We start from the raw sequence: 267,387 nt of genomic DNA, 5'->3' as shown, positions 1-267,387 counted from the left end.
CAGTGACTGCACATGAAAAAAATTAGTGAGGAAGCAGAGGTGGCGGGAGTATTTTTAGATCTTCTGTGAAGAGGCGGTCACCTCACGTCTTCTTTGATCTACCCTAGTAATATTACACTAGTCCTTCACCTTAAATTTATTTCGTGCATTCCGTGCCTATCTTTTGTTGCCCCTCCCCCTTCCTTCGTCATCCTTACGTTTGTTCGCCCCGATATCATTCGTTGCGTACTGTTTTCGTCGCTCCTATATTTCGTCATTCTTATCTTTGTTCGTCCTCTGTCACCCGTTCACGCACCTTATCATGCGTCACCTCATATCTTTCATCGCCCCATCCTTCGTCATTTTTATTTTTCTTTGCCCCCTGTCTCTCGTCACCTCCTATCTTTCGTCTCCCGCATCCTTCATCATTCTTATCTTTCGCTCCCTTATTATTCGTCGCTTCCTGTCTCTCGTCGCCCGAATCCTTCGTCATTCTTACCTTTCTTCGCCCCCCTTATCATTCGTTGCCCCTATCCTTCGTCATTCTCATTTGCACCTCCTATCTTTCGTCGACTCCATTCTTCGCCCTATATCATTCGTCGCCGCTATCCTTCGTCATTCTTTTCTTTGTTCGCCCTCATCATTCGTCATTTTTATCTTTGGCCGTGTCCCAAAGGTTCAAGCCCGTACTTGAAGCGAGCATCCTCCGAGTACGCTCTTGGAGTGCGGTCTTGAAGTCGTGGACTGGAAGTAAAAGTCTTTCGAATTGCACTTCGACTGCAGCGCCAAATACGATCAGTAGATAAAACTGAGTACTCGTTGTTTTCCTCACGTCATAAACACTTGTTTTTCACCATAGAAATCACGTTGCATTTTCAAATGTTCGTACACATACATTTCCACACATTAGAAGCACTTTAACCAACAACTTGCTGACCCATAACGTATATTTAACCTGTGTTGCTGGCTTTCTACCTCCGCGATTTTAAACAAACGAACCACGAGTGTGGAAATCACGTGACCGAGTCAGCTTCCATCTGCACTGCGAGTTATGCACTTGCGTACTCCTGTTCTTGGTGCTTTCGAACTGTACTAGGTGACGTCACTTCCGCCAAAACCATACCTTTCGGACAGAGCCTTTATTTGCCCCCATCCATCATCATTCTTATTTTTCTTCGCCCTTTCTCTCGTTGCCCCTTTATCATTCGTCGCTCCTGCCATTTGTCGCCCCTATTTTAGTCACTGGCTGCACTCACCGTTAAGCTTCCTGCTACCCCATAACAGTAGTTCTTCGTAAAATACCACAATATTTGCTTCATTGCATTTCAACCGTGCATGTTATTGAACATATAAAATAAGGCCATTAAAGGTCTGTCGCCCCTCGAGTAGTGGGGCACCCTCTCTGTCCCCCTTTATTCCGCTCTTGCATGTTTCTTACTTGACACTGTGTGTGTTATAATTTCATTCCAACTGTGTAAATTATTTATCAATATAAAAAAGAATAAAATAAGTCCTCGATGGAAGTCGCTCACGACGCCCCCCTTGCACGAAACAGCGCAGGTTAATCTTTTAACATTTTAAAAATGTCTTTCTTTTTATCTCATGTTGACAAAGTCACACAGAAATACTTTTAATCCAAAGCAACAACTTTCTTTTGTGATTTATTGCCAATGACATCATTAAGCAAGGGTGTCTCAAGGGGGGTCAGAGTGGGCACTTGCCCATCCCCCTTTGAGATATGGACAAGTTCATGTAATTCGAACAGTGAAATTGTATGGATATTTCATTACAGATGATATTGCTTTCTGTGAATTCCCAGCAATTGCTGTGTGTACAACACTTAAACCAGAAGGTAGCAACAATGAGAAAGCAAAGTAGCTGTTAACAATGATATTCATGGTAATAAAACTACGAAAATTCCAGAGAAACAACATTTTTTAGCTATATAAAGTTTTATGCGTTATTGTCCCGCAAGAAAAATGGCTAACCATCTTCATTGGATAAAAAATAAGGTACGAATTTCTTGATTTTAGCGTCCAGTAGCGTGTGCAGGATATTTTCTGAGGTGGCTCAAATTGTAAATGTGGACATTGTATAGCAGCGTTCTAGGGGAGGGGCAGGGCACACAATAAAATATTTCCTGTCATTTTTAATCTTAGTTTTAAAAGTTGTTCAAAAACAAGAATGGTAATCGGTGGTCATTTTATGCGTGGGGGATTGCGTGCAGTACTTGGGTAACACTAACCCTTGTTTCCATGCTTAAAAAAATACATTACAGTTGCCGACCAAGGTAGTTTCATTATAGACTCATTTCATTTGGTATTTGTTATTTAACGTCGCTTTTCTTTCACTTCTGGCCAATGGCGACCATGAGGATGAGTGACGATATAATGAAACTGGCAGATGTTATAACACTAACCGGCTGTTCGCTTTTTTGTGTTTAGAACTAAATTACAATATTTAGAACTAACTTATATATATATTTAGAACTAATTTATTATATTTAGAACTAAATAAGCTATTTTATATGAAAAATGTATGAGCTTTATAAATATATGAATTTTAATTTATGAATAATGTACAAGGGATGAGGAGACAGGTGAGTGGAGAAGGTTACGCAATTTAGAACTGCACAATTTGTATTCTAACTAACTAACTAACTCTCTAGCCTTCTCAAACCCGAAGGTTCATGGCTGCAGCAACACAGGCCTTCCATCTGTCCCTATCAATACAATTTGTATTCATGTCCACCAAAAAAAATAAAAAAAAATAAGAAGAAGACAGGTGGGCAGGGCTTGTGGCACGAATGGAAGAGGAAAGAAGAGTTTACAAGATTTTTGTTGGAAAACCTGATGGTAAGAAACCTGTAGGAAGGCCAAGCCGACGATTGACCTAAAGAGAATATGTAAGGACGGAAAAGATTGGATATATCTTGCCCAGGATAGGGACAAATGGATGGCTTATGTTGCTGCAGGCATAAACCTTCGGGTTTTATGAATACTAGAGCGTCAGTTTTTTCTGTTAGTTAGGCACTTTGTAAATTGCTATTTCAGTATTATTTTCTACGAACACTTTTTTTTTCCTTTCAGCAAAGGTAGGGCCCCACCCGAAAAGAAGTTGCTGGTTACGTCCCTGTCTTGCTAGCCGAGAGGAGTGAAAGCACACGCCGGAACATCTCTGGACAACAATTACGAAGCTTACCTTCAGTGCAAAAGCATACGGTAAGTGACACGTGTGCTGTGTGTATAATGATAAACACACCTTTTGAGGGGAAGATTCAACCTGGCGTATGTGTTTACCCTACCTTACCCATGCCGCACGTTAAACTTACTTACCTGAGGGGGAGGGGGTCACGGGCCTTTCCCTTTTTTACATCACTAAAATTAAAGAAACATTTTTATCGAATCACTGTTCTTTTCTTCCTTATAAGTTTAGTTAATTATTAATTATACCTATTACAAAAATTACCATAATTAATAAATATTAATAACTAATTATTGAATGAGTGTCACACACATATTTTATCATTCACTAACTCGCAAAATCCATATAAATTTTTCATCAGAGCTGTTTTTTTTTGTTTATTTAGGTGCAGTTACACATTAATTATAATAATTACAAAAAATACCATCATTACCAACCAAGTATACTGTCACTAGCATGAGTGCCTCGAATGACAATTATTCAAAGCTGGCGCCTGATAGGCCAAAGAGCATTTTGCCTCCTAGCTCCTTTATGTTCTTATGAACAAAACTTATACAGAAAACTGAGAACACCCTAGGGAAAAAATGTAATTTATTTTCAATTTTTTATAAAAATTTTCAGTTGAAAAATGTAAGATCTAATAGGTGGTTGGCGTGACAACCCCCCCCCCTTCCCCCTCGGGTAAGCTAGGGTTAAGTGAAAGTGTTCCATAGCATCTTAATATATTACACGACAGAGAATACACTCGATGCTCTAGTGGTGTCTTCTAAGCAAGAGGCCTCTGGTTCGATTCCCGGTGGAGGCACATTGCACAGTGGCTTGGTATCCATTCTTAACACTCTAAGCAGTTGCGATTAGCCTATCTGAGCATAAAGTGGACCCCAAACAAATTATGATCTTGACAGCGAAGTATGCAAGTGGCAACCCTGATTCAGTAATGCGTGGGAGAGAGAGAGAGAGAGAGAGAGAGAGAGTGAACAGGGGCTGCTCAAGATAACATTTTCACCCCGGCGAGTTGGAGTTTTGGCGCCCACTACTTTCCACCCTGGTCCCCTTTTCCTACTTTTCAATAAAACATGACCATGTTATACATTTACGGTTTTAATGACGAAACATTGTAGGTTTATTTTTGTAAATAGTTCAAGTGTTACTAAAGTAAACGGCACGAAAACTGTCCAGTCAAGGTCAGACCATCCACGTACAGTGTTGCCAATAAGCAACAATTTTAACTTTAAATATTAATTCAGAAAAAAAATGTTAAAAAATAGTACTTAACGTAAATAACATTATGAGGTATTTTTTACACTGAAATACTTTTTTGGCCATTTAGAAAAAAAATAGAAACATGTTTCCGTGAAATTCACAAGGAAATTATTATTTTTTACTTCAAACTGTAAAAAATAATAGAAGCAGTAACACAAGAGGGTTGGAAAAAATAGCGAAGCATTCTTAAGGTTCATAGATGCCTACAGTATATATCTCAAACACAAAATATATAAGCATGTGATGTAAAAAGTAAAATGTTCAAAGATTCGCAAAAATTTTCGGGTTATGTAACGTAAAATATCGTCGCTGGCTAACTCGCGTTCTATTTGATTACATAAAAACTTTCAGCGTGAAAGTTTGTAATAAAACATTGAAATTAATTTTAAGAACAAATACCGCGTCTTTAGAGTCACATGTCAACTGTATTTTATGTTTTATTTGAACGGATTTTACCGTGCTTCGATCTTGCGCTCTTCTGAGCGCTGCCTGTGACATGTGCCCGGCTACTTACTGGGGGAACAAAATATTTCCGGCAAGTCCACATATTTGTACTTCGTCCACAGTAAGAATCATCACTATCTCTCTCTATGACAGGGGCCGCATCAGGATTATCATCTAGAGCTGCCGGGGGGAATGCCGAATGAAATTAAGGGACAACATGAAACAAACATGTACGGATGTTAACACCAATCAACTTTTGTTGTGTAATTTAGAAACGATTTTCTGCCATGTTTGACCAATCGCGACGATGAGGATTGGATAATGTTGATGAACGGACACTTACTTACAAAGAACAGAAGGCCGGGACTCTAACCACTGAGCTTCAGTAGCGAGAGCAAAATTCGGCCGCTTATTGCACTGTGCCACCGAGTTGGTGTTTCATTCTTGCAAGATTTTAAAATAGCCAACAAACACATGTTTTGTAATTTGAAACGAATGCGGCTTGTTCAAGGAAGGCCGATGGCATACTACCGTGCGTCCATTTCGATCTTCAGCCGAGAGATCGGGAGAAGCGTGGCGGGCGGCGCTGACGGAGATGCCGACATTTGCGGCCTGTAATGCCCGCTTATTTTTATGGACATATGCAGCCATTTATATAAATATTGCAAAACGAGCACTAACCTGTGTTATAAGATTACGGTTTTAATTTTAATAGCTTAGTGGCTGTATGTGCTGATGAATTTGACACGCCCATCTCCTGTGAAACTCAGCGTAGAGGTTTGTTTGGAGAACGTTCTAACGCTGCACCAATATCATCGAGTTTTGCTTCGGATAGAATCCGTCGTTTTTGCTTAGGTGTTTTAAAATTTAACGATCCAGTTTCTCGTAATTTAACGAAAAGATGTCTAACCGTATCTCTATGTGGAGTTGAAACGCCTGGGAATTTCTCTACAAATTGCCTACACACGTCTCGACACAAGTCTGTTTTCATGTACGTGTCATACATAATAAATCTTTGTTCTAACGTGAACCTTGCGGCTGGCATTCCAATCGTCTAACTGACACAACACACATACACACTGCAATAACACAAACAAGTAACTGCAAGTAACCAAGAATAACACTCTTGCCCACAGTACGAAATTAACACGCTCTTGGTTTACATTGCTCGCCACTATATTCACAGCTCTGTCTTCATCTAGTCGCGAAGGAACAAAAAAACTCGAGTTCGGAGATTTCTGATTGCAAGGAAGCTCACGAAAACCATCTACTTTTAACGGTTTCGTCTGCAGCGTAATCTTGATACAGTGTTGCACATTCGAAACCTTCAAACGATTCCCATCGCCACAAAACTCTTTCAAGGATAGAAACTTAAGCAGGACGTTACTGGTCAAAATTATGATTAAAATGTTCTATTATCTGTGGCTCTTAACATCGTTTCTAAAGCGTATTTTTTTGTGTATATAAGGGCAGAACTTGGATGAATTACAGATGATAAATTATAACACAGGTTAGTGCTCGTTTTGCAATATTTATATAAATGTCTGCATATGTCCATAAAAATAAGCGGGTATTACAGGCCGCAAATGTCGGCATCTCCGTCAGCGCCTCCCGCCACGCTTCTCCCGATCTCTCGGCTGAAGATCGAAATGGACGCACTGTATATTACGTTTCACTTCAAGAAAGTGGTTATAGAATGTAAACCGAAAACGACAAATATACAAAAGGGGAAACAATTCTTAACAACAATGCAGTCGAAAGAGAGACAGCAGCCGCTGATCTTTGTAGAGACCGCCGCTACTTTATCAAAGCAAATGTTAATCGTTTATTTAAGTGCTTTTGCGTTCCCGTTTGTAACTCTTTGTTGGTGACTCGAAGACAACGTTCACACCTCGAGCCTCTGCCGACAGACTTTCCAGAAACCCCAGAAGCTTCCGCCGACAGTTTTTGTATTTGTGCAAAGTTGAGGTTGTTCTTTGCTTCTTCGTTATATGCAAGATTTCTGAAAAAGTTGTAAACGTTTCGAATTATTACCTTACTTTGTTTTTAAATGCCCGTTCGCCAGGTGCGTAGAGTACCATCACTTCCACCTGCTATTGTATCGCACGTAGGACGCTGCTCCTCAATGTCATTCATAATGAATGCAAAATCAAATCATCCGTACACAATACGCCATCGAAGACGCAATCGGCCACATACGTACAGAGCGCGAAGTGTCGACCGAGCAGCTTAGAATAAGTGTGGCAACCCTGGAGGGCCAGGGGTGTGGAGGAGGCAAGGGGAAGGTTCGACCTTGACTGGACAGTTTTCGTGGCGTTCACTTTTTTTTAAAAGAACATATTAATTGCAGGTATGTGTTTATTTAGTGCCTACATAATGAAATCAAAATAACAGGATTAGGTTCCTTCAACCGCCATTGTGAGTGAGTCACTGCATATTTTGCATTTTGTAGGGAATTTCCAGTATTCGTGAACGAATGTAGAGAATAACCAAATTGCGTACTTTATATTTGAATAGCGAAATATATGTTGGAACTCCGTACGTGCGAATTGTTAAAACCTATGCACAAAATAGTACATATGTTTGCAACATGGGAGCCGCCAGATTTTTTTTCAGGAGGGGCAAACTCCGAAAAAAGCACCCTGTAATAAGTTTACTGAAGAAGTAACAGTCTAAGACAGCAAAGTTTTTCTGTTTTACTTTTGGGCAAGGAGTGTGCCCTGGACGCATTTTTTAAATATACCGTCACAAATATGATCGTGGCCGTTTTTTAAAGTGGTAATTTGAATGAATCCTTTTTAAACAATATAATTATGGTAGGAGCAAGTGTAATTTATAATCATTATTTATCTTTATGCACAGTAAAATATTCAAATTGAAAGAAAAAATGGTTGTGTACCGTTTTCTAAACTAAGGAGCAGGCTGTTAAATTTTTAACGGCATGTGTAATTTTTGGAATAAGTGGTGCTCTTTTGTGTGCATTAACAATTTCTTTTGAAATGATTTTGAAGTGTTTGTGATAAACTGGCTACAGGAACTTTCATCAGTATTTACATTACGTACGTACGACAGGAGATAGGGTGAATACACCGTGGACAGTGGCGTGCCCAAAGGGGGGGGGGTTGCTGGGGGTTATAACCCACCCCCTTTGTCCCAGCATTTATAAAAGTAAGAACGTCAAAGGTAGGAAAATATGACAAAATGAGTGCAGACTACGAAGAAAAAGTATACGTAACCCCTCCCTCTCGAAAATCCTGAGCACGCCACTGGCCGTGGATTAGAACTAAGGCACTGTACATCGCACTAGACACACAAACATTGGATTTATAGTACTTTCTTGCAATTTTTACTATGAAGAACTGTTCCCTCTCAGCGGTGTTCAGAAGGTATTAAGCCCAATATGTTTTATAGCGACGAAGATTTGAATATTCGTTAACATCCGTCACAGTGTGGGCTTTTTTGTTAGCTAAGGCAATTGCGTTAACTATCTCTAATGGTAACTATCTTTTATTTCTCTAATCACCCAGGTAAGGCTAGAAATTTACCGTTAATAGCTTTTCAGTCTACTTCATAACGTCGTAAATACGACTTTCGGCGCTCTAATTGCTTTACGTCGCCTTAAAAACATGAAATATTTACCTGGAAATAAAGTTTCTCTCGAAGTTTGAAGACGACCCTCGTATAACAAGCCCTAAATACCATTCGTTTCTCTAATATATTGTGATGATGAGGCTTTCGAAGTAATAGGCTTTCCCTCTGTCATGAGGTATATTCCACACTTGCTGAATTGAAATCTCCACATTGGCTTAATCTGTACACTCAGTGGAGTGTGCACTTCTGGCTAGCGAGTCTACCAACAGTCTAGATCGTGAGCAAGAGTGTTATCGATAGGTGCACGGTTGAGATGACATCAGCAGCTCACTTGTTGATTGGCTGCTTCGGGAGTTATGACTCTCTCCCAAGCTCCTAATGCACAACAGCCACAGATGTTACCAAAATTATTCCGCCTTAATTGCATTCTTCCTTGAAAGTAATATCGTGAGGAGCTTGTGTTGAGACGAAAGAAGTCTCGATCGTATCTCAAAATTAGAGATGGGACCGAGACTGCGAACAGAAGACGATTGATTGATCGATTTAGTTTATTTTACTTCGCTCTTCTCCCACTTTTGGCTAATCGCGAAGATGAGGATGGGCGATGATATGATGAAATTGACTCACAAAGAACACCCATGCCCAGGGCGGGATTCGAAACCGTCTTCCATGGCGTGGTAGTGCGTTGTGCTAACCACTCCGTCACGAAGGTCGGATAAAATCGAGACGAGAACGAAATTAAACCCTTTGAGGCTTGTTTGAGGAGAGGAGAACGAAGGATCATACCAAACTGAACTACTTCTCCGAGTGGTTGTACAGTCACGAGCACTCCTGGGTTGCAACAATGCAATGGAATCGTTTCAACCCAGAAGTGTCCCCGACTGTACATGAATCTGGGTTATTGTTTAACGTTAACCTGAAGGTAAACGGATGTTTCGAGACGAGAATGAGAACGACGCAACCGTTTGCAACTTGAGACGAGGCGAGATGACCTTCCTCATTCACGAGTCGAGACGAGACTGCGATAAGTCGCATCTCATCTTGTATAGATCTTGCCCACGCCATTATGCCAGCCATAGTCACCGAAAGAAGAAAACCAAGACGAAGAGAAGAAGAAAGAAGAAAGTAGTATTTTAGTTTTTCTATCACTGCCTAGTCAGGGCGTAACGGCATGTTTGTTTTGTCCTCTTTCTTTTGAATATCACCCAGGTGCTCTTCGACAGAAACAGTCTCTGATACAGTACAATATCATACACGGTAATTAATTTATTTTTATACTTTTCAATTAATTTTATCAATGCATCTTTTAGTATTTGTGGAAGATAGTATTTAATATTTTCATTTTCTGAAAATGGAATTGTAGAGATTCTTTTGTGAGGTTAAGTTACCAGATGTTTCCATTCGGTTCAGAGCGCTCCAATAACTAATCTTAACATTTGCACATTCCACTACATAGTTTTACCGAATTTCCTCAGAAACGATAATAAGTACAATTTCTAAATACATTTTTACATAATTCGAATTTACAATTCTTAATACTTTGTTTGAAGTGGAAAATCCTGTTGAGGCTGAGGGCTGCTTTTATGCACATTAGCTACCATATGAAACTACATTCGACATTTACCCAAACGTTACACGTACCTCATAAAACAAAACTTCTAAAGTCAAAGAGAAAAGACACGTTACACACTGAGATTGGAGCTAAAGACAAACATGTTTTTATTTTCCTGATTAGGCAGAAAATCAAGTCTGGTCTGACCTATTTAAAAAAGAGGAATCGAAATCAAGAATGAAAATGCTCAGCTGGACGCATAAGACAAATAATATTTTTTCCCCTTGCTAGCCAAGCTAGCTACCTGTTAGAGGGTTACGCCCTCTGTAAGGGAAGTGGTATTTAGCGATTTTGATTTTGAAAATACGATTGTTGGTCTATGTGTATTTTGAATAAAAGTGGTTGAGTGAAAAAATAAATAAAACTGTGCGTCCTAAGTTAACGTGTAATTTTATATATTTGAGTCAGGAAAAATATTAAGCCTGTCATGTTTGATGACAGGGTCGTATTGAATATTAGGCGAGTGTGGGGTATATATGCGGAAGAGGTGCATCAACATTATATATTTCGAAGCGGTCTCTATCAGGATGATTTGGAGGTGAGGTATTAAGATAAAGCGTGAGGAGCAGTGATAACGGAGTATGGTAATAACGGGGCGGATTGTCGTGAAGAGCATCATAATAGGTCGTATTCTGCAGCAGTGGATGTTCCTGTGCAACCCGTGAGGTTATGTAGCGGATGCGAAGTGTTTCTAGATGGAACAAGATGTGTGAAAAAGTCATCCTGGCATACAATAATCTGGTATGGCTGGGTAAGGATATCCCAGGCAGTGCGAAGAGCATGTCTTTCTAGTATTTGAAGTTTTTCGTAGAAGGGTGGTGCTGCAGATGTCCAGGCTGTGAAACCATAGGTAAGAATTGGACGGAGCATAGCTTTATATGTCATGATAACCAGTTCAGCCTTCAAGCCCCAGGTTGTTCCACACACACGTTTCATTAGGTTTAGTCTTATTTTAGCTTTACTGGTTAAAATATCAAGGTGAGCTTTCCAAGTGAGGTGTTGATCGAAAACGATACCGAGGTACGTCAATGTTTTGGAAGATTTTATTAGGGAGTTTTGAACCTTGATAGCTAGCAAATCTGGATTTCTATGGACCCGTGAACGACAACCCTTTGGCAGGAATACTATTGCTTTTGTCTTGCTACAATTTATTAGGAGTCTCCAACGGCGGCACCAGGAAACAAAGACATCGACTGTCTTTTGTAGGTGCTGATTCAATTGATGGATTGTTCGCCCTAACGCCAGAAAGCCTGTATCGTCAGCATATTGGAATGTATGAACATCAGGTGGGGGACAAGGTAAATCTGCCAAATACAGTAAATATAACAACGGTGAGAGTACTGAACCTTGTGGGACTCCCGAGTGGAGAATTATTGGGTGTGATAAGCTATTGTAGATAGATACATAGGATATTCGATTTGATATGAAGTTATAAATCAAACGAATATAACAGGAATTGAAATTTGGTTAGTTTATAGATGAGGCCTGGAAGACACACCTTATCAAATGCCTTTTCTAGGTCGAATAACAATAAGCAGGATGGTTTTAAGGCATTGTGTTGATTGGTAATCATAGTAGTAAGCCGAAGGAGTTGATCGTTAACACAAAAGGAAGGTCTAAATCCTGCTTGTTGGAGAGGAAGTAAGTTTTTTGTAGTCAAGTGTGCATGGAGTCTCTTTACCAGAATCTTTTCGAGAATTTTACTGAACACAGATGTAAGTTGTATTGGTCGATAGGAGTTTATCGATTGTGGAGATTTGTTGGGTTTGAGAAACATCAAGCTTTTTGATGCTTTCCACTATAGGAAAAAACCCAGTGCGAAGGATGAATGTGTATATCCCTGCCAAGATGGTAAGGACAGCAATGGGGCATTCTTTAATAAGTCGGTAAGAAAGAGAATCGAATCCAGGGGCAGTATTTCGTCTGTGTTGTAGCGTCAGTTGTATATTTCCGCGATGATGGGGTTGGTTAATATATTATCGTCTGGTAGAGTATGAGTATTTGCAGGTTTTAAATCATCATCATTGAAATTAAAGGAATCCACCGGGTGACGGCGTATTGGTAGTTCTGGAGAAATCGGAGTGAATATGTCTTGCAGATTGCCAGCGAATGCGTCAGCTTTTTCTTCATCAGTTTGCAGAGGTGTTTCTTGAAGAAATACAGGGTATGAGGTGGATGATTTTTGCCCAGTTAGACCTTTGAGTCTATACCAGAATTGGGTTGTATTTGAAGATCTATTCAGCTGGTTGCAAGCATGAGTCCAGTTGAACGTTTTGTAAGCAACGATGTAATTGTGCACAGTGCGCTGTAATTGACGATGATGTCGCAGGGAACCAAGGTTACCGGTTCGAATATAGTCCCTGTACAGCTGACGGGAACGAGTTATCATGGTTAGATATCGAGGAGGAAGATTTGGTTTGTTGGGAAGAACTTTAGTTCGTGGCACATGCAGAGAAGTTGCGTTTGAATTTCTCGAGTAATCCGATCGACCACATTGGTAAGGTCTTCTTCTGTGGTAGTAATTATTAAATCCGATGTCGCTTCTTGGATATGATCTCTGTAGGCTGGCCAATTCGCTTTATCGTAATGGAGAACATATCGAGCGTGATGGACCAGTGGTTACATTGTTTCTGCAGAGAAGTGTAAGTTTTATTGGCAGGTGGTCACTACCTAGTGTGCCAAGAACTTTAATAGTGCATTTCTGTGCGAGATTTGCAGAAGTGATAACAATATCTGGAGTTGACTGAGAGATGAGTCTTGTATGCTCTGGAATATGATGTTTTATTCCAGTGGTTTGAGTGGTAATGAACTGAGAGAATTGCGTTCGTTCTAGGAGAGGTCGACTATGTATGTTGATGTCGGCCATTATGATATAATTCCGAAATTTTAGTGATACATGCTGCATAAAGTCGTAAGGAATTGGATGTTTTGGTCGCACGTAAATTGTGACCAAGGTAATACTCATACTTTTTAGATACAATATAGTTACATTATGTTCTGGTATATTCATTCTTGGAATTTGGTGATGTCGAAAGGGGATTTTTGGGGAGAAACCTATTGCAGTGCCTCCACTTGCCCTCAGTCCTGGTTGTGGATTATCACATCGATGTATCGTATAATATGGTATACGACAGGGTGTCCATGGTGTGAGGAAGGTTTCATTCAAAAGAAACGCTGTTATCCCTTCCTCTACTAATAGTTGTTCAAATAGAATTTTATGGAATGGAAGTGAACGGATATTCAAAAATAAAACCTTCAAATCCATTATCAATGTATTATAAACAGCTTCAAACTGCAGTTTCATGTTGGTTCGAGTAAAAGTGTACATACGGACCAGAATAGGTAGCATGAAATTGAACATTAAGTATGCTCTTAGCGGCATAGGTGATTTGTTGTAATATATGGGGTCTTATAAATCGGTGGATATTTTGAAGAGTCACCGTCAGAAAGTTGAGCATTTTGCCTGGTGTAACTGGTGTGTTGAGAAGGTCTTCCGTGTTTGATTCTGGAATTCGAATTGGAACCGTCAGCTCTGGGTGATCTTCTTCAGGTTTCGGCCTGGATTTGCAGCGGTAGCTGTACGTTGGGTGCTGGTCGTTACACGTAGCGCATTTTGGTGGTTGTCGCAAGTTTCGACATTCTTTGGTGCTATGGTCATCTGCACAGTAGCCGCACTTGGGTTTTTGTGACATTGGTTGGTGTGGTGAGTATTATATTCTTGACAATTTTCGCAGCGGATTGGAAGTGGTGCTTGTGATTTGGATGGTTCCACTCGATATTTTCCTTTTTATATATAAGCTCCACTTTGAAGAAGATTATCTATGGTGTGTTGATCCGGTGTTAAAACCCGGATCATATATGTAGGACCGTGGTTACTGTGGATTCGCAGGCAGCGAGCTATGGTGTGTCCTTCAAGTTTTAGTTCTTCAGTTACTTCTTCATCGGTAAGGGATAGATCGACTCCTCGAATGACTACAGACAGCATTGGTGTCCGTTATGGTGGGGGAGCTTGTCTTTGAGTAGCCTGCTTGAGTTGAGAAAAGGTGGCCTTAGGGCCGAAAATTTCGTAACTGACCTTGTTCCTTATGGTGGTCATGAGGGTTGCATCACGGGATTTTATGATAATCCCGTTCTTTCTGAACACTATCTGTTCGATCATGGCTCGTGGCAGATACTTTAAGAGCTGGTTTAGGACTTGTTTTGGATTGGAAAATTTAGGATCGTAATTGGTGAGTAAAAAGTTGTGAATGGGATTGACTTAGTTTTCATGGTATTGAGTGGAAGTCTTCTGATGGCTTGGTTGTTTGGTTTCTGTTGCCACTATCTTAGTTGGGGACCTGGATCGGGATCTATCTGTCACAAGTGATCGTTGAGAGTCTCTTCTCCTACGTTCTTTTTCATGGGAACGCTTCTCTTGGGCGCCACTTCCAGAAGGTGGTCGGGGAGGTGGTTCTGGCATGATGGCAGGTAGTCCTTTGTTCCCGTAAGGTTCCATGTATGTTGAGCCGTCGGGGTCAAAGCGGAATTATTAGCAACTAGATCCCAGGAATCTTTGAATTTCTTCTAAACAAGACAGAATTCACACAAGTGCTGCAAATGGGAATTGCGTGCACAGTTTGCTCCAGATATAAGTGGGTTGCAAACACAGGTTGCTCCTGTACAAGCACGTGTTGCAAGTGTGGGTTGCAAAACACGGTTTGCTTCAAAATAAGCAGTATTGATATCTCTAAGTACTGTGACCAGAGCTCCACCGGTGAATGTTTGGGGCTACAACCTAGTTGTTGCCACCTGAAAAGTGTCGTTCGAGCCAGATATCCCTTCGCAGCAAGGCGTTCAACAAAGTACCTCGGAAACACCAAACCACTGTGTAGACTGCAATTACCTCCAGTCGTCCGTTCCAAACGTACTGAAAGTGCACGAAAGAGCCAGATATGGCTCCAAAAGAGCTAAGTTGGCAACAGTGCTCCCCAGTTGCCTCAGAGAGAAGGATCTCAGGGAAATTGTCACTATTTCCATTAAGGTCAAAATTTTAGTTACATCCACCCTAGTTTTTAAGTCTGGCCAATGACTGATTGATTTAGCTTGTTTGTGCCTATTGTTAGCATTGCATGCAGGTAAAAGTCACAATTCTGGACTTTGGCTGGTCTACTATATCATAATTACACGCCGTCGCCTTGTAACCAAGGGGTTCAGGGTTCGATACCCGGTGGGGGTACATAGTGGCTTGGATTCCACTTTAAGCTGTAGGTCCTGTCCTGATTAGCCTATCTGTTCATAACGTGGACTTAATACAATGAATCAACCAATTAGTCCTGGTGCTTTTTAAACTTGGCATGACTATCAATAAACTATAAACAATAAGAACTATCAAGAAGTTCTAAATTCTTAGTACTTTAAGCGACTTTACTTTCGTTAAACTATACGTGAATTGTCATTTACATTAGACTGTGCTTCAGTTTTTGTTATTTTGTGGGGTTTCACTCATAACACAAGTCTCTACCAACATTCCAGATGATAAAATGATATATTGAAAATATAGCTGGGGGAAATTCGTTTCCTGGTTGGAAAATAAATAATGATGCCCATGGCTTCATCCCCCTTTCAGTCTTATAGTAAACGCATGCCACATCTTCCTCAATATTCATATGGCATATTTCTAATTCTTGCTTTGTTTCTATTTGAGGAAACTTCCACGTGTTAACACCTATAACTCCGCCAAGCCGAGACTTCCGTGGCAGAGAATCGTATCGAAACACACCACAGTATTTGCAAAGCCTACATCCAAAGAGAAGCATGACAGCTGTTTACGCAGACGACACAGCGATTTTCACCACCAGCGTCAACGCTCCATACTGCGAGATGTACATGAAGCGATATCTGCAGCAATGTGAAGAGTGGACAACGCAATGGCGCATCAAAGTCAACGCAGAGAAAGCACAAGGGATCTCAACGGCAGGGAAGCCTCTAGCCACTACTACGAAGCCAGGTACTTCCACTCCACACCCGAGTAGCACTCTACAAGATCGCACTTTCATCACATACTGTATGCGTGTGTAGCATGGGGACACGCTGCAAACTACATCAACCGGCTGTAATCCGTCCAAAACAGAACGCTCTGCATAATCTACGGCGCCAACAGATTCACCAGAAACACTCAAATCCACGACGACTTGGACATGGAAACTCTGTTCGAGTTCATGATGAGGGAGAGAGAACAACATTTTGTGCTTTACAGCCTCGCCACCAAAATCCCACAATCAATTTTATTGGTCAGGTCCTACATACAGGACGCCAAGACTAAAATAAAAGTAGATATTCCAAGTCAGGCAGTGTCGCGCCTGGTCAGTACTTAGATGGGTGACCGTTCCACATGAGAAGACTCAGTCTTCACATGAAATTCGCCTGATCTTCAAGAACTTCTAGAACTTCCAGATTCAACTTTCACCCCACCTAAACACCCTGATCTAAGCAACCCTCTAGCTAAATATACCTTATCAACTGAGCCAAAAACAGCTAGTCCGTTACCCAAAACAAATCATACCTATTCCACCTCCCCTCAGGGGCATCATCACATTACATTAATATTTTCGCAGCACACCTGCTGCTACCTTCATACCTTCAATTTTTCTAAGCACTACTGTACCTAGACCATACGACAAGTATTAAATCCTATTACCCAAGTCAATCCTTACACTTGCGACAGTTGCAAGTGACATCATCCGACTCACGACAAACCAGGCATGACATGACGAACATAGGACTAACGCATATACGGAGGCAAAGTCTCAAGACTGGAACTTCACAACATTAGCAACCGCCACGATCCAGGATGCGAGGATGCGATGAAGCCTGGATCTGAAGCAGAAGAAACAATGAAGATATACGTCCAATGTGCAAATGAACTTCTTGGATAATACATGTTAAATTTGAAATAATGTCAGATATATTTTCTTTCAATAGTTATCCGAGGGTCCTTCCGAAACTAAAGGCTCCGGGTAGGCGATCGGGTGGCCATGCAAACCTAAACGAACATTTGCATCTTTCTTCCTAAGCGTTTAGTAGACGTGGACGACTGAAAAGTGTGTTTTTTAAGTTCACCTTTTGGTCAGATTGGCTAATCGGGACTTCACGTACAGTTTCATGTGAGTTCTGAACAACTGTGCTTTGTACCTCCACTGGGAATTAAACCCGGGGCCACGTGATACAAGGCGACAGTGAACACAGAAGCCATCTCACTCTGACGTGCACAATATTTAATATTTAATTATTGTAGCATTGACACAGATTACAGCCCAAGAATTGAACAGTTCTCACTTGCCAAACATTAGTGTTTGAAGGTAATCAGCAGTGGCAGCAATTAGGGGGGCGAGGGGGACAGTCCCCCCACTTTTCGCAACTTTTGCCCCCGCACTATGCTAAATCTCATCTACAAAGGGAAATAAACTGTCTTGCTCCCCAGTATTGGTCCATTGCCCCCTTGGTTTTGGAACCCAATCGCCACCACTGTAATCAGTTATGTAGGCCTATTTCGAGTAACTATATCTACTAGTAGTTCCCCGTGTACATTACACCGTGCCATGAAGGCGCATTTAGGGCAGGCGCAGATCCAAGGGGAGGGAGATAGGGGCGACCGCCCCTTCCAACTGCCACGCTTTTGGATATATTATTGTGCCTAATACTTCTAAAGACTCAAATATTCTGGCTTTCATGACCAGGTTTAACAGGCTCAAGGACATCATGTTGTTTGTTAAGTTTGATGAAAGTCTCCACGTGATAGGCTGATCGGAATTGACCCTACAGTTTAAATTTGGAACTCAACCACTATGCAATGTGCCTGAAAAAGGGATCGAATCCGAGATCCCTGTAGGTTTTTGTCTCTCTGATTATTTACTTTACTCCTTGTCTTATCCTTCAGTTTACCGTGGCAATGGAAGGAATTATGATAATAATAAGCATTCATTCCAGCCCTGAACCCCAAGGACGTATTTAGAGGGGTGTCCAGGGGGATCCGGACCCTCCGAAAGACCTAATAATTGAGGACTAAAAGTGGTAAACGTTGTAAGTGCCAAAAGCGAAAGTGTTGGGAAATCGCATCGTTCCGCACATCAGCCATTAAGAACATGAACACTGGTGACCTCTTTACACGCCCTTTGAACTACTTAGAGGGCTACCAGCCACATTTCACGTTTACCACATTATAAAGCATGGCACATTTCACAGTTTAACGTGGAAAACGGTGTTTGAATTCTTGTGGAACTTACAGCGTTTACCAATTTTAGTCTTCAATTACAAAAATTAAATAATGAAAATAATGAAATAATAAAATAACTAAAATTAAATAATGAAAATATACTTGTTCTTTAATCGAGGGTTATTTATATCCGCCAAACTTACTGGAAGGCAAGATTATATTGGGATCATAGGCGCCGACTCCATGGGGCTTGGGGGAACTCGAGCCCCCTCCACAATGTTAACTATGTGGGGCAGAGCCACCAAATAATTTTGCTTAAGAGGATCTAATGTATTATTTTGCTTCTCTTTTAAGTTTACTCTGAATTGTGCCACATGAACTGAACTATAAATACACATTTGAAATGTTCTAGACCATCAATTTGGGGGGCTGAGACCGCTAAACAATCAACTTTGGGGGTCTATGACCAGAGACAACAAAAAACATGACTTATTACTATATACTAAGTATGTAAGTATGAGGATTGTTAAATTTTTTTACTAAAAAGAGTTTTAAAAGACAATGTGCATGAACTAGGGTAGTGGATGAAACTTTTGGGCTACAAATGGCTCTAACATGACATTCAGAACGAGACCATTGATATATTAGAGAGATCTGTTTTGCGCTCCGTGGTATCAGATATTAAAAGTCGGGAATATTTTGCTATTATGGTTGACGAAACTTGTGATATATCCATCCGTGGAGAACTGTGAATAAAAATTTTGATATTTTTTGAAGAATTCATGGGCTTTTATGAGATTCCGAGCACTATGGCCAAAACTTAAAAAAGGGAGAGAGTGAGTCATTCATTAACTTATTTCAGAGATCAGAGGCCCCCCCCCAATAATTTTGACAAGTCGGCACCCCTGATTGGGATTATATTACTTTGAATGACAGTACCAAATAAGATTTATGCAAGATTTATTACTAGAACATAATATTCATAAAATATCACGAGAAACTTTACTTTTCATCCACCGACTCTAACATCATATTTTATATTCAATACCGGTTAATATTCTATTCTTTCTGTATTTGATATGAATTTCCTTGCCAGGGCATTTTTTTTTACAAAGTTTGCCGACCTTAACTACACGTAAGCTAGCTAATGAATACGTGCTGATATATCACTATTCTTATACCGTGCTTTTATCTATTTATGTAATAAAAATACATATATTGATGAAAGGAATAGAAACGTCCAACCAAGATTGCATAATATCAAAAGGCGACTGCTACCAACCTTTAGCGAAAAAGCAAACATTCAGATGAAAGCGTTTGCAAATATTAAACACCGGTTGCCGAATCTAAACCAGCTTGTCTATGTATTCATGTCGTGAGCCGTACAAAGATCTTGAAAACAAGCACAGGCAAATGACCTTAGGGTTCTGACAAGAGCATATTCCTTTGTGTTCGGCTTGTCAACATTGCAAAACGCCTTCTTCCGCCATCTTGCTATTTTTGCGACCCTTCCGTTCAGAAGGAGAATAATGCCATTGTCATTTTGCGTCTAGCCAAAGGTAAGAGAGTTCAACAGAAACGCGTTTTTTCCATTCCTTTTTCCGTCCAGACGTGGAACTCTGCCAAGGCGAGTGGGCAACTGCGCCGTTTAGTATGAATAACACGAGGCCTTTAGTGTTGGAAGCCTTGGCGTGAAGAATCAGCTGAGTTGCTTTCCACATACATTTGACTTGGAAATTTGCTTGCCTCGCCTTGTTAGTTTCCCCTGCTTTTCTTGTTATTATCCAAGGTCACGAAAAATGTGCTCGAACAAGCCTTAATGCGTCAAAAGCAGTAAAAGAGTCCAAGAACGCAACAAAACAAAGTGTTTATTTGTTTACCAGCGTATTCTGTGGTGACGTCGTGTATTTTTTGGCGGTCAGGTGAAGCGAATGGACGGAAATGACATCATTGCAATAAATAATTAGCGCATTCAGTTGTCATGATCGATGTCCAGCCTTGAAATAGCACATAAAGTTCTTGTGATGCTACGTTTAGGAGTTATTGTTACGAGCTCCGAAATCATGTACATCGTTTCTTGAAATAACTTAATGGGTCTACATGTTTTCGACTAACCTAACACACTGAAATGGTTTTTACTGTGATGCAAATAACTGAAGAGTTGAAAGCAACAGTCGTCCAATAAATCACGCAAATACTGTACGATTACCAAGCATTTCCTATTCTATAAATTTTTATTTTTCATTTATATTACTCATTATACACAAATTTAACTATTTTCCGGCAAACCAATATTTCAATTATTGATATTTATTATATCTTTACATGTAAACTCTCAAATAGTTCATGAACTTCGCCTTTTCGTGCAAGTATATCGTGTAGGATTGAAAATAAGTGTAGAGCTGTAGTTAGTCTTTTCTTGTCACTCGAGAGTCGAGACAGAACCTTCATCCCCTGTCCCCACCAGTTGTGATCCTTTTTTTGGTGGGCCCTGGTCCCGTTTTAGAGAGGTGAAGTTTTTTCTTCCTTTTACCGCATTAAATCTTTTACTTTTCCAATTTTTATTGATTCTGAAAGAAGAGTCAAAATTGCTATACTATTTCCTCTCAACTAGTCATACAATATAATTTCAACTATACTTACTAATTTCATAGCTTTTGAAATTTTGCAAGAAGAAAAAAAATAACTGCTCCATTCCAAATGGATGATATTCAACTTGACATAACGCAGTGCACTCTGGGAACAAATCGGGCAAACAGATTCGCGTGTGTTAAGGAAAGCGATGAGAAGCGAGAAAATTGGCATTTAAGCACTTTACCCACTTTTCACAGTTTCTGTAGGACTTCGCAAAAGGTAAAAAGTATACATTCCCCATATGATCACAATAATCATATCTCGAATCCAATCTTTCGGGGGGGAGCTCTTCCCTTATCAAAAGTCGCCACCAAAGGGGAAAATTTTGTGGGTAGAAGCCCTGAAGATGAATTATGACAACTTATTATACAAGATGATTAATCCTGCTAATGAAGTAAAATAAATTACCACTATACACTATGGCCTCCCCGATGGCGCAGTGGTAGCGTCGTCGCCTTGTAATCAAGGGGTCCCGGGTTCGATACCCGGTGGAGACACATAGTGGTTCGGATTCCACTTTAAACTGTAGGTCCAGTCCCGATTAGCCTTACTGTGCATGAAGTGGACTTAAACACTAAATCAACTAACCACTATATACTATTTAAATTAAATTAGATATATTCCTATTATTTTGAGGGACTTCAGCCCCCGAGCCCTCATCCTGACTACGTGCCTGTTTGAATCACTTCGGCAAAGACCATGCGCACAATGCTTACCTGATATGTTTTCAAGGAAGGATCTGATCTGATCTGTTTGCCAGAAATATGGCGCAATTAATTGTGTGGGGGTAGTTGTTCCCTGAATATTTTCCATTTAATATAATCAGCCACAAACTACACTACATCTGATTTTTAATATTACTTTTATAAGAATTGGAGAGAGACGTTTTTGGTGTCAACAAAGAGATAAATATTCTAATAATACTAATAGTAGTTAATTTATATTCTTCAGAAAAAAATAATATAGAGAGTAGCATACGAAGGATTTTTTTTTCGGAGGCTTCGGGGGGGGGGGGGGGGGTTGATAGACCCAAGAATAAAATATTTGCAATAACAATTTTTAACCTTCGTTTTGAAAGACAAAAATGGTGATCGTGGATCACTTTAAGAAAGTTTGCATTACCAGTCTGGTTTTCCTTGATTTCTTTACTGCATTGATTTGAATATTATGATTTTCTCTAAGTTTCGTGAGGGCCTGTAGTCGCATCAGCTCCACCTGCACACGTCTGTGAATATAGCCATTACCCATTAGTTTAACATAATAAGAGAGACACATTCTAACTAGGAAAATTTGTGTGTGAAGCATCCCCCAACCTGTTACACTATCCAATCATGCTCTCATGTTTTTCTTTTTAGCAGGTCAATAATGTTTGTAGGAGGAGATTTTTATTTCTCGCTAGCCTTTTCGATGCCCAGGTAGTTGAATCCTCTACCATAGGCGTGCGCAAGGGAGTGCCAGGGGTGCATGGGCAGCCCCTAATGTGTCCTCAAAAACATAAAATGTAGAAGGTATCATTAAAATAATGAAAATCATATCCGCGTTAACAAAAAGTCAACTAGTGACTTCGTATCATTGAGATGCGTAGCAAAGAACCGTGTTCGATACCCAGTGGAGGCAAGTTGCACAGTATTTCGGATCCCATTTTTAACTGTAGTCCCAGTGCACAAAGTAGACTTTCAAACGTAGCAAGGAAGACTCTTTTCACTTTATAAATCGCAGAGAGTATCAACTATCACGTGACCAGGTGCAATATTATATATTATAAAGTAATGCGCATTAGGAACCGTGGGAAAACTGGACCTAGAGATTTATTTAAAGAGAGGGATTCAGCTGATAGCATTGTAGAGATATGGCTTTGTATTGTATTACATTTGTTCGAGTTAGTTATTCTATACCATTATTGATTTTCAATTGTTTACTTTCATTATTTAAATAAAATGTTGTCACAATGATAGGAAATCCCATGCTAAAATGGGGACTACAATGTTAAATTTCATCTTCAATAGTTTCTGCGAAAAAGTAACAAGATGTTGCCACAATTGGTCTAACATCGTCCAAATAGGCACCCTCAAATAAATTAGCCTGCTCACGTCTATGTCCTCTAAGGCCCTTTGAAATGAGAAGGCTTGCAATCAACGGTGATGTCCCTATTCGTTTTATCCCTTGCCAAGAACAAACACTATTGTTCGGTATTGTTTCATAATATACGTAGGTACCTACATTGCGTCAATTTCACGTTTATTTTTTTCTTATTTGAATTATTTTTTTTTGGGTGCGTCAGCACTGAGGCTATTTTGCACCCGTCACACTATACGGGGTCCAGCCCCTTATCATAACAAAAATAAAAGCGTATCTGAAAACTAAAATTTCCTTACCTTGGTTAAAAGCTGAGGCTAAAAAGGGCGCTCAGCACAAATAAGGACAAAACACAGGACGACACAGAATTGTACTGGCCATGGGGCCAGTCGCCGGAGCCTCGTTAGTCTGCAGGCCAAGGTGTAGCTACTACGTGACTATTGAGCACCCCTTACACCCCCATCAGTTTCACGTGTTGTATCAGCACTATTGAAGTTTAGAAGCACAACAATACTTCCTTTGTTTACAAATGTGACTAATAGAACGTAATCGGATGATAGAAATTATCATTAATTTGCACTCTGGTGACGTAGGCGTGAGTGAGTATCTCATGTAGTTCTTCAAGGCTGCTCACAAATCTTGGACGGCGAAAACCGCCAAATCACCATAAAATGCGATAAAAAGACGCACGTAAAAATATAAAATGCTATTCTAACTTCCAGATAAAATCCAAGCATAATTCCAGATTTTGTAGAGAATGTTTTTTTTCCTCAATTTTTTTAATTTTAAATTAAAACTGTAGCGTAGGTTTTCTAAATATAAAATTTTAGTAACGATCTTTAAAAAAAAAGTTTAGCGATGGACGATTTTTTCAAATTACTGAAAATTAATTGTTGATTGGAGTGGATGATTTCTTTCGACGAATGACTACAATTTTAAAACTGATAGAAGGCCGGTAAGCATTTTCACTTCAAATTTAAGTGGGAGAGAATAATTTTCTTCCTATGAAATAAAGACCTCGTTATAAGCATGTATACATCACAACCTAGGAACTTCCAAAGATCTCAACGGTTCTTTACACGCATCTACACAGATAATAATATAAATCTGCAAAATTGTAATGTAAATTCTTCAGGTAAGTCGCTAAAGAACACCAAAAATGACAGAAAAATATCTCGTCACTTTCTCATGGAACGGCATTAGTAACCCACAAAATTTAGCGATTTTCGCTGAAGGTGGTAACTATGGTCTGCTACTAGAAGTGAAAATATGGTATGTGCGCTCGACTTTAGTTTAAACATCATGTAATTAATAACTTCTCAAGGGTAGATTCGTTAGGAAAAAAGAAATCATTGGAAGAAAGTCTGCCCTTTCCCGCCACATACATCTGTTATTTTTCGTTATTCCAATTTTACTTAAGTGATGCTTGGTACTTAAATGGCCAGATCTCAGTATATTAATTGACACAATTACATTTCTTGTACCGCTGACATAATGAGACCATGGTTCGTGTTGCTTGAATTGAGCAATGGGTCAATTGCAATTGATGATGCAAGTGGTATGATTCACCAAATGTTACGAATTCATGTCGACACAAATCATGATGAAGATTTCATACACTGCCCTCCAGAAATTAAGCAACAACAAGAAAATGTGAGGTAAAAGAGAAAACAGTTGGAGAAAAGAGAAGAAGAGTGGTGGGCACGCTGAAAGAAAGCAACGAATGCGTTAGGGAAAACAGGTGAGTCATAAAGTGCGATCATCGTGCCCTCGCACGGATTTCTGGCGTACCAGGTATTGGATTGTGTTTGATTCTATTGGATGATCACCATTTGTTGCTTAATTTATGGAGAGCAATGTATATGTAAACATCCACCGTAGTTTGTCCATTGTTGCCCTGGCAGTATCATTTATATGTAACAACTGGAGCATTAACCTTTCCGTGGAAACCAGCAACGCCGCGCATAACATCAGAGAAGGGGAGGAAATCGAGTGGGCAGAGCGAAGCAGTACACGCTGCTGCGAAGGCTGGTAACTGCAGTAGCTTCCCCCTCTACGCGATCCCGTTCCCTCTCATGTGTTCATTGGTGGGGCTGTCTAGCGTCAAGAGTCTTGTTTTCGTTCTCCTGCTCCAGAGATAAATGGGACAGGTATGGACAGGGTGAAAAGGTGTTTAGATTTTGCGCTCGGGAATATATTTGTAGATAATCGTGCTTAATTGGTTGCATAATACAGTCATGGGTTCTTGGTAGAGGCCCTCGGCCTACGCTTCGCGGTGCTGCTTGATGTAAATCCTTGCGTCGTGGCATTCCATGTTTCCTGTCCGAATGTGCTCTGGACCTGTGCGTGTCGTCAGATCTGGCAAGCGGCAAGAGAACGTCATGCGATCTGACTCCAAGTAACAGCAGAAGCAGTTTGGAAACTCAACTAAATCCACTGCGACTTGGGAGGACAGTCGTTTAAAGATGGAATCCATTCCATCTCTATTACGTACTGGATGTTAAGGAAGTCACTCTGCGAAGTGGAGGAAACCACGCTCTGCCTCCAATTCTGCTGTGACCTTATGCTACCACCAAGTCTGTCCCTCCGTGCTTGTGGTGTCAGGGATTAGCTTACCCTAAAATCCACAGGCTGTGCATATTGTTGAAGACGGGTCTCGATCTGATGCAACGATCCTTTCTTCTAGTCACTCGGAAGAACCAGAGGATCTCATTGCATTGTGTCCATTCTAGGAGACTTGTTCCTGGGAGACAGCCATGTTTCTTTACCGATTCCACTTCCACAACCACACTTTGTTAGTATCTCGTAGCATTGTTAGTAGGAGCGATTCTCTCCCTCTAGCAGCCTCGTGTTCTCCAGAGATGATGAAGAGGATAGGTCAGCTACGAAAGATACAACGAACGGTGACGACGAACAGATCTTACAATGTGGCAAGAACATCCCATAGCTGAGAAGTTCAGGGAAGGAAGTCCAGATTGCCTGTATAATATCGTACAAAGTTCTTCAGTATGCAGTGCCAGCCGTCGAAGTACAATCTCCCATGTTCCTGCAACACACACCCAGATCTCCGAAGATCATAGAACTCAGGAACAGGCAGTTGGGAAGAAGGGGAAGAAAGAAGAAAAGTTAGAAGTTTCTTCAGCAAATGTGGAAACACCTTTACCTTCAAATCCTCCCACGGCAAGTTCTGCTGAAAACAAGGAAGAAGTGAATGAAGAAGAAGCTGTAGCTATAATTCATGCCGAGAGAAGACGACAAGAAGAAAGTTTTCGAGAGCATGAAGACAGTGACAGAATGATTGCATATCTCAGTGCAATGTTTAAGAATCTATGCTCTACTGCTCTGAACGAGCTGGAAGACAGAATACTGAAAGAGTACGCGCTGTATGTACAGCAGCTGACAAACAGTGATGTTAATAGAAGATAAGAAGATTAACGATAAGATGCATTCATGCAGAAGGAAAATTATGGACAAGCTGAAGACATTTCTACGAAACTTGCAACTGGAAATCTTCAGGATGGAAGACGTAAGGTCGACTGGACCTCTGGCAGCCGTAAAGGCGAATTTTTCAAGTTTTCCTCTTCATTCAAAAAACCGCTGTGATATGAAAAATTACATACGCTTAGAATTCCTTCCAGGGCATTGACATGAATTTTAGTGTAGTTTGGTTTAGCTGTTATCTAGATATTCTCAAAAGTTTCGCGATTACGTTAAGTCTATTAAATTGGGACAGAGAATCTGTTGCTCTTTTATACTCAGTTGCGTTTGCAAAGTCTACACGAACTCCGCGAGAAGCTTAACTATTGCGTACGTGTGTACACAAATAGCTTGCAAACCAGTGACGGCGCCAGCCTGAAATAAGTAGGGGGGGGGCTACAGATTTTGAAGTCAAGCCCGTAGCCAGAATTTTATTTTGGGAGGGTCTCATCCCTTATCGAAAGCTGCCATCTAAAGGCGAAAAAGTGTGGAGGTAGAAGCCCTGAGGATGAATTTATCAGTATATCTCAACTTATTGTACAGGATGTTCAATTCTGATAAGTAAGTCAAATTAATTACCACTTTACACTATTTAAATTAGATATTTGTAGGATTTTGAAAGGGGGCTCCAGCCCTCGAGCCCTCCCTTTGGCTACGTGCCTGCATGATTGGCCAATTACTAATATAAATTTATTAGTGACCACTGTTATCCAGACATATCTGCAGTTGATCCCTCTTTTTAGAACACATCGTAATAAAGTTGCCTTGCGATGCGATCTAACCGAACCAGAAAATGTACATAGACATTGTACTTGCTCCAATGGAAGTTTTGTAATGGAAATTGTAAACTTCTACATTTTAAGTTTTTGGTTGAAATGCGTACATGGTACTACAAAAATCTAGGGGGGCTGAGACCGGTTTTGGGGGGCTTCAGCACCCCTAGCCTTTACTGTTGCAAACGAGGATCCTGGACGCCGAGATGTTGGAAGCAACCGTACGTAAGGTCTCAGAAGCAAGGAAGTTGCACATTGCAGAGCTGAATAGAAACTTCTGTCGTTTCAAAAAAGAGATGGGTGAAGTGGCGAAGAAGAAAGGACACCAGAGGAGTGGAAGGAGTACCTAAAACAATGGAGAACAGGAAGGAGTTCGTGTGGTTTCTTTTCGACATAAACGAAATGCTCCTTAATTTCGAAGGATGGCGAGAGCCGTCACCTTCCGTTGTGTCTGTCTTTCTCCAATCTTCAGACGACTCCGTTGTAGCGTTCGCAGCTTGTTCTGTTCACCGTAGATGTAAAGCCGCAGAAGTAATGTATTCAGGGGCGTAGCGAGATTCATGCCACCCTCCCCTGGATCTACGAATACAAAAATGAGTAAAATTTTAGCATTTTGAGTGTTAAATAAATATAATTATCTTCATTATGATTAAAGATTTACTTATTTGTTTTGGAACAATGCTACTAGAGATTAATAATAAATGTGTGTAAAAAATCACTTAAGATAATTACTGTGAAATACAGTGCATTCTTATTCTATCGTTTACAATGGTAGACTTAAATGATTCTTTCTTGATTTTTGTCTGCACAAGCATCGGTTACTTTGTTAAAATTGATTTAATGGTTCTGCCATTTTCAATTTAAAGTGAAGCCAGACCGGCATTAAGACGCTCCTAACTCATAGTACTGCGTAAGTAAGTTTATAATTAATTTTTAATTTAGAAAACGATTTCTCTACCTTTTCTGCTGTGATAGGACAGTAAGGTAGGTACATGAAACGAGCTGTGCACACGCCAGATAAGTGGAAGTCAACAATGCTGTATCACAATATTAGCAAGCCCTTCCACATCATTTACGTCCTTACTTGTTTTTTAAAGAACTTCTAACTGACAATATTTGTAAAACTGAAATGAAGGTGATACATCGTTTGGAAATGTTCTTTGCAAATTTTGAGTTTCTTGCGAAGCTCAGTGTCTGTAGAACTTGACATAACTCAAGGTTGTGTCACTTTGATTATGTCTACAACCTCTTTCATACCTTAAAGGAATTGTCCACTTGTGAGCAAATTGTGTGTATTGTCGGATAAAAAAAAACTGATACTTTGAAGCAGCTCTTTGGGTTGGTAAATCTTTGGTCCTGACATAATTCTCCAAAGCGCTTCTTTATTCTTTTGATTACTTTGGCAGAGAATTCGCTTGAAATCCCCCCACTTGTCATATTTTCGTGGCTTCTTCAACCAGTCATTTCTAAGAGATAATATGCAGCCATAAAGTCAAGAGATTCTGCTTGTAATGACTTACAAGTAAAGGGTCACTTATGGTGAAACAAGTTGCCCGGTAATGCATATACTTTTGGAAAGTACTCATCTTAACTAAAGTACAGGTGAAGTATTAGGCGCAATGGGTTTGAGGTTAAGCAGATAAGGGGTCTCAAAATTAACATGGGAGTCGGGAAAGTGTTTCACTCCAAACATAGAGTAATGAGATTTTGTTATGAAATTTGAAAGTAATTTGTTATTTGGAAGCAGAAAACATGGTAGTTGGATTCAAAGAGTGATACAAACAATGTGAAGTTCAGAAAACAGTGCGTGGCTCATACAAATGCTCATCTCGCAGTGAGCACACTTTATAAATGCGATTTCGTCGCACTTGAAGCACTCGTCGGTTCCGATCGAGTCGAAGCAGAAGTCGTAAGGCGAGACCCAGGTCTCGGGCTGGTCATCCAAATAACAAATTACTTTCAAATTTCAATAACAAAATGTATTATTCTTTTGTTGTGTTCAGTAGTTGGACGTTCATTTCCTCTAAAAATCTCATCAATGTTTGGAGTGAAACACTAGTCAGGGGCGCCGACTTGTCAAAATTATTGGGGGGGCTCTGATCACTGAAATAAATGAATGAATGACTCACTCACTCCCTTTTTTTAAAAATAAAAATTACGTCCTCATATAGCAATGTTTAAGTAGCTATTATATTCCTCATGCAAATGAAATGTAACAGGAAAAACGTTTAGAAAATGTGTCAAAGTTCCTTTACGTCTTTAGTGTCTGCTCAATTGTTTTTTAGATAACAATTAACATTTTTATTGAAAAGTATGTATTTACATTAAGAGACCAACCTAACAGTTTTATGCTGGCCTCGGTAGCCGAGCGTGTTGGGTAGTCGACTCAACTCGCTTTGATCCAGAGGTCTCGGGTTCGAGTCCCGTCGAGGGCATGGGTGTGTTTTAATGTCCGCAACAGACATGTGATGGGTTGCAAATAACGAATATTTAACAGTTTTATTTAATTATTTACATAAATGCTAACACAAATCGCAGGAAAATAGTTTTACTTGTTTTTTATTGCTACAATATTTTACTTTTTAATTTAATTTTGCAATAATAAAAAAATAGCATGTACACTAAGATAAAGTGACATACACAACAAAACATATGAACATGATTTAAAAATAAAGCAAAAGTTGCTCTACGCAGTGGGTTATTTTTTATGAACTTATCAACGAGCGGTCTCAGGTCCAAATTATCAAGCACAGTTTGATGTATGTGGAGTACCGCTAAGCTGCTTAGTCTCTTCTGCCCCATTGTAGATCTCAAATATGTCTTTAGTCGGTTAATAGCACTGAATGACCTTTCGGCTGTGGCTGTCGTCACTGGCACAGTGCGGAGGACCATCATGAATTTGGCTTCTGGAGGGTGGTGTCTTCCAAAAGAAACTTCCTTATGTCACGCATGGTAGTTAGAACCACTTTCATCTGTTTGGCGATATCACGAAGCATGGACATGTGTAAGGAGAGCGTATCGGCATGCAAATCTTGCCGAAAGAATTCTCGCGTTTGCTGAAAGTTTGTTGTGCAACTGTTCACAGCTGAGGTGCATTCTTTCTCTACGGCTGTTACTTTTTGTAGTCCTGTACATTCATGTCCTTGTTTAACACATGATTTTGCTGTGTCACACACGTCAGTGTATATTGATTTATAATACTATTTTGGAGTGTAGAACTTGTGATGTTTGGCAGCATCAGGATTTTCAAGTCTCTTAGGGACGTGATGTTGCCGGGGCAATTCTGGCTCATCAACGAGGCTTGATTTGCCCTCTGTGCATTTCAGCCAGAACTGCTCAAAACTCATTCGCTTTTCTTGAAAGATGTCAGTCAAGTATTTTAGTTTTGATTCCACTTCTGTAGAACCAATGCGTGGAGACTGAATCTTACAGTTTACCTCTTCTATTGGACCCATCACATGGCAGTAGAGGGAGAGAAAGAAACATGTCTTGAAGTGAAGCATTGTCTCCAGGTATCCAGCACATTTTAATGCTGCGTCAGTAGAATCTTCTTCAGAAAATTTCTCAAGAAATTTGAGAAGGTTTTCATAGTTCCTTAAGATCTGTTGCATACTGGAGGCTCTCAACGTCCACCGACGAGGGCAAAGTGGACGCAGTCCAGTATGGCCACCCTTCTCATTCACATCAATAATATTCCTAAATATTTGCATTCTTTTAGGGGATTCCCAAACAGTCTTTAAGAAGTCGTTGGCTAAATTCATTATGTCTCTGATTAATATATGTAAAAGAGTTAATAATAATTATATACTTAGTATATAGTAATAAGTCATGTGTTTTGCTGTCTCCGGTCATAGCCCCCCCCCAAAGTTGATGGTTTAGCGGTCTCAGCCCCCCCCCCCCAAGTTGATGGTCTAGAACATTTGAAATGTGTATTTAAAGTTAAGTTCATGTGGCACAATTTGGAGTAAACTTTACAAGATCAGAAAAATAATACATTAGATCCTCTTAAGCAAAATTATTTGGGGGGCTCTGCCCACACATCATTAACATTGGGGGGCTCTGCCCCCACATAATTAACATTGGGGGGCTCAAGCCCCCTAAGCCCCATGGAGTCGGCGCCTATGACACTAGTGCTCTAGCGTCAGTTGGCGATGGGTTTTCCCATAGACTCCAATGTTAACTTTGAGACCACATATTTCCTTAACCTCCAACCCATTGCCCCTAATACTTCACCTGCACCTTATTTAAGATGAGTACTTTCCAAACATATATGCATTACCGAGCAACTTGTTTCACCGAAAGTGACCCTTTCCTTGTTAGAAGTAGTGATGGGCATTAGTCGACTAATATTAGTCGATTAGTCGATTATTAAAACCATCGAAAAAATTATCGACTAATGAAAATTAGTCGACTGAAAAAATTAGTCGACTAATATTAGTCGAATTAGTCGTTCGACTAATATTAGTCGAATTAGTCGTTCGACTAATATTAGTCGAATTAGTCGTTCGACTAATATTAGTCGGAAACATTCCGACTAATATTAGTCGGATTAGTCGTTCGACTAATATTAGTCGGAAACATTCCGACTAATATTAGTCGGATTAGTCGTTCGACTAATATTAGTCGGAAACATTCCGACTAATATTAGTCGGAAACATTTCGACTAATATTAGTCGGAAACATTTCGACTGATTTCAGTCGGGAACATTCCGACTAATATTAGTCGAAATGACCGAACATGTCTCATTTCCAGACGAACAATCGACTACTTGAGCAGAGGGCTTATTGTCAAGAAGGGAAGCAAAGCAGGTAGGTATTTCTTGGAAAGGTCAGTGACTGGAATCTTTTATCCCTTGTTGCCGCGACAGAGCTGGTATGCAAAGGGAAAGCTGACCCTGCTGTAGCTCTATCCCCCCCTACCTCCAGGGGGCGATGCCTACAGTCATTCATGTCGCTATTTTTGTTTTCTCTGAAGGGATACACATTCATAGTTCCGAGAGTTTCTTGGTATTCACAGGCCAGTGCACATTGTTGGTGCAAGAAAGACACCGCAACATTTTAAAAGCAAAACTATCCATTTCTGACCTTCAGATGGATTAGAGGGTTTATGATAAATGCATTTTACTGGAATGGAAATATTCTTAAACTTAAAAAACCGGTCGAATATAAGAAGAGAGTTTACAATCCACCAGCTCTGATGCAAGGTAAGGTAAAATTAATTTAATTAAAAATAAACATTAATTATGTTCGTGGGGCAAATACTAAAATATACGCTGTCCAGAACGATCTCAAACTTGCTGCAGTCGCTAGATGTTAATTTACCTTTCTGCCCCTTATGGGGTACAAATTTGCAAGCAACATCGGTGGCAGAGCGCGGAGGGTGGTTCATTCACATTCACGCCTTTTACGGCTCCGGGTTCGAATCCTGTGGTGGACATGGGTGTTTCTTGTAAGTTTCCACTCATCCATTTCCTGTAATCACAATTCATTCTCATCATCCCGATTAGCCTAAAGAGGCATAAAAGCGATGTAAAATGAGGATAATAATAAAGAAAGATAGAGGATGTATGTCACTTTGGGTAACCACGACGATGAGGACGAATTGATCAAAAAGAACATCCATGTCCAGCCTAATACTCAAGGGGTGGGGCAATGGGGTCATTTACCCCCTCCAACTATGAAATGTTTTAATATGAAGCTGTAAAACCTACGAAAATAACATTGACGATTTTTCAGATTTTGCAAGAAATTCGATTTTATTCTTACATAAATGAATGGGTTGTTCGCGAAGCGAGATAGGCTCCAGGACTCTGCAGTCTACAATATTTGGTTATTTTATAATTTTAGTATTATAACCTTTAAAGGTTTAATTGATGCATATCTATCAGACGCCCGGATTCAGCCCAGAGTGTCCTTGTTTTAAATCCCCGTCCCGACTTTCTTCGAACTGCATTCACGATGAAAAAATGTATTTTTTTTCATTTAATTATTTATTGAAATTTCTAGTACAGCAGAAGCCATTTTAAACCGGAAAGAAACAACAGTAAAAAGTACACTGGTGTTAAAACGAACACATTAAACACTAAACAAGACCAAAAAATTAAAAAATTATAATAAAGAAAAGAAAATAAACAAAATATAAATAATAAACAAGACAAGACAGTACCAAGGTAAACAGATTATTTACACAATGCATTACTTATGTACAATGTTTTTCAAGTTGGTGATAAAAGACGAATATGCAGTGAATATATCTACTTGGTTTGAGATGTTGTTGAATTGTTTCGGTAGCCTTTGGAATATTGAACGTTGTATGAGCGAGAGTCTGGGCGTTGCAGTGTGGAAAGTTTCCTTGCTCCGTGTTTTATGTCTGGGCACTCTGAGGGAGAGTTCGTGGAGTTCAGACATGCTCTTCATTATAAGTATCATTGCTATCACATACTTAATTTAAAAATATATCATTTTCTATACATCTAATTATCATGATTGGTTAATTGATAGTCAAACATAGATGGTTTTGATTGATTGATTGATTGATGTTTTAAGTCCACTTTATGCACAGAAAGGCTAATCGGGACTGGACCTACAGTTTACAGTGGAATCGGAACCACTTGTGCCTCAACCGGGTATTGAACCTTGATTACAAGGCAAAGACGCTACCACTGCGCCATCGGAGAGGCCCTCAAACATAGATGGGATTGGGTGCCAAAACTTGAGGGGAGGGGGAGGATTCTATCTTGATTGACAAGGCTTAACACTATGAAAGCATAATATTTCATCTCGCAATCGTCGCATTAACGCATTGACGCATCAGATCACGAAACCAGTTAGAGCGACACATGATCTTTGGACGCAGAGAATTATTTTTTTAAGTAAGTACTTCGCAACATTAGTAAATTTTCTCACATTTAATATTAGTCGAAATAGTCACACGATTAATTTCAGTCGAAATCGACTTTATTTCCGACTAATATCAGTGGAAATCGAACACAACTGATTCTGATTCCGTTTCCAGACGAAGCGTAGACCACTGAAGTAGAGAGGGCTTATCGCTAAGAAGTGATGCGAGGGAGAATGGCCTAGGTGTATTTAATTTCTTGGAAAGGTGAGTGACTGGAAAATTCCGGTACCGCCTCACAGCATGCCAAATGGCAAAGGAAAAAATGGCAACGGAAAAAATGGCCAAGTAAAAATGGCAAACGGAAAAAATGGCAAAGGTAAAAATGGCAAACGGAAAAAATGGCAAAAGTAAAAATGGCAAACGGAAAAAATGGCCAAAGTGAAAATGGCAAGTTTTCTTCTTTGGCAGTTGTCCTCTCTCAGGTGCAGAATGATCGCTTTCACTGTTTCATTTTCTTGCTGGATGCACCTGATTAGCTTCCACAATAAAGCCTACAGTCTTTACTCTGTACAAGATTGATCATGTGTCCCGAGACAAACGAATATTTTCGAGACGAGACAGCATTTCACAGCATTTCCACGAGACGAGACAGGCCAAAGTCTCGTCTCGTGGGCAACACTAATCACACTGAATATAGTCTTAATTTCTTCTTCTTCCTTTATATTTCTCCTTCTTTGTTTAATTCTTGCGTGAAATACAACAAATGTCAAACAACGATGCATTTTTTTAATGTGGCCTGTTGTATTGAAAATCAACAAAAAAAAGTCATCATAAATAATCACAGAGGACTAGGTTTATTACAACAATGTTACGGCCATTTGTACGCCATTGTTGTAATCGCCTGTTGCAATCTAGGGCCAGGCTACGAGTATAGTTTTGGCTACATTCTGGAGCCAAAACAATATCTTTGATCATGTTATCAAATGACAAGTGAAATCCATATAGGGGTATCGCGGCCTGAAGCAATTGCCGAGGTGAGACACAAAAGTGGGTATCACGGCTTCATGAATGACGATACTTGAGACCCATTTTTGGGTCTCATGGCAGTCAACGTGTTGTGAAGTATGGCTTTAGAAGCTCATTATTTCGGGTGTTATATGCAGTGGCGAAGCGTAGAGTTCCTAGCAGGGTAGGCACAGAAGTGCGATAATTTCCATTAGTTGCTTAAATCTGTAAAAAGAAAGGGAGGGGGGCTATGTCATCGAGAGTGGTTCAATGTCTCTCCAGACGGCTTCTTTACTTGCCAGTGGCGTGACGTTTTCAAAAGTGTTGTTACCGGCCATCAGCACGATAATTATGTCTTAGACGTTCTCCCCTACCCACCAGATGTCATCGATCTAGATTTTTGTTCACTTCTGTTTTTTTTTTATTTGTTTGTATTTTTTGAACCCCTGATTTATGCACGCAACTCCAGAAAGAACTACCAATCATGAGACATCGCGAAAATCCAACGAATAGTGCTCGAGCCCTGTTGTCAATTCTTCATCACTTTTTTCTAAATGTATTTATTTATTTTGCAATTGAGGTGAAAAGGGCTAGAAGAACCCCATAATTTTCGGGTCAGTCTGACGTTTGTGCCGTGAGCAGACGACAGAATTCCGCACTTTCAGCGACTGTCAGTTTGGTATGTTCTACTGCTGCCAACTTAGTTTTTGTAGCAAGACTTCCTCGCACCGAGGAAAACACCATTGTTATCTGTTGTCTAACTAAAGGAATGGTTGTAGTTAATTCCAGTCTTGGCTTTCTAGATAAATGAATTTCTGACACCTGTATGTGCAAGTAAACATAATTTAAATTTTGAATATTTTCGTCTCATTTGTTCTGATCTATGCTAATCGTGATGATGAGAATGTATGGAGAATGAATTAAAGATGACCAGCACTTCTTGCATAAATCTGATCGCTGCAAACGACACCAATCACAAAGAAAGCTCTACCGCCACGAACCTCGCGCTCCGAGCCAAGCGCCAAGCTCCCTTCTAGCGTCGTGAGCAGGAGGCAAGTTTTCCCAGAGGGTGAACGAGAGGGGAATCCCTGTTCACGATAAAAATAAATTATTCTATTCCCAGTGAAAGTAAAACTACTTTGTAAATATAAGGCGTAACTAGCATTTTAATTTACATAATTTGGTATGAAGACTTACTTTAGAAATATAATTTCTTTGGACTTTCTGTTTACGCTACGGTGTTGGGTGAATCGACAAGACCATCAGCACTCTGACCAGAAAACGAAGTCAGAACTACAGTACTCCTTAATTTTCAATTTCACTTACACTTGTCGATGAAAGGAAGGAAAACCTAAGTTTCGTACAAAATATGGAGAATGTACAATGAAATAGAAGTCTCTCTGCACGAACACAGGCTAATGTTTATAAAAAATGCCGGTACACCACAAATTTCCAACCCTGGCGGAAATGCAGTGTTGCTGATATGCTGTTCGTCCTAGTGGGTAACACCGCGAGGCCGGCCTCAGGAGCACGTTATAAGCATACGTACAGTACTCGTAAGATTAGGCTTCCCGCATATACGACCGTAGGACGGAATGTGAAGAGAAGAGGCCCCAGCAAATGTGCCTCACTCCGTGGAAAGTTCGTATACTGACTGGACAGGGTTAGAATCTTTTTGTAATTATCATAAATGAAAATTCCAAACTTTTCCATTGCATTACATATGTTTTGACGAAATAAGTAAATACACATTTAAAAGAGTAATGGCGTGGGTAGGCCCGGCCTCCTGGCCTCATAGGACGCTTCGCCACTGGTTATATGTATATTCTATTGAACTTCGTAGCGCAATATTTTTTCTCGCATATAATGACATTTCATATGAAGGGAGGGTTAATATTTTGAATTTCTTAAACCTTCACAGCATCATATTCAGACGAATGATTATGGTCGTAGGAACACACAGGCTTTCCAAGATTTAACAATTTTCATTTTAAAAAAGTAAACAAGTTCGTCCCTCTTAGTTCGAGGGGGTTAGATAAGGGCTGACTTGAAGTCCTACTAGTAACAAACATGTGTGACGATTTTTCAGATTTTGCAAGAAATTCGATTTTATTCTTACATAAATGAATGGGTTGTTCGCGAAGCGAGATAGGCTCCAGGACTCTGCAGTCTACAATATTTGGTTATTTTATAATTTTAGTATTATAACCTTTAAAGGTTTAATTGATGCATATCTATCAGACGCCCGGATTCAGCCCAGAGTGTCCTTGTTTTAAATCCCCGTCCCGACTTTCTTCGAACTGCATTCACGATGAAAAAATGTATTTTTTTTCATTTAATTATTTATTGAAATTTCTAGTACAGCAGAAGCCATTTTAAACCGGAAAGAAACAACAGTAAAAAGTACACTGGTGTTAAAACGAACACATTAAACACTAAACAAGACCAAAAAATTAAAAAATTATAATAAAGAAAAGAAAATAAACAAAATATAAATAATAAACAAGACAAGACAGTACCAAGGTAAACAGATTATTTACACAATGCATTACTTATGTACAATGTTTTTCAAGTTGGTGATAAAAGACGAATATGCAGTGAATATATCTACTTGGTTTGAGATGTTGTTGAATTGTTTCGGTAGCCTTTGGAATATTGAACGTTGTATGAGCGAGAGTCTGGGCGTTGCAGTGTGGAAAGTTTCCTTGCTCCGTGTTTTATGTCTGGGCACTCTGAGGGAGAGTTCGTGGAGTTCAGACATGCTCTTCATTATAAGTATCATTGCTATCACATACTTAATTTAAAAATATATCATTTTCTATACATCTAATTATCATGATTGGTTAATTGATAGTCAAACATAGATGGTTTTGATTGATTGATTGATTGATGTTTTAAGTCCACTTTATGCACAGAAAGGCTAATCGGGACTGGACCTACAGTTTACAGTGGAATCGGAACCACTTGTGCCTCAACCGGGTATTGAACCTTGATTACAAGGCAAAGACGCTACCACTGCGCCATCGGAGAGGCCCTCAAACATAGATGGGATTGGGTGCCAAAACTTGAGGGGAGGGGGAGGATTCTATCTTGATTGACAAGGCTTAACACTATGAAAGCATAATATTTCATCTCGCAATCGTCGCATTAACGCATTGACGCATCAGATCACGAAACCAGTTAGAGCGACACATGATCTTTGGACGCAGAGAATTATTTTTTTAAGTAAGTACTTCGCAACATTAGTAAATTTTCTCACATTTAATATTAGTCGAAATAGTCACACGATTAATTTCAGTCGAAATCGACTTTATTTCCGACTAATATCAGTGGAAATCGAACACAACTGATTCTGATTCCGTTTCCAGACGAAGCGTAGACCACTGAAGTAGAGAGGGCTTATCGCTAAGAAGTGATGCGAGGGAGAATGGCCTAGGTGTATTTAATTTCTTGGAAAGGTGAGTGACTGGAAAATTCCGGTACCGCCTCACAGCATGCCAAATGGCAAAGGAAAAAATGGCAACGGAAAAAATGGCCAAGTAAAAATGGCAAACGGAAAAAATGGCAAAGGTAAAAATGGCAAACGGAAAAAATGGCAAAAGTAAAAATGGCAAACGGAAAAAATGGCCAAAGTGAAAATGGCAAGTTTTCTTCTTTGGCAGTTGTCCTCTCTCAGGTGCAGAATGATCGCTTTCACTGTTTCATTTTCTTGCTGGATGCACCTGATTAGCTTCCACAATAAAGCCTACAGTCTTTACTCTGTACAAGATTGATCATGTGTCCCGAGACAAACGAATATTTTCGAGACGAGACAGCATTTCACAGCATTTCCACGAGACGAGACAGGCCAAAGTCTCGTCTCGTGGGCAACACTAATCACACTGAATATAGTCTTAATTTCTTCTTCTTCCTTTATTTTTCTCCTTCTTTGTTTAATTCTTGCGTGAAATACAACAAATGTCAAACAACGATGCATTTTTTTAATGTGGCCTGTTGTATTGAAAATCAACAAAAAAAAGTCACCATAAATAATCACAGAGGACTAGGTTTATTACAACAATGTTACGGCCATTTGTACGCCATTGTTGTAATCGCCTGTTGCAATCTAGGGCCAGGCTACGAGTATAGTTTTGGCTACATTCTGGAGCCAAAACAATATCTTTGATCATGTTATCAAATGACAAGTGAAATCCATATAGGGGTATCGCGGCCTGAAGCAATTGCCGAGGTGAGACACAAAAGTGGGTATCACGGCTTCATGAATGACGATACTTGAGACCCATTTTTGGGTCTCATGGCAGTCAACGTGTTGTGAAGTATGGCTTTAGAAGCTCATTATTTCGGGTGTTATATGCAGTGGCGAAGCGTAGAGTTCCTAGCAGGGTAGGCACAGAAGTGCGATAATTTCCATTAGTTGCTTAAATCTGTAAAAAGAAAGGGAGGGGGGCTATGTCATCGAGAGTGGTTCAATGTCTCTCCAGACGGCTTCTTTACTTGCCAGTGGCGTGACGTTTTCAAAAGTGTTGTTACCGGCCATCAGCACGATAATTATGTCTTAGACGTTCTCCCCTACCCACCAGATGTCATCGATCTAGATTTTTGTTCACTTCTGTTTTTTTTTTATTTGTTTGTATTTTTTGAACCCCTGATTTATGCACGCAACTCCAGAAAGAACTACCAATCATGAGACATCGCGAAAATCCAACGAATAGTGCTCGAGCCCTGTTGTCAATTCTTCATCACTTTTTTCTAAATGTATTTATTTATTTTGCGATTGAGGTGAAAAGGGCTAGAAGAACCCCATAATTTTCGGGTCAGTCTGACGTTTGTGCCGTGAGCAGACGACAGAATTCCGCACTTTCAGCGACTGTCAGTTTGGTATGTTCTACTGCTGCCAACTTAGTTTTTGTAGCAAGACTTCCTCGCACCGAGGAAAACACCATTGTTATCTGTTGTCTAACTAAAGGAATGGTTGTAGTTAATTCCAGTCTTGGCTTTCTAGATAAATGAATTTCTGACACCTGTATGTGCAAGTAAACATAATTTAAATTTTGAATATTTTCGTCTCATTTGTTCTGATCTATGCTAATCGTGATGATGAGAATGTATGGAGAATGAATTAAAGATGACCAGCACTTCTTGCATAAATCTGATCGCTGCAAACGACACCAATCACAAAGAAAGCTCTACCGCCACGAACCTCGCGCTCCGAGCCAAGCGCCAAGCTCCCTTCTAGCGTCGTGAGCAGGAGGCAAGTTTTCCCAGAGGGTGAACGAGAGGGGAATCCCTGTTCACGATAAAAATAAATTATTCTATTCCCAGTGAAAGTAAAACTACTTTGTAAATATAAGGCGTAACTAGCATTTTAATTTACATAATTTGGTATGAAGACTTACTTTAGAAATATAAGTTCTTTGGACTTTCTGTTTACGCTACGGTGTTGGGTGAATCGACAAGACCATCAGCACTCTGACCAGAAAACGAAGTCAGAACTGCAGTACTCCTTAATTTTCAATTTCACTTACACTTGTCGATGAAAGGAAGGAAAACCTAAGTTTCGTACAAAATATGGAGAATGTACAATGAAATAGAAGTCTCTCTGCACGAACACAGGCTAATGTTTATAAAAAATGCCGGTACACCACAAATTTCCAACCCTGGCGGAAATGCAGTGTTGCTGATATGCTGTTCGTCCTAGTGGGTAACACCGCGAGGCCGGCCTCAGGAGCACGTTATAAGCATACGTACAGTACTCGTAAGATTAGGCTTCCCGCATATACGACCGTAGGACGGAATGTGAAGAGAAGAGGCCCCAGCAAATGTGCCTCACTCCGTGGAAAGTTCGTATACTGACTGGACAGGGTTAGAATCTTTTTGTAATTATCATAAATGAAAATTCCAAACTTTTCCATTGCATTACATATGTTTTGACGAAATAAGTAAATACACATTTAAAAGAGTAATGGCGTGGGTAGGCCCGGCCTCCTGGCCTCATAGGACGCTTCGCCACTGGTTATATGTATATTCTATTGAACTTCGTAGCGCAATATTTTTTCTCGCATATAATGACATTTCATATGAAGGGAGGGTTAATATTTTGAATTTCTTAAACCTTCACAGCATCATATTCAGACGAATGATTATGGTCGTAGGAACACACAGGCTTTCCAAGATTTAACAATTTTCATTTTAAAAAAGTAAACAAGTTCGTCCCTCTTAGTTCGAGGGGGTTAGATAAGGGCTGACTTGAAGTCCTACTAGTAACAAACATGTGTGACGATTTTTCAGATTTTGCAAGAAATTCGATTTTATTCTTACATAAATGAATGGGTTGTTCGCGAAGCGAGATAGGCTCCAGGACTCTGCAGTCTACAATATTTGGTTATTTTATAATTTTAGTATTATAACCTTTAAAGGTTTAATTGATGCATATCTATCAGACGCCCGGATTCAGCCCAGAGTGTCCTTGTTTTAAATCCCCGTCCCGACTTTCTTCGAACTGCATTCACGATGAAAAAATGTATTTTTTTTCATTTAATTATTTATTGAAATTTCTAGTACAGCAGAAGCCATTTTAAACCGGAAAGAAACAACAGTAAAAAGTACACTGGTGTTAAAACGAACACATTAAACACTAAACAAGACCAAAAAATTAAAAAATTATAATAAAGAAAAGAAAATAAACAAAATATAAATAATAAACAAGACAAGACAGTACCAAGGTAAACAGATTATTTACACAATGCATTACTTATGTACAATGTTTTTCAAGTTGGTGATAAAAGACGAATATGCAGTGAATATATCTACTTGGTTTGAGATGTTGTTGAATTGTTTCGGTAGCCTTTGGAATATTGAACGTTGTATGAGCGAGAGTCTGGGCGTTGCAGTGTGGAAAGTTTCCTTGCTCCGTGTTTTATGTCTGGGCACTCTGAGGGAGAGTTCGTGGAGTTCAGACATGCTCTTCATTATAAGTATCATTGCTATCACATACTTAATTTAAAAATATATCATTTTCTATACATCTAATTATCATGATTGGTTAATTGATAGTCAAACATAGATGGTTTTGATTGATTGATTGATTGATGTTTTAAGTCCACTTTATGCACAGAAAGGCTAATCGGGACTGGACCTACAGTTTACAGTGGAATCGGAACCACTTGTGCCTCAACCGGGTATTGAACCTTGATTACAAGGCAAAGACGCTACCACTGCGCCATCGGAGAGGCCCTCAAACATAGATGGGATTGGGTGCCAAAACTTGAGGGGAGGGGGAGGATTCTATCTTGATTGACAAGGCTTAACACTATGAAAGCATAATATTTCATCTCGCAATCGTCGCATTAACGCATTGACGCATCAGATCACGAAACCAGTTAGAGCGACACATGATCTTTGGACGCAGAGAATTATTTTTTTAAGTAAGTACTTCGCAACATTAGTAAATTTTCTCACATTTAATATTAGTCGAAATAGTCACACGATTAATTTCAGTCGAAATCGACTTTATTTCCGACTAATATCAGTGGAAATCGAACACAACTGATTCTGATTCCGTTTCCAGACGAAGCGTAGACCACTGAAGTAGAGAGGGCTTATCGCTAAGAAGTGATGCGAGGGAGAATGGCCTAGGTGTATTTAATTTCTTGGAAAGGTGAGTGACTGGAAAATTCCGGTACCGCCTCACAGCATGCCAAATGGCAAAGGAAAAAATGGCAACGGAAAAAATGGCCAAGTAAAAATGGCAAACGGAAAAAATGGCAAAGGTAAAAATGGCAAACGGAAAAAATGGCAAAAGTAAAAATGGCAAACGGAAAAAATGGCCAAAGTGAAAATGGCAAGTTTTCTTCTTTGGCAGTTGTCCTCTCTCAGGTGCAGAATGATCGCTTTCACTGTTTCATTTTCTTGCTGGATGCACCTGATTAGCTTCCACAATAAAGCCTACAGTCTTTACTCTGTACAAGATTGATCATGTGTCCCGAGACAAACGAATATTTTCGAGACGAGACAGCATTTCACAGCATTTCCACGAGACGAGACAGGCCAAAGTCTCGTCTCGTGGGCAACACTAATCACACTGAATATAGTCTTAATTTCTTCTTCTTCCTTTATTTTTCTCCTTCTTTGTTTAATTCTTGCGTGAAATACAACAAATGTCAAACAACGATGCATTTTTTTAATGTGGCCTGTTGTATTGAAAATCAACAAAAAAAAGTCATCATAAATAATCACAGAGGACTAGGTTTATTACAACAATGTTACGGCCATTTGTACGCCATTGTTGTAATCGCCTGTTGCAATCTAGGGCCAGGCTACGAGTATAGTTTTGGCTACATTCTGGAGCCAAAACAATATCTTTGATCATGTTATCAAATGACAAGTGAAATCCATATAGGGGTATCGCGGCCTGAAGCAATTGCCGAGGTGAGACACAAAAGTGGGTATCACGGCTTCATGAATGACGATACTTGAGACCCATTTTTGGGTCTCATGGCAGTCAACGTGTTGTGAAGTATGGCTTTAGAAGCTCATTATTTCGGGTGTTATATGCAGTGGCGAAGCGTAGAGTTCCTAGCAGGGTAGGCACAGAAGTGCGATAATTTCCATTAGTTGCTTAAATCTGTAAAAAGAAAGGGAGGGGGGCTATGTCATCGAGAGTGGTTCAATGTCTCTCCAGACGGCTTCTTTACTTGCCAGTGGCGTGACGTTTTCAAAAGTGTTGTTACCGGCCATCAGCACGATAATTATGTCTTAGACGTTCTCCCCTACCCACCAGATGTCATCGATCTAGATTTTTGTTCACTTCTGTTTTTTTTTTATTTGTTTGTATTTTTTGAACCCCTGATTTATGCACGCAACTCCAGAAAGAACTACCAATCATGAGACATCGCGAAAATCCAACGAATAGTGCTCGAGCCCTGTTGTCAATTCTTCATCACTTTTTTCTAAATGTATTTATTTATTTTGCGATTGAGGTGAAAAGGGCTAGAAGAACCCCATAATTTTCGGGTCAGTCTGACGTTTGTGCCGTGAGCAGACGACAGAATTCCGCACTTTCAGCGACTGTCAGTTTGGTATGTTCTACTGCTGCCAACTTAGTTTTTGTAGCAAGACTTCCTCGCACCGAGGAAAACACCATTGTTATCTGTTGTCTAACTAAAGGAATGGTTGTAGTTAATTCCAGTCTTGGCTTTCTAGATAAATGAATTTCTGACACCTGTATGTGCAAGTAAACATAATTTAAATTTTGAATATTTTCGTCTCATTTGTTCTGATCTATGCTAATCGTGATGATGAGAATGTATGGAGAATGAATTAAAGATGACCAGCACTTCTTGCATAAATCTGATCGCTGCAAACGACACCAATCACAAAGAAAGCTCTACCGCCACGAACCTCGCGCTCCGAGCCAAGCGCCAAGCTCCCTTCTAGCGTCGTGAGCAGGAGGCAAGTTTTCCCAGAGGGTGAACGAGAGGGGGATCCCTGTTCACGATAAAAATAAATTATTCTATTCCCAGTGAAAGTAAAACTACTTTGTAAATATAAGGCGTAACTAGCATTTTAATTTACATAATTTGGTATGAAGACTTACTTTAGAAATATAAGTTCTTTGGACTTTCTGTTTACGCTACGGTGTTGGGTGAATCGACAAGACCATCAGCACTCTGACCAGAAAACGAAGTCAGAACTGCAGTACTCCTTAATTTTCAATTTCACTTACACTTGTCGATGAAAGGAAGGAAAACCTAAGTTTCGTACAAAATATGGAGAATGTACAATGAAATAGAAGTCTCTCTGCACGAACACAGGCTAATGTTTATAAAAAATGCCGGTACACCACAAATTTCCAACCCTGGCGGAAATGCAGTGTTGCTGATATGCTGTTCGTCCTAGTGGGTAACACCGCGAGGCCGGCCTCAGGAGCACGTTATAAGCATACGTACAGTACTCGTAAGATTAGGCTTCCCGCATATACGACCGTAGGACGGAATGTGAAGAGAAGAGGCCCCAGCAAATGTGCCTCACTCCGTGGAAAGTTCGTATACTGACTGGACAGGGTTAGAATCTTTTTGTAATTATCATAAATGAAAATTCCAAACTTTTCCATTGCATTACATATGTTTTGACGAAATAAGTAAATACACATTTAAAAGAGTAATGGCGTGGGTAGGCCCGGCCTCCTGGCCTCATAGGACGCTTCGCCACTGGTTATATGTATATTCTATTGAACTTCGTAGCGCAATATTTTTTCTCGCATATAATGACATTTCATATGAAGGGAGGGTTAATATTTTGAATTTCTTAAACCTTCACAGCATCATATTCAGACGAATGATTATGGTCGTAGGAACACACAGGCTTTCCAAGATTTAACAATTTTCATTTTAAAAAAGTAAACAAGTTCGTCCCTCTTAGTTCGAGGGGGTTAGATAAGGGCTGACTTGAAGTCCTACTAGTAACAAACATGTGTGACGATTTTTCAGATTTTGCAAGAAATTCGATTTTATTCTTACATAAATGAATGGGTTGTTCGCGAAGCGAGATAGGCTCCAGGACTCTGCAGTCTACAATATTTGGTTATTTTATAATTTTAGTATTATAACCTTTAAAGGTTTAATTGATGCATATCTATCAGACGCCCGGATTCAGCCCAGAGTGTCCTTGTTTTAAATCCCCGTCCCGACTTTCTTCGAACTGCATTCACGATGAAAAAATGTATTTTTTTTCATTTAATTATTTATTGAAATTTCTAGTACAGCAGAAGCCATTTTAAACCGGAAAGAAACAACAGTAAAAAGTACACTGGTGTTAAAACGAACACATTAAACACTAAACAAGACCAAAAAATTAAAAAATTATAATAAAGAAAAGAAAATAAACAAAATATAAATAATAAACAAGACAAGACAGTACCAAGGTAAACAGATTATTTACACAATGCATTACTTATGTACAATGTTTTTCAAGTTGGTGATAAAAGACGAATATGCAGTGAATATATCTACTTGGTTTGAGATGTTGTTGAATTGTTTCGGTAGCCTTTGGAATATTGAACGTTGTATGAGCGAGAGTCTGGGCGTTGCAGTGTGGAAAGTTTCCTTGCTCCGTGTTTTATGTCTGGGCACTCTGAGGGAGAGTTCGTGGAGTTCAGACATGCTCTTCATTATAAGTATCATTGCTATCACATACTTAATTTAAAAATATATCATTTTCTATACATCTAATTATCATGATTGGTTAATTGATAGTCAAACATAGATGGTTTTGATTGATTGATTGATTGATGTTTTAAGTCCACTTTATGCACAGAAAGGCTAATCGGGACTGGACCTACAGTTTACAGTGGAATCGGAACCACTTGTGCCTCAACCGGGTATTGAACCTTGATTACAAGGCAAAGACGCTACCACTGCGCCATCGGAGAGGCCCTCAAACATAGATGGGATTGGGTGCCAAAACTTGAGGGGAGGGGGAGGATTCTATCTTGATTGACAAGGCTTAACACTATGAAAGCATAATATTTCATCTCGCAATCGTCGCATTAACGCATTGACGCATCAGATCACGAAACCAGTTAGAGCGACACATGATCTTTGGACGCAGAGAATTATTTTTTTAAGTAAGTACTTCGCAACATTAGTAAATTTTCTCACATTTAATATTAGTCGAAATAGTCACACGATTAATTTCAGTCGAAATCGACTTTATTTCCGACTAATATCAGTGGAAATCGAACACAACTGATTCTGATTCCGTTTCCAGACGAAGCGTAGACCACTGAAGTAGAGAGGGCTTATCGCTAAGAAGTGATGCGAGGGAGAATGGCCTAGGTGTATTTAATTTCTTGGAAAGGTGAGTGACTGGAAAATTCCGGTACCGCCTCACAGCATGCCAAATGGCAAAGGAAAAAATGGCAACGGAAAAAATGGCCAAGTAAAAATGGCAAACGGAAAAAATGGCAAAGGTAAAAATGGCAAACGGAAAAAATGGCAAAAGTAAAAATGGCAAACGGAAAAAATGGCCAAAGTGAAAATGGCAAGTTTTCTTCTTTGGCAGTTGTCCTCTCTCAGGTGCAGAATGATCGCTTTCACTGTTTCATTTTCTTGCTGGATGCACCTGATTAGCTTCCACAATAAAGCCTACAGTCTTTACTCTGTACAAGATTGATCATGTGTCCCGAGACAAACGAATATTTTCGAGACGAGACAGCATTTCACAGCATTTCCACGAGACGAGACAGGCCAAAGTCTCGTCTCGTGGGCAACACTAATCACACTGAATATAGTCTTAATTTCTTCTTCTTCCTTTATTTTTCTCCTTCTTTGTTTAATTCTTGCGTGAAATACAACAAATGTCAAACAACGATGCATTTTTTTAATGTGGCCTGTTGTATTGAAAATCAACAAAAAAAAGTCATCATAAATAATCACAGAGGACTAGGTTTATTACAACAATGTTACGGCCATTTGTACGCCATTGTTGTAATCGCCTGTTGCAATCTAGGGCCAGGCTACGAGTATAGTTTTGGCTACATTCTGGAGCCAAAACAATATCTTTGATCATGTTATCAAATGACAAGTGAAATCCATATAGGGGTATCGCGGCCTGAAGCAATTGCCGAGGTGAGACACAAAAGTGGGTATCACGGCTTCATGAATGACGATACTTGAGACCCATTTTTGGGTCTCATGGCAGTCAACGTGTTGTGAAGTATGGCTTTAGAAGCTCATTATTTCGGGTGTTATATGCAGTGGCGAAGCGTAGAGTTCCTAGCAGGGTAGGCACAGAAGTGCGATAATTTCCATTAGTTGCTTAAATCTGTAAAAAGAAAGGGAGGGGGGCTATGTCATCGAGAGTGGTTCAATGTCTCTCCAGACGGCTTCTTTACTTGCCAGTGGCGTGACGTTTTCAAAAGTGTTGTTACCGGCCATCAGCACGATAATTATGTCTTAGACGTTCTCCCCTACCCACCAGATGTCATCGATCTAGATTTTTGTTCACTTCTGTTTTTTTTTTATTTGTTTGTATTTTTTGAACCCCTGATTTATGCACGCAACTCCAGAAAGAACTACCAATCATGAGACATCGCGAAAATCCAACGAATAGTGCTCGAGCCCTGTTGTCAATTCTTCATCACTTTTTTCTAAATGTATTTATTTATTTTGCAATTGAGGTGAAAAGGGCTAGAAGAACCCCATAATTTTCGGGTCAGTCTGACGTTTGTGCCGTGAGCAGACGACAGAATTCCGCACTTTCAGCGACTGTCAGTTTGGTATGTTCTACTGCTGCCAACTTAGTTTTTGTAGCAAGACTTCCTCGCACCGAGGAAAACACCATTGTTATCTGTTGTCTAACTAAAGGAATGGTTGTAGTTAATTCCAGTCTTGGCTTTCTAGATAAATGAATTTCTGACACCTGTATGTGCAAGTAAACATAATTTAAATTTTGAATATTTTCGTCTCATTTGTTCTGATCTATGCTAATCGTGATGATGAGAATGTATGGAGAATGAATTAAAGATGACCAGCACTTCTTGCATAAATCTGATCGCTGCAAACGACACCAATCACAAAGAAAGCTCTACCGCCACGAACCTCGCGCTCCGAGCCAAGCGCCAAGCTCCCTTCTAGCGTCGTGAGCAGGAGGCAAGTTTTCCCAGAGGGTGAACGAGAGGGGGATCCCTGTTCACGATAAAAATAAATTATTCTATTCCCAGTGAAAGTAAAACTACTTTGTAAATATAAGGCGTAACTAGCATTTTAATTTACATAATTTGGTATGAAGACTTACTTTAGAAATATAAGTTCTTTGGACTTTCTGTTTACGCTACGGTGTTGGGTGAATCGACAAGACCATCAGCACTCTGACCAGAAAACGAAGTCAGAACTGCAGTACTCCTTAATTTTCAATTTCACTTACACTTGTCGATGAAAGGAAGGAAAACCTAAGTTTCGTACAAAATATGGAGAATGTACAATGAAATAGAAGTCTCTCTGCACGAACACAGGCTAATGTTTATAAAAAATGCCGGTACACCACAAATTTCCAACCCTGGCGGAAATGCAGTGTTGCTGATATGCTGTTCGTCCTAGTGGGTAACACCGCGAGGCCGGCCTCAGGAGCACGTTATAAGCATACGTACAGTACTCGTAAGATTAGGCTTCCCGCATATACGACCGTAGGACGGAATGTGAAGAGAAGAGGCCCCAGCAAATGTGCCTCACTCCGTGGAAAGTTCGTATACTGACTGGACAGGGTTAGAATCTTTTTGTAATTATCATAAATGAAAATTCCAAACTTTTCCATTGCATTACATATGTTTTGACGAAATAAGTAAATACACATTTAAAAGAGTAATGGCGTGGGTAGGCCCGGTCTCCTGGCCTCATAGGACGCTTCGCCACTGGTTATATGTATATTCTATTGAACTTCGTAGCGCAATATTTTTTCTCGCATATAATGACATTTCATATGAAGGGAGGGTTAATATTTTGAATTTCTTAAACCTTCACAGCATCATATTCAGACGAATGATTATGGTCGTAGGAACACACAGGCTTTCCAAGATTTAACAATTTTCATTTTAAAAAAGTAAACAAGTTCGTCCCTCTTAGTTCGAGGGGGTTAGATAAGGGCTGACTTGAAGTCCTACTAGTAACAAACATGTGTGACGATTTTTCAGATTTTGCAAGAAATTCGATTTTATTCTTACATAAATGAATGGGTTGTTCGCGAAGCGAGATAGGCTCCAGGACTCTGCAGTCTACAATATTTGGTTATTTTATAATTTTAGTATTATAACCTTTAAAGGTTTAATTGATGCATATCTATCAGACGCCCGGATTCAGCCCAGAGTGTCCTTGTTTTAAATCCCCGTCCCGACTTTCTTCGAACTGCATTCACGATGAAAAAATGTATTTTTTTTCATTTAATTATTTATTGAAATTTCTAGTACAGCAGAAGCCATTTTAAACCGGAAAGAAACAACAGTAAAAAGTACACTGGTGTTAAAACGAACACATTAAACACTAAACAAGACCAAAAAATTAAAAAATTATAATAAAGAAAAGAAAATAAACAAAATATAAATAATAAACAAGACAAGACAGTACCAAGGTAAACAGATTATTTACACAATGCATTACTTATGTACAATGTTTTTCAAGTTGGTGATAAAAGACGAATATGCAGTGAATATATCTACTTGGTTTGAGATGTTGTTGAATTGTTTCGGTAGCCTTTGGAATATTGAACGTTGTATGAGCGAGAGTCTGGGCGTTGCAGTGTGGAAAGTTTCCTTGCTCCGTGTTTTATGTCTGGGCACTCTGAGGGAGAGTTCGTGGAGTTCAGACATGCTCTTCATTATAAGTATCATTGCTATCACATACTTAATTTAAAAATATATCATTTTCTATACATCTAATTATCATGATTGGTTAATTGATAGTCAAACATAGATGGTTTTGATTGATTGATTGATTGATGTTTTAAGTCCACTTTATGCACAGAAAGGCTAATCGGGACTGGACCTACAGTTTACAGTGGAATCGGAACCACTTGTGCCTCAACCGGGTATTGAACCTTGATTACAAGGCAAAGACGCTACCACTGCGCCATCGGAGAGGCCCTCAAACATAGATGGGATTGGGTGCCAAAACTTGAGGGGAGGGGGAGGATTCTATCTTGATTGACAAGGCTTAACACTATGAAAGCATAATATTTCATCTCGCAATCGTCGCATTAACGCATTGACGCATCAGATCACGAAACCAGTTAGAGCGACACATGATCTTTGGACGCAGAGAATTATTTTTTTAAGTAAGTACTTCGCAACATTAGTAAATTTTCTCACATTTAATATTAGTCGAAATAGTCACACGATTAATTTCAGTCGAAATCGACTTTATTTCCGACTAATATCAGTGGAAATCGAACACAACTGATTCTGATTCCGTTTCCAGACGAAGCGTAGACCACTGAAGTAGAGAGGGCTTATCGCTAAGAAGTGATGCGAGGGAGAATGGCCTAGGTGTATTTAATTTCTTGGAAAGGTGAGTGACTGGAAAATTCCGGTACCGCCTCACAGCATGCCAAATGGCAAAGGAAAAAATGGCAACGGAAAAAATGGCCAAGTAAAAATGGCAAACGGAAAAAATGGCAAAGGTAAAAATGGCAAACGGAAAAAATGGCAAAAGTAAAAATGGCAAACGGAAAAAATGGCCAAAGTGAAAATGGCAAGTTTTCTTCTTTGGCAGTTGTCCTCTCTCAGGTGCAGAATGATCGCTTTCACTGTTTCATTTTCTTGCTGGATGCACCTGATTAGCTTCCACAATAAAGCCTACAGTCTTTACTCTGTACAAGATTGATCATGTGTCCCGAGACAAACGAATATTTTCGAGACGAGACAGCATTTCACAGCATTTCCACGAGACGAGACAGGCCAAAGTCTCGTCTCGTGGGCAACACTAATCACACTGAATATAGTCTTAATTTCTTCTTCTTCCTTTATTTTTCTCCTTCTTTGTTTAATTCTTGCGTGAAATACAACAAATGTCAAACAACGATGCATTTTTTTAATGTGGCCTGTTGTATTGAAAATCAACAAAAAAAAGTCATCATAAATAATCACAGAGGACTAGGTTTATTACAACAATGTTACGGCCATTTGTACGCCATTGTTGTAATCGCCTGTTGCAATCTAGGGCCAGGCTACGAGTATAGTTTTGGCTACATTCTGGAGCCAAAACAATATCTTTGATCATGTTATCAAATGACAAGTGAAATCCATATAGGGGTATCGCGGCCTGAAGCAATTGCCGAGGTGAGACACAAAAGTGGGTATCACGGCTTCATGAATGACGATACTTGAGACCCATTTTTGGGTCTCATGGCAGTCAACGTGTTGTGAAGTATGGCTTTAGAAGCTCATTATTTCGGGTGTTATATGCAGTGGCGAAGCGTAGAGTTCCTAGCAGGGTAGGCACAGAAGTGCGATAATTTCCATTAGTTGCTTAAATCTGTAAAAAGAAAGGGAGGGGGGCTATGTCATCGAGAGTGGTTCAATGTCTCTCCAGACGGCTTCTTTACTTGCCAGTGGCGTGACGTTTTCAAAAGTGTTGTTACCGGCCATCAGCACGATAATTATGTCTTAGACGTTCTCCCCTACCCACCAGATGTCATCGATCTAGATTTTTGTTCACTTCTGTTTTTTTTTTATTTGTTTGTATTTTTTGAACCCCTGATTTATGCACGCAACTCCAGAAAGAACTACCAATCATGAGACATCGCGAAAATCCAACGAATAGTGCTCGAGCCCTGTTGTCAATTCTTCATCACTTTTTTCTAAATGTATTTATTTATTTTGCAATTGAGGTGAAAAGGGCTAGAAGAACCCCATAATTTTCGGGTCAGTCTGACGTTTGTGCCGTGAGCAGACGACAGAATTCCGCACTTTCAGCGACTGTCAGTTTGGTATGTTCTACTGCTGCCAACTTAGTTTTTGTAGCAAGACTTCCTCGCACCGAGGAAAACACCATTGTTATCTGTTGTCTAACTAAAGGAATGGTTGTAGTTAATTCCAGTCTTGGCTTTCTAGATAAATGAATTTCTGACACCTGTATGTGCAAGTAAACATAATTTAAATTTTGAATATTTTCGTCTCATTTGTTCTGATCTATGCTAATCGTGATGATGAGAATGTATGGAGAATGAATTAAAGATGACCAGCACTTCTTGCATAAATCTGATCGCTGCAAACGACACCAATCACAAAGAAAGCTCTACCGCCACGAACCTCGCGCTCCGAGCCAAGCGCCAAGCTCCCTTCTAGCGTCGTGAGCAGGAGGCAAGTTTTCCCAGAGGGTGAACGAGAGGGGGATCCCTGTTCACGATAAAAATAAATTATTCTATTCCCAGTGAAAGTAAAACTACTTTGTAAATATAAGGCGTAACTAGCATTTTAATTTACATAATTTGGTATGAAGACTTACTTTAGAAATATAAGTTCTTTGGACTTTCTGTTTACGCTACGGTGTTGGGTGAATCGACAAGACCATCAGCACTCTGACCAGAAAACGAAGTCAGAACTGCAGTACTCCTTAATTTTCAATTTCACTTACACTTGTCGATGAAAGGAAGGAAAACCTAAGTTTCGTACAAAATATGGAGAATGTACAATGAAATAGAAGTCTCTCTGCACGAACACAGGCTAATGTTTATAAAAAATGCCGGTACACCACAAATTTCCAACCCTGGCGGAAATGCAGTGTTGCTGATATGCTGTTCGTCCTAGTGGGTAACACCGCGAGGCCGGCCTCAGGAGCACGTTATAAGCATACGTACAGTACTCGTAAGATTAGGCTTCCCGCATATACGACCGTAGGACGGAATGTGAAGAGAAGAGGCCCCAGCAAATGTGCCTCACTCCGTGGAAAGTTCGTATACTGACTGGACAGGGTTAGAATCTTTTTGTAATTATCATAAATGAAAATTCCAAACTTTTCCATTGCATTACATATGTTTTGACGAAATAAGTAAATACACATTTAAAAGAGTAATGGCGTGGGTAGGCCCGGCCTCCTGGCCTCATAGGACGCTTCGCCACTGGTTATATGTATATTCTATTGAACTTCGTAGCGCAATATTTTTTCTCGCATATAATGACATTTCATATGAAGGGAGGGTTAATATTTTGAATTTCTTAAACCTTCACAGCATCATATTCAGACGAATGATTATGGTCGTAGGAACACACAGGCTTTCCAAGATTTAACAATTTTCATTTTAAAAAAGTAAACAAGTTCGTCCCTCTTAGTTCGAGGGGGTTAGATAAGGGCTGACTTGAAGTCCTACTAGTAACAAACATGTGTGACTGGTCAGCAGGTGCGCGCAAAGCATAAACTTGTTTTCAGTCAAGATGAAAACCCATTCAATGCTGCACTCCTCTTAAGTTACATCAATCACAGATGTTTCAAATTATTTACAAAGGTTAACTTTTATTAGTATGTGATTCTATAGCGGCAGTAACTCCTGCCAAAAGAAATAAAGAAATAAACGGCATTATTTTTGGAAACATCAAATAAAATGTTTCCATTCAAAGACAAATTAATGTTAAAAGACATTAAATTATATTAAATTTTAATTTCAAACTGTGAAATGCAAGACACATAATTTCTCAATTTTCACGTAAAATCGTAATAGGTAGCCTATATTGTATTTGCCATTTTTATTCTTGCCATTTCTACCGTTGCCATTTTTACCGTTGCCATTTTTTCCTTTTGCCATTTTTTCCCTTTGCCATTTTTTCCGCTTGCCATTTTCACTTTGCCATTTTTTCCGTTGCCATTTTTTCCTTTGCCATTTTTACCTAAATTCCCCTGCTGTAGTCATTCATGTGGCTATTTGTTGTTTACAATGGTGTCTTTTCTCAAGAGATACGCATTCAGGACTTGGAGAATTTCTTGGAATTCAAAGACCTAACCATCCCTAGGTATCATTAGTGGTGCAAGAAAGATATCGCAATATTTAAATCTCAATGTATGGCCTTCATGTGAACTAGAGATCTTATCTTAAAAGCATTGTACCGTAATGAAAATATTCTTAAACTTAAAACTAATGTCAAACTTAAGAATATAGTTTAAAATCAACCAGTTCTCACGCAAGGCAAGGGAAAATTAGTTTTAATAAAAATGAACACTAATTATGTTCTTGGAGCAAATACTAAACTTTACGCTGTAAAGTACAATCTCAAACTTGCTGCACTCGCTATAATACAACCTTGTATGTTGATCTTCACTTTGCGCTGAGTGGCCATTCACATTATCCGCCAATCACGACTCCGGGTTCGAATCCTTTCATGGGAGTGTTCCTTTGTAAGTTTCTACTCATTAATTTTCTTTAATCACCATTTATTCTCTCTTTGTCCTGAATAGCATAAAGAGACAGAAAAGCGACTAAAAATTTGGAAAATTATAACGAAAGACATAGGATTATTTACTGCAGAAACTTGTAACAAATAATCATCAGGTATGAGTAACGTTCTTTCAAGTTGTTTCATTATTGCTGTTTCACTACACAAAATAGGCATTTTACATTATGATATTGCTTCTAAGTTGTAAACCTTATTTTCGAACCGGAAAGTAATCATTACTTGAGAGAGGACCTCCCACATGGCGCAGTGGTAGCGTCATTGCCTTGTAATCAAGAGGTCCCGGGTTCGATACCCGGTGGAGGCACAAGTGGTTCAGATCCCACTTTAAACTGTAGGTTCAGTCCCGATTAGCCTTAGTGTGCATAAAGTGGACTTAAAACAGCAACTCATTACTTGAGAAGGGTGTATTGAAGCCTCTTATAGTATTCGAATTTTTATTTAGAGTCGCTTTTCTACCACTTTTGAGTAAACACGACGACGATGATGAGTGACGATTAAGAAATTAGTGAATCGAAACTCACAAAGAAAGCCATGTAGATCCGCGTAATCAAGGGGCGATTAGGGCATTTACCCCTTCGAATTATGAAATGTTTTAATGTGATGCTATATAAAACCTATCAAACTAATTGACGAATTAATTTTATTTCGTCCTTGCATAAATGAATGGGTTGTTCGCGGAGAGAGGCAGGCTCCAGTCTGCCATATTTGGTAATTGTACCCAGGTAGTTTTATAACAATTGATGCAAGTCTACCAGACATCCACATTTTTTGGGACAGTCAAATCTTTTTAATCCCTGTCCCGAGTTTCTTCTAACTAACCGTCGCACCCTGCTTTTTCAGTCAAAAAAATGGTTTATAATCTCTCATCTCGTAATCGTCGCATTGGTGCGTTAGAGAACGAAACCAATTATAGCGGCGCATGATCTTTCGACACAGTTTCGCAATACTCTGGTAAATTTTCTCAGGTGTAATATTTCGACTATAATGCACAAATCAATAACAACTAATGTCTTACTTTTTTGTTTCATACCGAAAAAAGGCTTACTGTCACAAATAAATTATGTTTGTCGTTTTAGACTATTCAATTTCAACTTATTCGCTAGTATTTCATTCATCCTAATATTGCACCAAAGGCAGTTTACATCGTAATAAATAATTTTTAACTGATCAGAACTATATTTTTAAAAGCTTCACATAATGGTCACACCCCTTTAAAAATTTCGACCAATATGTGTTGGATAGTATGGGAGCAAGAACTCGCCTCCACTGTTGATTAAAGGAAATTTGAAAACACTGTTAAAGAATACAGTACTATTAGAATACTATTAGAATACTTCTAAGAATATATGTAAACATCAAACATGAAGCTGTACGACGTATGCGAGGTATCTATCAGTGAGATTGATTTGTTCCGTTACTTTAGATTTTAATGTATATATATTTTTATATGCCAGGTGTATAAGCTTAAATCTGCTGTTTGCTCATAGATGGCGTTAGTGAGTGTATGAAGCTACCATGGGCACGCCATACCTGGTGTTTGTATGAGTTGGACATCTGCCAACACAAATCAGTGCACATCGCCACCATGTGCAGACAACAACAGACAGTGTTCCTGTGGTAAGCATGTCTAGTTTTGTGCCAGAAAAAGAGCATATGCGGGAAGCTCTGCTTTTCTGCTTCCATTTGAAGAAATTGGCTGCCGAATCGCATCAAATGCTTGTGGAGGCCTATGGTGACAGTGCTGTATCGGAAACAACGTGCAGGGATTGGTTTCGTGGGTTCAAAGATGGCAATTTTGACCTGAGGGACAAGAAGTGTGAAAATCGGCCCAGGAAGTTTGAGGACCATCAATTGCAGCCTATTTTGAACGAGGACGATACCCAAACACAAAAGATGCTTGCCGAGCAATTGGGTCTTACTCAAGCAGCCATTTCCATGCGTCTACGTGCCATGGGAAAGGTTCAAAAGATCGGAAAATGGGTGCTGCATGAATTGACCGATCGGCAGCTGGAGAGACTCCAAAACACATGCGAAATCTTGCTTGCCAGACATAAAAGAAAGTCTTTCCTGCATCGGATTGTGACTGGCGATGAAAAGTGGATATATTTTGAGAATCCTAAACACAAGAAATCGTGGGTTGATCCCGGCCAATCATCAACATCTTCCTCGAGACCAAATCGCTTCAGCCGGAAGACGATGCTGTGTGTTTGGTGGGATCAACAGGGTATCGTCTACTTTGAGCTGTTGAAATCTGGTGAAACTGTCCCTGCCCACGGCTACCACCAACAACTGATGAAATTGCACTGTGCTCTGTGTGACAAAAGGCCGGATTATCAACAAAGACATGGCAAGCTGATTTTCCTCCACGACAACGCCCCACAGCACACGTCAAGACTGGTCCAAAACTACTTGGAGACACGCAACTGGGAGGTGCTACCCCATCCCGCCTATTCACAAGACCTGGGCCCTTCCGACTACCATCTGTTTTCGTCGATGGGCCACGTCGTCGCTGAGCAGCACTTCGATTCATATGCAGATGTCTGAAAATGGCTTGATGAGTGGTTTGCCTCGAAAGAGAATTACTTTTTTTGGCGTGGTATCCAAAAATTGCCCGAGAGGTGGGCAAAATGTGTATCTCGCGAGGGCAAGTACTTTGAATAAATTTCTTGTTGCTTTCTATGACCAAACCATTTTTTTTTTCTAACTACAAAACAGCAGATTTAAGCTTATACACCTGGTATATATATATATATATGTGTGTGTGTGTGTGTGTGTGTGTGTGTGTGTGTGTATAAACATTCGTTTATAAACAGTCCAATTTAGCCTGGCTCAGCTCAGCACAAGAGTGGAGGAATTTGAAAATAATAAGAAAAATATATAGTTCCACTTTGACTAATATTTGTCGTTAACGACTGATTCGACTAATATTAGTCGAAAGACTAATTCGACTAATATTAGTCGAAAGACTAATTCGACTAATATTAGTCGAACGACTAATTCGACTAATATTAGTCAAACGACTAATTCGACTAATATTAGTCGAACGACTAATTAGTCGAAAAAATTAGTCGACTACTTTTTCGACTAATATTAGTCGAACGACTAATTCGACTAATATTAGTCGAAAAAGTAGTCGACTAATTTTTTCGACTAATTAGTCGATATTTTGTTTCGACTAACGACTAATTAGTCGATGGTGGAAATTAGTCGATGGTGCCCATCACTAGTTAGAAGTAGTATCTTGTTGCTCGAACACTTTACATTCTTCGGAAAAATTAACCCCAAAACAAGAGGTAAGACTTTCATTTCAATTAAAGAATTCAAAACTATTAGTAAACTTCAACAAGGGTAATGCAATGCAGACATAAGAATTATGATATCACATTAAGTCGATCTACACCTACATTACTTATTATTTGATCAAACTAGCATTAAATATTATAAACTTAATTCGCACAGAAAGCCTACAAACATCATAATGCAAATAGGATCAATATTCTTACTTACCTGTCTTTAATATCACTTTCAATCTCAATATTAGATGTGAAAGAATCAGGCCGGTTTAAACGTTGAAAAGGAAGGGGAACATCTTCGAGCTTATTTTTATCTTGTATCTTTTTAGAACTTTGATAGTGCTTCTCAGTCTTGTAATGTGATGACAGTACAACAATGCCAGCCTTTCGGGACTCCAGCCTAGCTACAAACAATATACTTATCTGAACAATCAGGGCTACAATGCAAGAAAAAAAGTATACAGGATTTAATTGATTGATTTGCTTTATTTTACTTCGCCTTTTGTGCCACTTTTGGCTAATTTGCGAAGATGGGGATGAGTGATGATATGATTAAATTGATGAATGGACACTCACAAACATCCATGCCCAGGCCGGAATTCGAACCCGGGACCCCTGGCGTTGTAGCTCGATGTGCTAACCACTCCACCACGGGGGCAGGCAAAAATACAGGATTATCATTCTCTTTGCCAATAGATGACATAAGCTGAACGGGAATGTACACACCAATTTTCATATTCTAACACATTACATTTAAAACAATCAGGACATCAAACATATTTTGTAATACAGGACAATCCTGTAAAAGCAGAGATGTCTAAGTGTTTTATAGATGTGTGTATATATATATATATATATAAAAAGTCAGTAAATATTTCATTACTTTTGCAGGCCTCTGTTGCTGAGTGGATAGCGTCAAGCGCTACAAAGCCAGAGGCCCCAGATTAGAATCCCGTGGTCATAGCATGGAATGTATGATTGTGTTCGTCCCAGTCATCCTTTTCAGTTATTCATCATGCACCCTCATCGTCGCGATTAGGCATGGTGATAGAAAAGCAAATAAAATAACTAAACTAGAATAACTAGAACACCATTTTTTGGTATTAGTAGTACTTTAAAATAATGGGTAAATTGTGTGTTTTTAAAGTGTTATAAGTTACTGAATTTCATTACAAAAAAAATATGTACGAGTACAATTACAAGTAAATCGAAAAGCATTTTCGTGTGCAAGGGCCTTTGTTCTATATTTGTGAAACAATTTCCTCAAGTTGACTTGTAGTTCTTACGTAAACAGGATACAAGTACGTCACTTCCTTTTGACAATATTTGACGTCAAAAGGCACGGCAGGTGAATCATACAGAAGTATTTATAAGGATAAAATCGTAAGGAAAGTATGGTGACAGTTCTCGAACTGCAACAAACACTAATCAATTATAGCTTTACCTTGTAAAATAACGATTTATGGGATTGATTGTGTTAAGAAATCATCTATAGCTTGGAAAACCAGGCATCACCGATAAGGAGACTGCAAATACAATAGGAACTGTTTCCTTCCTTCTAACTTTGTGTCTTATCTCTAAGATAACACAGTTTGCTTTGAACTTGGTAAGACTTTGAAGCATGACTCGTTCTTCAGAAGATAAGTAATTTCGAACGTAAGCGGAACTACAAGGTGTGCAATGAACTAACGCCCATTGTATTTCCTGGAGAAACAGGGCTGTACTCAGAGGCGCAACCACGAATTTTTGTCTGGGGGGGGGCAAATACCAGGATAAATGTACCAATAATAATAATAATTTTAATAATAATAATAATTATTATTATTTTAATAATCATAAAGCTAATAATAATAGTGTTATTATTATAACATTATTATTATTATTATTATTATTGGTTTGCTTTATTTTACTTCGCATCTTGTGCCACTTTTGGCTAATTTGCGAATATGGGGATGAGTGATGATATGGTGAAATTGATGAATGAACACTCGCAAACATCCATGCCAAAGTTGGGATTCGAACCCGCGACCAACATTATTATTATTATTAGTAGTAGTAGTAGCAGTAGTAGTAGTAGTAACAAAGATGTTATTACCCTCATAAATTATGCAAAAAGGGGTAGAAGTTGGTGCTAAAGCATTTGTGTTCGAACAAACGATTTGAGTTATTTTTTTGACACGTTCAATATCACATTACTAATGGAAACAAGCTAAAAAGGTAAAGTGCTCCCCTGTGCATAGCACCACGCCATGAAGGCGCATAGGGGGTGTGGGGGTAACGCCCCACACTTTCTTGATCCGGTCGTGAGTGGGGGTGATGTGATCAGCATCACGCCCCTGACCGCCTTTACCCCCCAGGGTTTCCCCCAGGTACCCATGTTATTCGACGCTGGGTGGGCGCCGGAGCCGATTCCAACGTTAGAAAAGTTCCCGGATTTGAACCGGCCGGGGATCGAACCCGGGACCTTTAGCATGGTAGTCAGACGCGTTACCGACTTTTTTTTTTAATAAAAGGAAATACCCCCTACACGGAGGTATCCCCCACCATTCACACTTATTTCACTTTTTACATTTTTCAATTCTTACAGTTTCTCAGTTTCTTTTCATCAGGACAAACACAAATACCCATGCCTTACCCGGGACTCGAACCCAGAACCCCTGGCGTTGTAGCGCGCTCTGCTAACCACTTTTTTTTTTATTTTAAAGGAAATACCCCCTACACGGAGGTATCCCTCACCATTCACTCTTTTTCTCACTTTTACACTTTTCAATTCTTACATTTTCTTTTGTTCCTTATCAACTGGACGAACACAAATACCCATGTCTTACCCGGGACTCGAACCCAGAACCCCTGGCGTTGTAGCGCGCTCTGCTAACCACTTCGCCACGGAGGTCGATACCACTTCGCCACGGAGGTCGACACTGAGCCACCGCGGCCACATGGAAAACCAGCACACAAACTATTTTTGAAAGACAGAAAGTGCTTAATAAATGCATTCCAAATACATGTATAATTATTTTTTACATTAACATGTATAACTTTCATACACGATATGTTTCACATATGCAACATGGAGCGACGTGGACACTAAATTGTGTACGTATTCAAAGTTTCTTTAATACATATTATATACAACATATATTATTTAAATACATTACACAACCTATTCATCCATCTCACAACATCCAACAGCAAAGATTACGTACATAAATTGTCAGCCGGTCCCCGTGGCGGAGTGGTTAGTACATCGTGCTACGACGTCAGGGGTCCCGGGTTCGGATCCTGGCCTGAGCATGGATGTTTGTGAGTGTCCATTAATCAATTTCATCACTCATCGCCATCTTTGCAAATTAGCCAAACGTGGCACAAGTCGCGAAGTATAGTAAAGGAAATCAATCAATCAATACATAAATTGTCTCAAATGTGCACGTTCCCTTTCCTCGAAACAATTGTTCATGCATTTAAAATAAAATCAATTAAGACAAGCCTTATTTCTCTGTCTGGCAATTTACAATGCATTACAAAGAACAATGAAAAATTGCGAGCGAAGCGAGCAAGATAATTTTTGGATCCAATTTTTTTGCAGGCTGAAATCAATACTGATTTAATAGGGTACAAATAATTTCAAGGGACGCCAATGCATTCTCTCTTTTACAACTTTTGTGCCTCCCCGATGGTGTAGTGGTAACATCGTCGCTTTGTGATCAAGGGGTCCCAGGTTCGATACCCGGTGGAGGCACATGGCACAGTGGTTCGGATTCCACTTTAAACGGTAGGTCCAGTCCCGATTAGCCTTTCTGTGCGTAAAGTGGACTTAAAACCACAAATCAATCAATCAATTTTACAACTTATTTTCATTGAGATCGTTCGGCGCCCAGGGCAGACTCCCGCCGCCAAGAAAAGCAGGCATTGCAAGCGAAGCGAGCAAGAACATTTTTTGGAAAGTATTTTTATTTGCATAAAATTTGAAGTTGTGGGCGGTAATTGCCCCCTGCAGGCACACTTGGCCGTCAGTGTTTGGCCCCCTAGAACTCATTTCGGTCCAAGGTTTCCCCCCTGTGGTTGCATCACCACTTGCTGTACCGTAGAAAAACAAAAGTAAGTTCTCTGTGATACAGGCTGGGACAGTACGAATGTGAAGAGCACAATGAAGGCGCATCGAATCCCATCGTCGATGTTTTCAGGCTTTAGAGACCAGAGCCCAGTGGCGCAGAAACTGGGGAAGGGGATACAGGGGTACATTACATCCGCCCTAAATTTTTGGAGGGGGTACAGTACCTCCCTAAACGGCAGATTCAAGTTGTACACCTCGAAATAAATACAGTAGAGCGTCGATTATCCGAACGTCGGTCAACCGAACGACCGCTTAACCGAACTGTGTACTCGCTCGCACCTGTTACTCTCCCACCCTACCGTCCATCATCCCCCTCACTCCCAAACCAAGTTTCCCACAGTAGTCGCCGCACTGAGCTACCGCTGGCGGAACATTGCTTCTAATGGGGCCTTCATAAGGCGCTGCTGACCGGCCAAGCCGCCAGTCGCTGTGTTTCAACAATCAGCACACTTCTGTCGGTGTATGTATTGTTCATGCAAAATGCGTATGTAATATGTACATATTTTTGTTTAATAAACTGTACCACATACTATATATTCCTACTAAAGTTGCCTTTGTACGTTACTTTGTAATACTTAAAGAGATGCTTTTTTTTATGAATAAATTTACTGTACAGTACTTCTTTATGGCAAATAAACATGTACAGTTCGATTATCCGAACAAACCAGTTTTCCGAACACCCATGTCCCCCAATTACTTCGGATAATCGACGCTCTACTGTAATATAATTTGACAGACACTAGGTGCTGCTGTGTAAGGAACATATTGTCTAACAGCTCAACACAAAAAGTCTGTATTGTTTACAAATATTATCTTCCTTTCCAAAAGAATTCAAATCACTGGAAATCTACTACATTGTTGTACTACTTAGTTCACTTGATATTTGCTCTTGGTAATATTTTTAAAGAAATGAAAATTGTTTAAAATGAATGTGAAACAATGGAATAAGATAAAGTATTGTTTCAGGAAATCGCGCTGCAGGATAATGCCCCTTTGTGTGTGTGTCGGGGGTACACTTTTCTAAGAAGTAGTCGATTAAAAGATAAGGCATAAATCTGCTTACCTTCTTCCCTTTCGATTTTTTCAAATGGAATTTTCAGAAATCATATACTTCCACAAATGGCACGAAATAAATTGGGGGAACTTTTACTACCTATGAAATCCATCACTACAAGCAGAATTTATATTTATATTTACCCCAGTTTATGCATAAATAATTTTTTTTGAAAATGTCATAATTTTATCAAACTACAAGACAATAAATCAGTTAAATAGACTAGATAAATGGGACTATTCCTGTATATGATATTTCTCCAGTTGCTTTGTCAAGGGTTCTGTGATGCTTAAACTTCATCCATTTTGTTTCAATTTTTTTCAGCATGGAAGCAATGTATTGGAGATCCATTTATTGAAAGTAAAAGCAGGTTTAAAAGTGTTGCAACTTCTAACTAGTGACCTGAACATGCTTTCGCTTATATTCAAGTTCACTTTTACATGAACAAGGGAATGACATGTCACCATAAAAAACGACACTCATCTGAAGGTCATCTATCTGCATTTAATACGAATATATCTGAAAAGAAATCGAAGTCTTCAAAATGGATATTCATATTGTCTACCAAAGATTGAAAGAAATCGTTAAAATGTATAGAACTACCGTCCTCATACACAGTGAATCAATATTGTTTTCAATGTTTCAAGAGTTCTGGAAGTTCTTGTTTGCTCTAAAAACTGAAGGCTTTCGGTTTTGAATACTGGTATACATATAATGATAGTACTTTCACTACCTGTACTTGTAATGCAGCTAACTCAATTATAAATAACCACTTTGTCAAATATTTTACCAATCCATCGAATCTCGTTCTCTCGTGAGTCGATCGGAAGAACAAAACTACAAGTCTCAACACGTGTTCGAACATCATTAAAAGACGAAGTGACCCAGCATACCTCAAATACACGACCTAGATTTTAGTATTCGATAGAGAAGTACTTGTGAAACACCTTCTAGAAGCAGTGTTCATACGTATTCACTCGTGTTTACTTCCTCTTCTTTCTCTACATTTTCCCCCCCACTTTCGGTCAGATTCTTCTTTATCTTTCACTCTGTCGATCTGCTATTCCTCTTCCTTCTCTCTCTCTCTCTCTCTCTGCCTCTTTTTCTTCTCAATTTGTCTTTCCCTTCTCTCGCTTTTCCATTTTCATTCTCTCTCTCTCTTTATTTTTCTGTTTCGCTTCTTCTTTTCTTTTCTGTCTTCTCTCTCTCCCTTTTCTCGCTTCTATATTTCTCTCTCTTTCTGGCATCCGTATGTTCTCTCTCTCTCTCTCTCTCTCTCTCTCTCGCTTCTCTATATATTTCTGTCGCCTTTTCTTTTCCCCTTCTCTCTCTTCGCGCCAGGCGCATTTTCTTTTCCCAGTCAACTTGTGAATGCGGTTTCATTTCTTGCTCTCTGATTGGCTGTTGGAAAGTTACGGTGCTGTGATTGTGAGAATATTTTGTTTGCGCTGTACGTTAGGTTAGGTTAGGTTAGATTAGATTAGAAAGCAGCAAATTTGCGCTAAAATAGGAAATAATACATTCTCACAATCACAGCACCGTAACTTTCCAACAGCCAATCAGAGAGCAAGAAATGAAACCGCATTCACAAGTTGACTGGAAAAAGAAAATTCGCCAGCGGCGGTGCATGTGTTTCTAGCTTCTTTTTTTCTTTCTCTTTATCTGCTTTTCACTTATGTTTTCCTTCTACTTCCTTTTCTCCCTCACTCTCTCTCTCTCTCTGTGACTTCTTTGATTCTCTTCATTTTTCTCATTCTCTACAGCAGTGGTTCCCAACCTTTTTTGCGCACTGTACCGTACTATGAGTGAGATCCTGCGGCACACTAACGTACGAGTTGGCCACAGTGCGAGTGGTGACTGACGTTCGAATAACATGGCACAATATTTCCCCTCCATCACTGTCGACAATTTTGATTGGGTGCGCAATCCTCATGCTATGCCCCCAGAATCAAACACCGAACTTTCTCTGGAGAGAAAAAAGAGCAGCTCACAGAATTTCAGACAGACGGAACATTTGAACTGAAATATGGTGAACTACCACTTAACAAGTTTTGGGCTTTTCGACACTAACAAACATCAAAAACAAGAAGCGGGAGAGACTTCTCTCAGTTGAATAGGAAATGCGTGTGTGTTTGTCTTCAATTCCACCACGAACATGGGCGTCCGAAAGGGTGGGCAAGGGGGGCCCGTGCCCCCCTGAAAAATGAAAGTCAACAAAAAATTATATATTTGTCACATAATTTCATTTCAGCCTCAATTATATGTCTTAATTATTGCATGAATATGATAAATTCAAATTTAAGCAATGTTTTTTGAGGGAACAACACAATTATTGGGGACAATTTACCTTGTTTGCTCCCCCTGGAAAAAAATACCTTCCTTGCCCCTCCCTGGAAAAAATCCTGCGGACATCCATGACCACGAATTGAACTTTTGTGTAAGAAGCAACAAGCTCAAGTGTCTCATTAATACGTATCAATCCCTAAGATTATATGTTTATTTTATTAAGTCTCTCTGAACGCTTCACGTTGACCAGGGCATTCACTTGTTTTTCTCAGTTGTCTCAAGCCTCTGAGGCATGTTTATAATGCACAATGTTGCGCTATGCAAACCTCCTGAGCATTCAGGAAAACAGGTAGTTCCTTCTGGTTATGGAGTCAGCGGTTTGCATAGTGGCAATTAATAACACGATTCGGCATAGAGGAAGAGCTCGATGGCCTAGTGATATAGAGGTGAGACAAGCTGAGAGGGGACTGACTTTTGGGATTGAGTTGAGAGAGAAGAGGTGGTTAGCAGAGCAGTAGGTCAGAAGTGGAACGACGCTCTGGTCGACGAATTGGAGAAGCTAACAGAGGACTTCGCATATTCTATTCAGCTTAATACTTCAGATAGACAGGTAATTATCCTAACACCCAGCCATGAGTCAGGTTCAACGGTTCACAAAACCCAACGAGTGACCATTGTCTTTTCTGTAGTTTAGTTCCTTAGTTGTCATTTTGTACCTTTCGCATTGCCAAGCGTTAACTCGTCATGCCAATAACGAGTGCTCTCATCAGAGGATGAATGATGAGTAACATACATCACCCATTGATTAATTGGTTAACATTCTAGGTACTCGTAAGATCCCACGAACTTTACGGTTCGTTACGTGGTCGAGGTGCTGGGATTTTCATTTACTTCACCATGAACTAAATGAAAATTGAAGGATTAGTTTTCATAACCAGTTTTAAATTAACCCCACCCCAAAGCTCGTTACGAATAATTCAAATGTTCGCTTAGCTGTTAGCAAATACATCACCTGTAAAATAAGTTAATTTCTTGAATATTATCTAAATTTATATTGAATATTATTCACTTGTTCTTTGCGTAACAATAAATATTATGTTATTGAGTGAAATTATTCTAATATTTTTTACCAGCAATATCACAAAGTCTACCAAGTTTTGCGGCACACCTGGAGATTCCCGTGGCACACACGTTGGGAACCACTGCTCTACAGCATGTTTCATCTTTCTTTTTCTATCTGCCTTGTCCTGATTTTCGCAGGACAGTTCTATGTTTGAGGGTCATGTCCTGCGATATGCCCTACTTTTCAACAGCGTCCTGCGAAATGTCCTGCAAAATATCCAGACGAATTGTTTACGTCTGTGAAATTGTTACTGTCCTTTAAATGAATAGTATTGTTAGTTTGCAAAGAAATACCTGTAGATCTAAACATTTTTACGCTCGCTTCACTCGCGACCTTATTCTTACTATAAGACTTATATTTATTGCTTGGAAGCAGATATTCATGCAGTTTGTTCATGATACGATATGCAAGGTACTGAGTGATGGCTAAAAGTACAGAAGGTCGTTCGGGATCTCTGAGGACAATGTTGGAAGGGTGATAAGTTCATGAAAACCCATGTCGCCACCAACGATCATGCTCAAATGGAAAACCAGCATTCCGCGCTATAGCCTGACAACGTAATTTCCATTGCAACACACTTTTCCGAAGAGTTATCATGTCCAACGTTTCCCACTCCTCCTGGCAGGCTTTCCAGAGGCCATGTAGAGTGCGTGGACGTCTCTTTCCTAAGGCCCGTTTTAGGAGTCCAAATGCACAGAAGTCCATGGGTGACCCATCTGGCGCCTTGACGAGAATGTCGCTGTAAGGAATTGCACGGATGCCAGTTTCCACCTCCATTCGCTGTAAGAACAGACGAGTCGAACGGGAGGTATGGCTGGATGCTTTATCTTGGTGCACCCAGACCTGGTTTTTGGCCCCCCCATACAGTGCTGGGATATCTGTGTTATAAATGGGTGTTAAAACGTCATCCTGATAGTACGTGGAGTTCACCTTCACATTATTACCTACACGGCGAATTGCTAGCTTGCCATTATAGCAGTATCCAGCGATGATCATGAAACCCCGTGGAAAACTTTCCTGGCATTCTCGATACAATGTTTGATAATTGTTCCTGTCGCGAGGGCGGTAGTAAATCGCGCGGGGTTTGTGATAGTCACTAAGGTAGACATATGCTTCGTCTAATGTGACCACATTTTTCCATCTCTTCCCGCAAGATAGGTCTCATAGAGCTTTCTAGCGTTCGTGCGACGTTCCGCAATGTGACGAGGCAACAGCTTGTGAACTCGCCGATTATGCCGCATTTCTAGTTGCAGGTCCTTCTTGATTATGGTGTTCACTGTTGACACAGACATTCCCAACTTACGTGCGATACTCCTTTGGGGGGCAGGGTTACCACCTGACACAAGGGCCTTCACTTTTCTCACTATGTCCGGTGTACGACTCGTAGATGCTCGTGGATTTGCCTGTTTCTTCCCCTGTGGAATTAGGCCCAGTCGGCCTTTGCCTTTTTTGTTCAATACCGCACCGATCCCGTTCTTCGATATCACAAAACCACGCTTCTTGCACATTCCTTTGATTGCCGAATAGCTATATTTAGCATCGGAAAGGGCTGTTATGTAGCCCTCCCAGTATGGTTCAATTTTCTTCGGCATCGTTGTAGGTAAATGGCACAACACTCTGCACACGCGTTCTCGGTACTGACATGACTCAGCATGCACCGTTTGGACGGACTGACGTTTATAACAGCGCCGCCAGCGGCTTTCAAAATCGTCACCAGAGATCCCGAACAACCTTCTGTATATCCAGGGGCGCTTTGAAAATTGAAAATAGAACAAATCTGGGGATTTGTATGTTTGATGCATTGATGGGATGATTACTACAACTGCGGCAAGAGAGTAATCTACGTATTTTCATTATTTTAATATTATTTCACAAGGTATGGATGTTTTATGGTAAGAAAGTAAGGAAACACAAAAAAGCAGAAAGAATGAGGGAGGTAGGAAGGTTGATCTTAAAAAGATAAGCGAAAGAAGGAACGAAAAAGAGAGATATGAAAAGGCAAATATACAAGAAAGGAAGACCTCCGTGGCGGAGTGGTTGAACGCTAGGACGACCAGGGGTCCTTGGATCGAATCCCGGCCTGGGTATGGATGTTCTTTGTGAGTGTCCATTCGTTAATTAATCAATATCATCACTCATATTCATTGTTGCAATTAGCCAAAAGTGACAGGAAGGCGACGTTAAATAACAAAAATAAAATCAAGAAGAGAACAGATTAAAGAGAATTGTGCAATATTTCAGGAGACATGTAAGTAGCATGCCAAAGAGGGGGGAGGGATGAATTTGACCCTGTGCTCTTTTAGTTATACGAGGGTCACTATTTATATTTTGAGCCTAACAATGAAAAAAACAGGAATTTGGCATTGAAAACTGCTTTATTGTTTTTCGAAGTATTCTCCTTTATGGTCAATACACTTTTGCATTCGTTCGAACCATTTGTCAAAGCAGTTTTTCCATTCTTCTTGAGACACCTCCATAATATGGTTTTTGAACGCATCAACGGCGTCTTCCGCCGACGAAAATCGTTGTCCACGCAATTTATTCTTGACATTCGGGAACAAGAAGAAGTCATTGGGTGCCAAATCAGGACTGTACGGCGGATGACCCATCAATTCGATTTTTTGACTGTTCATAAAGTCGGTTGTTAGACGAGATGTGTGACAGCTGGCATTGTCTTGATGAAGAATGATCCGACGGCGTTTGTTTGTTTTCCGTATTTGACCGAATACCTCTGGCAAACAAATTGTTGTGTACCATTCAGAGTTGACCGTTCTACGTTCCTCTAAAGGCACAGTTGCCACATGACCAGTTTCCCCGAAAAAACAGGCGACCATTTGTTTCGATGTGCTTCGAGCGCGAACAACTTTTGTTGGATTGGATTCATCTTGAAACACCCATACAGTCGACTGCTGTTTACGTTCCGGATCATATGCATATATCCATGATTCGTCACCTGTTACAATCTTATATACGTCTTTTGAAGCACCACGATTGTATTTATTGAGCATTTGTTTGCACCAATTGACGCGAGCGTCTTTTTGAGTTTTTGTCAAATTGTGTGGGATCCAACGAGAACATACCTTTCTCACAGCTAAATGATCATGTAATATTTTATATATGCTGGTGGAACTAATGCCTATGGTTGCCTCAATCTCACAGTATGTCACATGACGATCTTGCAGTATTAGGTTTTGCACAGCATCAATGTTTTCTTCAACAACAACTGATTTTGGACGACCTTCGCGAATCTAGTCGGTGAGCGAATGGCGGCCACGATTAAATTCGTTATACCAGCGTTTCACAGTGGCAAAGGATGGGGCTTCATCGCCAAATGTGGAAGTAAGTTGATCGATGCACTCTTGTCTTGATAATCCACGTCGAAAATCGTAAAAAATCATCGAACGAAAATGTTCACGAGTTAATTCCATTTTATTGTTATCGCGCAATCTCCAAGGCAACATAAACAACACAAATGAAGCTATTGACAAAACATTTGAAGTACGTTATGGTCAATAATGCCAGACGATTCCGTGCAAACGTCAAATCGCGCCTAACTTCAATCAGTGTTGCCAAGGCTCAAAATATAAATAGTGACCCTCGTAGCTGCACCCCAGGGTGCGAAATCATTGAAAACTGATGGGGGAGAAAGTTCCTCATCTACAAACCCCCTCCCCCACAAACATATGTGTAAATTATACGATATACATATTTGTAATGTTATTAAAAATATAAATATATTACTAAATTAAAAATTGTTATTATTAATTACATAATTACATAAAGAAAATTAATTTGTTACTTTTATACATCTCAGATATTGCAAAGCAGCTAATTAATTCCTTTACTAACTGGTTAAAGATGTTAATAAATTATGAAATGGTCCAAGTGGTTTTATTACGTGTAAGTTTTGTTTAGTTTGTGCTTTATGTTAATCTCGTACATCAGCCTCCCCGATGGCGCAGTGGTTGCGTCGTCGCCTTGTAATCAAGGGGTCCCGGGTTCGATACCCGGTGGAGGCACAAGTGGTTCGGATCCCACTTTAAAATGTAGGTCCAGTCCCGATTAGCCTTACTGTGCATAAAGTGGACTTAAAACACCAAATCAATCCAATCCAAATCTCGTACATCAATTAGATTTCATAGTTATTATTGTTTTGCATTCTTGTTTTACTTTTATTGTCCGTATTGATGTAGATTTGTTAATGATATCTTGAGAGAGAAAATGGATTCAATACTCACAACTACACCAATGTGTGTGTCTTTTGGATATTATTCTTAGTAAAGTATATTTGAAGAAATTAAAAGTAATTGCTTATCTTTTGTTTGTTATAAACTCTCCCCCTCGGAAATTTTTGGTGGGGAGAGATTTTTGAGGCCAAGATTGTTGGTGTGGGGGGGAAATCCTCCCCGTCCCCCCAGGATTTCGCACCCTGTTGCACCCCCTTCCCCATCTCCCGTGCGCATCAATGGATGTCCTGCTTTTCGTTTCAGAAAATCTGGTCACCCTACAATATATCTAACTTAAGGATGTAAACTTGGAAAATTTTATGTGGGCGCCCGGGGTAAGAACTACTCAAAATATTGCAGAATGTTCATAAATGACACACGCATATATTTCTATTCTTTCATTTGGTCTATTTTACTTCACTTTTCTGCCACTTTTGGCTAATCGAGAAGATGAGAATGACTGGATGAAATTGATGAAGTGACGCTTACAAAAAACACCCATGTCCACGCCGGGATTCGAACCCAGGACTTCTGGCATCGTAATATTTATGTTGTTAAAATAGAACTAGTTTTCATTCTCACCTATTAGAAGGTGCCTGCACGGCGTACCGTTACATACCGCCAGAGAAAAGCACTGTGTGTGTTGGTATGTGTGTATATACCGGGTGTTTCATACAGGGTGACAATTAATGAACTATATGAAATAAAACCGTCATCATTTCTGAACGGTTCGCGTGATGACGTCCAAACTGCGTGACTGGCCACAGGGCATGATGGGAATTCGTATGCGCATGCGACTTGAATCGCAAGTTTGAGAGAACAGGTAGTGTTTGTGATGACAGTCGGGAGGTCATCGACAGCATTAATGTTAAGACACTTCAGCGGGTCATGCAGAATTTTGCTGTTCGTCTACGCCACGTCATCGCCAGAGATGGCAGACACTCATCGAACATGTCATAACCTAAATCCGAATGTCTGTAGTGCCGTTTACATGTGCAATACAGTTTGTGTACTACGTGGTTTGTCACTAATTTCCGTTTTATTTCATATAGTTCATTAATTGTCACCCTGTAAATACTTGATGGGTTACATACACAAATTTATTGCAAGTAAAGTACTGAACTTACGTTAATGAAACCAGTTCAGAACGAACGAGAAACTCAAACAGTTTTGTTTTTACACCTACAAATGTTCAATGTGTGCAGCACGCATCGATACAATATACTACTTCTTGCCACACTCGAATCAACATGGACCTGTCGATAGTGTATATCGTTGCGATGATACCTCCCTTAGGGCTGCGGCATCATGCAGCATCGGTGAGACGAATACCCTGTCTTTGATGAAACCACACAAAAAGAAGTCACAAGGTGTAAGATCCGGTAATGTTGAGGGCCAAAACATTGCACAAAACACTGTGAGTGATGTGGGTGATTTGAGAGTCGCCTAGCGGCAGGGATGTGTACTTTCAACTTAACAAAACACACACGTACAAACTGTTTGCGTTCCTCGTTCGTTCTAGACTGGTTTCATAAGTTCAATAGTTTACTTTCAATACATTTTGTAACCCCTCAAGTATTTATGAAACACTCGGTATAATTATAATATTATATATATATATATATATATATATATATATATATATATGTGTGTGTGTGTGTGTGTGTGTGTGTGTGTGTGTGTGTGTGTGTGTGTGTGTGTGTGTGGGTGTGGGTGTGTTTGTGTGTGTGTGTGTTTGCGCGTTCATCTGTTGGACAACCTATACTAGGCGAACGAATCGACTGGTTCAGAAACTTGCTCTTTCTTTTAAGGGTACTCTGACTGATAAGAAGAAAAAATTACGACGAGTGCTTTTTCTGTTGACAGGAAATTTTAAAGAGAAAATACATTACAACTCAACTGAAGAGTTTTTCGAACTCCAGACCGTTTACCTTGAACATGTCCTCTTATCAAGTTTAGCAACTCCTTGACGATTGTAGGAATTCAACGAAGATATCTTTGTTTTCTTGGTGAACAGTGCATCGGCACGTTTTATGGTACAGAAAAGTACATACTCGACGTCAGTGACCCCGTGCCTAAAGCGACGAGTTTTGTTTTGTACCCATTTGCTAGTTTTCGCCTCACACAGTACTTGTTATACCGTACTTGTCGATCGTATTTCGTTCCCATAATGGCGGCCGCGCGAGATGTAAACAACGTATCACTTCACACTTTTAAAATACGATAACTATTCAACCGAGAGGAATATCGCTTCGTATTAAATGGTTTTAGGTAGAGAAGAATGGCTCTGATAAAATACTTACTTTACAACGTTTACTATACACGTATGGAAGAATATTTTAGCTTTTTCAATTGTAAACATGCCTATAGTGCTGTATGCACTCGGAAATCACAGACAAAAAAGGTACTTTGCAAACTCACAGATTATCTTCACATGGCCAAACTTTGCTCTGATTGGCTGTTCCACAGAATCTAGTCGAAGAAGTTAGTAGCAATTAGAACATGTCCTATTCCTCAAAACCAGTCAAGCAGTCAGCCAGGCGGCCATAATTTCTACCTAGAAAGTCAGTTCATCGCCAACTAGGACATTCCAACTAGAAATCCAGTTCCGTGTGATAGGGGCTTTAGTCATTTTAAAAAATAGCTCAGATACAGTTAGTTACTTTCTGTTGAAAATTTTCAAGTCAAATCACACAAATTCAATTATGATTAATTACAATAAAATAAATAGATGAAAATTTACGTGTATTTTTCATGTCTCTGGTGCATATGTCTATTTATTAACATTATTACTTACAACAACAAAAAGATGGAACATAACATTGAAGTCTGCAAGTGCAATTATAAATGACGAACTGCAATACAGAGTGGATGCTCTAAATTTAACATGCAACGAAGCCTAGCTTCCTTACCTTCGGCGATTCATCAAAAATCCTTTCAACTTAACATCCATAGAAGATAGTATTAAACAGGTTTTAAAATATGTACAATTTAGGGCCCGTTCCGAAAGTCGCACGAGTTTAACGCGTTAAACGAGTTATGGTAACTGACCGTTCCATAAGTGCTTCCGTGCGTTTTGTGAGTTTCATTATGCTGTCCCAAAAGTCGCATTCCGTGCGTTTCGTGCAAGAACGAGATTCACCAAACGCACGGGCCAGGATGCTGGTTTGTTCCGTGAAAATCGTCTGCTCCTTGCAGACAAAGCGCGTGCTGATGGATTCAAACTGCACTAGTTCGGAAAATGTATTATAATTTTAACAGATAGCGATATGAAGCAACATGCACAAGATAAGTATGCCTTGACCGTTCTTAGAATGTGATTAAAATGAGTAACAGTGGCCAGAATAGAGTTTATTTTTGCCATAAGGACATTCCTACCGCTGACGCCATGCGGAAACTTTCTCTAAACAAAACGCTGCGCCTGCGCTTTCGCCTAGAGTGTCCCATAAGTCCGTAAAATAACTGGTTTCACCAGATTCACGAGCCCAGTTATTTTCGTTGAATGCGTTCGTTTCGGGAACCTTCCGACCTTCTGTAAACAACCGTCTCACTTCGAGTAACGTATCACTCCGCGCCAGCTGTTCGTGAATGGTGGGGCCATCATATGCTGCTCACTCGCAACCTTTAATTTTACGTAACATGGAAAAACGTATTCTTATTTTAACTGATAATCTACACATTGAAGAATAATACATTTTCTACAAGTGTTTAAATACGTGTTACTGTACAAGAATGAACATATTTTTCCACGCCAAAAGTTCAATTTATCTGACACTGGGTTAACAGATCCCCCTTCCCCCTCCTCTCTCAGTATGGCAGCGCCAAAGTTATACAAGACAGAGAGAGAGAGAGAGAGAGAGAGAGAGAGAGAGAGAGAGAGATTCGTTTCAGTAATTCAAGCCTTTTGGTTTTATTTCCACCAAATTATTGCCCAACATTGTTGACATGTGGAGTATTGTCTTCTCCTTTGTGCAACAAATATACCGCCAGTTTTAGCAGAAGCTAAACAAAGATAAGCCGGGGAATAAAAAGAGATTGTTTATCTTTCTCTCGGTTTCTTGTACACTACAAAACAAGAAGACGATAATAAGCACATTATTTACGAACGTCTCATGCAAGTAATGTATTTTCTTACCTTGATTCAGTACTTCCTTTTTGAACTTGAAGCATTTTCGGCGCTAGATATCATCCTGTCAGAGTACGGTCTGTCAAATTTGCTTGCCGAAAAGGAACTCAACGTGGCACAAGAGGCGATATAACGTCGACTGCTAAAATTGGGGAGATCGTCATCAATCATCACTATCAACATCTTCCCCACAGTGGTCAGGACGGCTCTTTGATTGAAAGAATAGGAAAGCACCTCGCATTGTATTGCGCTTATCTCAAAACCGGTGTACTTGTTTATACGAGCAACAACGTGCTTTTTTCGCGGGACTCACAACTTGACCGGTCGTTTTCCTTTCTTTCACCACACCGAAAACACAAAGACGCAGACACACAATTACACTTGGACACCAACTTCACTGCTTGCTCAGGATAGCACCGACACAACGTCACATAAACGTTAAGAACAACCTGCTTCTTGCCACTTTTCAAACGGCTGTATTTCCGAAAGACTACTCTGAAAACACGGGAGACCTTCCTGCACGCATGGAAGTCGCCATGTTCGAAACTGGCGCTATTTTCTTGCTGTTCACGTGATCGATTGTAATTTATACAATAATCACGTATTATTATTATAAACAGAAACCTTTAATGAAAATATATTTTAAAATGTATAATCCAACGTAATTTACACGTTTTTCTTCCATTAGCGTACTTTCATAGGACGGACTACATGATGCGGAAGAAATCCGTTATTAGGCTGTTGCCAACCGCAATACTTCTCACTAAGTCAAGTACAGAAACGGAAGTGTTATGTCGATTGTCGGCATATGATAGTGTGATTTCACATTGTCAGTGACGATCCCCCGGGGATGGGGAAGGGGCTGGGACGCAGGAGTCGATCTATAATCCAGAGGTGTTCACCATCAGGATGGTGACATCCTCACACTCCGGAATACTTTTGTGGGTGAAGGAGGGCAGGCCGTAGGGTGAGGGAGATTGATTTAAAATGAACACCTCACAACAAGAGAGAAGAAACATTTGACAATATTTAAAAATTCACCCCAAATATGTATTTTATTTTATATGTAGCGTACAATAAAATGTGATAAAAAAGGTAAAGTGCTCCCCTGTGCCTAGCACCACGCCTGAAGGCGTATAGGGGGTGTGGGGGTAACGCCCCACACTTTCTTGATCCGCTCGTGAGTGGGGATGATGTGATCAGCATCACGCCCCTGACCACCTATACACCCCAGGGTTTCCCCCAGGTACCCATGTCATTCGATGCTGGGTGGGCACCGGAGCCGCTTCCAACGTTAGAAAAGTTACCGGGTTTGAAACGGCCGGGGATCGAACCCGGAACCCCTGGCGTTGTAGCGCTGTGCTAACCACTCCGCCACGGAGGTCGACACCGACTGAGCCACCGCGGCCACACAATAAAATGTGACTGCCTCAAAATATTTCTGTATTCTACAGTCTTCTTTCCCCACTTTTATGCTTCTCTAAGTTGCCGTTTTAGTTTCCCTTGGTGTCTTTGCTGCATAATTATTAATTTAGTCAATCAAATCATATGTATTAGCTTACTTTCATTATCTATAATAATAAATCATAACACTTTCCAACATCAAATAAATTTAATGAACATAATTTATCTCATGTGTCACATTCTTCTAGCAAGGTTTTTTTAGTAAAATATGAGAGAAAATTAATCCTTTGGTACGGAACCGTCTTACCTCTGAGGGATAAGATGTACATTTTGTATTTTTTTTAATTTATCGTTGATTTACTTCCACTTTTGGCTAATCCCGACGATGAGAATGAGTGATCGTCAGATGAAATTGATGAAGGGATGCTCACAAATAACACCCATGCCGGGGTTCGAGACAGGGAACTTCGGTAACGAGTCTGAAAATCGGCCACCAGGCAAGATGTACATTTTTTAACTTTTTTTTCAACATACATTCAATAACTTTCAACAACAGGTCATCACTCAGTGAGACACTGCTTATTCCGCATCTGTTGACAAATGGAATGTTTTTACACCTTATAGGCTATGTGGATTATTTTTTTTCCATAAGTTTGCAACACTGTTAGAGTACACGTGCTTTTGTTTACAGAAGGTCTTAAGTTCTATGATTCTCACTTTTTTTTTTTTTTTTTTTAGATACATAGTTGAAAACAGTGTTGCCAAATTTAACCCTTCCCCGCGTTACAAATTTCCAAGTTAACAACCAATTTAAATGCCATAAAGTCACTGTTGATAAAGTTACTTTATTGCAAAAAAGTAACTATGTTACAGTTACAACTACTTACTTTTAAAAGTAGCTAGTTACAGTTAGAATTCCTTAAAGGAGTAACTCTTGCTTGTAACTGTATTACAAGAAAACAGTTACTTCCAAACACTGATAAATACTGTTGAAAATGGCTGCAAAACAATGAAGTGAAGCGCAGAACTTATCTGTTCTTATGATTAGGATGAATGATGAATTAATGAAGGAACAATCACATAGGAACACCTGTACCACCTGTACTGTACCTAGCCAGAATACACACGATTGAAATTTGCCACGGCCACCCTTCCCCGTGCTTGTGTGTTGAATTGACTTTGAAATGCATTCACACATTGTATCTATTAAAGTAACCCGAAGTTATTGTTCTTAAGCGCCGCGGTGGTCTAGTCGGTATGGCGTTTGACTGTCATGCGAGAGACCTTGGGGTTCTATTCCTGGGGTGGGTGGTAAGATCGGAATTTTTCCGGGCTTGTCCCCGCATAAAGCGGCTCATCCAGCCTCAAATCAATGGGTAGCTTGGGGCAACCCTGAAGGGTTGTGCGTGGGGAACTTAGGGAGGGTAACAGTTGCCCCACAACACTTTTTGCTACTTTTGCCCCCGCCCGTACTATGCTAAACCTTATCTACCAAGGGAAAATAAACTGTCCTTGCCAACTCTAGATTTGGAACCAATCGCCACCACACGCCAAGCAAATCAACTCGTGTGACGCTTCTGTTAAGAAAGAAGAAAGGTACTTATCATTTGCACCGAGAAAAACAAGAGAACAGCGGGGAACGCGTATCGTATTCATACAAGCATTCTTGTTAAATGTTTTACTAAAATTACTGTTGTTACAAAGTGTGGACTTTTATTTAAGCAATGAATCAGTTAGGTAATTATAGATAAAATTAAGGTAGCAATAAAACCACCGACACTCGTATGCAGTAAACACGTAGATTTACAAACATGCAAGGATAATCAAACAGCTGTTTGGGAGAAAGTCTATCTGTTGTACATTTCACAATTGGAATATTTATAATATTGTTAATCATACAAACTCAATATGGTAAGATTCTACGGAACGACTTAAGATGACCGGACCTCTGTCCGATTTTCTTCATACTCACTAATTGAGGCCTCCTAATCACGAATCCGAAGTTAAAAGGGTAAATTTCTCGTAAGGGACAGTCAGCTGAAATTTGCTAGTTCATTTAATTTGAATATTCGTACTTAGGTATTCTCATTGAGAAACATTGCTGAAGGTAGCATTTAGCTTATTTCAAGGATATCAGCTTTATTTGCGAAATATCGAGTAAATTTTCTTAGTTTCTTTTTGCCTTCGGTAACAGTTTCATTACCGTACTCGGCATGCACTGTTTCCACGGCATGAGTTTACAATACCGGACCACTCTCCAATTTCTATAAAATTTCGTCTACTTACTAATTTCGGTGTCCTGATGACGTATCTGTAGTTCATATTTGGCGGTCACTTGTTAAAATTGTACATTTACGTGTAGAACTTGTAAAATAACCTTGCGATTTACCACGGTGATTGTCCATACACAGCAATTTGGAACCACCTTTCTTTCGCAATTCGTTAATGGTCTTTCTTTACGCACAACAATCTTGCTGACGTCAGACGAGGAATGCCTACGAGGTTAGGTTAGGCCTGTTAGGTTAGGTTCCATTAGCATAAATACAAAGAAAAATTAATGTTTTGGCTAAGAGAACTGTACCTTGTCTTGCCTGTTGATTTCTTCATGTTGGAAAAATGGCGTCTTCCGTGGAGCTATTGTTCTTATGGTAGGGTAACGTAACGTTAAGAAAACATAGTTTATTTCGTTTTTTTCTCGATTTCCATACTTGACCGCCAATTATTACATGCAGATTCGTGATTAGGAGTTCACAATTAGTGAGTAGGCGAAATTTCATAGAAATTGGAGAGTGGTCCGGTATTGTAAACTCGTTCCTGTAAATTTTCTTAGTTTCTTTTTGCCTTCGGTAACAGTTTCATTACCGTACTCGGCATGCACTGTTTCCACCCCCACTGCACCCAAAAATACCGGTACTACTTTACTTCAAGGATATCAGCTTTATTTGCGAAATATCGAGTAAATTTTCTTAGTTTCTTTTTGCCTTCGGTAACAGTTTCATTACCGTACTCGGCATGCACTGTTTCCACCCCCACTGCACCCAAAAATACCGGTACTACTTTACTATACCGGAGACACCTATCAATGATTTATTTCACAATTTTTTACATTGCTAACGTATTATTCTGCATTGCGGAACATTTCTTTAGGTGAAATAATGAATTTCTAACGAAAATAATGTCTATTTCTTACTTACTGTTGTTCCTTATTTCCCACAAACCTTCCACGGGCAGCCCCAAAAACCATTGACGTTAGCCCAAAAATTCACGACAGCCCCACGAACCATCACGGGGACGAGGTATGCCTACTAGGTTAGGTTAGGTTCCATTAGCACTCCTTTTGTTCAATTTAGCATATACTGACAATACGGGAGCGTATTGTGCTCTCGTGCAGAAAGCAAATGGCGGCAGCAGCAATAGCACGTCGGAAATAGATTTTCGTAGAAAACCACATGCATTCGCATTAAAATGGATCAAAACTACATTCCCGAACATCAACAACGCTACAGAAAATGATTTGCGTATGCACTTTCTCCTGTAAATTTGAAGAAATCCGTCTCCGGTATAGTAAAGTGTTACCAAAATACCTACGTAGCCCCACAAACCATTGACGCATAGCCCCACAAACCATTTCCGGTAAGGTTAGGTTAGGTAGGGTCACGTATAGGTTACAATAGTTAAAAATTGGTTGCAAAAAAATATGCGTAGCCCCACACACCATTCTCGCATAGCCCCACAAATCATTTGCGGAAACGTACCTTCTTCAGTTACAAAAACACATGTTTGGAAACGCTGACCGGGATTACGTCATCACACACAGGCTACATCCACTTGGAAGTAAGTGGATGGTTCGTGGGGCTAGCGTAAATGGTTCGCAATTATTTTGCAATTTCTAGCTCCTGATACTACCACAACACCAAATGTTAACTATGTTTGCCTACCCTAACCGAAACTAACCTAACCACACGTCAATGGTTCGCAATTATTTTGCAATTTCTAGACTTATCCGACAAATTTTAACTTAAGATACGCCATTAGCAGGCCTCAGTTAGCAAGTATGCCAAATATGAAGAAAATCGGAGAGGGGTCCGGTCATCTTAAGTCATACCCCTTTTCCTAAGGAATACGTGTCCTATATCGTTGGAAAGCTTATTGTATAAGGAATTAACAACGTAAATCCCAAAGCGAGGAAAATTACCTGGAGGAGGAAATTGATAAAAAGCGATGTTGTCCGGATATAAGTAATTGAACGTACTGAGGAAATTTTTCAATGACAAAGCACATATTTAGGGGTGAAATGAGTGTTAATGGAACCTAATCTCGTAGGCATACCTCGTCCCCATGAATGGTTCATGCGGTTACCCGTGCATGGGTTTTGTAGCAAACGTGAATGGTTTTTGGGGCTATTGTGAATGGTTCGTGAGGCTACCTGTGAATGGTTAGTGGGGCTGCACACACATTCACAACGCGGACACAAAGACGAGCCTGCAGTGTTGTTAACTCCCATTGGTTACCACCAAAAGGCAATAAGGACGTAAAGTAGAATCTAGCCCTCAATATAAGCCGAGAAGGATTATTTAAGACTTTATGGTATTATTCATAAATCAATAGATGGAACAGTTTTTTTTACACACACACACACACACACACACACACACAAATATTAAACATACAGCATTTTTCTAGTAGTATTTCTCTTTAGTTTTAATCATTCTTTCTATCTGCATTCATGTATTAATATATTATGTATACTTATATTTTCTTATGTAGCTCATGACAAAGGTTAGGTAGTAAAGCAGCCTACGGCTGAAATTCGTTCACTGAAGAAAGGAATTATTATTGTTAATATTATTAACAATGCAGAAGTTCACTCATTCACACAACACCATGAAACTTGGACCAAAGGAAATTTAACGCACCATTATTATTATTATTATTATTAGAGTAGCCATTGATCCTAACTACTGGTATGACTTGAGATGACCGGACCCCTCTCCGATTTTCTTCATATTTCACATACTCACTAATTGAGGCCTCCTAATCACGAATCTGAAGTTAAAATTTGTCGGTCACGTCTAGAAATTGCAAACCATTGATGCTAGCCTCACAAACCATTGGCGCTAGCCCCACGAACCTTTGGCATGTGGTTAGGTTAGGCAAACATAGTTAAAATTTGGTGTCGTGGTAGTATCAGTATATTTGGTTGTGAAACAAAAAAAATCGCGAAAATCGACAGTTTCCATTCCGAAAACTAACGCCTTATTTTAGCTTATTTTGCAATTTCTAGATGTTTCCGACAAATTTTAACTTCAGATTCGTGATTAGGAGGCCTCAATTATTGAGTATGCCAAATATGATGAAAATAGGAGAGGGGTCCGATTTTTTCCATTGGTATAATCCAATGTGCATATTTGTTTCCGGGCAGCTATTAGTTTAGACTGCTGTTGCTTCTATGTCATGCAGTGCGAGGTACAAATGGGTATTATGTCCATAAATGCAGAGCTAGGTGGATTAGGTTTAGTACTCTTAGGATTAAAATAACATCCCTAAATACTTTCAACATCTGATGAAGTGATATCTGGTCGCAAGCATGAAACCCCCTTCAAGTCTAGTGTAGGATTTGATTTAAGTAGAAAACACATATGTACTATGATATTAGAATTATGCACTTAAAACTAGGGCAATTAGCCAGTCTGATCATTAAATTTGACTCATAACAATTTTTGCTGTAGCAGGGATTATGCAATGCAAACCATTGTTATTTGATAAATTTAAGTAAATATGAATAATTAGGATAATGGTTCCGATTGTTTTATGATTTTTTTCAAATTCTCCTAGCAGAAGGACTAATTCGTAGAATTTTGGAAATCATTGTCTCACGAAATTTGAAAAAATTACGTTAAAAAATACCTTACGCAAGCATGAGTGCTTCCCATGGAAAACGTACAAGCAGCAGTAAATATCGTAGACTAGTGGGAATGAATGTAGAAGTAAATCGGAACCTTACGAGAATGTATTTAGGGACTTTATTTTAATGCTAAGAGAACCAAACCTGACCTGCCTAACCTCACCAGGAAAGCATATATTGAACAAAATCTTAAGTAATCGCTAAAACTCTGCAGTATGTGTTAACAGACGTAAATCGAAATCAAACCATGTAAAAATTGCATTTGTAGCATGATGAAATCGCAATAAAACAAAAGGAATTTGGGCCATAATTAGAATTTAATTTGATGTGAAAGTGGAACAGTGTGTATTTTGGAAATACTATTTGTGAATTTACTGAACTGTTGGTTAATGCTTTTGTTGCCTGGACATGCCTCTTCATTTTACGGTATTCGTAATTGGCCTTCAATTCATGCAGGCACAGGCCATAGTTGCAGTAGAGAGTAGCGCTGCCATGCTTGTATCCTTCCATTACCATGCTTTTCACACACCAATGTATGTCCTTGTCAAATTTTACTGAATCGCATCAATTATATGTAAGAGAAAATCAGGGATCAAGAGTGAGTGAAGCACCCAGTATATTTCTGTAGACGAAACTAAAAATAATTCACGCGTCAGCCCCTTTTTCTCAGGGGCCAGCCTTTTTTTCTAAATACGGGCTAAGAAAGCCATGAATCCAACTAAAATAAGCTATGGGATATAATCTTAAAACATTTAATTTATTAATTAATACAAGATTGGATTAAAAGTACTTAATTCTTGCAGCAGAGTGGCCTTCCTAAAGAAGGCCCAACTGGGAACAGCATGAATAACTATGCAATACATTCTAATATATGGTTGACTCTACTATATTGCTGTAGGTTTTAAAATTCAGCTAGCAACAGTGCAAAAATTTATGATGGTATGTTTATTATTCTGATTTACTGATACACACAGTGTACTCATTATTTTTCAAATAAAGTTAATGGAAATTTCCATAAGTGAACTCAAAATATTAAAAATAATAATACAGTAAAACCTCGTTAATCTGGACAGACAAAAAAAGCCGAATGCAAGGTTTTAAATGTGGCTAGAAGTCAACAAGAGAACTTCCCAAAGAAAAGGCAGTCAACCACTGATGAAATTCTGTTTCCTGCAGACTTTTTACTGTACTGTATAGTGTATTTAGGCCTATGCCCTTTAAATACACCATAATAAACATGTTTTGTTGCTATAAACTGAGTATTAATGCACTTTCTATTGTTCTTTTAGGTTATTTAAGATAATCCGGACTTTTGTTAAACCGGTCAACTTATCCTCCCCATTAGTCCGGATTAACGAGGTTTTACTGTAATAATAATAATAATTTTGAACTGCATTTAAAATTGAAGTGCCAGGTGAACATTTTCAGGTACCTTGGCTACGGAGCACCCTGTGTATATCTATATATTGTATTTTTATAGGTAGTTTAGTAAACAGTAGAAGTGCGCAGAATACTTCATAGAGTGGCATGTAAATTTTTGCTTTCCAGTACATATTTTCCAAGATTCCCACTCAACAAGGGATTTTTTAATCATTGGAGGCCAATGAGTGTGTGGATCCCATGAACTTTGTTGTAATTATGCAGTTTATTATACAATGTAAATCTATGAATCTTTTTACTTCAGATATAGGTCGTCATTTCTCTGGAATTCTCCGGGACAGTCCAGAAACATCGTCAGCCTTAGCTGCTATGCAGACGATGTTAAAGGTTTTGGAAGACAACAAAGGTAAGTTTTTTAGTAAGGGAAATAGGATGTATGTAAAACAGTTTCTCAATAATTTCAAAGGAATGTACAGTGTGCTTAAAAAAGAATGACCTCTATTTCATATAATTATATTTAATAATGAAAATGTGTTACAGGTACCCAACAAATTACTAAGTATTAAGTAAGTCCTTGAGTTTCACTCACCATATATATTCTGTGTGCCCTCCATTTGCTGCACGGATAACATCAAGACGAGAGCTGAATTTGTTCCAAATGCACCTGAGAGTGTCTTCTTGAACAGAATTTACTGTGGCTATGATTTCCTTAAGCTCATCAAAGTCAATGGGTAGTGGTGGAACAAAAACACGTTTTACGTATCCCCACAAGAAAAGTCACAGGGTGTAATGTCTGGAGATCCTGAGGGCCACAAGTCTAGTGCCAAGTCTTGTGTTTTCTGTTGCATAGATGCCATCTTGTGAACGACTAAGGTTGTTGGGGTGCTACTAGTGGTATCTAGCGGCAGCCATTTATAGATGTAGACCATGGTGGTTCAAGTGGTGCAAGTTTTATTCACTGGTGGTGTGTGTTGCACAGATATAAAATTGGGTCATTCTTTTCTAAACACACTACACAATGAATAATAATAGCCTAGATTTTGAGATTGAAAGTTGGCTACTTAACGTTCTCAGCCACCTATTTGGCTGCAAAGCATTTTAAATGGTCTAAGTGTGCAGAGAACCAACTTATATTTTGTATGATATTGATTGAACACAAGCAAAAGACATTTTAGAGTCATGCAAATATTCTCCGATTGGCCTTCTTACTCACATTAAAAGTGATAATTTCTTTGTTGCAGCTGAGACAGTGCAAGAGCTCCACTCCAACTTAAAGGAGGCGATTGAAGCAATGAAGAAAACTGACAACCCGGTGACTGGAGTAATATCTGGATGTGAGCTCTTCATGAGATTTGTTACTTTGACTCAGTTGGATACAGAGGTAAGTGGACAAGTGAGATGTCGCATGCCAGCAGGGCATTTAAGACACACAACTTTGTTTTTTTACAAATATTTAAAACGCTGTGTTGTAACGTTTTTTTTTATACTAGTTTAAAACACATTTTGAGACTTAATATTTGATAGTCTGTGGTTATTTGCATGTTTTGTAACTTTGTCTTTTCATTCATTCCATGTCGTTTAGTTTACTGTGGACAGAAATCTGATCAGTGGCTCAATATGTGTATTCAGTTAACAAAGAAACATAGCGTAATGAATACCCATGGGCCACATTTAAAACACGTGGCTATGTTTTTTTTACAAGTGTTTAAAACATTTTACAAATTGAATAGTATATGGATGAAACAGTTTCGTTGCATACTTAACATACTGCACATAGTTGTTAATGTCCATATTTTGTTGCATTTGCGATAAAATGTTGTATTTTGGAAAACAGAGTAGTTACCACAAGGATAGAGTGGGGCTTGGCAACTGTGGGTTAGTTTAATATTCTCAGTGATTTAAAGAGCGACACAAATAGATATTTTAAGAAGTTACTCAAGTGTTTACTTTAGGTTAGGTGGGAGAACAGCCACAGGCTGAACCTCAAACTTCAATAAAGAGAATTTGAGTTTGAACTGGAAACACAGTCCTTGGATGATAATATTCCTTTATTAATCATTATTATTAGAAAATAAGTCTTTCTTGGCTTCATGTTTCTTTATCTTTTTCCTTCAAATTGCCGATCGTGCACGATACGGTTCATGAAATTGTTACATCACTTTCCTCCTTGAACAGTTATTGTTAATCTGTTGCTCCTGATATTGGTACCATGGACTCCTCCTGGGTCTGCTCTGAAACAATCTCAGGATCACAGAAACTTAAACACAGCAATTTCAGTTCAAACCAGTTTATTGTAGGAAACAGCTTTATGAGACGTTGTATTGTACTTTAGCAAAGAAATCTATAGTCTACACCTGTCATGCCTGCATGTCCTTAACATACCCCCCAAAAAAGAAGTCACACGGCGTTAGATCAGGAGACTATGAACACCTCGCATGTCCCAACACACAAAAACTCTTTCCTGCATTGTTGCCATTTTGTAATGACACTACACTCATGCTGCCACCTGGTGTGTGTCACATGAAAACTTGTTGAGTGTTCGGTTCTTTTCACCTGTGAATCGTTATTGTATGTGTAATACTTTGTAAAATATAGTGATTTTTAAGTCCGATATATTTAACATCAGTAATTCATTTAACTTGCTTCATCTTCTATTGCCTATTGGGCAACAGAAAAATGTGCAGTTTATAATGAAGAAATGTCTTTTCACAGCCTTTCGACAAGTGCAAAGCTGTAATGATTGACAGAGGCAAGATGTTCCTCAAGAAGCTGATGGAATCCCGGGATAAAATTGCCAAGCTGGGAGCTGCCTTCATAACGGATGGTTGTGTAAGTACAGACCCTTGAATTCAACATCCATAGTATTATTTTTCTCCGTTGAAATCTTTGCCATGCACTCTTGATTTTGATGAACCTAACCATATTTTGTTTTGCAGAAAGTGTTGACGCATTCGAGGTCACGTGTTATTCTCAAAACCCTGAAAGCAGCTGTTGAGGCTAACAAGAGGTTTCAAGTATATGTCACAAAATCATCTCCTGATAACAGTGGGTGAGTCAACATTTGTAAAGTAGTATTAAAAACATAGACATGAAATTTTGGCCAAAACTGATAAAAAATTTACCAGTACTGATATTTTCCTGATCCGATATAAAATTCCACTGAAATGAATTAAAGTTCATTGACTTCCATAATCAATATATGCTACCAGATTGCTGCAATGCCAAAGAAGCTGCATATTTAGACATTTTCTTTTCCAAAAAAGTAGGGTATGGAGATTTAATGTTTTTATCCATAAAAATTATACCAAAATGGCGCTAAATTATACAATATTTATAGATATGTAAGTAATTTTATTCATAAACCAATATGTCTATATTTGCTTATACTGATGGAGTATTGATTAATTTGACATCACATTCCCAAAATAATATATAAATAAAATTTTAATAAATCAACCCAAACACATTTTTGATAAAAATTTCAATTGTGTAATGAGTGTTACAAGTTGTACTGGAGGATGAGAATGCATGTGCAATATTGGAAATGATGAAAAAATATAAATATGCTGACCAAGGCAGTAATTTATTTTATTAAAAACAAACTAAACGTAATGTTTCAACCTTCTAGCAAGGTCTTCATCAGACTCTGTATCAAGTACAAAAGTAACAAGATACCAAAAACAGTTTTTAATAAAATAAATTACTGCCTTGGTCAGCATATTTATATTTTTTCATAATAATGGAAACAAGGCTTAATGGTGTTGTAATTGGAAATGAGTGTTGAAGTAATTTAGAAGTTTAGAGAAACAACTTTGTCCATACTAAAGTCTCAAAAAATATTTTTTGTGAGAAATTATGTTGTGAAAAGCAGCTAGATAACTAACCTATCATAATTCTTATGAATTCAGTTGTCAGAACTTCCTGTTTTGAACAAAGCATGTGTTTCCACATGTCCACTCCCCCTCCCATCATTTCTTCCTAAGTTTCTTAGAAATTGTCTGTGCTAAGCTACCGTTACAGTAGGTGGCACTTGTCACATGCTCGATCTGTGGGATTATGTGTGGGTAAGTGAGCCAATGAACATGTGGAATGTATCAAACAAGTGAATGATGAGGGTTATGACAGTTTGACAGCAGAAAATAAGCTATCCATTTATGGACTAAGTGAACAGACTTGTCATAATCTTAATTTTAATTTTATTCATTGCTTTGCTATCCTGTGTATATTGTAGCCATCAATGATGGCATTTTCCTGATGAAAGTTCAGTGGGAATAGCCAAAATCTTAATAATAAAGAAATAATTTGTGCTTGGAATTTAACAGTGTTTGATTTCAGATTTTTTTAAAATTACGAATTAATTGAAGAGAATGTATTAATATCCCACTTGCATGCTAACATGAAATACTTTTCAGAACTGGAAGGTAATCTTCGTCAAACAATTGTTCAAGCTATTGATGGGAACAATTCATTGGTAGACAGATTATCAGCATAATTGATGTAAAGATCACAGTCGGATACAGTGCATATTTTTTTGATAGTCGTAAGCATAACATGTGTTGCTGTGTAGAAAGTGCATGTACATATACTGCTGGACAATGAAAACCGGACACTTTAATATTTGACATCTGAATTGCAATAACAGCTCGCAGGTATATTACAGAATGTTCGGCAGATCATGTAGTACCATATGAACCATTCATAGGCTCGGACTTTGTTTATGCATTCGTACTTAATTCAGTTTCTGCAACATTTAGTTAGCCCTTGTACCAGAGCTTTTATCGACCCATTGCGTTATCACAAAAATGCAAGTGTCCGGTTTTTTTTGTCCAGCAGTATATTTAGAGTACGGAATATTTCCTTGTTTCAGGGAGCAGATGGCCAAGGAGCTAGAGAAGGCGAACATTCCATGCACGGTTATACTGGACTCGGCTGTGGGCTACGTCATGGAAGGGGTGGATCTTGTTATGGTCGGAGCTGAGGGAGTGGTGGAGAGTGGAGGGATAATCAATAAGGTTCTTTAAATTTATATGTAATCACTCTTAGACATTATTAATTTCCTTCTTTATACAGTGTGATTAAAAAAGAATGACCTAATTTAAAATAATTATATTTGATAATGAAAATGTGTTTCAGGTACCCGACAAAATATTCACCGTATTATAAATGCTGTACTTGCCCTCCACCTGCTGCACGAATAACATCGAGATGATAGATGAGTAACAGAGTCTCTTCTTCCACAGAATGTACTGCATCCATGATTTCCTTGAGCTCATCCAAGTCAATGGGTAGTGGTGGAACAAAAACAAGCTGTATTATGTATCCCCTCAAGAAAAGTCACACAGTGTAAGTGTAATGTCTTGCTGAATTGGAGAACACAAAAAACGCCTTGTGTTGCACAGACGCCATCTTGTGAATGATTAAGGTTAGCATCTATTTGGGTGCTATCTAGCGGCAGTCATTTAAAGCTCTAGACCACAGTGGTTCAAGTAGTGCAATTTTCATTCACCTGCGGTGCATGGTTGCACAGATATGTTTTAAAATCAAGTCATTCTTTTTGAAACATACTGTATATGAAATCTTTTATACTTTAGAGAAGAGTGTTTTTTTTAAAGAACTTTACATATGTAAATATTTTGCAATGTATTGCAATCCATCCAAATACATTTTCAATTAATCAAACGAGGTGATCTTTGCTTCTTCCAAGAGTTTGTCTAAAGTTCGCTTAGAGCTACATTTTAATTCAAGAAAAATGAAAAGGGCACAGCCGTCAGAACATATAGACTGTATGCTGTGTGTTTATGTTGTGATCTGTCACTGCAGAATATGCAAAAAATATGTGATTCGGAGATTATCAAAGGAAAATATGAAAAATTATAATTTTTCAAATTTGTAAGAAATCTAAAAAAATAAGTATTTTTTTTAAAAAATAATGAAAGTTAAAAGTTCTGCCAGGACAACTGCCTATAAGTAACTCCACATTGATTGTAAAAGATATATGCAACATGAAACTTATTATTATCTGGACGATATATCACCCAGCACTAGTTGCAACCATGCATTGTAAAAACTTTAATTACATTCCTTTCCACATGATTTGCTTGGTATTTAAAATATTGGAGTCAACTCTGCTTATAATGAACCTTTTAAGGATTCAGATAATTAGTTCACCATGTTCTTAGTTCGCTAAAACCAAAATTCACTCTCTTTACCTGAATTGAGGTTAGTAGTGACAGAGAAATATCATTCAAAGAAAACACTTTGAGCCTTGACATCTGAATGTTCACTTTTCATAATGTTTAACTTATCTGATTCACACTCTCAACCTACCCCTTTGGCCTTTAGTCACTCTGCATGCTACATGTTTTCTGTACAAAAACAAAGACATGCAGGAAAGCAATTTCTTCAGATCTTCAAGTTAATATGATGAAATTTGTTTCGAAGCATTGTACTGTACTTAATGGTGCTAACAGTGATAGTTTTTTCATGGACATTTTTTTAGGTTTACTAAAACTGAAGTTGAGGGTTTACTGTAGTCTAATGTTAACTACATTGAGTTGAGTATACTTACTTCCTAGTATATTAATTTACTGCAAAGTTTTTTGTTCCCTGAAAACAAGGATAATATTTTCTTTCTGTATGTTTCTTAGATTGGAACTTACACGATGGCACTGTGTGCAAGAGAGATGAAGAAACCATTTTACGTACTAGCAGAGAGTTTCAAATTTGTACGATTGTATCCATTGAATCAGCATGATTTGCCTGATGAATTCAAGGTAAGGATTATGCTTAGAGGTACATATTTTTGGTAAATAAAAAGCAAGATTTCGGTATAAAAACAGTCAATTTTGGGTTCAAAAGAGGTAAATAAAATAAAATTTCATTGTTATAGCGCTGAAAAATTGGATCAAAAGCAGTATATAAAATGACATTTTGGTTTTAAAATAGGGAATATAATCAATCCTAAATTTGATTTAAAAACCACTTATTACACAAAATAAACACATCCTTTTAGTAACACATGTATGTAGTTACCAGAGTATTAAGTTTATACCTGTGTAAAGTGGTCCATTTTTGCTTCTCAAATATTTACAGCAGAATTAATCAACTTTCTGCAATTTGCATAGCTCACAGGATAATTCAAACTTCAGAAAGTTTAGTGTTTAAGAGTCTATTTCGCATCATTTTGTGACAAAACAAGGTAGTAAAATCCACTTAACACCTTTCAGAAAAATGAAAAATGTACAGCATATTATTTCACATATCATGGTTTTGTCAAAATCGACTTAAGCATGCCTCTAATTATTTTTTGCTGCTCACAATTTTAGAACAACCGATTCAACTTATGTTGATGTAGATGAATTGTTTGTATGCCAAAAATACAATGGTACCTGTTTTTAGGGATCTGTAGCTAAACATCTACATGGGAGGATAAAAAATTAGTTCCGATAAATGAGTTATTGCCATGGTAAAATGATTTTTGGAAAAAAAAAAAAGTATATGAAAAATTACAATAATGTAATGTTAGAAAAGCGGGCATTAAAACTTACAGGAAGGGAGGGAGAAGGATCTTAAGAATAGCGAAGAATGCAATCAAGAAAAAGGAAAACAGAGAAGAGGAAGAGGAAGGGATTATCTATGAAGTGAAGTGTATAGAATGTCTGAGTGTGTACATAGGAGAAACGAAAAATAGGCTGAAAGACAGGTTGAAACAATATAGGGATGATGTACGACTTAAAAAAGAGAGAAATGCGATATTTAAACACATGAGAGAAACAGGACATCACAGAGTGGGATGAGGCTAAGCAGATAGGAAGGGAGAAGAGAATGCTAGTGAGAAAATGGAAGGAAGCCAAGGAAATAGAGAAGAAAGGTGAAGAAGAGAAAATGAACTGGAATGGGGGGGGGGGCTGAAATTAAACAAAGAATGGAAGAAGTTGTTAGAGAGAATGGAAAGGACAAGAGAGAAAGAGGAGAGAAGAATGAAGGAAATAGAGCGTGAGATAAAGAGTCCAGCGACATTCTCTTTCAGGTGAAAGTACAGTTGACAAGGGAAAGCCACCTGCTAGATTGTTCCAGAACTACTTTCTAATAGTCTGGAGGCGAGTATTTTTGTGTATATATATCGTCCTGAGTCTGAAGAAGACCTTGCTAAAAGGTTGAAACGTTACGTTTAGTTTGTTTTATAATAAATTCTGCCTTGGTCAGCATATTGAGTTTTTCATATCATGGAAACAAGGCTTAATGGTCTTATAAAAAAAAATATTACACAAGGCAAAAATAAAACCAAAAATTAAAAATTGCTTTGTACACTCACGTTGCTTAAGCCATCTGTACATGATTCAACTGTCATTGAAACAAAGCATTCATGACCAAAGAAAATCGACAATTGAAAGTTGTTGAACAATGTTTTCATTGGAAATCATGAAAGGTCTAAAATTGTGTCTGTTCATGGTAAAAAATATTTGGCAACCATTTTACCAGGTGGCTGTGTGTATGGCAAGAAAAGAATAAATAGATTAGTTGTAACAAAGATGATTTTCTTTTGAAAGGAATATGAAACTTGAAAAAAGTGTGATTATATTCTCTAATTAAAAATGTAATCTGTAATGTAAACTCTTCTTAAGTGTGCTGTCATCATTAGAGCCCAGATTTGTATGTAATTACATATTCTTTTCCTTTCGCGATACATACCTTGAGCATGAATATGTCAACGAATTGTGTAACTGGCACCATTTTGCATAAGTTTTATGTAACATATTTATATATTTGCCAGGATATTACATATTTGCTAATTGACTTTACATAAAACAATATATTTCGATAACTTTTTTCTATTTTTATCCTTTTTCCTTATATTTTCAATCTCTGAAACATGAGGAAGAAAATTATAGACTGAAGATAAAAAAAAAATACTGGAACTGTTATTTATTGAAAAATGCTGGAGTTTCTCCCACCCCCTTTTCTGGTTACATATTTTAGTTTCGTTTTTGTACCAAAGTAGCTATGTATTTCCATTCGATTGTTCTTTCTGTAGATCTTTTTTTTCTTCTAAAGTTATGAAGAGCTGTCTTACATATTTACATTTTCTACAATAATTTGCGATACAAAAAGTAATTAATAGTTGACAAAATTGATTTCTTAAATATGTGCAAGTTGCTGTGCTTTTTTGAGTTTACAAATTTGATACAAATTTTAATTTGAAAAACTTATGTCTTTAAAATTATGTTGAATATGTTCAAATAAAATAAATATGTAGCAGATTCTTGAAATTTCTTGGATACTCGATTATGTATTATTAACATTACATATTTAGCTACATTTCCTTTTGATAATACATATTTAGGTACATATTTTGTCAATTATTGTTACGTATTTATGTACATATTTTGTTATTTTGATATTACATGTGTTTATTTTTTAACTTAAGGCAAGCATCCTAACCACACTAACTGACCATTGCACTGTCTAATACAGTGTGTTTGTTTCTCGACCCCTATCTGTTTCATTTGTATGACCCTTATACAGTGGAACCTCGATTTTCCAGGGGACCAAGCTGAAAAACCTTAAAATATGGGAGAATGTAAAATCGAGGAAAATTTATTAACATTTTACTACGTTGGGACCATCAAAATTGAATGTATAATGTGGGAATGTAAAATATATATATATAAAGTATATATTTTGATCTTCATGGAGAACTCCAGAAATTTTGCTTAACTAGTGCCAAAAATTGATATCTTCAATTCTAGTAGAAAACCAATTAGCTGGATGAAGTCAGTCTTATTAATTCAAAATTATTGAAATATGCCAGTATTTGTATAAGCTCAGTTCAGTGATAGCTTTTTATTTTCAGTACACTATAAGGAAGTCAGATTCTGACCTGAGCAAGCAGCACCCAATGGTAGATTACACCCCTCCAGCCTACATCACTCTTCTCTTCACGGATCTGGGAATCTTAACACCGTCAGCTGTCAGTGATGAACTAATTAAATTGTACTTGTGAAAACATATGTATTATTTTGTAAATAAAAGAAATGTGCTGAAATTTTTGTTGTTTTCAACTTTTTTTGCAGGAAGCATCACAATAGGGAGAGAACACCTGAAATCTGTGTTAGAGTGCTGCAATGAGTGTTTTTCACTTGAGTGGCAAATAGTTTGCATGGGCAACACCAGGTGGCAGTGAGGGGAGGGAAATTTCAGTCACTGTCCCAAAGTATCGGGATTTTTATATAAATTACATATAGTTCCTCCCCGGGCCAAAAATTAGCAATCAGAGAGGGGATGCAGAAATGAGAGGGGAATTTATCAGCCCCCTTGAGAAGCATTTTTACTTTTAAAAAAAGACAGTTCTCAAATATGTCTTGATTAATTTCAGAGAGAAGCTCATTCAGCATTCGGCTATTAGCAGATTTTTAATTTTTTTATCGTTGCCTGTTAAATATAATACTTGGATACTACTGGCTCAAACCATTATGACTTGAAACTTCTTGGCAAAATCTGCAAATTTCACTTCTCTGGGTTTTGAGGGGGAAAAAATAAAAGTATCACCTGTTGTTTATTTCAATTTTAGCCGCAATTTTGCTCAACACCAATAGGAATATGCTGACTGGATAAATATGTCTGCCACGGTCTACCCCCCAAGATGTGTTGACCCGTGCTTGCCACCTCTTCATATTTTCCCAGTTTAGCCAAGACAATGTGAGGCAGCATGCTGTACCCTCTCTAACAAAGTTTATGACAGGTAATCAGTAGAAGGTTCGGGTGGATCACAAACAAGAATTTCAAGTGTGATACGGATGGTGGAAATTTTCCTTTCACAAAATCTCTCTTTTGAAAATTTGGTTTATTTTTTCCACAGGACGTAAGAGGATTACAAACAGAGTTGTATAATTAATGTACGTCAATTTTATTTTCTTTCGTCTGTTCTAATGTGATGGGGTTTGCATAAGGAATGAATGTGAATAAAAGATGCAATACTATTATATAAATATTTCGTAAGCACCCTGTGCGGTGACATGCATCGCACACCCCTAATGGCAGCCCTGGATCAACATTTGATGTTATTCGTATGCTGAAGTTGAGGAGTGCCAGAAGTATTTATTATAAGATCCACTCTTAAGAACAGCTTTATTCTTCACGAATCATTCATAAAACTCTCCGAAAAACTTACCCCACATATCTGACACACAACGGGAGATTGGTCTTTTAACATTGTGTCAAAATGCAGGAATTTAAATTCTTGCTGAAGATCCGTGTTGCAACTACATGTACTACGCTTTTTGGCCAGATTTGTTTATTGCACTACAAATAATGGAATGCACACAAAAAACACAAGCTACCAGTAAACTGCTTTTCTGCTTACTGTTCTCGATGACAATGGGACATTTTGGTTGTTATAAAGTGCTTGAAACGTAGTCCATCTGTTTGCCACAATGTTGACATGACCCTAGTTTCAAAATTCCATCAACATTTCTTTTAGCACTTTTTAGAAACATTCTGTCTCGAAAATTTAGACTTGGCAGTCAAGCTTGCTCCTAGAACGTAGATGTTTATAAAATGGGACAAGCCTCTTAAATGGGACGTATGGTCACCTAGTTTTAAGTGCTGCTTATTAGGCTCTGAAATATGGGACGTTGTTAATCATTCCACTACGAGTGCGGTACGCTCGAGCATGGAAGCCTCGAACGAGTTTGAGCGAGCGAAAGTGGTCCTATGCAGCACACTAGTGCGGATGAATGAAAATTAGCAAACATGCCATTAGAGTAAGAGCTTCTACGTTAGCAGTTAGGAAAATTGTGTTCGGCCCATGTGTTAGTCACAACTAATCTAGTGGATGTGCACATTTGCTAACTGAACAAATCCATGATTCCATCCATCAATCCATTATTGTTAAAATTATTTTTCCCAGCAAACTTAAAATTCTTTGGGTAAAGCCTACTTTGAGGTTCCCTTACTGGCCACTATTATTGCTTTAATCTGGGCTTTTAGAGTAAGTCACAATATTAAAAATATATAATCTGATGCACACGACACATAACTGTATCTTGTTTTGGTGGCTCCTTGGAGAACTTGGTTAGAACAGAGGATTTGTAGTAAAATCACAGGTCTGTCATAGGTTCAATGGTAGATACATTTGTTCATCAGGAAGACGAGATAAAAGGTGCTTTCTCGAAACTTAGTGTTAGAATAAGTATAGTTCAAAGCACTAGACAAAGGATAATTTCCAATTAACATTGCATGCTAATGTAGAACCATTGTCGCTAACATTCAGAGAATATTTCCATCTATTTCTCCTTTCACCTTTCAATGTCTACCTGAACAAGGTGAATCTTCTGCAGCAAAACAGTAATCTTGAAAACCAGTAAATGTAGTGAATTTCATCCTGAACTTTAGCACAGATCCTACACCATCCCACTGAGCCTCTGCAGTTAAGTCAAAATCAAGGTCAAACACCCTTTTTTTCCCTTAGAGAGACATTAACTTTTCAAATAACTATCACATGTAGCAATAATTTTTTATTAGTGTAAAAATAGAACAGATATCAATATTTCATGCAAGATATTACAAACACAATGATTCTGCACACTCAATAATTACCTTTTTGGCACAAAATGGATAAAAGAGAAGTATTTTGTAGCAACTGTGTGCTACATTGGCTCGAGGAAAACTTTTATTATAACAATGCTAAATTATAGGGTATACAGCTATATCACAATCACCATGTGGAATTTCATTCCTTGTTGCAGTCACTCAATGTATTTGCCAGAAAAATTAACATGTTCCGTATATCTGAGAAACTCCAAGCATGTTGCAACATTTCATTAAAAAAAGGGCTCTGTGGTGTATTGGATAATCAACATACAAGTTTAGTAAAAGTCAGTTGAGACAGTGCATAAAACATAAAGGTAAAACAAATTTTCAGAGGAAAAAATAACTATGAAATGGTAATAAAAATATTTTGTGCCAAAATATTACAATTTCATCTACATCAGTGGAGATACAAAATGTTAGGTTAGGCACCATTAGATACAGATTACCGAATTTTCCACCAAACACCACTCAAACTTGTCTCTAGATACAACATTTTCAAAAAGGCCAGCTTTCTATCTAATCCATTTGGTCTTAACTTTCTATTGTAGATCGTGTGACAATAGAAAACAAAAAGTAAAAAATAAGTCTTTCATCACATGCAAACAGCGGCAACACATGCTAAAAAATAATAACACATCACAACCTGTCACCAACCTCTAATAACTTTATGGAGTAATATTCAATTGTCGCTAATGTGGAATTCAGCATACCTACAAAAAAAAATACAAAGAGTGATCATATATTTCTAAAACTATCTAGGAAAAATACCAGTGAAGGGCAGGTGCAAGAATGGGTGGTCACTGACGTATGCAGAAGAGAGAGAGAGAGGGGGGAGGGTATGGAGCCACAGCCCCATTCGAAATTGTGAGAAAATGACAGTGGTAAATGCAAACTCACCTTAAAATGTCCCCCGGATTGCAATTTTTTAGAGTGGAAAGTTTTTAATATATGAAATATCTGGTCACGATGGTCTAGTCGGAAGGGAGGGTGTCTGCTATGTGGAAGACCTGGTTCAATTCCCAGGCTGGGTGATCTTAGGTCAGAATTTGTCCGGCCTTGTCTCTGCATGAAGTGGCTCTGAGGCTCACCCAGCCTTAAATCAATGGGTACTTGGAGTCAACACTGGAGGGTAAAAGCAGCTGAAGCATAGTGTGCTAATCATGTCACCTCCAAAATGACCAAGATCTGGGGTCCTACCCCCACATCCCCTTCATGCCATGGTGCTATATGCACAGGTAACTTTACCTTTATTGACCTTACCTACCTTATTGTGTATGCCGCCCCCCTAGCTATCCACATTTATAATTCCAGCCCCTCCCCCCAAAAATCCTGCATACGCCAGTGGGTGCAGAAAGGAATTTTTGCAGAAGGGGGACATGAATCACAGACACAGAATTATTGCATTTGTCATCATACTCTTGTATGCCATCCACTACATGAGTAAAGAACTTGTTCATATACAGTAGAGTCTCGTTTATCCGACATTCCGTATTATCTGACATACCACCGAAAAAAAGTCATCAATCCACAACAAGAACTGCAAGTTGCGAGCATGAGCGTAGTCTAATTTTAGTTTCTCCCGACTCTACCGCTTGGCGCACCTGCCTACACTAGGACTCATGTGTCTGTCATTCGCTACTCAGTGGAGTACAGTTTATCATTGTATGTGGATCGGTTTCTCGTCTGTTACATGCATATGTGTCTGTTAATTTGACAAACGTAGTTGTGTTGTTTAAAAGTTGAAATTTCATTTTTCCAGTTAATTTTTTCTGTATTGTTGTAAAACATGATTACTGTATTAGGTTCGTAATGTGTAAAATTATAACATTAGTTTGACGTTTAATAAGCTTTTTCTTAACACCTCCCTATTATCCGACATTTTCGCTTATCCGATGTTCTGCCGGCCTGTTTATGTCGGATAAGCGAGACACTACTGTATATCATTTCTGGGCTAATCCGTATGATGTGGTGGAACTAGCACTGGTCGCTTCATTCCCAGGGTGGGTTATTTCAGGTGAGATCAAGCAATGTCCCTGCATGAAGCAGCTCTGGGATTCACCCAGCCTCTAATAAATGAGTACCTATGTGGAGTGAAGGCAGCTAGAGCATGGTGCTGATCACATCACCTCCCCAAATTGCCCTGAGATTGTGAATGTGCATATGCCTGCACAACAAGTTGCAATGTGCATGGGTAACTATAATTTTACCTTACTGTCTGGCTATGTTAGCCAAGACCATGAACGGAAGTGCGCATGTGCCAACTGGACGTGTTCGGTGGCAAAATAGGGGTGACGGCAGCAAGTATGTTTGGCGCAAGAAGCAGGCTGCAGGAAAATCGTCTGCGGAAACAACAATGAAGTTTCAAGCGCAATAATATCGTTGGCAAAATAAGTACGGACGTTCACGTATAGTGGAAGGGTTCAGAATGAAATAAAAGCTATCCGTATACTACACCAGCAAACGGAATATATCTGGGAAGTATTCATCGCTTCACATTGTATGTAAACCAGTAACTTTATTTGAGATAATTCAACTAAACTGGTCTCCTTGACAAATATTAGGCTATAATAGAACAACCTAATGTGTCATTAATCAGGATAGAATTCACTAATAATATCTAAGCATTATAAATATCGCAAATTAAAGAAAATGTAGGAAAATATCTGTAAGGAATTTGGCATACCTCTAAAAAGTGTCCTCATCAATGTTAGAATCAGCTGTCGAACTGCATTCTCTTTCACTTTCACTGTCATTCAATAAAATGTGGATTGGTTCACACACTTCTTCTATAATTACGTCCTTTTCGCGGTAGCTGGTTTCCAGTTTCATTAAATGTTCGCAGCATTTGCACTAGGTTTCAACTAATATACCACGTATAGCATCTTCTGTCACCTTAAAAAGTTTTTCCATATTTATGTCACCTGTGGGGTTAATATTGCGGGCGTATCTTTTTATTTCTGCCCACACATATTCTATAGTGTTTATATCACAGTGGTATGGTGGAAGCCAAAGTGTAGTAAATCCATGCTCTGATAACATGGTATCAAATCGATATGTTTTCACTTTCGGAGCATGTAATTTCATGAGTTCCATCAGCTGAACTTTAAGGGAATCAGGTGAATGGGGGATGTCATTCGTAGCAAGCCAGTCTGTGATTGTTTTTTTGGTGCTGCTTGAATTTGGCATCTTATTAATCTGAACGGAATGATATGGAGCATTGTCTATTATAACGACGACATTTTGTGGTAAATCTGGGATGAGTTTTTCTTTTGCCCATTTTTCGTAAATATTAGCGTTCATCTACCCATAATAATCTCCTGTGGTCGTGTTTGCCTTGTACACGAGATTGGTGTTAGGTATAAATTGCATCAGCCTGCCTGCACACAAAACAATGACTCTGCGTGAAGCATTTCCCGTTTGTAGAATTCCATCAGTTTCATCTGATTGCCAGCATTTACCAAAAGTCAGGTTACTGTCGACCCAAGTTTCATCGATGTAGACAAGAGGTCTTCTTTCTTCTCGGAATCGTTTCCATTTAAAACTGATTTTATGCAGAATGTTTGTTAGCGTCTCCTTTTTCCAGGTAAAGTTGATTTTGTCCTTTAAAAGTGGCAGCAATTTGTTTAAGGATGGAACCTTTATTTCTCGGACATAGAAGTCATGCACCATACTTCTAATTTTGTCGCAATCGAATTCATCTATTCATGTTGTCTCCAGAATATCCTTCTTTCGTCATTTTTTGGGAGAACTAAATTCGGGAACCTCTTGCTTGCCTGCTTCACGACAAATCTTCTTTATTGCCGACAATGACACACCAGCAATCTGACTTGCTCGTTTCGAAGAATGAGCAACAGGAACCAAAACTTCACAGTTTTCTGGTTCTCGGTCACAAAAATCAATTACGTTCTGCAGAATTGTTTTAGTTCCACTTCGAAACGGTTTGTTACCAGGTGAAAGAGCCATCACAAGTCACGAACACAACACAACACAGCAAGCGAAAATAAATTAAACAAGCGAATGCATTCAAACGAAATACCGCAGAATTGTTTACAGCGTGCTTCTACCTGCTTCCCCTCTCGCGTTTGGAATAGTCCATCCCAGAGGGTTTCGTCTCCCTTGGCTGGACTGTACACAATTGATAAAGATCCACCAAGGGATGGGAGCAGTGGCACTAGTCTCTCTAGTTAAAGTCACCGGGAAGCACATAGTTCGCATATTCTCCGAGGTTTCCGAAGTCTTGGCGCTACTGTACATCTGAAATGATAAAGTCTACACCTCTATAATGAGCATGTTTTGGAGTATAATTCATGTAGTTTTAATAATTTCTGTAAATGTCTTCTTTAAATGACAAAATATAGTGTCTAAAATATGTATTATATTTCTTAATTAAGTACTTTTCCAAGCATCTTTTTCAAGGAAGGGCTCAAAATTGTTTACATCTGCTACTAGGTGAAGGTAAAGTTCCCCGTGCATATAGCACCATGCCATGAAGGCACATTTAGGGGATGTGGGGGGGGGGGGGGGGTAGGACCCCAGATATTCTCGATCTTAGTCATTTTGGAGGTGATGTGATCAGTACCATGTTCTGGCAACATTTACCCTCCCTAGGTACCCATTGTATCGTAACTGGATGAACACCAGAGCTGCTTTATACAGGAACAAGGCCGGAAACATTCCGACCTTAGATCACACTCAGACAGGGGATTCGAACCTGGGTCTCCCGTGTGGCAGTCAGATTCCCATACCAACCACACCACTGCGGCTCTACATCTGCTATTAAATTATTAAAAAAAAAAGCACATCTTGCACCACTTCATATGGATTGACCATTGTTCAGTTTTTAATGTAAAGTCTGTGAGCATGCATTAGAATGAAAGTGTGATACGGAAACACCAGTAACATAGGACCTACTTTACGAGTGGCATTGTATACAAACCTGCAAAAGTTGGAGCCTTTTACTCTGTGTAGTTTATTTCATTGTGGTTACAGTGAAACCTCGATTTTATGTATTTCAGGGGACAAAGATGAAAAAAACGTAAAAGCACGAAAATGTATATTTGAAAAATTTTTGTAACATATGACTTTATTGGCACTTGAAGATAAAAAAAACCTGTAAAATCGGGAACATGAAATCGGGGTTCCACTGTAATTGTATTATATATTGTTACACATGTAGCCATTTCTACTTATAATCAGGTGCCTGAATTTTAAAATTCAATCCTAAAAGATTTCTTTTCTTTAATATTTCAATTTCCCTTGTGGAAATTTCCATTATCTTCTTTCTTGGGTATTTTCTGTATCACGTGTATTGCCTGATTAACCCGAGTTAACTCGGAATTTGTTTTTGCTTTACATATTATTTACCCGAGTTATCTCGTTAAAATCGTACAACTACAGTGCACTTTTCTGCCTACCCGGACAGTCTCGTTTGAGCTTTAATAGGTGTTAATACCAATTTTGGCCACTAGGTGGAAGGTGTAGATAGCTTGTCGAGGTACTCCTGCCGTCTACTGGATTCCCATGACACTACATAGTTGTTGCCTTTCCAGTGATGTGAGAGGAAAGAAGATTCATCGCGAGTCAAGATACTATTGACCACATTGCGATGTTGCACTGTGTGTTAGCCCATGCTTTCGTGTTTATCACACTGTGGGTAACATTTGATGTGAGACAGTACGTGTGATAGTCTGTAAACTTGGACAGCATTAAAATGTGAATACATTTTATTTTCGACAGTTTATATGTTATTTTCAAACATTTGTAGTACTTTCCTTATATGTATGAGTTAACTCAGGTTAATAATTATGGAGGATTTTTGAATCGTTTTGTGACCTTATTTGACCCCAAAAATAGAATTTCGTTATTGTTCCTTAATTGCCGATATTGGTACATTACAAACACACAATAAAAAAAAAAATGTGTAAAATATGGACCATTTTTTGGAAAATAATGTGTCAGGCAAGTGGTTAAATGATAATACATTACATGCCATTATAAATTTTTTCACTCTTGCTAATTGAATTTCAAAATCTGCTGCGATATGGTAGAGTCTGCCATGTATTCAAATGTATTGTTTTGTTATTCATTCTGTTACCAGTTGAGCCATCTTTAGGAAGGCCACTCAGGCGCAAAATTACTTTTACCATTTAGAAGAACCTTTACGCGTGCCTGACTTTTGAACATTTCAAGTGCGTGTTTTTCAAACTTGCCAAGAAATAAGAAAAAACAATCGTAACTCAAGAAATAATTGTTGTAGACAGATAAAATTGGTTTTATTTTCTTTCTTAAAGACAGGGCATTTAACGGAAGTAAAATGTATACATTGTGCCTCCCAAAAAAAAAAAGAAGAAAGGTGATTTTTTTTAAAAAAAATTGTTAGGGTGTGGCCTGTGTTCTCCCTCAATAGACCGAAGTGAAAGGAAAAAATGTAGTATGTAGCAGTGGTACATTTCTAGAACCCTACAAAGTTTTGTTGAAATCAGACTGATACTTCTTGAGTAGCCAGCTTTGGGACAATGCCCAGAATTTCACTTCTAGCGTCGGCTCTATGAATGCGAGATGGACCAAATTTGGAGGGAAACACAACAAAGACCATTCTATCATAGATATGTACTGCACGTGCTGAAACTTTGGGAAAAAAAACCAAAAAAACTCTGGTTCCCCCCTTAATTGTCAGTGGTTACTTTTTACTCATTCTTACATTTAGAATTTAAATTGTTCAAAAAGATGCAGTGGTTGAGGAGTTACAGCCTTTTATCTTTAATTTATCCCATAGTAACAAAAGGGAAACAAAGGGCATTTTCAAACGAGTAACAATGGATGTAGTGTTTTGTAATTCGAGTATGTAATACCTTCAAATGTAAACTAATGAACAAAATAGACAGAACTGAAATATAGCGTATGGTTTTCAACAAATTGCACATCAATTACTGCTGTGTGCTATCACATGTTCGAGGCACATTTCGACAATCTGGCCTTTGCCCCGCATTCCCCCCTGAATCCCCACTTGTCAGACGTTGCTTTTTACTCATTCTTGCTTGTAGAATTAAATTTTTTCAAAAGATGCAGCAGTTTAGCAGTTTATATAAATCTATCCCATAATAATATGGTGGTAACGAAGGCAAACTAAGGACGTTTTCAAACTTCGCTTGTTAATAACAATGGATATATTGTTTTATGATTCGAGTATGTCATACCTTCATACGTTTACCAAAGATCAAAAAAGACAGAACTGAAATATCATCTGCAGTATTCAAGGAAAGTTATGTTAATTGTTGCCGCACGCTGTTAGTTGAAATTTCGACTGTCCGGCCGGTAAAGGTTATGCTAATCTTGTATTATTAAATGAAATATTTGAAGATCATATTTGAAAATGTGTAGCCTTATCTTAGTTGGATTCATGTCTTTCTTAGCCCGTATTTGCAAAAGAAAGAAAATGAAATGCTGGCTCTTGTGAATAAGGATCTGGCCCTGAATTATTTTTATTTTTGTCTACCTCTGCTTACATCACATGTTTACCTATTTGCTGTTGCCAAACCTGTAATATGTCTATGTGGTCATTATTTCTTTTTTACTTTAAAACTAGCCTGTTACGACATTGTTTTCTCCTTGCGGCACACCATAAGATATCAATGGCTCAACACAGCTCATCAAAATGTTTATCCCCTCAAAAACATACGTTACAGGCAGTATTGATATACGGTAATTATGCTACTAGAAGTGTAGAAATAAGTAACACTATAATCAGTGACGTGCGGTGACGTCGACACTTGGGGTAGCAGTCAGTGGCATGCTAAAGGGGGTTGGGGTTGGTGTGGGTTACACCCCTATTCCTAAAAAAAAGAATGTCAATAACAGGAAAAGATTGCAAAATGATGAAAGAGTACTAAAAAAAAGTACACGTAAACCCCACCCACATTCGAAAATAAAAAACGATTTGATTTGACTACTAAGCCAGAGATCCTGGGTTAGAATCTCAGCTTGGCCATGGGTATTCATTGTGTGTCCCTTCATCAATTTTATCGTATCATCTTCGCAATTAGCCAAAAGTGGCGGAAAAGTGAAGTAAAATAAACCAAATCCAGCAATCAATCAATGATTTGATTTCATTTTTGTTACTTAGCGTCGCTTTTTTCTCACATTTGGTTAATTGTGAAGATGATACAATAAAATTAATGAAGGGACAAACACAAAGAACACACATGCCCAGGTCGGGGTTCGAACCCGGAACTCCTGGTGTCGTATACAGGGTGGGCAGAAAGTCACTTCCCCAAAATATTTAATTTCTTCATTTATTGGGCAAAGGGACTTTGTGCCCACCCTGTATATAGAAATTGCAGAAAAAAATGAAGTTGTCAGGCCTCTGGTTTTTACATTTGCATTCCTGCATTGGTGTTTTACTTCTATTATATCTAATTAATATATGATAAATATATTCAATAAATAAGAATTGTTGCGGTAAAACAGGCAAAATTTTCATATCACTAATATTAAGGAATAAAGACCTATTTCTGTTGATTGTACAAACATTAAAAAAAAAAAAAAAAAAAAAAGAAGCTTTTAACAGCACAAGATGTTCGAGTGCATCTCAAAAAAAGGAACTCACCTTCATTTACTCCACTGACTGGAAAGATACATGAATCGCTGAGGATGCACACAGTCTTTATCAGCTTGTCTTTGGAAGTTAATTTCGTTTTCCACATCTGAGGGTATTTTCTGAAATAAATAACATACATAACTTATATCTTATGTGTACATAATTCATATTTATTGTAATAAAAATAAGTATGTGTGAACACTTACTGTGTATTTTATTTATACTTCTGAGTCTGACACATATACTCTAAGTGCATTAAACAGTTATCAGCTGAAGCCCTTGATAGATTACCACAGGAGGTAATGCAAAATCACATTTTATTAGAAATAACATACTAGTTAAAAACAACACATGAATAGCAAGACAAAAGACATCTTAAAAGTCTGTCCAAGCTTTCGACCTAATCTCGGGGTCATCATATACAGCATGTAGCATCAGCAGATTTACAACCATGATGCAAATTGAACTACAAATGTGAAATAAACATTAGACACAAAATTTAGAGTTTATTTACCAACGTGACACTATCTAAAGTCTGTATTATCCTGCGAGTTATGCAAATCATGGAAAATTGATTAATTCTGCAATAAAAATTTGAGAAGCAAAAAATGGACTCCATTACAAAGAAATAAACTTAATACAGTAAAAACTGCATATCCCGGAACCTCTATAAGAAGGAAACCTGTAAATACGGAAAAAAGGTCCCGAACGGACCGATTTTATACCTAAAAATGACCTGCTTAAGGCAGAAACGGAACACCATTTAAAGACCAACGAGATGTTTTTATTCTCAGTAAGAAGGAAATTTCTTCCTTAATTTTTTTCGCTCGCAAGAAAACAATGCAATACTGTAAGTGGAACATGCCTCTGTTGCCACTCGCTTATCAGTAACATTGTCAATATGAAATAATGTGTTCGCAAGATTTGTTGTTTCGGTATTGTTGCACGAATTTGAACGCCTGATTCTTGTATGTATTTTTTTTTTATCTCACGTCAGTTGTGTTCGAACTGTGATAGTGTTTGGTTTTGTTTGAATCTGATTCTTCGCAGACATGTTGTCAAAACGTACGTGAGCAAAACATGTCAACCAACTTTGAAGCAGCTGTGGGGAAAAGATACATACGTACGTTCTTACAATACTGTAAAAAGTGTACCAACATGTTGTGTAGTTACATAATGCTATGCTTATTGCGACTGTATCACATTTTTATTCATGTACGTACATGCATTAGTACTCTACGTTATAAGTAATGCGAAATGTAAATCTGTCTTTTCATTATTTCCTGCAGCGCTCTATACTGTATTTAAAGTCAACCCTGTATAAGAAGGAAAACTGTAAAGACGGAAAATTTTGCTCGGAACCATCATGTTCTGGGATAGACACGTTTTACTGTACTCTGATAACTACATAAATGTGCTATTAGAAGGGATTTTTTTTTGTGTACTAAGTGTAGTTTTTAAAATCAAATTTAAGGTTATATTCACCATTATTTTAACTCAGAAATGCCATTTTATATACCACTTTTGATCCCGAAATATGCCAGTTTCTGGAATCTTGATCTTTTATCCCCCATAAATAAGTGTCCCTAACAATAGCTTACCCCTGAAGCACATCCATGACACTCTTTGCATCCACTTTTGCCTTGAAGGTGTAAAAATGGTTTTGTACCACTGTGCTGACTTCTTCATTTGGTAAACTTTTCAGAACATCCTTTACTATAGTCTGCAGGTCACACATGGAAAGGGAGAGGTGCATCTTAACCACCAGTAAAATATCCAGGATGATGTGAAGTTTCTTCAACCAATTTAACTGGGCAGACCACATCGCCCTCGGAACGGTTCCAGACATGTTTGATCCAAGAAACTCTTTCCTCACCAAATTGGCACCTGGAAAAAATATGCAATATTAGTAATGTGATATAAAGATCTCTTATTACACTTCAATAAGAAGGAACAAATTACAGACTGCATGTAGAAACTTTGGTTAAAATTATTAGCATATTTGCATATTTACTAGGCCTGAGAAAATACCACTTTCGCCAAATTATGATATTTTTACCAATTCCCACCAATACTGATGCAGATACTTGGAAAATAAAACATTTTAAAAAATATAGGGTGTTCCGTATAGGACGCCGAATTAGAAAATTAAATAAAAATAGGGAAAATATCATGAAAATAGTTATATTTCACATACATGCAAGCAGTAACATCTCCCATTTACGTATGAAAGACAATGTCAAGCTTGTGTCTACCCCCAGTGAGACTGCATGCATTTATACGCTCCACAAAATTATTGATAACCCTCTCGCAGATGTCTGTCCGATGCCTCCAATCACCCGTATGATTTCCGCCTTCAGTTCCAAAAGGGTTCATGGTTTGTTGTACACCTGTGATTTCACAAACCCCCATAAGAAGAAATCACAGGGTGTAAGATCACACTCCACCTGCCAAAACCCACACCACACAGTCGTTCTCAGCAGAGGTGGATTTCACGCTCCTGGATTATTCGAGGATTTTCTGAAGGAAACCACAACAAACGAGTCAAAATAATTGAGGCTACATTAATCGGCATGACAACAGATGCCAACATTGGTAAGAACAGATCTGCCAACCTCGAAACAAAACAATAGCACTTGATTCAAATTCGGCATCCTATACGGAACACCCTTTATATATGCGTACATACAAGAAAAACTATATCTAGTACTGTTAAACAAAGTAACGAAGCAAGCTCTTCAGTTGATAAACTTCAACTGTTTAGCAGTACACACGTTGCTTTTTTTGATAGATGTTTTAACAAAAGGACCCAAATAAGGCATCTTTGATGGGACATTTTTTCCCTTATTTTTTGTCCATTTTGCAGGATATTGCAATTTTAGTGGTTTTCATGGCATTTGAAATCTTTAAAAAAATATATATCTTGCCTTTTTTAATGTTTTCACAAGAGAAGGAACATTTCTTAGTGTTTTTTCTTATTTTCTTAAAAAGCAGCACTATTGTTTCTTGCCAGTACAAAAGTTTCAGAAAAACTTTAGTTTAAGGAAATCTGGTAAATTTTTCTTCTGGAACAAAGAGACCTAGTGAAAAAAGTGATAAGTGAAGTATTTCATGGGAAACTGGGAAAGAAAGCAGCCAGTACAATGATTCTGGTTTTGAACAAAAATGAAGGGTTTAATACTCTTTGCTGATGTTTTATCTGGAGAAAGTTTTTCTTCTGGAGAATTACCAGATAATTTGTAAGCTGGTGACATACAAGGGTGTTTTGAAAGTTTTGCCTCCTATGCAATAACTCTGGCAACATTGCTCACACACACACACACACACACACAATTGGTGTGAGAATAATCGCTGATTCACTGAGTGTTGCATCATCTAGCGGCATTCGCCTTCAACATCACATATGCGCATAATAGTGAGTAAAATGGCGACTGAATTCCTCAGAGCAGAGGATTTCGTGCCCATTGACATTCATCGACGAATTAATGCTTCCTTGGCGACGCCTGTGTGGATGTGAGTGCTGTCAGGAGGTGGGCAAGGAATCTGAAAGGTGACAATCCGGCAAGGAGGCAATTCTTCTACATGACAATGCTCGGCCACACACAAGTCGCCAAACACAGGATGCATTACAGCTTTTCAAATTCTACGAGATTTTACTCCACCCACCGTACAGCCCAGATCTCACACCTTGTGACTTTTTACTTTTTCCGAGGCTGAAAGAGCACCTGAACGGACACATTACACCACTTATGTGGATGTGCAAGCAGATGTGTGTCACTGGTGCCGGGAGAATATACCTGATTTCTTCGCCGACGGGATGCAACAAATTGTCCGACGTTGGCATTTGTGTGTGGACAATGCTGGTGACTATGTGGAAAAGTAGTGACAACCTGTAGAGGACATTACAAGCTTTAAGAACATATAGTTCATGTAAGTATCTTGCATATTATTGATGTTATTGCGTAGGAGGCAAAACGTGCTCGTAGTTTAATTCAAGTATGCTCCTCAAGTATTGATACAGATGTAAAGGAGCTTTCCAATATTGAAGTCTTTGTTAAGACAACTGGCAGTCAGTTTATTTTGACAACCTATGTATGTTGTTAGTAGTGTTTTGCATTGCAGGACTGGTAAAATGAACATGTAAGTTTGTTGTAAAATAGCATTTTGGAATTTTTATACTAATTATCAGCAATGGTCTCATTTCTTGCATGAACTAATTAATCATGTTAGCCTTTTTTCCTACACATGAAATTTGTCTTAATGATTTTGGAGAAATTTTGTTACTTGCTAAGTGTGCATTTCAAATCAGCTGAGCAAAGACGCAGGATAAGTTTACTTAATGTTTGGTTTAAAAATATGTTTCTTCATTTTATTTCCTGATGAGATATGCCTATGCATTTATATGAAAGTACATGTGGTAATTAAATTGTAAATGCTTAAATTACTTGCATTTAAAACATGTTTTACTCACCGAGAAAAACATGAAGGAAGTCGTTTCGTAACTTTTCTAGCCCAATCTCCACCACCAACGCAATGGTGTCCTTATGACTAAGCTCTGGCATGGATGTCTCTCGTCTTATTAGCCGCTGGATCAAAATCCCCAGCTGAGTGTTGCTCCTCTGGTGGATCTAGAAGGAACAACAAGAATAATTGCTGAAGGTACTATGCTATTAATAGAGCACAGGCAATATTTATGGGGTTGTCTTCATCTCAAGATATTCGTTAGCCTCCTTTTATGGACTTTCACACACACAGGGCTACCAGATTTGTCTATATGGAAATCCTTTTCCTGTCCGAGAGAAATTTTTAAAAAAAGTTACACATTTTGTAAATTTTGAACACTACAGTGGAACTCAGATTTTACGTTCCCCGGTTCTACATTTTTCTGTGTTATACATTCAATATTCATGGTCCCAATACAACAAAATGCTATAAAATTTTCCTAGATTTTTCATTTTCCTGCATTTATAGTTTTTTTTTTCTTCACCTTGGTCCCCTGAAAAATGTGAAATCGAGGTTCTACTGTATATAATTTGCATTAGAAACAGAAAAACACAAGGATTAATTTATCTCCTGTGGGGTCATTCCATGTCAAATCAACCAATTTTTTAAAAAATGGTTACATGACCATTTTAGAAAAATTTCATTTTTAGTACATACGTTTGTACATGTTTCTAGATATCAAAACCAATGTTCAAAAAAATATATTGTGTTTAGTTCTCCTGGGGCAGCCATTTTTCCAACATGGCGCATGGCTTTTTTGCTCATGTAGCAGTATACAGAAACCTTAATATCTCAAAAACCATTAGAGCTAGAGACCTGAAACAAAATTCATTTTGTAGCTAATGAAGTATACTTCCTATGATATTCAGGTATGTTTTGCTTGAAATTGCATCGTAAGTACGAAAATTATGGTGGAAAATGGGGTAACAATAGTTAAAAAAATGGATTTTTAAGTCAGATTTTTTTAATGAAGGGGTTTAGACTAAGGCTTGATTTTTTTTCATGTCTACCTGCAGGATGTCTGTAAATAAAATATCAGTGCTTAGAAATGCAGCCCTTTTTTACAGCATGGCCATTCATTGAATTTTGACAGTTTTCGGGGTTAAATATCTCAGATGGGTCCCCTTTAAAAATTCTGAAATTTGTCACAAAGGAAGCCCTTCATGAACCTAACTCACAGTAAAAATTTCAACTTTTAGATTCAACTCGTTTTGGTCAATATGATGTAACATACGTCACCTAATTTCTGACATTGCAAAGTAAGGTTAAACTACATTCCATACATAGAATAATGAAGTATTTTCTATTTCTTTTTTAAATTTGGGTTAAATAAAGGCTCAGAAAATATAGCAACATAGTATTTTAATACCTGACTGATTAGAAACTGAAATTACAAAGTATGTAAATGTAGCAGTGCATGCAGCTTAAAAGGTAGGCCATTCATTTTAGAGGGTCAAAATTGGTAGGAGATTGTCATGGGTGACCCTGCATGTGTAAATGGATTGTACAATAATTTTTTTGAACATTGGTTTTGATGTCTAGAAACATGTACAAATGTATGTACTAAAAATGAAATTTTTCTAAAATGGTCATGCAACCACCATTGGATGGTTTGGCATGGAATGACCCTGTGGGAATTTGTTGCTCTACTACAAAGATAACACAAATAAATAAATAAATAAAAACACTTCCTCAATTTAGCAGCATTGAAGTGCTTTTTATTTTTTACATTGTAGGTGAGGATAATTTTCATAATTCTGTGAGTTATTACTTTGATTAGTTACATTTATTGTAAACAGTGCTCAAAGTGAAAATTCCTAGATAGGAGGATGTTTGGTTGAATTTAGGAATATGTGGGGAGATGCTTGTATGGTTCAACATGAAGACAATGAAGTAGATGGGGGGGATGCAAATGCAAATTACCCCCCCCCGGTCTGATGTTAGTAATTAGTAAATTCTTTCTAACTTGCTACCAGTGTAAAGTGAATACCAAGTATGCACTGATTGCAAATCGAGAAACATTCTTACACTAAATCTGGCCTAGAGGTAACATCGTTGCCTTGTAATCAAAGTGTCTCGGGTTCAATACCAAGTGGGGGCATAAGTCGTTTGGATTTTAGATGTCTGAAGGGTCTATAATTAACTTTTTTGATGCTGACCTTTATGATCATTATAGGCAAACTACTAATCTATTATAGGTTGTGGTGTTTGCTTATAGTAATTGACCTTTTAAAGCTCCACCACATCCCCTCTTCTATTTTATTACGAGGAGGTTTTGCATCGTCACGAATCTCGACGCCTTATGTAAAACTGGCAACCCTGCCTCCCCTAGTGGGAAAACTATGTAACTGGACTGAGAAATCACGCCACCTGTTTCTTGTAGCATCCGAGGTTTCTCAGAACAGCGGGCAGTGGTAACAGAGACATATTCCAGTAAAGGAGGGTTTTTCTCCTCAAGGTCACACCGGCAAGGCAGGTGATCGGAAGCTATCATGTACAGGATTTGACCGTATCGCTTTGACCCTTCTGTGGACATGGCATAGTAAGGTACTATTCGCATATTACATCAAAACTATTATCAATAATTCACACTTGTCAATTTCCTTTGTTGATCTTCAAAAACATTAGTCTGCAAGTTGAGAAAGTTCTCAAACATTATATGATGTAACAGGAGCAAATTTGATGGGAACGTTAGATATGGCAAATAAACTAAAAAAATATTTTCTTCTCTCTTTAACAAGCATTACAAAAGACACTTTCCCAACATCCATCAACAATGGGTATGAGTCCAACAATTCAACACAAATCAACCACCACTGATCAGCTACAAAGAAGAACTACAACGAAGATTATTTTAATAAGAAACTTGCAGCTTCAACATGAAACATGTTGGTATGTCGGTATTTAAAACAATACAGTGGGACCCCGACTTAACATACACTGGTTTTATATTTTCCCACATGTTACATCCAATCTTCATGGTCTCAATAGAGCAAAATGGCAGAAAATTTTCCTGGATTTAACATTTTCTTGCATTTTAAGTTCATTTTCTTTTTTATCTTGGTTCCACAAAAAACATAAAACTGAAAGTTTCAGTGCATTTGTTTTATTTGTATTCACAGTATAAAAAGTATAAAAAACTTACGTGAGTGAGTATAATAGTTGTAACACTCCTTGCAGACGACATTTCGCAAAGCCACGCTTTGCTTCTTCAGTTATTTCTTTTCAGTATATAAAATACTTCATCATATATGTTAGGGATGTGCCGAATCCGATTACAGATGCATGAAAATCGTCCGAAATTGACACACCGGTATCGGAATCAGCAAAAATCCGATATTTAAACCGGTACAGATTATACTCGAGTTTTTAACATCTAATAAGTTTTATATTCTAGTTTTGTAAGATTTATTGAAAATTTGGTTATGATTCGTCATTATTGTAGAGTTTTTGTAATAAAATTATTGCAAACTCATTCAGAGGATAAACCTAACTATAAATCGGAAATAAAACAGTACATTGCTGAACCAGGATCTGCTGTTGTATTGGAAATTCAAAAATGAATATTCAAACCTGAAGCAAGTCCTGAGAAAATACTTGGGCATACCTGCTGCATCAGTATTCAGTGATTGAGTGTTCAGTGTTGGTGAACAGATTTGAGATAAGACAAGAAGTAGGTTACTTCCTGAAGTGCTTCCAAATCTCGTGTTTCTGAAGTTGAATCTGGCAGAACAGGAATTCATTTTGCATTTCAAAGAACTGCTTGTGTACTAATATTTAATCTCTTGAGAATCCATGTTCATCTTAAAGGTTCACTTAACATTTTGTAGATGGAAATGTACATTCGCATCTCTTGAGAATATATATGTATATACATATGATATGCAATAGAAATGTACATAGCAAATTTATTTTTGTCATGCTGAAAATAACATCCCATTTCTGTTTAATAATTTTATATATCGGAATCGGTTCCAAAAATTATCGGTGAGTACATCGGCATCGGTAAATTTTCGGCTTCGTCACATCCCTAATATATGTAAAAATAAATCCAGGATTAGGTAAAAAAGGGTATTGCGATATCGAATTTGAAATTACATGACGTTAAAAGTGCCATGTAGGCTAAAAGATAATTTTAAAAGAACTGTGTACCCATACTACCATACACAATGACTGACTACTGTAGCGTAGTGAACTCCACAGATTCCGAAGCAGCGCGAGTCACTTCCGGCGTGACAAGGAATTTAATAGACTCTTCACTGTTTTTTCCCCCCTTGTTTAAACATTTTAATCCATGCCTCATCCAAGTTACCGTCATCCCTATTTAGTTTTTTCCCCCTATCAACACAAATATTTGCAGCCTCGTGAACGTTCATATCAGGTTGTTTATGAACTCTTTTTACCACTTCTCTTTTTCTAACCTTATGATTTAATTCTAAAACATGTTCAGAAAGCCCGGTCTTCGGAGATTGTTCCCTAATATCCTTGTCATGCTCGTCCCAGCGAGTTCCCATGCTTCTTCCGGTTTGTCCTATATATGCTTTATTACAAGAGCAAGTTATCTTATACACGCCCTTCTCATCTCTGACCTCTTTTCGCCCCTTTCCATCCTTTTTGTATTCAGTAAAATATTCCTCTATATTTCGGGGAGCTCTCATTCCCCCTTTTAACCTAAAGTCTGGAGCTCTCATTCCCCCTTTTAACCTAAAGTCTTTTAGAATCTTATCAAATTTTTCGGATACCCCTTTTACATATGGGATGCCGACGTGTTTGTATTCTATTTCCCCTACCTCGTTATTCTTACTTATCCCATTCTTTCCACCTTCTTTATTCAAGACTTTTAAGAGCCCCCCCCCCTTATTCTTCTCATTTCCTCTACTTTATAACCATTTCTTAACCCCACCTTCATTATCCAATTTTCTGCTTTCTCTCTTTCCTCCCTACAATTACAGAGCCTCCCGGCCCAAATGTAGAAGTTCATGTATAGATTATTCTCAATTCTGTTTGCGTGTTCATAATCTTGGTGGATGTATCTGTCCCCTGCCAACTTCTTTTGGTAAAGCCCTGTCCGAAACCCACCATTAACCCGTTCAATCCTCATGTTAATTACTCCTTCGTTTTCTATCTCACAAGTTAATTTTATTCTATCATCTTGTTCTCCCAGGATTTCGATCTAATATTTCTTTTTTCCCGATAACCAAGATGTCATCTACATACCTACAAAAATATTTAATATAATTGTTAACCTCACCCAATGAATCCTTCTCAATGAAATGTAGGAATATGCTGGAAACTATTCCCGACACAGGGTTGCCCATAGCAAGTCCTTCGTTCTGTCTATAAAATTTCCCATTAAAACAGAAATAATTGTACCCCGTGTTACGACTATTATACTCACTCACGTAAGTTTTTTATACTTTTTATACTGTGAGTAAATGCACAAATTTTCAAAATGTACTTTATTTGTATTAACTTCATTTATATCCATTAAAAAGCATATCAATTTTAGAGAACTAAAAAGCTACATAGAGCATCAAGAAAAGTTATTTCTACATTAAGAGGTAACAATGCAACAATGACCATATATCTACTTACGAAAGGTCTTGCTTCTCCACGGAATATTTGTTCAAATACATATTTGAGTGCATTTGTTAAAACCTGGTTGCTAGTGGTACCTGAAAAAAGGAAAGAGTTATCATCAATTTATGTAAAAAATTTACTGATCCAATATTTCTACAAATAGTTTGTACCTTAGCAAAATAATCAATTATTTTTATGAATAATGGTTTTGTAAAGTAAAGTATTGCAGTTAACATGTTCAACATGGAACGAATTTGTGATTTTATACTGAATTTGTAGAATATTGGTTATCATTCGATTTTATATTGGTACTTGACCACTATCATTACAAAATTTTGTATTGTCTATCTGAACTTTAGACCTGATTGCTTTATCTTGGCATAAAGATAACTTAAAAGAGCATTTGCATTATTATCCATTTATTTTTTGCTTGTATGTACATATTGCTTGCATCGTAGAATTATTTTTCTGCAGTTTTCAGTTCTTACAAGCACATAAACACAATTTCATTGTAACGTTTCAGGAAAACACATGCTCCCTTCATCACACATTAATTCTTAGTTTGATCAATGTTACAGTTATAATAATGGAATAAATTTAACAAAAATAAAAAGAAGCAGTTATACAATGGTAAGGTAAGAGTAAAGTTCCCCATGCATATAGCACTATGCCATTTAGGCACCTTTAGGGGGCCATCTCGATCTCCGCCATTTTTAAGGTGATGTGATAAGCAGGCATTTTAGGCTGGATGGGCTCTTGAGCCACTTTATGCAGGGACAGGGCTGGAAAAATTCCGACCTTAGATCACATACCCTGGGAATTGAACCTGGGTCTACTGCATGACAGTCCGACACTCTACCAACTTGACCACCGCAATAATGTTACATTGTTGAAACATAACAACATAACTCTGAAACAAGCAATTTGTTCTTATTTTTATTCTGAATGAATCCCAAATTTCACCAAGTAATTCAAAATCATCCTCCTATCTTCAAAGATTTTTGATCTCTTCTGCTGGATTAATGGTGCCTTACTCCATTTGTGAAAAATATAACTCTATACTAAGTCTGCATTTTTCATTTAGAATAATAATAATAAAAACAAATTGCTCATTTCACAGTTAAGTAGTTGTGTTTCAACAATGTAACATTACTGACAAATTTCAATGTACAGTGCATTCGAAAAGTAAGTATACACCTATATAAACACGATTATATGTTGAGGGATTGTATTCTGTGTGCTGCAAATAATGTTGGTAATCGTGCGTTGTGTGCAGTTTGCTTCCGTGAGCCAGTCAGGCTGGTGCTTTGAGACGAAAATATGATGCAACTGCACACAATGCAGTTTGTACTATTAAGAAGCTGTCTCATCCCACATAAAGTGAAAGCGGTTCAAAAGTTATTGGCCACAGACTGTGGAAAATGAATTCAATACTGTGAACGGTTTCAACAGTTTCTAGCAGACATTTCTGATGATATTTTGGACTATGTTTTCTATACCGATGAGCCATGGTTCCATTTATCAGGGTATGTGCACGCACAGAACTCGCGTTTATGGTCTGCCAACAACCCACATGCCGTACATGAAATGCCTCTTCATGACCTGCAGATTGGGGTGTGGATTGCAATATCCAGGAGAAGAATAGTCGGCCCAATATTCTTTACAGAAACAATAAATTCAACTTGTTATTGTGAAATCATTCACCAGTTCATGGGAGAGCTAACCGAGGTCGAAATTAATAATGCTTGGATTCAACAAGATGGCGCAGCGCGGCCGCACATACAGACAGGCAGTCCATGAAGTTACTGCAAGAGGTTTTCAGAGACTGAATCATTTCTAAGGGCTTGCGGCCACCTCGTTCTCCGGACTTATGCCCACTGGATTTACTTCTAAGGTTATGCAAAAACTAATATTTATCGAGGAATCCCCAAGAGTTTCCAGGAACTTCAAACTGACATTCTTGATTTCACCAAGAACATTCCACGTGAACAACTTGCGAGAGTCTTTGAGAACAAGAAGAAACGCGTGCAGATATGTCTGGATGTTCATGGGAACCATTTGCAACAACTACTGTAAGGTAAGTCGATGTTACATATTCTTGTACTAGTGCACGACAGGTGTAAAGTTACTTTTTGACTGCACTTTATAATGGCTTCTTTTTATTTTTCTTACATTTATTCTATACTTATATAACAGTAACATTAATGAAACTAAGAGTAAATGTCTGATGAAGGTAGCATGTGTTATCACAAAATGTTACATCAATTACTGTGTTTACATGCTTGTAACAACCGTAAACTACAAGATTCTTTTTTGCTCTATACGTAGAGACACATATTTTTAGTAAATAAAAAAGCTAAATTTCGGTACAAAGACAGAGTCGATTTTGAGTTCAAAAGCTGTAAATAAAATAAAATTTCAGTGTTATAGCAGTGAATAATCACATAAAAAGTGCTATATAAAATGACATTTTGGTTTTAAAATTGTGAATATAATCCTAAATTTGATTTAAGAACTGCACTTATTACACAAAATAAACTTATACCTTCTAATAGCACATTTATGTAGTTACCAGAGTATTAAGTTTATTCTTGTGTAAAGAGGTCCATTTTTGCTTCTCAAATATTTATGCAGAATTAATCAATTTTCCGTGAATTGCATAACTCACAGGATACTTCTAACTTCAGAAAGTCTCGCATTTGTATATAAACGGTAACTTTCGTGTTTAAGAGTCTATTTCGCATTTTGCAGTTCATTTCGCATTATTTCGTGACAAAACAGGGTAGGAAAATGCACCTCACACCTTTCAGAAACATGAAAAATGAACATTACAGCATGTTATTTCATATTTCGTGTTTTCATCAAAAACGCCTCTATCTATATGTAATTCTTAATCAAATAATCATATGTAATAGGGTAACACACAATAAGTCTGAATTCTAAATCTGAAATGTTCTTAGCATTTGGCAGGTGGATTAGAAAGATCACTTCTTGTTAAATTAAGCAACTAATGACACAAATTAGGAACAAATGCTAATATCACCTTCCCCTGGTTTAAGTTTTTGAAACAACTTGGAGATACAATATTATTGCCCCATAAATTAATTACTTAAAATGTGAATTGATTATTCTGAACGTGCAGTATTCAATCTGGCTGTATCGTTTACAAATATGATATGGGGATTCCTGTGTGTCGGAAATTTCAAATTAATGTATGTTGAATGTTTGTAAGCAGTGTCGAGAATTTGCACATTTTAAGTACAGCAGAATACTTACTAAATAATTCCTTCCACAACATGTCTGTGAAATCATAAGTTTTCCTACTTCCAGTGGTAACATCTGTAACAACTGTTGAAATGTTAAGTGGCCCTGAAAAATATACAAGAAATTGTTGAATGAAAAGAAATGTACTGCATAAAAAAGTAAGAAAGGCTCTGGTTTATTCCTCTCGCAGTTTATGGTTGTTATAAGCAAATTATATTTATTTTTAGTATGTAATAACTTTACAAATGTGAGGCTTGCAACAACCACAAAAAACAAACTAAAAATAAATGTCTACTTTCGAAACATTACATCAAAAAATTTGTTTAAATGCTTGTTACAATTGTAAACTACAAAAATAATAATTCTCCAATGCAAGCAGTACGTATATACAAGAAAAATTTGGTAACAGGATTAAGCATTGTTTCCATGAAAATAATAATAATAAAAATAAAAACCTAGGGCTGAACCGATAGAGATACTTGAAAATTGTAATAATTTAAAGCTGTTCATCAGTACTTTTACAGGCTGTAGCTACCTAGCTCAGTTATCTTGTGTTTGATCATACAATATGAAGTAATTTGATTACTTTTGCAACTTCAAAGAATTTAATTGTGAAAAGTACCACTTTTAAACATAAAGATATCCATAAATATACCTGGTCTTCTCCAGATGGTAAAACTCATAATCAGATAGATCATATTCTCATTGATAAGAGAAGGCATACTAGTATAATTGACGTTCGTACACATAGAGGTGCTGACTGTGCCAGTGACCATTATTTAGTAATTGCTAAATTAAGAGAAAGACTCGCAGTGATAAATCATAAGCAACAAAATCTAAAAGTTATAAAATTTGATACAGGAAAGTTTACTGATGAAAGAATTAAGAAAGATTACCAAATTAAACTGTCAAATAGATTTGATGTTTTGCAGGATTTAAATGATGATGAAAATATAAATGAAACAGACGTAAATAAGAATTGGGAGCACATACGTAATGCAATAGAATCAGCAGCTAAAGAAAGTATAGGATACCATAAACCAAGAAAAAGTAAGCCATGGTTTGATAATGAATGTCATAATCTAATAGAAATAAGAAATCAGGCTAGACTTAGGTGGTTAAATAACTCTGATGACACAAATCTAAACAATTATAATAGAATAAAGCAAGAAGTTGACCGCACGTTTAGAAGTAAAAAAAGAGATTACTTGAAAAGCAAAATTAACGAAATTGAAACAAACAGCAAAAATAAAAATAACAGAGATTTATATAAAGGTGTAAATGAGTTTAGAAAGGGGTGGCAACCTAAAGTAAACTTGATAAAAGATAAAGACGGTGATTTTCTAGCTGACCCAAGCGATATTCTAAATAGATGGAAGAACTACTTTAATGACCTTTTAAATGTCCATGTAGGAGATAAATCAGAAGTAAATGAAGTCCACACAGCAGAACCTTTAGTTCCAGAACCTAACTTGACTGAAGTTAAAAATGCTATTAAAAGGCTAAAGAATAACAAAGCACCTGGCATTGAATTAATACCAGCTGAGTTAATTAAATATGGTGGAAATTCATTAATATGTCAAATTCATAAATTAATTTGTTTAATATGGAATAAAGAAGAAATCCCTCAACAGTGGAAAGAATCCATAATTGTTCCTGTGTTTAAAAAAGGTGATAAAATGAACTGCAGTAATTACCGTGGAATTTCTCTACTCTCAACAACATATAAAATATTATCTAACATTCTTTTAACAAGACTAACCCCATATGCTAATGAAATTATAGGTGATTATCAATGTGGATTTAAACGTAACAGATCAACTACAGATCAAATTTTTCACATCAGACAGACACTTGAAAAAAAGTGGGAATATAATCAAAATGTCCATCAGCTATTCATTGATTTCAAAAAAGCATATGATTCGGTCAAAAGAGATAAATTATATAATATATTAGTCGAGTTTGGAATACCTAAGAAGCTTGTTAGTATGATAAAAATATGCACCAGTGAAACAGAAAGTAAAATTTGTGTGGGTAATAATATGTCTGACAAATTTACAATTCATGATGGGTTAAAACAAGGAGATGCATTATCTCCATTGCTCTTTAATTTTGCCTTAGAATATGCTGTAAGGAAGGTAAAAGAAACTAAAGAAGGACTAAAATTAAATGGTGTGACTCAGTTGTTAGCATATGCAGATGATGTAGACTTACTGGGGGATGATGTGAATACAATTAAGAATAATGCTAAAATATTTTTCAAAACTGCTAAAGAGATAGGTTTGGAAGTTAACAAAGAGAAAACTAAATATATGCTTACAGGCCGAAACCAAGTGTTAGGTAATAATCAAAATCTAATTATTGATAACAACTCGTTTGAACCAGTTTCCAAATTCAAATACTTAGGAGTAATATTAACAAATGAAAATTATATTAAAGAGGAAATAAAAAGTAGGCTTAATTCAGGAAATGCATGTTACTTCTTTCTTCATAAACTTTTGTCTTCTCGTTTAATATCTAAGAAACTAAAAGTTAAAATATACAAAACAGTAATTTTGCCTGTAGTATTATATGGGTGTGAAACTTGGTCCCTTACATTGAAAGAGGAACATAAATTGAGAGTATTTGAAAATAAGATCCTTAGGAAAATCTTTGGACCTAAAAGGGATGAGGAAACAGGTGAGTGGAGAAGGTTACATAATTTAGAACTACATAATTTGTATTCATGTCCAGATATTATTAGAATAATTAAATCAAGAAGACTTAGGTGGGCAGGCCATGTGGCACGAATGGGAGAGGAAAGAGGAGTTTACAGGATTGTTGTTGGGAAACCTGATGGTAAGAGACATGTAGGAAGGCCAAGACGAAGATGGAGGGTCAACGTTGAGATGGATCTAAGGGAAATCGGTAGGGATGGAAAAGAGTATATAGAACTTGCTCAAGATAGGGAAAGATGGAAGGCCTGTGTTGCTGCAGCCATGAACCTTCGGGTTTAAGAAGGCTAGGGAGTTAGTTAGTTAGTTAGTTATATGAAGTAATTTAAAAATCAGGTATAAAATTAACAAGAATCTTATACGTAAGTATACTAGGGGCATTCCATGTCGATTCACCCATGGATCTCCATGAAATTTTCAATACTTGTAGCCATGTTCTAGGTAAAAAAAAACATATCATTTCCCCCCCCCCCCCCCCCCCCCCTCTGTAGACCTTTAGTTTTGCAGTTACAGGTCAAAATTTTCAGGATTGGCTTACATATACAGGGTTAAACTCGAATGTTCCACATTAAGCTTGAATGAAATTCAGTGCAGAAAAGAGTGAGGTGCTAATAACAACAAGAAACAGAGCCAGAAATGAACCAAGAATAAAGATGGACACGGAAGAGATGAGGGTAGTGGAGAGCTTCAAATATATAGGAAGCATAATTGAGAAAAGTGGAAGAATAGATGAGGAGGTAAACCGAAGAGGATAAAAGGGTTGTGGACTATATGAAAGCGTTCGAAGATTAATATGGAACAGGGATGTACCTATGAAATGCAAGAAGGTAATATATAACATACTATGTGCCAATAATTACGTATAGAGCAGACTTGGACAATGGCAGAGACAAAAGAAAGATGCAGGCATTGGAGATGAAATTTTTAAGGAGTCTATGGGAGAAGACTAGAGGGGATAGAATAAGGAATGAGGAGATCCGACAGACAATAGGGGTGGTGAAGCTTCAGGACAGGATAGATCAGGCACAGATGAGATGATTCGGACACATGAAGAGAATGGATGCAGAAAGGCTACCAGTAAGAGCTTACAGTGCACAAGGAGTGGGAATACGGCCAAGGGGGAGACTAAGATGTCGGTGGAAAGAGCAGATAGTGGAGAATGTTAGGAGAAGAGGACAACATTGGAACACTGGAACACCGTGAAAAGAGAGGAGTGGTGGAAGACCAGAAAAAATGGAGAGGCTTGACTTCTATGCCGACCCAGCCAGAGGCAGGAAACGGGAAAGGATGATGATGATACAGGGTTAGTCAAAAGAAGGAGAATATTTGTAGTTTGTAAGTATCCCACTCCAATTGTATGCATCAATTTACCAAGACTTTTGATTTAAAATATTCAAGAATTAAAATATTAAAATACATGTTACGTAATCACAAAATCCAGGTTTTTACCTCAAAATAAGTGGAATTTTGCATAATTTCCAGGATAATTAGACTCTGCAACATTTTGGCACTCTATGAAAGACCAAAATACTGGAAAGTATTGGCTGGTATCGGTAAATATATTCTAGGGATGGGACCAATTAATCGGTACTCTATCGGTATCGGCCGATATAGCCACACGGTTGTATCGGTAAAATTACTGATTATTTTACCAATCCGATATATCGATTATTATCTGATAATTTAGTGCAAAATTCTGCCATTTTGTTGTAATTTTTATGGATAATATCCATGCCCTACTTTCTAAAAAAGTAAATGTATAAATATGCAATTTATCTTGCACTGCAGTCACCTCGAAACACACATTTATTAAAGAGGTCAGTGAACCATTCAGGTTCTTGAAGGACCATTTCTAATTTTATATTGGATCGGTAGAATATCGGTTATTGGTATCGGTAAATTTTATATCGGCACTTTATCGGTATCGGCCAAAATTTCATATCGGTACTTTATCGGTATCGGCCAAAATTTCATATCAACCCATCCCTAATATATTCCAACCGATACTTCTATCGATATTGGCTCAGCCCTAAAAAACAAAACAAAAAAACACTACATATGTTGACCAAGGCAGTCTATATTTTAGTAAAAAAAGAAACACTCAACAATGTTACATTTCAATCCTCTAGTACGGTATTCTTCAGACTTGAAATCAAACCCATATCTAGAAAAACTCTGGTGTGTAGGTTTGAACCCATGAGGGCCGGTTTTTCAATGTCAACCACCAGTTGGAGTTCACCTCCAGTCTTAACCAACACCAGGTTTTTCAATGCGAAAATAACCAGAGGTTCGTTGACCGTTAAGTTGGGTCCGTTACAATTCTGAGTGAGAGATTCGATGGCACTGACATCTAGGTGTGTAAATTCAAATTAAATTTTGCCTGGTGTGAAAAGGTAGAACTACAATAAGGCACATGCGGTTGTTGAAATTCATTGTTTACATTGTAAATTAGGTGTGTGCAGGATCCCGAAAAGTCGGGACCAGGATTGTAACGTGCAAGTTTCCGCACGTTCATGACTTTCTGTAAACTTGGATTTGGGTGCGGTTTTCAACAGGAAGCACTCAAAGCGCTGTGGATTGATCTTATCTCGCCTGTCTTCAGTCCATGTCCACGTGCTACCCTTTGGTGAAGTAAGATCAGCAACAACAGGAAAACTGCGGTTACTGAGAAGGTTTCTAGGAACCAGATACGATCAGCTACTCCACGTGCGGAGAGCCCCACATGTGAGGACACCACCTGCGAACGACCGATGACACGAGGCAAGGACAGTCAGACCTCTGCCCATGTCTCCCTGACCTTCTGCACTTCCTGACAACGACACGAGGCAACAGAAATAACCCTGCCTAAGGTTGTTTCGGCCACACCCGAAGTATATAAGCCCCAGTCACAAGACTAGAGGTGTGGTAGTCGACCAGCAGATCTGAATTACGGCTAGAGGCGCTGTCCAGTCTCCGACCCAAGATGCCTATCCACCCAGCCAAGTCCAGGCTGTCTTCAGTTACTTAGAAGATGGACAAGGATCTTCACTTCAAGTTTACTAAGTATCGCTAATCTACCCTTCTTTCATTTCAGCCCCCTTCCCCTAACACATAGGTTGGGATATTCTTCATATATCAGCCACACCCGCTATCTATAATAAACCTTGTTATTGTTAATCATTACTTATGCGCCTGATTATGTCTACACCTAACAGGTTCTCCTATTTAGGATTAAGACTCTACCTAGATAATAATGCATTCTCTTTCAGCTCTACGCCCAGATGCCTGAGTTAAATTGATTTTCTCATTTCATGTGAAAGTGCATTCCAGTCTCTAACCACTGATACAGTACAAGAGTTACTTAAAAAATTCAGTTTTGTGAGTTGTAATTGTCAGAAGATTGGAATTTTGGGATCTTGTGTGTGATAACTCTGGGTTTCCTAAGGGAAGCAATCTGTCTGTGAGATATAAAGGACTTCCTGTATAAAGTAACTTACATAGCGACACTAGTTTTCTGTACCTCCATCTTTCTTTCATTTTAATCCAGCCTAATTTATTATAATATTCAGTTAAGTGGTCATACTTCTTAAGGTTAAATATATATCTTATGCATGAGTTCTGAATTTTTTGAATTCTCATTGCCAGCATTTCATTACAATCAGCATATACGCTATCGCAATAGTCAAGATGTGAGAGGACCAAAGTTTGTACAAGTCGTTCTTTAATAATAGGCGGAAGACATTTTTTTGATTTGTATAATAGATGTAAAGAGGCATAGGCTTTCTTACATATATTATTAAAGTGTTCAGACCAGGTAAGGTTTGTATCTATAATCACCCCTAGATTATTTACAGATTTAGAAAATGGTATGCATGCACCGTTCAGTTGTACAGTTGGGATATTAGCCGAATTTATACGTGCTAAAAGCTGACGTGATCCAATTAATATGCATTTTGATTTATTGGAATTTATATATAACCCATGACGGGCAGCCCAATTATTAATATTTGACAGTTCCATGTTCATCAGCTCAATTCCACGTGATAAATTCGACAATAAACTTGATATATAACACTGAAAATCATCAGCATACATATGATGTGTATGGTTCTTGTTATATCGTTTACATACATTGAAAATAACAATGGACCCAATACACTACCCTGAGGAACACCTGAGTCTAAAGATTTCCAGTCAGATTTTCCACACGATGATGCAACGCATTGACTTCTACCAGATAAGTACGATTTAACCCAATCAACTGCACCCACAGAAAAATTAAAGTAGTATCCAAGTTTACTCAAAAGTATATCATGATCCACAGTCTGAAAGGCTTTACTAAAATCCAGTAACACTAATATAGTTATTTGTCGGTTATCCATCGCTTCACAGATATCATCTGTCACATTTACGAGGGCTGTACAAGTACTATGGTTAGTTCTAAAGCCTGATTGGAAAGGATTCAACATATTATTTATCACAAGATGTTTGTTTATTTGGCTATGGACAACATACTCTAGGGTTTTCGATAAGGCAGGCAGAATACTAATTGGTCTATAATCTGAAGCATTAACCGGAGATGATATTTTAGGAAGTGCTTGCACATATGCTAATTTCCATAATGATGGGAAAATTCCAGAGGTGAGGGAAGAGTTGATAATGTCAGTGACATATTCCAAGTATGTCAAGTATGACTGGAATAATTTTTTTTAACCATGGTAATAGAAATGTCATCGGTTCCTTGTGTGTTACTTTTTACTTTATTGATTGTAACTTCTACCTCATCCTTCTGGACCACACATAGATAGAATTTTGGACCAGAATGTGATATTGGCGAGGAATTTATATCTTCAATTGTATTTGTTTTAGTTGCATAGCAAAATATCGGAAATGTACAAAAGTGATCGTTAAGTTGATTTTCTGAAATATCAAGATTTGTGTTATCTGATTGTTTCCAGTTTACTCTGAACACATTCAACCTCTTCTACAATTCTTTGGGATTTAATTGTGCATTCTGTAGACTAAAAGCATACTTTAGTTTAGCCTTCCGAACTTCTTGCGTGCAGTGGTTACGCAACCTTCGATAGGCCTCAAATGCTAAATCGGTTGTTTCCGAGGATTTCCGTAGCGCCCTTTTATATGTCCCGTGTTGCATATCTCGTAGTGACATAAGCTTTAATATATGTGATGTCGTCCATGGGGATGGGGAATTTTTAACCCTCCTCCTCTTCACGGATGCAATTTTATCACAACATTTTAGAATCAATAAATTCAAAATTCTTATCTTTTCATCTACAGACGGCAAATGTAGTATTTCAGGAAAAGGCAACAAGACAGCCTCTTTTGCTAGATCCGCTTCACTCGCGTTTTTTAAATCTCTATATGTTATTATTTTTGGGCGATATTTCGGCACTTTCAATGAATACGAAATAAAAAGAATATCATGTCTGGGCGATATACCAGGAGCACTAACTTGGTCGTGCATTAGTATGCGTTTTTCATTATTTGTTAAAATAACGTCAAGCCTTGATTTCGTATTTCCACTATGGTAAGTTGAATTAAATGGTAAAATTTTCAAGTTGAGGTTTGTCATAAGGTCCCGAAATTTATTTGTATCTACTTTATCTGTGAGCAAATTATAATTGTATCCCCCAAAAGCAAAACATTATCGTATCGTGGAAGAAATTGAATGAAATCGTCCTCAAAACTCTCAAAATTACAGTCGGGCAGTAGGTATACCGTTATGGAACTCCAAAAAAAGTGTCAGAATTCGTGAAAATTTTATATGAGCAACTCAAAGTTTAAGTACGCTACTTTCAATGACCTTGGGAAAGGTGCAAGTTTATCCACAATAAAAGCCCGTGGGGGGTCTGAAATTCTATCCTGTCCGAGTCTACTGACGCAGATGAACCAAACGTGGAATTCACCGAAGGGGGAGGTTCATACACCGTATCCAAACCTGAAGAAGGGTCAATACTCCCCCCCACCTCTCCTTCCGGCAGCCACCTACTTCATTGAACTTCTCCTCTTTCCTTTGTAGCTCTTCCAACATCCACGGTCTGTCATTGACGTACAGGGTCCTGAATTTCAGTTGCACTCTGCATCCTTCTTCTCTGGCCTAGGACATGTATATTTTCAGTTTCCATCTGTACTGGCGGGTTTCGTAAGAAAAATCTTCCGCCACACTTACTCCTGCCTCACGAAGATCCTTCACCCTACATAGCACTGCAGATCTGTCTTTGTAATGAGCGAACCTTGCGATTAATGGCTGCGGCTTAGTTTTGTCCCATGTTGTACCCAGCATGTGCACCCGTTCGAATATCCTGTCTCCTGCGGCCATTCCTACCTTGGAACCCAATACTCTCTTCAGTGCTGCTTCAGAATCCTCCCAGGTTTCATGTTCACTTTCCGGCACGTTGCAGAACACTAGATTTGATCTTCTGGTCTGGTTCTCCAGAGCGTCTACTTTCGCTTCTAGTTCATGCACTTTATCAAATAACCACTCAGTTTGCCTATACACAACCGCTAACGACTCCTCCAGCTCCCTATTTTTGTTCATGAGAATTTGCATATTTTCTCCCAGTCTCTGCATCTCTCCCTTGAGACTCTCTTGTCCTGTTTCCACCAAAACATAGTTCATCCAGCAATCTTCCAGGTTCTGGGTTGGGTTCTACCCCTGCCCGTAGAAGTAGCACCAACACCACCACACCGTATGCGAAGAAGCCGTTCATCTCGGGTTCCTTTTCTTTCAGCCTCCTCTTTCCTCCACCGAAGCCGCACATCCCGATTCACACCCGCCATGTGACGAGATCTACCCCCATCGTGAAATCTGGCAATGCCGCCCTCCGGAGCTCACCTTCAACACAACCTTTCACTTCGAAGGCTCAAGCCCTGTCACATAAAAAAAAAAAAATCCCTGACGGAACCACCGCGGCCACTGATAACTGAGAATTTCTTTCCGCAACTAACCTAAACTGCCATCTTCTGCTGAGGTGGACACCCATCGACTCAAGTTCTTTATGCAGTCCGCATCCTCCAGAAGTTGCCTTACACCCGAGATAGCGTCTTGCTCCACGTTTATCTCACTCATATCAGTCTCATCGCTGTCATAGAGTTCCAGGAGCTTCTCCAGAGCAGACAGCTCATCCCAAAGAGCCAATACCCTGCTCTCCTGGTGTCCTGGGATCACAGTGATCATCTGCAGTTGGAAGAGATACAGAACAGAATTAGATATAATTTCACATGGAAATGTACAAGCCTAATAAATAATACAATTGATCCTTCTCAATTGAATGCATTGCTCTTCTTCACTTCACTCTATGAGTAGAAAATAATATTTGCAGTGCTGTTAGGGAATAAAAAGCAGAAGAAGCATTAGGAGAGTACCAAGCCGGCTTCAGAAAAGGCAGATCAAATACACACAGTCAGACAGATACCGGAGAAGTGTTGGTAAGGGAACATAGAAATAACACAAGTCTTTGTTGATTTTAAACAAGCCTATGAATCCATTGGTAGAACTAAAATTGGAAACATATTGAGTACATTCAGAATACCCACAAAATTAATTCGATTGGTAGAAATTACGATGCAGAACACCAAAGCACATGTGAAGATACAAGCAAATATGGGAGAGAGCTTCTCTGGAATATGTGATAAGGAAACTAGTGATAGACACCAGAAGAACATTAGAATATAAGTCGACCCAAATAATTGGGTACACAGATGACATCACTATCATAGGAAGATCAATAAGATCAATTAAAGAAGTAGTGGAAACACTAGACAAGAAAAGGGAAGGAAATTGGATTACAAATTAACACAAATAAAACAAAAATATTAGTCCAAACAAAGAAAGCAAAGTCAAAAGAAAATCATATAAAAATTGGAGAACATGAATTGGAAGTGGTATCAAGTTTTCCTTATCTAGGAGTATTCATCACAGACAAAAATTATGTGATGATAGAAGTAAGAAATAGATTACAAAGAGCCAATAAAGCATACTTCTCGTTACTACCATATACTACGTTGTATAAAACCCTAATTCGCAACATAATTATATATAGGAGTGAAACATGGACATTTTATCAAAGCGCAGCTGAAATGGTGGACTTGTTTGAATGGAAAATACGGAGAAAAATATTTGGGCCAATAAAAGTGCAAGATATTTGGAGAATAACAAACATTTTACAATGGTGCGTTTTACTCACTATCAATTCAAATAAAAATATGTAAATAACTTACGTGAGTGAGTAGGAATGTTTCAGAACGACGTTTTGGAAGTCTGTACTACTTCCTTCATCAGGTAATAAAATAAAAAACTTTAGGTGCCAAACATGGTAAAATCGTAAGTCGAGGATTCAGGTTGAGGATGGAAAAGGTTAAAAACTTATGGTGACAGCATAAAAACTACGATGGAAGTCTTCACTAGTTAAAAATTCCATCTCTTTTTTACAATTTTTAGGTTATTTTTTTAATAATTTTAAGGTCAATATTTTTTTTCTTACTTTTTGACACTTTTTACGTCATCAACTTCAGAGCTCTAGTGATTATATATGTGGTATTTTAATATTCTGATGTAATTATTGAATTTTTGAAACACAAATCGGATAAATTGATGCTTATAGTTCGAATGCAATATTTGCACACTAATATTAATCAATATTTGAACAACTTTAATCATTACAATTTTCAAGCATCAGTTCCAATATCGGTGAGAATTGATAAAGAGTACCAACATCGGCCCAAAGTTGTATCAGGTCAGCCCTACTTGTAACAGTATTTGTAAAGCTACTGTAGATAAATTCCTACAACTTACAAGGTTGGCTTCTGCATCCATCGGAGGAACTTCAAAAGCAGGTGAATCTTTCTTCCATACAAAGTCCAGTGACAGGGCTGCATTGCTTACACTTTCCTCTGGCATATTCCCTGTTCCCAAAATGTCATATGTTGCATTCATTTCAACATGAGCCTGCAAGAAAACAATGTACGTAAGTAAAATGGTGTTGGATACTTTCAGAAAATACAGCGCATAATATAACCATAAGGATACTTCCTCTTCAATCCTGTATCTGTGGGTGATACAATCCAAGACCTATTGAAGATACTGAAAACCATCGATAGCAGCAAACCATCTTATAAGGGCCTTCTCAATGACGTAGTTATAACAATATCGCCTTGTAATGAAGGGGTCCTGGGTTCGATACCTGGTGGAGGCACATTGCACAGTGGATCAGATCCCACTTGAAGCTGTAGTATGACAATAAAATTTATACATTGTCATAACAACATTCGAAAATGGTTAGGCTAAGTTCAGAGTTCCACATATGTGCGACAGTTATAATAATTTAATCATATGATTGCTCAAAATTTATTCATATAATGCAATTAAATGACTGAAATTACTATTTAAACTAATTTTATTAAATATGATGTTTAAAAAAAGCCAATTTGCATATCATGACAAAATTATCAAATTGTGCAATATTTTAAGTTCATATTCATAACAGTTATTTTTGACTGACAAAATGAAAAACAAATATCTCCTATCATATGTGTTCTTTCAGACAAGCAAGATAAGATACATTCAAATTTATAATTAAATTTATTGAAATTGTGTACATTTGCATTGGCTTGAAGGTTTATGTACAAAGGTCAACTCTTTAAAATTGTTGAATGTATAATATGATGTCATTTTTCGTATTTTGTAACAACATTCAAAAAATGGTAATTGTAAATATTAGATAAGTATATTGTGATATACATTGTAAAATAGCTGTAACAGAACAAATATGTAGATTTACTACACTAACATTCAAGCTGTTAAGCACTTATTGACAAAAATATAAAACAAAAACAATTGAAGATAACATATACTAAAAAATCGGGCTTGAACTAGTTACTCTGATACTAGTTGTCTGTGACTTTAGGAGTGATCTTATGATGGAACAAAGATAAGTACAGATATAGTAATATGGCATTGATACCTATTTGTACAATTATTGTTGCTTTTAAAGCATTAAACTTGGCAATTTTATAATAACTTGGATGCTTAAGCTATATAGAAGCCTTTTATGAATCTTTAGTGAACTTTGATTACGATCTAATCTTTAAAAAAAGATTGGAAAGTTGTGGAATGGCATTCCCATGTATAAAATATGTCATGTTGAATTTCAAGCAGTGAATATGTATCTGCTTTCATCTTCCTGAACAAGCAAGCTTATAAATGCTACAATTCCTCAAATGAATACTTTAAGGAAAGTTATATAAAGTGACAAATATATGTTCAACATTTGGATGTGATTTAGCCAGATGCTGAGTTTTGAAAACTGAAGATCAGGATTGTAGAAGGCCTGGATGAGGAAATTGGCATGTTGAGTATGCTCGGTGGTGGAATGTATGCATGCTAAATTATAAAAATGAGGACTTACTTTATCTCAAAAAGAGATAATAATATAATTATTTTCTTCTTATAAATAACACTTATGTGTTATAAATGTTCTTGTTTATAAATGCATAATTTGATTCTGTTGTAATTTTTGTTATTTCTATTTTTTTAATCAATATAATAATTAAAAAAATATTTATAATTGTTTGAGTATAAAACTATTTATCAGCATATGTAAATAGAAATTTCCTTTTCAATATAGAACCATAGCTTCCTATTGTGCTAATACTGAGTTTGAATTCAGACCAACGGTTAAAGTAGGTCTGGTCCTGATTATCCTATTCATGAATAAAGTGGACTTAACAATAATAAAACCATCTTATAAATACATTCCTGACAAAGTTTGATTGATAAACTACACTCAAAAAGGTATTACTTAAAAATATGATAGTCAGTTGCTATGAAGCATTATTTCTAGTGTTCGGAAAAGGTGTATAAGTCACAAACTGCGATTTTCTATTGCTTTCATCTAAGTCTAACTGAATCAATGAAAGAAAATATTACAAGAATAATTTCATTTTGAGAATGTGCAAGGACTTCTGAACAGCGATAATCAAACATGTCTGTAATGTTTCCTATTTTAAGAATATACATGTAACACTGTCTGCTGTAAAATTTCATTTTTTGACTTAAGTGCTTTTTCCTGAACACCCTAGATTTTTAAAGCTGAGCCAATACTAATGTAAGTATTGGTTGAAATTTAGTCACCAATACTTATACACAGTTATGGGGGGGAGGGCTGCACCTAGGAACACACTGCTCGTCGTGTTGACTCCTGTAGTTGTAGTTACACAAGTGACATAAGTGATGCGGAGTTGGAGCAGAGAGTTTTGCAATTAAGCACTGTACAAACAGCTTCAATTTATAATGCATATTACAACAGCCTGAAGTATAAATAAAAAGTAAAATCAATCAAGACAACTAACCTTCGACTCAGAAGCCATTTTTAGATGCTGTGTCTTCAGTTTCAGTAATGTTTTTTCAACACTGCATATGGGAACATGATCCAAAGTAATAGCTTTTGATCTACTGTAGTAACTGTTGTTGCGAATAGATGATAGCAAGACAGTCCGATCTGGGTCACACCCATCACAAAATGCCCATACACTGTATGCTGTAACATCTGGATATTTATTATGTAGGATCATATTACACTTGGTTAACATCTGCCTGAAATAATTTGGCAGTATGAATTATTGATTGAAATTAATTACAGATATATACGAATTAAAAAGAACAAAAACACATTTTCTATGAGGGAGAAGACTGAAGCGACACAGGTCAGGCAGAAAATGACACATGTTACTTGGAAGCGAACCCTCACTAATCAATGATACTTTTCGAATCGAAACGACACGATAAACTGCACATGTTGCTTGCATATTGCTCAGACTGGGCTGTTTTCTCAAGACCGTGCATCATGTTTTCTCGGTCTGTTCTTTGTGTATACACTGTGACTGCTTGTAGAATTATTTTCCTGTAGTTTACGGTTATTACAAGCATAAGAAAACAGTTTTTCGCTGTGACGTTTCAGGAGAACACACGCTCCCTTCATCAGACATTTATTTTCATTTTGACTGCACATGTTGCTTGCATGTTGCACTAGATGACATCGCTCCTGACAAGACTGTACTTCAAGACTGATTTTTGGACCTTTCGGACAGAGCCACAGCTTCAGCATCAAAATGAAAATAAATGTCTGATGAAGGGAGCGTGTGTTCTCCTGAAACGTCACAACGAAAAACTGTTTTCTTATGCTTGTAATAACCGTAAACTACAGGAAAATAATTCTACAATGCAAGCAATGCGTACATACAAGAAAAAGACTGCTTGTAGACTGAAGGAGCCTGTGTTGCTCTCTCTTCAGTGTGAACGTCTGCTGTAGCTCGTTGCCATCACCTGTCACTTTGTTCTGAAGCCTCCCTCAGGGATGAGACAGATTAATCAGTATTTGATTTGATTTATTTTACTTAGTTTTTCTGTTACTTTTGACTAATTGTGATGAAATTGATGAAAGGACACTCACAAAGAACACCCATGCCTAGGGCAGGGGGTTAACCTGGGATCTTGGGTGCTGAAGCTGTGGCTCTGTCCGAAAGGTCCAAAAATCAGTCTTGAAGTACGGTCTTGTCAGAAGCAACGTCATCTAGTGAAGTTCTAAAAAAAAAAACAATTAAATGAGCAATCGAGACTGTAGTGTGGAGCGTGCCTCGGTTTAGGCTTAAATACTTGACTTGTGCACATCATGTTAATTTGTTTCAAATCATGGAAGTTGAAAGTTTGCCACATGTTGGTTGTAGTTATTCTAATGTGTGGAAATGTAAGTATAAGAATGGAAAAAACAATGTGTTCTTAGTTTTATCTACCGATCGTATGTGGTGCTGAAGTCGAACTGCAATTCGAAAGAATTTTGTTTCCGGTACAAGACTTGAAGTTTGAACTGGGAGACCATTCTCAAAGTAGGCTCGCTTCATGTAGTCTTTTGGAGAGGGATTGTGTAAACCACTCTACCACGGAGGCCAGCTCGGTATCCTATCAACAGCTGATATAGACATATTGCTTTATGGGTGAGATGATTTATGATTTTACAACCAGCCAGCACAAGTATTGTAATTGTAATAAAATTTTAGAGAGAAAGGGGGAGGGAGGGAGGGGGAGGGAGGGAGGGAGTGTGCGTGTCTGTGTGTCACACCCACCAAAGGCAAAAAAGTTTAAGCAAAATAGATCACCTTTCCATACCACCCCACCACATCTGGCAAATTTGCCAAGGCTCTCAAACCCTTCAACATCCGAGTGGCACACAAACCCATATCCCAAATCAGAAGGGCACTACCCAACTTCAAGAGATACTACCTACCCAAACTTGCATCCCCCGGTGTCTACAAGACCACATGCCAATGCCACAACACTTACATTGGCAGAACCATCCGCACCGTCCAAGAACGGATTAACGAACATGTAAAAGATGCCAAAAACGACACACCTAAATCAGGCCTCTCCCAACACCTCCACTCCACTAACCACACCATCTCCTCCATATCCATACTTCACCCAACCGGCTGTGTCATAGAAAACACCATCAAAGAAACCCATGCCATCATCCAACAGAAACCAGCACTGACCCTGGACAATGGACAGGCACACCCAACTTGGCACCCTGTCCTCAGAAAGATCCCCGACCTGAAAAAGAAAAAATACGGTGCACATACTCGACACCCCTCCAGCCACGAGGGGAACAGGAACGGCACATTGCCGAGCAGCACGGCCCAGCCCCCCAACCCCCAACTGGCAACAGGAAACAGACGACGCAAACCAAGGTGCGGGCACCAGCGCTGCCGAACGGGAGAAATCGCAACTACCGCAGCCCGGGAGCGAACAATGCAGTGACGAGGTACCATCTCCGCTTCAAACGCTGTACCCTTTTGTGAATGAAGACAGTGGATCTTCGAAATTAATAGAATTTAACCATTAAATTTCACGTAAGTAAAACTCCTTCTGTATGAAAAGCCATGGCAAATGTTTTCAGGGACCAACAAGATGTGCTTTTTGGTAGATTTCATGGAGCCGGGGCAAACAATCGCACACAAGCCGTATTGTGAAACACTATCAAAACGAAGACGTACCATACAAAACCAACAAAGTAAAATGTTCAGATCAAGAATTGTTCCCATCCATGACAATGCTAGATCCACCATGTTGCTCTCACTCTCCATATGATTCAGAAGTTCGAATGGGAACTTTTTGATTACTCCCCATATAGTTCTTGCACCTAGTGACTATCACCTCATCTAGCACCTCAAAAAAGTGACTTGCGTCTCAACAATTTGAATAAACTCGTATGTTGAAAATGGCAGCGTTGGATTGGCTGAATTCCCAGGTGACAAACTTCAATGTAGAGGATGTAAAAAAGGTACCACAGTACCAAAAGTGCTTGGAAAATAATGGTGACTATTTTGACAAATGAAGTATAAATGCACATGTTTGTAACCATTAATACAATGTTGTTACACTTCTTTTTCTTATTTCTCTTGGAGTTTACGGTTATTACTAGGGAACGGAACTTTATGTACTAAAAAACTCAAATATTTATTTTTTTACGTCATAAATGTTGAAAATATGTGCTAAAAATAGGAAAATATGACAAAAATAAAAAAAACATTTGGTAACAAAAAGAAAATATTACATGCATTTTAAACACCTGAAATCAGTTTCTAAATGCTTACCTCTTAGCGAGCTATTTCTTGGAAGAGATGCAGTGGATCACCAGAGTTTCTCCCAAATCCTCCATTGTAAATCTGTGACAATTATCTCTAAAAAGTATCTTGTATTGTGAGAAAGATCGCTCCACGTCACAAGAAACAATTCTTGCATATTTGAAGCATGAAATGCCACTAACGCTGAAGTTTTCCAAAGCTTCCTCTTCCTCCACTTCACCTTCCAAAACACGTGCAATTTGGCACAAAATTTGAAAACCTTGGTTTTTCACAAAAATTTCTGTACATTTAGACATTAGCACTTGAGGGTTAGATCCAGTGGGGGTAATATTTTCCCCCAATAGGATCATAGGTGGAGGCGCCAGAAGTCTGCCAGCGAGCGTGCTCAAAGACAAAACAAACCTGACACTCTCGATATGAAAGAGGTGCAGAGAATAAACATTTTTCCTTCGAGGATTTTGAGGTAGCTGAAGTAAATGTATTTAAAATGAAAATTCGCAAAATATGTATTTACATACTGAAAACTGGAAAATATGTGTTTTTATGTAAAATAAAATTTGCTGTGTTGACATATAAGGCTATGATCAGAATGTTGGCAAAAACGAGGGTCTCTATCTTATCACAGAAAAAACATTTATTTACCTAAAGTTCCGCATATGAACACACGCTCCCTTCATCAGACATTTATTTTTAGTTTGACTAAAGATACAGTTATAAGAATGGTTCTTGTTACATGTAATCAATTGCCCCCTCTCTTTCTTAATGTGCCTCATAATGCAAAGAAACACAATATATATAGGATATGCTGTATGCTGCAGTGCTACACCACAATTCTGATAACTTTTTGACTGACCCTTGTAATTATAGAAAATACAGTACCTCGCTTGCTGGGTTGTAAGTGGCAAATATCGCCACTCATGCTTTCTATACTTGGTGAAATGAGACTCTAGATCATCTAGGTCGTCCTCACTGTCCATGCTAAACGGGCACTCAAGTGGGGAACCTGTCAAATCGAGGTCACCTGAAAGAAGATGCAGCATCCAACACAACTGATACATAATAAACAATAAATTCAAATCACACTGGGACATTCCATTGTCACGGGTGGGACACGCGGATTATATTTTTGATATTAAATAACTACTGTTAAGCAACTATTTTTCTTACAGTTTCTGTGCAATGAAATATGAAACTTAACACTGTTGATTAAACATAACTACGTACCAGTAATATACTTTCCCAGATTTGTAGCTGAAAGTGCACAATTTTGTGTCATGAGTGGGACAGATGAAACACTGCCTCTTCACTTAATAAGAAATTTATTCTAATTTCTGTGAATTGTCAAATGATGAAAAATAAATTATTTAATACAAAGAGACATGGTAATTGAGCTTTGAATATTCTAGTGGAGTTGAGGAGGAAATGGAACAGGTAACCCCTTAAGTGTGGAATTTGTTGAACAAGTCACTACTGGAAAATGTAGGCTTTTATCGTCAAAAAAATTCCACACTTAAGGGATTAAAGGAAATGCACAGGGGGTAGGAAATACAGAGGGAGAAGGAAATGCACAGGGAGTAGGAAATACAGAGGGAGAAGGAAATGCACAGGGAGTAGGAAATACAGGGGAAGAAGGAAATGCACAGGGAGTAGGAAATACATAGGGAGAAGGAAATGCACAGGGAGTAGGAAATGGACAAAGGAATAAATCTACTACAGCTAGAACTATCTCACCAAACGTCTGTGTGACTATATACGCCACAGTAAATTGAATATAGTTGAAACAAACATAAAGCGTATATATACACGCCCTCCGCACTTAAGGGGTTAAAGGAGAAATTAATTGTTTCTTTATGTGACGAGTGGGACACAATGCAAAACAAAAGTAAATCAGAAAGACAAAATTAATGAATAATATATAAAATACCTTCTACTTTCTAACTTAATTATGTATAATAGGTGATTTTCTATCCAAAAGACAGATTGTTCACTCACAAGATAGGATAAAGTCACAGCATTGCATTTCATTTTTAAAATTGGGGTTCACACTTTCACATGCAATGGCCCCGCTAAACAAAGAGAGTGTTTTCTTCTAATTACAACTAATGGGGTTTTGACTGATCGATCTGGTGTTTTAAGTCCACTTTATGCACACTAAGGCTAATCGGGTCTGGACCTACAGTTTAAAGTGGGATCTGAACCACTATGTGCCTCCACCGGGCCCCTTGATTACAAGGCAACGGCGGAACCACTGCAACATAGGGGAGGCCAACAAGAACTAATGGAGGTATGCTCTGAAACTAATATATGTATATGTGTTAAGGAGATCTTGGGCAACTGGGTCAACCAAAACACAAATGCTAATTTTGAACCTCCGATGACACATTATAATCGAAAATTCGTTTAAATTCTCTTGGAGGCATGGGTGGGTGTCCAACCTGGGCATGGGTGGGTGTCCTTTATGAGTGTCCCTTTATCAATTTTATTATATCATCACTCATCCTCATTGTCGCGATATCTGCATTCAAGCACTCAAAAATAGCAGCTATCATCATATTCTCACCTCTTAACTAACTTGATCCTAACAACTTTTTCTATTCTTACCCATGTAATAATACATATTACTTTCTATCATCATTCTAACAAATAATAATAATAACCCACGGCGCAACAACCATTGAGGGCCAAGGCCTACCTACCCACTGCCAGCCTCACTCCCACATGCCTCACCAGAGGTGGGCGATCATCCAGCATGACATGTAGTCAGCACAATGAACCCCCAGTCGTTCTTGCAGGTTTCCATGACTGAGCTATGCTACTCATTCGTAGTTCCCCAATCTATTCATGATGGTAGGTGGCCACTGGCCCATCCAGTGGCCGAAATCTCTGGAGAAAAGTTCTTACTGTTCCCCCAGGTGACTCGAACCACTGAGCTTCCTGTAGCCTGAGCCCAAAGCATAATTGAGTTGAATTGCAATAAATGAATAGTAAATTGATGGAAAAGATGAAGGTTCAAACAATGCCTTAGCCAGGATTCAAATCTATCACCCTAGGCTTCATAGTACAGTTTTTGCTAATCATTTTGCCACAGAAGCTAGTAGAAAGACAGCACATTGTGCTATCTTACTGAAACAAACAATGGTACTGCCCTTTGGAAAGTAATTATGTCATCCAGCATAAGGAGTTTTGAAAACATTCTGTCAATTTTTATTTTCATATCTTACCGGGACTGCGGCTAAGCGTGCTCAAGGATAATGCTGTGAAGTCCATCGCATCTGAAGAATGAGTTGATTTTTTCTAAGAAAATAAAAAGAACAAGATGCTTTTATAGAAATTGAACTGATAAATGTTTATATAGTACATAGACAGAAAACCCAAAGGTGGAGGGGATGAGGGAGGAGAGGGAGAGAAAGGGGGGAGATATAGATATACTGGCATGTCTACTATTTCTATTGCGATAAGAGGCAATTTTTCACTTATATCACAAAATTTATCAATTGAATCCCACAAGACGTGAATAAATTTCTATATATTCTTACACAGCATATGAGATCAGAAATGCCGACCTTCGTGATAAGAGTGGTTACCAAATCATGCTATGACACCAGGGTTCCTGGGTTCAAATCCCAGCTCGAGCATGTGGCGTTCTTTGTGGGTGCCCCTTCATAAATTTCATCATTTCATCACTCATCTTCGCAATTAGCCAAAAGTGGCAGCAAAGCAAAATAAAATAAACAAAATCAATCAACATTAGAAACTCCTTTTTAAAAAAACCTTCAGTAAATAGTATTAATCTATTATCATACTCATTTTATAAAAAAGGGTGTGCAACTTACTCACATGTTACAATACAATATAAGTACTTAAAAAAAATACTATATAAATTATTACTTACGGTTCGTGAGTATATGTTTTATAGAAAACACAACTTTTTGTGAGGCAACTGGTCTTTTCCTCAGGTGCAGTTCTTGGCAATCGAAATTACTTCTTGCCTGCGTCAATTTACACAAAAGAACAAGGAATAAGGTGAAAGTGAAATATCATGGTTACAAAGGTATTTGTTAAAACTGCCCTTTGTGCACTTAAGTGTTACCATGTAGAAAACGTTGCTCGAGGTGGGGTTTTAACGTGCAATGGGAGACATGTTTTTATGGTCGTTTTTAGGTTTGAGGTTCTAGCTTGGCAATGTGAGGAAGTGAGTTTTTAAGTGCACAAAGGACAGTTTTAACAAATACCTTTTTAACCATGATCTTTCACCATCACCTTATTCCTTGTAATTTGAGTAAATTGACGTAGGCATGAAGTAATTTTGATTGCCAAGAACTGCACCTGAGGAAGAGCCCAGTTGCATCTCGAAACGTTGTGTATTCTATAAAACATATACTCACGAACCGTAAGTAATCATTTGTATAGTATTTTTTTAAAGTACTTATATTGTAATCTATTATCAAAAAAAGTTATGGTTATGATAAAACACTCTTTTAACTTCAAGTTAAAGTGATAAATTAATGCTACTTTCATACAAGCAACAGCAATTCTTCTTGTCTACAAATGTAAAAATATAAGTCATTAAAGTCAAAATCAAAGATTTTAAAACTGAAATTTGTAACTTGTGACATTTTGTACAGTTCTTTTTATAATAAGTCTTAGGCCCATATATTTTGAATACCAAATAAGATATTATGGTGTGTTTGGTATTAGCAGAGTGAAGGAGAAACATAGTAAAAATATCATGTAGCCATTGGGCCAACAGCATTGCCACTTCATAAAGAGTTCCACTTTTCTTACAAATCAAACATGAATACTTATATGTGCATTTCAAATATACGAGGGCAAATCGAAAAGTCTTTGCACCTAACTATTTATTGCCAGATTACAAACCATAAAAGAAAACAAGATATACACAATCCACATAATCACCACACCTGTTGAGGCACTTGTCCCACGGTACTGCAAGTTTCGCAATGCCCGTTGCATAGAAGGTGGCCGGCTGATCACGGAACCAACGACGAATAACGATCTGCACTTCGGTGTCGTTCGCGAACCTCTGTCCTGCCAGGAACATCTTCAATTGACCAAAAAGATGGTTATCACTGGGGGCTAAAACTGGGCTGTACGAGGGATACTCATAATCTCCCACCCCCCATGACTGAAGTTTGGCGATTGTTTTTTTTCGCCACATGTGGTTTTGCATTGTCATGGAGGAAGACCACATTGCTCACTGCACGAATACCCTGACATTGACACTTTTTCCTAGTGGCTGCTGCCCATACACTGGCTCCATTTCCCTGTGGATATCTGTGGCTGTTTGTCCTCTGCATCATAAAAAACAAATAACACTTCGCTGCTCATACGGCGTTGACTTCCTGAGCACTCCGGCCATCTTTGAAAACTGTTAACAGTGCCGTGTCGTGGAAGAAATCGGAAGTTACAATAGGGCCATTCCAAGAAAAGCATATTGTATTGCTGGTGTAACACTTATAACAAGCTAAAAAAAAATGCGCAAAGACTTTTCGATTTGCCCTTGTACATTTGAAACAAAAATTAATGACACCATAAATTTAAAGCAATGAGGAACTGATTCAGTTCAAAGGCCCTAAGCTGTTCCTGCCAACAAACCTTTTCCCATGGCGAACTGGAGAAAGATAGGTCTGGATGGTAGCACTGGATGAAACTTAACATTAAGCTTATGGGAGTACTATTTTACTTGTTCTCTTGAGAGTATCAAACTTCCGATGGCATAGTAAAACACATAAATGGAAAGAGGACATGCTGAAGATTTTAATTGTCCTCTCAAAGTCAAAAACTCCCATTTGATTAGCCCTAACTTGAAGGTGAAGTTGTTGCAGTTCTTTATTCTCCACAAGGAATGAATGGGATTCTGCAAATACGTATTTATCATATGTTTAAAACATCGAGCCTAGCTTATTAATCAACTCGAGAAACAGCTTCCACTTGCAATATGGGAAAAAAATCTTACTCTCTTGTATTTTGGGGAAAAATTCTTAATTTCTTGTACTCTGAGGAAAAATTCTTACTTTCTTGTATTTTGAGGAAAAATTCTTACTTTCTTGTATTTTTAGTAGCAGTTCCCATTCCAACGATACTGGAAGAAATACACACATGGTACGAAACTGTCAGTCTTCCTTAAATCTGTGATGCATACTTTAGAAGATACAGAATAGAATGCTGCATCAAGGCTTCTTAGCTCGATCGTCTAATAGTTCACATGGATGCTGCTAGATGGCTTACGGAATCGACAGTTTCTTTGCTCGCTCGAAAAATGCTTGAACAGGCAAACGATCGGTATCTGGTCGAAGGCCAGTAGATCACGTACAACTGTAATTTGTCTGTGGTAGTGGGACTTCAAATATGCTTCATGAAGTGAAAGACGCAGTAAAATTTAAACTAAAGTGAACACATGTAAAAATATAATTTAGTCTACCTTACAAATACATAGCAACATATGAAAATGAATAGATGATTATGGGCTGAAACTACCAGCATGAATTTTATACATATATTTGTACGATTATTGTCACATTGAAATGATATTTGATATCTACTGGGTGATTTTTTTAACCTGAATCATTTGAATATCTTGAAAAAAAATCATCCTACAAAAAAATGTTCCAAATAAAAAGTTGATAGTTTGGAGGGGGAAGTTTAGTGGTGCAACAAAAGAACACCCCCTCCCCCTCTTGTAGGTGGGGCAGGGGGCAACTTTGAAATTTCAAATAGAAACCCCTATTTTTTATTACAGATTCGGATTTTATGGGAAAAAATACATAAGTTTTGTCTGAAACATTTTTTTCGATTCGTGATAGATGGCGCTATAATCGACAAATTTTCATTTCTTGAATGTTTACACTTTAAAACCAATGTATTTCATTTCGCAATTCATTTAAATTAAAAAAATAAAACATTTTTGTTCCAGGACTTGAAATTGTTGTAAAACAAATAAATTTATTTTGAAAATACAAAATTACTCAACAATTCTTAGCTCTAGATATCTCGATGGTTAGTAAACTACATTCACTTCTCAATTACATTAAGTGTTCAAAATGGTGACCTTCAACTTCAATACATTTATTGATCCGCGCTTCGAATGAATGTACACAACTTATGTATTTTTTCCCGTAAAATCCGAATCTGTAATAAAAAATAGGGGTTTCTATTTGAAATTTCAAAGTTGCCCCCCGCCCCACCTACAAGAGGGGGAGGGCGTGTTCTTTTGTTGCACCACTAAACTTCCCCCTCCAAACTATCAACTTTTTATTTGGAACATTTTTTTGTAGGATGATTTTTTTTCAAGATATTCAAATGATTCAGGTTAAAAAAATCACCCAGTATACACTATCTGGCCATTCGTCACCGGACACCCAACCAAAGGCATGTGGAAGCATCATGATGTGGTCGTGCTTCTACTGGTATGGTCTTGGTCGCCTTGTGTTAGTGCGTGGAAACATGAATGCAGATGCATACCTAACGTTCCTGGACAATTCTGCACTACCGACATTGTGGGCACAATTCGGTAGTGGTCCTTATCTGTTTCAGCACGACAATGCTCCATGTCATACGGCAGGTGTGATCAACACGTGGTTCGAGGATATGGGTGTGCAAAAACTTGATTGGCCCACCCAAAGTCTTGATTTCAACCCGATTGACCATCTTTGGGACGAGTTGGAGCGCCGGTTGAGAGCCAGGCCACAAGGCCCAAAAAACACTAAAGAGTTGTTCGCCGCTTTGCAAGAGGAATGGAGCAGGATTCCCGTCGAAACCTATCGCAATTTGGTGGACAGTCTTCCTCAGAGGGTTGCGGCTGTACTTGCTGCGAAAGGTGGCCCCACACGATACTGACGGACGCCTGAAACCGGATTAAAGTACTCGTTCCAGGTGTCCGGTGACGAATGGCCAGATAGTGTATGTATAAAAATGGATGTATGTATGTTTGTTCCGGCATAACTCTCGAACGCCTGGAGCAATTTCAACCAAACTTGGTACACATATGACTTGCAATCTGGAAAGAAATACTGTGGGGGTAAGACACCCCTGGCACCCCTAGGGGTTGGGGGTGAGAAGGGGTGAAATGTAAAAATAATCAAAAACGACCGATATTAGTGTGGAATCCATAGTTTTCGGGGTTGCTAAGATCAATAGTGACACTACAAATGCCGTTCAACTCCAAGTTCATCACCTATCGGCATGGGGGGTGAGAGGGGGTGAAAAATAAAATGTCAAAAATGACACACTTGCTTTCTCGATCACGATCAACAAGTCACAGGCCAGTCTATTAAGTACTGCGGAGTGGATTTAAGATCACCATGTTTCTCCCACGGACAACTTTAATAGAAGTTTGGGATAAATAAAAACCTGGGCAACACCGGGCAATCAGCTAGTTCTATATATTCGAGCGGATGACGCTCGAGCGTGGTAGATCCGATCGAGTTTGAGTGAGTGAAAATGGTCCAATGCAGTACTCTAATACAGAGGTTAAAAACTGGTGCTGTCACCAAATCCCGTATCACCCAAGAGAAGGAAGGCTGGGATTGCAAGTTTGTGCACGAGTAGATTTTACATAATGCTCTAATTTTTATAATACAATGTAGACAGTAGTGCCACAAAGCATAGTTTCCAATGTTGGCATCCTCCTGTTATATGCCTGTTCTTTTCTGCCACTTTTGATCATCGCGAAGATGAGGATAAGTGATGATATGATGAAGCGACACTCACACAGAACACACATGCCCAGGCTGTGATTCAAACCCAAGACCCCTGGCATCGAAGCATGCTGTGCTAACCACTCTGCCACTGATGCCAGCTCAAAATCATATGTTCTCTTTATTAAGTTATGCTCGTTGTACCTGTGCCTGCTTCACTTCGCCTCCTACCTCCCCTTCCTGCATAGACCTAGATACACAAAAATGTTTTTCAACTGACAAATCCAACATTTAAAAAAATGGGATTGTGTTACTTTTGCGACACATTTCATTTTGGTATTACTGTGTTCCTGAGCATGCAGGTTAAAATGTTGCTCTGGACAACTCCCGAGAGATTTGAGAAAATCATCTTGATATATCTATATGCACATATTTGCCTTTGATACTCTCGTAAATACAGGGCAGTTCATATTGTATCTACCAACTTCAAATGACAACGGAAAGACCATGACTGCTTGTAGTAACTCTATATGGTTATGAATAAAAATACACAGACAAACATTTAATATAGTGTATAATATGGACAATACGGACATCAGTGCACCTTGAAAATAACATCCTCTAAATGTACTCCTTCTGCTTGGATGCACTGTTCGAGGCAATGCGGGAAGGCTTTCATGATGCGCTTCTCAAAATGTCCAATGGATTAACGTGTATTTCACAGCGATGTGCATGTGCATGGCGATCTTCATTGTTCCGCAGGGTGCAGTGCCTGTTTGGATGAAGGCTTACACCACCGCAATCTGCATCTGTACCAGTCAACGCTCCATGGTATACTAATTGCCCAACTCTCCACGGGTGTATATATGCCACACATACACACGTGCATTCTGGCATGGTTGCCAACTCAAATTGGTAGATATAATATGCACAACCCTGTATATTTGTGAGTCACTTTTAAGCAAAACAGTAATCTTTTTGTAAAGATGTGCTCTCTCTGAGTAACATAAATTACATCAAGTTTCACTTTAAAATCACACAAAATATTCTGAAAATTTGACCTGGTTTACCACAACAATTCTTATTTACTGTACATATTTATTATATGTTAATTAGATATAATATAAATAAAACAACAATGCAGGCATGGAAGTTAAACAAAGACAGAAGTCCCACAACTGCAAAATTTTAGGCAATTTCTACATGTATGAAGAAAGTCAGTTGACAAATGGTAAACCAGCTAACATGGGAGAATCCACCACTGATTCAAAGACTCATTAAATACTAAAGGCAGTGCTTGAACTGAGGGCAAGGGGGGATGCTATCTATCCAGTTAAGAAATTTTCTAAAAGCAACCCCTCACCTACTGCAGTGTCTCCATGCAGTGGCGTAGCAAGGTGTGGGCGAAGTGGGCGACCGTCCGGGTCTTCCCGCTTGAAGGGGTCTCGCATCCATGGGGTTGATACGAAAAATGATAAAATGAGAACATTCTGTTTTTAGCTGGCTTTAAATATTAGTTTAACATTATAATTTGAATGAATGCGTCAAGTCAGTGGCGTAAGGGGGCCTGAAAAAAAGTTAAAGAAAAATATTTTCGTTTATCTCATGTGAAACATATATGCAAAAATTAACGATAACTTACTTCGACATTTTCATGTATTTGATCTTTTCTTGGAAAAAAACCCACAAGATTTCTTATACTAAAACCGATTGTGTTGAGGAGCCAGCCTCGTAGCTAGATATTGTGGTGCCCTAGGCAGGACTGTGGTTTAATGGCCCCTCTTACCCCCGCTTTACCAAACACCGACAATTTGTGTGGGTCCATTGATATTTTCTTCCTTCAAATTTGGGCCCCAGGTTCGATACCCGGTACCCGGTAGAGGGACATAGTGGTTCGGATTCCACTTTAAACTGTAGGTCCAGTGCCGATTAGCCTTTCTGTGCATAAAGTGGACTTAAAATACCAACTCAATCAATCAATGAAAAAAAATCCTCCTTCAAATTTTGAAATGAGGAAACAAAGAAAAACTCATTAAAAAATATTATGTTATATTTAAAGATTACTAGTTTGCATTTCTGATTTTTTTTTAAAAAAATAGGATATTTATGGATATTTCAGTTATGTCTTAGTGCTTGAAGAACATCTTTAGTAATGTACTATTACTACTGCTTTGGTTATAGAAAACTCCAGCAGTGTGTTACAAGAATATACCTCTGTATACAAAAATCAAAATTTGTTATTTACTTGTGTACAGTGAGTAAGTATATACTTGTCAAAAACAACGTTTCGGTGGCAACTGCCCCCTTCTTCAGGTCAAGAAGTCGGCTTTACGGAAATCCACAAAGCTTCATCATTTAGAAAGGATATAGGTTTTTACGTGAATGCTAGGATAACAAATGACTTAAACAGGACTATTCCCACATTTTAAAATTCCTTAAAACTCATATAAAAACTGTTACGACCCGTGTTACTATCCGATCACAATTCACATGTTGACTGGAACTGGTATGTACTCAAATGCTCGAGGTTACGAGTGAGTCAATTTTCCTCCTTCCCCTAACTTCCCCTTCCATTACGACATTTCAAACGAGAAGTCTCGTATGATGCTTGCCTCCCGTTCAATGTCTGGGTTAACCTTGAATCCTATTTCCTTATATTCACGTTTTTCCCATTTTTTCAACATTCCTAGCCATATTTCATCGATATTCCCATCTTATCTATTCAGCTTGTTGTCTCTATTTTTACATATAAATGAGGCCTCATAAACATTCCTACTTAATAATTTGTTTTCCTCACGCAGGCGGTGCCCAGGATTTTCGTAAAGGGGGGGTTATGAATCCAACACATTTTCCAGTTCACAGGTCAAATATCTTGTAATAAATTTGATAATTAATATACTTTGGTTTTACCCCAATGAACGCAATCAATGTATTCACTATGGATGCTTCATGTTTTCATTTTTTAAGTCACACTTGTGATAAGAAGAAAAGCATCATATAAAAGCACCTGCTTGAATATTTTCAATTAATATTTTATATTTAATTGCTCAAATATAATTTTCAAACAAAAAATATGTACACTCAACATTGTAACAACATTAAAGAGATTAAGACTACTTGATGTCTTAAAGACAGTAATAAATAAGGTACCACAGTTGAATAATTTAAATCCTTAATTTAGGCATCGAGGTTTCTGTGCGAGTTCTTACAATATATCCCGGTGAATGTTCAGAGCAGCTAACCCATTTAATCTTTTTTTTCGCAAATGGTATTTCGAAGATAGGTCTTTAACCGCCTCAAAATTGAGAATGATTTCTCATTTGATGTTGTTACCGGGATTGTACATAATATGCGAAAACGTGTGTTTACCCAGGGAAATATTACTTCACTGCATATATAAATTGTTTCAAGAACATTTACTGGACGTGTTTGCATTGCTGCAAGATGACGATACCACAGTTTCATTTCAGTGGGAGCGTCGTCGCTTTGTAATCAAGGTGTCCCTGGTTCGATACCCAGTGGAGGCTCATAGTGGTTCGGATCTCACTTTAAACTTTAGGTCCAGTCCCGATTAGTCTTACTGTGCATAAAGTGGCTCTTTTTTATTTAATATTCAATAATTTTTGTTATTTGGATCCATTTTTATTTAACAGCCAATCTCTCAATACAAGAAATAATTCGCAAAATTCCATACCCTCCGAGCTTCAATTCAATCAACATTGTACTTGTTGTGGAGATGATTTTGCTAAATATTGTGTACATTTCTGGCATTGTATTATTATATTATTGGTCAAAACATTTGTTTGACAGTCGCCAAACAAATACGAACCCCTTCAGTAATTAACAATTTCTACTACAGTGTCATATTCATTTTCATATTAGGTCTAAGGAAAGGAATTTTGTATGTTGTTAACGTTATGGAACTGGGAAACCAACTGTTGAAGGGGCAACTCCCCCCCCCTCCGAAGCCCAGCACCCCACTGCAGGATCTGTCACTGAGCCCGACAAAATCTTGCCAGACAGTGCTCGAAATGGAAATTCCTAGCCAAAAAGGGAGGGGATATTTGATCGACTTTGGTGATACGAGGGGTTACATCCTTGTATGGATCAACATGGAGACAATACAGTAGGTGGAGGATGCTCAATATGCAAATTATTCTAACTGGGGGTATTATGCTTTGTGAAACTTTCTTAACTGGAGGCAGCATCCCCTACTTCGACCACTGATGCCAGAAAAGGTGCTTTCAGAAAATGAATTTATTACTGCACACACATATTACTTATTGTGTTTGTTGCGTTTGTACCGTAACGTACTCTGAGTACGTGGGATCGAACCAAGAACCTTAACCATTGGTGGGGGGGGGGGGGGTTATGTAGCTCGCTTAATCATTCATCCTCATTTAAGCACTCGCCCTTCAAGGTAAGCCTAATGGTAATGGGCGAGAGGTACTAACTACACACTTGGAAATGGCAAAACACAAGCTTTTGGATTTATACCTTCAAGTCTAGATCAACATGGTTGGAAGTAACAATACCTGTCTGTCTCTGATGATACAATTCCCCGCTGATAGCTGTTCATATCGAAACGTGTTCGATCGCTCAATCTCCTCAGTTCCTTCTTGTTCGGCGATTCCAGGCAAAAGACCCCACACCACACGTTGCTCTCTGTTTTGTTCTCTTTCCTCCTTCCCTGGTCGTTGGCCTGAAATACCAACTGATCAGCACCTTAACTCCAATAGACCAGGAAGGATTTGTAAATTACTGATGTGACATTCTTTGAATGCCTGAGAGAGCAACGGCTGGCGACAGGGGTTATGAATTCAGGCTAGCTATAAATCTCAATTTAGAGGAGATTGATACGATTAACCCCTGTGGAAAAAATTTCCAGAATTGAAATTTATATTTAAGGTATCCATGTTGATCTATCCTTATAAATCGAAGTTTTTATTAAAAACATAGAAAAAATAAAAAATGAAATAAAACCATATTTTCCCGCCAAAACCGAAAAGAAAAAAATAATGATAACAGAATAGTAATTGTGTAAATACTTGGCGATACTTCAGACGTGAGAACTGGCCATAGGCATAAATGTACTGTCTGGTGTAACTAGCCGTAAGAAAAACAAATAACAAGCTCGCATCTTTGCTTAGTAAAAAAAATAATAGCACAGTGCTTAACTTGCACTTTGATACTCGCTCACATAATCATGCATTGAATGAGCGTACCGTCAATTTTGTAATGGCTGCGGAAGATTGACATGTGATGATCACTGACATAACATGTTAAAGGTGTGGCCAAGCAACAATAATGGCTGCTTATGACCTGAGGTTGCCAAAAGGGGGCGTGAACACACGTGTGCGTTAGTAGTCAACACAAGTGGACTCATACGACACATATTTTCACTTCAGTTAAAAAGTACCGTAAATTCGTGGATACACAACGTAGTGTTTGTGTGTGTGTATAATAAATATATTTCCACTTTGGTTCTTCTTGTTTTATATTGCGATGGACACACATTCACTGGAAGTGTTTGGAGTTGTGTCACGATAGTTCAGTGGATTGTTATGACCCTCGGCACTATTGGAATTACGGATGTAAGTATGAATTAATATTTGGAATCCATGAAGCACACATGTACACTTGGGGGAAACATGCCGTTGAGTTACTGTGAGACTTCCCTTTGGAGGTTGATGGACTTAGCAATTTTGCTTCGATGTTTTCTTTAAAGCTGGTAAGAAAACGACTGACAAGGGCATGTGTTAAAAGCACTGTTGATTAGTATTGTTCGGTGTACTTAATGATGAATAAACGACTTTTAAATATTTTCACATGGTACACTCCCGTGCAAAAGTTGCACAACTGGTTGCACACAGATTTTCATTTCAACGTTTCTTTCAAGAAACTAAGTATGAAACGGTCTACAAAATTGTAGACACTGGCGAAACACGATTTTGTCATGCAGCATATTCACTTAAACCATGTAAAATTGCACCGTTGATAAGCATAGTTTGTGCATTTATGGAAAAGTGAATGAGCTGCATGACAAGGGTTCAGGCTAGCTATAAATCTCAATTTAGAGGAGATTGATACGGTACAAGAGAAATATTCAGAAGATTTATAAGGAATATTTACAGTTCATAGAATGCCTACCTAGTCTATCCCATGTCGTAATACAAATTTTATCCCCTTCCTACAAAATAATAAAACTGTCCATGGCAACCGTGATTTAATAATGTGGTTGCATACATATATATTAGCACCAAGCTTTCTGGGACCTCGGAAAATAAGTGAACCACAGGCTTCCCCGTGGCTTTAACTAGCGACACTAGTGCCACTGCTCCGACGCCAGGGTTTCAAATGCCTTGGTGGATCTATAGGGTAGGTAATATAGTTTTCCGAGAGTTCGTGAACAAAACAAAAAGTAAATGGTTTTAAAGTAAAGATACCTTAATCGGGACTGGACTTAAAGTTTAAATCGGGATACGTACCACTGTGCAATGCACCTTCACAGGGGATCAAACCCAGGACCTCTTTGATTACACCACCATCGGTGAGGCCCCTTAAATCAATGAGGAAACTTGTTCATCTTCATGTTCTCTCGCCCTGTGAAAGTTTATTGGTGATATAGGGTGACATCCTACACACATCTTCCAGACACACACATGCGGGCACCCCCCCCCCCCTGCACACACACGTTTGTATGCTTGCAGCACATGCTGTGCCCTCCCAGAAAAACAATTCTAAATCCGCCTATGGATATATCTGCTATCCAATAATGAACGACAGTTCCTTGACATAATTTTGCAACAAGGGTTTCCAATATCTTCTGTTATGCCTTCTTGTTGAATATCAGAGTCTGAAAGTTCACATGTTTCACTCGCAATTCGGATGGAATTCCTCTGAACGTCAATCGACCTTTTCTGAGGTTCTATTTGTGGAAGGTGAAGCTTCAACTTCCATTTTTTGTTTCTTTTGGAAATAATCTAATAATGTATTTCTCATCTTTTCTCTATCCATCTTTAGTTCCACGTCAAAAATCTATTACACACGCAGAAACGTAACACACAAAACAACCACTTCGACTTGCTACCTTGCAGACTGCAACTCGCTACAACCCCAGTGAACACCAGGGCTTGGGACAAAGATACCGAGCGAGTGTTTGTGGTTTGGAATGTCTGAACCATGCATCCAGCTTGGTCCAGCTCAAATTACGTCACCAGTGTTGACAGCAACCAGTAGTGTCAGTGTCAGTAGTGTTGGCAACTGCTAAATTATTTACGCAGAAATTCAAGTGACATCTTTCACAAATTTTACAAGAAAATTCAATAAACTGAAGGCTGGAAATTGGTTGAGGAAAAAAAATATCTAATTTGTAAAGAGCACAAGAGTAAATCGTATAATATTTTGGCAGATTAATTGTTTTTATTTTGTTTATGAAACTGACTGGGCCAGTTGGGCTATATAACACATCCCTCACCCCTCCCTTCCTCCCGGCATGCTATTGTACAAAACTTTGCTTGCCTACTTCGTAAAACCATGCTTCGCTACTGCCTGCAACAATTATTATTATTATTATAATTATTGATATTTTGAAATAAATATGCATCCAGGTGCGAGATAAGACTTTGACTTACTTTGCCTACTAATTGTAGTGATTCAAATCTCACAGTACTTTGCTCTGCTGGCATAAATGGTATAAGAAGGGAAAAGAAAGTAAAGGGAAGTTAGCAGCACTGTCCTAACAGGAAAGGGAGGGTCATTCTCCTAAGAGGGTCATCCTGGGTGAAAGAAAGGGGAGGAGGGATTCCTTCAGTTCGCATTCCAAGGGTTACGGCTCTCTTCTTCACCATACTGAGAAGGAAATTCTCCTTCCTTTTCAGTGACTAAGGAATGAATGAATGCCTGTGCATTGCTGTTACTCAACTCCAATATTATCAAAAGTAATTGAAAAAGCAAATACATTTCTCATTGCCAAATGTAAACATTTTACAATATTGGCAATTTGGTACTCAAACATATTTATTAAATAAAATTTATTTCACTTTTGCTTTGAATTTTTTTAAATGACGAAACCAATGGTTTTTTTTTAACCCCCACCAACCCCCCCCCCCCCCCCCCCCCGGGCATGCCACTGTCCTCACGTATAACTTCCCGTGTGACTCTCTCATGTTCCTCTTCCAATACATGCTCGGATAATCCAGTACAGGGTTTCCATCTTTAATATCCTTATCGTGATCATTCCGTCAGACCACCATACTCCTACCAGTTTGCCCTACATATTCTTTCTTACATTGACATTTGATTTTGTATATGCCCTTTTTTCCCTCTACATTATCACCCTTTCTCATTCCTTCTCTTTTCTAACTCATAAAATGTTTCTCTAAACATTTAGGGGCTTTCATCCCACACTTAATTCTATACGCTTTTGTTACTCCTTCCACTTTTTCTGATACTCCCCTAAAATACGGGCTAGCCACATACTTACATTCCCCTATTTTCTCATTTATATTTTCCTCCACTTTCTTCTCTCCCTTGTTTTTACTATTTTTATTATCGTCCTTGGAGCATATCTCTCCCCCCCTACTCAAATTCTTCCGCATTTCTTCATTGTTATGCCCATTCTTTCTACCAATTCCAAAAATCCAAGTCATTTCTTTTTCCAGCATCGTCTTACAATTACATAATCTTAAGGCTCGAATGAAGAAATTTAAGAAGACATTATATTTTGTCCTCATAGCGTGTGCAGATTGCTTCTTTATGTACTTATCTCCCGCTAAGGGCGTATGGAAGACACCAGTTTTAATTTTCCTACCCGTCTTATTGATTTCCATATCTAAGAAGCTAATCCTATTATCTTTCATATCCTCCCTCGTGAACTTAATTCTTGTCTCTTGTTCTTCTAGGTTCGCGTACAGGCTATCCAGCACCTATTCTTTCCCAGTCACTAAAATGTCGTCTACATATCTCCAACAGTACTACTCCATTACTTAATGCACTTAAAGCTGCATTCTCAATAAAGTGTATGAAGATACTTGAAACTATCCCAGAAACGGGATTCCCCATTGCTAGACTTTCCTTTTGCATAAAGATTTTACCATTGCAGTTAAAATAGTTGTAACCCGTACTTATGTTAAACCACCTCACGTACTTCCACACGGTTATTACATCTGTACCAATCAATCAGCGGCTTTTTCTTGCGGTACGCTGGGGTAAAGGTTGACTATATCAAAACTAGCTATTCTGTCATCTTCAATTTCAATGTTTTCAATTTCCCCCCTTAACTTCCCAAGCGTTCATCAAGCTGAAAGCCCTGCTTTTCCTTACTTCATTAATTCTTCCTACCAAAATCTTAGCTATCCCGTAACCTGGGTGGGAATACGTGGGTATAATTGGCCTAAGAGGGATGTCTTCTTTATGCATTTTAGGAATGCCGAATGCCACAGGGATAGTTTCTTTCTTGCAATTTTCAGTTAGCCTTTTCTTCTCGCTCCTACTTAATGTTATGCTAATTTCAATCTCTCTTTTTGTATCCCTCCTAATTTTATTAGTGGGGTCTTTGCCTATCTCTATGTAGTCAGTGCCTATAAAACACTCTTCTAGTTTACTCCTATAGTCTTCCTTATTTATGACGACCATCCTATTTTTTTTATTCGATCTTATTATAAATATGTCGTTCTTTTTGGCCCATTTTTTGACATTGTCTAATCTCTTTCTATATCCTTCACTGTTCCTTCCCCCACTTTTATCAAACCTCATTTTCTTTCCGGATTTGTTGTTCTATAATATCGTGTATCTTACTCCTCGCGATATGTTGCTACGCCACTGTCTCCATGTTGAGCCATACCTGCATTCACCCACCTAACTCCAATCCCCAGTTAGGGATTTCCACTTTCAGCACATTGATGGGTTACATTTTTAATAAATACAAGAAATAGAGTCAGGTCATCAATTTCCTAACCCACGTTATACTCGCCGGCTTTGCAGAACCTTCCTCTGACTCGTATGCGATGTTGTACACAGTCTATCTTGTGTACCTGAAGATCCTTATGATTTCAGTCGGCCATGTTTCAGCACAAAGACCATCAATAATTGCCGCTCTCCGATCATATTGGACACTCGATCTCCCTAACTCAGCCATTTCAACATTCTGGGCACATCTTACACATACGTCTGGTCTCTCGTGTCAACAATCAACTACTGCTGAAGTCAAATTTATCAGAAACTTCAACTTGAACTTTGTCCAGATTCTGCTGACACGCCCTGCAATTTACATAATAGACTTACTGGCCGGTTCAAATCCGGGAACTTTTCTAATGTTGGAAGCTGCCCCGGCGCCCACCCAGCATCGAATTACATGGGTACCTGGGGGAAACCCTGGGGGGTAAAGGCGGTCAGGGGTATGATGCTGATCACATCACCCCCAGTCATGACCAGATCAAGAAAGTGTGGGGCGTTACCCCACACCCCCTATACGCCTTCATGGCATGGTGCTAAGCACAGGGGAGCACTTTACCTTTTTTTTACTTACTGAGCATACAATCTGGATAAAAAGTTATACTTACTGTCCCCCTGTGGATGAGCAAGATTTTTTCCTCATTGCAGTAAAGTGTCTGGATGTTTTTTGGGGTTGTAACTTCCTGTATAACATACGGTCTTACTGCATCAATTAATTCATTTATCAACAGCATTCTGAAAGAAATATAAACACAAAATAAAATTTAAATGTGTTAATTTATTAGTACGAGGGAGAATTAAATGAAAACTGCAAAAGTGCCATTAAAAATATTTTTTTCTTTCTAGGCGTTTGGAAACCGGTTGATATTCATCGGAGAATGCAGACGAAGTATGGGGACGCCTGTCTGTCACAGCGGCAAGTCTACGATTGGTGCAAGAAATTCGCAGAAGGTACGACTTTATTGACTGATGCTCCCCGTCCGGGTCAGGCTCAGCAAGTTGTGACAGAGGAGTTGCTGCAGCAGATCGGCTTATTCAGGAAAACCAGCATGTCACCCTGGCTGCAATGGCTTCCTTGTTGAATATGAGCTTCGGTTCAGTACAACACATAGTGCATGACGAACTCCGCTACAGAAAAGTGTCCGCCAGGTGGGTTCCTCGACAGCTGACGCAGGAACTGAAAGTCTGTTGGGTTGATACATGTCAAGAGCTGCTGAGGCATTATGAAGAGGAGGGTGAGGATTTTCTAGCTCACATTGTCACCGGGGATGAAAGTTGGACCATTTCCAACCGGAGACGAAACGTGCAAGCAAAGAATGGCGACATTCATCTTCGATGAAACCTAAGAAGTTTCGCAGCCAGCCTTCTGCAGGGAAAGTCATGTTGACGTTATTCTGGGATAAGAAAGGTCCTATTCTGGAACACTACATGCCCCCACGTACGACAGTCACTAGTGCCACCTACACCGACCTTCTCAAGAACCATTTGAGGCCAGCAACACGCAGAAAGTGAAGGGGATTGCTGAGTGCAGGTGTTTTGCTTCAACATGAAAACGTCCTCATTCTGGCCGTGCAACCATGAAAACCATCGATGACCTACGCTTCAAGTGCCTACCACATCCACCATACTCACCAGATTTGGCACCATCTGATTTCCACATCTTTGGTCCATTAAAGGAGCACCTTGGAGGGCAGAGGTTCAAGTCTGATGAAGACGTCCAATCGGCGGTACACGAGTGGCTACACAGTCAACTGAAATAATTTTTCTCACGCAGTATCGAAGCACTACCTATCCGATGGCATAAGTGCATTGAACTGGGAGGGGACTATATAGAAAAACAATTACAATCGAACATTATTCCTGCATTAAAATGTTGGAAAAAAATTAATTGCGGTTTTCATTTGATTTCTCCCTCGTACAATGGCATGTCCATAGTTACTTGTTTTTAACTAATGTCATTTTTACTACTTGAATACCACAGACCTTGAATAAATTTTATACATTCCAATTTGCCATAATTTTTGCTGTAAAATCTAAACCTTTATGATAAAAAAAAAACACCTCTTGAGCAAGTACGGCTAATTATTATTATTAGTTACTCTTATGTCCAGAAAAAAATAACCTGTAGGGGAAGGTCTTACAGTACTGGACAACACTAGTTCTTGCTTTGGATGCTAGAGAGCAGCAGTTGCCAAGTGCCAGTATGACGTGTGTGTATCAATGTCCAACATAGTTTGGGCATGCAAGTCTGCGTGGAGTGTACTGGGAAAGGGTAGCGGTTGAAGCATCTCGTAGTAAAAGTGGGTGTGAAAAGTTATTTTCACGGTGATATTCCTCCATTTTGAGATAAGGAGATATTGTTTCATACGTAAGTGTGTATTTAGGCATCTAGTTCGTAATAGCTGATAATGGATTCACGATAGCATCTGCACAAAATGTAAAATCGAATGAGGTGCTATCATATGGCGATTATACAGTACCGGACAAAAAGAAGTTCGAAACGAATGACCTAATAATCTGTTTTGTTGCCATTCACAGCACAAGACTAAAAATGAGAAGAAAAAGAAAGGGAAGTGGAACTAGGAAGTCATGAAAAATGCAATCAAGGCAGTCATCTCCAACAACATAACAACATCGGAGGCGTGTGCGATTCCGAAAAGCACATCAGGTGATAGCTCCACAGCCTCTGAACCAGGGCCCTTGTTCACTGATCTGTCTCGAACTAACATGTCCAGCCAGGATTTCTAGACTGAACTTGCAATCTCACGCGAAGCACTTATGTTGAAGATATCAAAACGTAACGGTTCTTCTTCCATCTCCTTCATCTGAACAGTCAAATACCACTTATCCTCACTTCTACAGAAGATTGTTCGCTTTATATCCGACCATTTTTGACGGGTACTCACCTTAAGAGATACTGGGCCACCACCACCGATCATGTTCTATTGAACCCCCAGCATTGTGGACTATCGCCCCGCATCGCAGTTTCCATTGCAGCAAGCTCCGGCCCAGGACAGGCATGGGAATTGTGTCCCACTCATCCCTGCAAGCTTTCCATAGACCATCCAGGGTGCACGGGTGGCGATGTTGAAGACGTCGTTTCAACAGTCCAAATGCGCAAAAATCCATTGGACTGGGCTTTTCACAGGAATGTCTTCAAACGGAATCACATGAATTCCTAATTCCTCTGCCATTTCCTGATAAAAACGTAGCGATGTTCTGGCGGTATGACATGCTTCAACCTGAGGCGCTTGCGAATTGTTTTGTTCACAGTTGACGGTGCGAGGTGAAATCTGTGGGCCATATCACGTTGAGTCGGGGGATTTTCTTGGCACGCCAATCGACGGATCGCCCTTAGCACTACGGGTAACACTTTGCTTGCAGCCCTTCTCCTGGTGGTTTTCGTGGGTGAATGTTTCGCAAGGAGAGCCTGTTGTGTGTAACGGGCCACAATAGCATTTGCAGTAGTCACCCCGAGTGTTAACCCATTCTCCCGCCACTGTTTCACAATACGTATGAAAACTTAGCATGGAAAAGGGCCATTACGTAACCCTCCCAATATCGGTTGATTTTCGGCGCCATTTGATAACATTCACTACCAACACTCACACACCTACAAAGTCAGACACAACACTGCTCCCGCCAGCAGACCCATAGTTTCAGCATGATACGCCAGGTGGCAGCACCTAATCGAAAATGGTTGGATATAAAGCGAACAACCTCTGTACACATTCCCAAGATCTCGGTATTATTTACATTATGTTTTTGACTCATATATAAGCTAATAGATAGCCTGTCCGGTACTGGATGATGATTTTTGTTTTTCTTGAAATGTTACTTTATTTTGTATGTAATCTTATCTGTTCTAAAAAAATAATGTCTTGAAGTGTGTTTTCAACTTATATTCCACCTACTCATTTTCTAATTATAGCCAATAAACTTAGGATGTCCAGTACTGTCCCCTGTATCAAATTACAAGTACTTAACACGTGAATTTTATGGTGATATCTTATTGATACATCTATACAAACAACAACAATTCAAACAGCATACACAGATACAATATGAAGTTATTAAGTCAAAATAAAATAAATTATAAATATTGTTAACTGCATGGTACTCTTTTGTCTACTACCTTACAATAAGTTTTAGACTGATATAACATTTAAATTGTTATTTATACTGATTTAGGAGAAATAAAACAAGCATTTCTAATTTGCAAACCGTATTGAATACTTTACCGCATGCTATTTCTCCAATTTTAAGGGTGATTGTTGCTAATTTACAGGGACATTGATGACCTTGAAAATATATTTCATACTCTTCACAAAACCAGGTATCGATTTTTCTTAGACAGCTGTTGATGGTTTTGGATGCAATACAAATTTTTCTTAGCGGGCAACAGAATGAAATGTTTACATGGGAATGCCTATTAATAAATATTTTCTTCCTGAAAGAAAATCATTTTTTCTTGTTGTTGTTTAAAGTCCACTTTATGTACAGATAAGATAACTGGGACTGGACCTACAGTTTTAAGTGGGATCTGAGTCACTATATGCCTCCATCAGGAATTGAACCCGGGACATCTTGATTACAAGGCAACAATGTAACCACTGTGCCATGAGGAAGGTAAAAAACAATTAGCATATTAGCTGGTGGATAAGAAGTAACCTCTTTTTTTTGCACATATTTTTGAGGAAAAACCATTATAACTTAATATAATGATGAATTTATAGAATTTCAATAATAAAGTAATGTGTAGGTCTATTACTTTCAACAAATAAATTACCAAAGCCAACTAGCCAACTTCGTTAAAACCCAGACATTCATCTCCAGACCTAAGTGAAGAGTCACTTGAAACCTCTTCTAATCAGAATCTGAGTCCTCATGTAAAAAAATGTCCTCTGTACCATCCAGTGCATTACTAATGCCACACTTCTTAAATGGTTTAACGATCATCTTAGTCTTTCACAGCATCCCATGAAACTTTGACCCATTCACAAACTTGAAGGTAATCAAAAACTGAGCATCAGCAAATATCGAAAATTTGGATGAAATGTGTGTAAAGAGAAAATTGCAAAGATATACAAATGTTACAGTAGACCAAGAAATGGAACTGGTTTTTATGAAAATTTGTATTTTTGTTATTTTACGTAGCTGTTGTGTCACTGTTTGGTTAATGAGCTGATATTGATGTAGTGATACTCGCAAAGAACACCCATGACAAGGCTGAGATTCCAACCTGGGAACTTTGGTAGGGAGATCGAAAGTGAAGAACTGAACATACCACTGAGGCAGTGGTTTGGATTACTAAGATACAAATGTCATATGATTTCAAATGTTAAAGCTACATTACTAGTGCTTCGTGGGGAAGTAATCTCAAATTTTGATAGCAATGTTCCTGCATTATTCAATCGTCAAATTTAGAAATTCCTTGAGAAATCTTGGATCAGCAAGTTGAATGTGGTGATGCTGATAATGCCAAAGTATATGTAAAATGTGATTATCATAATTTAATTTGCAATGTGTGTCCAAAATGGACAGATTTTATTATTAAGCAAGATAAAAAGTAAAAGATAAAGGTAAAGTGTTCCCCTGTGCTTAGCACCACGCCATGAAGGCATATAGGGTGTGTGGGGGTAACGCCCCACACTTTCTTGATCCGGTCGTGAGTGGGGGTGATGTGATCAGCATCACGCCCCTGACCACCTTTACCCCCCAGGGTTTCCCCCAGGTACCCATGTTATTCGACAGTGGGTGGGCGCCGGGGCCGCTTCCAATGTTAGAAAAGTTCCCGGATTTGAACCGGCCGAGGATCGAACCTGGGACCTTAGGAGAAAGAATAATACAGAACACAATAGTCATTTGTTTGCTGTCAAGAACATGCAAGTTCCACTGATTAGTTCAGCATCCAAATCTGCCTGTCAAATGAAAATAACATTTAATTATGTTGCAATAGGTCGGCCTCAGTGCATTCACATGTACCTTAAAGTCCTAGATTACAAGACAATGAGGTTTTATATTCAAGTATGTGAAATATGTGTGTGATAAAAATCGTTCTGTATGAAAAGGTGCAGTAAGTAATCATTATTCCTATGTAGGAATCAGTGCCAGATCTACAAATCTTGGCCCCCCCGCAAAATATTTCCAAAGGCCCCCTCTGCCTACCTTCACACACACATATATATATGTGTGTGTATTACACATATATAATGTCTGTGTGTGTAATTCTTGATCTCATGTTGACAAACTCACATACAAGGGCCTACGCGGTGATTCAAAAGTCCTTTAACACCCTTTATAAAAAGTAAAGGAGTTAGGCTGGGTACAGTTGGTCATGATAGAAACAGGTTAGGCTTAGGGGGAACCACATTGGTGTGTTCCAAGCGGACGTCCACCATATTGAATTGAACTCAATTTTTATTTAAATGGGAAGGGGGTGATGTGCATAGGTGCTGATTTCTTAAGTGATTTGGGGGGGGGGGTAAAGATAACTAAAGCAGAAATAATGATTTCTTTCCGTTTGCTGGAAAAGGGGCAATTTTCTTTTCCTTAAGGTGGAACCTAATACACTTGAATTAAGCTTTGAAAAATAGTAATTGCAATAACTGTCTTTGAAAACAAAACATATACGTATATGAGGGTACATCAAACTTTATTAGCTGGACAAAAAATTCACAGCACTACTGTGATTATGTAATTATATAACATAATACTTTACATGTAACTTTTGACTGAGAATTTTTTATCATATTCTGTTTATAATACCTATTCTTACAATCCTTTATAGGAGTTTAATATCTTCACACATATTTACATAAAAAAGGAAGGCCCAAGATAAAATTTTCATCTGGGCGAGTGATTTTTGACATTTCCGAAGGGAAACAAAGGACCTCTCTTGCAATGGACTGGCTCATTCAAGAGCATGAAGACTACAGTATTCCCGTGCTTCTTCCTCTATTCTCGCACATATTCATTCATAATATGCCATGCATTTTCGTTAATTTATTGTCAGTTTGAAAAAGGAAATACTGAAATAGTAAATGCACAAGCACAAGAAACGCCCTCAAATTGAGTGATAGTCCCACATTTTTGATTCTGCCCATTTCAGAGCAGAATCCTGCATATTTTCCCACCCCTTGTGTGCAAAAGTTATGTAATATCTTGGAAGATATGCATTGGGCCCCTTATATGGGAGTCAAATGAGAACTGGATGGGCCCAGGCCCCTCTGCACCGGTGGTGATGTATATATATATATATGACACTATTTTCTCACACCTGAAGAATGATACATTTGTTACAATCATGCAGTCAAAACCCTTTCCTGATTAAAGATAGGTTGAAGAAACCTTCACCACAGCATTTCTCGTGAAATTGTAGCCTGATTTGATCTAAGGTCAGAATTTTTCCGGCATTGTCCTCGCAAAAAGCTGATCCAGGGTACATCCACCATAAAATCAAATGGTACCCATTGGAGCGGGGGTAGGGTGTAAATGCCGCCGGAGCATGGTGCTGATCACATCACCTCCAAGATGTCCGGCATCGAAAATATGTGGGGCCCTGCCCCCACATATACTAAATGTGCCTTCATGGCACGGTGCTACATGCACAGGGAACTTTACCCTTACCTGTGTATATTGTATTCGTTTCTGTACCTCGGAGTAACTACGTTTATTTTTTATATGCGGATATACGAACCCTCTACTATGTCAATGGCTGAGGCACCTCCGCACTACGGGGTTTTGCGGGTTGTAGATCCGCCACTGGTAGCAGTTTTTATTTTAAAAGTATAAAGTAGAACAGTTGCATGCACATCCTGTTATAGGAATACAAAGATGCATCATTCGGAATTTCCCCCCACCACAAAAAATGAAAACAAATCTGAAGGGAGGACATTTGTAACATCTACGTCTTGAATTGATCCCCCTTTTATTATCAAGGAGCGAATTTACAATATAGAGAAAGTCTCCAATTTTGTTAATTTTCGGTATACTAACTAATTTTGACCTCCTAATCACGAATCTGTTGAAAAAAACCGGGGGTCACGTCTGAAAATTTGAAAAAAAGCCGATTGAATTTTTTATATATATATAGGTGTATATGCGTAGTTTTACGAACAAAAATGTAATATCCTGTCATTGTGTCCAACCACGCCGTTGTTTAACAAGAAAATGATTTATGATGTTCAATTTTAGTACGATCCCTATTTTTTCGATGAATTTAGGGGTGAAATGAGTGCTAATGGAACCTAACCTAACCTCGTGTGAATGGTTCGTGGGGCTACACGTGGATGGTTTTTGGGGCTAACGTCAATGGTTTGTGGGGCTACCCGTGGATGGTTTTTGGGGCTAATGTCAATGGTTTGTGGGGCTACCCGTGGATGGTTTTTGGCGCTAATGAACAATTTTTCATCAAAATGTACAATTTCCAGACGTGACCCCCGGTTTTTTACAACAGATTCGTGATTAGGAGGCCAAAATTAGTTAGTATACCGAAAAGTAACGAAATTGGAGACTTTCTCTATATTGTACATTCTAGCCATCATCAATTCTAATATCGAATATGATTTTAAAATAAATTTCTTATTGTTGTTTTACAATTTGCATTTTTACATTCATGAATTAGGTGCAAGTCAATGACGCGACCTTCCTCACAGATTTTAAGCACTCAATAAGTGTCCCTTGTTTTTGTTAACTGGGACGCTGGCGGTATTAACACATTAATTATGTTATGTCTCTATAATTTTACCTGATAATAATTGCATTAAGACACCGATAAGAGTTGTTATTTGAAATGACCACCACTTCTTTCATAAATACTCCCGCGCCACCGCTACAATTAAGTGGTCTTACTAATTGACCCCCACCGCTTCTGCGGAAAAATTTCCATAAGAAGATTTTTTAGGGGAGAAATTGGACCTGTATAGCTAACCTAAATTAAATTTAATAGATAATGAAGTATGCAAGTAGCAAATAAACTACAGCAAATTAGATATAGCGTAAATTCTGTGAATATTGGTACTATTAGTATTATTTGTAAACAAACAATTTGTAGCATTGCAAAGTTTTATACAGCGTGATATATATGTTTTATCTTTTCTTATGCTACCGTTATATTAAAGCTGACCTCTGGTTAAAATATTATTTTAACCAGAAGTAACAAAATAGAAAATATTACTTAATTTTGACATTAAATTACAGTATCGGCTCACAGTATTGTTTTAGATAAGTATGCTGTACAAAAAACAAGCGGGACAAGGTTCAATGTTCAATATTGTTTGGTAACAGAACAGAAAACTTTTAATAACATTTCGTAAAATAAGATTTTTTTTTCTCATAAGAATAGGTAAGAAAAGTTGGTAGTTTACCATGATCTTGATTATAACTGTAGATTCAATAGACGCCGAACATTTATGAACATTATACAACGGTCCAACACACATTTTTAGAGCAGTTGCGCGCACAATATCTTACGATTATAGCAGAAACCTGGCAAATCCAGTAAGACAATCTCAGTATAGTCCAAATGTTATTTGATGAAGTATTAAACCTGTTTCTATAACATGTCGACAATGTGTGTGTGTAGTATATATACATCACAGTCGAATTCCAATTGTACCTTAGAACAGATAAAGGTGACGGTTCCGAATGTTTAATGCTAAGAAGACCCAACTAAAGCGAATTGTAACTTGACTTACCTAACAATGAAGTAGAAAATTTGGAAAATTTCTTCACACCCTGTGTAGATGTTAGCAGCAAGCAGCAATTCGTATCCAAGACGATTGTAAATAAATGGCTGCTCACAAACAAATAATCATAGTAGATGCGGAAGGGAAAATTCATTTTCCAGAAAAACAGTATGTAATCATCAGGCTGAGGAAGTAAATGGGTATGTACATTAGAAATCGAAACACGTTTAAAATGTATGTGTAGACATTAGTTCTTCGGTGTCACCTTCCTTCATCAAAATATTAAATTGTAAAATAGGCCCAAGTTCCGTTTGTTGTATTGCGATTTTATTATGCTACATATGCATTTTTTGGTAACACTTTACTATACCGGAGACGGATTTCTTCAAATTTACAGGAGAAAGTACTTACGCAAATCATTTTCTGTAGCGTTGTTGATGTTCGGGAATGTAGTTTTGATCCATTTTAATGCGAATGCATGTGGTTTTCTACGAAAATCTATTTCCGACGCACTATTGCTGCTGCCGCCATTTGCTTTCTGCACGAGAGCACAATACGTGCTATTGCTGCTGCTACAACATGATGTGTCGAGGATGCGTGGTGAAGTTGTTGCCGGGCGTGGTAGATGCCGTGGAATTTGTAATTCCGATGTTGTTCGTATATGCTAAATTGAACGAAAGGAGTGCTAATGGAACCTAACCTAACAGGCCTAACCTAACCTAGTAGGCATACCTCGTCCCCGTGATGGGTCGTGGGCCTATCGTATGTAAGAAATAAACATTATGTTCGTTATAAATCCATTATTTCACCTAAAGAAATGTTCTGCAACGCAGAATAGTACGTTATCATTGTAAAACATTGCAAAATAAATCATTGATAAGTGTCTCCGGTATAGTAAAGTGTACCAGTAGTATAAGCCGGAGACACATTAAACTCGTTTGTTATCAAATAAAAATCATTGCTACTTACCTCATATGCATAGCGGAAGATTATTCAAGCTGGGGATCACTTTTTTTCCCATGAAAAAGCGTTATTTTTAACATTATAATCATTTATTGGTCGTTGCTAATTCAGCACGCAAATTTTGACTCACATTGTCTATCGTCAGCTGATATGCAGTATCGTCAGCTGATGTGCAGTGTTTCCAAACTTATGAACCGATAAATGCCGCACAAACTATTCACAAAAGGTTTTTAAGCGATAATTGAGGCTAGACTCTACTTTACGTCCTTATCTGCATGGTGATTGCTTCTTTGCGTTCGCGGTGCGTGATCGTGGTGCGGCACCCGGCATCTCTTCGGGTATGTACCTTTTTCTTTTTACACTTTCTGTTCACGATAGCCCCACTATCCATTCACGGGGTCGAGGTATGCCTACTAGGTTAGGTTAGGCCTGTTAGGTTAGGTTCCATTAGCACTCATTTCACCCCTAGATATGTGCTTCATCATCTAAAAAATTCCTCAGTACGTTCAATTACGCATATCCGGAAAACATCGGTTTTTCTCGATTCACTCCTTCAGGAAAGTTTTCCTCGCTTTTGGATTTACGTTGTTGAATTCCTTATAAAATAAGCTTTCCAACGATATATGACACGTATTCCTTAGGAAAAGGACGTAAACTAGAGTCTTGCCTTAAATTGGAAAAAAACAAACTGCTCACACGTCATCTTGTAAAACTACCGCGTGGTTGCTACACTGTGAGGGGGTTACATAACCAAACGCACGGAACATTTGATTCACGTAGTCAACGGAATGGCGGCACGAGCTATCGCACAACGGAGATGCATGATTGACGAAAAATACCTTATTTACAGGCAAATTACGTAGCAGGATTCCAAAAAACAATATCCCCGGCTTCAGAAAGTCCTCAAGAACACAATTCCGTAAGTACTTTCTCGTCTTTTCTCCTGTAAATTTTAAGAAATCCGTCTCCGGCTTATACTACTGTTACCTAGTAAAGTAGTACCCATTTTTTATATGGTTCGATTTCAATTTCCGTCTGTTAACACATGCTGCGGAGTTTTTACGATTACTTAGATTTTGTTCAATACATGCTTTTGTAGTTAGGTTAGGTGGGTCAGATTTAGTTCCCTTAGGATTTTAACAATAACCCTAAATGCTTTAGTGGTTAGGTTAGGAGGGTCAGGTTTAGTTCTCTTAGCATTAAAATAAGATCCCTAAATGTGTTGTACTACTGAATGTGGCCAAAAATTCAGAAGATTTTATCTTACCCATAAATTTGACATTTTTTTGAAATGTAAACTGTGCTGCTTAGTTTCAGGTAAGCTCTAAATTACTTCTACATTCATTCCCACTCGTCTACGATACTTACTGTCGCTTCTATCAGGGAAGAATGGGGAGCGTGCATGCTTGCGTAAGGTATTTCCCCCCCCCCCCAACATACGAGGGTCGTTCAAGTCAATCGGGGACTTTTTTTTAAAAAAAAATAGAAGAACAAATTTCAAAGTGTGGTAACTGGATTTATTTTTCCACATAACCTCCTGCTACAGTTATACACTTATCCCAGCATTTAACTAACGACTGGAATGCTTCGGCATAGAAAGATTTATCATTACGGCGGAACCATTGTAGGACAGCATTCTTCACTTCATCATCAGTGTTGAAATGTTTTCCTGCAAGGAATTCCTTCAGGGGTCCAAACAGGTGAAAATCACTTGGCGCTAAGTCAGGACTATAGGGGGTGGGGGTGGTAATATCCCCCAACCGATTTCCTGGAATGTTTGGAATGTGCGTTGAGCGGTATGCTGTCGTGCATTGTCTTTCAAAAAGAGAACATGCTTTGTGATGAAACCCGGACGTTTCTTCCGTAAACTCTTATGCACATCACGCAGAACACTGCAGTAATACTCACTGTTGATAGTACGTATAGTATTGATACTTGCAATTTCACGACAGGTTATGCGACGATTGTCCAGGATCAGCTGCTCCACGCGCTGAATGTTCCCAGGAATGACTGGCGTGGCCTGTGATCCACCACGACCGGGATCGTCAGGAATAAAGGTACGGCCATCTTTGAAGCGCTTACACCATTCAAATGTTTTACTGCGACAGAGTGTCTCATCACTGTACTGAGCCTGAAGTCTTCTGTAAATTTCAGCAGGTTTTCTGTTCTCGTTCACTAAAAAACTTCATCACAACACGCTGTTCGATGTAGACGTCCACACTGTTGTACGCCATCTTGAATAACGGTCTATGCAGAAGCGCGGGAAATAAGCGCCGCCTACCAGTAACAGCACACAGTTGCCAGTTCCTACTGCATACAAAACCTCCAGCCTAGGCGTCTATTTAAACCTGGAAAAAAAATAAGTCCCCGATTGACTTGAACGCCCTTCGTAAATAACTTTTTTTAGAAATCCAAACAGTGCACAGCACTTTAAGGAAGGTTCAAATTTCGTGTGACAATGATTGCCAAAATTCTACGATAATTAGTTTTTCTGCTGCGAGAATTTGAAAAACAATCTGAACCGTTACTGTAAAATCCTATTTAAAATTGGATTGGAGCATAATTTTATTGATCTTCTGAAGGATCTTGCATTCAAAACCCCAAAGCTGTACTTAAGCTGATTTGGACATTGCCCAGAGATTGATTTCATCTTTTCCCTTCCAATTCTTTTCTATACTGGGAGTTAAATTCCTTTTGATTTATTAATTTAAGTATTGTGCAAACCCATGCTACAAATGCTATTACTAATTACAGTCAGTTGGATATGGTTTACTTTAACCTATTCAAAGCTTTTGATCCAGTGACATCATAAAACCAATGCAGGATTATCTGAAAATTAACAACATTTTATACTATCTGGAATGTGTTCTCAGTGTCTTCCCATCATTTCTGGTGTGGGAGCGATTTTACAATTCCGGGAATTTCTCTATTTTTTTTTTTAATTTGGCATACTCACTAAATTAGGGCTCCTAATCACGAATCTGAAGTCAAAATTTGGCGCTCACGTGTCAAACTTGCAAAATAAGAGGGTCAGTCATTGCAACCGACAATGCACAATTGCTCATTATTTATCGCAAGATTTTCCGTTTCAAATACTTAAAGAACGAAATATATATATTCCTGATATTACTACGACCCTAAAATTTTTAACTATGTTTCCTAACCTAACCTAGCCTAAACACGCACCAATGGTTCGTGGGGCTAGCGCCAGTGGTCCGTGGGGCTAGCCATAATTCAGGAATTTCTATACGTGAGTGCCAAATTTTAAGTGCAGGTTCGTGATTAGGAGACCCAAATTAGTAAGTATCCAAAATTTCAAACAAATTGGAGAAATTCCCTGTATTGTTAAATTATACCCTGCTGTGTCCCAAGGAAGTGTTCTTGGCAGATGACTATGTTGACTGCATGGGGGAGATTTTTGTTGGCTGAAGTAGGGATTGCTACCTCCCAACTTCCGGTAGCAAGTGCTATCTCACTTTTCTGAAGGGTTAAGCTACAGCTTGTTACTGTTCAATATGAAAACAAGGTGCTTTTTCTCATATATGTGACTTTTAGGACATACTCAGACTGATAATGGTCGGAGATACATGTTTTGAGTTCTGCAGCAGTAATTAATCTGTAATTAACAATTAGTAATGTTTAATTTCATTCTTACTATGTTGGGGGGGGGGGGGGGAGGGGCGATGTCCTGAAAATTGTGTGCATTTTTGAAATTTTTTTTTCATTGATTTTGACATCCCGCTTTTCTCAGTTCTGGCATTTGGAAAAACACTTTTACCAAGGGAAACAACAAGTGTGCAATTTTTCCACAGTAATGGAAAACATGAAATTTCATGGAAAAATATATATTTTTTTCTTTCTTTCTTCTTCTAACATACAAGGGTTGGATAAAAAGTAATGGCAACACTGCTGTCCCGTGAAAGGGGCGAGTCACAGCGCCAGAACCGTTTCGTGGTTGATAAAGGAATGTCAGACGAGGAAGTATAGTGAGTGGGGTGCGATTGTATGTTATTCAGTCAAAAACAGCAGTGCTCTGAAGCAGAGGACGAGAGTGCAAGCGCCCTAACAATATGTTTAGGCAAGAAGAACAACATCTCTTAGGCAGACGGTCAACGCAGCCTACTACTGCACCTTCTTGCAACACCACCTTCGTCTCGCATTAAGAAGGAAGCGACGGCACATTCTGGCACGGTGTCCCATCATCCTGCTTGACAATGCAAAGTGTCACACTGCGAACACTGTGACGGCGCTCCTGCATAACTGGTAGTGGGAGGTACTGGAACATTCGCCGTATTCACTGGTATGAGACCATGTGATTATGACCTTTTTGCCAAAATGAAGGAACCACTGGGCGGGAAGCACTACGACACGCTTGAAGCCATCATACGTGCTATAGGGCGGTCACTGCGGGACATCGACAGAGATGGACGCGCTGACGGTGTACGACGCCTTCCATACGTGTGGCAGAAGGTCGTAGAGATGGGGGGGCGATTACATTGAAGGAATGTAACACGTGCTCCTCTGCCAATACAGTCAAGTAGCAATTATACCAGTGTTGCCATTACTTTTTATCCAACCCTTGTATTATGGAACATTTGTTTTTCCTACCGCAGGCTTATAGCCATCAATGTGTACTGAACAAAACAAGGTACATATAATTTGTAACTCCAGAGATATAAATTTTATTTAATATCATGCGGGAATTTAAATTTCCCACTGAAAACCCATCCGTAGTTCACAGGTTCCCAGGCTCACAGGCAAACATGCTCCGTTGTTGAAGGTTAAGGTGATCGTTGTTACAGGTATTAAATAAAAGCCATTGCCAAGAACCTAAAAAATATTATTTTCCTGTAGTTTACGGTTATTACAAGCATAAGAAAACAGTTTTTCGTTGTGACATTTCAGGAGAACACACGCTCCCTTCATCAGACATTTATTTTCGTGTTGAATAAAGATAGAGTTATAACAATGGTTAGCAATTTTTTTAAACAAAAAGAATCCTACAAATAATGCCAAATGTTTGCAAAATTAACAACTGCAAAGAACTGGGGCATTCCAGCATTACGTGTGCGACATTCACACAAAAAATGCAAGGGTCTAGACATGTAATTGGATCAATATATTCATAATGAACTAATTTCATAGAATTATGAAGTACTTTGTGGTGTCTGCTAACAAATGAAAAGGAATCTTGAGTATGATGACACAGCCTGAATGCATGAAAAGCATTAACGAAAATCTGTTACATGTGTGATGCTTTAAAAATGTAGTCAAGTTTGACTTCATTTGTGAAGCATATAGGCTACAGATGTTAATTTTGTTGATGAAATGTGCAAATGAAATGCATTCACAAACATTGAAACATCAATGCAATTAAAAACAATAATAATTTCCAGATTGATTTATTTTGTTATTTACATGGAGTAGACCACTTTTCATTGAATGCCCCAATTACAAATTTGTTATACAATACACATTAGTACCAAATTAGTGATTTTTTTTCTTCTTCTTCAGATTCATGGTGCTTTGCTTCACCACCAAAAGAATTGTATCCCTTTTAAGGATCGTGCATCAGAGAAGATTAAGCACTGGGAAAATGGTAAAATATCTAGGACAGGAGGAAGCAATAAACATTGACCAAGAGCTCTTCAATGAGTACCAGTTCAGCGTAGACCAGTTGATGGAATTAGCTGGTTTAAGTTGTGCAACAGCTCTTGCAAAATGCTACCCTCTGGAACAGCTGAACAACAATACAGTTCTGATTTGTTGCGGACCCGGGAACAACGGTGGTGATGGTTTAGTCTGTGCACGCCATCTTAAGTTGTTTGGATACAAACCATGGGTATTTTATCCAAAACGACCCCAGAAGCCATTGTTTCAGAATCTGACACGGCAGATCGAGCTAATGGATATTCCTCTTGTGAATCATTTCCCGCCAAGTGAAGATATTGACAATGGTTATGAGTTTGTTGTGGATGCTTTGTTTGGGTTCAGTTTCAAACCTCCTGTTCGTCCAGAATTTGCTACGGTTATTGACACGCTCCAAAAGGTCTTGGTTCCTGTTTGCAGTGTGGATATCCCTAGCGGATGGGATGTAGAGACAGGGTGTCCCGAAAGCGGAGGTCTTCAACCAGAGTTCCTCATTTCTCTAACAGCTCCCAAGAAGTGTGCCCTCAACTTTAATGGAAAGTACCATTACCTTGGTGGAAGGTTCGTTCCACGGAGACTTGAAGAAAAGTACAATCTAAACCTTCCAGACTATCCCGGAACGGATTGTTGTGTAAAACTTGACTGAGTGTTGCCATGTGATATCATATGAATAAAAGCACAGCGGCAGCTTCATGCTGGGAACATTATTGGGTGACATTTGTATATCAATTCCAATATTTTACACTGTTAATAAAAATTCTTAATTATAACAGTGTAGTTTTTAGTTGTGTACATTTCTTGTTTCATAAAAATGATGTGACCTCTGTGGGAGAATGGTTGCATGCTACAATGCCAGAGGCCCCGAGTCCAAATCCAGCCTGAGCATTCTTTGCATGTTTCCCTTCATCAATTTGATCATCTCATTATCCATCCTCATCTTAGCCATTAGCTAAAAGTGGCAGGTAAGCAAAGAAAAAGAAACCGAATCAATGAATGTCATAAAAAGGGGCATTATTTTTATTTTTGTAGCAATAGCAGTGTTTGGCCTGAAAAAAAAGCACCACGAGAAGAATGCTGCAGCATGACCACAAGAAAAAAAAGAGGAACACAGTGCTTGTTTAGCCATAATCTATGTTTTTATGAAAATATGACTACAGTTTATAATCAAATGAGGTTGTAGTAGTACACAGCATAGCAAATTGTTGCAGTATGCTGCAAACCAATGATAACACCATTAAGCCTTGTTTCCATGATAACCAAGAAACTCAATATGCTGACCAAGGCAGAAATTTATTTTATTTAAAAACTTGAACTAAACGTTTATGTTTTGGTCAGCATATTGAGTTTTTTTTTTTGCAAACCAATGGATCATTGTTTGAATCACATAAAACGCCAACCTCCATAGTGGGTAGCATGGCATATGATGCCAGGGGCTGCAGGTTTGAATCCTGACCTGGATGTGGGTGTTCTTTGCGAGTATCCATTCATTAATTTAATCACTAATCCTGATTGCAATTAGCCAAAAGTGGCAGATAATCACTGTGCGAATTAAGCTTTTTGCTTTGGGGGGGGGGGGGGCACTCAGTGGCGTATTTGTAATGTCACTTCGGATGGTTGATTTGGGGGGGGGGGGGTTAAGCAAATTTGTATGTTACCAGCCAGTAATGCAATTACATCAGCACAGATTTTGAAATTCACGTCTTCCCCTACAATTGTGTGGGTACAGTTAAAGAGTTTCTGTAAGAGATCAAATTGATAAGTTTTTATCTAATGCCAAACTATTCTTTGACCTTTTTGCTCATGGTTCACCTATATATCCACATTTTCTTTTTAGTAACATTTTTTGATAAAATGCTAGGCACATTACGAAACTCTGGCTTCTCCCTTGGAATTTCTTCGCAGAAAATTTAGAATACAGTGAAACCTTGATTTTACGTTTTTCAGGGGATATAACTGGAAAAAACTGAAAGTACGGGAAAATGTAAAATTGAGGATAATTTTATAACATTTTGGTATGCTGGGACCATCAAGATTGAATGTATAATCCGGGGGAAAGTGTAAAATCGGGTTTCCACTGTATCTACTTTTGCATGAAGAATATCCTGTAAAAAAACAGGTACAAACCAGTGGCCATGTTTGTATCAAGACTTGCCGAAAAGCCACTGTACCCAACAAATGTGTTATATTTTATGCCAAGTGGAAAATAAAAATTCCATGTTTCACACTGCAGATTGGCAGGCAGTAAGTTGAACAATATGTGCACAGATGTAAGAGAAATATTCAAGAAAAATATGTATAAAATACACTGTGTATTTTTCTCTTGTATTATTTGTCAAAGTCACAATAATGGAAAATACTCAATAGCAAAAATGTTATTAGGTGCATCCAGAAAGTAAGTTTGCCACTCACCCAAAGGTGGCAGCAGGCCATGCGTATTAAAATCGGTTTTGTACATGCGTGAGAGGCACATGCCCTGGCTAGTTAATGTCCTAGAAGACGCCTCCCGAAAGTCCTCACTGCGACGAAACATGGCGGTCTTATTCCATCTCCCGCCACGTTCAAGGTTAGTTCGGTGATCAAGTTCTTGAACGCACAAAACATACAGCCGATCGAAATTCATCGTCAGCTGTGCCAGGTGTATGGGCCAGATGCCATGAGCAAGCAGATGGTGCGTTGTTGGTGCAGGATATTTACTGAAGGCCGGAAAAAGGTGCATGACGATTAGCGCACTGGGTGGCCATCAGCCGTTATGGACGAGCTTGTGGAGCAGGTGCAGCAGCGCATATTGGAGGATCTTGACGACACGATGACGGAACTCAGCAGCCATTTTCTGCAGATTTCTCGGTCGTTGTTGCATGACATTGTTACCAAACGCCTCTTGTTCCGGAAATTGTGTGCCCAGTGGGTGCCGAAACAAATGACGGCTGTCACACAGTGGTTCGGCACCCAGGCGGCAGACTTCTACGACTCAGGTATACAGAAGTTGGTCCCACGTCATGACAAGTGCCTGAATTCTGGTGGGAATTATGTTTACAAGTAACAGGACAAGTGCTGTATCTGTGGCAATATATCATTGAATGAAATAATGTATGCTTTTTGTGCACGACCCCAGGGAAACTTACTTTCTGGATGCACCTAATATTTGAAGGTTCGGAGGAAAAGCCACTGTTCATCAAATTCCAGAAAAATGAAATTTAAATTGCAATCCTGTACTGTACATGTAAATGAATAGGTACAAAAACCATGCTTTAAAGAATGGAAGTGCCAAGTGTATGGAAAGAAAGCATGTGTAATGTCAGGTATAGCATCAACATGGCAGGAAATGACATCTCTGCCTCGCTCACAACAGAAAATTGATTTACCCATTTCCCATCTTGGCAACTACTGTATAGTGAGATGCATAAGTATTACCAAGCAAATTGTCGATCACCATGTGTATTCTCTTTGTTTTATGCAAGGAGAGTTTCAAGAATTACTGAAAAGTAATATTGGACAATTCCAGAGTAATACTTGTGCATCCTACTGTACCAAATGTCATATTAATTTATCACATTTGTGGAAATGTTACAAGGAAAAGAACCAGTCATAGCAAATTATAGTGTTTATTACCATTTCATCACGAAATGCAACCAGGACAGGAGCCACATTTGTGTGTTTCTTCTTACACGCCATTCTTCCGTTTGTTTCGGCTAATCAAAATGATGACCGTGAATAATGTTGAAGAGGCATTCCAAAAGGAACCTGGCCTGGATTCAATCTCCACTGGAGGCTCAAGCAGATTGGATCCCATCCCAATTAGCCAAAGTGTACATAGACAAAAAAAAAACTCAATTCAATAAAGGAATCCTGGAACCAGCAGAGCCAAGATAATAATTCAGAGCTGATCGCTGTCAGTCAGCTAGGAACTGCATATTCCCAAGCATCTAAATTGAAAGTGCTGTATCTTGAGTATCAGAATATGTAGCTGATTGTCACTGAAGAGTTTTGTCTTGGAGAAAGAATTCAAATTTAGGAATTTACTTCACTGCAACAGGATACCTGAATTATAGCTTAATGCTCAAAAGTATGAGTGAAGCATAATTTTTGGATACATTGGTACACCTGGCCATTTTTCACCCTTTAGAATATACAGGGAAGAAACTCCTTATCTAAAATCCTTACGTTACGGTTAAAAAAATGGGCTGTAAAGGGCCCCTTGAGAATGGTTGTAAGAGCAACATTGTAAATTGTACAGGGATCTGCACAAGACATTTACAACACAAAAAAAAATACCTCAGATACAGAGTAAAAGGCCTATGCTTCTAAAAAAAATTAAAAAATGAAATAAACATTGGCTAAAACACTGCATCCTCGTATAAATGGTTGGGAAGATTGTCCGAGAATATGAAAATTGGCACATTTGATAAAAACACTTACAACAACATTACATACTCAAAAGAACTAGAACAAAATATCAGAATTGTGAATTCCATTGTGTCTGCTAGTAATTGTAAAGTACTGATTGATCAGCCACATTATCTTTATGTAGTCTGGATGTCAAATTCTAAACTGGATAAAAGAGACTTCCAAATTTACTTCTCCTTTGACCCTATCGATTGTGTCGTCGATTTTGGTCAACAGTACTGTTGCGTAGTTTGTACTGAAACTACTGTACTAAAAGTTTCTTTTCCTATTCCTCACAATTGTTCATACAGGGTTTGTCCGGAAAGTAATAGGACTGAGTCGATTTTAAAAAAATTATTGAGCCAATCGTTACAATTCTTTAAAAACTTTCAAAGTAGTCTCCTTCTGCATCGATACAGCGCTGCCAGCGCGATTTCCAATCATTGAAGGCATCACGGAAGGCATTCTCCGGAATAGCCTTTAGAGCCGCGGTGCAAGATGCTTGGATCCCCTCTGTCGTCTCAAAATGCTTGCCTTTCATCGGCCTTTTCAGGCGAGGAAACAAAAAGAAGTCCGGGGGGGGGGGGGGGGCACATCTGGGCTGTAGGCCGGCTGCGGAAGCGTTGGGATGCCTGCCTTGGTCAGGTAGCTGGTCACAAGAAAGGCGATGTGAGCCAAGGCGTTGTCGTGGTGCAACTTCCAGTCGGCTGCGATGTCTTGTCGGACCCGATTGACCCTTCGTTTGAGTCTCTTGAGCACTTCCACATAAAACTTGGCGTTGACGGTTTGTCCAGGAGGAACAAATTCATGGTGGACGATGCCTTTGATGTCAAAAAAGACAATGAGCATCGTTTTCACTTTGGATTTGCTCATTCTTGCCTTTTTTGGGCGAGGAGACGCCGTCGTGTGCCACTCGGAAGATTGCCTCTTTGTCTCGGGATCATACTCAAAGATCCATGACTCGTCACCTGTGACACACCACTTCTTGCTAAAGTATCATCTGGGTAAGCCTGCTTGATCATATCAAACGTCTCTGTCGCAGATTTACCGAGTTTCACACAGAATTTAATCACGTACCTCTGCTCTAACGAATGCTGCATTTTCGGCTTGCACCACTCACAGAAACACGTCGCGCGAAAAAGCCTGTCCTGACTCTCCGGGTGCTCGGAGACAACTGACTAGCCACTTGTAGGTTAGGTAGGAACCCCCTCTACCGAATACAGTCAGTGCGCGCGCGCTCCGAAGTACAGTCGCGGCGAAAAAAAATCAGTCCTATTACTTTCCGGACAAACCCTGTATTATGGAAAAGAGAGATGTGGTAATAAATAATTCAGGTACTCACATTTTTCGCGAAGCTGTTTTAAGTAATTTTCTATTAATTTTGGTAGCCACTGACACAATGAATTCCAACGAGGATGGTGGCAGTGGCTGCCGAAATTAATAGAAAATTACTTAAAACAGCTTCGTGGAAAACGTGAGTACCTGAATTATCACATTGTTGTTGCAACAATTAGTAGCAAATTTTGATCAACCTAGCAACACTTCTCTTTAACAGTACATTCTTGCCAAATTTTTAAGAAGCTCTCATCTTCTACAGTGGCTTCTTAAAAGTTGAAGTGGGCTGCTCTTCAGGTATGAAATATAAAATAATATTATGGTACCTATTAGTATAGCATATTAGCTGACTCTTTTTGTATCATTGACTTTTATTCATTCCAATTGTTCCACAGAAGTTTTTTTTATCACTAAAGTCATGCAAAATTTCAGAAATAATTGCTTGTGAAAAATTTAAGTTTCTATTCACTCTTGTACAGGTATAGGCTGGTTTCTCTCTCTGTATTGAATCTATCTGTAAATAAATAGACATTTACATTAGGGGTGAGCCAATACCAATATACTGGTTGAAATTTAATTGTTGAGACTTTCCAGAGTCCTGGTGTCACTCTGTCCTACATTTGTGCCACTTATCATAAAATAGACGGAAAAAAATATTCCCATTTCTTCCACTCCTGTGTACAGTGGGATGCATAAGTATTACCAAACAAATTGTTCATCACCATGTTTATGCTCTTTGTTTTACCCGATGAGAGTTTCAAGGATTTCAACAAAATGCTAAACAAGCTCTGCAGCAGAATACTTACAAGTCAGTACCTTCAAGAGGTAAACGTAAAAGAGATTTTTATATTAGTTGGCTGTTTGGTGTATTGTTTACAGTAGATAGACAGTAAAGACTGATATTGTTAATCTCATTAAAGCAATAAGATCTTGGCACCTGGCATAAATGATGTACAAGTGCTGACACAATATGCTGAACAGTCAGCTTCTGGTTGTGATTTGTTGAGATACAAAAAGATTGGTAACAACTTTTTATAACCAAATATGTTTACAACACTTGACCTACCCTCACCTTATTTTTGATTTTTAATTATTATTCTTTGTTACTAGATATTGCAATATCTTTATTATATATTACTAATTTCGGCAAGAATTTACAATATAGAGAGTATCTCACATTTCGTTAATATTTGGTATACTAACTAATTTTGGCCTTCTAATCACGAATCTGTTGTTAAAATGCGGGGGTCACGTGTAGAAATTTTACATTATGCACGGACAGCCACATGAACCATTTCCGGTAAGGTTAGGGAAGCTTAGTTAAAATTTTGTTTGTGAAACAATGTGATACAGCTCTAAAAAAAAATATTCCACTTACATTGGTTTTCACCGATTTGTACACGTGACCCCTGCATTTTAACAAGAGATCCGTTATTAGAAGGCCAAAATTAGTTAGTATACCAAATATTAACGACATTGGAGATACTCTCTATATTGTAAATTCGCTGCCTAATTTCTCTGTACTAGGCTTTAGCAACCTTGGGAAGATTGGTGAACTCCATTAACTCTAAACACACACTTAAGGGGAGTTGGGGGGGGGGGGTAAAATCTTGATGACGATGCAACTCCTGTTGAACTTCTCTAAATTCCATCAATCCTCCTGGAAATACACTGTTTCTATTCCTTAAATATCATTTAAGTATTCTTTTAGAATTTATGCACTAACTACGATTAGACTTTATGCAACATGCGAGAGAAGTGTCTTTCCTTCTGAACAGACATGTAGTACTATAAAGCTTCTTCCCTTGGGCTTGCTCGTAAACTCTTCATATTAACAACACTAAACTTTCTTATTGAAGATTTGGTACTATTCTCTTTAGTTGCAGTACACTTGTCTCAAATAGTTAACTTAACTTGCAATCACAAGCTCAAATACTTAGTTCTCGATCACACAGATCTTACCACTTTTGACCTCGGCTCCAGACTGCCTAACGAACAACGAACTCCAGTGGTCACAAGAAGCGATGGTTAGCTGATACAATTTAAGTGTATTGAAGGGCAAGCCGACTTTTGTAGGTATTTTTAAGGGTTCCATAACCAGGATTGGTTACTAAGACACACAGAATACAAAAGAAAAAATAATTAAAATAGTTATGGACAATTTGCCAAGCAATACTTGTGCATCCCACTGTACTAGTGATTTCATGTGCAAATAATGCAGTATCTATATTGACCCGAGCCAATAAAGTATCAAATTTCAAGTATTTTTCTTGCAGAACTGGAAATGAACAACATAGTCCAGTAGTCTCTCCCAGGGTGAGTGAACGATCATGAATACACCATTTTGAATAAGAGTCAAAGAACGAGTGAACTGAACAACTGCAAACGAACTGACTGACCACCTTGGATCAAGATCTAGACATTCCAGAAGCACTATACCGAACGTGAGAAGCTCTTCAAAATGGTCTACCCTCAGGAGCAAGTATCGTTTGTTTACCACTTGCCGCAGCAGGAGAAACTGCCTGCTCAGATACTGAACGAGCCCACAAAGCCAAAGGAGAAACCACAGTACGAGCGGGTAATTCAACCTGAGGAAGGTTCTTACAAGTTTTTCCAGCTGCAGCCGCTCACGATCGAGAGAGCGCCACCGATCACAAGCGAAACCAGCTTCGCGAACCTCTGCTTCGTTCTCCTCTACCACACCGGCCGTTCCCTGCTTGCCGTGATTCAGCTGGTCTTTGTTCTCGTACCTATGCTGGAACTCTTGTACAACATTGCCAAGTACTTCACCCTCAAGTTGTTCGCCTTGGCTGACTTGGAACGCAAGATTGACGGCATGACGAAAGTGGTGCTGTTTGCAATCGAGGGCTTCGTGATATACCACTTCACGAAGTTTGTCATCGGAGCGATCCTTTACCCTGTCATTGTCATGGCACTTTCTGTCATGCTGAGAATTCTGGTTCTCTTACTTTTCGGCAAGGCCTGAACATAACACGTGCCACTTTATGTACGCCATCAGTCTCCAAATGGAAATTCCACGTGCATCTTAGAACACTATGAAGAAAGATGTATTCACCTCAAAATTACACTCCATATTGTTAGTAAAACAGGACTAAAGATGTACAAACTCTTCTATGTAAATATGCCAAAGATCAATAAAGCACAAGTTCTACACATTGCACCACAATTTGAATACACTAAAACTGATTGAAAGAATAGTCTGCAGCTTCTTTGTCAAGTGATTACAAACCAGGATGGATAACAATCATGATTTTTATTCTAAAAAAATCATTTTTGATGATTTTTTAAATTTTATAATAATTTTTTTATATTTAAATCAGATTTTTTAAATTTAAATCTGTTTTTTATATATATATTTAAAAACACACACTTGCATGGTTTTTGGCACGATACATATAGATGCATGTTTTTATAAAAAGGCTTTTTCTAGTAAACGTCCCTGTAAATTATATGTAAATATACATTTTCCTGTTTCTGATACTGTATATATGAACATACCATGGAAATGTTTGTTGAGTATGTTAATGAAATTATAATTATTTCAGTAACTTTTCTTCCAGTGAAAATAAAACATTGTGGATGTACTCTATAATTGTAACTTAAAATATTTTTTATAGTCTTTGTAACTGAATTGTGGCAATTCTTTTAATGATAAAGGTAAAAAGGTAAAGTGCTCCCCTGTGCATAGCACAATGCCATGAAGGCATATAGGGGGTGTGGGGGTAACGCCCCACACTTTCTTGATCCAGTCATGAGTGGGGGTGATGTGATCAGCATCACGCCCCTGACTGCCTATATCAGGGTTTCCCCCAGGTACGCATGTCATTCGACGCTGGGTAGGTGCCGGGGCCGCTTCCATCATTAGAAAAGTTCCCAGATTTGAACCAGCCGGGGATCGAACCCAGGACCCTGAGCATGGTAGTCAGACACGTTACCGACTGAGCCACCATGGCTCATCATTCTTTTAATGATAGTTTGCAAAATATCAGGTACCATGTTTATTTAGTTTAATGATAACGACACTATTTATAGTTTAACAATAAGTATTTTGTGTAATTTTTTACACAAAATGTTTGCTATTTTTGCCTATAAAAATTATGGAATTTTGAATCAAGAGAAATTTAAGTGTGCTTATAATTTACATACTACATTTCCTTTCATATGAGCTTCACCCCTCAGTACATATATTTTGTTTCCTTTGTTTTCCTTTCTTAGCAACTAATAAACACCATTAAATATTTACGAGATTAATGTAAAGTGTAAATTACCAACCCTGATATCTTCTGTAAACAAACGGTCTCACCGATTCGATGTATCACTCCGCGTCAGCTGATTCATGGCCGCAATCATCTGCTGTTAAACCCATAGTTCGCTGCACCTATTCATTTTATATAAGAGCCTCTGAATGAGAGAACCCACTCTCAAAACATCAGACTAATATGCAGCCACATACATTGTTACTTTCCCGGTCATTCTCTCTTTCATAACCCTTAAAACTGCAGACACTGAAATACCACTGCATTGGGATACCAACTTAACCACTTCTTTTACTGGTTTCTCAGGATACCACTGACAGAACGTTACATAAATATTGAATAGAATCTGTTTCTCACCCCTTTTCAAAAGCTGTCCTTGCTGGTGCTTTGAAAACAAGCTCGGAGAACATGGAGACCTTCCCGCACGCATAGAACTCTGCATATTATTTTTCTAAGGACAAGTCAGGCAATATTACTAAGTGGCACTACTTCCTTGCTGTTCACATGATTATTTTTAGAAAATAACCAATGTTATAAAATATCATTATGTACACAAATCTCTAAGCTCATTGAAAGTTACAATTCTTATTCCTACAAAATGTTCACACTTATCTTGTCTTGCCATGTTACCAAGTTATTTTACGAAGTGCACTATATTTGGCGAAACAAAAATCGTTATTAGGATGCTTGTCAAAGTTTCCAACTGCAATAAATTTACGAACTTTTTGTCTTGTTTTGATCATCATCATCAATATATTTATTGGACTTACAGCAATGCATATGGCTGTTTATGCCCATTATATATTTTATTTACATAAGATACAATTTATATAAAATCTACAAACAAATTTCAAATACACTCCTATCTATATCATCCTTAGAAATATACATTACCATGTTATATCATTTTGTCTAAAAAAATGCAAGTAAAATATATTCAATTCGCATGCAAGAAAGAAGCCAAATTTATGGGAAATGATTACTGGTGCAAAGAGTTAACCATAAAGGTGAAGCAATAAGTAAAGGTAAATTTCTCGTATCGGACAAACGGATTTCTTCAAATTTACAGGAGAAATTACTTACCGAATGCAGTTTCTTTAGACTTAAGGAAGTTCGGGGAAGTGTTTTCTCGCATCGTTCATTGAATTTTGCCGGTAAATCATCTATTTTTCGATATAAATGTGTGAGCGATGCACGAAAGCTCTTGCATCCATTTACTTCCAGGTGGATGTAGCCTGTGTCTGATGACGTAATCCCGGTCAGTGTTTCCAAACACGTGTTTTTGTAACTGAAGAAGATACGTTTCCGCAAATGGTTTGTGGGGCTATGTGTCAATAGTTCGTGGGGCTATGTGTCAATGGTTCGCGGGGCTATGCATCAATGGTTCGTGGGGCTATGCGAGAATGGTCTGTGGGGCTACGCATATTTTTTTCGAAACCAATTTTTCACTATTGGAACCTATAGTGACCCTACCTAACCTAACCTTAGCTGAAATGGTTCGTGGGGTATGTATGAATGGTTCGTGGGGCTATGCGTCAATGGTTTGTGGGGCTACATAGGTATTTTTGGGTGCAGTGGGGTGGAAACACTGCATGCCGAGTACGGTAGTGAAACTGTGACCGCCATTTTGCGTGTTACCGAAGGCAAAAAGAAACGAAGAAAACTTACTCGATATGTCGCAAATAGAGCTTATTTCCGTGAAATAAGCGAAATGCCACTTTCAGCAATGTTTCTCAATGCAGAATACGTAAGTACGAATATTCAAATTAAATGAACTAGCAAATTTCAGCCGTTTGTCCGATACGAGAAATTTACCATTTATTCAATTCACATGTAAGAAAGAAGCCAAATTTATGGGAAATGATTACTGGTGCAAAGAGTTAACCATAAAGGTGAAGCAATAAGTAAAAAAAGAAAGAGCATTGGGTTTAAAGTGAGACGTCATTTGCGGCAGCGTATCCCATACTACAAATTGGCCATTGTTTTACCTTACGTAATGAATCCTGTAACAACCCTGGATTTTTGTGTGGATTATTTTACTTCTATGAGTTTGCAATGCTTTCTGCATGCAGGTGGTTTTGTTTACAGAAGGTCTGAGGGTTTGTGATTTGAACTTTAGTTTATGTACATTATTCCATAAATTGGCCGCGGTGGCTCAGTCGGTAACGTGTCTGACTACCATGCTAAAGGTCCCAGGTTTGATCCCCGGCCGGTTCAAATCCGGGAACTTTTCTAACGATGGAAGCGGCCCCGGCGCCCACCCTTGCATCGAATAACATGGGTACCTGGGGGAAACCCTGGGGGGTAAAGGCGGTCAGGGGCGTGATGCTGATCACATCACCCCCACTCACGAACGGATCAAGAAATTGTGGGGCGTTACCCCCCACACCCCCTATACGCCTTCATGGCACATTCATGGCGTGGTGCTATGCACAGTGGAGCACTTTACCTTTCTTTATTCCATAAATTATTTATTTAAAGTCATTTAAATCAATCCACATTGTTAGTAATGTTTTGAAAACCTGTTTTCTTTCTCAAGGCATTTTGGATATCAGCTGGTCACATAATAAACCTTCAGATGTTGATCTCAAATGTTGGTTCAAGTGCCCCATTGTTATGCACCCACTTTCAACAGAGCAAGGATTTTATTTGTAATAGGACTGATAGATCAGCATTGGTTGGTAGGCGAACAGGGTGCGAAATCCTGGGGGGACAATCTTGGCCTCAAAAATCCCACCCAACAAAAATTTTTGGGGGGAGGGGAGAGTTTTTCTTACAACAACAACAAAAGATAAACAATTAATTTTAATTTTAAATATACTGTACTAAGAATAATATCGAATACATACACAAATTAGTGTAGTTGTGAGTGGTCAAAGCTTTTTCTCTTTCATTAACAAATTACATCAATACACACAATAAAAGTAAAACAAGAACGCAAAACAATAACAACTATGAAATCTAATTGATTATGTTAATATAGAGCAAACAAAAACTTACACATAATAAAACCACTTCAACTATTTCATAATTTATTAACATCTTTAACCAGTTAGTAAAGGACATAGTTTGCTACTTTATAATATCTGATATATTTAAAAGTAATAAATTTATTTATTGTTAGGTAATTAATAGAGGCACATATTTTTGGTAAATAAAAAAGCAAAATTTCGGTACAAAAACAGAGCCAATTTCGGGTTCAAAAGCGGTAAATAAAATGAAATTTCGCTGTCATAGTGGTGAAAAAGTGCCATATAAAATGACATTTTGGTTTTAAAAAATGTGAATATAATTCCAAATTTGATTTAAAAACTGCACTATTACACAAAATAAACATATCCCTTCTAATAGCACATTAAATCATTACCAGAATGCTAAGTTTATTCCTGTATAAAGGGGTCCATTTTTGATTCTCAAATATTTACAACAGAATTAATCAATTTTTTGTGAATTGCATAACTCGCAGGATACTTCCGACTTCAGAAAGTGTCGCGTCGATATATAAATGGTAAATTTCGTGTTTAAGAGTGTATTTCACATTATTTCGTGACAATACAGGGTAGGAAAATGCACCTCACACCTTTCAGAAACGTGAAAAATGAACATTACAGCATGTTATTTCATATTTCGTGTTTTCGTCAAAAACTAAATATGTATGCCTCTAGTAATTAATAGTAATAATATATTTTTAATTAAGGTACTCATCTTTTCAGTGAAGCTGTTTTACATTTTTTTCTATTAATTTTGGTAGCTACTGCCACCATCCCCGTTGGAATTCGTTGCGTTGTTGCTTGGCACGTTTCTGTTGTTTTTTCCTAAATCGCCGCTAGGTGTGCTGCTGTCGCCTGTATGTCTGTGTATACGTCGTCTGCTGTTCACTGGTGTTAATTGCTGCAGTAATGGAAGCCAGGCGTGGTGTGCCTGACCACTATCTATGTTCAGTTCATGGTTATAGTGCATAATGGCGTGTGTTTCTTTAATTTTTGTGTCTATGAGCTTGCGTGCTTTGTATTTAACATGTACTTTCTCAATTTTATGGTTGTGGAATTTGATATGCTTGGCAAGTCCGGTGGTGGGTTGGGCAGTTTTTGCATTTGATAGGTGCTGCTGAATTCTCTCACTGATGGGCCTGATGGATCTGCCGATGTAATGAGCCTTGCACTCGCATTCAGCATCATAGATGCCTCGAGTGTTGGGGGAGGGGGGGGGAGGAAGTACCATTTATATTTGTTTTATGAAATATATTTTTAATTTAGTAATTTATTTTTACTTTTAATAACATTATCAATATGTATATCGTATAATTTATATGTATGTTTGTGGGGAGGGGGTTTGTAGTTTAAGATCTTTCTCCCCCCCCCCACCAGTCTTAGATGATTTGGAACCCTGTAGACAAACCTATTGGTTGGGATTTATTCACCAATACTAGCAGATATTTTTTTCTGGCACCTTAGTTTATCATAGGATCTGCAAAAATGCCATGTGGTACCTTTACAAAGTTAATTATCTTGGAAACTGTGCAAAAATTCGGCGGTTTTCTTTATTTTGCACTAGTTTTGTGTGAAAAACTAGATTTTGTGATTCCATAACATGTATTTTAACACATTCTTTTGTAATTCTTGAATATTTTAAAGCAAAACTCTGTAATTGAAGTGGAATAGTTAGACAGAAATGATAGTTTTTCTTGTATGTATGCATTGCTTGCATTATAGAATTATTTTCCTGTAGTTTACGGTTATTACAAGCATAAGAAAACAGTTTTTCTTTGTGACGTTTCAGGAGAACACACACTCCTTTCATCAGACATTTATTTTCATTTTGACTAAAGATACAGTTATAACAATGGTTAGTTATAGTTCTTTAGTGAAAATGAAAATAAATGTCTGATGAAAGGAGCGTGTGTTCTCCTGAAACGTCACAAAGAAAAACTGTTTTCTTATGCTTGTAATAACTGTAGACAGAAATGTTTATAAACATTTTGAACAACTTTTAATTATTACAATATTGAAGCATTGGTATCGGAATCTGAGGGAATCGGTTAAGAGTACAGGCATGTCTAGGGGTATCAGTTCAAAGTGATATCAGCTCACCCATATGTCAACCCAATTGATCAGTACAGTGATGTTTTGCATTCCAATTTTTTACTTATTTCTGTTTGATGTCCCTGATAATCACGCATCTCTGCAAGACAGGGATGCAATCACAGATAGGTATGTGGACTTGGGCATAACACAATCATCTCTCATTGTATGTAAAGATATCTGTTTGGCGGTTACGCGGAGATAGGTAATTAACTCTGATAAACTTACTTTTCATTTTTCCGCGTAAATTTATTTCGCGATCGATTTCACCACCCGTCTGGTGGCTTCGTCTGGCGAAATCGATCGCGAAAGAAATTTATGTGGAAAAATGAAAAGCAAGTTTATCAGAGTTAATTACAATAATCTCTACAAAAAAACTTATACAGCTAAGTGAATATATGTACATATATGTAAATAAAATACCCATAATCAATGTAATAATAATAATTCAAATTCATTCAATGAACAAACAACAATTCTTAAACTAAAAAATTAATACAGAAAATGCATTAATAAAATTAAATCATTCAAATAATTCATTGAATAATGAAAAATCGATTTTAAAAAGTTCATTAACCAGTCCTATGGTTCTCCGGTCATCATCTGCATTCTTCCTTTGGAGAGCAATGGAACAAGCCTGCTACAGAGACTGATTCTAAAGCTGTGTCAATAAAATCCAAGTGGGAAGCACTTGACTGAAACAGAAGAGAACAACATGTGAACATAGTTAAGTTCAAATGAAGAACCAAAGAACAAGTTTATGTTCAAAGATTTTACACTTTTCTGCTTTTCAAAGTTTTTTCAGCTTTGCCACCTGAAACACACAAAACTGAGGTTCCACTGTAATCTCTTTCAATCCACACACTACTTGCATCTCTATGCTATTATCAATCGCTTCTTAAATAAGAACCAGATTCTACATTTTCTGCATTATACATTCATTCACTGGGGTCTCGATAAAGCAAAAAAATCATAATAAGTTACTGAATTTTCCATTTTCCTACACTTCAAGTTATTTCACCTTTATAGCCTGACAAATGTAAAATCGAGGTTTCACTGTATTCTTAATTTCTATTATCATTATTGCCTTGTAATCAAGGTATCCTGGGTTCAATACCTGGTGGAAGCATCACTTTAAAATGATGGTCCAGTTTCTGCCGACATCCGTGGAAGAATGCTTACCACAGCATGCCACGACACCATGAGTCCCAGGTTCGAATCCCAGCCTGGGCATGGGTGCTTTTCATCAATTTCATCATATTATTACTCATCTTAATCATAGCTATTAGCCATAAGTAGCAGAAAAGTGATGCTAAATAACAAAAACAAAGGTCAAGTTCCGATTAGCCTCTCTGAGCCTGAAGTGTGCTTAAAACAAATTCTATTAGTAGAGACCCTAAGCCCCGTGACAGGTTATGTTTGCAGAAACTTCTTGCATTTACAGACCCAAATGTGCACGCAGAATATACGGTACAGTCCGGCCAAGGAAGACGAAACTACTTGGAAAGGACGATTCCAAACGCGAGAGGGTAAGCAGGGAGAAGAACTCGCCAAACTACCCTGTGGTATTTCGCTTGTTGTGTTTATTACCGCTTTCTGTGTTGTGTTTGTGATGGCTCTTACAATTCGCAACAAACAGTTTCGAAGTGGAATGAGGAAAATTGGGACGTTTTGGCCCCTGTTGCACATTCTACAAAACACCCTCGTTATGCTAGAATGTCACAAGCCATTCAGTTACTACATTTATATTTATAATACTATATACAACAATATTATTATTATTGAATACTATCCTGATTAATGTTGTGTACATTTGTGCTAATTATAATATTTACTAAGAAGATCAATTTAATTGAATGATCTAAAATAAAGCTACTGATTTACAAACAAGTTTATCTACTAATGTGACGATATGAATACTTTCCTGATATGTTCTTTTTGCTGATATAGTATATGACTGGCTTACATAACCCTTACACAATTCGTAAACATCTCTGTATGTATTTCGGCAGCGATGTTACTACATTGAAACTTCATTGCCGTTTCTACAGCAGACGATTTTCAAGGAAACTGCTTCCTGACCAAAGCTCCGTCACCCCTATTTAGCCACTGAACACGTCCAGTTGGCACATGTGCACTTCCGTCCATGGTCTCGGCTAAGGCAGCCAGAGAGTAGTTCCACTGCAATTCTGCCGATGACTGGCACGGGAGGTGCAGAGAGCTATTTTTGCATGGATTAATACATAAAATCTGCTGCAAACTTAACCTGTTGCAGGCCTTAGGCACTAATTTCTCTTAATTTGTGGCAAATATTGATTTCAGCAATACCCCAATGACATTCTGGGGCTAACCCCAAGTGCACTGTTGATTATTTAATATTGTTTGTCTACCTTTTAGGCTCCTCAATGGTGGCATTGACACTAAATTTGAGTGCAAAAACAGAACTACAGTAAGCAGTGATCTATGTTTTGGATTTCTCTTTTTCTAAAGTTCTACAATGCAAGGTAGAATGCATCAAAGTTTTCTACGCAACCTATTAAAATAATAATAAAAACAATCATTATCTTCCAATCAATGCTTGCTAATAAAGAACTGAGAGAGAAGGAGAAACAAATACATGAGGAATGATAATACAAAAAACTTATAAGAATAATAAAAAATGGCAATAATACAAACAGAGAATAAGTTACATATAACATTATTTTTTACTTCTTTATTTACTTGAAGATTCAGATACAGTACTCAAGGACCACTTACAATGAAGCTAAGAAATTTCAAGAGAAACAACAAAACAAAAACACGACCGGACAGGATTTTTCTTTTAATCAAGAAGTTGCACATGTTTGCTAAAGATTGTTGGAAACTGTTCTCTGGCAAGAAAATGTCAACATTTTGTGGTAGATTATTGTAAAAGTATGGAAACCTACAGAAAAGAGAGCTTCACAGCAATGTCGCCTGCTGAATAGTGTTTTGTTGTATCTCCTGCTTTTGTTGGAAATGAGCTGATGACATTATTGTATTCTGTACATGTTAAAGCGTTATGTTCCGAAACAACATATCTAGAAGTCATGTGGTGTGAAGTATCAACATTAATAAATTGTTTGCGCAAATCATGAGGTTTATTCAAAATCCATATAAATCCAATTTCAATCAGATCTCCTGCAGAGTTAGTGCAGATGGACATACGACAAACCAGTATTCAGCCGGCGATGTGCCTCCAACAGGGATCTAACCTGGGACCCTGATTACACGGTAATTGGTGAGTCCGAAAATGAGCAAACCTGCACATTCATACTCTTCTAACACATGCTTTCCTCCCCCTCCCCACATGAAAAAAAAATCTGGATCTGCCTATGGAACCTGGAAACCATATTTTTACAAGGTGATGATGTTAGTATCACGGAGGTCATCAAATAAAGATAACCCATTTCAAATGTTCCAAAACGTAACTGATTACATGTAAATATTGCACATGAAAAAAAATTGCTACGTACCATGTCAGCAGAGTGATCAAAAGAGCCCTTTAGAAATTGAACGTGTTTATTTTCAACACTTATGCCATAATGCAAACATTCCTTCTCAGCTTCTTCCATGTTGGCGTACAGGAGAAGTTTCTGGAGGGATGACAGAGGGTACCTGAGATTCTTGCTGGAGTATGCTGTAGACATAACCATCAATGTTTGCCTGTAAATCAAATAGGTTCAGTTTTTCTTTCTCAAGTGGAAACATGGCTGAGCATGTGTGTTAATTGTGCTTTAACACTTGAGTTCTAGAAAATCATTAACACTGGCTTTCATTACTATACTCATGGTACCCAATTCAAAACCAATGGTGTTCTGTACCTCCAGAAAGGAGCAAAATGCTTTGTTGTTTGTTTGGGTCTGCTTTTAAGTCCACTTTATCACTAACTAACTCTCTAGCCTTCCTAAACCCAAAGGTTTATGGCTGCAGCAACACAAGCCTTCCATCTGTCTCTATCCTGGGCAAGATCAATCCAATATTTTCCATCTTTACCGATTTCCTTTAGGTCCATCTCAACGTTATCCCTCCATCTTCGTCTTGGCCTTCCTACTGGTCTCTTACCATCAGGTTTACTAACAAGAATCCTGTAAATTCTTCTTTCCTATCTCATTCGTACCACATGGACTGTCCACCTAAGTCGTCTTGATTTAATCGTTCTAATAATATCTGGACATGAATACAAATTGTGTAATTCTACATATGTAACCTTCTCCACTCACCTGTTTCCTCATCCCATTTAGGTCCAAATATTTTTCTAAGGATGGTCAGTGCTCGAAAAATTTTCTTTGAAGCTAGGTGCCAGCTCTGAAAATCAGGTGCCAGGAAACTACCTACTAGCAATTGTGCATACTACAAAGTGTTTCAAAAGTCACACAACCCAAACTTTGAAAATGTATATCATGAAAACCGTAAGATGTATTTACACCAGGTTTTCTGCACTAAACTAATCATGTACGCTATCACTGGGTTAATAAATTTATGTTAGCATGTATCCAAATAAAAGGAATTACATTATTTAAAAAAAATATATTGGTAATTTGCTGAAAACATCTGGATTAATTTTCAACAATATAAATGAACATAGAAATTTTCAGCGAAAAATGCAGGTTCGACCAGGATTCGAACACAGGTCTCTGATATACCGTGCCATTTCTCTAACCACTGTGCTACTGAGCCAGCCTGGCCTCGCCTGATTTTTCGCTGTCGCCGTTTTACCTGCGTGGAATCTTCTCTGCCAGTGCTACCGCAACGGGATCTGTTGCCTTTAAAAAATACAGTAGGCTTGGATGTTGCCTGGTTCCTCCCAGCGTAGAGATGTTAATTATTGAAGATCAGGCACACACAGGAAATGTACTACGTAGAAAATGCATTAACATCTCTACGCTGGGAGGAACCAGGCAATGTCGAAGTCTACTGTGTTTCAAAGGCAACAGATCCCGTTGTGGTAGCACTGGCAGAGACGATTCCACGCAGGTAAAACGGCGACAGCGAAAAATTAGGTGAGGCCAGGTCGGCTCAGTGGTTAGAGAAATCATACGGTATGCCAGAGATCCACTTTAATTCTGGCCACCCGGTATATGTACTGTGTTAAAGTGTTTATCTATAAAGCTGTAAATGATTTTCACTCACCTTCTAATTTTTGGTACATGGATAGCTGTCACGCATGCCAATATGGGGGGTAAGGTTGGCAGGAGCTTATATATATGGATGTAATTGCCTCTCCACCAATGTAGGCTAGCTTTAAGTACCTTGCCAACAATAGAACACCTGAGAAAAAAAACAAGGAAAAACAGATATATAACTGTCACAATGAAAATCAATGAATATTTCTCAGAAACTAACATACACAATTTAGGGTTGAGCTAAAACCGATGTTGATATATTGGCCAATACCAGTGGTACCGGTAAGAATAGCTTGGATTTTATTTACCGATACTAGCCTGATACTTTTCCTTCATTTTGATCATTCTCAGGATCTGCATCTAATTATCCTGGACGTTATGCAAAATTTGAAGTTTCTATTGATGCTGTACCAATATTATTTGGAAAAACTGTATTTTGTGATTCATTAACAGGTATTTAGTTATTTTCCTGTAGTTTACGGTTATTACAAGCATAAGAAAACAGTTTTTCTTTGTGACGTTTCAGGAGAACACACGCTCCTTTCATCAGACATTTATTTTCATTTTGATTAAAGATACAGTTATAACAATGGTTAGTAATTTTTTAAACAAAAATAATCTGTTATATAATGGATGTTGTCAATGTTACATTGTTGTAATATAGCAACTTAACTGTGAAAAAAACAGTCTGTTTTATTTTTATTCCAGATTTTTTAAAAAAAATAAAAAAAATAAAAAAATAAAAAAAAAATTATGAATCCAAAATATCATCAGGTAATTCAAATTCATCATTGATTTCACAAAGTCTCTTGATGTTTTCTGTTATATTAAATTTTAAAGATGGTGGCTTACTCCATTTGTGAAAAAGAAAACTCCATACTGGATCTATGTTACCATTTTCATTATTTAATTTATTCCAGTGTTCTTCTGCAATGAACGAAGCTTCCCAGACATTCAACTCTGTGTTTCCCGTTAATCTTTTTAAAACCCTTCTCTTTTTAATCAAATGCTTCTCTTCGATGATATGACTTGACAAACCTGTTCTTGGGTTTAGATTTATAATGTCCAAATCGTGTTCGTGCCATCTTATTGCCATTTTCCTTGCTGTTTGTCCCACATAATCTTTTGAACATGAACAACTTATATTATATATTCCTGTGGTTTCCACATCTGGTAGAGAGTTTCTCATTTTGAATTCATTAAATGTACATTCCAAACTTCTTGGTGATCTAAAAACAATTTTGAAATTAAAACTTCTAAAAATTTTTGCAATTTTATGTGAGAATCCCTTGTGGAATGGAATGCACATAAATTTCTTTTCAACAGATTTTTCATCTTTGTCTGTATTTCTCTTTTCCTTTAGTTTTCTTGCAACTTGTTTTTTGATTTGGTTTATTCTGTTAGTGTGAAAACCATTTTCTTTTGCTATATTAAAGAGCCTTTCTTCTTCATTTTTGATATCCTCATTATTAGAACATAGTCTTTGTGCTCTCAGGAAAAAATTAAAAAATATGTTATCCATTGTTATACGCGAATGTTCTGATTTGGCATGGATGTATTTTTCCCCCGCTAATTTTTTCCTATGGACTGATGTTTGAATTGTTGAGTTAGTTGTCTTAATTTGCAGATCAAGGAAAGAAATTACATTGTCATTCATGGGTTCACAAGTGAATTTTATGCGACGATGTGATTCATTTAACAATTTAAATACGTCCATGATGGTGTTCTCATTTTTAGCGATAATTAGCACATCATCCACATATCTGATGTAGAGTTTGATATCCGCACCTATGGCATTAACAATTGGAGATTCTATGTAATGAAGGAAAATGCTGGAGATGATTCCGGATACTGGGTTTCCCATTGATAGACCATTACTTTGCTGATATATTTTGCCATCAAATATAAAGTAATTGTAATTTGCACATACAGTAAACCATCGAACCATTTCCCATGATTCTACTGGGTTAACCTTCATCTCAATAAGCCATCTGTGTAATGCATCTGTGGCACCTTCTATTGGGACACTAGGATATAAATTTTCAACATCAAAACTTGCAATACGATACTCATTATTCCAAACAATATTTTTTAGTTTCTGTTTCACTTCAAATGCATTTTTAACACTGAATGGTGTTTGTTGTTTAATTATAGCAAGTCTTTCAACTAAATATTTGGATAGTTTGTATGCAGGATGTGTGAAAGTTGCAATGATGGGTCGTATTGGAGTTCCCGGTTTGTGAGTTTTTGGTAGTCCAAAGGCAATCGGCAGGGTTGAATTTTTGACAATGAGTTTTTTCTTCATTTCTCTTGGTATCGTGATACTGGTTTCAATTACTTTCTTTACCTCATTTATTATTTTAGTTATAGGGTTTCGAGAGGTTTCTGTGAAATTGTTTACTTTGAAACATTCTTCCATTTTTTCTTTATAGTCCTTAATTCGGATAAGGACAGGTTTATTTTCCTTGTCCGATTTTATTAAGAAAATGTTGTTTTCTTTCAACCAGATCTTGAAACCATGAACTTTTTTCCCCAACCTTATATGCTCTTTCTCCCGTTCCGTGTATTTTGGACCTCTGTTATTTCTTCTGTTGTATTCAAAACTTAACCGTTCATCAAGAGCATCATGTGTGAGACTTCGTAATTTTCTCTTTTCCTCCTCATCATCTAAGAAATTCAGTGCTTTCTCTATTGAAATCACAAAATCTTCCTTGTGTATATAAGCACTACCAACTGAAAATTTCATTCCGAATTGAAAAATTTCTATATACATTCATTCAATTCGGAATGAAATTTTCAGTTGGTAGTGCTTATATACACAAGGAAGATTTTGTGATTTCAATAGAGAAAGCACTGAATTTCTTAGATGATGAGGAGGAAAAGAGAAAATTACGAAGTCTCACACATGATGCTCTTGATGAACGGTTAAGTTTTGAATACAACAGAAGAAATAACAGAGGTCCAAAATACACGGAACATATAAGGTTGGGGAAAAAAGTTCATGGTTTCAAGATCTGGTTGAAAGAAAACAACATTTTCTTAATAAAATCGGACAAGGAAAATAAACCTGTCCTTATCCGAATTAAGGACTATAAAGAAAAAATGGAAGAATGTTTCAAAGTAAACAATTTCACAGAAACCTCTCGAAACCCTATAACTAAAATAATAAATGAGGTAAAGAAAGTAATTGAAACCAGTATCACGATACCAAGAGAAATGAAGAAAAAACTCATTGTCAAAAATTCAACCCTGCCGATTGCCTTTGGACTACCAAAAACTCACAAACCGGGAACTCCAATACGACCCATCATTGCAACTTTCACACATCCTGCATACAAACTATCCAAATATTTAGTTGAAAGACTTGCTATAATTAAACAACAAACACCATTCAGTGTTAAAAATGCATTTGAAGTGAAACAGAAACTAAAAAATATTGTTTGGAATAATGAGTATCGTATTGCAAGTTTTGATGTTGAAAATTTATATCCTAGTGTCCCAATAGAAGGTGCCACAGATGCATTACACAGATGGCTTATTGAGATGAAGGTTAACCCAGTAGAATCATGGGAAATGGTTCGATGGTTTACTGTATGTGCAAATTACAATTACTTTATATTTGATGGCAAAATATATCAGCAAAGTAATGGTCTATCAATGGGAAACCCAGTATCCGGAATCATCTCCAGCATTTTCCTTCATTACATAGAATCTCCAATTGTTAATGCCATAGGTGCGGATATCAAACTCTACATCAGATATGTGGATGATGTGCTAATTATCGCTAAAAATGAGAACACCATCATGGACGTATTTAAATTGTTAAATGAATCACATCGTCGCATAAAATTCACTTGTGAACCCATGAATGACAATGTAATTTCTTTCCTTGATCTGCAAATTAAGACAACTAACTCAACAATTCAAACATCAGTCCATAGGAAAAAATTAGCGGGGGAAAAATACATCCATGCCAAATCAGAACATTCGCGTATAACAATGGATAACATATTTTTTAATTTTTTCCTGAGAGCACAAAGACTATGTTCTAATAATGAGGATATCAAAAATGAAGAAGAAAGGCTCTTTAATATAGCAAAAGAAAATGGTTTTCACACTAACAGAATAAACCAAATCAAAAAACAAGTTGCAAGAAAACTAAAGGAAAAGAGAAATACAGACAAAGATGAAAAATCTGTTGAAAAGAAATTTGTGTGCATTCCATTCCACAAGGGATTCTCACATAAAATTGCAAAAATTTTTAGAAGTTTTAATTTCAAAATTGTTTTTAGATCACCAAGAAGTTTGGAATGTACATTTAATGAATTCAAAATGAGAAACTCTCTACCAGATGTGGAAACCACAGGAATATATAATATAAGTTGTTCATGTTCAAAAGATTATGTGGGACAAACAGCAAGGAAAATGGCAATAAGATGGCACGAACACGATTTGGACATTATAAATCTAAACCCAAGAACAGGTTTGTCAAGTCATATCATCGAAGAGAAGCATTTGATTAAAAAGAGAAGGGTTTTAAAAAGATTAACGGGAAACACAGAGTTGAATGTCTGGGAAGCTTCGTTCATTGCAGAAGAACACTGGAATAAATTAAATAATGAAAATGGTAACATAGATCCAGTATGGAGTTTTCTTTTTCACAAATGGAGTAAGCCACCATCTTTAAAATTTAATATAACAGAAAACATCAAGAGACTTTGTGAAATCAATGATGAATTTGAATTACCTGATGATATTTTGGATTCATAATTTTTTTTTTTATTTTTTTATTTTTTTATTTTTTTTTTAAAAATCTGAAATAAAAATAAAACAGACTGTTTTTTTCACAGTTAAGTTGCTATATTACAACAATGTAACATTGACAACATCCATTATATAACAGATTATTTTTGTTTAAAAAATTACTAACCATTGTTATAACTGTATCTTTAATCAAAATGAAAATAAATGTCTGATGAAAGGAGCGTGTGTTCTCCTGAAACGTCACAAAGAAAAACTGTTTTCTTATGCTTGTAATAACCGTAAACTACAGGAAAATAATTCTATAATGCAAGCAATGCGTACATACAAGAAAAACTATTATTCATCTATTAAGGTATTTAGTTATATTGTAATCTAATTCTTGAAAATTTTGAAGCAAAAATATGGTAAATTAATTATTATTGGACTGAAATACTCACTCACTAATATTAATCGATATTTTAAACAACGTTTAATTGTTGCAATTTTCGCCAGCCCCCATGGCAGAGTGGTTAGCACATCATGCTACGACGCTAGGGGTCCCGGGTTCGAATACCGGCCTGGGCATGGATGTTTGTGAGTGTCCATTCATCATGTCATCACTCATCTCCATCTTCGCAAATTAGCCAAAAGTGGCACAAGAAGCGAAGTAAAATAAAGCAAACAAAAAATAAAGAAAATGTTGCAATTTTCAAACATCCGTATCAGTTTACATTAAATTACTTTTCACAAGTACAAAACGTAGACCCAGCCAGAGGGAGGAAATGACAAAGGATGATGATGATGACGAAGCACTAAATAGAAACATCTACAATGCTGTATTGTTTAACAAGTTCCACTTAATAACAACCAGTGATTTACCCACACACCTCAATTGCCTCCATTTTTTCTTGATATCCTTCAAACATTTTTCAATTTATGGTCAATTTGGCACAGTGCATGTAGCCAGTATTACCGCAGGTAACAGCAAAATGTAAAGAATTAAAAAGTTGCTTTAATAAAATGACAACATTGTTAAATACTAGTTTTTCTTGTATGTACGCATTGCTTGCATTATAGAATTATTTTCTTGTAGTTTACGGTTATTACAAGCATAAGAAAACAGTTTTTCTTTGTGACGTTTCAGGAGAACACACGCTCCTTTCATCAGACATTTATTTTCATTTTGACTAAAGATACAGTTATAACAATGGTTAGTAATTTTTAAACAAAAAGAATCCGTTATATAATGGACGTTGTCAATGTTATATTGTTGTAATATAGCAACTTAACTGTGAAAAAAAAAAAAAAAGCAGTCTGTTGTATTTTTGAGATTTTTTAAATTATGAATCCCAAATATCATCAGGTAATTCAAATTCATCATTGTTTTCACACAGTCTCTTGATGTTTTCTGTTACATTAAATTTCAAAGATGGTGGCTTACTCCATTTGTGAAAAAGAAAACTCCATACTGGATCTACATTACCATTTTCATTATTTAATTTATTCCAGTGTTCTTCTGCAATGAACGAAGCTTCCCAGACATTCAACTCTGTGTTTCCCGTTAATCTTTTTAAAACCCTTCTCTTTTTAATCAAATGTTTCTCTTCGATGATATGAGTTGACAAACCTGTTCTTGGGTTTAGATTTATAATGTCCAAATCGTGTTCGTGCCATCTTACTGTTTTCTTATGCTTGTAATAACCGTAAACTACAAAAAAATATTGTTAAATACATTAACCAATAGTGTTGCCGTTGAGTAGATATTGCAGACGACATTTTTTCTGCAGCCGACAGAAGCGAAGGGGGAAGCCGTACCACTACCCTCAAAAGGTAACAAGAGGAGAAGGCTGCAAGGGAAGAGTGTGGAAAGACTTTGGGGCAAGTGTGCTCCGGGGTTATTCATATGCCTGTTTAGGGACCCAGTTACCGGTGAGACCTGCCGGACACAGGCCAGTGTTGTCACATTGGATTGCCAGAAAAGAGCTAAATCCTGCCTGAAATGGGGATATGATTTTTGTGAAGCAACTAGATGTAGACTGCAAAGACAAGGCTGGCTTGAACTACAACTGAGACTAGTTAGGTAATAGACGAAAAGATAGTTCGTTGGTGCGATTCGTGATTTGGACAAACCTTGCTCCAAAATACTAAGTTGGTAACAGTAGTATGTACAGCTGGGCTTCCCTTCCACATTGACTGTCACTGGAGGAGGGGAGTTCTGTCCTCTGTTCACCACACAAACGTCAAACTGACCCTAGAAATGTGTGGTTATTCTTCTTCCCCTTTCCACCACAATTGCAAAGAACCCGAGATAAAGAATTGACAAGGCTCGACCACTATTCATTGGATTTTCGCGGTAACTATCTCATGAGTGTTTGTGGCTAAATTACTGTGTGGATTGAAAAAAAAACAAACAAGATGAACAAAAATCTAGATGGAAGACATGTTTCTTTTCAGTGGGGGGGGGGGGGGCGGTGATAATGTCTAGCAGGCATAATTGTTGTACAGATGGCCGGTAACACTTTTTAAAAAGTCACGCCATGCCACTGATTTGGCATTATACCCCCCTTCCCCTAGAAACATCCTTGTCCACTAAGACTGGATAAGCCACTGAATACAGCCCTGCAGCCTCTCTTCGTTTTCTCCATGAGAAAGAATGGAACGTGATTTATTTCCATGATATTGTCTACATTCTTAATATCATCTAATAGCAAAAATTAAAAAAACACAAACTTTTCAAAAGAAAAACCATGGACTTTCAAAGGTTTTTGCGTTCTCCACAATGATGGCATGTACAGTAAAGTTTCCTGTACAGCTGACCGCTCAGGAGAAGATGCCTGACGGAAGTGAAGTGACGTAGCAACAGGGGACTCCACTATTAGGGTAGAGGGTGTGCACCCTGAGTGAAAGACACATGTGGGCTAGCTGTAACCGGTGCAGCGACGCAAGTTGTTTAGGGTTATCAGAAGTTCTCTTTTACCCGGACAAATCCTGTTTTTCAGGCACTAAAAATGCTCCGGGCAGGTTTTTAGAAAAATTTGGAAATATCCTATTTTTTGGGTATAGACAGCTACTTAACTTCAAGATTAGTAATAAAATGTTATTTGTAAACAATTGTTAATATTGTTTCAGTTTTCAATTTCAAAATAAAGAAATACGACACACTCAGATGCAAGCGCAAAGAAAATAAACTTTTCTTGCAACAAAGAAAAATTGTTGGACCTTTGCGTCTCTTCTGTTGTCACCGCCGCGATTCAGAAAATCATGGATTATGGTTTTTGATAACCAATAGTAGAATGGAATCTTTTATAATTATACTTCTCAATATAATCATTAATCCCCATTTTTACCGGGTTTTGATTCCAAAGCATTTGTGACATCTACTCTTGGAGAGCAGCAAGTTTCTGACAATAGGTAAGAATATGCAATTCGCAGTGGCTTACTTTGATCTGAGTTTCATGACAGAATTCAGAAATAAACAGTATTTTTTAACTGCCGTACTCTTAGTTGTTACATGGCAGTGGAGAAGTGAAGTTCTGTCGATCAGCGATCTGAACCATGCCAAAATGCAAATGTGTTTTTAGTGACGTCTTACAAAAACGGTTTCCTGACTTTAGGCCTGGAAGAAAAAAAGTCCGAGGCAGAATGTCAATTTATGTTATTCTTTTAAAGTAAGAGACCAAGCTTCACAGCCGTATAATATTAGGAGCATAGTGAATAAATATTAGAATATTAAGACATTTGCCTACAATGAGGCCTATTATTAGTTATACGGAAATGGAGTAAAATTATTTTGTGATCTATAAACGCACCAAAACAACAGTAAGCTCAAAACGTGTCTCTTCGTCTAAAGTTAACAACATTTTGCAATCTAAAAGTGCCTTCTTTTTTAAAGTTTATCATCTGGTAACCCTAAAGTCGTTGCCGTATATTATTTTAAAATTCTTTGAAATACAGTCTAAATAATGCACAGGATAAGCAATACAAAAGTATTCTGGCCACTGAAAGAAAAGCAGCAAACTGTTGCTGTGGACACACGCTCTTCGTGATTGATGCAAGTCAACTCCCACGCACTTCAGGGAAGGCTTTCTGCTACCCCTAAAATCTGCAAATGGACTGGTCCTTCCTTTCACACCCGCTCCCCATCACCCCTTGTTTGGGGATCTTCTCGCGAGCGGTGAGCTGTACACATTGCACCTTGCCATGAAGGTATATATAGGAGTAATTTTGATTGACTGATTGCGTTTGTGTTTTAAGTCCACTTATGCACAGTAAGGCTAATCGGGACTGGATCTACAGTTTAAAGTGGGATCTGAACCACTATCTGCCTCAATCAGGTATCGAACCCGGGACTTCTTGATTACAAGGTGACGACGCTACCACTGCACCATCAGGGAAGCCCCATATAGGAGTGATGTTAGGTAAGCTCCATCTTGCCCATTTTTGGAGGTGATGTGATCAGAGCCACATTCCAGCTGCTCTTAAGCGGCAGGTACGCATTTATTTGAGGTTGGGAAAACCCCAGAGCCACTTTAAGACAGGACAAGGGTGGAAAAATTCCAATCTCCAATAAGCAGAGAAGAATAGTAAACAGATGCAATTAAGTCATAGGATCTTGAGTCCAAAGAAATAAGGAGAATTAACTGAAGAAGAAGAAGAGTTACCCTTCGCTTGCAATCCTTCTGCCTAACACAAACTCTTATCATCCTACTTTTAAGGTCAAACAAATAAAACTATTTTAAAATACAAATACTCCATGCGACTGGAGTGAATGGTGATGCATTAATGAAACTAATTGACAAAAACGTCAATTCAATTATGCTTAACATTTAATTTATCCTACCTAAACTTCTTATCAAGATGCAGTCCTCTCCACAGCGCTTCAGTGGTTCCGAAATTCAAGAGAAGATACAGGGCTTCCATTTCTTCTCTTGCATCTGAAGCCACGCCATTGTCGTACAGAACAAGCACTCTCTTCAGACACTCCTGGAGATGTTTCAGGTTGATGTGTTTATCAAACTTCTCCACACAAACCTCACACAATCTGCAAATGTTACACTTTTGAAAAACATACACAAATGAAGGGCTCGGGGGTACATGGTAAGTGGCATTTTGGTCATTACTGAGTTCATTAAGCAGAAGGGTTATTCAAAGCTATACTGTAGATAAATTGCTTTCGTGTTGTGTTTACCAATTTCAAAAGGGTTCAATGAGTCCGATGCAAATTGCATGACATGGCAATTACAAGGGAAAAATTGAAGGATGGATCTTTTTACTTTGTAACACAGTAATTTCCAAAATGTCACCATGTTTTTACTCCCGAGCCGTTCAAATATTAGAATCATGTTAAAGAAATAGACCAGAGCTGTTACTCTTACAGATTTCCACTGATATCACAATTTGAACATTCTTAGTTTCAAGGTGTTTACAATATTTATACATGATAATGTAAAAGTATTCCTGCTTTGGAGAACAAAATATGAAATTAACACACTAGAATTAAGTAATTACTTTCTGAACAATTTTTTAAATTTATGTTTGTTGCAGTAAATGTGGTTTCAATATTGCACAAGAAATGTTTTGTAAAGCAAATTGAATTAAATTTTTTCTTTAGATTAAATTTCAAAGGGCCACTGACGTTATATGTGGCACTGCCATCTTTGTTCCAGATGCTGTAAGCTCTGTTAATAAAGAAAGTGGTCCTTCGATATGAATCGGAAAAACAATTCAATTTGCCTTGTATGTATGTTTTTGATATTCTAAGACTGTAGTAAATTTAAACATTAAAAATTGTGTTTATGTGGTTGTAAGAACCATCAACTACAAGAAAAATTATTCAATTTGTAACATGGAAATACAAAACATTTCTTGGGCAATATTTATATTTCAATATATTCAGTTTTGGGGCCACTGCCATCATCCACTCCAGATTTAGGTAGTGGCTACTGAAATTAACAGAACCAAATATAAATAGCTTTGTGGAAAAGTAAGTCCTTAATTCTAGCACATTAAAACTATCTCATTCTACCTGTACCAGTGATTTACTTTAAAATATTTTTTGCAAGGCCTTGAAAGAAATTAAGAGGAAATCAGTTAACAGGTTCATTTAAGCCTTCAGGTGAACTTTCCAGATTGTAACATGAGGAAGAGGGATTATCATTTGATCACTCCTTAACCTTGTTCACCCTATCTATCCAAGGTTTCACCATCTTTTAAGCCCTGCGTGTATGTTGTGTCTATCTTGGGCATCATACAGCCATTGATTAGATAAAAACTATGGTATTGCCTAAGAAGAAATTTGCATACCTGTACGAAGCATATGCATGGAACCGTATGATGCTTTCAAGTATTGACACTGATTCCTCTCCCGATATTCCCTGTATGACAAGATCCTGTCGAACGGCTCGCAGACGGTCAAACACAAAGTCATATACTTCTGTCCAATCACAATCAGTCCTGCTTGCAATACTACAATACAATTTAATGCATAATTAATTTTATCTTTCACCTAGCATGCAAATTCTAAATAAAGTACATGGACAGTGGTGTAGGAATGAGGGGGAAGGGTACAAAGTTCAACCTCCATATCTCCGTGTCTCTCTGCACGCACCCTCTTCTAAAATACAATATAAACATGAGCTATTCTATTTTAAAACAGGCCACAAATATCAAATTTTACAATAAAATTTGCATACCTTTACTGCCAGTAAAAAAAGTAATGTTCAGAAAATAATTTTGAAGTTTGTACAAATTTTATGGATGTTCTGAAGATAGTTTTGGACATATTTTGAAACATGTACAATTCTGGAACAGATAAGCTCAAAGATTCATTCCAACGTTTTCTACACTAGCAGCACAATGTATTGTAGTGTAGTAGGCTCATAGTTTTCATTGTTATAGATAGAGAGATAATGTAGAAAAAATATTTTTTTCTTTGTATTTATCTACTAAACATTAGATTCTTTGAATGGAACATTTTGCGACTCAAATTACACTGACCTGCGATGGTTTCATTGCTGCCATCCTGTATTGTTTTCTAGGATGACTTTTGTATCCTGAATCAGGATCCAACGTTAATTTTTCTGCACCACATCACATTTCCTTAATATCTGATATTACATTTTTTATGTACATGCACTAATGCACTCGTTACGTTGTTAGGAGAAGTGTTGCTTTAAAAAAGATTTCCAGATTCATTTATTAATGTGATCTCCTGCAGCCATCTGGCAACCCTGTAAAATCACGCTCATAGCCAAGAGCCGACAACACTGTACAACACAGCAGGTTTTGCTGAGTGGCGCCATTCTTTTTTTATAGCAACATGCCACGTCGTGGCTGCAAGAACAGTCCAGATACATTCTGCTATGTGTGTGGAAGTTTCATGCCGATAAAACAGCAGCAGAAAATAACAGAGTTGGTGAGAAAGGCCTACTATGCATACTTCGGCATCAAACTGGGAGACCAAGACAAGCCGTAGTCACCACATAAGGCCTTGAAGTGTGTCAGTTCCCATTGCACATTCAGTTATTATGCGAGAAACATACGGAAATCTTGAGATGATGATGTATAAAATACAGTACCAGGAACACAAGTGGCAAGTGTGGTGGCGTTAAAGTGATAGGTATTCTGTTAGGTCTACAAGCAGGTTACACAAAGCACCCCTGCTTTCTTTGTGAGTGGGACAGTTAAGCAAGATCAAATCACTGGACCCAAAAGAAATGGCCATGTAGACAGTGGATTGTAGGCTCGAAAAACATAAAACAAAAAAGTCTTGTTGACAAGTCCAACATACATGTATCCCTGTACTCTTCCCCTCCATTGCTGCAACACTGTAGATGAATACAAGGCAAGTTTCTGGCAGGGTGTGCATTGCCATTTCAGTTGCACCATGGCTTGGACTGTGCACATCATATGTTCACTGTTGAATCATTTATCTGAAGTAATAAACAAGAGATCGCCATACAGGAAGCTGCTTTCTTTCACTTGAATGACTCCACGAACAAGGACAGTAAACTCTAACTGCATTTTCCCTGAGATTGCTCTGAGTTTTCCAGAATCAGCACATTTTTTCCAGAGTACTCAATACCCAGTACATTAGTATTCTAAATATATTTTACAATGGTCTGTGGTGCATCTGTTTTATCAGTAATATTACCGATCTGATATATTTATAAACAATCCGTAAGTTAGTGCAATATTCTGCCTTCTTGCTATTTATTTTATGAATAAGAACATGTGATTAATGTCATGGTTTTGCAAAGTAAATGTCTAAATAGGTAGTTCATTTTCAAAGGCAAAAACCCACTACAATCACCAGGTTATATACATTAATAAACTTTTAGACACCGAGACTGATTTTCCAGGTACTTGCACTAATGCCGTTTTCAGCGGGAAATTTGAAATTCTGCATGCTTCTAAATTAAATTTTATATTTCTGGAACCAAGAACATTTTGTTCAGTCAGTATACTTTGGGCTATAATCCTGATAGAATTTTTTTTTTCCATAATCAGTTAGAAGAAGAAGAAAAAGGGAAAGTAACTAATTTTTTTAGATGAAATTTGAAATAAATCAGACCCCCACACAGGCTACGCCAGTACGTGATCTTCAAAATGTACCCGCATAATGCCTGGTATGTTTGCCATTGATGCGGAAAAATTTTATTGCTAATACTTTCGAAGGAAAAAAAAAAATTTCAATGCACCAATGCCGAGCGTGTTTTCAGTGGGAAATTTGAAATTCTGCATGCTTCTAAATGAAATTATATATTTCCGGAACTAAGAACGTTAGAGGTACAAATGATACCTCATTTTGTTCAGTATACTTTGGGCTATAATCCTGATGGGAAACAAATAAAAAATTCCGTAATCAGTTAGAAGAAGAAAAAAGGGAAAGTAACTATTTTTTTACACAAAATTTGAAATTCATCGAACCTCCATGCAGGCTATGCCCTTCCCCCTCCTGTTGCCCCCACCTGTGCTTTTGGCAAAAGGAATGTCAGAAGGTCGTACTTCTATTGCCAAAAGTGTGTTTTGAAACACCAAAATTGAGACACAAGCAATGTTTTCGAAATGAATGAAAAAAAAAAAAAAAAAAAAAAAATCAATTTTTCGGACATCACCCCCAAAATAGTAACAATAAAATTAAGCTTTACTAATTGTTAATTACATACCTCTAGACTCATGCAGAACTCAAAACATGTATCTCCGATTATTATCTAAGTTACCGTATGTTAAAAAAGTAACATACTACAAGAAATAGCTGCTTGTGACACCTGTGCCACAAGCCATCCTTAAGTGAAATACCTGGTGTGACACCCATGTCACGGCTCGTCCTTTAAGGGTTAAGGAGGTGAATGAATCATTCATCGAACATTCAAGAGCACTTGCAATTTTATATCAGATCAGTAGGCCTATTAGTAAATTTTGTGTAGTACTTTATCAGTATCAGCCAATAACAACCAAATTAAAGAATGAAATGATATCTTCATGCACTTAATTAAGGAGTAAGTTTTATTTTGGGGAATTTTCACACTCTTTATTCAGCACACAAAATAACAAAATAAATTTCAAACACCTTCACCAACTTTGGGAGGTGGCTCATCACATGGTGTTCAAAGTCATTGTTAATTGACCTACAGCAGTGATAGATCATTTTGTCTTTAGCTTTCATAATGGAATGGGGTGATTACGAAAACCATGTGGCAGTTTAGCAGTCTGTAAGATAGGAAAGTCAGCGAAATTTTCAAGATTCTCTAGAAGCTTCAAATCTCCCAAAGTGATTCAAGTGTCATATTGTCCAGCATTTCAGTGAAAGACGGGCCCAGCCAGGGACAACTACGTATTATAAGGACTGTGCAACTGGAAAAATCAGTGTACGGAAGCATCAGTGATAGTCTGTGAACTGACCAGTTCCAAAATGTATACGTCTTGTATGTTGCAAAGTGACCTAGGACTGAAAGCTTACAAACAACATACAGACCACTTTCTAGCCTCAGAAAGCAATAAAGGCAAACTGCCTACTGGATCATGAAGCATAAATTGGCACAGAAGAATTATCATGGAGGTAGCTTTCAATTTGCAGAATGACAGGTCGTATGCCACAAGAAGTTAGTAGGAGGCACATTCTGCTTCAAACATGGCGTGGTGGGAAATGGCGCATTATGATAACTGAGCTCCTTTTCTGCAACAAAGGGGTAAAAACATCAGCCTGAGTGTCAAGGATCTATGTAATATTATTCCTTTGCCAGGAGTAGAGTTTTCAGCAGGATTGTGCACCAGTTCATACGGATCAAACAACCCAGCAGTAGCTTAACACAAATGTGCTCAACTTTATTTCCCCTTCAGATGGATCATATTACAGTGGAGGCCTCAGCTCTCTGGACTAGAAATTGTGATTTATTGTTTGATTGGTTGGCTTTATTTTACTTTCGGCTAATTTGCGAAGATGGAGATGAGTGATGACATGATGAAATTGATGAATGGACACTCACAAACATCCCTGCCCAAGCCGGGATTCGAACCTGGGTCCACTGGCATCATAGCGTGATGTGCCAACCACTCTGCCACGGGCACCGGCGACTGGAAATTGTGGTCTGTACTTCAAGACATGATTTGCAAGAAGATATAATGCAGTAATGCAACTTTGAACCACTATCTTGTAAAGGCAGTGGAAGATTTTCCACCTCGATACAGGCGTAATGCAATTGATGAGTGGCCACAGACACTTAGGTTCTTTGTGCAGGTCAAAGGCAGTCATTTTGTGCTTTGTGTACACAATATATCCATGTAAGACATATCCATAGGATATAATATCGTAAAAGTATGTTCTGTTATTTCATTCAGAGCTTTGAAATATTTATATGGTAAGACTGAGTGTGGGTATATGTAGAATACTTTTGGCAAACAGGAGATTATACAGGGTGTCTACCAAAATAACAAATCAAAAATTCTTTTCATGGCTTTCTCTTGACTTTTAATTAATCGCTCCCTACTTAGGTATAGTAGGAAATTAAGAAAATAGATATGATATTTTTATTTAATAAAAGACTCCTGCCCCAAGGACGGATACGATGAAAACTGAAGCTGTACTTTAAGAAGAGATTTCGACTTGTTTTAATTATTAATGCATGTAAAAATTATTTCTTAAGAAATAAAGTGAACCAATCTTAACCCTTATCCACGCAAGCTATTATTGTAATGTGTGCGGGCAAGCAGTGTCTGTTGGACACTGCATTGTTTTAAATGGATCTTGCCCTTCTAATGCGAAATTTTTGTTTCATCGCTGTGGAAACAAGCGAGTAACATGATATTTAACCTAATCATCATTGCTATGTCCATAATTCTTGTGTTCTTGTATTAATCATCATCATCATCGTAATTGCATTTTTTGCAGCATAGTATATGAAACATGTTAGGCCAGAAGGTAGTAAGAGGAAATTGTTTTATTCACTCATATATTTTTCATGTTTTCTATTTTAGCGTTAATAATATATTTATGTGATGTCTTATTAAATACTTTATGTTTTATTAAACATTTGTTAATACATATTCAAGTAATATTACAACTTTTGTTTGTACACTGTGTCGTACAGACACTGCTTGCCCATTTATGTAAGTGAAACGGAAAATATTTTTTTACACCTGACCTTCTTTATCAAACATAGTCAAATATTGTGAAATGAGAAAAAGAGAGAAACAAAGTCAAAAAATATCATCTTCAAAACAGTTCATATAAAGCAAGTTAATGAAGTTGGAATTATTAGTACAAGAACAAGAATATTTTAGTCTTTCAGATCTGAGTCATTGGGACTCTATGATAAAATTAGATTATTTTCCCTTAGTTTTCACTTTTCTTCAAATTCCCTGAGAATTCCAGGTTTTTCCAGGTGTGTGGGAACCCTGAAGGAGATTTTCCATTATTGGGCTGAAAACAATCCTCATCAATTTCACGAAAGGCCTCTGCACAGCCGACATCTTAGTGTTTGGTTCAAGGTGCACTGTTGCAAATTGTGATGTTTATGGCCCTTGCTCTTTTGAGGAAGAAGGTAAAATGGATACAGTGAATGTTACGGTACTTTTTGGAACCAAAACTCACTCACTGCACTTGGAAATTGGAATGTGCGCTCACACAGGCAGAAGCTCAATGGATGTTTTCAGAGAACTGTGACCTGGGTGCTTGATCTCGTTACACAGTGAAATTGGGTGGCATTTAATTATCTCCTTGGTGCCATCTGAAGGCAGACACTGGCCATGAACCAATGATGAACTGAAGGATGTTGTGTGGCAAGAAATTACAGAGATAAAACTGCAACTCACCCAATTAGAAATGTATAAATATTGAGAAACTAGTAATCTGTGAAACTATTTTTTCTTCTTTGTTCTATTAATTTCAGTGGCCACTGCCACCATCCTCATTGCAGTTTCGTGGAAAAAGTGAGTACTAGTTTCTCCCCGCGTCTCTTTTCACAATTATGAATAGAAATGTATAATCCACACATATGACCACTTTGGAACATTATTTTTTTTCAAAACCCAGTGAACAAAATGCATTCTGTGCCCTTCCATATTTTGTAATAAAATTTGGAATAGAATCAGCTTGTGGAGCTGAAGCCTCCCTGAAAGCATACAAATGTCTTGTTGGTTTGTAAAACTGCCACTTTAAAACCCCTCCAAAATGAAATTCTGTATATGCAGAGCACATTTAATCCTTTTTATAACAGTCCAAATCATTCAATTCACAACCATCTAATTCCTCTCCCACTTTTTTTGCCTTTAGATGGCAGTTGCTGACTAGGGAAGAGCCACACCAAAATCAAAATCTGACTATGTGCCTGAATAGAATTGTTACCCTCTCAAAATATTTTTCATTCTGTCATGCCCTGTACAAATACTGCTTTTTTGTAAAAAGATCAAGAACATTAAAGACTAATCATAAAATAAAAAAAAATATTGAATCTTTCCTGGTGACGAATACAGAAGAGGTTTTCCCGGGCAATCAGCCAGGCAATTTCCAGAGAGGTTTCCAAGCTTTCGAGAGCTAATGTCACACTCATCTTCAGGGACTGAAGTCACTCTTTTTTGGAACTTCAATCCCTGAAGATGAGAGTGACGTAAGCCTATCCAGAAATCACCTGGTTCATATCTCGAGAAAACCTCTTCATACTCAAGAAAGTAGTTTTAACTAACAAGAGTACTAACCTTCCAAGCAAATACGAGACTGTTTTCTTGAGGACCGAAGGAGGTCGCAAATCAGATGGCAGGGGCATCTTCTGCCCAGCTGCAGACCTTGAAAATGTCTTAACAGCTTTCTGATTATTTGAGCATGAGTTGATTTGTTCTACTTCAAATACATGCAACAGTCCTTCTCTTTCTCTCCTACAAAAAAATAATAAAAAAATATTAAAGCTATAGTGGTAAAACAGATCAAGGTTGGCAAAATTTGACATTTGTGCCTTCCACAAGAAACAAATTCAACCATTTAAAACATGTCAAGAAACCTTATTTTTAAAGAAGAATGCTTGATAAGGATCTCTTAAAGTTCAAAGAACTGTGATTCACCTTATATCTTAAAATACTTATTTATGTTATTTAAAAATATATAATGCAGGCCACTTGAGAAGTTTTAAATTATTTCCTGTTGTCAAACTCCATACCAGAAAAGGAAAAGCAGTTTTCTGGTTTAGTGTAAATTATTATGTAATTGTAAATGCTATTGATTGATTGATTTGCTTTATTTTACTTCGCTTTTCTGTGCCACTTTTGGCTAATTTGCGAAGATGGGAATGAGTGATAATATGATGAATGGACATTCACAAACATCCATGCCCAGGCTGGGATTCAAACCCGGGACCCCTGGTATCGTAGCACGATGTGCTAACCACTCTGCCATGGGGGCCGGCATAAATGCTATTCTATGTCCAATTAAATACCTTGACATAACAACAATGTACATTATGTATGGAACAAGGGTTTCTTCTAAATAGTATAGAATTAAGAAAGTATTTTAAACAGACCTAAAAAAACATTAGTATGTGCTTTAAACATTTTAAAACATGATATATTTAACATTCCAACATTGCAACACATGTATCACTCAGAATTTTCTTCTACTCATCTGCCAGTTTCCATGGTGGAATGGGTATCTCACTGCCTCATGGGTCCTAGGTTCGAATCCTGGGTAGTGTATGTATGTGTGTTTGTCCCATTGTGTATTTCATCACTAGGGAACGGAACTTTATGTGCTAAAAAAACTCAGAAATATTTATTTTTTTATGTGTCATAAATGTTGAAAATATGTGACAAAAATAAAAACCATTTGGTAACAAAAACAAAATATTACATGCATTTTTAACACCTGAAATCAGTTTGTAAATGATTACCTCTTAGTGAGCTATTTTTTAGAAAAGTTGCAGTCGATCACCATAGTTTTTCCAAATTCTCCCTTGTAAATCTGTGACGATTATCTCTAAAAAGCATCTTATATTGTGAGAGAGATCGCTCCACGTCACAAGAAACAATTCTTGCATATTTGAAGCACGAAATGCCACTAACCCTGAAGTTTTCCAAAGCGTCCTCTTCCTCTACTTCACCTTCCAAAACACGTGCAATTTGGTACAAAGTTTGAAAACCTTGGTTTTTCACAAAAATTTCTGTATATTTAGACATTAGCACTTGTGCGTCAGATCCAGTGGGGGTAATAGGATCGTAGGCGAGGCGCCAGAAGTCTGCCAGCAAGCATGTTCAGAGACAAAACAAACCTAACACTCTTGATATGAAAGAGGTGCGGAGAATGAACCCTTTACCTTTGAGGATTTCGAGGTAGCTGAAGTCAAAGCGATTTTATGTATTTAAAATGAAAATTCGCAAAATATGTATTTACATACGGAAAACTGGAAAATATGTGTTTTTATGTAAAATAAAATTTGCTGTGTTGACATATAAGGCTATGATCAGAATTTTGGCAAAAACGAGGTCTCTATCTTATCGTAGAAAAAAACATTTATTTACCTAAAGTTCCGTTCCCTATTCATCACTTACTGAGAGATAGAACCATCAAATCTGCACACTTTTAATTTACTGATTTGTTTTAATTTTACTTTGGTTTTCTGCCACTTTCGGCTAATCACAAAGATGACATTGAATGGTGATACAATGAAATGGATGAAGGGAAAATCACAAATTTCAGAGGATTATACCGAGATTGTAGGTGCAGACACCAGCGCCTCGTTAGCCTGCAGAAATGCAATCCAGGGTGTACTATGTGGAAGAGAGGCTGACAATAGGGTGTCTTCCTAAGAAGGTCACCACTTACACATTTTAAGTACATTCTTAAATGACATAATTTGGTTGAGAAATAAATTTCGTACTTGTTAATAATGTACCTGTCAGGGCACCTTTATTGAAACGAACGTTGTATGATTGATTTGGTGTTTTAAGTCCACTTTATGCACAGTAAGGCTAATCGGGACTGGACCTACAGTTTAAAGTGGGATCGCAGGGCATCCCCGATGGTGCAGCGGTAGCGCTGTTGCCTTGTAAAAAAGGGGTCCCGAGTTCGATACCCAGTGGAGGCACATGGCACAGTGGTTCGGATCCCACTTTAAACTGTAGGTTCAGTGCCGATTAGCCTTACTGTGCATAAAGTGGACTTAAAACAACAAATCAATCAACAACGTGGGATCGGAACCACTATGTGCCTCCACCGGGAATCAAACCTGGGACCTCTTTATTACAAGGTGATGACGCTACCACTGTGCCATCGGGGAGGCCAGCCCTATTGAAGGGAAGGGAATAGTTTTCACAACTGAATTTCCTTTTAACAATAATCATATCTACTAATTGAATTATGTACCAAATATGAAGTTTAAGAAATGTCCCTTCTCATGTTTTAGACCTTCCAATTTTGACTTTCTTATTTTTGATCACATTTGGGTTCTAATATCTCTGATGCAAAAACTGTTAAAACATAAAATTTTCCCTTCACTGAAGTAATCTTAATGATATGAGGAAATTGCATAGATTTTAATGCTCTTCTTAAAGGTTCACATATCCACTCTTAAATATTACTAAATAATACCAAAAAAATGAAATACAACCTTCGTCAGAAAAGTTCCAGGACTGAGCTCGTAAAAATAATTGATTCAACTTACGGACTAATGGTCCTAGGTCTTGTCAAAATAGTCCCCTCGGCTAACTATGCACAGCTGCCACCGTTTCTGTAGGTCGGGGAAGCAAGCAGAGAAAGCTTCATCTGGGATGCTTCTCAGCACATCTGTCACAAAACTGTTTGGATTGCTACAAGATCTTCATGACAAGCGGCTTTTTCACAGGGGGGAAACAAAAAAAAATCACATGGTGACAGTTCGGGTGAATATGGGGGATGTGGTAAAGCAGGGATACGATGCTTGGCAAGATTTTTCTGGACTGATAAAGCAATATGGGGCCTTGCATTGTCATGCAATAAGAACCACTGCCAAGATGCCGACAAATCAGGACCACCAAATTTAACACTTCAGAAAATAAATATATTTTTATTTAATGAAAATCTCTACCAAAAAAGAAACTTGACTGGTAGACACCCTGTACATGATACTCATATGGAAAACTTGATTAGTAAAGTCAAGTTTGTTTTAATATATTTGATAGCAGCCAGCATATGAATTCCGGGCTTAAAACCTAAACATTCCAGAAAAAAGGATTAATTTTCTAGCATCTATCAGCTATTGCTTTAAATCAGGGTTATTAAAGGTCCAGGAACAAATAAATTCTAATGGGTTCCGTTGTAGGACCGGAACCTTTTTTCTCGCACAATTTAAATTTGGTCCAAGTTGCGTATTGTTTTATTGATAAAAGGTTCCTGGACTGTATTTTAATTGTTCCTGAAAAACTATTCCTGAACCGTATTTAAATTGATGCTAGAAAAAAGGTTCCTGGGTCGAATTTAAATTCATCAGCTGGGTCGAATTTAAATTCATCAGCAAAAAAGGTTCCTGGACTGAATTGAAATGCTTTAAATATGAAAAGGTTCTACACTATCTAGAACTCATTTACATTTGCTGATTTTCTCTCCCAATCTGGGATTGAACTTATTTACAATTCCTGGACCAGGGTCGACCAATTCAAGGTTGCCTTCTAAAAATGTCCGCGAGTACGTTTTACATTGGAATGTCACACTGTGATTGTAAAAAGCGTAACACAGGCAATAAATAATAACGCTGTTGTTCTCTCGTGGGCCACGTTCAAAAACTCCCTTGTCGAAGAGTTACTGTCCATAACACAATGTAATGTAAGTAGTGTGCTTCACATTGAGTTCAAACAAACCCGTCACGTGTTGCTCCGGCATCCGATCCAGGAATCGCAGACAATAGGAGCCGTCGATGAGGTAACGTGAGGCTGCTGTGTTCCCAGCAGATATCACAACAGGGACGGATAGTGTTGCTACAACCAAGTGAAGGAACGCGCATGAGAGAATGGGGCTACATGGAGAGGGGTAACATGACTGTAGTGTTTGCGTTTGCCCATTTCTACCTTGTACCTTAGATTCTCGAGGCAGCCAGCACCTAGATTAGTCTTTCATGCTCACAAGTGGATAATTGTTTACCGTCAGGTCTGTATTCGATCCAAGTTGCGTATTGTTTCATGTCAATACAGAACTTGGACCCTATTTAAACTGATTTGGAAAAAAAAGTTCCTGGACTGTATTTAAATTGATCTGGAAAAAAGGTTCCTGGGCAGAATTGAAATACTTTACAGATTAAAAGGTTCTTTACAGTCCAGAACCCATTTACACTTCATGATTTTCTCTACTGGACTGGAATTGAATTTATTTAAAATTCCTGGCCCTTTAACAACCCTGCTTTAAATTCTACATCAATAGTATGTAGAAAAAGCACACAGAATTAAGACCTACATTTTCAGCTCCTTTTCTGGACACATGGTCATGCAGGTTCCTTTGATAAAATTTTCTAAGGACTTTGTTCCTTCCATTATTCACAACTGCCTCTTGTCAGGAATGATATTCACTGAATTCATTGGTCCCTTGTTTGTACATTGTATACTGCTGGAGTCATTTTCTAGAAAAGAAAAAGAATATTACCTAATAACTGTGCATGTGCATTCATACATAAAGTGTGACTTAGGTAATACTACCAATTATAATAATGTATCAGACTCTACGAATTCAAATCTAAACATTGATATTGGACCATTAATCTAACGTGTCATCTGGCAGACTATGCATGTGGTGGCATTTTCTTGTTTCATCCCTTTCCAATTAACTCTTCTGCTCCCCACCCCGTCTACCTTCATTTGGGTCAGAGAAACTGACGGGAAGCATTGGTGTCCTTTTACAAGTGTTCTTTCAGTGTGATTTTAACGGTTCTTAATTTAGAGTCGTCTGGCACACGAAAAATTAGTATCTACGTACACCAAAACTTCCACGACAACTTCGCAAGATTTTTCTAACATCCTGAATGTGGAAATGCAAATAACTAATGCAGTTGCTCAAAAACAACCAGGAAGGAAGATTTGTACATTCTGCCCCTAAAGCAAGAGGAAGATGACCAGATTCTTCTGCTGCCGTTGCTCCAAAGTCATGTATGGTGAACACCAGTCAAAGAGTTGTTTTGAGTGTACACAATTTATAAAAATGTAATTTTGCATTCCTGCATGCTATTTATATCTTCTGTGAGTAAATACTAACTTTTGTAGAAAATAAAGTATCTGTTGCAAAATTTATACTGTCTTTTAATTCTAAAGAGATCAATAGTCCAGCAGATGAATGGTTAGCTTTAACATTTGGCACAGGACACGTTAGCTTTCTAGGTTCAATCCCACAGGCTAGACTACACATAATTCATACATTCTTAGTTTTGGAATTTCAACCACTGTCTTAATCTTAAAAATACCAATGTTTTGGACACCAGTCAAAGAGTTGTTTTGAGTGCACACAAGACTTATAGAAATGTAATTTTCTATTCCTGCATGCTATGACCAGCAGACGAGGGGCCTTGGCCACTGAGAATAATCCTCGAAGGCAACCATTTTTTCTCACTCCCCATACAGACACTGTCCCCAAGCACATTGCATCTTGCATTAAATGCATCTTGAACCGGATGTTGGGAGCATCTGATGACGTAATCCCTGGTAAGTTTTTCCAAATACACAGTTTTCTCACTATATCGCCAAACCTAAAGCAACCTAACCTTACAGTGATGGTGCGTGGGGCTATCGTGAATGGTTTTTGGGGCTAGGTAACACTATAGTATAGGGGTGATGGGTTTCTTCAAATTTACAGGAGAAAGTACTTACGGAAATCATTTTCTGTACCATTGTGGAAGTTCGTGAATGTAGTTTTGATCCATTTTAATGCGAATACATGTTGCTTTCTGCGAAAATCTCTGTCGACAAGCTGTTTCTGCTGCCGCCATTTGCTTTCTGCACGAGAGCACAATGTTCCCCATAGTCAGTGTTTCAAACTCGCCATGTTTTCACTAGAACATGACGTGTCGAGTATTTTTAATTTTTTTCTTTTACTATGTTTGCCTAACCTAACCTTACAGAAGATGTTTTTTTCGGGCTAACATGAATGGTTTGTGGGGCTAATGTCAATGGTTTGTGGGGCTAACGTCAATGGTTTGCGAGGTATTAGCATAATTTCAAATCCGGGCATGAAAGTAGGTATTTTCCGGTGAATGAGGTTGCAACAAAACACTCGCACAATGCGCCCTGAACTAGTACGCTATCGCCAGCCATAATGTGTTACAGAATCGAAATAACAAGTAACAGTAAGTATACGAATGTCAATTACAGAATAAACGAGTTACAGACATTTCCCGGCTTTGATAGTTTTTACCAATCGTTCAGTAAGTAATCACTAAGACTCAGAAGTCGACGTTAACAGACATAATTAAAAATCTAACCATGTAACAAATGCCTGTGCACAATGATAAATTCGGAATTAAACAATCGGAACATTTGCCGTTGATCCTAATGAAAAGCTGGAAACACCGTTCAAACCGAAGGTGGACAAAAATGTAACCTTACAACATAAGTTGGGCCTTTATTTACTGCTCATACATACAGGTTATTTCATCCTTGAACATTTGTAGTAAGTCATTTGCATGCCAATCCACGTTAAATTCACGTTGTATCTATTGTGTTTAAAAATTTACACCGCACACACTTTAGAAAACTACGGAGAATATAGGTGACACGTCGCACTCTGGATTTTATACATCTATGGGATAGTATCACTGATAGTATAGTCTGGTATAGCAATTATTGCTATAAACGCATTTTCCGTTCAGTTCTGCAAATGCCTGCAAATGTTTACTACAGATGGTTGCATCCAATAACACGAAACCGATGTAGTATTGAGTATGAACAGTCACAGAAGGTGAGTGAATCAATCAGGAAAGTCAACCGTTTGAAGTATCACTGATTTGATAGTTGGGTCAGAGTGTGTGAGATGGTTTGTCTATGGGTGGAGGTCATGACATGGTCATGAGCTTGTTGTCCTTGGTGAAGTATTAAAAAAAAGTCAAATGCGGCAAAGTATGGCAAAATGAGGGATGGCTAGACACGTAGAGGGGGGGGGCAGGATTAGGGTTGAAGGCCACGGCGCCAATGTTTTCTCTCTCATATTTTTAAGACCCCACAAAGTGAGAATATGTGACGGAGAAATTTACACTTGGCACTAAACTTTTTTTAAAAAGTAAGATTTAAGCATATACGTATTGTTGTTTTATTTTCAACGAGTGTTTTCGTTTCCTCATTTCAAAGTTTGTAGCACAGGTTTGTAGGGAGTAAAAACATAGAAGGATGAACTCATCCCGACTGGCCCACCGGGCAAAATCCCAGTGCGTCCTGCTCTGTCCCCTTCTCAAAACAAAACACACATTTGGCGCCTTCCCCAACTGCACACAATCGGCGCCCCGTTGAGAAAAATTGCCATCGCCCTCTTAGCGTCCCAGTCCGGTCTGGCCACTGGGTTGTGGGTTGTGTGCAGGGTTGGCAAAATTTGTGTTTTTTTTTAAAAAGAACAAAACAAACTGTTTTTTTTGTTTAAAACATGTTTTTTTTTGTTTTAAACATAGTTTTAAACATGAGTTAAAAAAAACATGTTTTAAACATGTTTTAAACAAAACAAATTCAACCTTTTCCCAGTAAATTATACTTAAAGTCGTTAAAGAGAAAAAATACTCATTTTTATGAGTACAATTGCGACAAGGACAGTTTATTTACCTTTGGAGATAAGTTTTACCATACTGCAGGGAAGGGGTGTGCGGGACAGAATTTTTTGGGTCGGGACGGGAAATTCTTTAAATCCCGACATTCGGGACGGGGAAAATTCTCAATTTCCCGAAAAAGTCGGAAAATTTTCGGGACGGGATGTGTTCGAAATTTCCCAAAGCTCTTGAAATCTCGAATTCTACCCGTAATTTCCATCTTAAGGGCTTGTTTTTACACTTCTGGTACAAAACCACAATGCAGAGAACGTCTAGAATTGACGACGTTTTAAAATGACCATTCGGAATTTCCAGACAGCTTGGGATCCCAAAAAGTCGGGAAATCATTTCCGGAAGTCGGGATCGGGATGGAAATTTTCTTTCCCGATCCCGGTCCCGACTTTTCGGGATCCCGCACACCTCTACTGCAGGCATAGGCGCCGACTCCATGGGGCTTGGGGGCTCGAGCCCCCCAATATTAACAATGTGGGGGCAGAGCCCCCCAAATAATTTTGCTTAAGAGGATCTAATGTATTATTTTGCTTCTCTTGTAAAGTTTACTCTGAATTGTGCCACATGAACTTAACTTTTAATACACATTTAAAACTTTCTAATAGACCATCAACTTTGGGGGACTGAAACCGCTAAACCATCAACTTTGGGGAGGCTATGACCAGAGACAGCAAAAAGCATGATTTATTACTAGTATATACTAAGTATGTAATTATGAGTATTGTTAAAATTTTTACTAAAAAAGAGTTTCAAAAGACGATGTGCATGAACTAGGGGAGTGGATGGGACGTTCGGGCTACAAATGGCTCTCGTATGACATTCAGAACGAGATCATTGATATATTAGGGAGATCTGTTTTGCGCTCCGCGGTAGCAGATAATAAAAGTCGGGAATATTTTGCTATTATGGTTGACGAAACATGTGACATATCCATCCGTGGACAATTAATATTCTGTGAATAAAAAAAATGATATTTTTGAGGAATTCATGGGATTTTATTAGGGGTGTGCGGGACGGGATCGGGACGGGAAAAATTTTCAATTTCCCTACTGAGTCGGGAAATGTTCAAAATTTCCCGATGCTCTGAAAATCTCGAATTATACGTCATTTTCACTTTAAGTGATTTCTGGATTAAAAACTAACAATTTACGGTAAGTTCCAGAAATTGACAATACAGAAAACGTCGAGAAATAACGACATTTTCAAATGAGCATTCGGTATTTCCCGACTGCACGGGATCCCGAAAATTCGGGAAATCAGTTCCCGAAGTCCGGATCGGAACGGGAAATTTTTTTCCCGATCCCGGTCCTGACTTTTCGGGATCCCGCACACCCCTAGCTTTTATGAGATTCCGAGCACTGAGGCCAAAACTTAAAAAAGGGAGAGAGTGAGTCATTCATTAATTTATTTCAGTGATCAGAGCCCCCCAATAATTTTGACAAGTCGGCGCCCGTGTCTGCAGGGACAAAAGATGTGGGTAATAGCCCCCCTTTTTCCGCCACTACTGAAGTAGGTTAGGATTTATATTCATCTAAATTTCAAGAAACTAAATATTATAGAATTACTATCCTCGTCCTGAAAAAAATCACGGTGAAATATTTCCTGCTGTCTGAACAGTTTATATAGCAGAAAACAACCTGCAGTGTCATAATAGATTCTCCAGATGAATTTATCTTCAAAGTACAAAATTATGTTACGAAAAGTAAGCATCTGCGCTTCATTCAGTTATACAGACCAATGAATCGTATCGCAAAAGAAAAAAAATCACGTCATGATCAAAATCACGCATTGTGTATTTAGATAATTAGTTTGCATTTCAAGCTTCCACCAGTCTCAAACTTAAAGGACGATACGAAACAAGGAACTGAGAGGTTTCGATTTCTACAGTAAAGCACGGGTTTTTCTTGTCGCACAACAATTTTGCGACCTTGTGCATACATAGCTAGCCTGCCTAACCTAACAACATAGGCATTTAGCCTAAAATAATAAAGCTTTCTCCCGTGACGTTAGAACATAAGTTGCTCAAGTGTTGTGCGATAAGTGAGACCTGTAAAGCACGGATTAATTGACACAGATTCAATGAAAAACAGGGTTTCCAAACCAAAAAATTATCACAGACTATAAAATATCTACCACCAAAATGTGTTTTAAACACTTGTAAAAAAAACATGTTTAAAACATATTGTTTTAAACGTTTAAAACATTTGTAAAAAAAACAAAGCCGTGTGTTTTAAACGTTTAAAACAAAGTGTTTTTACACACTTTTGTTTTAAACATGCCAACCCTGGTTGTGTGCCCTTTTCTAAATCCTGGGCGCGCCAGTGAACTCTCGTCTCTACCTTGATAGCGAGGTTTGTGCATGGTTAGCAATCAGAGTATTGGCTACATCTCAACGTATTTTCAAAGATTGAGTGTGTTGGGAGCATGCTGAAATCTGGGGGTTGTCATAGCAACTAAATCAGGAAGCCGAATATGTAAATAGAATATCACGTTTGTTAGTAAACAAAGTTTATAACGGCGTAAATATTGGAAGTTGGAAACTTTTGTGGAATCAGTATATGAATTACGAGAAAAAGTATAAGAAGACGGGCAGTACGTGTATTGAGAAAATCATAGCTATTGAAATATTCGAAATGTTCGTTGCAGAAGTACGATATGTGATGTGCATGATTCAAGCAGTTGCAAGGATACTTGTTTAATTTTTTTCTTTACAAGAAATGTAAATATCGGATACACTGCTTTTGGCTAATTCATAGATTTCTGTTCAAAACACGTACACTCGTGACCTGGTTTGGAAATTTTTCAATACCTACGCACCATTAACAACAATTTTTGTTTATTTTTATGTGTGCATAATAACTTAACCCGTGGCTCTACAGCCCTAGAAGGGCTTTGTCCTATCTCCCTAATGCCAGTCTCCCTCCCACTATCCTACTTAGAGTTGTGGAGATCTTCAACCGGTAATGGGGTGATGTGGAGTCAGCCATTATAGGAGATTTCCCAGACCAGGTTACACTATTCACTCTTAGCCCCCTATTTCCTCACGATGGTGGGTTGCCACCGGTCCTATACACAGGCTGAAAACCTAGAGACTGAGCCCAGACTCGAACCCATGCCGTCTCGCAGTCGGAGTCCAAAGCACAGCACCTTACCCTGCTGAAAAATTTGTCGGTAAATATGCGATATCGCCCGGACGGATTTCTTCAAATTTACAGAAGAAAGTACTTACTGAAATGAGTTTCTTTAGCATTCTGGACGTTCTTGGAGGTATTTTCTTTCACGGAAAGTAATAACTTCGTAGTTTAATGCTGCAGAACAAAAATTAATCAGTTTTTATGTAAGAAATTGGCATTGCCTGCCACATTATGCCGTTGTTTCCATTGTGTGCGTGCAGATGGCGAGAGCGTTGAAAGTCACACGATCTCTGCAGCGTTTCCAAACGTGCCTTCTTTTTACGAAAATTTCTATTTTTAACTGTTCGCTGCACTTTCTTTTTTCGATGAATTTAGGGGTGAAATGAGTGCTAATGGAACCTTACCTAACAGGCCTAACCTAACCTTGTGTGAATGGTTTGTGGGGTATCCGTGGATGGTTTTTGGGGCTAACGTCAATGGTTTGTTGGGCTACCCATGGATGGATTTTGGGGCTAACGTCAATGGTTTGTGGGGCTACCCGTGGATGGTTTTGGGGGATAACGTGCATGGTTTGAGGAGGTAAACATGAAACAAAAACCGAAATAGTACGTAATTTTCCGTCATGAAGGTTTGAAACACTGCTTGCGCACTGAAAATTGACAAAACACAAGCTGGTGCGTCATGACGCACGATGATCCATTACGAGTGCACGCCATATGGTCTATTACAGAAGCGGAACAAGTAAGACAAATAATCAATCGTAATATGAAAAGTTGACAGTATTTTATGGAAAAAGGCATAACTTCACCTTAAAGAATGTTCTGCAAGGCAAAATAGCTAAGTACCAGTGGTAAAATTAAGGAAATAAATGAGTGAAAGGTGTCCGGGCGTTATCGCATATTTACCAATTTGTCTACTGTTTTCAGTAGATCTATAGGTGTTTTGAAGCATCTCTTGTGTTTAGATTTTCAAGTAGATATAAAATCAAATTTTAAATCAGGAGAAATGAAAAGTTGTAATTGCAGCATGTTGAGTTACATACACTGTATACAATATTACATGAAATACTGAAGATAATATTGCACTTGTATTCTTCTACTGTACATGCTCAGTAGGAAACGATTGAGTTTCAGTAGATTTCTGAGACACACAGTAGAGTATAGTTGATAACAGTAGATTCTGTCTGAAAACAGTAGAAATTTCCAGCAGGTACCACATAGCCATGGAGGAGGACTATGTGTGTGTTGCGACACATGCTAAATAATACTACATTCTGTTTTCTCTTTTGCACTCTGTTCATATTAACCTCTGCCCCAAACACAAACACATCTTGTGTTTGGGGACTAAAAGCAAGACACATAGCAAAAATACACTACCATGAAGATAAGAGGCAGAGCCAGTCTCACAAGTGTTAGTGTGTAGATATAAGAAACCAGGGGCAGGCAAATACAGGGTGTCCGGTCGCCATGGTACCTGCATTTTAAAATTTAGTTCGATTTTTTTTAATAATTAAAATTCACTTATGGGAATTTCCATTTTTTAATTTTTTTTTTAAAAAAAATAATTAGTACAGGGTCATTCCATTCTCATGAACGGGACACTCATATTTCATTTTTAACATTAAAGTAACATTTTTCTTTGGAATGAATTGTGAAACTAAATGCTGTTGATTAAACATAACTACTTTCCCAGATTTATAGCTGTAAGTGTAAAATTTCATGTCACATGTGGGACTGATAAACAATGCTTCTTTACATAATATTAAATTTATTTTAATTTCTGTGAGTTTTGAATATTCTAGTGGAGTTGAAGGGGAAATGTAGCAGTTAGAGGAGAAATTGATTGTTTTTTGTGTCGTGGGTGGGACACAATGCAAAACAATAGCAAATCAAAAAGTTAAATTTAATGAACAACATGTAAAATACCATCTTCCTTCTAACTTAATTATATATAATACTTGAATTTTCATCTAAATTGCAATTTTAGATTGTTTTGTCACAAGATAGAATAAAATTACATTTCATTTCATTTTAAGCATTGAGATTCAGGGGCACTTTGACATGGAGTGTCCCGTACCACATTTTTTTTTCATGTATTTATATAAAGTCATTTTTGTTACCAAAGAGTACACATATATATTACATTTTAGTGTATAAACAATCATGTATTGTGATAGTTCAACAATGCAATCCTAGTGATTGAAAAATGTTGTTGAGGCTAAGATTCAATGGAATAATTGTAATCAGTCATGATGTGAGAATAATGAAATTGTATAGGATAAGGTGGAGAAAATAGAGTACCTGTTTGTAATTTTTTTTTCTAATATACAATCCTCATAATCACAGTCAGTGGTTTTTGTGTAGCATCTTTTTCTAGCATGCAACTTGGTGAACAAAAAAATATGCTTGTATAGTATCTTTCATGAAATCTTTTCAATGGTTAAAACATGACATGCAGGCAGTTATAAATAACTTTACGGAATAACAGATCAGCTATCTTCATGAAATTTAAAACAAGAATTAAATGTCTTACAGACCAAACTGAAAAATATTTATTGTAGATTAGGCACACACAGGAGATGTACTACGTAGAAATTTTCAGCGAAAAATGCAGGCTCGACCAGGACTCAAATCAGGGGTCTCTGGAATACCGTGCCATTACTGAGCCGGCCTGGCCTCACCTGATTTTTCGCTATCGCTGTTGTTTCTAAGTAGTGAAAAATATTTGTTTATGATTAATTTGATTTCCTTTACTTCACTTTTCTGCCACTTTTGGATAATCATGAATGTGAGGATGAGGGATGGATGGAACTGATTAAGGGACGCATACAAAGAGCACCCACACCCAGGCCGAGGTTCGAACCTGGGTCTCCTGGCATGATATCATGCTTTTCTAATGACTTCACCATGGAGGTCGGCAAAAAATACTTAAGTAAATATAATCAACCAAACTAAATGTTTTATTATGTAAAATAGAATGAACATATGATTTTATAACTAGGCAATGCACATCAAAACTATTCATGGAGGGTGCACTAACCCTTTCCGATTAATGTCAAAGAACCTCTGCCTTCATTAACTAAGTTTACGGTATCTGGAACAGAATTCCATGAAAATAAGTCCATGAAAATGGCACCAAGTTGCTTAGTAAAACAAAAGGAAGTTACTGACTTGGTGTGAATGTAATATTTCAGTATTAGTAATAGTAACAACAATATATGCCGTTTTTGTTCACCTTCATAGAAGAATAAGGAATTTGTTAGCATCATGCCAGATTCGCCCAATGAAAGAACTAAAAATGATTCAGACAGGTTTTGTCAGGAGTCACCTTTTTGGAAAAAATAATACATGCTATGGATCTAAGATAAAGCTACATATTTTGAAATGTGACCTGAAAACATTTAATTTATTAATTAATGCAAGACTGGAATAAAAGTAATTAATTGTTGTGCCGGAGTTGTCTTCCTAAAGAAGGCTCAACTAGTAGCAGCATAAATAACTATGCCAAGGGTTCCCAAACTTCATCATTTCATGGCATCCTTAGTGTTTCAAGATTTTTCCGTGGCGCCCAAGTCAGAATGGAGGCCTATCTAACACTTGCAATGCTGAGTTAGTGGTGTTACATTTCTTTTGTGTGTAAAAAGTACTCAATAAGCACATTATTTGGAATAAGTGTAATAAATTTGGAACATTTCACAGCGCTCCTGTAAACCATCCAAGTCGCATGCTTTGGGAACAAGTGAACTATGCAGTACATTCTAATATATGGCTGACTTTACCATATTGCTGCAGATTTCAAAATTCGTCTATCAACAGTGCAGAAAATTTTTAATGGCATGTTTATTATTCTCACATAACACACCAGGGGTCCAAGGTTCAAATCCAAGCTTGGGCATGGATGTTCTATGTCATTGTCCCTTCGTCAATTTCATTGTATCATAACTAATCCTCATCTTTGCAATTAGCCAAAAGTATCAGAAGAATGATGTAAAATAAATCAAAATCAATCATTGAATTATGGAATTAAGTTTTTTGTAATCTGTTAAGTTTTATGTGATCAGATTGTTTATCACCTTTAAGGTAAAGTTAAAGCTTCCTGTGCGCATTGCAACATGCCATGAAGTCACATATGGGAATACATAGGTAGGGCCCCACATATTCTGGATCTCGGCCACTTTTGGAAGTGCTGAAGACAGTGTCGAAGTGCTCTAACCCCCTACGGTTGCCTCCAAATACCCGTTTCTTTGTTCTGGGTTGGACTGAGAGCCATTTTATGCAGGGACAGGGATTGAAAAATTACCTTAGATCACCCACTCAATCCAAGATCTTTCGTGTGGCATCCAGATGCCCTATCAAGTAGGTCACCATGGCTTTAATGTATTTTTATGTTGATTTTCTGCCACTTTTAGTTGGTTGTAATGATGAGGATGAGTCACTATTAGATGAAATGGAAGAATGACAAACATGAAGAACACCAATTTTTGGGCCATGGCTCAAACCTGGGAACTTTGGTGGCAAGATCAAAAGTTGAGAACTTGCTGTGTGCTCAGCACACTGAGCTATTGTCCATACATTTTTCTAATTCTTCATTCCCTTTATTTCTAGAAGAAGAGGTCCTCTAAACGCCATGGGTGATCAGCAAATACAGGATCAGAAGTGGGCTGAAAAGAAACATGAACTAACAAGAAGGACTTTTTTTGAAAATTATTTCCGAAGACTGCAAGCAGTACCTGCAGGTATTTTACAACAGTACATTATAAGTACAGGGTGGACCATATTGATGGGATACATTTTTATTTCGTAATTTCAGAGATAAAAATATTCTAACATATTTTTAATACAATGTAGTTGGAAATCTGAGCTTGGGAGTTAAAATTAATTCATTTTTCATTTAATTGGTCCAATGAATTACAGTGCTGTGGGGTCCTGTTAAAATTACTTAGGTTGTGAAGCATTTCTCACTGGCCTAGTGGAAGTTTCATCATTACAGCACAAAGACTGAGAACTACGACGACATGTTACTCACTTTCATTCCTGATATGAGGTGGTTTGGTTTTACACAAATGTGGCTGCAACAATATGGTGCCATCAGGGTGTGAAATCACTGCAGATTGGTGGGGAGGGGTGAAGAGCAGACAGACAGATACACACACACTATATATATACATACGTATATATAATGTCATTAAATATGTGTCAATTATTAAATATTCAAATTATATTATAAAATATACAAAATATTATATCGACCAGCTTTCATTCAAAATGTATACCGCGTTTGGTAGAACCTGTCCCGCTTCCCGCGCTAGGGATCGCTCGACAGTTTCGGTGCCAATGAGAAACGAGGAAAAAGTCGTCTGCTGGGGAGCGAGGAGAGAATGGAAGCCAGAAGAGAGGCGCTTACGTAGACGCTGTTGCGACGTTGCATATTTTAATTGACTGCCTGGCTTTGACTTTCCAAAGCATGGAGAAAAGCCAGGGAGCAGCTAGTGCGGGAACCGGGACAGGTTGTAACAAACGCGGTATAATTGCAAATTGAAGATTTTGATGTGCTACTGATGCTATGAACAATGATTTGTGTAAGAGAGGAGGGACAAAAATTAAGAAACATTAAGAAGATAATAGTTCACATTTAAGTGCTATTACGTGTTTTATTAATATAGTTATATACTTCGTGGTTGCTTACAAAAGCCGATGAGAAATGGAGAAGAAATAAGTTGGTCTAATTGTTGTGTTCTGGGGATTGCTGGATTCAGTGTCCTAAGAGATGAGGCTCTTTGTTGTCCGTTCTTTTTGTATGTTATCAATATTATTCCAGTCAAGTATATTCGAATCCCAAACTAATTGTTTATGTTTGTTGTTAAAACAAAAACTCTCCCACCCGGAAGAGTTTGGTGGGGGGGATTTCAGGACAAAATCGTTGGTGGGGGGGAATTCCCCCCATCTCCCTGGGATTTTGCATCCTGGGTGCCACTAGACATACGGGATCGAGTCAATGAGAACCTTTCTACAACATTTCCTTGGGTGCCTCATTTCCTGATTCAGCGATATCAATTGGCTACCCACATTACCAGATCCAGCCCCAAAAGACTACTTCTTGTGGGGTTTCCTAAACCTAAGCCACAAGACTCCAAATGATTGCTGAACTCGAGGGAAATATCAGGAGGGAGATACAGGGCATTTCAGATGATTTCCTGCACTGCAGTATGGAGTATATGGTTACAAGAGCCAAGAATATTCTCTTCGAGGTGGTACCTATTTACGGGATGTTATATTCAAATGATGAACAGTGCTGTGAACTCCTGTATTACATATGGTGCTTAATAAATTAACTTGTTCCATTCCTAGAAATGCCCATTTGAATTGTGTCCCATCAATATAGTCCACCCTGTACAAATATAATTTTAAAAAATTCAAAATTCACAGTTTTTTTTAAAACTTTTAATTTGTTTTTCTTCTTCAAGTAGTTTGTGTCAGAATAGTAACAATAAGTTGAAAAGGTTGTTTCGATTTTTAATACTTTTTGGAGGATATTCCCAATGTAAATAACTTGAATAGAAAGATGTAATGATATGACGCAACATATTTCCTTGCACCGTGCGCTGCAAAATACAGGGTGTTTCCGTGACCTTGAATCAAACTGGCAGAGTGAATAGAGACTGACCCAAGTACCAATATGAGATGAGGAATCGTGGTCCGGAAACATTTCATTAAAAAGTTATAAGCCAAAACTAGTTGGGGCTGCCTACGAGAGTGCAATAAGACAACTGAAAGATGCAGCTTGTAGATTTAATATAGACATTACTACAGTATATTGCAGCACTCTACAATGAAAATGTTACGGTAGTTGTTCAAAATGGTGGCTTTGAGCTTCGGTGCAGACACGACAGCATCACAAGGAGCTCTGTCGCATCCACTCCTAAGTAACCACCACTGTTGGGCCAACGTCAGTTTTTACGTCAGGAAGGTTGGCTTTACGTTGGTTGGCAAATTGACGTTGGGCCAACGGTGGTTGCCAACGTTTGCCCAACCATGGAAACGTGAGTCAAAATCAGTTTTATAAACAACTTTTTAATGCTAAGGCAACTTTCAGGAGAATGCTGAAAAACCTATAGTGTAAAATAAGTGACATGTAACAGTGTTTCTTTAGAATATTTCAGTCACAGCACATACTGGAAATATAATATATTTTTAATGAAAGTAGAAGCTATTTTTAACTTGCAGTTATTCACCAGTCCTTTGTCAGCTGCCATGGATGAAAGATGTGTTGGGAATTGCTTATTGTTTGTCTCTTTTGCTGTAGTAGAACAAGAACATTCTTACAGGTACTATTGTGAAGGTGGTTAAGCAATGTTATGTGCAGACTAAATTCCATGGAAGGTGAAAAATTAAGTAAACTCTAGAAGGATTTTGTGCTACCACTTGAAGGTACCTTGAAAACAATGGTACCATATGAATGAGAAAGTGCTGTGTATTTTTTTTTTCATAAATAACTTGAACTATTGTTTACATTTGGCCTCTCAGGGCCTCCCCGATGGCGCAGTGGCAGTATCATCGCCTTGTAATCAAGGGGTCCCGGGTTTGATACCTGGTGGAGGCACAAGTGGTTCGGATCCCACTTTAAACTGTAGGTCCAGTCCCGATTAACCTTACTGTGCACAAAGTGGACTTAAAACAGCAACTCAAACATTTGGCCTCTCAATAAATTATGTATATATCAGAAAACGAACCTATCCATTCTTGACTTTTCAGTACGTTGGGCTAACTTAGTAAAACCATACGTTAGCCCAACGTACTAAAACCATATATTGGCCTAACATAAAAACCACACATTGAAACCATGGCCAAATTTACCATTTTTGCGTTGGGCCAACCGTTGGCCAACAATTTTCAGTACGGTTGGCCCAACGTTGGACCAACCACTTTTGGTTACTTGGACTCTAACATCCATGGAGTCATTCTCATGATATCACAGGCAGCAAGTAATTCTGAACCAGGGTCCTTATCTCATATTGGTACTTTGGTCAGTCTCCATCCACCTTGCCAGTTTGATTCAAGGTCACGGAAACACTTGTACATCTTATTTCCTATATAAAGTCATAGACAGCACATTCCTTCTTACTATTGGTAGTGGCATTTTACAAATCTCTTGTGGAGTTGAGAGATGAAACAGGTGAGAATGAAAAGTTTTTGAAAGTTAAAGATTTGTGTTGGTTGATTGATTGATTTGTTTTATTTTACTTTGCTTTTCTGCTACTTTTGGATAATTGCAAAGATGAGGACGAATGGTGATAAGATGAAATGGATGGATGAATGGACAGACACAAACACACAAAGTTAGCATACAACATGGACCCCTCGAGGATTATACTGGACTGTGAGTCCAGACACCAGAGTCTCGTTAGTCTGCAAAATGCAGTCCAGGGTGTACTACGTGGAACTGAAGTTGACATTTTTGTTTCTTGAGAAATGGTCACCCCTTACAGATTTGTAATAAAAAGGAATTGTAATATAATTAAGCCTTGTTTTCATATTAAAAAACACTAAGTTGCTGACCAAGGCAGTTTACTAAGATATAAAAACACTTAACATGTAACGTTTCAACCCTGTATAAGGGTCTTTCTCAGACGAAGAACTAAACTAAAATGAAGAAATACGCACACATAAAGATATATACACATAGCAGGGTGACTAGCCACACAAAAACAAATCATAGCCATTCTCCACATCAAGATTAATAGCCTGTGGGAACAACTGGAAGAGAATGGCTTTGAAAAGAAAGACAGACAATACATCAACAGAAGAAGGAAAGAAATAAAAGAGAGAGGACCGGAAGAGAAGGAAGAAAAACAAAAAAGATAGATGGTTTGGTATAAGAAGTATGGGAGAGGCCACAGAGAAGATATGCAAAGTGCTGAGTAAAGTGGGTATAAGAACTTACAGGAAGGGAGGATGCACTGTGTTAAGTATAGCCAGCAAGAAGAAGGAAGAAAAGAGAGAGGAAGAAGAGGAAGGGGTTATCTACGAGGTGAAGTGCAGAGGATGTGAAAGTGTATATATAGGGGAAACGAAGAAGAGACTAAAAGACAGGTTAAAGCAACACGTGGATGATGTGAGATTGAAGAGAGACAGGAATGCCATATTCAAACACACTTGAGTGACTGGATATGAAGTAGAATGGGATTTGGCGAGGCATATAGGAAAAGGGAAGAGAGAACTAGTGAGAAAGTGGAAGGAGGCCAAAGAGAAATAGAGACGAAAGGAGAAGAAATCATGAATTGGAATGGAGGACTCAAGATAAACAAGGAATGGAAGAGTGTGTTAGAGAAAGTTAAAAGGATGACAAAAAGGAAGGAAGAAAGAGAAGAGAAGAAGTCCAGGGGAGGAGGTATTCATTCATATCCAAAAAGGCAGGAGGGGTGGGGGAATGATAAACAGGCAGTTCCAGACTCTTGCTAATCTTGACCTGTCAATCACCTCTCAGTGTGGTAGACCCATTAGTCATGTGTCAAGAGGCAAAGTGTACTTAATTCCTTTGAAGGAATCATCCAAGATAAGGACTGTGAACATGATTTGTTTTTGTGTGGCTAGTCACCCTGCTATGTGTATATATCTTTCTCTGTGGGTATTTCTTCATTTTAATTTAATTCTTCATCTGAGGAAGACCATGATACAGGGTTGAAACGGTACATGTTAAGTGTTTTTATATTTTAATGAACTGCCTTGGTCAGCAACTTAGTGTTTTTTAAGAAGGAATGTCCTGTTTCTGTTATTGGAAAAGTATTACTTTATTTTGAAGTTTCAGATATAATTAGTTTCAAATAATTGAAAGCCAGAAACATGTTTTTGTAAATCATTTGTGAAAGCTTGTTTTCAGTGCACTTTATGCTCAGATAGGCTGATTTGGACTGAAACTACAGTTTATAGTGTACACCGCTGCAGGGACTCAGAAATCATTTGTGGAGCCACAAGCATTGTAAGTAGTAGTAACAATGTACTGTAAGTGTCTGGGAATGAATTTTCCACAATCAATTTGATTTTTATCAATAAACATATATATAAATACTGATCTTTGTGAATATTTGAACTTTATTGTAAAAATATATATGTACAGTAACCCCCCCCCCCCCCCCCCCGAAGTTATGTAAATAATGTGTTCCGTAAACCTTTGCGTAACTTGAATTTTACGTAAGTTGAATTTGTAAATTGCTTAAGAGCATGAGGGAAGAATTTCCATGTGGCTGTCCTCTCTGTGGCATCTGGAGCACTGTTGACAACTTAGCTCTTTTTGAGCCAGGTCTGGCTCTTGCATGCATTCGTTTGGCTGTGAACTGGGGCACACGTCATCCTGCTCCACCATGGTGCCATCACTGGCTCCGGCATACATAGACAACTTTTGCCATAAATATACATTTTGCACGTAATATTGTTATAATTTGCTGTGTCGCCCCACTCCCTCTTACTTCCCCAGGTACTTTCCTTTGTAGCACCTTGTCTGACGTGAAGAGGCATAATTGTTATTCGCAAATACTTTATTTTTGATTTCATACGACCATCGGTGGATTATTGAGATGGGTGATGCTGCTGGACCTAGACTGTGAAAACTAAGAATACATTACCATCACTTTAAAGCACTCCCCTCCCCACCCACAGCCCCCACTCATCTGACACCTAAAATTACCCTAGGAGGCCATTTATCCAGTTTTGTAAATCTAAGCTCCTTGAAAGGTTTTACTCAGTTTACGGTGAAATTCAGCTCTTTTATGCACATCAGGTTTGGCAACACTGCCATAGAAGCCAAGGAGAAAGACACTTATGGAAGTATTATTTTATTTGTTCTCTTGGGAATATAAAACTTCCAATAGTATAAAAAAAGATATCAAGGGAAAAAAGACAGACTGAAGTAGTAATGGACAGGTGGAAAAGCATTTGATTAGCCATAATTTGAAGTTGAAGTTTATACCCCATAATGAATACATGAGTTTTTGAAAATTCTTATTCATCATGTTTTTCAAACATCGTATCTAGCTTAATAATCAACTTTAAAACGTTTGAAAATCTTTTAACACAAAGCGAAATGAGCAGAGGAGTTGATGCATGTTGTGGAAGTAACTCCACTGAGACACCTAGGGGAGTTGGTAACTTTCATTTCCATTGAATCCCTGCATCGACTGTTGTCACATCACTCAACATGCCTCATTTGTGCCACCCCAAGAACATATCCTGTTGATATCCATGTTGTAAGAGACAGCAAAACGTCATTAATTATTAAATTTAATAATTAATTAAAATACAACTTGCAGTGCCAAAGCGAGCGATCCATTCTCCACTACAATGACAAAGCAATAGTGCCAGCAATCAATGTGTTCAGTACCGTGGCCACGTGGTTGAAGGCATTATGCTTTGGGAACGGGCTCCAAAACATGGGCGGGTTCAAATCTTTGGGCTGGTAAGGTTAATTTTTTAAAAAAACTGGACTGTTAATGTTATGAAAGTGAGGTTTTTATTCAATATGTTACACTACCATTTTTTTGTTCATTCTTACAGACAGGCTGTTCTTTTACTTGCACGATGAACAAAGCAAAGCTGCCATAAAGATTCAGTCTGCATGGAGGGGTTACAAGGCAAGGAAGAAATTTGTGTCCTGCAAATATAACCTGATAAGAGAGAAAGCTTCCATAACCATTCAGAGAGCTGTCCGTAAGTGGTTACAGGGGAAAGGACATAAATACACTACTGTAGAAGAAAGCTTATTAGAGCCAATAGATGACTCAACAGTAGAGAGGTTACAAAAGGAGATAGATAGGTAAGTTTCACTGGCACACCCAGGGGAGAAGGGGCTGAAAATTAAAAAAAATCAAATGAAGGTAAGTAATGGAGTCGGAAATAAAAACTTAAAATTACCCCCGATAATCATTTTTGTGTTTGAATAACTTTTAAAATGAAAGTTTAAAATGGTAATTAGATCTCACATCTAATGAAAATTAAACGCCAACAATGGGATATCACCAAAATTGATTTTCGCCGATGTATTCTATGATACAAGCAAATATTTAATCTCACTGTTCAGTAAAGATGAGATATTGGTACAATTTAATTATCATAATTCTTTAGTGAGGTGGAAATTTGTTGTGGATCTTCTTTGTAGATGTGAAAATAAAAGTGACGCACATACATGTATGTTTTCACTTACATTAAAGTTCACCTGACATGTCTCCATAAAACACATGTTCATCTACAAGCCATTTGTGTATGCATTTAATATGAACTACATGAAAAATGAGACCTAAGTTTTCAAACTGTTGATTCATATTGTGCACCAAAAATTGACAAAATTACTTTCAAACACATGGTTTTACTCTAATTCCTGAACTACCGTCCTCCTATGCGATGAATCAATCGTTTTCAATGTTTCAAGAGTAGCCATGCCAATTTCTTGCTTTGCTCTAAGACTGGAAGCATTTTGGTTTTGCATATACAATGATAGTACTTTCAGTACTTGTATAGAGTCTCAAAATACCTCAAATTCCATCATAAATAACTACTAGACAAATGTCTTACCAATCCTTGAAACCTGAAGCTCCCACGAGCCAATGGGGGACCATCTCAACTTATTTTTATAAAGCACAACAAAGCACTACAGATCTCAACAAGCTCTCGAACAGGATTAAACGACGAAGCAACCCAACATATGTCATAAACACCGCCCAGTTTTAGATTTGATAGAAAAAGCAGCCTACTTGTGAAACACCAGAAGTCTCTCTGAAAGAGAGAGCCAGTTGCACCAATTTTTCAAGAAACAATGGGTGGGCTCAAACGCTTGATTTATAAGTTTAAAAAAATCACATAAATTAGTGGGTGGGTTCAGGCCCCACAGACCCATATAAATTGCCACCACTGTACAAAGTCGAACTTAAATTGCGTAATGATATGATTTTTTGTGCAGTAAACTTAATTGAATTCAACTGGAACACCATAAGTAAGATATAGTTTACAAGTGGGTTGGAAATAATGATCCCCGGTTGAGATGTGTCATTCATAACCAGAGATTTGATGTTCCAAAATGCATGTTTGTTCCCTACTTTCAAATGACGAAATTCTGATTTTCCATTCCTTCACATTCCAAATGAACCCAAAATGTGTGGAGGACGAATTTTGTACCTCGCAGATGAAAAATTTTTCTGTGCCACTGTTTCTGCACCATCCTAGTTCACAAGTTCAGCCCCCTCCCTGGAAAAAAATCCTGGGTACACTACTGGTAAGTTTCCTTTTAAAATAAAATAAATATTATGCTAGAAGCATTGGCGTGGAATTTTCAAGGCTGTTAGCATCCATTAGTACGAAAATTCTAGGTATTAATAGTTATTATCTCCACCCCAATGTATTCGATCAAAGTTTTTGTTCATTTCGTTCCTTTTTTTTTCAACCCCCTCAGTGATTTATCCACACACACACGCACTCCTAGAAAGAACTACAGTTAATGAAACAGCATGAAAATCCAACAGATAGTGGTCGAGTCCTGTCATTTCTCCAAGTACCCAGGTTCGTTTTCTGTTGTGAGGTGATATATCATCCTCAGTCCAGACTTGGGCCACCGGGAATATACTATGTAACAGTAGCAGAAGTCCTCACTTCCAGTTACAGTCGCTTAGGCAACAGCACACACATTCTCCACTTGCATAGCAGAATGTTCAAGTGGAAAGGAAGTCCAGCTGTATGTTACTGTTGCCAACTTAGATTTTTGAATCAATATTTGTCCAAATCACGAATCTCACCAAGGAGTTATCTCGTCATCTATTAACTAACCAGTCTCAGTTGTCATTTACAGACAAGTATATTTCTGACACCTGGGTGTGTAAGTAATCATAATTTATATTTTGGTTATTTTTAATTTAATTTGTACTATAGTGGAACCCCCAGCAAATGAACCTGTGCAGACTCGCGACTCCTGTGAACCGTACGAGGACCGACAATTAAGTAATGAGAATGATTTTATATTGTCCCAAATGTGCATTCTATCTCTGAAGTAACGCATTCCTGATGTAGTGTGGTCCAGAATCCACAACCTGGCAACACCTCATGAACTTGCGATAGGCATGCTGGGAATTATGCCGCCATGTCGTGAAGGAGGTGCAAGGGTGTCATCACGTAATAGCTATGGAGTAGCGAGTGAACATCAAGTTTCATGAAGGACATTCTGAAAACTGATTGCTGGAATAAACATTTCTTGAATTCTATTGTTGTGGAGGACAAAACAGAGCATTTTACTATGGTCCTTGTACGAACTAACAAATCGCTGAATGGAAGTCACTAAATTTACCAAGAGGCAAGAAAATGCAGCTCGAGAAGCCAAGGGTGAAGACAATGTTGTGTTTTTGTAATGATAGCAAAGACATTATTCATCATGAAATTGTTCCAGAGGGTGAAAGTGTAATTGGTTGTTACTATCGTAGTGCTTGGATTCATTATGGAAGAGAACTGACCGTATCAGACCTCAGTATCCTGAACCAGGCAGTTGGTTCCTGCTCCACGATAATGCACAGTCCCACAGAGCAGTGGTTGTCTATACATTCCTAGTCCAAAAACAAGTGAATGTGTTGAATCATAATCTTTACTCCCCAGATTTATCCCCCTGTGATTATTTCCCGTTCCCGAAAGTGAAGCTGCTGCTGAAATTACGCACTTTTGATGAGCACAGGACCAGTCAACAGGTTGTGACGTCCAATCTTCAAATCATACCACATGAAGACTTGTAGATGTCGTATCGATCGTTGGCCAACCGTGCCAATTGCTGTATTGATGCAGGAGGGATGTACTTTTAGTAATAAACAAGCAATGTTCAATTATTTTGTTTCCTTTTCACAATATAAAATCATTCTCATTACTTTATTGTCTGACCTCGTACTCCTGCTAGGAGGGGAGGGAGAGAGTGGAGCATGCTTCCTTATGGCCCGAGCTGAACGGATAGAGGGGGAAGGTGCGTGAAGGTTATTTTGTTTGTGGTCGCTCTATACTCTAGGCTAATCATGACGATGAGGGTGTATGGGGAATTGATGAATTAAGATAAGCAAGAAACATAGACATAAGCACAACCACAATCAGGACTCGAACCTAGAACAGGGCCTCCCCAATGGCGCAGTGGTCCTGTCATTGCCTTGTAATCAAGGGGTCCCGGGTTCAATACCCTGTGGAGGCACATAGTGGTTCGGATCCCACTTTAAACTGTAGGTCCAGTACTGATTAGCCTTACTTTGCATAAAGTGGACTTAAAACACCAAATAAATCAAACCTAGAACACCTGGCTACCTAGTGTGCTATGATGACTGCTTCAGAATAGAACCAACCTTCCTCTTTACTATTATCGGATGCAGAAAAAATGTCTGCCTGCAATATCTACTCAGCGACAATTCTATTAGTTGGTGTATGTAACAACGTTCTTATTTTGTTCAAACAACTTCTTGAATTCATCATATTTTTTACCGCAGATAACGGCGGTTATAAACTATGAAATTACGTAGAAATTCCAGTGAAAAATGCAGGCTCGACCAGGATTCAAACTGGGCCTCTGGTATATCATCCGTTGCTCCACCAACTGACCAACCGAACCAGCCTGTTTTTCACTTGCTTTTTACCTTGTGAAATTGTCTCCATTAGTGCTACCACAATGGTATCTGTTGCCTTAGATCCAGGTTTGATTGCTGATCCAGTCTGTATTTTTCACTGGAATTTATATGTAGTGCATCTCCTGTTTGTGTCAAATCGTAAGGTAATTTACAACTCTGTGCTTGGAGAAATTAGGCACAGTCAATGTCAGCATTGTTTGAAAGGCCATTGCAGTAGCACTAGCAGAAACGATTTCACACAGGTGAAACAGCAACAGCGAAAAGTAGGGAAAAAATGAAGGCTGGCCTCGTACCTCATTTGAAGTAGACCTCCATGACAGAGTGGCCAGCATAGGCGCCGACTCCATGGGGCTTGGGGGGGCTTGAACCCCCTCCCCCAATGTTAATGATGTGGGGGCAGATCCCCTCAAATAATTTTGATTAAGAGAATATAATGTATTATTTAGCTTCTCTTGTAAAGTTTACTCTGAATTGTGCAACATGAACTTAACTTTCAATACACATTTGAAATGTTCTAGACCATCAAATTTAGGGGGCTGAGACCGCTAAACCATCAACTTTGGGGGGGGGGGGGGCTATGAACGGAGAAAGAAAATCACATGACTTATTACTATATACTAAGTATATAATTATGAGTATTGGTAACATTTTTACTAAAAAGAGTTTCAAAATAACGAGGTGATATGACAATTATACCAGTATGTTGATTAGTGAATTCTGAACAATTTGAGGTCGTAAACACGACTTTCAGGCAATATTGATGTGTACGATATTTAGTTATCCTCGATATCTCTTCCTCTAGTCCAAAGAATAAGGGGAAAATAATTCTAAAGTCTTTGAGTTTATTTAACACTGGCTTGCAATAAAGTACGCAAGGAAAGCTTATGAAAAGTCTGTATTGCGAAAGCGGGAACGGCTATAATCAAAGGCATTATTGCTAAAGCACGGCATGCTATGTGTTTATTTATTATTGCAAAATTAAATTTAAAAAGTAAAATATTGTATCAAGAACAAAAAAGTAAAACTATTTGCCTGCGATTTGTGTTAGCATTTATGTAAATAATTAAATAAAACTGTTAAATATTGTAAATATTCGCTATTTTTATGGTTAGTCAACACTAAGGTTCTTTGCACCCGCCACATTTCCATTCTTTTAAAGTCTGTTGCGGACATTAAAACACACCCATGCCCTCGCCGGGACTCGAACCTGAGACCTCCGGACCAAAGCAAGTTGAGCCGACCACCCAACATGCTCGGCTTCCGAGGCCGGCATAAAACTTTATGTTGGTCTCTTAATGTAAATACATAGCCTACTTTTAAATAAAAATGTTAATTGTTATCTAAAAAACAAATGAGCAGACACACTTTTTTCATGTTACATTTCATTTGCATGAGGAATATAATAGCTGCTTAAAAACTGCTATGCGGAGACTTAATGTTTATTTTTAAAAAAGGGAGGGAGTGAGTCATTCATTCATTTATTTCAGTGATCAGACCCCCCCCTCCCCCAATAATTTTGGCAAGTCGGCGCCCCTGGTGGCCAGCACAGTGTACTGCAACACCAGGGGCCTGGATTCGAATCCCAGGTAAGATATGGATGTTTGTGTTTGTCTGTCCTGAAGTCTGAATGAAAAGTAGAAAAATTGTGTTAAATTGATATGATGTTGAGGTGGGGGAAACTTCCGCTTAGGAGCTAACCTAAAAAAAAAAGGTTGGTAGAGTAATGGCATGGTATGCCAGAGACCTGGGTTCGAGTCCTGGTCAAGCCCATATTCTTTACTGGAATCTGAACATAGTGTATGCCAAATTGTAAGATAATTCATTAATTTTTGATTATTTTTTTTAAATTTAATTTAATTTCTTCCAAAAGATGGCAGGAAAGAAATTCTGTCAAGTGGTGTGGTGAAGAAGATCTGGAAGCTTCGCATAAGGAGGTCCAAAGTAAATTGGCAAAATTCTATTTGCATGCCTCATCCTACCACAGCAGAGAGAAGAGGACAAGAGCTCTCGTAGCACAAGCAGAAGCCATTTCAACGATTCTGGAGAGTAAGTAGTCAGTTTTGCTTTCTGTTTTCCTGAAATATAAATCACTGAACATAGGGTGATGTGATAAAGTGTTGTGGTTTTATTCTCGGAGCCCTAAGTTAAGTCTTAATGTGTTCACAACTGTTATTATCTTCAAGAGTCACTTGCATTTTTTTCACCCTTTTTCAATCTTTAGCTGCTTTCCACCTTTCCGTCTGCAAACCCCTTGATGCTGAAAATTTCCAATTGCACACTTTTCCAACATGCCATGCTTTCCTACAAAATCCGATCGATTAGTATTCGTAGGGCTCATGTTTCAAGAAGATGAGAATGGTATCATTTTTACAATTCAAAAATGTATTTTTTTTTTTTTACTGCAGGCAGTGTATTAATCAAGGTTTGACCTTGAAACTTTGGTGGATTGTAGGTACACATCTGGACTATGAGAACAGGCAGGTTTACATCTGTGCCCATGAGCGGGCCAGCAAAATTTGACCGTTTTCCACAGTTTCGTGGAATTTTTTCAAAAACTTGTGAAATATAGCAACTTGAGCAATATATATATTAAAAAACAGAAGCCTCTGTGGCATAGTGGTTGGCATGGCACTCTTCGATGTCAGGGGTCCCAGGTTCAAATCCCAACCTAGACAAGGGTGTTCCTTGTGAGCGTCCCTTCATCAGTTTCACCACATCATCACTCATCATTGATAGGTGTAAATGAAAAAGAAAAAAAACAAGTGTATAGTTTGTGTTGGTTACCATCACTACAGGATTTTGTTACATGAGGACGAAAATGGACTAAAGGTATAGATGATTAGGTTATTATTTTTGTGATAAGTTACGTGTAAGTTTTACGCAATTAAACAGGCATTTTCATCATTCGGTGTTGTACTCAATGACTTTTATTTCTCATGCAATAAGTCTAGGCAACGGGGAGCGAGACGACATCAATAATCATCTTCATGATTGGCCAAAAGTGGTAGAAATGCAATGTAAAATAAGTGAGAACAAAAACAAAGAGAATAAAAAAGCAACTGAAATATCATCTGTAGATTTTGAGAAATGACATGTCAAATGCAACTGCATGTTGCTGATCAAACATTTGGACCTCTCACATTTGGCAACTTACTGCTTGTGGCCCATCAGGATTCTAAAGGTTCAAATTTTTGTTTCATTATTTTTTATTGCTTTTTAATTTCACTCATGGAACTTTATCCCAATAGGTTTCCTGTTTTTTCTTTGCTATTTTGTTGATATTAAAAAAAAAAACACACATTTGTCTTAATTGACACTTGTTAAATACTCCTTTGTGTTAATACTGTATGAGAACCAAAATTGTTACTTGACACTCTAAGATACACATATTTATATATTTTACATGTTTGGGACTTCAGATGTGGTAAGATAATACGAGGATCGTTCGGAAAGTCTTACCAGTTTGCTCACAGAGTGCACACAAAGCCACGACCTTAACTTCTCCCTATAGGCCACCTCAGTCATTCCTCTGCAGTAGTTAGCAGTAGTTGCATGGTTGCTAGGCCCTTCGGAAATGAATCCAAGTGTGAAGTACGTTCGGTGATTCGATTTCTGAATGCACAGAATGTTTGTCCCAGTGAGATTTATTGTCAGATTTCAACTGCATATGGTGAGGGCATATTGGATGAATCATCTGTGAGATGTTGGTGCCGAATGTTCACAAAGGATGAACAAATGTTCACGACAAAGAGCGGTCTGGGCATCCATCAGAGATCTTGCAGCAGAGAAATGATGAGTTCATAAGGAAAGACACACTTTACACTTCACAACATTAAGGAGCACTTTCATGAGGCTTCTCTCACATTCCTGTATGACGTTGTCAACAATCATCTCTGCTACAGAGAAATTTGTGTAAGGTAGGTCCCTCACATACTGACTGCAGAACATAAAGAGAGCCGTATGACCTCTGCTCTCACGTTCTTGGAACATAATTCGGAGGAAAGGGACTCAATTCTTGACCACATTCAGTGGTAGCGTCATCGCCTTGTGATCAAGGGGTCCTGGGTTTGATACCTGGTGGAGGCACATAGTGGTTCGGATCCCACTTTAAACTGTAGGTCCAGTCCCAATTAGCCTTACCGTGCATAAAGCAGCCTTAAAACGTGAACTCAATCAATTCTTGACCACATTGTCATGGGTGATGAGTCTTGGGTTTCATATTTCACATCTTCTGAAGTCATTTTGACAAAGATTTCATAGTGACAAGGAACTCCAGGAAATTGTCAAGAACTGGTTCAATGGACTGGTGGCTGACTACTGCGGCAAAGACATGCAAAACCTCGTCGTACGGTATGATAAGTGCCTGAATCGTAGTGGTGACTACACAGAAAATTGACCAAATGTATTCTGTAATAGGTCAGTAAAATGAAAACTACAGGGAGGTTATTTCAGTCGTTCACCGCCATCGTGTCGGCCGGTCGGCGCCGCCTTCATGCAACAGGTCCCGGCAAATTGCGTTAGAGGAAGTCCGTAACAGAAACAGCTTGTTTTGTAATGTTTCCACTTTTCACAATTACAGTTACAATTACAATTGAATAAGCACGTACCTTGTCGCAAGGATGCTGGAAAAGGTGTCCTCCCAAATACAAATATTTCTGGCACCTTATTTCTGACATCTAATCTTAGATTAGACATCGCTACTTTATCCTCAGTTGTCGCGAGAGCACCGGCAGCTTATCGGGGGAGTTGTCAGCCGCGAGACGGCGCTTCATACTGCACGAATGAGACAGTGTCGGCAGTGATACCAACCTTAGGGACTTTTCACTATATTTCGCCCGCGTAGATTTTGCCAAATGAAGGAAAACGTAGGGACTTTTTTCAATCTTGGAAAATAACTTTTTATTGCGCAAAGGTGCAAAGCTTACTCGCCAGTCAGCTGCACTTTCTTCGTGCTCGGTTTGGAATGAATGGATTAGTTTATCTGGATACTTTAGTGAGGAAGAGAAAAAACAACTAACCAACAAGTCTCCATCAGAATTTTGGAACATGTTATCGGTTACCGAGAACTTTCAAGGCAAGTTATTTTTTGAAAACATTTCCACTCTCGCGAAAATAGTGCTAACATTGCCACATTCTAACGCGGAAACTGAAAGAATATTTTCAATGTTACCTAAGTGATACAAAAACAAAAAAGAGAAATAAAATGGGACCAGAATTGTTAAAGACTTCAGGAAATACAGCATCACAAACCAACATCTATCTCTTCACAGCAGCAGCATGTATGACTTCAAATAACAGTAAATGACTCAACGTTATTCAATAGGGGTGTGCGGGATCCCGAAAAGTCGGGACCGGGATCGGGAAAAGAAAATTCCCTTCCCGATCCCGACTTCGGGAAATGACTTCCCGACTTTTCGGGATCCCAAGCAGTCGGGAAATACCGAATGGTCACTTTAAAAAGTCGTTAATTCTCGACGTTTTCTTCATTGTAAGTTTCTGGAACTTATCATAAATTGTAAGTTTTTATTCTAGAAATGCAAAAACAATCACTTAAAGTGAAAATGACGTGTAGAATTCGAGATTTCCTGAGCTCCGGGAAATTTCGAAAATTTCCCGACTTGGTCGGGAAATTGCAAATTTTTCCCGTTGCGAATGTCGGGATTTAAAAAAAATTCCCGTCCCGACCCAAAACATTTTGTCCCGCACACCCCTATTATTCATTAAGGCAAAAATTTACAACACCGGACCCTTCTGTAATTTCTATGCTACGTCTTATACTCATGAAATAATTAGTCGTGATGATTTATCTCAAGTTAACATGTTGGGGTGAGGTGAAAAAATTGTTCATTAACGTGTAGAAGTTGTAAAATAAGCATTTCAATTCTCGCAATGATTCTCCGTATACAAGTATGGTAGCCATATTTGTTGATATGAACAATTGACGTTCGCAATTAGTTACGCTGTCTACAGCGTTGCCACACTGTTGATTTCATACTTGGAGAGCATGGATCGTGTAAGAATGGCGGAAGAGAACAGTAAAAAAGTTGTTAATGTTGTACAGATTTTTAGGTGGAGTGTGCAGGAGGATTTCGTGGGGTAATTAATAAACTTATGGATTTCGGTATATTGCCTAAAGAAGGGGATTACATGTGACAGTGACAATCACGATGTAGAAGAACATGTGGAATGTGGACTGATTTGATTACAGGTAAGCTTGGCAACAGTGCATCGATCGTAAAATTGCAGGATACGAAAATGGTGTCTTCGATGATGAATACGATTTTTTTATCGGTTCGTAATCACAATTAGCGCAAAACCATTCACGGATAGCCCCACTGACCATTCTCGGTAAGGTTAGGTTAAGTTAGGTTAGGCAAGGCAAACATAATTAAAATTTGGGGTCGAAAAACCAAGCACGGGTAGCCCCACAAGCCATTGACGGATAACCCCACGAACCATTCACGGTAAGATTAGGTTAGGTTAGGATAGGATAGGATAGGCAAACATAGTTCAAATTTGGGGTCGTAGCAATATCAGGAATGTATATTTCATTTTTTAAGTATTGGAAACACAAAATCTTCCGGTAAGTAATGAGCAATCGTGCCGATCACGGACCACTCAAATTCACTTATTTTGCTATTTCTACAGGTGACCCACAAATTTTAACTTCAAATCCGTGATTAGGAGGCCTCAATTAGTGAGTATGCGAAATATTACAAAAATCGGGGAGGGGTCCTGTATTGTAAATTCGCTCCTTCATTAATTGTGGAGCACCGAGCAGAAAGATTTGGTAAGTAAATGTGTACATTTTCTCTTCTGTTTTGCATGCTAATGAGGTGTTGTTTTTTTAGACGCTTTACTTGGCGTAGGGACATTTGGTCAGTTGTAGGGAGATTTTTACTATGTCTGTAGGGACATTGCCGGAAAATGGTTAGCAACACTGTCGGCTACCAGACGTCGTGAGTGTAACGTACCCTCATGCTCACTTCTGTTTGCGTTTATCAGTACGCGTCTTTTTTATACTGTGTTATTGAGTTGGTGTGCTAGTGCTTTATTGTGTGTTAATTGTTATTCATTCATTAGTTATTCCGCTAAACAAATATAGTCTTGAACATCGAGTTTTTATGTACGATAATTACGTGAAAACGAACTCTTGCAGAAAAGTGGTCAGGCAATTACGAGAGACAGGATCTCTTGAACCTAAGAAACGTGTTGTATTGCTGTTGAAGGAGGTCATTTTCAATATATCTTATAACACACCAGGTTAGTGATCACTATTATTAATTTTAAATATCATTTTACGGTTTCGGTTCGCTTTATGCGCCGGGATGCTGTCTTCCCTTTCTGTCAACTGAGGATAAAGTAGCGATGTCTAATCTAAGATTAGATGTCAGAAATAAGGTGCCAGAAATATTTGTATTTGGGAGGACACCTTTTCCAGCATTCTTGCGACAAGGTACGTGCTTATTCAATTGTAATTGTAACTGTAATTGTGAAAAGTGGAAACATTACAAAACAAGCTGTTTCTGTTACGGACTTCCTCTAACGCAATTTGCCGGGACCTGTTGCATGAAGGCGGCGCCGACCGGCCGACACGATGGCGGTGAACGACTGAAATAACCTCCCTGTATTTCTCTTCACAACTTTTTTTTTCTAAAAAGAAATAGGTAGGACTTTCCGAATGACCATCATAATATACACATGAAACGTGTTTATATATCCACATACCTGTTTATTTCATTCTATTAATGTCAAACAATTTATTTATCAAATAAAATAAACAGGTACGTGGATACATAATCATATTTCATGTGTATATAATTTGTATCCTTTTGATACAATTTATGCATTATTAATAAAAACTTTTGTTGTAGATGCACCATCCTTGACAGATGTTGACGAAAGTGATCTCTCTTTTTACTACTGTTCATCTTTACCTTTAGCAACCCAAGCAAGACTCAGACACAAGGAAGAAATCAGAAAAATGAATGCTCCGTGGTGGAAAAAATTGGACATTAGCGATTGATCTCTGTTATGAGTCTCTGTGTAATAGAAAAGTGCCAGTAGCGGTTGATTCATGATGAATTGCTTGCAACTTTAACCGCTGTACTTGGTTTTTTATCTGTGCACTAGGACTCATTCTGTTCAAAGTAGTGTGTTTGGGGGAAGGTAGTCAACATGAACAGAAATGCCAGGGATAGAAGTAGAATGAGTCTCTGTAACATTAGTACATAAAAAAACAGGTACAGTGGTTAAAATTCCCAGCAATTCATCAGAAATGTTTGGTGTTTCCAACAAATATACCATGTGGCTGTTACATATTGTAGTTTACATGCATTAAAGATTTTTTACAAGAGAAGTACCTAGTGTCAATTTAGTTTATCTGTAGTACTAGCCAGTGGCATAGCAACACATCGCAAGGCCCTGGGCGAGATTAGAATGTGAGACCCCCATCCATTTTTAAATTTGAAATCTCAATGTGAATCGATAGAAAATCTTCAGGGATACGTCAGCAAATTATCATATTTAAATAATAATAAATTACTGAAAAAAATTATATTTAATAATTACACTCCCCCTAAAAATGTCTAACTTTGTTTTCCGGGAGCTGAAATATGAAGCTGTAGGAAGGAAGTAAGAACTGCTTATATTATCCATTGCCTTCTTGAGTTGCAAACAATCCAAGCATTTAAATGCCTTGCACTTGCTTCGTGGCAGTTGGAGGTGCTTTACTGTTAACATACTAAAATCGGAAGTGCAAGGTCGAGAGAAAGAAGAAAGGACAAGACAAATTGCTTTTTATTTGGGAAAAGAATAAATGGGTAAAAATGTCCACGCAAGTTATCGTGAATTTTTATGTAAATGTTTCACATAAGAATTATGACAATAATTTTTACTTTTTGCCTGCCCGCATAGGCTTAGAGCCCACCTGCCTTTATGTTACACCCCTGATTTGACATATTACAACTTTTAACTAGAATTTAAAGACAGATAAAAACAGAATGTTTTAGTTTTATTGCCTACAAAAATTAGCCTTTTCAATCTTTTTTCCTGTCACTTCTATTTCATACATTATTTGTATCAACTCCAGGAGATGCGAGGCCCATTCAGGCACGAGGCCCCGGGTGGTCGCCCTCTTCGCCCACTCCTTGCTACACCACTGGTAGTAGCATAGGTGTGTAAAATATTTTCCAAAACACTTTGCTGCACAAAAATGACACAACTACTTTCTTGTTTACCCTACAATATTCATGTATTCAGATGCTCAGGTGTTCCATACAACATAAATTTCCTGTCTAGATCCTTTAAAAATTATGCTGTTTCCTTGTATACATTATATTCTTTTTTCTTTGCAGAATATTTGGGCCTCCACAATGGCAGTGTGGTAGCATCGTTGCCTTGTAATCAAGGGGTTCAGGGTTCGATACCCGGTGTAGGCACATAGTGGTTGGGATTCCACTGTAAACTGTGGGTCCAATCCGATTAGCCTTACTGTGCATAAAGTGGACTTAAAACACCAAATCGATCAATCAATCTTTGCAGAATAGTCAGCACCTAGATATTTCATCTATGGGCTACCTATGGGGTGCATAGCTTCCTATAAGGGAAGCATTGTGTACTTAATGGGAAAAAATGCAATTTATTTTACCTTATGCACATTGACTCAGCTTATTATTATTTGTTGTCTTCAGCAAGGGTTGGGCCCACGCTGGCATGATTAAGTTTTTGCATTATATACAAGGGTCGTTCAAGGTTGACCAGGACTTTTATTTCTAGACAGGAAGTATACATACATAGAAGCACCAAACTATGTCAGGTTTTCAAAGTATTCCCCCTGAACATCCAGACACCGTTGCCATCGTTGTGGAAATTCCTTGATGCCTTTGGCGTAGAAAGAAGTAGCTTGGTGTCGTAACCACCGCAGGACAGTGTTCTTGAGTTGCTCATCTGTCTGGAAATGCGTCCCGCCCAAATGCTCTATAATAGCCCCAAACAAGTGGAAATCACTGGGGGCTAAATCTGGACTGTAAGGACTGTGTGGTAAAACCTCCCAGTGCAAGTTGGTCAGTGTTGTTTGAGTCAAATGGGCCATGTGTGGCCTGGCATTGTCATGGAGAAGAATGGCATGTGTTTCGACAACATTCCAGGTCTTTTCTTTCGAATGGCTCCACGTAGAGCACCGTGAAGCAGTGTTGAGTAATACTGGGAATTAATTGTGGCACCGTTCTCCAAAAAAATCCACATGGATAACACTTTTCATGTCCCAGAAGACAGTTCCCAAAATCTTACCGGTTCAAAAATCCATGCGGTTTATTTGCTACCAACTCCCGCCCTTCACTGAACTGTTGATACCATTCGTACACTCTTGCCCGTGACAGTGTTTGTTCACCATACTGTGCTTGCAGTCTTTGCCAAATTTCAGCAGGTTTCATCTTCTCCTTCACGAGAAATTTCATTATACACCGCTGTTCCACAGCAACAGATACACTACTTTCCACCATCTTTGTTTGCACTACTGTGCATGCGCAGAACGTGTCGCAAAGGATCATGGTTACTCGCAAGGAATCATGGTCTGTCCTGCCGAAATAATGCAGTGCTACATTGATTCATTTTTATTTTACGCACGAAAGTCCTGGTCAACCTTGAACGACCCTTGTATGACATTATACAGCGTGAGCACAAAAACACTTCCTGGTTTTGAAAGGGTATAACTTTAATACCAAAAGTAGTATTCTACAGAAATGTTCACAGTAGTTGTAAAAACTCATAAAGTTTTCGTGGTGTTAATTGGAATTACGTGGGAAACATCGAGACGATAATCCAGCTCCAACCACACCTTCTCAAGCGTATCCGGTGTGATGAAGTTGACAGCTGTACTGATGCATTCCTGAAGATGATTCAAGGTTGTGGGTAGTGGAGGTACATAGACCTAGTCCTTCATGAACCCCCAAAGGAAAAAGTCACAAACTGTCATGTCCGGTGATCGTGGGGGCCACTTGCATAGATTTTGATCATTGGGTCCAGCTCGTCCTATCCAACGGTGTGGGAGGTTGTCATTCAGAAAGCTGCGTACAGATTGATGCGAGTGTGGGGGCGCTCCATCTTGTTGTAGAATGTAGTCACCTCTCTCTGCAGCAAGTTGAGGAATTAACCAGTCACGTAGGATTGTTAAGTAGCTTTCACCTGTGATTGTTGGCCCCTCAAAGAAGAATGGACCGTACACTCGACGCTCTGACACTGCACAAAAAACATTCACCTTGGGTGAGTCACGTTCCACATCAAGAGTGGCATGCAGATGATCGCTTCCCCAGATTCTAACATTATGCCTGTTCACTTTTCCACCCAAGTGGAAGGTCGCCTCATCACTAAAAATGATCTTTGTTAGAAAAGTTTCATCGTCCTCCATTTAAATGTGGATAGTCTCGCAAAACTCACGTCGCTTTACCTTGTCTTGTGGATATAACTTTTGAACCAATTGCAGCCGGTACAGGTGAAAACGCAAACGCTTCCGTAAAATCTTGGTTACGGTAGTTTGTGGCACCTGCAACTGCCTGCTGGTTTGACGTGTTGATTTTCTGGGACTGCGTACAAAGGCTTCTTGCACACGCTCTACAATTTCCTCAGAGATGGACAGTCGGCCAGAATGTTCTTTTCTTTGATCACAAATGCATCCTTTCTCAACAAATGTTTTATGCCACTGCAGAATGGATTTGTGTGTAGGTGGATCAACTTCCGTTTAAATGAACGCTGCACTCTCACAACACTGCTTGTTTTGGCAAATTCTAGCACACACCAGCTTCTTTGCTGCGGAGTTAACGCCATTTTTCGATGTTACTGCCCTCTAACTACCGAATTCACAACTAGTGATTCTGAAAAGAAAGATATTAAAATATTTTGAGTTAACTGAGCTTTGGATATCAATTTTATCAAAATATTCAACTAACTATTAATTTTATGACATCTTGAAACCAGGGAGTGTTTTTGTGTTCACGCTGTATACAGACAAGTTTTGTCAATATTTATCTAGTATCTGCTTATAATATGAGGCACATTTTAAAGAAAAGGCAGATTTATTGTATCAAACAAGAAACGTTTGTTGCAACACTGTATTAGTGGTTACAAACACATACATATCCACTTCATTTTTCAACATACATGTAGTCACCATTACTTTCCAAGTACGTTTGGTACCTTGGAACAAGGTTTTTTTATACTCTCTGCATAGAAGTTTGCCACCTAAGAGTTAAGCCAATTCAATACTACCGTTTTTAACACCTCAGTTTCTTCAAATCATGTAAACCACTTTTTGAGTACAGGAAGACCTGATAGTCACTAAGTGCAAGGTCCAAACTATTCGAGGAGCAATGAAAAAGTTCCTGTCCAAACCTCTGACTCGTCTAGAGTGTGGTTTAGTGTTGCCATGGATAAGAACAGTTCGGGGAGCACAATTGAGGGCCCCCAGTTACTTCTATTATAGTGACTGGATCTACGAATAAAGAAATCCATGATTTTTGCATATGCGGTGCAAGCAAATATAATTCTATTTATTATGATTTAAGATGTGATGGTTTCTTTATAAATGCTAGAAACGAATGGTACAAAATTACTAATACAATAGATAATGTTAAATACATTCTTTACTCATTAACAAATTAATATTAATAATTAATTACAATGCTTACATTATAGATTAATTAACTGTCATTCACACAAAAGCATCGATTATTTTTCAAACTTCATATTTTTGGGACACATTTTCAGTTGAAAGCAGCAGACCAATAAGACGTTCCTGACTCATAGTACTCTCTAAATAGGTTTTATAAATTTAAATTTAGAAAACGATCTCTCTGCCTTTGCTACTATCAGCAATAAAAATGGGATACTGATTCAGTGCCAGATCTATAAGCCACAAAACTCCACAGTGTGGGGAAAGGGGGGTCTCGGGGATGAACAAGCCTTTAGTGTGGGACCTTGCCACACTATTTACATACTCAAATATATGTGTCTAAAACAATAAAGTAGTAATTTGTTCAGCATCGCAGAGCAAAGAAGAAAATATCATCTAAATATGTTACGTGAAAGAATTTGGGATTCATTTTAAGTTGACTAACAAGCAGTGGCATAGCATTATAGTACCCCCGGCATTCCCAAATTTCAAATATTTCAATTCCTACCCGGTTTTTCGCTCTTCGTGCTCATGCAACTCATGCTATGTGATGATACAATACGCAATATTGACTAACGTAACTTTACCAATCTCAAATATACTGCTTCTTAATGGCCACTGCATTGTATAATTTATCGCACGAACAGCGATGTGCATTAGAAACTAAAAGATCAACACAGTTTTTGTCCAATAAGTTTGTGAAGTCCTCGTGGTAGAAATTCAGCCTGTGGCTGCTCTACCACTTAACAAGCAAAACTATTATTTTTTTTATTGTATTTTTTCGTTATTATCTAACTACTTAATATTGTGTCAATGAAAATGTTTAGCATTCATTTGAAAACTCTTAACATCGAATGGTCTCTGGACAAAATTATTTTAAAATGTTAATCAGCATTCTCAAGATGTAATAAACGTTCGCTGCGGGACGGCGTAGGTTCGAATCCGGCTCTGGTCGGAATTTATTCGGCCTACGTATAAGGCCGGTGGCAACCCACCATCCTGAGGAAATTGGGGAGCTTCGAATGAGTAAGCGTAATCCACCCCCCCCCCCCCTCCGACTATTCCAATACTGGTTGAAGATCTCCACGCTTAGAGGTAACGAAGGAAAGCGTGGGAGGGAGACCGGCAGTCGGTAGGTACGTCAAGGCCCTTCATGGGCTGTTGGGGAAAGGATTATTATTATTAATAAACAGTGGTCTGAATTACTAATCGGCACTATTACGTCAGTAGAGTGTACGATATTTGGATCATCCACTCTGCTTTGCACAGTGCGCCAAGACGACAGAGGTCCCTGGTTCGAATCCCGGCGTGACCACGGGTGTTATTTGTGAGTGTCCCTTCTTCAATATCATCACTCATATTCATATTCACAATTAACCAAAAGTGGTAGAAAAGCGAAGTAAAATAAACCAAATCAATCAGTAGTTGGATCAACCACAACAATAACGCCTACTGTTGTGCAGAGGCGCTTGTGATTCAGGCAGGTTTTTTAATGACTTGCGTCATGCAGAAAGGTATAAAAAAGGTATAAAACACCAGAGTTCAAAACATTTGTAGCATAGTGAGGCTTCTAATTTTCTAGCTAAAACATGCATGGATGATGTTTTATTGAAAGCCCAGCTGACTTCAGGCAAATAAACAATACCTGTGGCGACTAATTCCATAAGTACGTTATTAAGCAAGAAAGGGCCGACCCTTCCTTCGGACTTTGCGTTCCCACCCGAAATGTCCATGCTACGCCACTGCTAACAAGCAGTATTTTTCGGTTAATAACTTCTGTTTAATGTTCCATATCACAAACTAAACATTAATTTATTTGTAACTGGTAGGTTTTCTTCCCTAGCTCTCTAGTGTGGGACTACTATTTGAGATTGTGCTGTACATACACATAAGTTAAGGGGTGAAATGGGTCTTGCTAGAGGTCCATGGACACAGCAGAGCAAGGGCTGAAAACCTGTGGATAGAATTAAATCTGTTTATTTTGGGAACCATCAAACCTGATTTGCTTGTCTAACCACCAAGCCCAACCCATGACAACTAAACACAGCCATGAAAATAGGCAGCTGGTCAGAATTGCACTGGTGCCACATATGGGAAAAACATCAAGAGTGGGACACAAGTTGCTGGTTCCTGTGTACTGTGTGGCAACGTCAACTGGGCTGCATTTCCAGGTCAGTTTGGTGTCATCCCTGACATTTCGAGCAAATACTTTTAGTTTGTATCACGTGGATCACAAAGACCAACTCTACAGGGAGATCTTTCATTGTCTTAAACCTCCGAACACACGGGGTTGTGCTCCGATGTGGAAGCAGTGCAAACTTCTGCCACCTGCCTAATATCATGGCTGTGCGTTTAATGGCAAAAGCACAGCTTACTTGCTTACTCGGATCCTCTCCTACCCAAAGGTGTCGAGGTTTTGCAGAGAGCTCTCCTTTGGTTACAATCCATTGCTATCTTCCTTGCTTCATCCCATTTAATGCCTCTTCTGTTCAGGGTCTCCTCAATGTTCTTGTTCCATGTTTGCCGTGGTCTTCTGTGGGGCCTCTTTTTTCATATTCCTGTTGATCTTGCCTCCCATATTTCCTTTGGTATTGTTCCATCCTTCATTCTATTAACATGGCTAAACCATCTCAGTTGTGCCTCGATGACATTTCCTTCCACTGATTTTGAGTTGAGTGTATCCTGATCGTTTGATTCCTAATTCTATCTCCTCTTGTTTTTCCAACCACTCTTCTTACATATTTCATTTCCGCTGTCTGTATCTGCTGTGTCTGCCTACTTGTCAATACCCATGATTCGCTCTCATAAAGCATAGTTGGCAAGTTGATTTATATATTGCCATTTTTGTTTTCTGGCTGATTTCTTTCTTTCCTAGAAACCCCTGATTGATAGCATAATACGGGCTGCTTCAAAATGATGTGAACGATTTCAACTCCTTATATATATATATTTTTTTTTTCCAAATTGCTTTAAATTTTACATGTAATTCCTAAAACTGTCCAAGTTTTTTTATATAAAATTTTGAACACAGTATCTCACAAATGTTCTATGTGAGCCCCTTTGTTACCCTGCTACATCAATTCGGTAACCCAATTCCGCACAGACCCGTTTCAACATGTCTGCATCAACAGTTTGCACTGCAGCAGTAATGCGCTCTTTCAGTTCATTGACATCTGCGGGTAGAGGAGGTTTGTAGACAATGTCTTTTAGATGTCCCCACAGGAAAAAAAAATCACAGGGGGTTAAGTCCAACGTTGGTGGCCAACGTAGTAACTATTGATCATTTTGAGTAGATCGCCCAATCCAGCGGTCTGGCAGCCTGTTACTAAGGTAATTTGTAGTAAGCATGTGTAGGAATATTTGTCCAGTCACAATTTCTTCGTGAAAGAAGTACGGACCGTACACTTTGGTAGATGAAATGGCGCAAAACACATTAGTCTTCAGTGAATCAAGCACAACTTCAACGATTTGACGAGGATTCTCAGTCCCCCAGATGCGAACATTTTGCTTGTTCACTCTTCCTGTCACATGGAACGTAGCCTCATCACTGAAGCAAAGTTTGTCAATAAAATAATCATCACCACTGCATAACTCTAGAAATGACTCATAAAAATTTTTGTGGGACGTGTGATCATTACGTGTTAAATGTTGTAACAACTGCACTCGATAGGAATATATATTTAAATGCCTACGCACTACGCGTCAAACAGTTGCTCGAGGCATTGTTAGCTCTTGACCCACTTTCCTTGTAGACTTTTCGGGGCTGCGTTGAAAACTAGCTCGAACTCTCTCGATATCTGCCTCAGACATGTACGGTCTACCGGACGATTTTCCTATGCAAATGCATCCCATTGTCTTGAATTTATCATACCACTTATGTATGGAGTTCTTGAATGGTGGTTCTTTACGAAATTTCGTATGAAACTCATGCTGAACACTAACAACAGACCGACAAACGTGAAATTGTAGGATGCAAAAAAAGCTTTCTCTGCACCACAGGCAGCCATCTTGGAACTTATCACCCTGCCACCTAGTGGAGTAATTTGGAACTACTACAACCATTGCAAACAAAACTCGAGGATATGGTTGAAAGTATTTACATAGAACTTTTAATTGTTGATCAAGTTTTATCGCTCCTGGAACTGTTTCTTATCATTCAAATCATTTTGAAGCATGCTGTATAGTTTGTTTGTGTTTTGTGCCTCGGAATCACCATCAACAGCAATGGAAGAATAGATGGAGAATTAAATACAAGAATACAAAACAAAAAAGCATAGGAATTACAGAAATATTATGAAGCAGCTATTGGCCCATCATTCCCAGATGAATTGTTGTCTCTTTAAAAATAAAACTGAATTATCAAAAGCTTCATTTGTTCATGACTTTGTAAAACTTTTGTGTGAGAAGTACAATACAATTCTACCTAGTGCTCCAGAGGTATATCGACCTCCGTTACGAAGTGCTCAGCACAGTATGCTAAGATGCCAGGGATAACGGATTCTAGTCCTGGCCTGGCCATGCATGTATCTGTTACTTCATCAATTTCATTCTATCATCATTCATAGCTAAAAGTGGCAGAAATGTGATGCTAAATAACCAAAATAAAATAAGATCTTTCAACACAAGTACAGGCATACACCGTTGAAGAAACTGAATAGCAGAAAAACTTGGACATTTTCTTCCACAAATATGTGTATTTTATATAGAAGGGGATTTAGTAATATTTTGTGGTAGGGCCGAAAATTTGTAGATCTGGCACTGGCTTTCCTGCAATATGCTATGTGCATTCCCTAACTCTATGGTGATAGCAGAACTTTCTATTAAAAAGTTGTTATTGAAGTCGGCTGATCGCTGGAGAATTGGACAACACACACAACTCATTACAGGGAAACCAGTATTTCAGGATGTAGGTGTTCCATTTTAATTTGCTGGTGACTGTACATGAAACAAGCCATGCAGGTGTGTATAACTTTCTAAACGTAGGGAGCTGAGGGAATATATTGCTATCTCTTTGGAGGTTACAGTGATTTCTGCTTGATGTCACCGCACATTGCTATTTCAGTATCATGTTCTTAATTATTTCTACGGCAGGTAAACTGTATTTGCTTTTCCGAATAGCCATTTTATTTGTGTCATGCTTAGAACTTTCCTTCCCTAGTACACAGGTATAAGAGGCCTTCGCCGGAGAGGTCCATTTGTCTCGTACCGTGGCCATGTGGTTTAAGGAGTCATGCTTTGGAGATGGCTGCAAGACACACCCTGGGTCGAATCTTCAGGCTCATAGAGTTAAAAAAATTTTCTGCGAAAATTTTGATGGCTGCATGTAATTGTTGAACACTTCCGTGAGTTTACGCAACAAAACGTTTCGTTTAATGATACCATTATTGAATTGCAAAATGTTTTGTTGGTGGTAATATTCAGTCAATTTCAATATTTTAATCTTTGAAAGGTTTAAAAATCTCTTAACACGAGTTGAACTAACTGGTTTCCCATTTCACTGCCCTGAGCATGAGACAGCTGGGGAGGTGATAATTTCATTTCCATTTGACATCCCACATCCACTGTTGTCAAGTTTACCAATTCAGGTGGGTCTAACTTTCTAAACGTAGTCAGCTCAGGCAATATCTGGCTACCTCTGTGTAGGTTTCATTGATTTGTGCTTGATGTTTAATTATTTTCCTACGAAAATTTCGATGGCTGCATGTAATTGTTGAACACTTCCGTGAGTTTACGCAATAAAACGTTTCGTTTAATGATACCATTATTGGTTTGCAAGATGTTTTTTTGGTGGTAATATTCAATCGATTGTAATGTTTTATTCTTTGAAAAGTTTGAAAATCTCTTAGCACGAAGCAAAATGTGAAGAGGAATTGTTACATGCTGTTGAACTAACTAGTTTCCCATTCTACCACCCTGAGCATGAGAAACCTGGGGGAGGTGTTCACATCCCTTGTTGTCAAAAAAAATGAGATCTTGTATCATCATGTGTGTACAAGACCAATCTTGTCTCATCGCATTTCTGAAAAAATGGATAAGAAGCCCAAAACACACTCCACCACGTAAAGAACCTTAAAAGGGGTTTAGGAAACCTTACAGGTTCTGGGATCTTACCATTGGGGGAAGCTGTAGCTCGTAAGCACTCGCTTAGCTGCATCAATCATCAGCGGAGGTACCTAAATAAACTTAACCTACACAACCTTTTAAATGAATGGCAACTCACTCTTTTAGGGTTAAAATGACCTAAAGACTGCATCGGCTGGCTTAAGAGAAAAGCATATCACCTGTCTCGTTCTTGAAGAGATGATAAATACAAGTTTCAAAGTAAGTAAGTAAGTAAGTAAGTAAGTAAGTAAGTAAGTAAGTAAGTAAGTAAGTAAGTAAGTAAGTAAGTAAGTAAGTAAGTAAGTAAGTAAGTAAGTAAGTAAGTAAGTAAGTAAGTAAGTAAGTAAGTAAGTAAGTAAGTAAGTAAGTAAGTAAGTAAGTAAGTAAGTAAGTAAGTAAGTAAGTAAGTAAGTAAGTAAGTAAGTAAGTAAGTAAGTAAGTAAGTAAGTAAGTAAGTAAGTAAGTAAGTAAGTAAGTAAGTAAGTAAGTAAGTAAGTAAGTAAGTAAGTAAGTAAGTAAGTAAGTAAGTAAGTAAGTAAGTAAGTAAGTAAGTAAGTAAGTAAGTAAGTAAGTAAGTAAGTAAGTAAGTAAGTAAGTAAGTAAGTAAGTAAGTAAGTAAGTTAGTTAGTTAGTTAGTTAGTTAGTTAGTTAGTTAGTTAGTTAGTTAGTTAGTTAGTTAGTTAATGTCTCTAACTAACTAACTAACTCACTCACTCACTCACTCACTCTCACTCTCTCTCTCTCTCTCTATCTTTTTTCCATAATAATGATTGAATGTCTTTCAAAACCAAACCCACTGTCGTCTCCCCAAATCCAAAACCAACTCCTTTTCAAGCTAAACTTCGACTGCCCTGTTCAAGATTCAACTTGCATGCTGTCCATCTAAGCTCCTCCTCCTTTTCTCTCCGTCTCGTCCCACTTTGCCTCTGCAACAACTGGAAAATGCTTTGTGCTGAACTTAACACATTTGTCACTGTTTCCTGCCTTTTACCTAGCTAAGCATATTCAAAAATGAAAATGAGAGATACGCTACGGAGATAAGGGTTTGGCAGTATCCTCTTCCATGTATTTTACCCTATTCCCTCTTCGATCTTCTGCTCCCACACGAAGCTTTCACAATGGCACAAGTTGTCCTGTGGGTGTTCAACTGAGGGTCCGCACCAGGGCGGTAGATCACAGTTTCTCCTTCTCAGCAAAAGAGTTTGCCATGTTATGGACACAAATACATGACTTATTGTGTAAAAAATTTAGCAAAATAATGTGAAAAGGTAAAGACATTTTTTATTATTCATTGTCGAGGTGATTATCATATAATACTGGGGGTTCACTGATCCTGTGCGCTATAGGGTCAACCGTGCCTGTCAGCTCCCTATGTGAACAGCAGAAAGGATTCATGAACTATCATCTATGCTTGAGAAAAACACTGAACACAAAAGAAGTGACCCATCTGCGAAACTCTGGAAGTAGGATTGTCAAACATTGTGACTAAATTAATTGTCAGCCAAGGCAGGATCAATATCCCCACTCCACCTCAAGCTTCCATTGATGAAGCAGTTCGTGAAGGCATTGAATACTAATGGAGATTATTTTCAATATACTGGTTTCTCCTCTTCTGCTTTGTCTTTCGATATGATCAATGTAGGTGTGTTTGATAGACCTCAAACTTGTATCCTTGTATGTATTGATGAGGAATTTGTCAGGAAATAGAACAAGAAGAAGAAGACAGCATGACTGTTTTTGTGACAATTAAAAAAAAAAAAAACTTTCTTAGTAAGAAAATGGCAGACAACTTGTGGGGTTGTGGTTGAATGTTGTTGGGGTGCAACATGAGTGTAAAGAACTATTTTCTAAATAGTCACCTTGATCAATTCCCCAAAAGTCTGGAACTGTTAGCGATTAATGGGAGTGCGCTTTCATGAAGACCTGAAGATGATGGAAGAGTATTATCAAGGGTGATGGGGAAGAATATGATGGCAGACTAATGCTGGGGCATCAAATAAAATAAAGTCCGCAAACATAAGAGCTACAAGTGTAAATTCTTGCCTGAACAGGGTTCATTTCAGTGGTGGCACCAGGATTAATCATCTGGGGGTGCAGAATAAAATTTAGGGGGTGCAATGTTGAAAATAAAGAAAACATAAAATATGTATGCATGCATGTTTTAGCAGAGGTGCAACCATGAATTTTTGCCTGGAGGAAAGGGGGGGGGGGCAAGTACCAAGATAAACGTGCCAATAATAATGATGATGACATTATCATTATTAGTATTAGTAGTAGTAGTATGGAAGACATTATCCTCATAAATCACGCAAAAAGGGGAGAAGTTGGTGCTAAAGCATTTGTGTTGGACAAATGATTTGAAATATTTTTTCAAACGTTCAATTTCACATTAGCTAATAGTTGAAAACAAGCACACAAACTGTATTTTTGAAAGACAGAAAATGCATGACGAATATAATTCTTTTTGTACATTAGACATGTATAACTTTCATGTACAACATATGGTTTACACATATGCAACATGGAGCGACGTAAAAAATAAGAGCAGGCATATGCAACATGTTAACACTGTATTCAAAGTTTATTTAATACACATATATAACATATTATTTAAATGCATTACATAATCAATTTATTCGCCGTGTAACAAACCAACAGCAAAAATGATATAAATGTCTCAAATGTGCATGCTTCTTTTCATCCAAACAAGTGTTCATGCAGTTAAGACCAAACTGCTTAGCAATAACAGTCTGAAGTACATAGTTAGTCTCACTTCTCTCTCTGGTAATTTACAATGCATTACAGAATAGAATGATGATATTGTCTGCTTCGCTCGCAAGATAATTTCTAGATCCATATTATTGCAAACTGAAAACAATATTAATTTAATATCCGCCAGATTCTCTTTTATAACACTTTAATTTAGATTGTTCGCCGCCCCTAGCTACGGCTCTGAACTTTAACGAAATTACGAAAAAAAATTTACTAAATATATTTTTATTTGCATAAAATTTGAAATCAAGGATGGCAATTGCCTCTCTGTGCCCCATCCCCCTTGCCTTGAGGTGTCCTCCTCCGTCTGGAAGAAAAAATAAATACATGAACAGTTGAACACTCATTCCATTTTCAACATCATTTTGTCATGCTACTCTTAAATTCTGCTAGCCTTGCCTTTTTTTTACTTCAATTTTTGCCCCCTTGTGCCCCATAGAATGGATTTCGGACCTAGTTTGGGACCAAGCTTCAGCTTTGTTAAAATCCCCTGCTGCACTATCCCCATCAACGAACTGTAACATTTCTTTCTGAACTTCGGGCTCCTCGGCAAAGTCTGAAATAGTACTTTACTAAACAAGTTACGTGGAACATACAGAACGTACTAACAGGTAAACTACCTGTCATGATACAACTCGCATTAAATAGTTTCCCGAGCATGACCTGATGAGTGATGATATCTTGAAAGCATCTGATATTTTTATTCCAGTGCGACTTGGAGAAAAGAGGAACAGCAAGTAGGCACACAATAAAACCATTTAACAACAATGCCAAAAAAGAACCAACTGAGCTGTGTGCATATATCGAAAACACAAAGGCGGCTTAAAACAAAAGAAACAATTCTTAACAACAATACTGACGAAATAAAAGACAACAGCCTCTGATCTTTACAGATTGCCGACAGTACAGGTATATGCGGCTTCTCTTTCAATGCTTTTCTGTTGTATACAATAACAGCAGTGGTCTCACTACAATACCTAAAATTCATGAGCTCAATGTACGAGATCGTAACTGCGACATATGACACTGCAAGAATTAATGTTTTCAACATATATTTTGAATAGGAGGTGCGCAAGCACCCCCTTGCACCTCCCCTGGTTCATTTGAATTTTGCATGTCATGCATATCAATTTCTCTTGCATTATCTGCCTTCTGTATGTACACATACATGTTATTTTTTTAAAAAGAAGCTTTAGAATTATATGTAGTAATATTTTATTTATTGAATGTAATGTTTAAAACATCAAAAAAGTAGTTTTATTTTGCCATATTTTCAAACTTTTATGTATAATATGGTGCACCTACATGCTTTTGTGAATAAATCAATTTATCTTCTCCAAATTGGTATCCAAGATGGCATACAACTTTAAAATGTTGAACTGCATTTTGAGAATTTAATATGAAAGTTAAAAATTAAAATATTGAATTGCAAAAAAACTAGAGCTTATAGAGAAAAACTAACTTCAGATTTGAAATCTGAAATCAGCACACTCAAATTAACTTAGAACAAGTGCTGGCAGCAATGCAACAAAAATTTTGTTCCCCAGTGGGTAACTTCACTTACCACTCCTGAGGAGGCATCATACCCTTTACACCAGCTGCCATCAACAATAGCTGTCACGTTAGGCAAATTTTCTGAATAGATGTCACCCCTGTCTTCTGCTAACTTCTTCTCTTTGACAATTGCTTCATTTGTAGACAACGTGGATTGATTTAAATCAGGTAATTTTTTTTTAAAATTATTGAAAAAAAATCACTGATTTAAATCATCGTAAATAAATAATTTATGGAATAAATTTGGATTTCTAGATATCAGAATCACTTTTGATGAAAGTACATTACTCTCGTAATCATTTAATGGTAATTATAAGGCTCTAAGAAAGGAAACAAAATATATGTACTGATGGGGTGAAGCTCATTCGAAAGGAAATTTAAACACACTTGCATTTCTCTTGATTTAGAATTCAATAATTTTAATAGGCAAAAATAGCAAACATTTTGTTCTCACCGGGACCTTTAGTACATGACCTATGTTTGACACTTAGTCCGGAGACCGAAGTCCCCTTCCTAGGTGTCGGGCCCAGCTAACGGTTTTGATTCCAGGGTACGTGTGACCGGATCGGTTTTTATCCCCGACGAATAGCCGACTCGTGCATAAAGTGACGTTGAATAATAATAATAATAATCAATAATAATAATAATTGATGTTAGCCAGCGGAAATGCTTTGCTGACTTAACGTTGACTAAAATATAAATACCACCAGTTATGAGGATAAGTATACTATATGTTTAAACACAAATCATAGTCAAATCATAAATAACAAAAATGTATATTATATAACACACAAAAATAGACAGATTACACAACCCCTCACTATCATTCAAGCATTCACACACTCTCTCATACGGCAGGGGAATAATTGCATTAACATAAATACATTGGCCCTTTTTTAGACACCATGCAATATTTAGTTTTTTCTTATGAATATTAAACTGCGCCCGAAGACGTTAATTGGCTTAGAATTAAAGATACTAAACTTTCATCTGCGCGTGCTCATTACATTCTGCCAACGGGCATGACACGTAAACTTTTTATTCTTGCAATTTACCAAAACATTTAAACAATTATTGTTTAAATTATTACTAATGCGCCTTGGAACTTCAGTAACATTAGGCAGGGCATGCAACTCGTGCAACATAGATATCAACTGCAAGGCATACATGTTTACTTATGTATGAATATATATTAAAAATAGCACGCAGTTAATTTACTTCCTCACTTAGCAAACTTGAGGGATGATTTCTGCAATAGATACACGATTTATGCAGTTTTAATCAAATATCACCGAGTAAAGCATATAAGGTGACATAAACAAAAAATATTACTCAACAGTTCGGCGCAGAGCGTGGAAAAACAACAGTATGCTGTGAATCGATCTTCCTAATTAGCAATTGTTTTGAAATTTAGATTATGTTGGCAAGAAATAATTATAATCAATACCTTCGCGACTTTTAACTTTAAATACTGGCATCCTTTCGTCCGATCTTTGGAGTCTTGGGTAGATGATCACTCACACATATAGAAAATTAACAGTAGTATACTATACCATCTCGACGTTCTAGACGTTCCAGCGACGTTTACCGTAGTCCTCTAAACGGCTGTGTGACGTCAATGCGCGGTCCTCCTCGCGACAATAACTCTTCCCCACGTTACTTCTTTGTAGCGGCACTTCGCAATCTTCTTTGACACACTTTCCTTCTACACTTCTACATCACGGCGATCATAGACGAGGGAAAACAGCCTCTCTGTCATCTTGTCGGCCTCGTAATGGAGCGATTAATTGCTTCGCATCGTCTCTCTCTCTCTTTCTGGGGGGACGGCGAAAAATGGGCGAAGTTCCTTTACCGGGGGTACTCGTGGATTCTCGCTGCTAATCTCACGCGGGACGTCGGCGTCGTCTCAAGACGCAGTAGGTGTCGCTTCATTATCTCAATCTTCTCTTCTAGACGGTAGATCTAAGTGTGGGCTGGTGTCGCTTCATCTTCCAATTTCTCTCTCTCTTTCTTTTACTCTCTCTCCGTAGAATTCTCGTCGGGCGTCGGCGTCGAAGTACTCTAGGATGCTGATTCGGCTTCGGCTTTCGGCGGTATCATTTCATGGCTTCTAATCGGGCTGTGGGCGTCGTTTGTGGCGATGTGTCGTTTGTGGCTTTTGTAGCGCTTGTAGCGGCGTTTTAGTGGTGTGACGTCGCGACGCTGAGCGATGATCTGCTGCGTTGTCGTCTTCATGCAGGCTAGGAAGACCCAAGGCCCTCCTTCTCTCGTGATTAGCCCGCCATTGTGGTATTAATGTTCCTCGTCACAAAACGAATAACGCGAATCCAGTGCACAGGTCACAAATTAACACGGCGTATTCGTACAACTAGTCACTGTCACTCACTCACGCAGGTTAAAATACACGGCGCGGTAGAAAAAAGACAAAGTCCCGAATCTTTACTCCGACTGTCGCAGAGGTGTTGTCGGTTCGAAAACTGGCGCTAGACTGTACTTGTTTGTTCGTTCTGCCACTATATAAAGACAGCTTGAAACTTCGAATACAACGGACTGACTTTTAGGCGCGGGAATCTGAAGTTACGACGTTGGTGGTCAAGCGTCCATTTTTTGCCTGGTCCAGCTTCTTCAAGCACACGTGTTGCGTTAAAATGGGGTGAAAAGAATAGTTCTACCCTCATCCGGTACGTAACATGTTCCTCCAGTAATTGGCCTCCCACGTTGACTTTCCGTCGCCAAATGCACAAAAGTCGCTCAAAAACAGTGAAGGATTTATCACAACATATTGTTGGTCCTGAGCTCCTACGACCGAAAGGGGGAAAAGTTGACAAAAGCAGAAAAACACAAAAGGTTCAGAAACATGGTGTTTTTCTACCGAAGCTTCAAGCGGATACGAAGTTACAGAAAAATGTAAAATAACGAAAACCTAGGATATAAAAAGTAGGTGACAAAAACTGACTGTCATATCTCGCCCCCCCTAACTTCAAAAAAAAAATTGTAGGCTTGAAAATCGTTCTCGGCTGGGGAGATTTTTGAAGGTTACATATTTTTTTAAAACACCCTGTATATGAATACTTTTTTGAAACACCCTGTATGTGAACCTATACATGAAAAATACTTTTTATGTGAGCACCCTGTATATGAATCGAATCTATACTTGAAAAATGCTTTTATGAGTAAATACACAATAAAACAATCCTTAAAGGACGTAAAAAGATAATACATTGGAATATACTGATATAAAAAATCAATAATGACACAAGAGAAAAATATAAAAATATAACTAGTCCATTAACATAAACTTGAAATCTCTAAGAGCGGTCTCCCGAACGCTGAAGTCCGGAGACGCCAGGTGTTGGAGAGTCACTTCTTGTTTGCACCTGATTTCGCTCTTCAGTTCCTCGGTCCGACTGCGGGCTCCTTGATCGACTGTGGGGTCGGTAATACCCATCACATATGTGACCTCGTCGCAAAGTACCTTCGCGGTTATCCTGTTCTGTGCCGCGCGGCGGTCGACGCATATTTCCTCCTCCACGTCTGCCTGTCTGGTACTGCCGGCGTTCTCTCTGTGGCGAAGGTGGTGAAGGGTGAAAGTTCTGGTCATTGGCGCGTGGATCGTGGTGCTGTCCTCGCTGAACCATCTGAACTCGCTGGCGTCGGTCGCGGCCGTGACGATCATCTTCTCTTCTGGGACGCTTATTCCAGCGCTCTGCCCTGTCGCGTTCTTCTTCTTCTGAGCACCGGTACAGGTTCTCCAGCGTCAGCGACATCGAGTCGGGGTCGAACACACAACTGCCATTAAGGTGACGCCGGACATCTTGCGGAAAATGATATATCAGCGCCGCGATTATTTCTGGAGCCGTCATTTGAGGCTGCAGTGCCTTGAATTCATTATATTTTTTCCAGAAATATTGCGCGTACGTAACTCCCGCGTTTCGGCTGTAACGTTCATTGCGCAGTTCCATTAACATCCGCTCTACTTGGATCGGCCGCTGAAAGTGCCCTAGGAACATCTCCCGGAAAGCTTCATAAGATGTGAAATGCCCTTCATTCGTTTCAAACCAATTTTTGGCCCGATCTTCCATTAATCCCCGCAGTACAATTAATCGTTCGGCTTCCTCCATTGAAAGTTCCTCCGCGATTGTCTCGAAGTGACCTAAAAAGGAAGAAGGCAAAAGTCGGTCCGCTCCATTGAACCTTTGAAACTCCTTTTTATACTCAAGGGGCAAAAGGGCTCTTCTGGTCATAGCTGGTGCAGGGCGACGGTCTTCCCAGCTGGGTGCTTGGAGTGGGGATGTATCATTCCTTGCCCCCCTTTCGCCGTTTGTCCTCCTCGGCGCTGAAGGTTCATCGTGGTTGAGCAAAGGAACATTAGAAGCAGCAGGGGGTGGTAAAGTTCTCCTGGCCTCCGGCGTTTCTCGGTCGCGAGGGTGAGAAAGGTCCAAAATGTCCATTCTTCTTTCCAAAGCCTGTATCTTTTGGGAATGGTCATCAACCTCGCCCATTGTTTTCGCCACGCGCTCTCTCAAACCTTCGAAGTTTTGGTGACAGGTAGCCTGAAGCTGCGCCGAGGATTTCCTCAATACTGCCAAATCCTGGTCCGTCTGGTCTGTCCGTCGCGACAGCGTTGCCAACTGCTGGTCCTGGTCATCAACACGGGAATCCAAGCGAGCGACTTCTGCGTCGAGTTTCTTTTCACAGTCTTGCAAGCACGTGGAAAAACGTTCAGTTATTTGTTCCGCCGAAACACGCACCACTTCCTGGAATCGGGTCTCAAGCTGTTCTATCCGCTTTTGTGTCTCTGCATGCTCCGCTCGGATCAGCTGTCTTATCATCTCGAACATCCTGTCGTTGGTGCCGGCGCCATTATTCAATGCATCATCTGTTTTTTCCATCGGAGCGACTTCTTCCGGGGGTGAAACGGCCAGCTGATTCAGGTCTTCAAAAGGTGGCGTGGATTCAGTATTTACGACTAAGCCCCCGTGTCCTGACATTCCTGACGAAATAACACAATTACTACAACGCGGCTGCACTTTGTTCAACGGGTCTATTACACCTAATGGGATTTCAATCCCACAAATTACACAATTCCGTGCTTCGCTCATGTTTCCGTAAATAATTTTATCACTTCTCAATTTCATTAGATTCTTAAAAGCACTCACTATGTCCTGAGGTTGTCAGAAAATAAGTCTACACTTCAAAAACATGAAACGCACTACAGAAAAAACAATACAAACAAATTACTATCAAAAGTGCAGAGAGGAGGGCACGACGGGTCCCCTTTCTGCTACCTACAAAGAAGCCTACGCACACACACACAAAACAAAGTCTCCACTAAATTTGCATGAAATAATTCCTAGAAAATTCGCCCTTGCCGATATTCGCCTACTTAATTGCCCTTACGTTAATCAAATACGCGCCAAGAATGAATAACGCAAACTCAAAATACTAAATGACACAGAAAATAATAAAAACGCCACAAGAATACACGTAAACACAAAATACCCAATAAAAGTTTCACCAAAGCAATGAAAAAATCCTCACTCTATCTATCAATTAAAAAAAAAATGAAAATGTACTTCCCTCGACGAGGGTAAAAGATAGACCAGTCCCTGATCGGGATGCCAAATTCTCACCGGGACCTTTAGTACATGACCTATGTTTGACACTTAGTCCGGAGACCGAAGTCCCCTTCCTAGGTGTCGGGCCCAGCTAACGGTTTTGATTCCAGGGTACGTGTGACCGGATCGGTTTTTATCCCCGACGAATAGCCGACTCGTGCATAAAGTGACGTTGAATAATAATAATAATAATCAATAATAATAATAATTGATGTTAGCCAGCGGAAATGCTTTGCTGACTTAACGTTGACTAAAATATAAATACCACCAGTTATGAGGATAAGTATACTATATGTTTAAACACAAATCATAGTCAAATCATAAATAACAAAAATGTATATTATATAACACACAAAAATAGACAGATTACACAACCCCTCACTATCATTCAAGCATTCACACACTCTCTCATACGGCAGGGGAATAATTGCATTAACATAAATACATTGGCCCTTTTTTAGACACCATGCAATATTTAGTTTTTTCTTATGAATATTAAACTGCGCCCGAAGACGTTAATTGGCTTAGAATTAAAGATACTAAACTTTCATCTGCGCGTGCTCATTACATTCTGCCAACGGGCATGACACGTAAACTTTTTATTCTTGCAATTTACCAAAACATTTAAACAATTATTGTTTAAATTATTACTAATGCGCCTTGGAACTTCAGTAACATTAGGCAGGGCATGCAACTCGTGCAACATAGATATCAACTGCAAGGCATACATGTTTACTTATGTATGAATATATATTAAAAATAGCACGCAGTTAATTTACTTCCTCACTTAGCAAACTTGAGGGATGATTTCTGCAATAGATACACGATTTATGCAGTTTTAATCAAATATCACCGAGTAAAGCATATAAGGTGACATAAACAAAAAATATTACTCAACAGTTCGGCGCAGAGCGTGGAAAAACAACAGTATGCTGTGAATCGATCTTCCTAATTAGCAATTGTTTTGAAATTTAGATTATGTTGGCAAGAAATAATTATAATCAATACCTTCGCGACTTTTAACTTTAAATACTGGCATCCTTTCGTCCGACGGCCGATCTTTGGAGTCTTGGGTAGATGATCACTCACACATATAGAAAATTAACAGTAGTATACTATACCATCTCGACGTTCTAGACGTTCCAGCGACGTTTACCGTAGTCCTCTAAACGGCTGTGTGACGTCAATGCGCGGTCCTCCTCGCGACAATAACTCTTCCCCATGTTACTTCTTTGTAGCGGCACTTCGCAATCTTCTTTGACACACTTTCCTTCTACACTTCTACATCACGGCGATCATAGACGAGGGAAAACAGCCTCTCTGTCATCTTGTCGGCCTCGTAATGGAGCGATTAATTGCTTCGCATCGTCTCTCTCTCTCTTTCTGGGGGGACGGCGAAAAATGGGCGAAGTTCCTTTACCGGGGGTACTCGTGGATTCTCGCTGCTAATCTCACGCGGGACGTCGGCGTCGTCTCAAGACGCAGTAGGTGTCGCTTCATTATCTCAATCTTCTCTTCTAGACGGTAGATCTAAGTGTGGGCTGGTGTCGCTTCATCTTCCAATTTCTCTCTCTCTTTCTTTTTCTCTCTCTCCGTAGAATTCTCGTCGGGCGTCGGCGTCGAAGTACTCTAGGATGCTGATTCGGCTTCGGCTTTCGGCGGTATCATTTCATGGCTTCTAATCGGGCTGTGGGCGTCGTTTGTGGCGATGTGTCGTTTGTGGCTTTTGTAGCGCTTGTAGCGGCGTTTTAGTGGTGTGACGTCGCGACGCTGAGCGATGATCTGCTGCGTTGTCGGCTTCATGCAGGCTAGGAAGACCCAAGGCCCTCCTTCTCTCGTGATTAGCCCGCCATTGTGGTATTAATGTTCCTCGTCACAAAACGAATAACGCGAATCCAGTGCATAGGTCACAAATTAACACGGCGTATTCGTACAACTAGTCACTGTCACTCACTCACGCAGGTTAAAATACACGGCGCGGTAGAAAAAAGACAAAGTCCCGAATCTTTACTCCGACTGTCGCAGAGGTGTTGTCGGTTCGAAAACTGGCGCTAGACTGTACTTGTTTGTTCGTTCTGCCACTATATAAAGACAGCTTGAAACTTCGAATACAACGGACTGACTTTTAGGCGCGGGAATCTGAAGTTACGACGTTGGTGGTCAAGCGTCCATTTTTTGCCTGGTCCAGCTTCTTCAAGCACACGTGTTGCGTTAAAATGGGGTGAAAAGAATAGTTCTACCCTCATCCGGTACGTAACATGTTCCTCCAGTAATTGGCCTCCCACGTTGACTTTCCGTCGCCAAATGCACAAAAGTCGCTCAAAAACAGTGAAGGATTTATCACAGCATATTGTTGGTCCCGAGCTCCTACGACCGAAAGGGGGAAAAGTTGACAAAAGCAGAAAAACACAAAAGGTTCAGAAACATGGTGTTTTTCTACCGAAGCTTCAAGCGGATACGAAGTTACAGAAAAATGTAAAATAACGAAAACCTAGGATATAAAAAGTAGGTGACAAAAACTGACTGTCATATTGTGTATAAAAATACACAAAATACTAATCATTTTAAACCATGAATAGTGCCTTCAGGGTTCTATGATTTTTTGATTATGAAATTCCCTGACATTTCCAGGTTTTCCAGTCAAAACTGAAATTTTTCCAGACATGTTTATCATCATGATTTTTGCTTTTGAACTTTGTGTTTTTCAATTAAATATATAATCCGTTAATGATTATGAACATTCACTTTCACAACTTTTTTTTAGTAAATTTCATTGTACACACAAATACGTGAAAATTTGAAGAAGAAAATGTAAAATTACAATCGGCATTAAATGTATTGGGTGTTACAATCACATGCATCTAGCCTTCAGGCTAAGGTAACAAGGTACATTATTGTGTATATGTATTGATTGTGTAACAGATCTCCACAATATAAAAAGAACAGAAAAAGTTCATAAACCTTACACAATTTTTCATTTTCTGGCGG

The 267,387-nt window shown here is 38.2% G+C and overlaps 6 protein-coding genes across 12 annotated transcripts; 4 read left to right on the top strand and 2 right to left on the bottom strand.

The window, feature by feature from the left end:
• Window positions 1-78,246: 78,246 nt before the first annotated feature.
• eIF2Balpha (eukaryotic translation initiation factor 2B subunit alpha) lies at window positions 78,247-93,972 on the top strand. The gene is made up of 8 exons (XM_083136494.1): window positions 78,247-78,386; window positions 84,239-84,340; window positions 85,176-85,315; window positions 86,647-86,763; window positions 86,871-86,983; window positions 88,802-88,946; window positions 90,582-90,707; window positions 93,788-93,972. Exons 1-8 carry the CDS (start codon window positions 78,374-78,376, stop codon window positions 93,935-93,937), a joined length of 906 nt encoding a protein of 301 aa, XP_082992620.1. The 5' UTR covers window positions 78,247-78,373; the 3' UTR covers window positions 93,938-93,972.
• A 2,490-nt stretch (window positions 93,973-96,462) lies between these two features.
• On the bottom strand, window positions 96,463-163,259 carry Zwilch (zwilch kinetochore protein). 2 transcript variants are annotated; one of them, XM_083136492.1, is made up of 13 exons: window positions 163,180-163,259; window positions 155,039-155,165; window positions 139,041-139,113; window positions 136,699-136,840; window positions 132,532-132,775; window positions 129,977-130,129; window positions 128,131-128,359; window positions 118,481-118,573; window positions 115,220-115,299; window positions 109,593-109,749; window positions 106,723-107,008; window positions 105,131-105,240; window positions 96,463-97,235 (listed from the first exon to the last, which is right to left on the bottom strand). In XM_083136492.1, the coding sequence occupies exons 1-13, from the start codon at window positions 163,242-163,244 to the stop codon at window positions 97,162-97,164; spliced, it is 1,833 nt and encodes a 610-aa protein (XP_082992618.1). In that variant the 5' UTR covers window positions 163,245-163,259; the 3' UTR covers window positions 96,463-97,161. The 2 variants fall into 2 exon arrangements, with proteins under 2 accessions (XP_082992618.1, XP_082992619.1); XM_083136493.1 differs by lacking the exons at window positions 139,041-139,113; window positions 163,180-163,259 and having other exon boundaries at window positions 155,039-155,109.
• A 328-nt stretch (window positions 163,260-163,587) lies between these two features.
• Naxe (NAD(P)HX epimerase) lies at window positions 163,588-171,496 on the top strand. 2 transcript variants are annotated; one of them, XM_083136490.1, is made up of 2 exons: window positions 163,588-163,776; window positions 170,597-171,496. In XM_083136490.1, the coding sequence occupies exon 2, from the start codon at window positions 170,601-170,603 to the stop codon at window positions 171,375-171,377; it is 777 nt and encodes a 258-aa protein (XP_082992616.1). In that variant the 5' UTR covers window positions 163,588-163,776; window positions 170,597-170,600; the 3' UTR covers window positions 171,378-171,496. The 2 variants fall into 2 exon arrangements, with proteins under 2 accessions (XP_082992616.1, XP_082992617.1); XM_083136491.1 differs by lacking the exon at window positions 163,588-163,776 and adding an exon at window positions 164,206-164,319.
• Window positions 171,497-176,635: 5,139 nt separating this feature from the next.
• Window positions 176,636-179,697, top strand: LOC145999521 (uncharacterized). Its single transcript, XM_083136489.1, has 2 exons — window positions 176,636-176,746; window positions 178,726-179,697. The coding sequence occupies exon 2, from the start codon at window positions 178,911-178,913 to the stop codon at window positions 179,433-179,435; it is 525 nt and encodes a 174-aa protein (XP_082992615.1). The 5' UTR covers window positions 176,636-176,746; window positions 178,726-178,910; the 3' UTR covers window positions 179,436-179,697.
• Window positions 179,698-186,236: 6,539 nt separating this feature from the next.
• LOC145999773 (SAC3 domain-containing protein 1) lies at window positions 186,237-216,002 on the bottom strand. Its single transcript, XM_083137068.1, has 8 exons — window positions 215,772-216,002; window positions 213,600-213,762; window positions 208,889-209,065; window positions 201,998-202,159; window positions 200,535-200,735; window positions 190,959-191,096; window positions 189,302-189,491; window positions 186,237-186,502 (listed from the first exon to the last, which is right to left on the bottom strand). The coding sequence occupies exons 2-8, from the start codon at window positions 213,674-213,676 to the stop codon at window positions 186,407-186,409; spliced, it is 1,041 nt and encodes a 346-aa protein (XP_082993194.1). The 5' UTR covers window positions 213,677-213,762; window positions 215,772-216,002; the 3' UTR covers window positions 186,237-186,406.
• Window positions 216,003-219,281: 3,279 nt separating this feature from the next.
• On the top strand, window positions 219,282-244,036 carry LOC145999520 (IQ calmodulin-binding motif-containing protein 1-like). 5 transcript variants are annotated; one of them, XM_083136488.1, is made up of 5 exons: window positions 219,282-219,404; window positions 224,669-224,799; window positions 231,611-231,869; window positions 237,557-237,732; window positions 243,561-244,036. In XM_083136488.1, exons 2-5 carry the CDS (start codon window positions 224,691-224,693, stop codon window positions 243,710-243,712), a joined length of 696 nt encoding a protein of 231 aa, XP_082992614.1. In that variant the 5' UTR covers window positions 219,282-219,404; window positions 224,669-224,690; the 3' UTR covers window positions 243,713-244,036. The 5 variants fall into 5 exon arrangements, with proteins under 5 accessions (XP_082992614.1, XP_082992613.1, XP_082992609.1 ...); XM_083136487.1 differs by having other exon boundaries at window positions 219,384-219,522; window positions 224,672-224,799; XM_083136483.1 differs by having other exon boundaries at window positions 219,384-219,522.
• The last annotated feature ends 23,351 nt before the right edge of the window (window positions 244,037-267,387 follow it).

The sequence above is a fragment of the Lepisma saccharinum genome, chromosome 15 (assembly GCF_977018435.1).
Source record: "Lepisma saccharinum chromosome 15, izLepSacc3.1, whole genome shotgun sequence".
Classification (NCBI taxonomy): Eukaryota; Metazoa; Arthropoda; class Insecta; order Zygentoma; family Lepismatidae; genus Lepisma; species Lepisma saccharinum.
This window is presented reverse-complemented; position numbering and strand designations above follow the sequence as displayed.

What these genes read in the sequence shown, in the direction of transcription:
- eIF2Balpha (XM_083136494.1), top strand. An exon ending in TGACTCAGTTGGATACAGAG is followed by an intron (nt 85,316 to 86,646) that starts GTAAGTGGACAA and finishes GTCTTTTCACAG; the next exon opens with CCTTTCGACAAGTGCAAAGC. An exon ending in TCATCTCCTGATAACAGTGG is followed by an intron (nt 86,984 to 88,801) that starts GTGAGTCAACAT and finishes TCCTTGTTTCAG; the next exon opens with GGAGCAGATGGCCAAGGAGC.
- Zwilch (XM_083136492.1), bottom strand. Translation starts at nt 163,244, where the DNA reads ATGAAAGAAGTGGTGGTCATTTCAAATAACAACTCTTATCGGTGTCTT. An exon ending in CTTAATGCAATTATTATCAG is followed by an intron (nt 155,166 to 163,179) that starts GTAAAATTATAG and finishes TATTTCTTTCAG; the next exon opens with AATGCTGTTGATAAATGAAT. An exon ending in GTGGAGAAGCAAGACCTTTC is followed by an intron (nt 109,750 to 115,219) that starts GTAAGTAGATAT and finishes TGTTCCTTCTAG; the next exon opens with ATCCACCAGAGGAGCAACAC.
- Naxe (XM_083136490.1), top strand. Translation starts at nt 170,601, where the DNA reads ATGGTGCTTTGCTTCACCACCAAAAGAATTGTATCCCTTTTAAGGATC.
- LOC145999521 (XM_083136489.1), top strand. Translation starts at nt 178,911, where the DNA reads ATGGTCTACCCTCAGGAGCAAGTATCGTTTGTTTACCACTTGCCGCAG.
- LOC145999773 (XM_083137068.1), bottom strand. Translation starts at nt 213,676, where the DNA reads ATGGAAGGAACAAAGTCCTTAGAAAATTTTATCAAAGGAACCTGCATG. An exon ending in GTCTCGTATTTGCTTGGAAG is followed by an intron (nt 202,160 to 208,888) that starts GTTAGTACTCTT and finishes ATTGTATTGTAG; the next exon opens with TATTGCAAGCAGGACTGATT. An exon ending in TTGATCACTCTGCTGACATG is followed by an intron (nt 186,503 to 189,301) that starts GTACGTAGCAAT and finishes CTTCTGTTTCAG; the next exon opens with TCAAGTGCTTCCCACTTGGA.
- LOC145999520 (XM_083136488.1), top strand. Translation starts at nt 224,691, where the DNA reads ATGGGTGATCAGCAAATACAGGATCAGAAGTGGGCTGAAAAGAAACAT. An exon ending in ACTGCAAGCAGTACCTGCAG is followed by an intron (nt 224,800 to 231,610) that starts GTATTTTACAAC and finishes TCATTCTTACAG; the next exon opens with ACAGGCTGTTCTTTTACTTG. An exon ending in TTACAAAAGGAGATAGATAG is followed by an intron (nt 231,870 to 237,556) that starts GTAAGTTTCACT and finishes TTCTTCCAAAAG; the next exon opens with ATGGCAGGAAAGAAATTCTG.